At 40.0% G+C, this 288,358-nt stretch overlaps 3 protein-coding genes, 1 non-coding gene and 1 pseudogene across 4 annotated transcripts in view; 4 read left to right on the top strand and 1 right to left on the bottom strand.

Annotated features, from left to right (window-relative positions):
* The first annotated feature begins 64,689 nt into the window (after positions 1-64,689).
* LOC128578629 (U6 spliceosomal RNA) lies at positions 64,690-64,796 on the top strand. Its single transcript, XR_008377768.1, has one exon. It is a non-coding gene; the product is annotated as a U6 spliceosomal RNA (small nuclear RNA).
* Positions 64,797-73,223: 8,427 nt separating this feature from the next.
* LOC128576720 (fatty acid-binding protein, heart-like) lies at positions 73,224-75,098 on the top strand. Its single transcript, XM_053578968.1, has 2 exons — positions 73,224-73,367; positions 74,703-75,098. Exons 1-2 carry the CDS (start codon positions 73,224-73,226, stop codon positions 75,096-75,098), a joined length of 540 nt encoding a protein of 179 aa, XP_053434943.1.
* Positions 75,099-81,854: 6,756 nt separating this feature from the next.
* Positions 81,855-82,736, top strand: LOC128577618 (OTU domain-containing protein 6A). The gene has a single exon (XM_053579881.1). The coding sequence runs from the start codon at positions 81,855-81,857 to the stop codon at positions 82,734-82,736; it is 882 nt and encodes a 293-aa protein (XP_053435856.1).
* Positions 82,737-89,552: 6,816 nt separating this feature from the next.
* On the bottom strand, positions 89,553-261,775 carry LOC128576719 (SRSF protein kinase 1-like; annotated as a pseudogene).
* Positions 261,776-277,890: 16,115 nt separating this feature from the next.
* Positions 277,891-288,358, top strand: part of ARX (aristaless related homeobox) — a 12,287-nt gene continuing 1,819 nt past the window's right edge. The window contains exons 1-4 of the mRNA XM_053581015.1: positions 277,891-278,574; positions 280,292-281,174; positions 283,708-283,753; positions 286,467-286,795. Of these exons, the coding sequence (XP_053436990.1) occupies positions 278,379-278,574; positions 280,292-281,174; positions 283,708-283,753; positions 286,467-286,795 (1,454 nt within the window). The 5' untranslated portion in view covers positions 277,891-278,378. The remainder of the gene's footprint in view (positions 278,575-280,291; positions 281,175-283,707; positions 283,754-286,466; positions 286,796-288,358) is intronic.

Below are 288,358 nucleotides of genomic sequence, written 5' to 3'. Positions count from 1 at the left end.
CAAGTCTATTGAAAGTATTGCCACAGGGAACTCTACTGGCACATGTCAAATAATAGAGTCCAACAGCGCCCAAGTCTAGTCTAAAAAGGAGACATTCATTACCTCTGCCACCGTCCTTACCCACCACCCTACTCAAGTTTATTGCCAGAGGCAGCCAGTAGGAAGTCATGTGGCCAGAAATGATCACAATTCATAATGGACATATAGTGTATAACACGAATGGAGTAATTTTTGAACCTGTGAACTTCGTTATCCCCCCTTTTTATAAAACAATGATAATTTTAGATTAATTCACAAGATTTTCTATCAGAATACTGAAGTCAATACCAGGTACATACTAACCTTCTCATCCCTAAGAACATAAATTTTGTATGAACATTTATTAAAGATTAAATTCCCATAAGTTTTAGAAAAAAGGAAAGAAATAACTTGATCTAGGATTCCTTTAATGAGTCATAAGGTTCCTATATTTCTATAAATAGCTCAACATCAGTTACCAGAATGGAAGACATAACAGATTTTGCAATTTTTTTTTTCTAACATCTTAGTAATGAATCAACAGCATTGCTGCATGCCATAGTGCTGGTAGGTACATTACAAAAGGAAATCTAAGTATAGGGAAATGGCCTTAACCCCCAAATTGTTAATGGAGTAAAGCAAAAGCAACACAAAAAGCCATGTAATGAATTTAATAACACTCTGCTTTGTCTCTCCTGGATACCACTGGCCTCCCTCTAAACATACTATTCATAACACTCTCAATACCAGTAGCGTCATTTTTACCAACAATTTTCAATTTGCCCTAACTCTTTGAAACAATTCTACCATTCAATCACTGTAATTGAGAGTTGGAACAAAGGTAAGTTAATGGCTCAAAATATTTTTTTAATTTCTATGTAAGTTCTCCTTCCTCTACAACCACGACTCTCCCCTGCCTATCACCTAATTCCTATCTTCCTTTCTATTTTTGTGCGTTAGGTAGAAGGTTAAAGAAAAGTAGGAGGATTGGAAGGAAAAGAGAAATTCAGTAACAATTGGTGGTCCATGAGGCCCAATATTAGAATCTGCAATATCATTCTACCAAAGACATGATGATTGGAAAAGACTCAAAAATAATTTATTAGTGAAACCATATTAGGGAACAGTCTCAACCTTAGATGACAGAATTTGGATTCAGATACTCCCATATGAAAAAGCAATGAGGCCTAAAGGAAATAATGTTAGCAAAGGATAATAGTGAGTAGTTTCCACCTTTAGGGTGCAATTGACAGAAATCTAATACAAGATGGCTAAAGCAAAAATAAATCAGATTTTTAAAATTATGTTATTAAAAGTCCAGGGAGAGGCTAGCTTCAGGAGTGGTTTGAACCTGGGACTCAAACAACATCTTCAAGATTCCATCTCTCTTTCCCTGTTCTTCAGTCTTTTTTTTTTTTTTTCTCAGTAGCTTCTTTCTTGTCTTTTATCCTAATATCTCAACTGTCCTGGAAGAATAAAAAGAAAGCTTCACCTTCTCAATATTGCCAATGAAAACATGCAGGTGCAAGTTCCACTGGCCAGGGGAAGGTTATGTATACATACGTCCCTGTAATGAGGGGAAGTGAAAGAAGGGGGCCTATATTGGTTCCACCAGAAACTTCACGGTCTGAGAATTTTCCAAAAGAAAATTAAAGTGCTGTTATCCCAACAGAGAGGAATAGACACAGCTCAGTGCAAAAGATATCTCCTATTACATAATTTAAAAGAACTAAATTAAAATTTAGAATACCTATATACTTAAGGAAGAAAATCCATTTACATATATATTTTGGGTTAATATAACAGAATTGCTAATTGCCCCCAAGCCTCTATTTTCTTTCTTTGGGTAACAGCTTCCCTAAGTTTTATCTGACACATGGCCACCCTTACAGCTAGGTGTAGCTGTTTGACTAAGTTTGGGTTTATGGATTTGAGAGAAAGTCTTATGTGTAACTTTCAAGTCGTCTTCTCAGAGATGAAGGTATTTCCAGGAACTAGTGCCACAACTACAGCTGTCACCTCAAACCAAGATCTAGAAGCCACATATTAAAGATGACCAAGTTGACCAAATAGCCTAGATTATTAATGGCCTGGTAGAATAGAAATGTTTGCCCAAACTAAACTGCCCATAATCTACCCTTGGACTTTTACCTGAGACAGAAATAAGTCCCTCATCCATCTAGCTTCTGTGTCTTATTTAAGCCTCTGTATTGGGGGGAGGATTACTTAACCTGTACCCTAACTAATACATCAAAAGACTCACTATGGCCAAGTTATAGAGAAAAATAACCAAAGATATTTTAACATAATGGATCCAGAAGAGTTTATGAGTACATTTTATTATTCATTAATACTACCTATAGTAGTATTTTCTATAACCACGATAACAGGATATATAATAACGTTTTTTTAATATTTATAAGGTTAAAGTCTTATGCAAGTTAAAAGGATAACAGCCATCTCTAAGTAGTAGAATTAGACATTATTTTTACTCTCTTCTTCCGGCTTGTTTTCATTTGTTAAGTTTTTGAAAATTAACATATATGTTTGAAGTAAAACAGGTTATGATCAGTCTTACATAAGGGAAGGAAATGGCTTTTCCAAGGGAATTCTATTCGAGAAATTAAGATACATTTACTGCTCAGTGAAAGATGATGTAGCAATGGTCAAGGCCCAAATAAATAATCTCAGATACTGTGGCAGATTGCAAAAATGGCCACAAGTACTTCCCATTTAAGTATCCGTGCCCCTCTGTAATGTGACATTGCAGTGCCTTCCATCAGGAACTAGAATCTATTCCTTAACCTCTTGAAATCTGAGTCTGGCCATATGATTTCCTTTGGCCAATGAGAAAATTAGCAAATGTGATGTGAGCCAAAACTTGAAAAGTATTTGCACATGGAAACTTTCTCTTTCGTGCTGCTCTTGGGGACCTTAAAAATACCACATTAAGAGGCCTAGGCCAGCCTGCTGGATAGTATTATAACATGTGTCCAAGTTATCCCTGTTACTCTAGATGACATCAAGTCAATCACCAGACTTGTTAAATGAGGCCATACTAGACCATACAGTCCTGGTCATTCTAGCGCAGACCAGAAGAGTCACCTAAAGGATCTACACAAGTGTGAGACATAACCACAGTGGTTTAAAACCCCTAAGTTTTATGATTGATTGTTAAGTACCCTGTTAAAGCAAGGATGTCCTCTAGTTTCATTATTTTGAAGAATAAAGCACATATTGCACAAATTTTATTGGTAAAATGATGAGTTTACCTGTGAATACATATCACCGTTTGAGTTCATTTGGCCTACATCATGGGGGGGGGAAGGCCTAAAGCAAGAAATTTGAAATTGAAAACAATACACGATAGCAATAATGAAAAGGCATTTTAAAAGTTACAAAGTTAAACGCTCAATGAATCCCAAACAATAAAAAACAATAAATAAAGTTCCTGGTTCAAGTGGCATTATGCAACATTTTCAGAATTCTCAGGAGAGATGTAATGAAAAGAATCATAGATGTTTTGAGTAGAAAAGGAATTTAGACTTCACATAATTCATGTACCTTGCTTTACAGTTAAGGAAACTGAGACTTTAAAAGGTGAAGCAGTTTCCTATATTTTACACAACCTATGCCAATTCTAAAAAATGCTTCACTACATCATGAAAGTCTCTTGATTCTTTTTTTTTCTTTTTTCTATCTTTTTTTTTTTTTTTATTGTTGGGGATTCATTGAGGGTACAATAAGCCAGGAAAGTCTCTTGATTCTAACACCAAATTGCAGAGCAGTTTCAGAACTTTAGAGACCATGGGTTTAGGAATTTTGAATCATAATACTTTCTGTCACTTAGTAAGAACTCAACATAAGATAATCCTAACAATCCCTTTAAGGACGTAACAAGTTCACAGCTGGTTCAAACATGGGCTAAGTTCCAAAACACCACTCTTGTACTCTTCCTCCAAAATACAAAAAAAAAAAATCTAGTTAGACATAATTTTGAAAGTTGGGGAATAGATGAATTCCTATTGACAATTAGAGAATTAGTTCTTCAATTAGTTCTTTAACAAGAACTTTGTTAAAGCCTTAGATTTCTTTTCTGCCACACACTCTTAATGAAAATGTTTATGTCTGAAATGAAAATCCTCTATAATTCCATGCTCAATTTATTGCTGTAAACCAACCATCTCATAATACTGGCTTAAAACAACAATTTATTATTTCATACAATTACGCAGGTTGACTCAGAAGTTCTTCTGTTGGTCTCTCTCAGACTTATTCAAACAGTTATACTTGACTGGCAGGGCTTCCAGGGACTGGGCTCAGCTGAGACAGATGGCACAGCTGAACTTCTCACTCCATGTTGCCCTTCATCCAAGACTTCTTCATGGAATAATGGTCCCAAGGAAGCATTCAAAAAGGATGAAGGCTCTAGAACTCCCATATCACATTCTACTGGTCAAAGCAAGTTATATAGCCAACCCAGAATCAAGGGGTTGGGCAACAAACCCCACTTTTTGATGGGGTGAATTGAGAACACTGTAGCCATGCTTTCCAACCTACTACAAACAATTCTGATTCAGTCTCAAGATACTGATATCTACTTTCTGCCATTTGTACCTAATGAAAAATGACAGAGCTGAAATGAAAATCCCCTAGAATTACACACCTAAGTATTTCAAACTCAAATTTTTCTACAGAGAGACACTGGTTGTCAAATACATTTAACAACTTTCCTAAACAAGATACTGTATTAGGAATTATACTGAATGGTGATCAGCCATCAGTCATTTCCAAGAAGATTATAAACTAAGCATTGCCAATACACAATACCACAAAATGAAAGAAGTGCCAGAGTTTTTTCCCACCTAGATGGATGTAAGATTTGAATGTTAAAAAAATGTATCAATAGAAAATATGGGTGAGGATTTTTTAAAATAATATTTAGAGGAAGATCGTCTTTAAGCATGGACTACAGAAAGAAATCATAGATGAAAAGATTGATAGATTTGGGGTGACGCCTGTGGCTCAAAGGGGTAGGGTGCTGGCCCAATATGCCAGAGGTGGTGGCTTCAAACACAGCCCCAGCCAAAAACTGCAAAAAAAAAAATTGATAGATTTGAATATATATAAATTTTTGAATATATATAAATTTAAGGCCTCTGTATGACATGCAAATGTATCAAAATAGCAGTTACTTACAGTGTTTACTAAGCACCAACTACTATTTTAATTCATTTGATCCTTAACAATAGCCCTATGAGGTAGATACAATTAACTGAGCAAGCTAAGGCACAAAACAGTTATATAAGATACCAAGGTTAGTTAGTAAGTGGCAGAGCCAGCATTTGGACCCAAGTCCTCTTAGCTCCAGGGTCTATATTCTAAATCACTAAGCTCCACAAAAAACTGGGAAAACATGAGAAAAATATATATGATGAAGGCTTCATATAACTAACATGCTAAGGACTTGGAAATGAAAAAAAAAGAAAATACATTTTCTATGGACAAGGTCTCTGGACAATTCACAAATGAGAAATGTAAATGATCTATAAAATATGAAATGTGTTAATCCTCACTAGGATTTATAGGAAATCTAACAAGATATCACTTGTCTTCCAGCCAACTTGACAAAAAAAAAAAAAAAAAAGTATAATTCCCACAGAACACCTATGGAGATATTATCCATTTGTTGGTCATAAGGTAAATTAGTAAACCATTCCTGGAGAATGATTTGGATAAACACATACACATACACAATTCAATTGTTCAAATGTGCATATAGTTTATCCAGCGATTCTACTTTTGGCAACTTTCCCATAGAAATAATCAGACAAGCACAAGACAATATAGGTTAATAAAATTTATTATAGCATTGTTTATATCTACTAAAATATGAGAAAATATAACATTGATTAAATATGCTAAGCTTTATAAATGAAATACAATTGTCTATTTACTGGTATGCAAAGAGGATCATGAGGTATTATTAACGAAAACAGTAGGTTTACAAAACTGCCTGAAGAATGTAATTCCATTTTTCTAATCTGTATATACGAAGATTGTACATTCTCTCCGGATAGGTCATGGATTTTTTTATACCTTCATAATGCTATACTTTAGTTTCCACATTGCTCTTCATGTATCACTTCTAAAATCATTTTTTAAATGCCAATCACCTCATTTCTAGAAGTTTAGAGAACTGAAATTTTTCCTAAGCCCTAAAATAATTACTTTTAGAAAAACCTACAAGCAAGAAGACTTTTCTGTTTCCCATCACAGTAAATACCTATGTGATTGATTTTTCTGGAAACACAAAGATAACATACACTGTTACATAGTAAGGGCAGTTTGATGCACAGAACTATCCAAGGGTCATGCCTTGTGGCCTCCAACATCATACAGCCTACCTGGTCAGCTTACTAATCACTACTTATCTGAGAGCTGAAAATAATGATAGAGATGACAAATCACAGCTCCCTAGAGCTCATCAGCCAATGCAATTCAAGGATTTAAAAAAAAGTGCAGTAATATATACTTTCAAATGGGTTTAGGGAGAGAGGATGAGAGCCCAGGAAAACTTACTTCATAAGTGCAGGCAATTAGCAGTCACCACATCATGGGCCTTCTTAAGCAAAGATGTCACATTCTCAGAGTCAGGGACAGTCAGAAGCTGCAGCATGTCTTCACCTGCTGACTGATGAAAATGACTGACGCTGGGGCACCAGCTGAAAAATCAATTATTCACATCTACTAGGCAGCTGCCCCCTATGAGCAGTGGCAGGTCATAGGAAGGGGGGATTGTTGTGGTTTGTTGTTAACATGTGCTATCCATTTCTCTGGCCTTGAAGATCAACAATAGCAAAATCAATAGAGGGCCCTAAACTAAGAAACAGACAAATTGGGCACCAACTGCATTTCAAGCACCTGGAAACCTTGTAACAACTCTGCCATGAACAAATGACAAGAGGGAAGAATCCTGGTCCCCCAACATCATTTTCCACATTCGGTGTCTTTCCTACCTCCTGCAGGAATAAGGACAAGCTGAAGCTTTGTTATGCCTAAGCGTTAGGACACTTTTGCTAAAAAAGGACGATAGGTATGCTCAAAGGCTCCTCAGCTGTTTCTCATCCATTCCATCTCATTGTCTTAAGTCCTGCTGGCCTGAAAAGTTCTCTCTTTAGGTCAGTGACTTCAACCAGTGTGGCACACTGGTGTGCTGTGAGAGGATCTGGGTTGTGCCACAAAAATTTTAAAGATCGTTAATTAAATTATTTTTGAAAGAAGTTTAAAGCACAGTGTTTTTTTACTCTTTTTCTTTCTATCAACATAATTTAAGTGTGCCAGGGAAGTTTCACTATAGGTTTAAGTGTGCTGTGAGTAAAAAAAAAAAAAAAAAAAAAAAAACACTACTTTAGATATTTAGAGTTGTATTTTCTTTTTTTTTTTTTTTTTAATTATTGGGGATTCATTGAGGGTACAAGAAACCTGGTTAGAGTTGTATTTTCAAGAGTGGAGCCTAATAAAGCCAACAAGTTCAGAAAACTCATTTCAGTATTTGCTAGTCATTGTGAAATAAGGAAAATAGAGCTTATTTTGTCAAATTGTTTATGTTTAAAATGTATTTTAGGAAAACAGTTATTTGTATAGTCTGATGTCTGTTGGTCCTTCATAAACAAAAACCACACAATTATGGGGAAGCAAAATGGTACAGACATTTTGGAAAAGTTTGGCAGCTTCTTACAGGCATAACTGTACCATAAGACTCGGTAATCCTACTCCTAGATGAAATAAATATTAATGTTCAGGTAAAAACCTGTGTATGATGCTTATAGCAGCTTTATTCACAATACCCACAAGCTGGAAACAACTGAAATTTCCCTCTATGGGGAGGAGGGTAGGGAATGGGAAAACAAACAAAATGACAAAGACATGGCCAACATGTAGAGAATATTTTGTAAAATGTTGTAATGAGGAGGGGGGAGGATGGGCGGAGGGAGTGTGATTGGTGGGACCACACCTACAGTGCATCTTACAAGAGGACATGTGAAACTTACTAAATGTAAAATATAAATGTCTGAACATAATAACTAAGAAAATGCCAGGAAGGCTATGTCAACCAGTGTGATGAAAATTTGTCAAATGGTATATAAAACCAGTGTATGCTGAAAAAAAAATGTTGCAATGAATATTTTGTACATAATAGTACATTTAGCTACAATTGCCCATTTTCCCTATGTACAGTGACCTTAGGGGTGACTTTGGGGACACCCTATGTTGTACATAAATAGAAAGGAATATTGGTCAGTGATAAAAGGGAACAAACTACCAATACACAAAAACACTTAGGCTAGGGGAAAGAAGCCAGACTCAAATGTTACATACTGCATGATTCCATTTATATGATATTCTGAATAAGACAAAATCATAAGGATGGAAAACAGATCAGTAGTTGACAGAGGCTTCAGGGGGGAGAGGCTGACTATAAATGGGCAGCTGCACAGAGTTGTTTGGAGCGATGAATCTGTTTTGTATCTTGATTGTGGTGGAGGTTTTATGACTGTGTTTGTCAAAACTAACAGAGCTGTCCACCAGAAGAACGAATTTTACCGTATGTAAATTGTACCTTAATTTCTCTTCATTGAAAAAAATAATTGAAATAGGATAAAGTACTCAATGAATTCTTCTACAGTGATAAACCACTTTATCTCTACACCTAATACGTTTTCCTACTTTTTCATCATCCTTGCTTATGCCACATTCTCCCATTACATCAAGGTTAGAGTTGTAAAGCAATTTGCAGCGGAAATGGACAGTACTCTTATGAGCATCTCTCTCCTTATAAGGCTCTATTACCATGGAGAGAGGCACTAGCCAAAGCCAGTACAGATTAAAAGAAAAGAAACAGCCACTCAAATGTCAATGCCTTCTTCCAAAAGCTTTCTGAAGTAGTTAGACCAAGTAGACAGGGATAGCATATAGATAGAGTACTAGATGAAAAAATTCAGAGTCCTGGGTAGAGTTTTACCAAATATGTCACTAATTTACTATATGATCTAAACAAATCACTTCACACTTTTTTTTAAGACAGAGTTTCACTTTGTTGCCCTTGGTGGAGTGCTGTAGTGTCATAGCTCACAGCAACCTCAAACTCTTGGGCTCAAGTAATTCTATTGCCTCAGACCCCAAGTAGCTGGGACTACAGGTGCCCACCACAAGACCTGGCTCTTTTTAGAGAGGTCTCCACAGGTCTCACTCTGGCTCTGGATGGTCTTGAACCTGTGAGCTCAGGCAATCCATCTGCCTCAGCCTCCCAGAGTGCTAGGATTACACACGTGAGCCACCACGCCCAGTCCTTCCCATTTTTATCTAGCAAGGTCTTGGTTAGAAAAAAATTAGGTGGTTTGAGACTTCCAAAATTATGGGCAGGGCAAAGGGAATCTACCAAGGGTGTTAGCATAATGGGCATTACCAACAATGGGAAGCTTTAACCAGTCTTAGTCCTGAGGATGCAAGAGGAAGAACTGATGGTTGTATGGGGACCCAGTGAGATACAGAGCTGTGGTCATGAAAGACTGACCCAAAGACAAAACCACAGCCCCAAACTGGGGAACAGCAGAGGAGGAGCACACTATTCCTCTCTTCCCCTCCCCAAATTCTTATTGGTGCCTCTCATTGACTAAACCCAGCAGGCGGCCATCTAGCTAGGAAGAAAGCTTCAGGGATCCAGGTCTTGCTGGTCAGTCTCCAGGACACAGTCAGAGCACAGAGAAACATAGAATGGATCCTAGAAAGAGTAAAAAGAGGAGGGCAAACTAAGAATAATAAAGACCTCATTATTTATTAAAGTCACATGTTTGAGGGCTTCTAAAATCCTTAGAAGGTGCTTAGGTAATCTACCTAACAGGTGATAGTCAACTGTTGAAGCCCTTTATGTTCCCTAGGAACCACAATTTTGCATAGAATAATTCATATCTCCTCAAGAATGTAATTGCCTTCAACCACTGGGCTAAAACCTGTCTTTTATCAAGCTTAATCAAATTTTACCCAGTAGCAAATGGTCAATATCCTGAGTCAAGCAGAGCTCTCCCAGAAGAATTCTCAGTTTCCTATCAAAACTTTAATCAACATCCTGGAAAGGAGTAAGTATGTGAATAGTCACCTTTACAATTAAAGAGTTAAAGATCCTAGAAATTTGTTCTAGAAAAGCTTGCAGCCATCTTTTAGAGCTTCCTTCCTCAACTCTACCATTTCAGAACACAGTAGTATGAACAGAGACATGAATAGAATATAGATATAAAGCAGAAATGCTCTGGAATCTTCCTTCAATTCATTTATTTTTTTACTCTGTATATAATGTATCTCTGTCCCCAACTCTGTAATTCTATAAAGGGCTATGAGAGAGAGAATACAATTGTAGAACTAAAATATAGACTACATGGCAAATGAGGTCACTTAAAGATAAACATGGCCTGCTTTTATTCCTTACAGCACTGCTTAGGACTTAGGAGTTATGAGACCTACTTTCCTTTGATATTTTTTCATAATCCCCTAAGAGGCAGTCTTTATTCTTCCCTTAAACTCAAAAGGGATTTTTTTTTAATCTCTGTATATGTTTCAGCTGCAGCGGGACTAATAAACTACCCTGCAATATGAGAAAGAGAACTATAAAGAAGAGCAAGCCAAGCACAGCTTAAGCAATGTAACCTCTGTTGTGTTCTTAAGCCCACAAACTACATTCAGCATGGCACTCGTGTAGCCACCCAACAAAGCATAAGCCCTTCAGTTCCCCCACTGCACTCTCAGTGGTGGTCATGTCCAGGGCTCCTCTTGAGAGGCTGTAAGTAGTACTGAGCCTATTTGCTCTCTGTCAAAACCCCAGTGCTCTTCATCCATCAAGCGTTGAGTTGTTAAACTAAGGCTGTAAGGGTTTATACATTAAGCAAGTCATTTGGGGTTCCCAAATTGAAAGGAAGGGGTAGATAATGTGTAGGATAGGTAACATGTACATTGCTGACAACTTTCCAATTTAGGGTCATCCCTCAATTTAAAGACCTCCAGAATCTATTCGATGGCTACATTTGAGCCATACTGAGCAGTTCCATACAAGGTGACTTACCAACTGGCTCATTTGCCTCACATTATGAAGCTAGAGGGCCGGTGGCAGTATTCAAAGAGCTGCAATATCATGAATAACTGCAACTCTGTCCCATCTCCAAGGCCTGAAGAAGAAGGGCAAAATAGATTCTTCTTGGAACCCTTTCCTTCTTTCTTTTTTTTCCGAGACAGAGCCTTAAGCTGTCACCCTGGGTAGAGTGCTGTGGCATCACAGCTCACAGCAACCTCCACCTCCCAAGTAGCTGGGACTACAGCCACCTGCCACAACGCCTGGCTATTTTTTGATTGCAGCCGTCATTGTTGTTTGGCGGGCCCAGGCTGGATTCAAACCCACCAGCTCAGGTGCATGTGGCTGGCGCCTTAGCTGCTTGAGCCACAGGCACCAAGCCCCTTTCTTTCTTTCTGAATTGCTTTTCTTTCTATTTCCAGCCACTCTTCTTCCTTTGTTCCCCATCCTTCCCTCATAATAATCTGTGGCCCTCCAAAGCCCAGATCCACAAGACACCCATCAGTGGCTATCCCCCCGAAAGAGTCCCTCAATCCAAAATCATTTTTCTCTCCCTAATACCTGATAAGATGCAGATGATGGAGAAACTCAATACTCTCTAGCAATCTCTGAATTTTGAGGTAGAAATTGTTAAACCAAACTAATATCTCACTTGAACAAAATAACTAGGAAACAGGCTTCTCTATTTTCAATTAACTTTGCCTCCCTTATACATCCAGTGTAAAAGCAGTGGAGGAGCAAGGAACTCTCCATCATTTCAGATTTCCTTTGCCAAATGGAGGAATATTAATAACTTCCCATCTGACCTCCTCCAACAATAGGAAATGAAAAAAGGAAATGAAAAAGGAACACCTCCCCCCACCTTCTGGAAGCTACTGCCCGCTTTATGATACCCTATTTCTACCTTATGAGCAAGGTTTTAATGAGGTTATTAAATCTATTTCAAAAATGATATTAAAATATCAAATAAGTTTATCAAATTTTTTGTCACAGATCCCTAACCTCCAAATTTATGCTACAAATTATATAGTTTAAATTTATTGTTTTTAATTAATCTAACTTTGGGGATCTTATCTTTTTCTTGTAATTATCTAGCTTCACTCCATGTAATCTATCTTAAATACTTTTCTAGAAGTACATAGCCTGTAAGTAAATGTCAGTAAAAATATACTTTAAAGACCTATACATATGACAAATAATCATTCTGATTTTAAACAACCAGCACTGAGTTAAATGCTCATATGGGGTAAGATATTAACTCAAGCTGTGAGATGACTTAAGGCTTAAAAAGTATTAATAAAATGTTGGCCACTTACTTCATAGAATTATACTTGCCGGCTATTACAACTCACACATGTTAAAGAGTGACCGTTAGAAAGCTCCATCCCAGACTAACCTGTCAACTCTTTTCCTTGAAAGAAGTCTCCATCTAATATGGTATATCAACTTCCCAAGTGGTCTACCCCACTCCTACTGACATTATCAGAATGCCAGAAGACCATCATAGATCATTTCTTGTTGTGTTGGGCGCTTTTTGAAAGAGGGAGCAAGATTGGCAAACAGCTCCTGAAAATCTATTAAATAAATCTATCAACAAAATGCAGAATAAGCTTGAAAAATAATGAGACCATTGCTGAATGAGGCAGATGGCTTGGCAACCCTAAAAGACTAACATCAAACAAACATTCATTTGAGTCTTCATCTAGCTTCACTAAATTAGTATGTGAATTCAAACATTTGTCTTTCGACATTTCTTTCCCAGTGATGGGAACTATATGAGTAAGGACCACTAGGCAAGAGGAGGAGGAAATGTTAGCCAAAGAAAACGGCACTTGTAAGTCATGCTGACACTAAGCCTTACAGGAGTATAATAGAAACTATTGGAGACCTTCCATCTATACCTCAAAGGCCTAAGGACATATTGAGTTCTTCTCTGATGTGTAATTATCCATAATTATTGCCCCAAGTTTTTCAAACTTTGCCACCACATTCTTTGTGCACTGAAGTAGAATCTTTGCCATGCTATTGGTGAATTGATCTTTAATGACGTACATATTCACTAACAAGAAAAACAGACTTTTACTCTCTATGAAAGTTGATAGAGCAGTGGAGATTGAAGGGAGAAAATCTCTTATTGATATCATACACCAAATGAGGAATGCAGTTGTATTAAAAGAACAAAACCCTCAAAGAGTATAACATTCAGGAATATCAGACCTTGTCCACCAAACCATGCAAAGACTATACTGAAAGTTTGTGTGTGTACGTGTGTCCCATAAGATTCATTTAGATTTTCCACTCAAAAAAATTAAAAGTTCAACACATTGATTATTTATAGGAGACCATAAAAGACAAATTAGTTTAAAAAGGAAGCCACTATAAGGGAAAAGATTTGCGATTCACTCTGTAAAAGTCCATGATAATTTCTTTGAAATCACCCACTATGAATGAATATAAGAAACTGAAAATGCGTCGGCAGACTATGTGAGCGGCATTAAAGGCAAATTAAAAAAGTTTTTTTCTCTTTTCAGGGCTGTCAGTGAAAAGTATTCCTGTGTTACCAGGGAAAAAAATTACCTCTCTAGTCATCTGATAGAACTCATAACCCTACCGAGAAGAAATACGATGATTCATAAGCATAGAACATAGATACATGAGGCTATCTTGAGTGAAGTAGTACTTTCTGGTGGTACAACAACAGAAGTACTTGTAAAAAGAAGAAAACCATTATAAACTTTCTTTCTAATCTCCAAGTTGGCCTATATGCTAGGATCTAGGCCAAAAAGCTGGGACAATTCACCTACATGAGTTATGTGAGCTAACTGGCTTTTCAATAATCAGAGTGAGGGATTCTTGCTGTATCATTTTGATGTACACCTTCCTGAATCTCATCTCTTGTACAACTAAATGAAATGAATTACTTTCTTCTTTTCTTTATAGAATGTAAAAAGTACATCCTTTTTGAACCAAAGGAAAAGAGATCCCTTTATCATCATTTGAAAAGCTTTTTTTTTTTTTTTTTTTTGCAGTTTTTGGCCGGGGCTGGGTTTGAACCTGCCACCTCCGGCATATGGGGCCAGTGCCCTACTCCTTTGAGCCACAGGCACCACCCTGGAAAGCATTTTTTAAATAAAACATTCAATATCCAACAATGGAAAGTATTTCCATATACTGTGGCATATCCACTTGATATAATGCCATTTGTGAAGTATTTTAGTGGCATAAGAAAGTATTTTATATTTTGATAGAAAGTAAAAATAGAGGTCAGCTTGGTAGGTATGTGCAGTGGTCATGAGTGCTGTTTGCCAAATTCTTCTAGTTCTCCCATTTTCTGTCGAGATGGGATGATGGCACTTTCTGGCCCACATGAGTAGTTCTGGACAGTAAGTTGTGAGTAGAAGTGATATTTTTCACTTCAGACCAGAACATTTCATTTCTAGTATAAGAGCCTTCAGAGCTTTTTTCTCTCTGCCACAGCAACTTCCAGGTAATGGCTTCTCATCAGCCCAAGTCCTGAAAAAACGACACTATGGATCAGAGCCCTGAGCATATCTGTGACAGACTTGAAACATGAGCAAGGGATAACCCTTTGTTGTTTAAACTCACCAAGATGTGAGGGTTGTATACTACAGCAGCACATCCTAGCTCCTTTTTCTGATAATTAGAGGGTGTGTAAATTACAGTCCAGGAGGAAAATTTTCCTAGAAGGAAATACACTGAAATGTCAATGTATAGTAAATGACTCTTGGTAGGCCGTTGATAAATCTTTATCAACTGTCTATAGTTCTCACATTTTTATAATGAGCATTTAATAACTTTATAATCAGAAAAAAGAATTTGCATTTTTCAAAATGGTAAGATAAATTAGAGAGATAAATTCTTTCTTCTTCTTCTTTTTTTTTTTTTTTTTTTGAGATATAGTTTCACTCTGTCACCCTGGGAGGAGGGCTGTGGCATCATCATAGCTCACAGCGACCTCAAACTCTTTGGCTCAACTGATTCTCTTGCTTCAGCCCCCAAAGTGCCTACCACAACACCCAGCTGGTTTTTCTATTTTTAGTAGAGATGGAGTCTCACTCTTGCTCAGGCTGGTCTCCGACTCCTGAGCTCAGGCAACTCACCTGCTTTGGCTTCCCAGAATGCTAAGATTACAGGCAAGAGCCACTGTGCCCAGTGAGAGAAATTCTTTTTTTTTTTTTTTGTAGAGACAGAGTCTCACTGTACGGCCCTGGGTAGAGTGCCCTGGCGTCACACGGCTCACAGCAACCTCTAACTCTTGGGTTTACGCGATTCTCCTGCCTCAGCCTCCCAAGCAGCTGGGGGGACTACAGGTGCCCGCCACAACACCCGGCTATTTTTTTTTTGTTGCAGTTTGGCCAGGGCTGGGTTTGAACCCGCAACCCTCGGCATATGGGGCCGGCGCCCTACTCACTGAGCCACAGGTGCCTCCCAAGAGAAATTCTTTAAATCATGTTCTTCATTTGCCAGTTAGGTAAATGAGGCCAGTTTCTGTCCTGAGGCTCTCATGTAAAACACACTTTCTCTAGTAACACTAAAACTGCTGCTTCTTATCTTTTAAAAGCCCATATGATCTGTCAAACCAAGAAATCATTTCCCCATTTTAACTTTTAAAAAAGTCTAAAACATCCCCTACATATAGATTAGTCAAAGACTAAAATTACAAAGCGTTTCTTGCATTAGCTCTATTTCTTAGGAAACATGGGACCAATAAAGGAGGAGTTAATAGATAAAAGGTTTTTCTTCTAGATACCAATTGTGTTACATCAATTATAATGTAAGAGTCAAGTGTATAGAAATTCACTTGACAGGTACTAAACAAGACAGCATGAACAAAAGTAATCTAATATATACTAATTTCGCCAGAGAAAATAAATGTTTGTGGGAGGGGGGAGTCGAAAGTGACATTTAAATATAAGTACTATTCTAAGTATTATTTCACTGTAAGTTCCCACTGTGCTTCATACAATGCTCTGCACACAATAAATAGTCAAGTGGCTTAGTAGAAAGAACATTGGATTAGAAGTCAAGAGGCCTGCATTCTTGCTCTAGCTTCACCACTATGTAATTAGCGAACTTTTAATCTATCATTTCATCCACTTCCTCATCAGCAAATCACGAACTGCATCTACCTCACCTGCCTCAGAAGACTGTGTGGAGAAAACGAGAGAATGAGTGGGAATAGATGTTTTATTTAAACTATAGAGCATTTTCGGTTGACTTATTCCCTCTATATAATCCTGATATACAAAGAAAAACTTCATTATAGCATTTCATTTCATCAGCACTGACATCAACAATAAGCGAATTCTACCTGCTTCTGTGAGTAAACCCCAGGACATGAAATGGTTGGGTGTTAATAAAGCGTCAAAGATACGTGAAGGGCTGCTCTCTAAATTATTTGAAATTCCTACTTACTACAACAAAAACATTTTCTCTTCTGAGAATCAAGCCACAGTCATCTTTTAGGGTTCTGACGACTGTCACAACTCAGAGGACCAGGATCGAACTTTGTTTCTTCTGTCAGACTCCCACTGCAGACGGTCGCAGCCCCTCCCTTTCCATGCAGAGGAGTGGTACCAGAAAATCCAAAAGTATTCATTTTTATTTCCACCTGGAGTGACAAAAGACACTGAAACCAGATACAGTGGCATATGCCTTTAGTCCCAGACACTTGAGAGACTGAGACAGGAGGATGGCTTGAGCCCAGGAGTTCAAGTCCAGCCTGGGAAATACGGTGAACCTCTGTCTCTAAAAAAATAAAATAAACACTGAGAAGAGTTAAGAGTAACACAGAGCACTGAAAAGACTTGTGGATAAAGGTCAACTCGGCCAGTGGTGCCAAATCCTGGAAAATACTCAGAACATAAACTACACAAAGCTGGTTTACTTTAGCCCAGGGATCAAGCAAACTGTTTCTATAAACGGCCAGAGAGCAAATATTTCAGTCCTGGTAGACCACAAGGTCTCTATCGTAACTATACAATTCTGCTATCATAGGGCAAAAGTAGCAACAGACCATACATAAAGAAATGTGCTCTGAAAAACTTTATTTACAGACACTGAAATTTGAATTTCATATAATTTTCACGTTATAGAAAATTGCTCTTCTTTGTATTTTTTCCCATCATTAGAAATATAAAAATTGCCAGGTGCAGGGGCTCACGCCTGTAATCCCAGCACTTGGGAGACTCAGGCAGGTAGATGGGCTGAGGTCAGGAGTTCGAGACCAGCCTGAGCAAGAGCGAGACCCCGTCTCTAAAAAAATAGCTAGGCATTGTAGTGGGCACCTGTAGTCCCAGTGCTTGGGAGGCTAAGGCAAGAGAATCGCTTAAGCCCAAGAGTTTGAGGTTGCTGTAAGCTGTGGCTGTGACGCCATGGCACTCTACCAAGGGCGACAAAGTGAAACTCTGTCTAAAAAAAATAAAATAAAATAATATATATATATAAAACTCTTGGCTTGGAAGCTGGATTTGGGTCACCAATTGTAGTTTGCTGAACCCTGTTTTAGACAAAGAAATAGCATTCATTTAGATCAGGCTCCCCAGAAGCAGGTCCTAAGACATGAATTAGTATGCAAGTAATTTATTTCTTTGCCATGGGAAATGAGTAAAGGAGAAGAGAAAGCAGGGAACAGGGAAGGAAAATAAACTGAGAGGCAGTCCTCAGGATGGCCCCAACGGTGCCTACCTCCTGGTATTCACATCCTTTTATAGTCCCCTTCCACAGTATATCAGGATTGGTCTCTATGTGACCAGTAGAACAAAGCAGTGATGATGGTTTATCACTTCCAAGATTAGACTATAAAAGATCATGGCTTTTTGTCTTGGGTTGGGGCACTTGCTTTCTAACTCTCTCTTACTAGCTCTGGAAGAATCCAGCTACCATGTCTTGAGTACACTCAAGCAGCACTGTGTAAAGGACCCACATGTCAAGGAATTGAGATCTTCAGCCGATAACCTTGGAAGTGAGCTTAGAAACAGATATCCAGCTTCAGATGACTGTCCAGCCTCAGCTAACAGCTCAATTACAACCTCATGAGAGACCCTGAGTGCCAGATCCACCCAGAAAGCTGCTCCAGGTTTGCTGACTCTCAGCAACTGTGTGGGATAGTAACTTTTTGTCACTTTAAGCTTTGAAATTTTTTTTAGTAATTTGTCACACAGCAATCAGAATTCTGAAGCCAAGCAAGGGAGTGATCTCAGGTGTAGTTCCATAGAGTGTCACTTCAGCCTGATCCTACAGGGGAACTCTGGAGTTTAAGTTATTCCTCAGAGTTGTCCTGACTTAACAGACCAGAGATCTAGAGCTTTCAAACTCTAGCTCTTAACAAACACATAAGAGCCACCCAAGGAAAACATAAATTCCCAGGCAGGTTCTTCTCTTGGTGTGTGAGAGGCAAATGCAGGGAAAGTCTTCAGAGAATGAGCCACAGGTGTGGGGATTAGAAGCTAAATGTTTAAAAGATCTTTTAGTGGACACAGCACTGACATTACGCAGTACATACAGGCCATTTTATGACTTTTTCAAATGGACAGATAGATATTTCACATTGAATTTGAGTGTGCAGGTTTGCAACATGTTGTAAATGAATTAACTTACCAAGGCTCAGCATTCCAATTTCACATTCCATACATGTCAAAGACTATTTGCACATTCAGAACGCTCACCAGGTAAATCAGGCATTGCTGCCTTTAGATAATCCAGCATGAAGACAATCAAGAACTTTCCTAGTTATATATGTTAAAATGCATGATGAAAACAGAAGCTTTTTGCATGGTCAAAGACATCAACTATGCCAGGTATTGTGTTCTAGCCTCTCAATTCCTAAGTCAACTTAGGACAGAATTGGAATGATTCTAATAAATTCCTCGACAAATAACTCTTAAACTGAGGACTTGTTATCTAACCAATAATGTTAATACTGTTAAAACTTTTAAAATCAACCTTATAATTTCTTTTTGTTTAGTTTTGTTTTTTGAGACAGAGTCTATGTCTCCCTCGGTGGAGTGCTGTAGCATCACAGCTCACAGCAACCTCAAACTCTTGGGCTAAAGTGATTCTTTTGTCTTAGCCTCCCAAGTAGCTGGGACTATAGGCGCCCGCCACAATGCCTGGCTATTTTTGTTGTTGTTGTTGTTGTTGTTGCCACTGTCGCTTAGCAGGCCCAAGCCAGGTTCAAACCCACCAGCCCCAGTGCATGTGGCTGGTGCACTAACCACTGAGCTATGGACATCAAGCCAACCTTAGAATTTCTTAAAGAAAACAGTCTTGATCTCTACATCTTAAATATCCTTCCTCATCTCTGCAAATTATCCCAACTTTCGTCTAATTTATAAGGAACTCAAACTAAATCAAAAAGCTCAGCACAACTGTAATGTTGCTGGGCATTAATCACATCAGAATCTGGCTGTTTTAACCTGCCACAAGGGAGAAATAAAGTGGTGTGGACCCACAAGGGCCAAATAGCTGAACCGTGAAGATGCCAGTAATGGCATTGGTAGCTCAAAGCTTAAGACTCCAGGATTCTGCAGGAAAAATGCCAATTCACGTAGACCCCTTTCTTGTAGTTGCTGTGCACTATGTCACAGAGGCTATCCTCTATAGGCTGATACCTTATAGTCAACTGGCTTCCGGCTTGGTTCGACCATGGAGAAAACAGATCAAACATTGGGGAGGAGAAAGAGGGCACTTACCCCCCAACCCCACTCTTTTCCACAAGGCAGCAGCTATGTCTCCATGGTTCCAGCTCCACTAGAAAACCCTTTTCCTCCTAGCTCCTGCCAAGTGACCTCAGCTTATGCTCTCTGTGCGTTCATGTAGCCTTTAGCCAAAGGGTAATAATGGCTTCCTAAGGTTGCTAATGTCTGTGTTGCCTCACAATCCCCTATTTGGCTTCTCTGCTCTTCTACCACCTGCATAACCAACTCCCTGTATTAATTTCCTTCTATTTGAAATGCCTTGAGGAGCTTCTGTTTTCTTTTTCTTTCTTTCCTTCTCCTTCCATGCCATCCTCCCCTTCCTTCCCTTCCTTCCTTCCTCTTGTTATTAAATTATTACCAATTTATTTCTGAAATATAGTATTCACAACCGCAACTCTGACTTTAACCTTACGAACGCAAACTATGTAACCTAATCATATACACCCTCATATTAATTTGAATTTTTTTTTATTTCAGGTTAATGTGAGGGTACAACCAGGTCAAAATATTTGCATCTGCTAGGTAAAGTCCCTCTTGTAGTCGTATCCCACACCCAAGAGGAGTGCCATATAGCCCTACATTGTGCCCATTCAGTGGGAGCATGCCAACACCCCTCCTACGCTCTTATCCCTCTCTCATTCCCACTCCAACTTGAATTTAAATGAATTTTTCATCTCTGTGGGGGTGAATGAGATCATCTCCTGCATTCATAATAGTATTGCATACATTGGATATTTGCTTTTCCATTCTTATGATACTTTACTAAGAAGAATGCGTTTCAACTCTATTCAGATTACTACAAAAGATGTGAAGTCACTACTTTTTCTTATGCATGAATAGTATTCCATGGTATAAATATACTACAGCTTGTTAATCCACTCCTGAGTTTATGGGGATTTTGGTTGTTTCCACATCCTAGCAATTATAAATTGAGCTATAATAAACAATCTATTATAAACGTCCTTATTGATAAAATGATTTTTTTCTTCTGCATAGATGCCTACTAATGGGATTGCAGGGTCATATGGGTAATCTAATATGAGTTCTTTAAGGATTCTCCACACTTCTTTCCAAAGAGGCTATATTAGTTTGCAGTCCCACCAACAGTGTAAAATTGTTCTCATCTCTCCACATCCATGCCAGCATCTGCAACTTAGAGACTTTTTGATGTGGGATAATCTTACTGGGATTAGGTGATATCTCAGGGTGGTTTTGATTTGCATTTCTCTGATGATTAGGGACAATGAGCATGTTTTCATATGTTTGTTAGCCACTTATCTGTCTTCCTCAGAGAAGGTTCTATTTATGTATCTTGCCCAGTGAAAGATGGGATTGTTTGCTTTCTTTGTTGATTAATTTGAGTTCTCTATAGTTCCTAGTTATCAAACCTTTATCAGATTCATAACATGCAAATGTCTTTTCCCATTTTTTTTATTAAATCATAGCTGTGTACAATAATGCAATCATGAGGTACAATGTGCTGGTTTTATATACAGTTTGAAATATTTTCATCGAACTGGTTAACATAGCCTTCATGGCATTTTCTTAGTTATTGTGATCAGACTTTTATATTCTACATTTAGTAAGTTTCACCTGTACCCTTCATTTGCTTTGTTGTGTCCTTAGCTATGCAGAAGCTTGTCAGTTTAATCAAGTCTTGTTTATTTTTGTTGTGGAGATACTCTGTTTGTGTTGAATTGACTTGGGGTTTGATATCCCTCTAAAACAGTGGTTCTCAACCTTCCTAATGCCGCAGTCCTTTAATACAGTTCCTGTGGGTCGTGACCCACAGATTGAGAACTGCTGCTCTAAAAGGAGTATTTCTCAATCTTTAGTAAAATTTAGGAAATTTTCATTTATGATATTCTCCAATAGGGCTTCTTCTTCCCCTTCAGGGATCCCTATAATTCATATGTTTGAACACTTTGTGAAGTCCCATAATTCCCTTGGGGTCCTAAAGCTCTTGCCAGATTCCTTAGGAGGCATGTCACACAGTGCCCCTGATGGTAATTCCCAGGCTGCTCAGCCCACCCCAAGGGTGGATGCTCAAGCTTAGCAGGCATACCAGAACCAGCCAGGTACTAGGACATTGTGGACCATTTCTCCCACACGGCCTTCCCACTATGGTGGTATCTAGCTAGCAGCCAAACTGATGGAAGATCCACCCCACCAAATATTCAATCCCAGCCACTCAACACTGTTCAAGTCCATCCACTCATTTAAGCCCTTCAAGGCCACTCCAATGAGCAATTTAGCCCAGAATCAAAAAATTACAGGATAGCCCTGTCTTGTCCCCAGTCCTCCATGGGTGAGCTGGCTGGCCAGTACCCACCCATTCCCAAGCACTCACATTCTGTGCTGATTTTCCTCAGCTCCAGATCTCGCTCCTGGCTCCTGTAGTCCACCACTGCTTTACTGTGCCCTGGAAACAAAAGTGACAGAGGGGAATGAAGCTATCCATCCCTTAACTTTATTTAATTCACCATAACCAGCTCTCGAGATTTGCTTCTGTTTTCTTTACTGAACCCTTATCTACATTCTGGGTATGTCTGAACACTGGTATGTAGATTTCAACATTGAGATGTGGGGTTCAACAAAATATTCCTATGTATTCAATATCTATCAACCAAGGAAGCAACAAGCTGTTTTGGAGCCCCCTCTATATGCCTGATATTGTGCTAAACACAAGAAACAGAAGTTCTCAGAGAATTTTAGGATCATTCCTGTTACCCATAAAACATTTCAGAATAACTCACTTTGGTGCTTTGGGTCAAGGTCTCCAAGGTCCTTTCTTGGCCTTCTAAAGTAGCTTTCCTGACCTTTGCTCTCAGTTTCCCAACATCTATCTGAGCTCTTATTCCAATATTAAAATCCTTTTATTTCCTATTTAGAATGACTCTATTTTATTGACCAACCCCAGACTGATGCACCATGTGTTTTAAGTCCACTGTTTCTAAACCTACCCAGTCTGCCATCTGAAATCTGAGTTGTCCTTTCATGACATTCCTACTTCTCTCAAAGAGACATTTTTGAAGCATATAACTTAGACTGTCCAGATCAGTATTCATTCCAAACCTGTGTTACTTGTGCCCTTTTACTATAAAGGCAGAACAACTCGCCGTCTCAGACTCTCTCACATGTAGAAGTGACTGCGTGACTTAGCTTTGTTATAATGACACACAAGTGAAAGTCAACTGATATTCCTTTCCTTCCCCTTCCTCTTCTCTAGATCTCCTGTGATACTTACAAAGAAACCAACTATTGCTCATGGTGGTACAGGAAGAAGAGAGTAAAAGTTTCACACCATAATGGTATTCTCAGGCTGCTTTCTCCCAGGCTTTCTAAAGCATTAGACAAATAATCCCATTAATTTTTAAACCACTATTTGTCAGATTTCCTGGGATTTTCTGCCAAGTGCAATCCCTAACTGATACAATTATATAGAGAGAAGAAACTGTGCTTTTTAAAAATCAGATTAGCTTAAATTTATTGAGTCTCAAGATACACTCCCTGCTGGGTAAAAGCTGTGTGTGTCTTCTAATTTCTCCATTGTAATCATTATTTAGAACAATGCATCTTTACCAAGCATGAAAATAACTTGCTTTGCAGTTGGAGTTTACTTTTCAAAATAGATGTGTTGCTAGCAAAGTTAACTGAAAATTTAATTATATTTTAACATACACAAAAAAGAGTTACTATTCTAAGTAAACTGTTGTAGAACATTTTTATAATGAAAACATTGTTTTAATTTACCTTAAATCTAAATATTCAAATATCAAATTAGTTTAACTGGGACCTGAATATATGTCTTTGGTTTACAGGTTTTCATATCAAAGTAAGAATTAAATAGAACTATGACAGGGGAATGTCCAGAGTCTATGGCAGAATAGACTATCCTACCTGAGAAGCTTCTCAAGCTAAGCAGCAGTTACTATGCTGCTGGATGTCCCCAACTGCCATGAAGGGGCAATAATTTCACCTTCCTCCTTTTTTTTTGCCATCTCAATGAGTCCAGACAACAAAAATGATAGTGATAGGTCAGATATGGATAATGCCATTTACATCTCAGAAGGAATTCCTCTTTGACCCTCTATCTTGCACTTCCTGGACATTCATCACTTCTCTTCTTGATGAAATATCAACCACTCCTCAATAACACCTTCTATACTGGGGACTTTGTTCAAATGATACTTATCCTGTCTCACTAACATGAAGTTCTTTTCCATTAGGTTTTATAGGAGGACAGATAAAAGAAGGAAAATCTAAATCAAAAGTACGCAGTGATTGCCCCTAATACAAGACTGGTACAGTCCCTTTTTCATACTTGGGACACTGCTAAATTTTTAGTTAGTCTTCTTAAATCCAGATTCTTGTGTCCATTATTTTAGCCATTCCATTCTCAAATGAATGTTACCTAATATGTGACATTTATCAAGATCCATTCGTTAAAAACTCTTCTGCAGCTCCCTATAATCGACCATACCAAACCTCAATACTTCTATCTGGTTTTCAAGGATCTTAATGACATTCCTTTTTCTGACCTAACTACATTCATTTTCTAGTCCTTCCAAATATACACTGCTCTCTCTTGTATAATTGTGTATGGTTTGGGTTGCAAATTTTCAAAAAAGAAAACCCATACAAATCTACTGGCTTTATTAATTGAAGAAGTCTGAAGAAACAGAATTTGCAATATTAATAAATTCAGTGTCTCCACATCATCCTATCCTTTCTAATATTCCAGGACAATCAGCTCATTCTCAGCAGGGGACTTGTCCTTGAGATCATTCTTCATCTACTCAAGACATCACTTGCAACAATGTCCAGTGCAAAAAGAGAAGGTATTTCTGCCTCTGGTTCTCTTTCTAACAATGAAAAGACATATCCCTGAAGTCCCCTTAATGGTCCCTGATAACTCCCTGGCTACCATGCCACATGCCCAAGCCATGATGGAGAGGAACCACCAAGCTGGGTAAAAGAAGTTAGACAACTGGAAAAAAATAGGCTCTTTAAGCTGAGGAAAAGAAGTAATGACTACAGGATAGGCAACCACAACATCTGTAACACCTCAGTTTCATCTCATCCCTATAGATCACCTTCATTCTCACATTTGTGCCTTCGTTCTTGCTTTACACGTCTAACACCCTCCCCTCCTCCTTTCCACTTATACAAATGCTTTCTATTCCTAACAATCTCAAAGATGTAAGAAAGAGGTTTTTACACTGATAGGTCAAATAGCCAAGGTCACATAGCCAGACAGAGATATCAAGCTGGGATTAAAACCCCAGAACTTACTTTCTTTGGAGGGGTGGGGAGGCAGTCTTGCTCCGATGCCCAGACTAGAAGGTCATCATGGCCTCAGCCTAGCTCACAGCAACCTCAAACTCCTGGGCTCAAGTAATCCTCCTGCCTCAGCCTCATGAATAGCTGAGATTACAGATGTACACCATCAGTGTGGCTAATTTTTTTTTTCCTATTTTTAGTAGAGGTGGAGGTCTCACTTTGCTGAGGCTAGTTTCAATCTCCTGACCTCAAGTGATCTCCCCTACCAGAGTGCTAGGATTACAGGTGTGAGCCTCTGCTTGGTCAAAACCCTAGAACTTTCTAACCCCAATTCACATGTGCTCCCTACCACCCTCTAAGGCCTAGCCCATGTAAAATGTCCAGTTGCCATATCATTCTCTCAATTCTGTTTCAAAACAGCAACTTGATCCAACTGTTCATTTCTTCCCCCTCCCAAACTCTCATTAAAATAGCCAAAGAAGTAAAAACTATGGGAAAATCTGTATCAACCCCAGAAACATGGAAGGATAGCATATTATGTAGATGTGACTTGAGTAAGGAAAAGATTTACCAACACATGGGGAATAATGAATGACATTCCAGAAGCTCCCAAGGTCAGAGAAGCTCTAGATAGGAAAAAGTAAGCTATAGGTCACATGAGAAAAGGAAATTCAAACATTTCTGGAAGTGTACAAGACCAGTAGACATCAATGTCAGCCTCAACTTGGTGAGAACAAGGGGATAAAGAAATAAAAAGCATTTCCTTAGCAGGCTGCCAAAAAGGACAAGGAAAATGACAATGTTGGAAGAAGTAGATAAGACTCACTATTTGCTAAAACAAACAAGTGTAGAAAAAACTTGGCTCAGCAGTTCACTTTCCTACCTCATGTATTTCTCCATTAGAAAACACCCTTTCTATTCCTTCCAGTCAAATAAAACCCCTATTTATCCAAGAAAAACAGTAGAAAATATAACTTTTCCCACATAGCCTCTGACAAGTCAATCCCCGTAATGGTTAAGCATAGACATCAGAAAGAACAAATAAAGGAGTCTTACTGGATGGAAATAAAGACAGAAAAGGGGACAGAGAGGTGCAAGGGAGAGAGAATTGATAGTTCAAAATATGGATACCTTCTGAGGGTTCAGAAAAAAATAGTTTTCAGAAATTTCTTTCAAAAAAAGAGAACAATATCAAAATCTATCATTTGGATTTAAAATAAAATGTGAAATGACATTTCATCTCCAGAAACAGAACCACCTAAGATCAGGAAAGATTACTTTCAGATGAAAAAATACTGGAGCCAGGTATACTGCTAAAGAAAACTAAACTAGAGAATTAGAAGTTTGAGAAGTTTTCCCCAAACTCCAAAGAAATGCATAAAAAGATAAATATCATAGAAAAAATGTAGGAAACATGGAGGATGAATCTAATAGACTGAATACCTTAAATGTAAATCAAATATCAACTGAGACCTTTGCTCCTTAGGGATCTGACTATAATCAGCAGCTTACACCCTGCTACTTTTATGGCCCTTGGAAGTCCAATGCAATCCATTCGATTTCTGCCCATTAGGAGTTTACGTTTCCATGGCTCTCTGGCCCCAATTTCCGTATTTTGTCTATTTCTTTCCACATCAAACTGGACACAGGATTCAGCCCATCTCTTCTCATCCCCTCCCTTTAAGATTGCCCCTATTCCTTCATTCAGTAAATGGCAATATGACAGTGACCAAAATAGGCAAATCCCTGCCTTCATTCCAGTAGAAGACACAGAAGACAATTAACAAATATATAATACATATATCAAGTAATGTATTAGTTACCCAGGGCTGCTGTAACAAATTACCACAAACTGTGTGGCTTAAAGTAATGGAATTTTATTCTTGCACGATTCTAGAGGTTTAAAGTCCAAAATCAGGATACCAGCAGGGTCACGTTTCCTCTGCAGATTCTAATGAAGAATCCTTCCTTGCTTCAAGCTTCTGGTGGTGTCCCACAATTCTCTTGGCATTCCTTGACTTGTAGCAGTATTACTACAATCTCTACTTCCATCTTTACATGGCCTTTTTCTTTCCTGTATGTCTCCTCTGTATCACTCTCTCCTTATAAGAACACCAGTCACTGGATTTAGGCCCACCCTTGTCTAGCATCATCTCATCTTAACTTCATTATATATCTGCAAAGACTCTACTTACTAATAGGTCACATTCATAGGTATCAGAGGTTAGGACTTTGTTATGAACTGAACCATGCCCCACCACCAACTCATATGTTGAAATTTTTACTCCTACCCTGTTTTCCCAAAAATAAGACATCCTCCGAAAATAAGACCTACTTACAGGAAAGATAAAATGTCCCCTGAAAATAAGACCTAGCGCATCTTTGGGAGCACACCTTAAAATAAGACACTGTCTTATTTTCGGGAAAACAGGGTAGTACCTCAGAATATGACTATTATTTTGAGAGAAGGTCTTTAAAAAGGTAATTAGGTTAAAAGAGGCCATTGGGTTGGGCCCTAATGCAATATGACTGGTCTCCTTATACATAAAAAGAAGAGAGTAGGATATAGAAAAACACAGGGAAAAGATGGCCATCTGTAAGCCACAGAGAGAGGCTTAGAAGCAAGCAATACTGTCAACACCTTGATCTTAGACTTCCCTATATCCAGAACTTTGAGAAAATAAATTATTTCTGTAGTTCAAGCCCCCCAGTCTGTGGTATTTTTATAGAAACCTTAGAAAAATAACATCAATTTCAATATATCTTTTAGAGAAGGCACAACTAAACCCCCAATAGGTGATGAGAAGTGTTATGAAAATCAATAAAACAAAGTAAGAGGACAGTGGAAGGAAGGAATAGACAGAAGAATTCAGTTCTTCCCATCTCTAGTTCCAAACTTGCTTACCCAAAACTATCAAGGTGTACAGCAGAACAAAGAGACCTTTATAGAACAGAATCTACTTACCTTGGAAGATGGTTTTAAAATATAGCAAAAAGTGTTCTGTTAAATTACATGAACATTCATTGTCAAGCACTGTGCATGATCTTTAATTTAACTGCATAATATGTTTTGATCCCTATAACAACCCTATCAAAGAGGGTCTTTACCTAACAAATGCAATCAATGTAACCTGGTTCTTTGTACCCTCAATGAATCTCCAACAATAAAAAAACTATGAATTGGATACTATTATTTTCTCTATTTTACAGATGAGAAAGTAGGCTTAAGAGAACCATATGGTTTACCCAAGGACAAATAGCTAGAACCTAGACCCATAACTACACTATCCCCTTCCAATCCCTATGACATACCACCTCCTCTTTTTATACAGGTTGTAAGTGAGGACTTGTTATATAGAACTTCCCTTTGGAGTCAATAATGTCCTTCAAAGACAAGAGTTTTGGGTAACTGTCTGTCAGATAAATGTATTATTTGCCATAGCTTCCTGTTTTCAAATAGGAAAAAAAAAATTTCAAAAAACACTTAGCAACCTTTCTTATATTATGAATAAATTTCTTTTAGCTGTGAAGAACAAACCAATGACTCATGTATTCTCAAAGTCAAAATCAGGGCTTCTCCAATACGAAGGTCTTTTTTTATATACTTGCCTCCTGTGAAGCCAGCGACTCCAAGACAGAAGTGCTCACCATACTCTGTGAGGAACTATTGCATGGGGAACACAGATACCTTCAAAGAAAGTATTTCAATAATCAATGCCATGCCCCTAAAATACATCTACTAAATACCTTTGACTGAAGTAGAAACCCTAACTAGGCAGCCTTCCAGGGAATTATTTGGCTGATTACATTACTGTGCTGCTGAGGAGGGCTAATGCATATCAGGAAAACACTAAAAGCCCCCAGTTTAGCAGGTGCTCTTTGGGAAGCGCAAGCCTGGGTCTTCCAAAGAAAGACAAATTACTCCAGAACCAAGACAAAACAGAAATCCTATATCAGAGACCTGAAAAATGGTCCAACAATCATGAAAAGTGACAGTCATGATTAAAACAACGGGAAAGGAAAATTGTGGCAGAGAAGCCCTCACTGGGAAGTGATGGAACACCAGTCTTAGTTTCAAACTGGAGACTGGAAGGAAGGATCTCCATTCCCAAACCTTCCCACTGAGTGACATTTCTAGCTATTACTTTCTTGCTGTTTGTAGAAAGCCTCTATAGATGTCTTGAGCATACATCCAGTATAGAAAGGCGCCTGTTGTTTCAGCTTTCTTACCGCTAAGCTATTGATATTTTAGGGGAGTAATTGAACTTCTGAGTACAAACTTATTTTCTCCATCAACTAGTATCCCCTGAAGATAAGTGGGTTTTCAGGGCATACATGACTGTAACTGTAAATCCAGTGCCTAAATGGCATTTGTAGTTTATCAGCCTTTGAGGGAGAAGGAAACAGCCTAGCTGTAAAACATTTCCTCAAGTTTAAATTTGTCCTTGCCTCCTCTTCTGCACACATGCATGCACACATCTTGCAACTTGGCATTTTTTAAGAACGAGGACAAAAAAGGGGATTTATTTTTGCAAACTAACAAGTGATATTTCTCCAAGAGAACTGCCATGATCTGCTTGCCTGCATTGAAGAGTTGCTTTCATCCCACACAGTCCAGCTGTTACTCTCAGGTTGCTGAAATAATGAGCAGTGTTAAAAAAAAAAAAAAAAAAAGAGTTGAAATCAGCCACCAAGATTCACGACCACATTTAGTCCAATGCAAAGTACAGCCTCATTCAGAAGGGCAGTGTTCCTTGCCTCCAGTGCCCCCAACTCTTCAGCACCCACAGTGTTCCCCTTTCAGCAATATCAGATTATAAGAGAAGCTGGGAAATGCATGGGTCAGTGTTCCCCCCAGCACTAACCTCCAGGAGAGAAAAATTATAGTCTTACATCTCTCATGTTTTCCTTCATACCACAGCCGTAAAGTGGCCAGTGTCTGAGTTAATGAAATAGCACTTCTTCGAGACTATACCTTTCACCCAGACAGACCACTATTAGGAGTCCCAACCTCCTTCTAGCCATATGAGCCATATCACTCTTACCACAGTGAGTTCCCAGTACTCATTCAGCAACTGTACCTTTCATGGCTATTATGTGGCAGGCCCTTGTGCTACAAGTTAGAGCTAAGCGTGTTAACATCGTCACTAACCATGCAGCCCCTGACCTCACAGAGCTTACCTTTCAGCGGGGAGATAGAAAAACAACCACAATGATGTGGACTATGGTAAAGAAGGTAAGGGCACCCAGGGAAGCACAGACCCCAGGCACGTAACCTCTTCTAGTTCACTAAAGTGGCGTTTTAGAGAATGAGGTGTCAAAATTGAGACCTGAAGAATGAGTGAGAATCATCAGATGGAAGTGGTAAAAGGAGTGTTCCAGGCAGAGGTAACGACATAGGTGTCTTCTCAGAGGAGGAGTGTATGATGGGTTGCAATAATTAAAAGTTAAATATGTCTGAAGCATGGAGTTAAAAGAAGCCATGGCTTAATATGCTTCCTTAAATAGCTCATCCTCACACTTTCTATAGCATTTGTCTCCTCACACTTCATGGTGTCCCCTAATCCAACACCCATGACCCACTCCTTTTAATCCTCAGAACATGACCTCACGTGATATCTTAATAGACAAAATAGAAGCCACTAGACAAGAATTCCCTCAATTTCCTGCTATCAAACATGGAAATATATACATACACATATATACACATATACTTACATGCGCCTATTCTGAGTGCTTTTCCCAACTTGACCTTTTACAATAAGTTTAAGGTCAGCCTCCCATGTAAGGCTAATCTCTTGATGTTCTGGATCTCACTTTATTCAGGTCCTCCTTGGATGCTTATGTTTTCATTATTCTTTCTGTCTCTTATATACTCGATCTCTTCTCTCAAATAGACCATCCCCAAAAGTTTTAAACATGCTGAAAAATTTTTTTTTCCATTTTAGAAAACAAGAAAATCTCCTTCTATCCTATATCCTCCAAGTGAATAGTGACCTATCTGCATCTTCTGCTTCATAGCAAAACTTCTCCCAGGAGTCACCTTGCGATTTCCAACTGCTCACCTCCTAGTCATTCTCCAATTAATTCTAACCCAGTTAACACAATTCCACTCCACTGTGCAGTTATATTAAAGTCATCAATGATATCTACATTGCTAAACCCAAAGGGGACATTTTTTCAGTATTCATCTTCTTTTATTCAAAAGAGACTTTGGGCACTGTGATACAATTTATATCTTTAGAGACAGGGTCTCACTATGCTGCCCAGGCTGGTCTCAAACTCCAGACCTCAAGTGATACTCCCACCTGGGCCTCCCAAAGTGCTGAGATTACAGGCATGAGCCACCACATCCAGGTTTAATCAATTTTTTTTTAACAATCTGTTTCTTTGACTTCCACAACATATTCCCTTCTCCTGGTTTTCCTCCTACATTTCTGTTCAATCCTTCTAAGTATCTTTTTCATAGTGTATCCTTCACTATGCCATTAAATGTCTGAGTTTTTCAATTGGGTCCTCTTTTCTTCCCAGTGTAAAATAATTACTCTTCATGTAAAATTATAACCAGGACTTTGATCCTCACCTTTGTGTAAATAATTCATAAATTGTAGATTGCTCAGTAGATTGGTCTTTTCAAAATACAAATCAAGAGTTCCAGTGCTGATCAAGATGGAATAAACCTACTATAATCTCCCTCTGCCAGTGACTACAACTAAATATTACAGATACAAAAGGCAACTGCCTGAAGACTCTACAAAGTAAATAAAAGCAGGAAATCTGGGGAGAGAAGTCTAAACTTAAAGAACATTTAAGGGCGGCGCCTGTGGCTCAAGGAGTAGGGCGCCGGTCCCATATGCCGGAGGTGGCGGGTTCAAACCCAGCCCTGGCCAAAAAATCACAAAAAAAAAAAAAAGAACATTTAAGATCAATGATAAACAGTTGCTTGAACTTTCCAATGTGTCAGATAACGATCAATCTACAGAAAGAGTACTTTAGTGAAATCAAAACAATTCTGAAACAATCTTTAAGCCCTCTCATGATCTTTCCAAAGGTGAAAATCAGAAGTAAACTTTTAATTGAACTATAAGAAATGATGAGAAGAGAGAAATCCTAACAGAAATAGAAATGCTAGTGAGCCACTCCCTATAGAGATGGGTCCCATTTACTGTTTCCTTGGTTACCACTAAAGATTGGTGAAAGACATTTGGGAACAGGGAGGTTTAATGGGAAAGATGTGACAAGACAAGATTGAATTTACCTCAAATATAGTTAGGCAGCCAATTCCATGATCCTGCCCTTCCCAATCTATACATTTCACCGATGTACAAATTACTTCAAAGAAAGATCATTAAAAAACTGGCTTCCATATTGCACTCCCCAAAATACTAGACAAATATGAATTAATAAAGATTAACATGTCATCTGGTTTTCTTTTTTTTTTTTTTTTGAGTTTTTTTTTTTTTTTTGTAGAGACAGAGTCTCACTGTACCGCCCTTGGGTAGAGTGCCATGGCGTCACAAGGCTCACAGCAACCTCTAACTCTTGGGCTTACGCGATTCTCTTGCCTCAGCCTCCCGAGCAGCTAGGACTACAGGCGCCCGCCACAACGCCCGGCTATTTTTTTGTTGCAGTTTGGCCGGGGCTGGGTTTGAACCCGCCACCCTCGGCATATGGGGCCGGCGCCCTACTCACTGAGCCACAGGCGCCGCCCGTCATCTGGTTTTCTAATATTGTTCTCCAAAGGAATTTTAGAAGATCAGTAATTTTTCAGTTTCCTTAAATCATTTCTGCCAACACCGTGGCTTATGACAACTTGTTAAAAGCCTAAATCTTCCATGTTTCTTTCCTTGATGAAAATGCAAATCTTTCCAAACATATTTTTATTATAAAAGCAGAGCATATTGCCCGGCATTCTGCAAGGCTTCTACATTGCACTGTATGATGGGAATTTTAAAGGAGATGCCACCACTCTGCCCATCATTACCATTTCTCCCTTCTGATGGTCCTGGCTAGTACATCAACTCATACCTGGGATACACCAAAGGTACTTGCCATTCAAGATTTCATGATTAGGAGCCCATGTGACAGACAGCACTGTGACACTATGGACAATTGAGCTGCTGAATTTGGGAGTGGAATTGAATGTTGATTAGTGTCTATTTCCTCCTTGGGTGATGCTAAGGTGTTCTTTTTCCTGCCTTTCCCAGAAAGATGAGAGAAAAGGCAGTATGTCATAGCTAACGACTCTCTCAGCTCCATTACTCCTGGCCTAGCATTTGAGAGAGATAAATGATTTCACTGATTAGAAAATGAATCTTGAAAATGCAAGAGCCGCATAGAATACTGGCACAGAATTGCACAGGTATTTGAATGAATGCTGGAGAATAAATTCATTTAAAATTGCCACCAGTGAAAATGCACTATTAAAGATGTATATTTTGGTCCAATGATTTTCACTGATAATATGATTAGTAGTCTTTCATGGTACTAAATTCAAGACTTGTTTAGGTATTTAAATATGTACATTTTAAAAAATTAGAAATCTAGCTCTATTCATACCAATCCTTAGGGATAAGATATGCCTACATCAAAAAATGGTTCCCCTTTTTTAGTTGAGGAAGTCAGATCTTAATAGTATAACAAAGTTAAAGAGAAACTATAAGAGTGAAATGTTGATAGCGATGGCTATACTGACATTTCTATAATATATCAGATGTGATAATATGGGGAATTACTTGCTCCCTGGGTGTAAGGTAGACATCTTGAGAGGTGCATTAACTTGCTCAGTCTACTAGTGTGCCATTTAGTAAATTGTATCTCCAATAGCATCATAATAGTCAGGAACAAAGTTAGGAAAATGGGAAATGCATTATCTACTGTGCTGAGAGAAATTCAATCACCCCATTAAATCTGGCCCAATGATTATTTAATCCAAGGTACTAAGAATTACTAATTTGGTACACAAAATGTGTGTAATATATACCTTTGTCTCTGGTACACTGGAACAAACATTCCCTTTAATAAACATTCGCACGTAATATCTAAGAAAGATATTAGGCCACAAATGCTGAACAAGAGATGGTTAAAACTCATGGATTTTGTTTCTGTCTCATCTCTACCAATCATCCCTTTTGCCTTCCCTCTTTTTTGAAGGAAGCTATATAGTTGTTTCCTCAGTCAATGAGGACATAGCCCAAGATGATAGACCATTTGCAAACACCACCAAACATGGCCACAAAGAAAATTCAGCGGGGTATCAGTAGTTGTACTGCTTGCTCTAATTAACGTTATCACATATCCATTGAGACTGATGCCACGTCATGACTATTTCCTGATCTACCATGAATGCCAAATATAAAATAAAGATAAAATATATTTCAGCTAAAGAAGATTATAGGAGCAAAATTACAAATAGGAAATAAATGTGTGACAGTTTTGATGCCAAAGTTATGTGGGTACCCTAGGATAGGGCTTCAGATAACAAAAAAACAAGGCTGGCAATAGAGTTTTAGAGTCCAAATTCTAATATTAGATGGGGCCCTAGAAAGCCCATTTTCAATCCTATCATTTATCAAATGAAGAAACTGAGGCCCAGAGGAGCAGAACAACTTTGTTCAAACTCGCACTGATTATCAGTTACAGGAAAAGGACTAGGAGCCCACATGAGTTCTGTCTTTTCCTCTTTAGCATTAAATGAAGGCCAATAAATGCATAAATTGAAGAAATTGGCTCCTGGCCCTCGAGAAGCTGAACAGAATTTGAAGACCTTAGACTCCTTCAAGGACACCATCTCATACCAGAAAAAAAAAAGTTATGTACATAACATATCTCTATTTATACATAATCTTTAAAACACAATTCCAATGTATTAGTAAATTCCCTGAAATAACTCGACTTGCCGTGTGAGCCAATGCAGTTTTATGGCTTTGTGGCTATACTGTGAATTCAGCCCAGGAAAATAAACAAAATGATACTATTCTGTGAACAGAGACACCAGATTGTATTATTTAATACTCCTGACAGACAACACTCATTTTTGCAAGTGGCATCTGGCCAAGATTGCAGGTCTCAAAGAGTGTCTCAACTGTGCTCAATCATTGCATCTCACTCTATTAAAAAACTGTATTGAGATTTCTAGAACCCACAGCAATCAATCTGCTTGATTAATGAATTTTTTTTAAGCTTTTGTTTTCCTGGCACTGGCTCTCAAAAAAATTACACCCTCATTTCTTCCTCCATTTGTGGTTGCTAGGAAAGTGAGAGATTTGGTGATAAATATTTATTATCTCCCAATTCCTGTCTCCCTTATGGTGGGGTTATCGCTTTATTCAGTTCCAGAGCTAAGGAAAATGCCTGCCATGTCATTAATAATAAACAAAGCTGCAGTGTGTGTGCAATAATGAATTAAGTTCATCCCAGCCCATCTGTGTATCACCATTCAAGCATCTTGTCAAGTGAAGGTTCTACAGAATCCACACGTCCTTAGTCCTCTCATTATGGAAATAATCTGTGGAATGAGGTGAGTTATAAAATATTATTATGAAAGGTGAGCAATCTTTTTTCCCAAAGAAGCATCTGGCAATGAAGCAAAAATTCTAGCTATTATTGTCCTAGGGTTGAAGAAGGAAAAAAAAAAATCACCAAGGCTCATCTGATCTCTTGGAGAATCAATGAAGCGGCCTCCCTGTGGAAATTAAGCAGTTGAAGAGGGGCAAGGATCAGTTTGGACTTGTTCGCTTTTTCCATTTCTTGGCCAGTTCACAATGGCTCCCTCAATGTGTGGCTGAGCGTATTCCAAGCTGCTTCATTAAAATTTTACTCACAACATTTCTACTGTTTCCCTTCACTAATCATTCTCTAGTAAACAGCATGGTAAGGATTTACTGTTCTGACAAAATCCCTCTGTTCTTTTCTAGGCAAAGGCTTCCACACTTCCTTGACCTATTAGTAAGATAACAAATATCCTAAATCAACATTTTTCTCCTTACTACTTGGAAATAAAAAGGAGAAAGAGAAAGAAAAAACAGTGCTTCTCAAACTTTAATGAGCACATGCTTCACCTAGGGACCTTGTTACAATGCAGATTCTGAGTTAATAGGTCTGAGATAGGGCCTGAACTTCTGCATTGCAGCAGCCCCAAGTGATGCCCAACTTGCTGTCTGCAGACCTCCCTTTGAGTAGTAAGATCTTAAGTGAGTAATCTTCCCCCTTGGAACTTCAAATAGTCATGCAAAGATGATAAATTTAAATGCCCACATAAACAAAGACAATTATTTTAGAATAATATTTTATATTTTTTAAATGGATAAATCTGGTATTTTTATTCAGGTTTGCCTCTCAAAATATTATTTCTCCTCAGATTCTACTACCCTGTACCCTCACATATATGTAAGTTCTACAAACTAATGAAGTAAATATCAATGTACTCTTAAGAGCACTCGTGCTATAAAAGGGTTTCTCTAATGTTAGTTTTCAGTATGCTTTCTCCTCATCCCTAAAGCTACAAGAGACATCCCCTAATCCATCTTAATAGCCCCTCACTTAGTATGCTGTTAAATCCAATCCTACCAACATTACTGAATACCTACTATATGTTGAAAAGAATAAGGAAAAAAATCAACTTATTCTCAAGGAGTTTGGCAAAAAGTATAATATTTTCTCCCTGAATCACTTAGATGTAGCTAAATAATGTCAATACTAGACAGGTGAGATCATCTTATGATATGAAGGTAAGTATATCAATTTCCAATACTATTTTAAATACGAATCTTCTATGCAAACTCCATACAACTTTTTTAATTTTTCAAAACTGTAAGTAAACTTCAAGGATCTTAACTCTTTTGTGAATCCAATGCTTATTCTACACCAGTAAGTGACACCATTTTAACTGACCAGATGTAAACAACGAGAAATAACAAAAATTATATTCTTAATTCTTGAGAAGATTTGACAGATGAATTTCATATCACTGGAGTGGAAAACTTTCGCAAACAAGCCATCAGAAAAGACATTTTCTTCTATTTGTTTCCTAGCAGTTCAGTCACACCAAGGTTAAAAAATATAACTTCCATATTTCTTATCTAAGGGGACTCAATCAAGCAAGACTCCTTTCAACTCTCATTGGGACAAGAAGGAACAGATGTAAAAACATCTGCCCTGCTTCAAAATGATGAACACACTACTGTGATATCAAAGACAGCTCTGGGTCACTCCACAAAAGTCTCTAGTCTCAACATGAAAGTGTTTCATTGACTGTCACTGTGAAAATCAAGAATGATAAAGACTAATGTTTTAATTATTAATCCAAAAACCGAGCTGTTGGTCTTCTCTAGTCCATCGCACAGTACTATCACTGATATTGCTAATTGAAGCCTCCTTGTGTGCCTTTTGGGGGACTGAAAAAATGCTCAAATACTTGACATTTTTGGTGCAGCAACAGTGACATCCAGTGGGTAGCAAGATTAGCCCCAAAATTCTGTATAAACTCAGTGAAGGAAGGTTAGGATATCCTATAAACTGTTTTTGGCTACCCGTGGTCACACAGTCTGAGGATCATACATTTTTAACTTCCTTGGGATAACAATCTATTTAGTTATTACAATAGTTAATAGACAAAGTAAAACCATATCTTATCTCACTGACCAAGACATTGTTGCAATTTCTTCCCATATCAATGTCACTCAATGCAACAACATAAACTATTAGTCAGAAAAGTCTCACTAATTTTGCAAATAACATTCTTTCAACATTGCTTAGCTCTAAGTAAATTATTTAACTGAACCTGGTTGGTCACATCAAATGCTTTTAATTACCAAAACTTGCTAAAGTTCGAGTGAATAAACATGAATATATGTACTTGTTTATAAATGTATATAATAGATACAAAATAGATATATTTAGAATAAATCTGCATTTCATGTTGAATTAGTGGCTAACAGGATTATAGTACACAAATACAATGTTCATGGATTTCCAGACTTTATTTCTATAATCTGTTTCTATTACTGCTGCATGCCGGTGCTCTCATTTCAGTTTTAAGTCACTAAGTGTACTTCAGTCTAACTTTTGGCAAATAGACACTACAGAAGTGTAACAGCTTTGAAGAAAATAATTGCTCCACAGATAAGAATCCCTCAGGCTTAGCGGAAAGAGGTTAATTACCTAGACCCCAAGAACCCATCAAAAGAGACATGGATATTGCTGAAATTGCTCTGGGAATAGAATTAGATTTTAAGGTGTTTTGTGGAAGAAAAGAAAGAAACCAGTGAATTCAGTTCATTAGCCCAAATGGGCTCCCTTTGCAAGAAAGAAAGCAGGGGCTCTGAAACAAAATAAAGAGTACTCAGCAATTCATCTGCGTACACACTAAAAAAAAAGTGATCCATAAAAAAGAGATCAGATTCACCATATAGAAAAATCAAAATCTATACAATTTCAAAAGCAGCAGGAAGCTCAGAATTCTTGGGCTCTGCTATTAACACAACAGGCTTCATGAGGCATTGGAATAGGCCCATCAAATCTTTTAGACAAACTAAATGACAGTGTACAATGTACGTGCATAAATAGGCAAAGAACCTCAGAAAAATGCATGGACACATAAAAATAAGAAGGTCATTCCTAAGATATTTAGTCTGCTGAGCCCACACTGTCCATTAATTACATCAGCTGCCAGCTACGTGTGGCTATTAAACACATGAAATGTGGCTAGTCGGAATTGAGATATACTTTAAGCATAAAATAGAAACCAGATTTTGAAGACTTAGCATTAATATAAAGAATATAAAATTACTCATTAATAACTTTTATATTGAGGATACATTATGATGATAACATTTTGAATTATTTGGTTAAGTATATTTTCGATATTATGTCCTCTTTATGTTTTAATGTGATTACTAAAAATGTAACTTATGTATGTGGTTTGCATTGTATTTCTGTTAGATAGGGCTGCTCTAAGTAATAAGCAAGAATGAGTATGTTACTGCACATAAAACTGTGCACTGGCATTTTTTTTTTCAGATTAATATGAGAACACAAACCATTAAGTTTCTTTTTTTTTTTTTATTGTTGGGGATTCATTGAGGGTACAATAAGCCAGTTACACCGATTGCAATTGTTAGGTAAAGTCCCTCTTGCAATCATGTCTTGCCCCGATAAAGTGTGACACACACCAAGGCCCCAGCCCCCTCCCTCCATCCCTGTTTCTGCTCCCCCCCCATAACCTTAATTGTCATTAATTGTTTCAATGTCTGCATTTGTTAGGTAAGGTCCCTGTTATAGTTGTGTCCTTCACCAGGAGGTGTGCCATATATATATATATCCTTACATTGTACCCATTAGCTGGGAGCACACAAATCCCCCTTTCCTTTCCCCTCTCCCCCACAGCTGGAATTAAATTGACTTTTTCTCTTGTACAGGCCTGTATTAGTTCATCTACTGGCTTCATATTAGTATTGAATACACTGGATACTTGCTTTTCCATTCTTGTGATACTTTACTAAAGAGAACATTCTCCAACTCTATCCAGGTTAATACAAAAGATATAAAGTCTCCATCTTTTTTCTTCTGGGTAGATACCTAGTAATAGAATTGCAGGATCAACTGGAAGGTCTGTTTTGAGTTCTTTGAGAATTCTCCATACTTCTTTCCCAAAAAGGCTGTATTGGGCAGTGCCTGTGGCTCAGTGGGTAGGGCGCCAGGGTGGCAGGTTCGAACCCAGCACCAGCCAAACTACAACAAAAAAATAGCTGAGCGTTGTGGCGGGTGCCTGTAGTCCCAGCTACTCGGGAGGCTGAGGCAAGAGAATCGCCTGGCCCTAAGCCCAAGAGCTGGAAGTTGCTGTGGGCTGTGACGCCATGGCACTGTACTGAGGGCGATAAAATAAGACTCTGTCCCAAAAAGGCTATATTGGCTCGGTGCCACATACACCGGTGCTGGTGGGTTCAAACCCAGCCCCGGACCGCTAAACAAAAAAGCTAAATTAGTTTGCATTCCCACCATCATTTTTTTACTGTTACTCCTCAACCATCCTGGTCATCCTGCTTGTATTTTCAAATTCATACACATAATTTAAATATATTTTAAATTAAAATTCATGATTACAGTTTCTGCTACTACCCATTGGTCACACAGACACAATATAAATATGGAGGCATATTCAGTGGTTGGATTCACAGGTTTGGAAGCCATACTGGCCAAATTCAAATCTTAGGTCTGCTCCTTACTAGCTATGTTACCACAGGCAAGTTATTCAGATATTTTGTGTGTGTGTCTCAGTTTCCTCCAGTAACAATAGGATTATTGAGGGAATACAAGTTAATATGTTAAATCACACATGACAACTAGAAAACACTAATATTAGTTATACCATTAATTTACATTTTGTTACTGACAAAAAGCTTTAAAAAGATCAATGAGAGGGGGAGACAAGATGGCGGACTGAAGCCAGCTTTCAACAAAGGCTCCCATCCAGAAGGAGAGTTAAGGGACAGGAATTTAGTAAGTATCCTGGTGGACTTGAGCCTCACCAAGAGAGAAGGCTGAAGAACGCACATCAACACCGCTGAGGCAAGTTGTGATCACAAGGACGCAAACAAAAGGTACAAAATCCACCACCAAGCAGACGGGAGTCCCCCTCCCCCATGAGACCGGATCAAGAGCCCCACAATTGAACAAGCGGGCAGAAATTAAAGGCCCTCCCACTACACTCCACGGGAGAGACCTTCTAAAAACTGGACCTACCTCCCCTACTGGGGTGCCGTGGCGTTCTCCTGCCGGACATAGGGCTGAATAAAACTTTGGGAATCCTTTGCCGGCAACCCTGAATCCCCGGCGCTCCCCTCCCGCCCACTGAGGTCTGGAGGCCTGTCCCCCAGGACTTCGGATCCTTGGGTGATTTCTCAAGGGGAGTGGACAGTCCCCGAGTTGCGACTGGTCAGCATTGACTCTGAGGCGCGCCGAGTGAGGAGAGGGCACCGGGCTGAGGGGGAGTCACGCCTCGCGGCACTTCCCTGCGGTGCAGTGCAGCAATCCTCCCCGGGCATACGGGGCCCAAGACTGAATCAGACTCTGGCCTCCCCGCTGAGAGCTGAGAACCCCTACTCTCACTCGGGGTCTGAGGGCCTATCCCCCAGGAGTTCGGCTCCTTGGGTGATTTCTCGAGGGGAGTGCACAGTGCCTGAGCTGCGTCAGGTCAGCGCTGACTCTGGGACACGTGAGCGAGGAGAGGGCACTCTGCTGAGGGGAAATCAAGCCTTGGCGGCACTTCCCTGCGGCGCAGTGCAGGAGCCCTCCCCGGACCGTAGTATTGCGTTAAATTGAATGAAACTCTAGCTTCCCCCCCCCACTCCCAATCGGGGTCTGGGGGCCCATCCCCCAAGAGTTCTGATTCTTGGGGGATCTCTTAAGGGGTGTGGACCCAGCACAAACTGCGGCCGCTCAGTGCTGACTCTGGGGCGCGGGACAGAGGAGAAAAGGGTCGCCTGAGTGCCCACACCAGAGCAGCAGTTCCCTGGAGGTAGATCAACAGCCGTTTTTTCTTTAACGGCAGAACGCTCACTTCTGGATATTCTGAGGCCACACCCCCTGTCTCCCTGGGCAACCAGAGGAGGCCACCGGTGACACGGCTCACAAACCCGGAAGCCTCCAGGGCGGGGCCGACCCAGAGAGGTGTTCAGACGCAATTCTCCAGCAGCAAAGACGTTTGAACTCAAAACAGCCCGTCTCCTGTAGGCGACGACAGGAACAGAGACAGAACCTCACAAAGTTGTCTGTTCTGTTCTGTTCTGTTAGCAGCATCCATCAGGGACGGGGCTAAGCCTGAGTGAACACCTCCTTCCCATCACCTGCATCAAACACTCAAAGATGTCAGGCCCCATCTCCTCCTGCTAGATAGCGGCAGTCTGCGGGGGCCTGGCAGACTTCCTTGCGATTCAGGCAGGTGCAAACCCCTGGAGTGTCTGTTCACTGCAGGCAACTGGGTTAGCCATCTGCAGAGATACCAGTGACTGGGTCCGACGGAGGGGCAAAGTGGGGAAGGAGACGTCAACCTTCCCAGACTGCTCTGTTTGCTGGGTGGCTCCTCCTGACTCCACGCTGCACTGGGGTGAGCTGTGTCAGAGGAGTCACCAGGCCCCTGTGATCCAGTTCCCAGAGACCTCTTGAACCCTTCCACCCGAGACAAGTGCCGATTGAGACAGTTGATTCGGACCTTTTGAACTGGGCTAATAGACTGAGGACTTTTCAGGCGGTGCCCTGGGTGTGCGATTGTAGGAAGGTTTGATTCTCCTTTTCCAACTGGGGCCAGAGGTGGGCAGGCGGGGTGACTTAATTGCTGATTTTTCCACACAGCTGAGACTTCAAGCCAGAGTAGAAGTTGCAATAGGATCGAACAGAAACCAGCTGAAAACAAGACAGAACCACTTTGCTCCACCACACCAGACAGGGCCCCAGTTTCTCAGGCCACAACACTGTACGGGCCCTTGATAAAACCTCAGGGGAAAAACCAAAGGGAGTAAACCATGGGGCGGAATCAGCGGAAAAACTCTGGTAACATGAATAACCAGAATAGATCAACCCCCCCCAAGAAAAGATACGGCAGATGTGATTGAAGATCCCATTCATAAACAACTGGCTGAGATGTCAGAAGTCGAATTCAGAATTTGGTTTGCAGACAAGATTAATAAAATGGAATTAGGAATTCGAGGAGAAATTCAAAAATTGTCTCAAGAATTTAACGAATTTAAAGACAAAACCACCAAAGACTTAGACACACTGAAACAAGAACTTACAGCCCTCAAAGATATGAAAAATACAGTAGAATCCCTCAGTAACAGAATGGAGCAAGCAGAAGAAAGGATTTCTGACATTGAAGATAAAGTCTTCGAACGCTCCCAATCTCTCAAAGAGGAAGAGAAATGGAGAGCAAAAACGGATCACTCACTCAGAGAACTCTCAGATAATTCGAAAAAAAAAACAACATAAGGGTTATAGGAATTTCGGAGAACAATGAAGTTGCTGCCAAGGGCACAGAGGCCCTTCTACGTGAAATTATGAAAGAAAATTTTCCAGACATGCCTAGAGAATCTGAAATTCAGATAGCAGACAGCTTCAGAACCCCAGCATGATTCAACCCCAATAAGCCATCTCCCAGACATATCATAATTAGCTTCACTAAAGTTAACATGAAAGAGAAGATTCTCAAAGCAGCCCGGCGAAAGAAAACTATAACGTACAAAGGTAAGAATATTAGAATAACTGCAGATCTCTCTGCTGAAACTTTTCAAGCAAGAAGAGGCTGGTCATCAACTTTTAATCTCCTAAAGCAAAAAAACTTTCAACCCAGGATCTTGTATCCAGCTAAACTGAGTTTCATCTATGATGGAGAAATTAAATACTTCAATGACATTCATATGTTGAAAAAATTTGCCATAAGTAAACCAGCTCTTCAGGATGTTCTCAGACCTATCCTCCACAATGACCAACCCAATCCTATACCACAAAAGTAAACTCACGGGGAGGGAGACAAGATGGCGGACTGAAGCCAGCTTTCAACAAAGGCTCCTGTCCAGAAGGAGAGTTAAGGGACAGGAATTTAGTAAGTATCCTGGTGGACTTGAGCCTCACCAAGAGAGAAGGCTGAAGAACGCACATCAACACCGCTGAGGCAAGTTGTGATCACAAGGACGCAAACAAAAGGTACAAAATCCACCACCAAGCGGACGGGAGTCCCCCTCCCCCATGAGACCGGCTCTGGAGCCCCACAATTTAACAAGCGGGCAGAAATTAAAGGCCCTCCCACTACACTCCACGGGAAAGACCTTCTAAAAACTGGACCTACCTCCCCTACTGGGGTGCCGTGGCGTTCTCCTGCCGGACATAGGGCTGAATAAAACTTTGGGAATCCTTTGCCGGCAACCCTGAATCCCCGGCGCTCCCCTCCCGCCCACTGAGGTCTGGAGGCCTGTCCCCCAGGACTTCGGATCCTTGGGTGATTTCTCAAGGGGAGTGGACAGTCCCCGAGTTGCGACTGGTAGCATTGACTCTGAGGCCCGCGAGTGAGGAGAGGGCACCGGGCTGAGGGGGAGTCACGCCTTGCGGCACTTCCCTGCGGTGCAGTGCACCAACTCTCCCCGGGCATACGGGGCCCAAGACTGAATAAGACTCTGGCCTCCCCGCTGAGAGCTGAGAACCCCTACTCTCACTCGGGGTCTGAGGGCCTATCCCCCAGGAGTTCGGCTCCTTGGGTGATTTCTCGAGGGGAGTGCACAGTGCCTGAGCTGCGTCAGGTCAGCGCTGACTCTGGGATACGTGAGCGAGGAGAGGGCACTCCGCTGAGGGGAAATCAAGCCTTGGCGGCACTTCCCTGCGGTGCAGTGCAGGAGCCCTCCCCGGGCACAAGACTGAATAAGACTCTGGCCTCCCCGCTGAGAGCTGAGAGCCCCTACTCTCACTCGGGGTCTGAGGGCCTATCCCTCCGGAGTTCGGCTCCTTGGGTGATTTCTCGAGGGGAGTGCACAGTGCCTGAGCTGCGTCAGGTCAGCGCTGACTCTGGGACACGTGAGCAAGGAGAGGGCACTCCGCTGAGGGGAAATCAAGCCTTGGCGGCACTTCCCTGCGGTGCAGTGCAGGAGCCCTCCCCGGACCGTAGTATTGCGTGAAACTGAATGAAACTCTAGCTTCCCCCCGCCCCACTCCCAATCCGGGTCTGGGGGCCCATCCCCCAAGAGTTCTGATTCTTGGGGGATCTCTTAAGGGGTGTGGACCCAGCACAAACTGCAGCCGCTCAGTGCTGACTCTGGGGCGCGGGACAGAGGAGAAAAGGGTCGCCTGAGTGCCCACACCAGAGCAGCAGTTCCCTGGAGGTAGATCAACAGCCGTTTTTTCTTTAACGGCAGAACCGCTCACTTCTGGATATTCTGAGGCCACACCCCCTGTCTCCCTGGGCAACCAGAGGAGGCCACCGGTGTCACGGCTCACAAACCCGGAAGCCTCCAGGGCGGGGCCGACCCAGAGAGGTGTTCAGACGCAATTCTCCAGCAGCAAAGACGTTTGAACTCAAAACAGCCCGTCTCCTGTAGGCGATGACAGGAACAGAGACAGAACCTCACAAAGTTGTCTGTTCTGTTCTGTTCTGTTAGCAGCATCCATCAGGGACGGGGCTAAGCCTGAGTGAACACCTCCTTCCCATCACCTGCATCAAACACTCAAAGATGTCAGGCCCCATCTCCTCCTGCTAGATAGCGGCAGTCTGCGGGGGCCTGGCAGACTTCCTCGCGATTCAGGCAGGTGCAAACCCCTGGAGTGTCTGTTCACTGCAGGCAACTGGGTTAGCCATCTGCAGAGATACCAGTGACTGGGTCCGACGGAGGGGCAAAGTGGGGAAGGAGACGTCAACCTTCCCAGACTGCTCTGTTTGCGGGGTGGCTCCTCCTGATTCCACGCTGCACTGGGGTGAGCTGTCTCAGAGGAGTCACCAGGCCCCTGTGATCCAGTTCCCAGAGACCTCTTGAACCCTTCCACCTGAGACAAGTGCCGATTGAGACAGTTGATTCGGACCTTTTGAACTGGGCTAATAGACTGAGGACTTTTCAGGTGGTGCCCTGGGTGTGCGATTGTAGGAAGGTTTGATTCTCCTTTTCCAACTGGGGCCAGAGGTGGGCAGGCGGGGTGACTTAATTGCTGATTTTTTCACACAGCTGAGACTTCAAGCCAGAGTAGAAGTTGCAATAGGATCGAACAGAAACCAGCTGAAAACAAGACAGAACCACTTTGCTCCACCACACCAGACAGGGCCCCAGTTTCTCAGGCCACAACACTGTACGGGCCCTCGATAAAACCCCAGGGGAAAAACCAAAGGGAGTAAACCATGGGGCGGAATCAGCGGAAAAACTCTGGTAACATGAATAACCAGAATAGATCAACCCCCCCAAGAAAAGATACGGCAGATGTGATTGAAGATCCCATTCATAAACAACTGGCTGAGATGTCAGAAGTCGAATTCAGAATTTGGTTTGTAGACAAGATTAATAAAATGGAATTAGGAATTCGAGGAGAAATTCAAAAGTTGTCTCAAGAATTTAACGAATTTAAAGACAAAACCACTAAAGACTTAGACACACTGAAACAAGAACTTACAGCCCTCAAAGATATGAAAAATACAGTAGAATCCCTCAGTAACAGAATGGAGCAAGCAGAAGAAAGGATTTCTGACATTGAAGATAAAGTCTTCGAACGCTCCCAATCTCTCAAAGAGGAAGAGAAATGGAGAGCAAAAACGGATCACTCACTCAGAGAGCTCTCAGATAATTCGAAAAAACATAACATAAGGGTTATAGGAATATCGGAGGCTGATGATGTGGCAGCCAAGGGCACAGAGGCCCTTCTACATGAAATTATGAAAGAAAATTTTCCAGACATGCCTAGAGAATCTGAAATTCAGATAGCAGACAGCTTCAGAACCCCAGCACGATTCAACCCCAAAAAGCCATCTCCCAGACATATCATAATTAGCTTCACTAAAGTTAACATGAAAGAGAAGATTCTCAAAGCAGCCCGGCGAAAGAAAACTATAACGTACAAAGGTAAGAATATTAGAATAACTGCAGATCTCTCTGCTGAAACTTTTCAAGCAAGAAGAGGCTGGTCATCAACTTTTAATCTCCTAAAGCAAAAAAACTTTCAACCCAGGATCTTGTATCCAGCTAAACTGAGTTTCATCTATGATGGAGAAATTAAATACTTCAATGACATTCATATGTTGAAAAAATTTGCCATAAGTAAACCAGCTCTTCAGGATGTTCTCAGACCTATCCTCCACAATGACCAACCCAATCCTATACCACAAAAGTAAACTCACTCAGAAACTTCGGATCAAACTCCAACTTCCACACTGGCGAAAGGATTAAAAATGTCCACTGGACCTTTGAAAAACTCGATACCCAAAATTCCACCAGACTTATCCTTACTCTCCATCAATGTGAATGGCTTAAACTGTCCTCTAAAGAGGCATAGGTTAGCTGACTGGATACAAAAACTTAAGCCAGATATTTGTTGCATACAAGAGTCACATCTCAACTTAAAAGACAAATACAGACTCAGGGTGAAAGGATGGTCATCCATATTTCAGGCAAATGGTAATCAGAAAAAAGCAGGTGTTGCAATTTTATTTGCAGATACAGTAGGCTTTAAACCATCAAAAGTAAGGAAGGACAAGAATGGTCACTTCATATTTGTTAAGGGTAATACTCAATATGACGAGATCTCAATTATTAATATCTATGCACCCAACCAGAATGCACCTCAATTTATAAGAGAAACTCTAACAGACATGAGTAACTTGATTTCCTCCAGCTCCATAATCGTTGGAGATTTCAACACTCCCTTGGCAGTGTTGGATCGATCCTCCAGAAAGAAGCTGAGCAAAGAAATCTTAGATTTAAACCTAACCATCCAGTATTTAGATTTAGCAGACATCTACAGAACATTTCATCCCAACAAAACTGAATACACATACTTCTCATCAGCCCACGGAACTTACTCCAAAATCGATCACATTTTAGGTCACAAGTCTAACCTCAGTAAATTTAAAGGAATAGAAATTATTCCATGCATCTTCTCGGACCATCATGGAATAAAACTTGAATTGAGTAACAACAGGAATCTGCATACCCATACAAAAACATGGAAGTTAAATAACCTTATGCTGAATGATAGCTGGGTCAGAGATGAGATTAAGAAAGAAATCACCAATTTTTTGGAACAAAATGACAATGAAGACACAAGCTATCAGAACCTCTGGGACACTGCAAAGGCAGTTCTAAGAGGGAAATTTATAGCACTGCAAGCCTTCCTCAAGAGAACGGAAAGAGAGGAAGTTAACAACTTAATGGGACATCTCACGCAACTGGAAAAGGAAGAACATTCCAACCCCAAACCCAGTAGAAGAAAAGAAATAACCAAAATTAGAGCAGAATTAAATGAAATTGAAAACAAAAGAATAATACAACAGATCAATAAATCAAAAAGCTGGTTTTTTGAAAAGGTCAATAAAATAGATAAACCTCTGGCCAACCTAATCAGGAAAAAAAGAGTAAAATCTCTAATATCATCAATCAGAAACAACAAAGACAAAATAACCACAGACTCATCAGAAATCCAAAAAATCCTTAATGAATATTACAAGAAACTTTATTCTCAGAAATATGAAAATCTGAAGGAAATAGACCGGTACTTGGAAGCACGCCACCTTCCAAGACTTAACCAGAATCAAGTGGAAATGTTGAACAGACCCATAACAAGTTCAGAAATAGCATCAACTATACAAAACCTCCCTAAAAAGAAAAGCCCGGGACCAGATGGTTTCACGTCAGAATTCTACCAAACCTTTAAAGAGGAATTAGTACCTATATTACTCAACCTGTTCCAAAATGTAGAAAAAGAAGGAAGACTACCCAACACGTTCTATGAAGCAAATATCACCCTGATCCCCAAACCAGGAAAAGACCCAACAAGAAAAGAAAATTATAGACCAATATCACTAATGAATATAGATGCAAAAATATTCAACAAGATCCTAACAAACAGAATCCAGCAACACATCAAACAAATTATACATCATGACCAAGTTGGTTTTATCCCAGGGTCTCAAGGCTGGTTCAATATACGTAAATCTATAAATGTAATTCAGCACATAAACAAATTAAAAAACAAAGACCATATGATTCTCTCAATTGATGCAGAAAAAGCTTTTGATAATATCCAGCATCCCTTCATGATCAGAACACTCAAGAAAATTGGTCTAGAAGGGACTTTTCTTAAACTGATAGAGGCTATCTACAGCAAACCCACAGCCAATATCATATTGAATGGAGTTAAATTGGAATCATTTCCACTCAGATCAGGAACCAGACAAGGCTGCCCATTGTCTCCATTGCTTTTCAACATTGTAATGGAAGTTTTAGCCACCGCAATTAGGGAAGAAAAGGCGATCAAGGGTATCCATATAGGGTCAGAAGAGATCAAACTCTCGCTCTTCGCAGATGATATGATTGTGTATCTGGAAAACACTAGGGACTCTACTACAAAACTCCTAGAAGTGATCAAGGAATACAGCAGCGTCTCAGGTTACAAAATCAACATTCATAAATCGGTAGCCTTTATATACACCAACAACAGTCAAATTGAAAAAGCAGTTAAGGACTCTATCCCATTCACAGTAGTGCCAAAGAAGATGAAATATTTGGGAATTTACCTAACAAAAGACGTGAAAGATCTCTATAAAGAGAACTATGAAACTCTAAGAAAAGAAATAGCTGAAAATGTTAACAAATGGAAAAACATACCATGCTCATGGCTAGGAAGAATCAACATTATCAAAATGTCCATACTACCCAAAGCAATATATACTTTCAACGCACTCCCTATTAAAGCTCCACTGTCATATTTTAAAGATCTTGAAAAAACATTACTTCGTTTTATATGGAATCAGAAAAAACCTCGAATAGCCAAGACATTACTCAGAAATAAAAACAAAACAGGAGGAATCACACTACCAGACCTCAGACTTTACTACAAATCGATAGTGATCAAAACAGCATGGTATTGGCACAAAAACAGAGAAGTAGATATCTGGAATAGAATAGAGAACCAAGAGATGAATCCAGCTACTTACCGCTATTTGATTTTTGACAAGCCAATTAAAAACATTCAGTGGGGAAAAGATTCCCTATTTAACAAATGGTGCTGGGTGAACTGGCTGGCAACCTGCAGAAGACTGAAATTAGACCCACACCTTTCACCATTAACTAAGATAGACTCTCATTGGATTAAAGATTTAAACTTAAGACATGAAACTATAAAAATACTAGAGGAGAATGCAGGGAAAACCCTTGAAGAAATTGGTCTGGGTGAGTATTTCATGAGGAGAACCCCCCGGGCAATTGAAGCAGCTTCAAAAATACACTACTGGGACTTGATCAAACTAAAAAGCTTCTGCACAGCTAAGAACACAGTAAGCAGAGCAAGCAGACAGCCCTCAGAATGGGAGAAAATATTTGCAGGGTATAACTCTGACAAAGGTTTAATAACCAGAATCCACAGAGAACTCAAACGCATCAGCAAGAAAAAAACAAGGGATCCCATCGCAGGCTGGGCAAGGGATTTGAAGAGAAACTTCTCTGAAGAAGACAGGCGCACGGCCTTCAGACATATGAAAAAATGCTCATCGTCTTTAATCATCAGAGAAATGCAAATCAAAACTACTTTGAGATATCATCTAACTCCAATGAGACTAGCCTATATCACAAAATCTCAAGACCAGAGATGTTGGCGTGGATGCGGAGAAAAGGGAACACTTCTGCACTGCTGGTGGGAATGCAAATTAATACATTCCTTTTGGAGGGATATATGGAGAACACTCAGAGATCTAAAAATAGATCTGCCATTCAATCCTGTAATTCCTCTGCTGGGCATATACCCAGAAGACCAAAAATCACAACATAACAAAGATATTTGTACCAGAATGTTTATTGCAGCCCAATTCATAATTGCTAAGTCATGGAAAAAGCCGAAGTGCCCATCGATCCACGAATGGATTAATAAATTGTGGTATATGTATACCATGGAATACTATGCAGCCTTAAAGAAAGATGGAGACTTTACCTCTTTCATGTTTACATGGATGGAGCTGGAACATATTCTTCTTAGTAAAGTATCCCAAGAATGGAAGAAAAAATATCCAATGTACACAGCCCTACTATGAAACTAATTTGGGACTCTCACATGAAAGCTATAACCCAACTACAACTTAACAATAGGGGGAAGTGGGAAAGGGGGAGGTGGGTAGAGGGAGGGGAATCGGTGGGATCACACCTGTGGTGCATATTACAGGGGTATTTGCGAAACTTGGTAAATGTAGAATATAAATGTTTTGGCACAGTAACTGAGATAACGCCGGAAAGGCTATGTTAACCACTGGGATAAAAATGTGTCAAATGGTTTATGAAGTGAGTGTATGATGCCCCATAATCATATCATTGTATACACTTATGATTTAAAAAAAAAATTAAAAAAAAAAAAAAAAAAAAAAAAAAAAAAAAAAAGTAAACTCACTCAGAAACTTCGGATCAAACTCCAACTTCCACACTGGCGAAAGGATTAAAAATGTCCACTGGACCTTTGAAAAACTCAATACCCAAAATTCCACCAGACTCATCAATACTCTCCATCAATGTGAATGGCTTAAACTGTCCTCTAAAGAGGCATAGGTTAGCTGACTGGATACAAAAACTCAAGCCAGATATTTGTTGCATACAAGAGTCACATCTCAACTTAAAAGACAAATACAGACTCAGAGTGAAAGGATGGTCATCCATATTTCAGGCAAATGGTAATCAGAAAAAAGCAGGTGTTGCAATTTTATTTGCAGATACAGTAGGCTTTAAACCATCAAAAGTAAGGAAGGACAAGAATGGTCACTTCATATTTGTTAAGGTTAATACTCAATATGATGAGATCTCAATTATTAATATCTATGCACCCAACCAGAATGCACCTCAATTTATAAGAGAAACTCTAACAGACATGAGTAACTTGATTTCCTCCAGCTCCATAATCGTTGGAGATTTCAACACTCCCTTGGCAGTGTTGGATCGATCCTCCAGAAAGAAGCTGAGCAAAGAAATCTTAGATTTAAACCTAACCATCCAATATTTAGATTTAGCAGACATCTACAGAACATTTCATCCCAACAAAACTGAATACACATACTTCTCATCAGCCCACGGAACTTACTCCAAAATTGATCACATTTTAGGTCACAAGTCTAACCTCAGTAAATTTAAAGGAATAGAAATTATTCCATGCATCTTCTCGGACCATCATGGAATAAAACTTGAATTGAGTAACAACAGGAATCTGCATACCCATACAAAAACATGGAAGTTAAATAACCTTATGCTGAATGATAGCTGGGTCAGAGATGAGATTAAGAAAGCAATCACCAATTTTTTGGAACAAAACGACAATGAAGACACAAGCTATCAGAACCTCTGGGACACTGCAAAGGCAGTTCTAAGAGGGAAATTTATAGCACTGCAAGCCTTCCTCAAGAGAACAGAAAGAGAGGAAGTTAACAACTTAATGGGACATCTCACGCAACTGGAAAAGGAAGAACATTCCAACCCCAAACCCAGTAGAAGAAAAGAAATAACCAAAATTAGAGCAGAATTAAATGAAATTGAAAACAAAAGAATAATACAACAGATCAATAAATCAAAAAGCTGGTTTTTTGAAAAGGTCAATAAAATAGATAAACCTCTGGCCAACCTAATCAGGAAAAAAAGAGTAAAATCTCTAATATCATCAATCAGAAACAACAAAGACGAAATAACCACAGACTCATCAGAAATCCAAAAAATCCTTAATGAATATTACAAGAAACTTTATTCTCAGAAATATGAAAATCTGAAGGAAATTGACCGATACTTGGAAGCACGCCACCTTCCAAGACTTAACCAGAATCAAGTGGAAATGTTGAACAGACCCATATCAAGTTCAGAAATAGCATCAACTATACAAAACCTCCCTAAAAAGAAAAGCCCGGGACCAGATGGTTTCACGTCAGAATTCTACCAAACCTTTAAAGAGGAATTAGTACCTATATTACTCAACCTGTTCCAAAAGGTAGAAAAAGAAGGAAGACTACCCAACACGTTCTATGAAGCAAACATCACCCTGATCCCCAAACCAGGAAAAGACCCAACAAGAAAAGAAAATTATAGACCAATATCACTAATGAATATAGATGCAAAAATATTCAACAAGATCCTAACAAACAGAATCCAGCAACACATCAAACAAATTATACATCATGACCAAGTTGGTTTTATCCCAGGGTCTCAAGGCTGGTTCAATATACGTAAATCTATAAATGTAATTCAGCACATAAACAAATTAAAAAACAAAGACCATATGATTCTCTCAATCGATGCAGAAAAAGCTTTTGATAATATCCAGCATCCCTTCAAGATCAGAACACTCAAGAAAATTGGTCTAGAAGGGACTTTTCTTAAACTGATAGAGGCTATCTACAGCAAACCCACAGCCAATATCATATTGAATGGAGTTAAATTGGAATCATTTCCACTCAGATCAGGAACCAGACAAGGCTGCCCATTGTCTCCATTGCTTTTCAACATTGTAATGGAAGTTTTAGCCACCGCAATTAGGGAAGAAAAGGCGATCAAGGGTATCCATATAGGGTCAGAAGAGATCAAACTCTCGTTCACAGACGATATGATTGTGTATCTGGAAAACACGAGGGACTCTACTACAAAACTCCTAGAAGTGATCAAGGAATACAGCAGCATCTCAGGTTACAAAATCAACATTCATAAATCGGTAGCCTTTATATACACCAACAACAGTCAAATTGAAAAAGCAGTTAAGGACTCTATCCCATTCACAGTAGTGCCAAAGAAGATGAAATATTTGGGAATTTACCTAACAAAAGACGTGAAAGATCTCTATAAAGAGAACTATGAAACTCTAAGAAAAGAAATAGCTGAAAATGTTAACAAATGGAAAAACATACCATGCTCATGGCTGGGAAGAATCAACATTATCAAAATGTCCATACTACCCAAAGCAATATATAATTTCAACGCACTCCCTATTAAAACTCCACTGTCATATTTTAAAGATCTTGAAAAAACATTACTTCGTTTTATATGGAATCAGAAAAAACCTCGAATAGCCAAGACATTACTCAGAAATAAAACAAAACAGGAGGAATCACACTACCAGACCTCAGACTTTACTACAAATCGATAGTGATCAAAACAGCATGGTATTGGCACAAAAACAGAGAAGTAGATATCTGGAACAGAATAGAGAACCAAGAGATGAATCCAGCTACTTACCGCTATTTGATTTTTGACAAGCCAATTAAAAACATTCAGTGGGGAAAAGATTCCCTATTTAACAAATGGTGCTGGGTGAACTGGCTGGCAACCTGCAGAAGACTGAAATTGGACCCACACCTTTCACCATTAACTAAGATAGACTCTCATTGGATTAAAGATTTAAACTTAAGACATGAAACTATAAAAATACTAGAGGAGAATGCAGGGAAAACCCTTGAAGAAATTGGTCTGGGTGAGTATTTCATGAGGAGAACCCCCCGGGCAATTGAAGCAGCTTCAAAAATACACTACTGGGACTTGATCAAACTAAAAAGCTTCTGCACAGCTAAGAACACAGTAAGCAGAGCAAGCAGACAGCCCTCAGAATGGGAGAAGATATTTGCAGGGTATAACTCTGACAAAGGTTTAATAACCAGAATCCACAGAGAACTCAAACGCATCAGCAAGAAAAAAACAAGGGATCCCATCGCAGGCTGGGCAAGGGATTTGAAGAGAAACTTCTCTGAAGAAGACAGGTGCACGGCCTTCAGACATATGAAAAAATGCTCATCATCTTTAATCATCAGAGAAATGCAAATCAAAACTACTTTGAGATATCATCTAACTCCAATGAGACTAGCCTACATCACAAAATCTCAAGACCAGAGATGCTGGCGTGGATGCGGAGAAAAGGGAACACTTCTGCACTGCTGGTGGGAATGCAAATTAATACATTCCTTTTGGAAAGATATATGGAGAACACTCAGAGATCTAAAAATAGATCTGCCATTCAATCCTGTAATTCCTCTGCTGGGCATATACCCAGAAGACCAAAAATCACAACATAACAAAGATATTTGTACCAGAATGTTTATTGCAGCCCAATTCATAATAGCTAAGTCATGGAAAAAGCCCAAGTGCCCATCGATCCACGAATGGATTAATAAATTGTGGTATATGTATACCATGGAATACTATGCAGCCTTAAAGAAAGATGGAGACTTTACCTCTTTCATGTTTACATGGATGGAGCTGGAACATATTCTTCTTAGTAAAGTATCCCAAGAATGGAAGAAAAAATACCCAATGTACACAGCCCTACTATGAAACTAATTTGGGACTCTCACATGAAAGCTATAACCCAGCTACAACTTAACAATAGGGGGAAGTGGGAAGGGGGGGGTGGGTGGAGGGAGGGGAATCGGTGGGATCACACCTGTGGTGCATATTACAGGGGTATTTGCGAAACTTGGTAAATGTAGAATGTAAATGTTTTGGCACAGTAACTGAGATAACGCCGGAAAGGCTATGTTAACCACTGTGATAAAAATGTGTCAAATGGTTTATGAAGTGAGTGTATGATGCCCCATAATCATATCATTGTATACAGTTATGATTTAATAAAAAAAAAAAAAAGATCAATGAACATCTGATACCTTCAAATATTCTTGGAACTTTAACAAGTTTTGAATATATATGCATTTAACATTTTATCATACTCTTCAAATAATACAATTCATACAATAAGCTTTCCTAAAGAAATTAGTCACTTACAATGTTGATTATGTCTTCATCTTTTTCCTTTCTAAGAAAACCCATAATATGTTTTCTTCAGGCACTCTACCATTTTTTTCTATTAAGTCCTGCTTTCCTTTTTCTTTGGTTAATTTCTTATAACTATGCTTTCCCTCCTCATTACCCAGAATTGAAAGCTCACTCATTTGGACTCTTCATTCTTCCACCTAGGACTAGAAAGCAGTTTCTTCCTATTCTTTCCCTTCCTATCCCCCCAAATCTCTCCTTCCTAATCATATCCACCATCTTTTAGACATGGTCCAGATTCTATCTGTCCCTCAGGCCTTCTCCATGCACTTCAGCCTGCACTGTTCTCCTCCCCAAACTCTCACAGTGTTGTCTGTTCATTCAACTGTTTATTACCTGCCTACATCAGACAGTCAGGGTCTGGAGATAACCAAGAAAAATGAGATATACACGTGTATCCCAATCTCGCAGAAATTACAGTCTGTGTGAGAAGACAAACACCAAAAATTTCTCATATTATAGATGAGTGGTATGAGATAGAAGCCAGGGAGGTAGGGGAGTAATTTACTCACATACCCATGATTTAGATCCCTAACTGGCCTACAAACTACTAAGTATGCCTTTTGTTTCCTTAATAACCACCCCAACATTTAGCACAGTACAAGGCACATAGTGGGAGTGTAAATATTGGTTGAACAAATAAATACAAACTTTTTTCATGATTTAGACCCTATTTCTTTCACATTGCCTACCATTTTGGCCCAAGGTTTGACTTTTACCCTTCCTTATTCCACGGAATAGAGGAAAAATCACTCTACTCAGATGACCTATACTAGACTACAGCTCCCAAACCCAGCAACTGTATATTTAACTGTTAGCCAAAGTATTATGCAAACAAAAGATACTAATATTTTTAGTCCATTCCTGACATATCTTCACCTTTTAGAATTCAGTAACTGTTTCTAAGTCCTTATTTTATACAGGTTTTCAAAAATTAACTAATTAAAAAACCCAAATATAATCAGTTGTCATTTTCATGTAGATCTCTCTCGTCTTTTCTCTATACACATGTATACGTATATTTTGCTTTCTAACATAGAGGTCATATGGCACATACTTTTTTTTTTTTTTTTGCAGTTTTTTTTGGCTGAGGCCGGGTTTGAACCCACCACCTCTGCTATATGGAGTCAGCGCCCTACTCCTTTGAGCCACAGATGCCACCCTGGCACATACATTCTTATAGTCTGATTGTCATTTAGCATACAATGAGTATTTTCCCATATCATTGATTCTTCATTTACAGGATGATTTTGTTAAGTACCCTCATCTTTATTCCACAGATCAAGAACAAAGGCCCAAAGTGGGGAAGTGACATGTACAAGGTCATATCATAAGTAGGCCACAGAACTAGGGTACAAACGCTTTCTGGTTTTTGTTTTGTTTTCAGCTCTATTGAGGTAATACTGACAAAATTATATATATTTAAAGTAACCTGATTGTACACTCACATTAATCTGAAATAAAAAAATAAATAAAAATAAGTATACAATTTGATATATGTAATTATTTGATATATGAAATTATTACCTCTATCAAGATAATTGATATATTCAACACTTCACAGTTACTTTTCTATGTGAGAATGCTTAAGATCTACTCTCTTAGCAAATTTCAAGTATATAATACAGTATTATTAACTATAATCACTATGTGAACATCAGAGCTACAGAACTTATTCATCTTATACCCAAAAGTTTGTCCAATCTGAGCAACTTATCTCTATTTCCCTTCCCCCAGATCCTCGTAACCACCATCCTACTCTGTTTTTATGAGTTCAATTCTATTTTTTTAAGCTTCTACATACAATTGATATCATACAGTATTTGTCTTTCTGTGCCTGGCTTGTTACACTTAGCATAATGCCCTCCAGGTCCATTTATGTTGCCTCAAATGACAGGATTTCCTTCTTTTTATATGGTTGAATGTATCCTATTATGCATATATATATGTATAATGTATATATGTATCTCACAATTTCTTTATCCATTCATACATCAACAGACACAGGTTGTTTCCATGTCCTGGCTGCTATGGATAATGCTTCAATGAGCATAGAATATAAATATCTCTTTGATATACTATTTTTGTTTCCTTCAGATATATTCCCAGAAATGGGACTGCTGGATATATGGTAGTTCTATTTTTTATTTTTAAGCAACCTCCATACTGTTTGTATGGCTGCTCCAATTTATATTCCCACCAACAGTGTGCAAGGGTTCCTTTTCTCCACATCTTCACCAATACTTGTCCTGGCATTTTGATAAGAGCAACTCTAATAGCTGTAAGGTGTTATCTTACTATGATTTTAGTTTGCATTTCCCTGATGACTACTGATGTTGATCATTTTTTTCATATACCTGCTGGTCATTTTTATGTCTTCTTTTGATAAGTGTTGATTCAGGTCCTTTGCCCATTTTTAAATTGAGTTGTTAGTTTTCTTGCTATTGAATCATTTGAGCTCCTTAATATAATTTAATAACTTTTTATATCAACTCTTTATCAGATATACACTTTAAAATATTTTCTCCCACTCCAGGGTTTGTCTCCTCAGTCTGGTTAGTTTTTTTTATTTATTTATTTATTTTGGTTTTACAGAAGCTTTTTAGTTTGATGTAATCCTATTTGTCCATTTTCATTTTTGTTGCCTGTGCTTTTGGGGTCATAATGTAAAAAAATTATTGCTGAGGCCAATGTCATGGTGCCCTTTCTCTGTTTTCTTCTAGTAGTTTTACAGCATCAGGTCTTATGTTTAAGTCCTTAATCGATCTTTAGTCAATTTTTATACCTAAGAATCTAATTTCACTCTTCTGCATATTGAATAGAAATAGTAAGAGTAAGCATTCTTATTACTGATCTTAGAGGAAAAGCTTTCAGCTTTTGACCTTGAATATGATGGTAGCTGTGGGCTTGTTGCACATGACCTTTATAGTGTCCAGGTACATTCTTCTATAATTTTTTGAAAGTTTTTGTTATGAAAGAATATTGAATTTTGTCAGATGCTTTTTCTGCATCTATTGGGTGTTCACTCTATTTTTATCCTTTGTTCTGTTAATGTGATATATTACATTTATTTTTTTTTAATTTATTTTTATTTTTTTATTTTTTATTTATTTATTTATTTATTTTTTGACCAGGGCTGGGTTTGAACCCGCCACCTCCGGCATATGGGACCGGCGCCCTACTCCTTGAGCCACAGGCGCCGCCCGATATATTACATTTATTGATTGGCATAGGTTAAACTATCCCAGGGATAAAATATGGTGTGTGACCCTTTTAATGTGCTATTGAATTTAATCTATTATTTTGTTGATCTACAAAATTCTACATTTATAATGGTCATATAATATGGTTGTAGAGTAAATATTGAACATTAGCATTCCTTTTATTTTTTTCATTTAAATCATAGCTGTGTACATTAATGCAATTATGGGGTACAAAGTGCTGGTTTTACATATAATTTGAAATATTTTCATGAAATTGGTTAACTAGCCATCACCGCACTTTCTTAGTTATTGTTGTTAAGATATTTATATTCTACACTTAGATTTACATGTACCCTTGTAAAACGCACCATTTTCTATTTTTCTATCCTGTTGAGCTCCCCATCAGCTAATTTTCAAGCGTTAGGACAAAGGATAAAATAAACAATAGTAAATAAAGATTCAATTTTTCTACCTGCTCTTCAGTTTAACCCAACAGGTGAACCAATTTTTCTTCCCTAAAATTTTATTCCCTGAGGGCAAACAGACTACATACATTCTTCTCTAGCAGTCTTCATTCATGTTCCTTCCTTATCAAATGAGATGATGGCTATTAAAGTACTTTGTAAAGTACTTAATGATACAGAATTGGGAGCATAAATTGATTTTTCTGAATTAAAAAATAATGGCATGTTTAAGATGCAGTGCTAAAAATAAGGACTTGTAACAAAGCCAATGTGTATAGTATAATCCTATTTGGGGAAAATTATCTATTTTGCATAGAAATGCTGGCAGACTATGTCACAAAATTTAACAGTGATTATCCGAGTTTAGAAAATGTGGTGATCACATTCTCCTTAGTAAATTATCACAAGAATTAAAAAAAGAAAGAAAGAAAAATAAAATTTAAAAAAAGGAAAGAAAATATGGCAATCTCTAGTTTCTCTCTTTCCCTCTTCTCCCTCTCTCTTTTTTCTTGGCTTTGCTTACCTTTCATTCTTCCCATAGCTATATATTATTTGTATAAAAAGAAAGGCTATTTTGGAATATTTTCTAAATATGATTTTGTGATTCTGACTTTTCAATAACTTTATGTATTATTTCACGTCTTTCTCTTTTTACTTGTAGTCTTAAATACTAAACACTGATTGTATGAGTTTCTTAGGGCTTCCATAACAAATTACCACAAACCAGGTGGCTTAAAACAATAGATATTTAATGTTTCATAATTTTGAAGGCTAAAGGTCCAAAATTAAGGTGTCAACAGGATCATCCTCTCTTGAATGCTCTAAAGCAGTGGTTCTCAACCTTCCTAGTGCTGCAACCCTTTAATACAGTTCCTGTGGGCCACAACCCACAGGTTAAGAACCACTGCTATAAAGGATGATCTGTTCCACACCTTTCTCTTACCTTCTTATGTCAGCAGCAATCCTTGTCATTCCTTGGCTTCTAGCTCAAAATTCCAATCTTTGCCTCTATTATCTCATGGCATTCTTCCTCTGTTTCTCTACATTATCTTCCTCTAAGGCAGCTGTTCTCAACCTGTGGGTTGCGACCCACAGGAATTGTGTTAAAGGGCCATGGCATTAGGAAGATTGAGAACCACTGCTCAAAGGACACTGGTTATATTGGATTAAGGGCTCACCCTACTCCAGTATGACCTCATCTTAACTAATTGCATTGGCAGTGACCCTATTTCCAAATGAGGCCATATTCTGAGATACTACAGATTAGGACTTAAGCATTTATTTCTAAGGAACACAATTCAACACAAAATACTGATCAAAGAATTTTTTTCCTAATTTTTCTTTTAAAGCCTATGCATGTTAAGTAAATTATGCCATTAGTTCTTTATAGGTCTTACCTTTCAGAAATTGATATAGTAAATATAACATCACTTTAATAAGTCTAAATTTCTTAGAACATTATTCCAGAAGTGTCACTACAACAGTGTAATTCATCATTTCTACATAATTTATTAGAAAATTATCATCTTTACAAAACGAGTTTGAAAACTAAAAACCCTATATATTTGAACCATTTATCAATGCCCTCCCAGAAACAGCTCTTCTCTCACTTGGAAGACTGAACATTTCATAATGCAACTTCTTGTGAATTTGAAATAGATTAACAAAACATTTTTTCTTCTTCTACCAATATTAGAATTTCTTGTTCAAACCTGTACTAAAGAATTACAGGAAATAAGACTTTTTTTATTTTATGCTCTACTCAGAAACAGTTTCTTGCAAAGAAAAAGTGGGGAACCACAACCCTTAAGTAATCAAGAAGAGCTCTTGAAGAGCAAAAAAAGCTACTGAAGTCTAAAAAGTAGTGGATCTACCACACTGTGAACAACTCCTAAGTATATTTGAACAATCTTTTGAAAAAGTAGCTTTTTGTGTACGGCTGATAGTGGTCACCCTCTGAAAAAGCGAAATGCCTATTAAATAGATGCCATTTGGAAAAGTACAAATAACCAGAATAAAAACTGTCATTGTGTTGTTTCAAAAAGAGCTGTGTGACAGCTCTTCAAAAACTGTCATTGTGTCATTGTTATCATTTCCTTTTCAAAGAAAGTTTTCTCATGATCACCTTGGGTACCTGTAAGTGATAATGCCAAGTGGTTAAGAAGTTCAATCATATGGCAGGTCTAACTGGTAAGAATTCAATTCATTGGATTGTTTCAGTGAGAAATATAATCATTAAGGCTTAAATCTTATATAGTAATAATGTATTAGTTAGCCATTGTCACAATAATACTGCATGACAAACACACAAATCTCAATGGCATTCGACAATAAGCATGAATTTCTTACTCATGCATCTCTGGGGAAAGCTGCGTTTCAGATGTGTTGACTCAAGGCTATGAATCAAGGCTAGGTCTGCTCCACATGTACCTCTTCCTTCTTGGACAAGAGCCAACCAAAACATGTTCTCCCCAAGGTAAAAGGCAGTTCAAGAGGGCAAAGTTAATCACACAAGTACATTTCAGATCTTTCCTTGCATCATATCCACTAACATCTATAGAGTAGGAAAAATATTTTTTTTCCTCTACCATCTTAAGTTCAATGGCTGGGGCCTATGAATTAAACTGATAATAGAGTAAAAGGAGAAAGGCATACAAATTTTATTAACATTTCTCACTTTAAGTGCACAGGTGCTTAATAGAAAAGAAATGAAAACCCAAGAAATGGTTACACTCAAGGTCTTACATACCATTTTAACAAAGGGCAACAAATTGGGGAGAACTCATTAGACAAAGGAAAAAGGGTTTGAAGTTCTAGAGTCAATAAATTGTAGTAATGACTAGAAAATATGTGGGAAATCTAATGGCAGAGAAGGGTTAATTAGCAAAGTTTGTTTCTGCAAACTCATCTTAGTGTTAACTCTCAATTTCTAGTAATAAAGATAACTTCCCTCATCCTGGTATAAAGGGTGGGGAGTAGAGGGAATACAGGCTACCTCCACAAAGGAAATTTTTGCCCTAATGTTTGGTAGCCAAGGGGAAGGCAGATAAGTTTTCCTGTATCTGTTGATTCTCAATTGACTTTTCCTCAAAATAATCCTTATGCCAAAATGGTATATTCTGGGGTGGTACATTGTGGGCCCCTTCATATCCCATTTGCCTAAGCAAGTCACATGACTAATCTCAAAGTCAAGGAGCAGGGAATAACTCTGTTTCCCATCAGGCCATGGCAGAGATCTCACAGACTTGAGCTCAATGATTGAATCTACCACAAAGATTAGAACAGCATATGAATTTTATAGTACTAAAAAAAAAGTACTCTTTTTGGAATATATAGAGCAAATAGAGAATTATCTCCTAAAAGCATTTGTCCTTCAGAAAACCACAAGATTAGGATAACCTATACCATTCTTTTTTGTTTTACTGTTGTTGAGACACAGTCCCACCCTATGCCCTGAGCAGACTACAATGGTGTCATAGTTCACTGCAACCTCAGACTCAGGCTGTGGGCATCCTGCTGCCTCAGCCTCTGAAAGCCACTAGGATGACAGGTACTTGCCATAGCACCCAGCTAGGTTTTTCATTTTTTTATGAGTCAGGGTCTCACTCTCGCTCAGGCAAGTCTCAAACTCGTGAGCTCAAGCAATTCTCCCTCCTCAGCTTCCCACAGTGCTGGGATTACAGGCTTGAGTCACCACACCCAGACCTATACCATTCTTAAAGATTATTTGGTTTGGTGCTATGAATGCTAGTACCCCTAACAATTCAATAAAAATTACTATGATGATATAATTTAATCTCTACTATTTACTTTATATTTTTATTTACATGTTTAATAAATTCTGTTAATCCAAAAAAGTATTTAATGATCCTTCTAAAGTTATCTAACATACTCTTACTACTCATATTATCTGTCAATTTCTCTGTTTAACTCTGAAAGGTCTAAATAATAGGTTTAAAAAAATTAGTCATTTTAACACTCATCAGTAATCATTGTAGCAACTTACATTTGCAACACCAAATATACATTTAAATTCAACTAATATAATTTAAATATATCAATATATCTGTTATTGGTTGAAGTATGACCGTATTTGAAAATAGAGCCTTTACATATAATCATGTTAGGATGAAGCTATTAGGGTAATTCCTAACTCAATATAATTGATGTCTTTAGAAAAAGGAAAAATTTGGACACAGGAAAAGATACTAGAACACACAAGGCTACCAGAAGCTAGCAATGAAGCGTGGGACATATTTTTCTTCACATCTCTCAGAAATAACCAACCCTGACAAAACCTTGATTTCAGACTTCTAGCCCCTTGGAACGGAGACAATGGATTTTTGTTGTTTTAGCCACCCAGTGTGGGATACATGGTTACAGCAGCCCCAGGACACTAATAAAATACCCACTATAAGGAGCTTTTATATTCTGAGTTACCTAGAATACTATATATTAATAATAAGTCCAAATGTTATACCATTTTTTATTTTACTGATGTTATTTATATTCATTATATTTCATGATATTCTACATGATCACATGATCAGTGATCTCACAAAAGTTCAAGTGTGCCAAAAATGATACTGAAACAAGCATTTTGCTATGTGGAGTTCAAAAGGCCAAAGACAAAGTCAATTTGGGGCAAGTAATAAAGCAGAAGCTAAATGCTAGTACATCCCTATTTATCATCATCTAATATATTACATATTTTTAATTCTTTTTTGTGTGTGTAACTGTCTCCCTGCTGTTCCTATTGGAAAGTACCTACCATGAAGGCAAGAAATTTTTTGTCTGTTTTGTATCACAGACACTGTATCACTAATGCTGAATCTATGCCTAGTAAATATAGGTATTTATCAAATATTTGTTCAAAGAATGAAATAAATCTGTAAGCAAGAATCTAATCATTTAAAAAATCCTCTTAATCATACTGTAGCTATTTTTTGTCAGGTCATTGTTTCCTTCCTTGGACCACCAATGATACACATACACTTGGGTTGCTGTCCTTCTCAGAGGAAGCAGGGAAACCCTCTAATAAGAATACATGCTCATTAACTGCAGACGTAGGTCCACCACAAGGGAACTCCCAAGAGTCAATTATTTCAATACTATTCTCAGCCTGCAATATTCCTAGAAGAGACATTTTTCACATGGATAGCAGAAGCTGCAAGATAAAGTTGGAAATACACAGGGCTGGAAACCAGCCTGAACTTGGTTAGGAGCTCAAATGATGCCATTTAAAAATCTCTTTGAGACTTTACCTCTTTCATGTTTACATGGATGGAGCTGGAACATATTCTTCTTAGTAAAGTATCTGAAGAATGGAAGAAAAAGTATCCAATGTACTCAGCCCTACTATGAAACTAATTTATGGTGCTCGCTTCGGCAGCACATATACTAAAATTGGAACGATACAGAGAAGATTAGCATGGCCCCTGCGCAAGGATGACACGCAAATTCGTGAAGCGTTCCATATTTAAAAAAAAAAAAAAAAAAAAGAAACTAATTTATGGCTTTCATATGAAAGCTATAACCCAGTTATAACCTAAGAATATGGGGAAGGGGGAGAGGGAGGGGAGGGAGGGGAGGGAGGGGGGAGGATAGGGGGAGGGAGGGTGATTGGTGGGATTGCACCTGCGGTGCATCTTACAAGGGTACATGGGAAACTTAGTAAATGTAGAATATAAATGTCTTAACACAATAGCTAAGAAAATACCAGGAAGGCTATGTTAACCAGTGTGATGAAAATGTGTCAAACGGTCTATAAAACCAGTGCACAGTGCCCCATGATCACATTAATCTACACAGCTATGATTTAATAAAAAATAAATAAATAAATAAATAAAATAAAAATCTCTGAGTTGGGCGGTGCCTGTGACTCAAAGGAGTAGGGCGCCAGCCCCATATGTTGGAGGTGGTGGGTTCAAACCCAGCCCCGGCCAAAAACTGCAAAAAAAAAAAATCTCTTTGAGTCACGGTTGCTACCACAAAATGGAGAGAATATGCTTCCTTCATAGGATGTTCTGTTAAACGAAATGTATACAAAACCCGTAACATTAGCCTGATAAGGTGAAAAATCTAAGCACAAATCTAAGAAGTGGTGCTATTATAGCCAGTTGAAAGGAACCCAGTTCTGTCAAGACAAATATTATGCCACCAAGCGTTCGTGATTGTTTACTTTGTGATTTCTGGCTTTACCTAAAACGGTTATAAGCAAAATCATTGCAGTCTTCAGTGAGGGCTATTTGCCTCAGAGGTTAGAAGGAGTTGGGGTTTTTTTCCTGTAGTTTCTAGAGACTGCATAGAGATTGCTCTATGTTGAATGGTGACATTAGCTGAAGCAGCATTTAGCAGTTCAACACATGGTTGAGTAAAGCCTGGGGGAGAATTAGATGATAGCATTTCAAGGGGAAATTGCCAATGGACAAAAATAGCAAAGAAGCAGGGCAGCCTAGGGTTTAGCAGGAGAATTTTTAAAGAGGAAAAGCTACACAGTCTTGTTCTTTTCAAAAAGTATTCTCCTGAGATTCAGCTCTTTACCTCAAATCAGTGCTGTAACAGCTAAAGCCTTTGAAAGCTAAAGCAATTGCTAAGAGGCAGGCTGAACTAACTAACATTTAATTATGCATTTGTCATTTTTTCCACTCAGATTCTATAGTGCAAGCCCTGCCCAAGGCCAGACCAAGGATTACACATTGCTACATTTTCAGATATGGATTTTACTGCCATAAAAGGATGGGGGGGGTGGAAGGTCTATGGGATAGTCCACAATTCCCACTTTTGTCACCATGAAAATGAATCCTATAAACTAACAATAATTTGGTTATCTAATCTGAGGATGTCCAAGCTTCCCCACTGCTCACTTTTAGCATTTTAATAATTTTCAAGGCTTCATGGAGGTTATGCATTGGCAAAAATATGAAATTCAAATGAATATATTCTTCCATGTATTAGCAGATCCAAAGGGGTCTTTAATAGAGGTCATTTCTTAACTTCTTTGCTCCATTTATGAATGGCGATGTGACTGTTAACATCAAAAGTCAGATGCAGCAATTTTACATTTGACTTCTCCTTGACCCTTAACTTATGAAAATTGTTTCAGGACCAATAATTAAAGTAGCTAAGCTATAACCAGCAAGATAAAATTAAGTAACTCGAGACTGGTGACTACTGTACCCTTTCCCACTAGCAGGAAAGAAATAGTCTATATAAAATCTTCAGCATTGCTGCAGCACCTAGCAAGCACTAAATGAATATTGCTCACATTCACAAGTGCATTTTGTGTCCTCCAAAAATCTATCTCTAATTTTGTTTTCCACATCCATCTATTTCAATAACTCTCCCTATTGCCAAAACACCTTGAAGAGTCTACTGCCAAGGCCACCACTTTCTCAACTTCAATTGCACTGAAACTTACCAGCTTATATACCATTTCTTAAGAATGAGGTCTTTGCTTTCTAAAGTACCACCAAGTAATCCAATAAATTGTAATAGGGTTCTCCAGAGAAACAAAACCAATAGTATATATACACATTCCTTAGTATCTGTAGGGGATTGGTACTAGGAATACCCTCCCACCCCCAGTGGATCTCAAAATCCACAGATGCTCAAGTCCCTTATGTACAATGGTATAGTATTTGTATATAAGCTAAGTACATCTTCTTGTATACCTTAAATCATCTCTGGGTTATATTAATAGCTAATACAATGTAAATGCTATGTAAATAGTTGTTATATTGTTTTTATTTGTATTATTTTATTGCTGTATTATTATTTTTATCACTTTTTTCCTATATTTTTTGATTTGTACTTTGTTGAATCCATAGATGCAGAACCCTTGGATATGGAGGGCCAACTCTATAAATACATAAGAGGAGATTTATTATGGGAAGTGGCTGATGCAATTATAGAAGACAAGAAGTCCCATGATATATAAGCTAACGAACCAGAAAAGTCAGTGCTGTAATTCAATCCAAGTCCAAAAGCCTGAGAACTGGGGGAGTCACTGAAGCAACTCCCAATCCAAGGTTGAAGGTCTGAGAATCAGGAGCTCTAATGTCTACAGACAGGAAAAGATGGATGTTCCAGCCCAAGAAAAGAGAGGATTTGCCTTTTCTCTAGCTTTTTCTTTTATCTGAACCCTCAGTGTATTAAGATGATGCACATCTACATTGGTGAGGGTGGATCTTCTTTACTCAGCCTGTTGACTGAAATGCTCATCTCTTCCACAAAGATGCCCTCATAGGCATACCCAGAAATAATACTGTATGAGCTACCTGGGCATCCCTAGCTCGGTCAAGTCGACACATAAAATTAGCCATCACATAAATTAATTTTAAGATGAAAATAGTGAAATACTAGAAGCAGACAGAGAGAGTGTTAATATCTCTCAATGACAGTCAACATGCCAAGTAGACAAGAGTTTCTTTGAAGATGGGGAAAAGGGACTGAGAAGAACTTGTTAAACTCACCAAGATTAAATAATTATGTATAATATTCTCCTAAAAATTAAATATATATTTCCTTGGTATAGCCACTAATATTCTATACTGAGAGAGACTATAAATACCAAAGTGGCACTTCCTATTTCCGATAATGGTGCACAAGATTATTCAAATAAAATCATCTTTTGAAAACAGAAAATAAAACCGTGGATAAAATTGTTTCAATCATTTTTAAAGCATCAAAATAACTAAATTCAAAGACTAAATTTTGGATGAAAGACCATCCAAAGGGATTAGAATACTCCTAGACTACCAAAGCTACTTATGCCAAGAGAGTATTTTCTTATACAACACTGTACATTTGAGCCTTGGTTCAGAAGGGAGAGAAATCAAACTCCAGTGTCAGCCAAGTGTGAGAAGTCTTATAGGGTTGTCACCACATATTAAGCTATGATCACAAAAGGTTACACACTCAGATACAAAATCAGCTCTTGGCTCCCAACAGTGGGAAAAGGGCAGGAAGGAGGGAGGGAAGGAAGGAGAGGAAAAGAGGCAGGAAGGAAGGGAAAAGGTAAAGAAAGCAAAAAGGAAGGAATAAAGAAAAAGAAAGCCAACAAAAGGAAAAAAACAGATAAGAAACAGAAAAAAACTCAACCAGATGTAGTTAATATCATCAGACAGATAAGAAAAGGTATTACAACCATAAAACAAGAAAAGAATGGCATTAAAAATAACAAATTAAAATTTATGGCCAAAATTTTTAAAGCTAAATGATTTAGAATATAAAGTAAGAAAAATCTCCTCAGAAAGTAGAACTTACAAAGAGATGGAAAAGACCACGAAACCTAAAAAGATCAATCCAGACAATTCAATATCCAATCAATTGTGATTCCAGAAAAAGAAAACAAAGTTAGAGGGGAACTGGCCTGGTGGCCCACGCTGTAATCCTAGCACTCAGTGAGGCCAAGGCCAGTGGATTGCTTGAGGTAAGGAGTTCCAGACCGGCCTGAGCAACAGCGAGATCACCCCTCTACTAAAAATAGAAAAAATAAAATAACTAGCCAGGCTTCCTGGCTGGCTTCTATACTCCCAGCTACTGGTAAGCTGAGACAAGAGGATCACTTCAGCACAAAAGTTTGAGGTTGCTGTGAGCTATGATGATGCCATGGCACTGTAGCCTGGGCAACAGAGCAAGACTTTTGTCTTAAAAAAAAAAAAAAAAGTAGAGAGGGAGAAATTATCAAGGAAATAATATAAGATATCACCCCATTTTTTTGGCTTGGCTCCCATAGCAGAGTAGTTACAGTGTCAGCCACATACACAGAGACTGGCAGGTTCAAACCGGCCCAGGCCTGCTAAACAACAATGACAACTGCAACAAAAAGTAGACAGGCATTGTGGCCGGTACTCCCAGCTACTTGGGAGGCTGAGGCAAGAGAATCACTTAAGCCCAAGAGTTTGAGATTGCTGTGAGCTGTAACGCCATAGCACTCTACCGAGGGAGGAAAGGAAGGAAAAGAAGGAAAGGAAGGAAAGAAGGAAGGAAGGAAGGAAAGGAAGGAAGGAAGGAAAGAAAGAAAGAAAGAAAGAAAGAAAACAAAAAGAAAAAGAAAAAGAAGGAAAGAAATCATCCCAGAATTGAGACACATAAGACTCTAGAATAAAAAAAGGCCTCCAAGAATTCTGTATAATGAATTTTTAAAAGATAAATACTACTTCTCAGGATATGAAAATTCAGAACAATTAGAGAAAGACAAGAGTCTAAAAGGATTAGAATCAGAATAGTATAAGTTTTATAACAAAGATATTTGTACCAGAATGTTTATTGCAGCCCAATTCATAATTGCTAAATCATGGAAGAAGCCCAAGTGCCCATCAACCCACAAATGGATTAATAAATTGTGGTATATGCACACCATGGAATATAATACAGCCTTAAAGAAAGATGGAGACTTTACCTCTTTCATGTTTACATGGATGGAGCTGGAACATAGTCTTCTTAGCAAAGTATCTCAAGAATGGAAGAAAAAGTATCCAATATACTCAGCCCTACTATAGAACTAATTTATAGCTTTCATATGAAAGCTATAACCCAATTATAACCTAAGAATATGGGGAAAGGGGAAAGGGAGGGGAAGGGAGGGGTGGAGGGAGGGTAATTGGCGGGACCACACCTACGTGCATTTTACAAGGGTACTTGTGAAACTTACTAAATGTAGAATAAAATGTCTTAACACAATAACTAACAAAATGCTAGGAAGCCTATGTTAACCAGTTTGATGAAAATATTTCAAATTGTATATAAAACCAGTGCATGGTGCCCCATGATTGCATTAATGTACACAGCTATGATTTAACAAAAGAAAAAAGAATAGGGCGGTGCCTGTGGCTCAAAGGAGTAGGGCACCGGCCCCATATGCTGGAGGTGGCAGGGTTCAAACCCAGTCCTGGCCAAAAACTTAAAACAAACAAAAAAAAAAAAGAATAGTATAAGTTTTATTAATGGAAAATTCTAGAAGACTATAGAGAAATACCTTTATAATTAGAAGTAAAACTGATTTCCAAAATATAATTTTAAACCCAGTCAAATTAAAAATTAAGTGTGGTTAGAATTGAAGCTCTTTGCAGACATTTTTCCCCATGCATCCTTTCTGAGAGAGTTACAGGGGCTGGGGGAAACGTGTTCTAATAAAAAAGGAAAAAACTAAGAAAATGACATGGGATCCATGAAACAAAAGATGCAACATATAGACACAGCCAAGGGAAACTGAGGAGGACAACTGTGCAAGGGGCCTAAGAAACCATCAACTAGAAGAGGATACAGTCCTCCAGGGGGGGAAAAAAAAAAATCGGGCGGCGCCTGTGGCTCAGTGAGTAGGGCGCCGGCCCCATATACCGAGGGTGGCGGGTTCAAACCCGGCCCCGGCCAAACTGCAACAAAAAAATAGCTGGGCGCTGTGGCGGGCGCCTGTAGTCCCAGCTGCTCGGAAGGCTGAGGCAAGAGAATCGCTTAAGCCCAAGAGTTAGAGGTTGCTGTGAGCCGTGTGACGCCACGGCACTCTACCCGAGGGCGGTACAGTGAGACTCTGTCTCTACAAAAAAAAAAAAAAAATCACTGTTTTTTTGGGTGGCACCTATGGCTCAGTCGGTAGGGCACCAGACACATACACTGAGGCTGTAGGGTTCCAGCCGGTCAGGGCCAGCTAAAACAACAACTGCAACAACAACAAAAAAATAGCCAGGCGTTGTGGTGGGTGCCTATAGTCCTGTTACTCGGGAGGTTGAGGCAAGAGAATCGCTTAAGCCCAAGAGTTTGAGGTTGCTGTGAGCTGTGATGTCACAACACTCTACCCAGGACAACAGCTTGAGAGTCTGGCTCAAAAAAAAAAAAACAAAAACAAAAAAATCACTGGTTTTTCATTTGGTATATAATTTTGATAGGTATATAAGAGATGTGATGGAGCATGCAGGTAACAAAAATGGTCAATTATTAACATCAAGAAAAACTAAGTTATACATGAAAGGAAAGGTAATCACAGACACAATTTGGCTCAGTGGTAAATAATATTTATATAATCACAATAAATATTGACTCAAGTGATCCAAAAATAGTGACAAAGCTGTGTGAAAAATGAAGGAAGAGTAAGTGTCCACAGCATATATAAGCGCATGAATAATATAACAAAATTATCATTTACAATAACAGGAAGTCAATAGATAGGCTACTATAAAATTAACCAAAATATATATTATTTAGAAATATGGAAGAATATCAGAAATAGCTATAATTGTTGAAAGTTACTGTCTTTCATGAGCAATAGGCCCATGAGAAGAGAAAGGGTACGGTAGGCATTTGTTTTTTTACTGTAAACCTTTTAGTATCTTTTTTTTTTTTTTTTTTGCTTTTTTAAAACTATGTTCATGTATTACATTGATGCAAATAAAAATTTAATTTAAAAATAAATACAAAGGAAGAAAAAAACTATGCTCTATTTCAGTTTATTTCCTTAATCCAGAGATTAACTTCTAGGTTTATGGGGGGGAGGGGGTTGGTGTTTTGTTTTGGACACTATGCAGTATAAATTATTTGACAGTGTCCTAGGTGATTGGTACAGATTATTGCATTAAATCCTCACAATAAGTCTATAGGTAAATATTGTCCTTCTCTAGAAATGATAGAAGGAAGCTGACACTCAGAGAAATTAAGTGACTCGTCCATGGCCACAAATGTGGGAAATGGCAGGACCAAGATTCAATTTTAGATGTGTCTTTCTCTAAAGTCTGTGCTTTGCATTGGAGACCCAGAAGGGTGGGATGGCAGTAAGGTGGTATAGGATGAGAAATTACCTAATGGGTACTATATACACCAGGTGTCCAACCCATGGCCTGGGGGCCACATGCTGCCCAAGATGGCTATGGATGTGGTCTAACACAAACTCATAAACTTATTTAAAGCATGATGAGATTGTTTTGTGATTTTTTTTTTGGTGGAATTTGATTGCGTGGTTCTCGAGCATGAACTTTGTAGACAACAATTTGCATGGCTTTAGTTTTACAGGGGTGTACAGCTTCCAGTGTGTTATCTTCCAAGCAAAGACAGTCAAATTGACACTACCAGATCTTACTTCTGCTCATGGTGACTTGACGAGGCAGTGATTATCAATAGTTAGGCAATGTTAGGCATTTAATGTTATTCAGAAGTCATCTAAGCATTCTTATTTGATTATTAAGGGCACTTCCACACCTTGGTGGCACCTTACACTTTGCCTGCTGTGCTTTACAATCAGCCCTCCATCCTGCCCTGCATGGGTAGCTGAGATGTGGAAGGGCCCAGACCTTGCTTTCTATTTTTCTTTCAATTAATTTTCATAATAAAAGTAAATATAGTTCCTTATCTATTATTATTATTTTTTAACCCAGCATGGCTTCTAAAACATCTCAAAAGAAAGCAGAACCCCCCAAAAGAAAAATTACAAATGAAGGAAGATTGTTCAATGAAAAGTAGACAGATGACTACTTTTGTGTCAAAGCAAATAGTAAGGCATTCTGCTTAATATGGAGGGAATTTGTGCAAGGTTTCAAAGACTATAATGTGAAAAGGCATTATATGCAAAAACATGCTGCCAAATTCAATGCGTATGAAGGATTATGTAGTAAGAACAAAATAGCAGAACTGAAAAAATACCTGTCTTCTCAACACAAGTTTTTTTAAAGTTACAACTCAGATTTCATTGTAAAAGCTAGTTATGTGGTAACTTATTTAATAGCAAACAAATAAAAACCATTTCCTGATGGAGAGATAATCAATATATGGGAACAATGGCAGATATAACTTGCCCTGAAAAAAGGGGGGATATTTCCATAATCAGTTTGTCTCACCAGACCTGAATTGAAGAAACTGAAAAATCTATGGAAAGAAGTTTGAAGAGTAAAGCTGCTGATTTTAAATTTTATGCTTTGCCAATGGATGACAGCACTGATGCTACACATACTGCTCAACTTGCCATTTTTATTCGCAGTGCTGATGATGAATACAATGTCACTGAAGAAATAGCTTCTTTGGTGCCATTGAAAGACACAACTAAATTAAGAGATTTATGCAAAGCGGTAAAAATATGTTAAAGCAATTTTCATTGTCCATTGTCAACATATCTAGCATAGGTACTAATGATGCCCTGGCAATGGTAGGCAAAAAGAACTTGTATAATTAATAGTAAACAATGCAGTTGCCACCCAAAACTCATGTGTAGTGAAGTACTATTGCATAGTACATCAAGAAAATTTATGTGAAAATGTTTTAAAATGGATAACATCATGCAAATCATCGTGAAGACTGAATTTCATAAGGGCCAAGGGACTGAATCATCACCAATTCCAGGAATTCCTTAAAAGTACTCATCGTCCTTAATCAGAGAAATGCAAATTGAAACCACTCTGAGGTAACACCTAACCCCAGTGAGATTAGCCCACTCACAAAATCCCAAATCTGCAGATGCTGGCATGGATGTGGAGAGAAGGGAACACTTTTGTACTGCTGGTTGGATTGCAAACTAATACAACGTCTATGGAAAGAAGTATGGAGAATCCTCAAAGAACTAAAAGTTGACATTCCATTTGATCCCACAATCCTGTTGCTAGGAATCTACCCATCAGAACTAAAATAAGCTTGGTGCCCATAGCACAGTGGTTACGGCACCAGCCACATACATCAAGGTTGGTGGGTTTGAACTTGGCCCGGGCCAGCTAAACAACAATGACAACTGCAACAACAAAAAAAAAAAAAAAACAGCCAGGCATTGTGGCAGGTGCCTGTAGTCCCAGTTACTTGGGAAGCTGAGGCAAGAGAATCTCTTAAGCCCAAGAGTTTAAGGTTGCTGTGAGCTGTGACGCCACAGCACTCTACCGAAGGCGACATAGTGAGACTCTGTCTCAAAATAAAGAAAGAAGGAAAGAACTAAATCCTTTTACCTCAAGGACATTTTCACCAGAGTGTTTATTACAGCTCAATTCACAATTGCCAAGACATGGAAGCAACTCAAGTGCCCATAAACCCTTGAATAGATTTTAAAAACTGTAGTATATGTATACCATGCAATGCTATTCAGCCATAAGAAAACATGGAGCGATGGGTCAGTGCCAGAGTGGTTCAGTACCAGCCACATACATTGAGGCTAGCGGGTTTGAACCCAGCCCAAGCCAGCTAGAACAACAATGCCAACTACAACAAAAAAATGGCCAGGAGTTGTGGCAGGCACTTGTAGTCCCAGCTACTAGGGAGGCTGAGGCAAGAGAATCGCTTGAGCCCAAGAGTTGGAGGTTGCTGTGAGCTGTGACGCCATGGCACTCTACCAAGGGCGACATAGTAAGACTCTTTCTCAAAAAGATAAAAAAGAAAAGATGGAAAGGCCAGTGTGGAGTCCTTGCACACCTGCCCTCTGATAGCTGCTTTCTCAACCCAGCATCACCACGGTGGACACCTTCCTGGGTAACTGGAAGCTAGTGGATAGCAAGAATTTCGATGACTACATGAAGTCAATTGGGGTGGGTTTTGCTACCAAGCAACTGGCCAACATGACCAAGCCTACCACAGTCATCGAAAAGAACGGGGACACTATCATCCTAAAGACAGAGAGCACCTTTAAGAAAACAGAGATCAGCTTTAAGCTTGGGGTGGAGTTCAATGACACAACAGCAGATGACAGGAAGGTCAAGTCCACTGTGACACTGGATGGAGGCAAACTTGTCCACCTGCAGAAGTGGGATGGGCAACAGATGACACTTGTGCCGGAGCTAAGTGATGGAAAACTTATACTGACGCTCGCCCATGTTTGCACTTAAGAGAAAGAGGCATCACCTGCCCGTGCCTACGCTGACTGCTGCCGATTGGCTGACCCTCGACTCAGAACCACACTGCCTCATTTTTTTCCTCTGCATGTTGTATAAATGCATATTGGTTGAGGGATTCTTCTGGAGTCAGGTACCACCAAGCCTAGATCTAGTTCCACTTCCTAAAAAAAAAAAAAAGAAAGAAAAAGAAAGAAAAGATGGAGACTTTACATCTTTTGTGTTTACCTAGACGGAGTTGCAACATATTCTTCTTAGTAAAGTATCTCAAGAATGAAAAACAACCACACTATATAAACAACTACACTCCCACACAAAAGAAAAAACACAACTTGGAAGGGAGGGAGAGAGAAAAGAGAGGGCAACTGGCCCGCATCTCACCTAATATGCACAGTGTGAGGGTATTCAGCACATCCCCTGGGTGAAGGGTTCAACCACAACTTGAATTTTATCTTAAAAATGAAAACAATGTAACCTAAACATCGGTACCATCATGGTAGAAATTTTTTAAAAAGTAGTGATGTGACAATGGCAACATCATTTACTTTTTGGAAGTAAGATGACTATGTTGAAGCCAAATATTGAAAAGATTTTATGATTTGCAACGCTATCAAGTCACTTGTGGTATCAAAAACCAAATTTGTGCCAGAACTTGATGATGAACTGGCTCATAGATTTCGCATTTTTAGTGGATTTGACTCATTTCAATTAGTTAAACATGTGTCTTCAAGGTGAAAACCAACTTATCAATACGATGTTTCAAACCATAACAGCATTCTAAATGAAACTGAAATTATGGCAATCTCAAATTAAGGCAAACATTTTCATGCATTTCAACACATTGACTAAACACAGTCCTGTGAACTCAGAAAAATATGCAGCCTTGCTTTTTAATTTGATATAAGAATTTGAAAATAGACTTCAAGATTTCTGGAAAAATAATATTTTGAGCAATTGTGACTCCATTTTCAGTCGACATACATATGTTACCTGCCAATTTTCAAGTAGAATGCATTGAACTTAAAGAAAACCATGATCATGTCTCTTTACTGGACTTTCACAGGTCCTATATTACCAGAGACAAATATCCCTCACTTCAGTCATACCCTATTCATGTTATCACCTTATGGCAGCACCTACATTTGCAAGCAACTATTTTCGAGAATGAAGCACATTATAGAGTAAAATTAGAACCAAAATATTTGCAGTTTTTGGCCCGGGCTGGGTTTGAACCCACAACCTCCAGTATATGGGGCTGGTGCCCTACTCCTTTGAGCCACAGGCGCCACCCTAGAACCAAAATATTTGATTAGCACCTTGAGAACTCTGAGAATTGCAACTACTTCCATTGAAACAGATCCTAGTGCATTTGTTTCTCAAATACAATGTTAAATAAACCACTAGTTTTACGTTGCCCACGTTTCTTTCACTTTTGTAATAAAAAATATCAAAAAAACAAAGATGTTTTATTAGATATGACATTTTCTGTATTAGTGATTGCAAACTTGGGACCTGCTGGACAATTTTAAGACTCTCTGAAAAGGCCACTCCATAATTATGATTATTACATGAGGACTTTTTTGCTTATCTATGGTGGCATATATCACAAAAATTATGCATGGACCTTTTGTTTTTGAGTTTTTTTTTTCTTTTTGCTCATCAGCTTTCGTTTGTGTTTGTATATTTAATGTGTGGCCCAAGACACCTCTTCTTCCAACGTGGCCCAGAGAAAGCAAAAGGTTGGATACCTCTGACATATGCTAATTAAGTGATAATTACACAAAAAGCCCAGAGTTCACTACTATACAATATATTCATTTAGCAAAAGTGCACTTGTACATCCTAAATCTAAAAACTTAATTTAAAAAATAATTAATTATTCACACTTAACAGGTACAATACATGTTATCTGGGTGATGGGTACCCAAACTATAATAAAGCAATTCATGTAACCAACACGTATGTATCCCATAACATTATGAAATTTAAGAAAATCCTTCAGAAATAAAATAAAACACTAAAGTCTGTGCCCTTAACCAACATGCTATCCTGGCTTTCAGGGACACAACCCCACCTTAACTCCTCCACATCTTCATCAAAAGCTCATTTGGCTCTACTTCTCTTACTAAGTCCTGAAACTGCTTCTTGGTTAAAGCGTCAAGTTAGCCAGGAAACGATTTTTCAGCTAAGTATTAAAGAAACAAATAATTCATTACCCTGTAATGAAGAAAGGCTGTCAAATGGTTAGGTTTTATACTTTCCAAAGAGTTCCATCTGCCCTGGATGATGACACTGCTATACTCTCAAGACAGAAGTGCAGGGGGGTGGGGGAGCTGGGGAAGGCAGAGACAGCAATTTAGGAATAGATGCTAGACTCAAACTATCAGGTAGTTTATCTCAGCTTTATCGGCTTTCTCTTATTGTACCTCTGCTTCCTCTCTACTAACCTGCATTCTAGCTACATTAGGCAATCTGCAATTCTCTGACCACCACAAATTATACCATGACCATGCCTCTGTAGACTTCGGACATTCTCGCTTCTTCCCACATGTTCAATCATGGCATCTACTTTCTGGTGCATTTCCTAGCCCACCCAGGTAAAAGTGACCACTGCTCCCCTGGCCTCTATCCTGTGTACCCTTCTATCATCAGACCTACAACACTTTATTGCACATATTTACAAATTCCCTGTTTCTAAATAAGTTATATGCTTCCTAACATCAGAGAGCATGTGTTCATCTTTGTATGGCTAAATATCTGTGTGTGCACAACCATAACCATTCATAAAGGAGTGCTATATATATACCATTAAAAATGATCAAATTGCATGCTAACGATGGTTATCTAATGGGAGGTAGAATTATATGCTATTTACTTTTTCTGTATTCCTATAATTTCTGTGATAAATATGTGTAACTTTGGAAACGAGAACAAAAAAGACCAAAAAAGAAAAACTGACTGTAAGGTAAAAGATCAATAAACTTGACTACATTAAAATTAAGAGGATTGCCTGAGCCCAGGAGTTTGAGGTTGCTGTGAGCTAGGCGGATATCACTGCACATTAGCCCTGGGCAACAAACAGAGCAAGGCTCTGTGTCAAAAAAGAAAGGAAAGGAAGGAAAGGAAGGAAAGGAAGGAAGGAAGGAAGAAAGAGAGAGAAAAAAAGAAAGAAAGAAAAGAAAAGAAAAGAAAAGAAAAGAAAAGAAAAGAAAAGAAAAGAAAAGAAAAGAAAAGAAAGAAAGAAAGAAAGAGAAGAAAGAAAAGAAAGAAAGAAAAGAAAGAAAGGGTACCTTAGAATTCACCTACTCTACTAGGAGTTAGTCCCAATAAAGTGAAAGAATGAATGCAAAAGAGTCATGTGCTGATGAAAGTAGGGAGGACGTTATTTGCTAATTTCCTTTTTAAAAAAAGTTATGGCAAAATGCATATAACAAAGTTTACCATTTTAACTCTTTGTGAGTATATAATTTGGTAGAATTAAGTATATTTACACTGTTTTGCAACCATTACCACTATCCAGTCCCAAAACTTTTTATTATCCCATACTGACACTCTGTACCCATTAAACAACTCCTTGTTCTCCTCTCCCTGCAATCCCTGGTAACCACTAGTAATACTTTCTCTATAAACTTGACTCTTCTAGATAACTCACATAAGTCAAACCATATAATATTTGTCCTTTTTTTGTCTGGCTTATTTCACTTGTCATAAAGTTTTCAAGATTTACCTGTATTGTAATTACTGATAAGACCTGACTTTTACCATTTTGTTACTTATTTTCTCTATGTTCATAGCTTTTTTGGTTCCCCATTCCATACCTCACTGCCTTCCTTTGTGATTTTTTTTGTGACACACTTTGATTACCTTCTCATTTCCTTTTGAGTATATCCTCAAGATACACTCAATATATGCAACCTGAAAGTCTTTATAGAAGAGTAGTTAAATAAATTTAAAAACATGTTTTTGGAGAATATTTAATGTCATGGAAAAGTGTTAAGTGAAAAAGCAGAATTTAACATATATATTTGTACAAACATTAAAATAAGTGAGAAGGAAGATATTTTCTTTGTGATTACCATAGGAATTTTATACATATATATAAAATATCCTAAAGTTATAACGATCTCTTTTGAGTTGATAATAATCTAACTCCAACCACATACACTCTTATTTCTGTAAAGCTCCATCTTGCCTTTATGTTATTGATATCACGAATTACATCTTTATATAATGCATACTCATTATAATTTATTTTATACATTTATTCTTTAAATCTTGTGGAAAATAAAAAGTGAAGTTACAAACCAAAAAAAAAATGGAAAAAAATTTTCCTTGAAATTAAATAAAGCAGAAATATTTATTCAAATTTTTAAAAATATAACTGATAATGATTTTCATTTAAAAATATATGCACATTAGAATTTAAGGCCACATAGTAGTTTTTCTATTACACAAAGCACTATTACACTTCACATACATTACATATTTAGACATTACTGAAAAGCAATATGAATTGTTTAACATTGCAAAATGCCTCGTGGCTGGCATGTATAACTGTTTTGAATATTGTGCTATTTTGTTCACTTGTAAAAGTGACTTTTGTTCACATGTAACTTGAAGATTATTATAAGAATATTTATAATTTTTTGTTCAGACAGAATTGATTTAATTTATGTTTACTCATTTCAGCATTAGAGTAAACAATTTAAATACGCTTATTTAATAATATGTTAGTATTCTTAAAAATGATGTTGTTTAATAATAAAGCAACTTTCTAATATGGCAAAACAAAGTTTCTTGGACCACCAGTAGGAAGCAAGAAAATGAACCTTAGCACTTTCAAGAAATGATACTTCACAAAGCAAGAATCCAAGGCTATCTAAGAGAAAGGATTGGAAAAATTAATCAATTTGGATTTTCTCTTACCTGAAAATTCTCACAGCACCTGTCTTTAATTCCTGCTGTTGAAATCTCGTTATGTTCCCCATAAATATGTGGGATTTCCAAAAAAAATCCTTACAGAAAGCCTGTTTTAAAAATAAGAATAAAAATAAATAAATTTTAAAAAATAAAATTAAGAGCAAGTTTTCATCAGAGATATAATTAAAGTAGTAAAAGGTCAAGCCACAAAATGTGAGACAATATTTTTGCAACACATGTAAAAGGAACTCCCACAAATCAATGAGGAAAGGACAAAGCAATAGAAAAAAAATATGGGCTTAAATGACCACTTTCAAAAAGAGAAACTGAAGGCTCGGCCCCCGTGGCATACGGCGCCGGCCACATACACCCAGGTTGGCAGATTCGAAACCAGCCCTGGCTAGCTAAACAACAATGACAACTGCAACAGAAAAATAGCTGGCGTTAAGGCGGGCGCCTGTAGTCCCAGCTACTTGGGAGGCTGAGGCAAGAAAATCACTTAAGCCCAAGAGTTTGAGGTTGGTGTGAGCTGTAACACCAGGGCACTCTACCCAGGGTGACATAGTGAGACTCTGTCTCAAAAAAAAAAAAAAGAGAGAGAAACTGGAATGGCCAAAGAATATAAGTATATACATACTGTATATATATATATATATATATATATGTGTGTGTGTGTGTAATATATTTTTATACATACATAATACATACTTTAATATGTATAAATGAAAATGTGAGGACAGTGCCCATATCTCAGTGGCTAGGGCGCCGGCCACATACACCCAGGCTGGTGGGTTCTAACACGGCCCCAGGCCAGCTAAAAAAAACAATGACAACTGCAACTAAAAAGTGACCAAGTGTTGTGGCAGGCACCTGTAATCCCAGCTACTTGGGAGGCTGAGGCAAGAGAATCACTTAAGCCCAAGACTTGGAGGTGCAGTGAGCTGTGACAGCACAGCACTCTACCAAGGGCGACATAGTAAGATTCTGTCTAAAAAAAAAAAAAAAAGAAAAAGAAGAAGAAGAAGAAAGAAAATGTGGTTAAAGTCACTAGTATTTCAATAAAATGCAATTAAAAAAACATAATGAGATATCACATCAGTTTGGCAAAAAAAATTAAGTCTTATAAAACAAAGGATGTATTTGTAGATTACATATCATACATTTCTCGTGGCAGCCACAAAAAGAAAGAGCTGCAGGCTGAGAAGAAAGAGCTACAGGCCCTTATCCAGAGCGTATACAAATATGTAATCTACAAATAGATTTGTACATCTATTTCAAGGATGTAGAGGAACACACTGCTGGTGAAACCAATTCCACCTCTGTGGAAAACAGTTTTGCATTATCTAGTGACATGAAGAAAGGCATGCTTCTTTAATCAGGATATATATACAAGATGTTCACTGTTCACAATTGCCCCCAACTAGAAATAACCGTCCACCAACAATAGAATGGGTAAATTGTGGTATAACCATATAATGAAATATTACTCAGCAATGAAAAGTGACAAAGTAGAGCTACACATGATAATACGAATGAAATTGAGAAGAGAAAGACAAAAAAATACAGACAGAAAGCAGCAGCTGAAACAGCGGCCAGAACAGCGCCCAGACAGCAGCCGAACAGCAGCCGGAGCAGCCGAACAACAGCCGAACAACAGCCGAACAACAGCCGGAACAGCAGCCGAACAGCGAACAGCCGCCGACAGCAGCCGAACAGCCGCCGGAACTTGTCAGAACAGCAGCCGGAACTTGCCAGAGGAACTTGCCGCTTATCTGCTTCTCTGGTGGCTTTCTCTCTCACAGACTTCAATTTCTTCCTGCTGTTAACATCATGGAAGAGTCTCAGAGTGAAAAGCAGCGCATGATGCGCCGCCACAGCCGCGAGAAGAAAGAGCTACAGGCCCATATCCAGAGCCTGAAAAACTCCGTTCCGAAGAGCGACAAGAAGAACAGAAAGCAGTTGCTCCTAGATGTGGCCCGCCTCGAGGCTGAGATGGAGCAGAAACACCAGCGAGAGCTGGAGGAGTTCCATGAGAGCCACCCGGGCAGCAGCAGCAGCAGCATCGATGCTGTCACTGAAGATCTGGCCAAGATGGATCTCGAGAACCAGCCTCCGCGACTCTCGAGGGCCCAGAAGCGGCGAGAAAGAAAGGCCGCCCTTGAGAGAGAGCGCCAAGAGAGAATCGCTGAGGCCGAGATGGAGCACCTGGCCAGCTTCCGCCAAGATGAGGAGGAGAAGCTGGCAACCATCTTGGGGGCCAAGAATCTGGAGATGAAAGATATCCCGGTAGATTGCCACTCCATGTACCGGGCCATCCAAGATCAGCTGGTGTTCTCCGTGACCATCGAGAGCCTGCGTTCTCGCACCGCCGACTACATGCGGAAGCACATCGACGACTTTCTGCCTTTCTTCTGCAACCCCGAAACCGGTGATGCCTACGGCCGCGAAGATTTCCTGTGCTACTGCGACGACATCGTGCACAGCGCCTCGTGGGGAAGCCAGCTCGAGCTGAGGGCCCTGTCACACATCCTGCAGACCCCCATCGAGGTCATCCAGGCGGATTCGCCTGCCGTCGTCATCGGGGAAGAGTACACCAGGAGGCCGCTCATCCTAGTCTACCTGCAGTACGCCTGCAACCTCGGTGAGCATTACAACTCGGTGAAGCCGATGGAGGCCGGCGCCGCTGGGGGAACCCCTCCGCGCCTTTTCTAGGCCCCATCACATCGTCGAGCATCGAGCATCGCCGTCGCCATCACTTCCGCAACTGAAGCCACCAGCATCGAGCATCGCCGTCGCCATCACTTCCGCAGCTGAAGCCACCACCGCGTCTCCTCAGTAGGCTGCAATTTTTTTCCTTTAGTTTTCTTCGGGTTTTTCTTTTTTTGTTTCACTCAAAATTCACTGGCCTTTCTCTTTCTCTTCCTATCTCCCTTCCTTAGCCCCTATCCTCTGGGTCCTTTGTTGTGTCTTTCACGGGGGGTGGGGGGGGCTAATTTCATGGAAAAAATATGCTTTGTACCAACTGACAGGCATAAGTTTGACAAAATCTAACCTCTTTTGCCCCTAAGGGTATTTACCTCCCCCCCCCATTGAGAATTGGTCATGTTGCAAGTAACTTGGGGGTAAAATTGGAAACTTGTGATTTAATGCATTCTTAACTTGGGAAAAATAAGTTCAGTACAACAGCTTACTTACAAAAAGTTGGAATTTATGTGATCGAAATACTTTGCTGAGTTTTTTGAAAAAAGTTATTATTGTTTGCTTTTTATTTAATTTGGGCTGCTGAGGAGATATCTCAAGCTATGAACAACAGCTCTGCTTGAACTTTGTTTTTTCATCAAAACTGGTGTGGTTCCAAACTTATTTTAGTTGCTCAGATGGTTGCTAAATTCTCAATAATAGTGTTTGTTAAATTTAGAAGGTAAATGTGAGTGTTAAATATAGAAAACTAATTTAGATAAACATATAGGTAAAGTTTACTCTAAAATGTGAAAGATTTGAAATTATTCAACTAGTTCATCCATGTCATTATCTGTACAACTGGTATAAAGCAAAGACATATTGATAGTTTAACTTACTGGAAGGGGTAAATATCTGACTCTATGAAGTTTCCTTTATTCTCAGAGATATAAAAGGCTATGACTTTATTCAAGTAGTTGATCCATCTTGTTATATCAATTGGTATGATATGTGAAACACCTCAACTTAGTAACTTTGCTTAATTCTTATAGAAAAGTATTTAAAAATATGTTTTAAAGTATTAAAGTAGTTAATTTTGTTATATCAACAACTGACATGAGACAAAAATTTGAACAATATACCTTTGTTGATATTTGCAAGTTGTTAATATCTTGAATTTGCCAAAAGAATTGTAAAAGTGAAATGATTTGCAGTAAACAGTTTCTTAAAAAATGTAAACTCCACATCCTATATTTCCACAAGGTTACTTGAATTCATTTAAAAAATTCTTTGCACATTCCAATGCTCTAAAATGAAAGATAATAAGTTCAAAAAATGTTTTAAGTATGTAATTTGTTTTAAAAATAAAAGTTTAAAAATTTTTTTAAATGCCTACAGTCTGATTTCATTAAAATAAAATTCAAACACAGGTAAAACTGTATTTTGTTTATATCTAGTGAGGGAAACAATAGGTTTATTGATGGAAAGACGTTTGGGAAACTTTTCTGGGCACTGGCAATATTTTATTTGTGTGGGAGCAATTAACATGGGTGGTTGCTTTATAAAAAGTATAAATACAAAAATATAACTAGAAAATTATGAATGGTAATAAATTATAATTTCTCTAAAATGTTTTTTTAACTATGAAATTTCCAACATCCTGAAAAAACTAAAACTTCTTAAAATCAGGGATCTGATGTCTAGGGACCTAGTATTTAATATGAGAGAATCAGTTCAAACAAAATTGATGTGAACCCAGGTGGGCTGCAAACTCTGTTATGAGCATTTCTCCCCATAACTACTCTTGAATCTGTATCTCCTTAAAGAAGCCTTTGCCATTCAGGTTAATACAAAACATGTAAAGTCTCCATCTTTTTAGTGGCTGAATAGTATTCCATGGTGTATATGTATACCACAGGTTATTAATCCATTTCTGGGTTGGTGGGTATTTAGGCTGTTTCCACATTTTAGTGATTGTAAATAGAGCTGCAATAAACAGTCCAGTGTAGCAAAGCATCACAAGAATGGAGATACAAGAATCCAATGCACTCAATTCTGATATGAGGACAATTAATGACCTAGAACATGATGGAGGTGGGGGATGGGAAGAGCAGAGAGAGGGAAGGAGGTGGCTGGGGGATTATAGGGAAGTGGTACACCTTTGGGGGGTGGAATACTATTACAAGAGGGTCTTTATCTAACACAAGCAATCAATGTAACCTGGTTCTTTGTACCCTCAGTGAATCCCCAACAATAAAAATAAATAAATAAAATGTAAGGAAAAATTAAAAAACCTTTGTTCAATGAAAAAAAAAAAAAACAAGAAGCCTTTGCCACTGTTCTTGTAATTGCTAATTTCTTGCTTTAGAACATTTCAGCTAAAGTCTGGATTCATCTTTCCTTAGTACTAATTTCCTGGGTACAATAGGCAGATGCATTCTAATAGATAAATTTTCCAAATTTAGAATCTTTTACCCATGATGTGGGGTGCCAGAAAATTTGGTCCTACTCTATTTGGAATATCATAGGCATGACAAGGTCCAGTCCCTCTTGTGGATGGCCCCAATGATGAAAGGAAGAGATTTGGAAGTTTATTTATAAATAAAATAAAGTTGGGATTTTTATATGTAATAAAGGTGGGGTTGATTAAAACATTGTTGGAATTTTTCCTAATCAGAGACAGGCTCACCCTGATCCATTGCCTAACTTCAAGTTGTGGCCATGAGATGTAGGCCATAGAATCTCCTAAAATCTGAGTCAAACTACCTCTGCCTCTTCACATTAGCATTTATCCCAAAGGGGCCCATCCAATAGACTTGCTATGTTCCCTTTACCTGAGCCTTAGCAATAAGCTTCCTCAACTCTTTTCCATTCAGATTCGAAAGTTTCAGAAATTAACCGAAGCAGTCTGCATACCCATTTATTTGTTCAACATGTAATATTAAAAGTATTTAAATTTTATTGCCTTTAACCAGAACATACCTGCTGTGCTCACCATTTCAACCATCCCTCCTTATAATATGAGTCAATAGTACATGGCTTCCTGACCCTTTGGTATTTGAGTTTGCAAACCACTTCTGGGGCTGTTGATCCAACTCATCTTCTCTTGGGGAAAAAAAGGTGAGGGAAGCTTATTAGTTTGCTGCGGCTTCTGTAACAAACTGCTACAAACTTGGTGTCTTAAAACAAAGGAAATCTGGGCGGCGCCTGTGGCTCAGTGAGTAGGGCGTCGGCCCCATATGCCGAGGGTGGCGGGTTCGAACCCAGCCCCGGCCAAACTACAACAAAAAAAAAAATAGCCGGGTGCTATGGCGGGCACCTGTAGTCCCAGCTACTCGGGAGGCTGAGGTAAGAGAATCGCTTAAGCCCAGGAGCTGGAGGTTGCTGTGAGCTGTGTGATGCCACGGCACTCTACCAAGGGCCATAAAGTGAGACTCTGTCTCTAAAAAAAAAAAAAAAAAAAAAACAACAAAGGAAATCTACTTGTTTATTCATAGTTCTGAAGGCCAGAAGTCTGACACTAGCATCATGCTAAAATCAAAGTGTCAGCAGGACCAGAACCCCTCCAGGGACTTTAGCGGAAGAGTCTGTTCCTTGCCACTTTCAGGTTCCAGCGGCTGTCAGCATTCCTTGGCTTGTAGCTGTGTCCCTCCAAATCTGTTTCTGTCTTCACATTGCTTACTTGTGCGCTTGCACACACTCATGTGTATGCGTGCACTGTACCATGCATGCGTGCACTCATACCATGCGTGCGTACACTCGTACCGTGCATGCGTGCGCGCACTCGTACTGTGCGAACGTGCGTGCATGTGTGCATATGCGATCTTCCTCAATCCCTCGCTTATGAAGACACTTGGGATAGCATTTTAGAACCATCCAGATAATCCAAGATTATCTTTTCAGCTTAAGATTCTTTTTTTATTTATTGATAATTTTTTGTGAGACAGAGTCTATGTCACCCTTGGTAGAGCGCCGTGGCGTCACAGCTCACAGCAACCCCAAACTCTTGGGTTTAAGCGATTCTCTTGCCTCAGCCTCCCAAGTAGCTGGGACTACAAGTGCCCACCACAACAGCCGGCTATTTTTTGTTGCCGTTATCATTGTTGCTTAGCTAGCCTGGGCCAAGTTCCAACCCGCCAGCCTCGGTGTATGTGGCCGGTGCGGTAACCGCTGTGCTAAAGGCACCGAGCCATCTTAAGATTCTTAACATCATCCTGTCTGCAAAGACCCTTTTTCCAATAAGTTCCAGGAACCAGGACCTGGTATCTTTGAGGCCATCATTTAGCCCGCTGCAAGGTCCAAGTGCAAAATTCCACTAACACCTTATGGTGGCACTGTCTTTCTCCTTCACTCTGCCAAGAACAACTAAGCCAGCTTTCTTATAGTATGTCCACAAACCAGCTACACTGTGCCCATGAATCATCTTCCCTGACTTAGAAGTCTAGAGACTAGCAACATCTAAATACTCTTGAAAGTGCATTTTTTTTAAAGAATAAAAGTGGTATTCGGGGTTTTATTTCTGACAGTAAATAGAAATCCTTTAGTGAGATCATGGCAATTTGACATTATTATGATTAAGTTCAATAAAGGTTTGGAGGTACTTGGAAGATCGAATTCTACAGCTGCCTCTTTCTACATCTTGTAATTGATCTGGCTCCTTTAGAGGAAAAAGTCATTATTTGGTGGGAGACGTTATAGGTTCTCTCTATTAAAATTTCCTACCATGTCAATTGTTAAAATAGGGGCTTTTACCGGTGTTTTTTGTTTTCTCACCTTAAAGTCATCACCAGAATTCCTATAATCCCATAGTTGTGGTTTTACAATGTAGAAGAGAAATCAGTTCTAGTCTATTGCTTTAGATATATATACATTTAAAAACCCAAAGTGGATCAGAATTGTTGAAGGATTTCCCTGAGGTTGTTTGATAAAAATCTATTCTCTTTATTCTTGATAGGTGCATAGACAGCCTGACTTGAAATTCTTTCTACAGAAACATGTCTGATTTCAGGAGTACCCAACAAAGGATCCGATGAATGGCTGGCCAGTTACTCAGAATAACATACTTATGGGTTAAATGGACTGCATAATGGCACCATTCTTCCTTTGTCATTTTTGGTGGATAAATGACAAACTAGATTCCAATCTCCCACATAGAAAGGTGGCTACCTAATAGTCTCTCTGGTAGCTTGCTCGCAGAGCCTCAAGTTGCATCTCCTTGGCTTTCTGTAAATTAAGAGTCCTGTAGCTGCTTCTGGAGAATGCTATAATCCTCAAGGCTCACTTAATCCATTCTGCACAAGCAGCTATGACCCCAGTCTTGCCCCCTTTTTGCTTTTCAATTATATGAGGAATATGCAATGTCTATGGCAAGTCTAGAAGAGACCCATCCTAAGAGAAAATTCCTAAAGCCTTTCTCATTAAAAAAAAGTCTCAAGTACATCTTAATCATCTCACAATTGTAGTTATAAACTTACATTATACAAAGAAATAGCAGCAGAGAATGGCTAATCTTAAAAACCAACCAGCTGACCAAAACAAAACCAAAATCAACAAAAAAAGTGCCCCCCTCCCCTCCCCTTCTTTTATGTGGGATTTCATTAAAGACCTCAAATCTCTGAGAAAATAAGAAAGTTAAAGCCACAGAGTAGAACAGCTTTAAGGCCAGAATTTTGGACAAAGTAAAAGCTATACATAAAAGCAGACATTATTTGGAAAAGAATCAGAACTCTAGGAAATATTCTTAAATGGGAAAGTTTTGAAACCCAGATGTCTTTTCAGGAGTCATTCTGATTCTTTAGTTATGGGGCAAAAAACTCAAGGGCAATGAGTAAAGTGCCAGTCATGGATTAAAAAAAAAAAAAACATAACAGGGCAGCACCTGTGGCTCAAAAGAGTGGGGCACCGGCCCCATGTGCTGGAGGTGGTGGGTTCAAACCCAGCCCTCACCAAAAACTGCAAAAAGAAAAAAAAAAGAAAACCAAACAAAAAAAAAAAAAAAAAACATAACAGCCAAATAACTCTGCTCTTATGGTAACATAAGAACATACATAGGAAAGGACTGTTTACAGAACACCTGAGGTTCTTAAGAAACTATTATTCAATGATTCCATTTTTGTTTATATTAAAATCATATTTCAAGGATCGATTCAAGGATCTTAAAAGTTATTAAAAGAATCTGACAGTGCTTTGAACAGTGATAAAGTGGTGCCCAGATTCAGTGTTATACACCTCATTAAAAAAGATAGTAGCTTAAAAGTTGCAGGAAAATAACGTGAACATAGAGAACAACAGAAATAATCCAGGAAGATGATGTAGCCTGGATACAGCAAGTCTAATGTCTCTGCTGCACAAAGAATTAGCAATACCCTTTCTCCCCTCCTTATCCTTATGCTGGCAATAGGAATGAATTAGAAAATTTGACTCTTAAATAAAAGGATGGACTCATAGATCTTCCCAGTTTTTTTTTTTTGTTGTTGTTGTTTGTTTGTTTGCAGTTTTTGGCCAGGGCTGGGTTTGAACCCACCACCTCCAGCATATGGGGCCAGCACCCTACTCCTTTGAGCCACAGGCACTGCCCTTCACAGTTCTTTTTAAAAAGGATGACCTAGTGGAAAGGCAAGGGTATAAGGAAAGAGCCTGTTTCACTTTTTAGTCCATTAGTCTTTGGCAGAGTCCAACCAAGGCCAAATTCACATAGGATGCCCAATGGCTGTAGGGATCTTCATATGGTCAAGTAAGCAAACCCAAATGAACATGTTGGATTAAAAAAAAATCTAGAAACCCTTGAAAAAAGAGCTTCACCCCCAAAAGGAAAGAGGAAATGCTTTGGAGGGGGATGGTTAGAGAGGGTCAGTGTGTGATCTCTGCTACGGTGCTGGGAAGGAGCTTAAGAGTTGAGCCGGGGTGCCAGAGACACTCAGCAGCAGTGGCTCTCTTCTCAGGGATCAGCTCCAACATGGCCAGTAAGAAATCTGTGAAGCCAGCTGCCTCTTCCTTAGACTAGTCATCCTTCTCCACTAGAACCTCACAAAGGCCCCAAGGTTTTAGCTTCGTGATGTGTTTCAGGTCACTGTTTTTGGTGAAAAGTTCCTTGGAATATTTTCCTGCCACAATGAGCTTGCAAGGCACCTTCCCCAGAAGTTCTATGATCAATGCAATGTGATCTTCATCTCGAGTGTATTCTTCCCCTGAATGAGGTTCAAACAAACAGTCACCTGGCCACAGTTCAAAGGCCGTGCATGCTGTGCTCCAGATGTCAGGAGGAATATTATAGCAAGATCCTATTAGAACTTCCAGGGCGAAGTACTGCCTTGTTTGAATATCTTCAGTGAAATGTTTGTGCACCCAACAGGCATTTCAAGATCAGCAATCTTCACCTTTAACTTTTCTGCATTTTGTGGCTCAAAGGGATTAACAAGAAAATTTCCAGCAGTGAATTTTCCTTTGTTGTCCAGTGCTCCATTATGTTCTTGCTCTTGTTCATCTTCACAAGGTAGCTCTGCCCAAATGCTTTCCTGAAGCTGGCTGATATCCTGTTCTTTGAATGACTGATCTACAGCTGAGGAAGACTGGCATACCAAGGTATCTGACACCTCAGGGGTAATAGGTATACAAGAGTCTGTTTCTTGAGATGTGTTGCTGTCTCCATTTTGGAAGCTTAGGAAACTAGGTTCTTGCTTTAAATGTTGGACATCACAGTCATTAGCATTATATAGATCCTCTTTAAGCCTCAAAGTTTCCTTATTACTGTTCTCAGTATAATTAACAATTTCAATTACTCCATTACAATTAATTTCTGCTGCACCACCCTCTACACCACGTTCCATAAGAGTTTGATCCTGGCTCATGGTACTTGACTCTTCAAGTTTTTCTTGGGTCATTTTATTAGGTGGGTTCTCTTTCAAGGGTCTTTCAACAGGGCTCTCTGCTTCTTCTGGCTTGTTTGGTCTTTTTTGCCCAGGGCCCGACATTTCCTCAATTTCCTGCATTCACTTCTCTAGTAACTCTGCCTGGCGCTTCTGCTGCTTCTTCAATTTCTTCTTCTTCTTCTTTGACATTTTGTCAGCTGGTTTAGGTTGGGGAGGGGTACTGACTGCAGATCCGGAAGGTGGAGGAGCTCCAGATCGCTGCCACTCTATTGCTTCTGCAGCTAGCCTCCGAATGTACTACTCATTTACTGACAGCAAGATGTTTTGGGGTTTAATGTCAGTATGGATGATACGGCACTTGGTGTGTAAATAATCCAGACTCTGTAACACTTGCTGAATAATTTTTTTGACACAAGGCAGTAGAAGCCCCTGATAGTTGGATTTGATAATCCACTTGAGTAGATGATGTCCCAAAACTTCAAATACCATGCAGATATGTGTTCCATTAACTCCTGATATTTTAAAGTCATCTAGTAGTTGAACAACCATTTCTCTATTTGGATGGTTAGGGTCTGAATTGCGAACTGATTTCAGCAACTGGATTTCATCAAGTACAGTTTCAGTATAATGTTCAGCACTTTTAACTACTTTCATTGCCACAAATTTCTTCCCCTGAATATATCCCATGATAACCACACTGTTGAAAAGTATCCCCAGCCCATCTTTCAGATCACATGATATCTCACATTGAATACATCTCCAATTTTCACAAGATGATAACCTCCTTCACAGTAATCATGGGGATCTTCCTGCTCATCATCATCAGATCCCAGAATCTCCTCTTGCTCTGGGAGATCACCCTCGGAGTGGGGAGCTGAGCCTCGGTGCTGAGCTTCAGATTTCCTTTGGGCTTTGTCCTTCTTGGCCTTGGTCCTTTTCTTTAGGGTCTGGAGTGCAAGCACTACAGGAGAAAGGGATGGATGAAGGACAAATGTGGAGGAAAGGAGGTGACCAAGGTGAGGTTGGAGACCCAGCAGGGGTACCAGGCCCGGCTGTGGGGCCTGCCCAAAGGGCAGCAGCGGGGCCAGCGCTGTGGCTCCGGTGAGGTGGCCGGCCAGGGGGCTGGCGGCCCATGGGGCTATGAGCAGTACCCAGGCAGGATGAGCTGGAGGGGGCTCAGGTTGGGTCTGGGGGCAGATGGGCAGCGATCTGCTTTGCCTGCTGAAGGCTGGGCCCTGCAGTGTGATAGTGCATTTTGTTGTTGTTGCAGTTTGGCCAGGGACAGGTTCGAACCCGCCACCTTCAGTATATGGGGCCAGTGCCCTACCCACTGAGCCACAAGCACCACCCAAGATAGTGCGTTTTTATCAATAGAGCAATGCTTCCCCCATATATGTTTAGCAATAGAGCATGCTTCCCCCATATATGTTTATAAATACAAATTGTGTGTCATCGTATCAGGATGTTACATTTCCATACAAATAAAAACAGAAGTGCTTAAAAGATGAAGGAAAGATAAATATAATTACTTAATATCCAAAGTATTCATCTTGTCAACTCCCTGGGGTACACACATCCCACTACCAAAAACACTCTGTGATATCCTTGCTCCCTAAAACTCCCAGAAGGTGCTTCAAGGACTATTGCTTACAACGGAAAAGCTGAATGAGTCCTAGGACTCCCATACTGTATTATTATAACTTCGCATACAGCAAGTCAGCTTCCACCTTTGTGATATATTTGGGGGTCTTAAAAATGATTTCAATGGGAAAAAATGTTGCTCTGCAAAAAAAAAAAAAAAAAAGTACAAAAAATAACAATAATAGGTTTGAAACCCACTTCTCTTGAGCACTGTCTTTTGGTGTGAGCTTCTAGGCGGCCTTTCCTGCAGGTGGCACATGACATCACTCGGCCCCAGCTGTTCCTTATTAACTCAGCCTCTCAGTGAAAGATACAGCCTTTTACAACTTGACTTTTTTAAGCAGACAGCCCATTCTGCAAATCCACTAAACACACTGAACACAGTTAGACCACCACATTCCATTCCATAAATATAAATTTGACAAATAAATCCTGTGTCTTCACAGCCTCCACTAAGACGTGGATAAATTTGAAGTTGTAAAGGACACCAGGCTTGGCAAAAAAGCATCCCTGTTTTATCACCCTAAAAGAAATGCAGGCAAGTCAACTATACCTCCGATCGGTCAAAGCTGAAGAATCACCAGTAGCCCGTAACCCTCACAGAGGCCTCTAAACCATTTCCCATATGAACGAACTTTGTAAATATGTTCTCTGCCTGCTCATAATGCCTAATTAGGCCCTGACCATGAGGCTAAGAGGTGGAGAAGAAAAGCCAGGATGCTTGCAGGCTGCCACTTGAGTTCACAGTGAAATGACAGGCAGCGTGCGTGATCCAGGGGAAAGAATCTGACAGTCACATTTCAGTCTTTCAGCCACATCTGTTTTTTACATGGGGAGGTTGTGGCATCAATAGTGTCATCTTCTAATAGAAAGGACAACTACATATAATGCATAATTGCTGGTCTAAATGACTTGTTATTTTGACTGCCTATTCTAAAATGTCTATAATTGCCTCCAATGAGACTTTGAATAAATGATAAGTGAGCACAGGCGATCACTAGTGGAGACATAGCATGGCTATGGAAAACTTAGTACAGATTATTTTGTCATGTGCCAATTTCCTCCAATTCCTGATTACGGTCACAGGCATTTGTACTGCTTTGATGGTATTTCCTCCCACTGTGTTCCACTAAGCAAGGGAAGGACTATCACATGTAGGTGTATAAAAGACAAGGCAGTTTATTTTCAAGGGCAGTGAGCAAAAGCCGACTGAGCCTGATAAATTAGTTTTATAAGATTTTTAGCTCATGCCAAATCCTGGCCCTTTCTGTAAAAGGAAACAAAGTAAGGGAGAAGCACACCTCTCTGAGAGTTAGTGCCATCTCTCCAAATAAACCCCCCACCCCGTATGCTTGTTTGCCAAGTCCTAAAATAACAAATCACTTCTTTATAACAAAATTGTCTCCCTAGAATAATAGGCTTCAGTGTGAGTTCTGAGAGAGCAATAGCTCCTCTAAATGACAGCAAAGGCTTGCAGCAGGGATATGAGGCACATCTATTTCAGGGCTTCCCATTAAAGAGAAAAGCAGTTTGGTAAGAAATGAAGTCATTTCCTGACTCATTGGGATGCCATGTTTAAACCACGGTTTTCTGCCTGAGGATACAAAGGTTGAAAAGATGTGTCGGAGCCAAAAAGAGGTAAATCATCCCCTAAAGATTCAGGAAACCAACTTTTTTAAGGTCCTTTACACACCACTAGAACATATTAGAGAAAGAGGCTTAGTGAGAGCCTCCATCCCTTCCTTCCATAGTAAGAAGATCCTCCATCCTCCATCCTTTGTTAAAACCAGTTTCATAAAAGATCAGATTATATATGATTACATTTTTAAAGTATGGAAGCAATAGAAGCAGCTCAATGTTTAGGCATTATAAACATCAAGCAATGAAGAGAAGAAAGATTCAATGCCTGTTGTTTTTGTATGTTTCTAATATAAGTTAGTCAAAGTATCCAAAAAAACCTATTTTGTGAAGTGACATGCAAATCAAACCATCACATCATATACTTTAACTTTATACAATTTTATTTGTTAATTATACCTCAAAAAAACTAGAAAAAATTAAAAAAATAAAAAAATATAATGACTATTTTTGAGTAATGATATACAACAATTTAGTAAGAATTCTAAGGATTTATTTTACCAGAAAATTTTTCAGTGTCAAGTCTTACTGGTAATAAAAGCTAAATTTTATAATTTAAAAAAAAAATGAGATGCCACTTTAACCTATCACATTAACAACAGGTGACAAAACAAGGGGGAGGTGGGCATTACCCAGAGCTGATGAGAAAATACAAACCAGTTCAACTTTCTGCAAGGTAATTGGGTAATGCATAACAAAAGCCTGAAAATGTTCTCATGCTTTAATCTAGTAACTCTGCTTCTCGGAGTCCATCTTAAAGCAATAATCTGATATTTGGACAAAGACATATTCACAAAACTATAATTCCAGTCTTGTTTAGAGTGAAAAACTTAAAAAGCAACTTAAATGACCAACCATAAGAGAAAAATGTTATCACCCAACGCTAATATGACGGCACATCATATAACCAATTCAAACTATATTTAGGGGGTTATCTGTAACAATAAGGAGCCATACCAATAAAAAAAAAAAAAAAAAAAGCCGGGCGGTGCCTGTGGCTCAAGGAGTAGGGCGCTGGTCCCATATGCTGGAGGTGGCGGGTTCAAACCCAGCCCCGGTCAAAAACCACCAAAAAAAAAAAAAGCCGTGTGGAAAATGATACAGGGTGCCTACAAAGTTACTGTGCAATTTGCTATATTAAACTATTTTAAATTGCACACTAACTATGTTCACCCTATATACATACAGGAAGAAAAACTATGCAAAAGAATCCCTAATTGGGTATCACTCTGGAGAATGGGATGAAAATATCTTCCCATTTTAAATATATTTTATCATTATTGGTGTCATATTGATGTATACACACAGTAAGCCTCTGAAACCCTGGTGGTATTTCGTGATTAGCCTGAATCTATAAGTATCTTCATAAATTTCTCAAAGAACAGTAGAGTAAGGTGTCTCTGCTGGACCACCTGGCCTCCAGGCCCCAAAGCCTACCAGGAATGAGAAGAGGCCAGTGTTGGGAATAACCAGCCTGAAGACTACCCAGTAGATCAGAGTCACCCTTTCAGGAATACTTTTAACTGAACTTGAGTATTTCCACAGATGCCAAAACCCAACTGATAGACACCTGTTGAGTTTCGGCTGATTTCTTATGAAATATTCAATACTGAATACAGATAGGAAGAGGGGTATCAAAGAAAGATATACAGAAACAGCAACCACATCCAGAGAAAGAAGCAAATGGGTGAAGAAAGAACTAAGATATAGTAGCATCCTCACTTTGGCAGCATATACATATATACCAAAACTAGGCGATATAGAGATCGGCATGGGCCTTGCACGGGATAAATCTGTGAAGCATCCTATATTTTTAAAAATCAAACAACCCCATTAAAAAGAAGGCCAAAGATATGAACAAAAGCTTTTTTTCAAAAGAAGATAGATTAATGGCTAACAGACAAATGAGAAAATTCTTGATACTAATCAAGGAAATGCAAATTAAAACCACAATGACATATCACCTACCACAATGAAAATGGCTTTTATCAAAAAGTCCCAAAACAATAGCTGCTGGCATGGATGCAGAGAGGAAAGAGGAAGGAACACCTATATACTATTTTAATCAAAAAGACACATACTCGAATGTTTATTGCAGCACAATTTACAATCACGAAGATGTGTTATCAACCCAAGTGCCCATCAATTTGTGAACAGATTAATAAAATGTGATATATGTATATCATGGAATACTAGTCAGCCATAAAAAATGAATCAATGCCTTTTGCAATAATCAGATGAAATTGGAGACCATTCTCCTAAATGAAGTATCACTGAAAAACAAACACTACATGTACTCACCTATAGGTAGTATTAAATTGCAACTAACTAATCAGCCCTCATGTTCACAGAGGGAAGTAAAACTCAACAGAAATCAGGCGGGCAGGAGGGAAGAGGCGGCGATGGGTGAAATCATACCTAATGGGTCTAACATACACTATTTGAGTGATGAGCACACTTATAACTTTGACTCAAGTAGTACAGAAGCAATCCACGTAACCAAGACATTTGTACTCCTGTAATATCCTGAAATCTTTTTTTTTTAAATAAATCGTAACTGTGTACATTAATGCATTTATGGGGTACAATGTGCTGATTTAATATACAGTGTGGAAAGCTTACATCAACCTTGTTAACATAATCATCACCTCACTTAATTATTTGTTGTGATAAGATATTTATACTCTACTCTTAATAGTTTTGTTTTTTTTTTTTAATTGCAGTTTTTGGCCAGGGCTGGGTTTGAACCCGCCACCTCCAGTATATGGGGCCGGCGCCCTACCCCTTTGCACCACAGGTGCCTCCCTCTTAATAGTTTTAAAATGTACCATTGCATTATGCGCATTAGATGAGGTCCCACCAAATACACTTCCTCCTTCCAACCTCCCCCCTCCTTCTTTCTGTACTATAGTTTTATCATTCATATGAATGTGTAGGTGATTATATATTGGTTCCATAATAGTATTGAGTACGTTGCATACTTTTTCTTCCATTCTTGAGATACTTACTAAGAAGAATATGTTCCAGCTCCACCCATGTAAACATAAAAGATGTAAAGTCTCCATCTTTTTATGGCTGCATAGTATTGCACAGCATACATTTATCATATTGGTTAATCCATTCATGGGCTGATGGGCACTTGGGCTGCTTCCATGATTTGGCAATTACGAATTGGGCTTCAATAAACATTCTGGTGCAAATGTCTTTGTTGTATAATGATTTTTGATCATCTGGGCATATACGTAACAGGGGAACTGCAGGATCAAACAGTAGGTCTACTTTTAGTTCCTTGAGTTCTCCAAACTTCTTTCCAAAAAGGACATATTAGCTTGCATTCCCACCAGCAGTATAGAAGTGTTCCCTTCTGTCTATATCCATGCCAACATCTGAAGTTTGGGATTATGTGATGTGAGCTAATCTTACTAGTTAGATGATATCTCAAAGTAGTTTTGATTTGCATTTCTCGATAATTAAAGATGATGAGCAGTTTTTTCATGTGTTTGTAGGCCATGCGCCTGTCTTCAGAGAAACTTCTATTCAATTTTCTTGCCCACAAAGAAATGGGGTTATATTTATTCTTTTCTTATTGATTAGTCAAGTTCTCTGTGGACTCTAGTTATCAGACATTTGTCGGAAACAGAACCTGCAAATATCTTCTCCCATTCTGAAGGTTGCCTGTTTGATTTACTTACTGTGCTTGCCCATGCAGAAGCTTTTTAGTTTCAACAGATCCCAGTAATAGATTTTTGGTGTTGCTTCAATTGCCAATTATTCCGAAATCTTAAAAGGAAAAAAATATATATATTGACTGCTTTCCATGTTCCATGTGTCGGGCACTGGTAAATTTCCATGAGTCAATACACAGAGTAAGATGTTTGTATTAACTTAATTTTTACAATAGCTTTATGGGATAAGTATTTCTATTTTCCCTTTTACAGAAGAGAAAAAAATGAGGCCCAGAGCTTGAATAAGTTCTCATGGCTCTTAGGACAAAAAGCAGGGATGTGACTCCAGAGGCTTCAAGCTCCACGTCTTCATCACTATGCACACAACCTCTATCTATCCAAGCCACGATGGTTCCACCTTTTGAAGTCCTATACTTCTTACCATCAGTCAGGCATATTTAAGATTGAACATTTACAGTGTTGCATGTTTGTTGCATTTGCATGTTAATATAGCATGTCTTCCCAACTAGACTGTAAAACATTGAATACAGAAACTGTAAATAATACTTCTCTATAATCCCCACAGTACTTAGCACTATTCCTCACTCATTAAAGAAGATTTAATTGGACCTTCAGTGAAGAGATAACTTTCAAAACAACTATTCTGATCATCTTGCAATCAAATAAACTCTGCCAACATTCTTTGCTAAGAAGCAGTCATCTTTTGAGATTGCTGAAAATTTAAGTTTAGAAAAAAAGAAGCTAATGCTTTTTTATCTCATTCTATTCCTTTTGACTGATGAAACAAAAAATAATCACTTTGCATCTCCAAAGTGATCCACCCCCGTGAAAGCAGGGGGAGAGTGAGCCATCACTAGGACACAAATGTGCTCAGCTCAAGGCAATCAAATAAATCAAACAACCCCCAAAATATAGTTAAAGCAAAGTGACTCAGACACAGTTCATGTTTTTAGTCACTTAGAATCCAAAGTTACTCGGAAACACGAATAGTTTTTAAAGCATTACTCATTTTGCTTTCTCTGATAAAACTAAAATAATCCAAATACAATTATCTGAATGGTTATAATTTAAAGATTTAAAATACATGCTCAAAACCTAACATTTCAAATTAGTGCTGCTCTTTAGGACAAACTCTAACTAATAATAATGATCTGGTATAAAAGTATCCTGGAGAAACTAATTTCCTACCATTTTCTTTTCATTAAGCTAATCTATTAGAAAAAAGAGAAAAAAAGATCATTCTTCCGTGGGACTGTCCTAGAGAAAGCACAGCACTGTAGAAACCATGCACCTAAAAAATCTTCACTCAAAATTGAAAGCCGTTTTCCTTTCTCACATATGAAAGCATTTATTCCCCTGCTGGAAAACTGAATATGGTTCAAGACCTTTATTTAAAAATAAATTGAGTTTCACCAAATTAATAAACTAAAACAATTTTTAAGTGATCTTATCAGTAGCTCAAGGGTGACAAATAGGTTTAATCATATATTCCAACTCCTACTTGTTGGTAGTAAAGACCTGGATGCTGTGTTGAGAAAGATTCTGAGGCCAAGTCCAAGTTGATCAATTAGCACTATCAACAATGCATGTGGGAGAGGAAGTACCAGTACCAGGAATTTGTGCTAACTGCTATAATTTATTAGAAGCAAAATGCAAATTCTCAGTTTAAAATCAGGGATATGGGCCAGGAGTTTCAAAGGTACCATTGGATTATTTGGTTCTGTAAAGATCTAGATTCAACAAGATTTGGGGTTTTGCTAGGCAATTATGATGAAAAGAGAAAGGAACAATGGAGCTGATGATAGAGGCAAAGGAGTGATTGATAATTGTAAGAGAGAATTCACTGTAAAGAAGTGAGCCAGATTTATGGTGCTCTAATCAAACAGCAATAGAAGAATAGGAAAGGAAATGAACATTAATTGACAGCCTCCTACATGCCAAGCACTGAATTTGTTGCCTTACCTCAACCACATACTCCATAACAGCATCCCCCTATTACCTTAATTTCAATTATTCTATTCCCTAAACATCCTTCCTATCTTGCTGGGGTAGTCCCTTGAGTATTCAGTCTCCCATTAATTCTCTACCCCACTGATATGTGCAACCCCTGGTCTCATCACACTTTCACTGTTCCTCACCTCCCCACCAAGTCCTCACTTTCCTACTTACTCATCATAAACCCATGGGCCATTATTAATCACTCCTTTGCCTCTATCATCAGCTCCATTGTTCCTTTCTCTCTTCATCATAATTGCCAAGCAAAACCCCAAATCTTGATGAATCTAGATCTCTGCAGACTCCAGACCTGTATTCATGCAACCTAAAATTTGTCAGAGAAAAAAATTCCAGTACCATAAAAATCCAGTACCTCACTCTAAAATATACAATTACTTCAAATGAGTCCTCAGTAAGGCTGGCAGTACCACTGTATTTCTTTCTTTTTTTTTTTGTTTGTTTGGCCGGGGCTGGGGTTGAACTCGCCACCTCTGGCATGTGGGCCGGCGCCCTACTCCTTTGAGCCACAGGCACCGCCCCACTGTATTTCTTTCATCCACTCACTCTCCCACTAGACATCTACCTAATAGTTTTCTCTCATCAAATTTTAATGTCTCTTGCTCCTTTACTTACTTGTAATGTCCCTGTTTCTCACTTCATGGAAAATATAGAAACAGTCAGAAGATTATTCCCACAGGCCCCCACCACCCCATCTACCTACCTATCTGCAACAGGTTGTGAATACTCTACCCTCTCTTCTAATGCAATGGATGAGCTAACCTTTCTTCCTCTGATCAAAAGCCAACCCCTTCAGAACCTGCTCGCTAGATCCACCTCTCTCTTTTAATCAAGGACATCCCTCCAGCAATCTTTTCCTCCCTCTTGGCATGATCAATTTTTCCTTTTCTACTGAATCATTCCAATCACCAACATCTAAACATTCTCTAAAATAAAATTTTAAAAAATTTTGTCTTGAATCCACGTGGCCCTCCAAGTACTGCCCCATTTTTCTGCTCCATTTTATAGCAGAAAATTCTTGGGAAAACTTCCTTTCCATTTCTCTTTCCAGTCTTTCTTGAATCTACTCCAATCTGGCGTTTGTCTCCATCCTCACCCTACTCTGCATACACCACTGAAAACATTCTTGTCCAGGCCACAAATGACTTTTTCATTGCTAAATCCAATGATCAGTTCTCTGAACTCATCTCTCTTGACACATCAATAGCATGTAACACAGCTGGGAGTCTCCCACCTTGAAAAGAAAAGCTATCTTCATTGGCTTCCAAGAATACCAAACACTCCCGGGTTTCCTCATATCTCACTAACTACAATTTCTCAATGTCCTTCTCACCTTCCCAACCTCTAAATATTAGAGTGCTCAGGATCTCATCTACTCTCTGTCTAAATCCCACTCCTTTAATAATCTTACTTAGTCTCACAGCATCAAATGCTATCTTTATGTTAATAACTTCTTAATATGAACTCCAAACCTCTTTCTCTCTTGAACTTCAGACCATTATGTTTAATTGCCAACTTCGTAACTCAACTGAAATATCTAATATGCATCTCAAACCTTTCACTTCCCAAACTAAACTCCTGATATTCTCCAAAAAACTCACTCACTCTATAGTCTTCCCTCCCTCAGTAATTCCATGAATCCAATTGTTCATTCCAAAAAGAACTTGGAGTCATCCCTGAATTCTCTTTTTCGTTCCTCATATACAATCCATAAGCAAATCTCCTTGATTCTATCTTTAAATCTGGCCACTCTGCATCTGACTACTTCATGGTCCAAGCCACCATTATCTCTGCCAGATCATTTTTAACAAGTAAGTCATGTCATTCTTCTGCTTGAGACCCTTCAATGGCTTCCTCTCACTCAGAATAAAAACTGAGGTCCTTTCAGAAACCAAGACCTTATGGTACCCTCCCCATAGACATTTCTCTGACTTTAGCTGCATGTTTCCCCACTCACTCCACCTGAATCACATTATCCTTCTTGTTCTCTGAATGCAGCATCCATCCCCCTACCTCGAGACCTCTGTACTTGTTATTCCCTCTTCCTGGAATGCTCTTTATCCAGATATCTACCATTCGCCTCAAATTTCATCATCTCAATGAAATCTTCCCTGACAACCTGATTTAAATCCTGAGAAACTTCTAGAATGTCCTTTCACCCTGTACTGTTTTACTCATCTCCATAGCAGTTTTCACCATCAGATATACTATCTATTTTATATAGGCATTTGTTTATCTTTATACCCTCACCAGAATAAAAACTCCATGAGGACAGAAATATCTGTTCATTGATATTTACTCAGGACCCAGAACAGTAACCTAGTATAAAACAGATGGTAAATATTTGTTGAATTGATGAAGGAATAAATGTTATCTCACTTTATCTTCACTTCAACCCTACAAGATAGATATTATTATCCCTACTTTGCTGATGAAGAAAGTGAGATGCAAATGGTTTGAATAATTTGTCCAATAACATACATGTAGTGGATACAGGAGTCAAGACCTATAAAGTCACACCTTTTTTCAAAGCCTACCTTTTTTCTCATGACATTGAAGAATCAAGTATTCATTCTGTCTTTCTGATATGAACTGTGCCACTGCATAATCAAATGCTAGATGAAGGGAGGGTCTTTATTGAAATACTAGAACAAATGAAGTAGAAATTAGAGAATTAGAACATCACTATTTTGCAACCACTAATCTAAGCATTAAGCATCAAAGGCTGTTAGCATCACAAAAATAGAGACATCCAGACGTTATGCGCCTGCTGATGAATCACAACCTCTATAGTCTTGTCAAAAAAAAATTGAAATTGAATCTGAACAAACCTCTAGATTGGGGATTGTCAACTTCAGCACTGACATTTGGATCTGGATAATTCTTTCCTGTGGGGGAGTACCCTGTACATTATAGGATGTTTAATACTATCCCTGGCCTCTACCTCTTAGATGCCTGTAGCACCACCCACCCCATTGTAAAAATCAAAAATGTCTCCAAATACTGACAAATGTTCCAGGCAAATCACTCCTGGGTGAAAATCACTGGTCTAGAAGCAAATACCACTCTATAGACAAAAGAGGACGAGGAATATGTTAAACTAATCACATGGATACAATCAGCAAAATACAGACTATGGGAAACATCACAGATCAAATGACCATATTCTTCAATGAATAAATTTCCAGTAAAAAAGGCAGGGATGGAGGGAGGAAACTTTCTTTCAAAAAAAGTGACTACTATAAAAGTCACACAGGAAGGAGAGATGTGATTGAAGTCAGAATAGGAGTCTTGGTGGGCCTGGGAGCTTCTCAGGTAACTGATGAGATTCTATTTCTTGACTTAGGTGGCATTTAAAAGGGTGTTGACCTTATAATAATTCCTTAAGTTTTATATTTGTTGTATGCTAGTTTCTGTGTCTATGTTTTTCTGGTAAAAAACACAAAAATAAATGAGTGAACACCCAGTGAATAAACTGAAGGTGAAATTTGCCTTCCCTTCTACAACACTTGGGTTGAAGTTCCGTGGGAACTATCCTTGAGAGAACTTTGAATTTATTAAGTTCAAGTCAATGTTTATATTCCTCTGGGCCAGAGGTGTAAATCCTCATCATGGCTTCAAAAACCTCTTTGGAAATCATAGCAGGACTATTGCAACCCTACACAAGCCATATGTGTGATGTCCTTATCTTGGTCTACTGTTGAAGAAGCGTCTCACATCAAATCAGCAAATACCCACCAGGGAGCCTGCTGTGATCCAGGCGGTCTGCCAGGCACTGTAAAGGAAGCAAAATGCAAAGCAGTGAAGTCTTCGCAAATGTGAGCAAGGCTCATGAGAACTGTGTGGGCTGAGTAGAGATTTGTGGGACGATGACTTTTAGAAGGATTCGCAGACCCGATAGAGACACGCCACAGGTGTACCTCCTTTCTTGCAAAAGACACGCTCCTGAAGAGTTCTGTGGTGATTAAATTTTTATAAATTTAATTATATTTTCTCATTGACTCACATTATAATCAGAGAGTAGCTTTATCTACATTTTGGATTAATCTTCAACTGGCGGTGGCTCCCAACAGTTTAAGTTTCCCTGCTTCTCTGTCAAGTAGTTAACAGTTTATAAACAAACATTTAAAGGCACTATTTAAAGGAACCCTTGAGTGAATCCTTTTGAACAACAAAGGATTCTTTGGTAAGATTAATAAATAATCATTAGATTGGAGGCTCATCAAGCTTTCTTAAAGTACAGCATACCTATACACAAGACTCCACCGTCCTTTGATAGGATTTCATTGTATTAATTTAACCTCTTTACCTAAGGATCAGAATCTGCATTACATGTTTTAGGATATCTTACATTATTTATCTTCTCACTTTTTCCTATAACATTTGGAAATTTTTCCTATACCATTTTTCCAGAGACTCATAAGAAACACTACTAAATGTAGCTCGTATTGCATATGTGATGCAATAGGACCTTGGGTTGCAGGCCTCAGTGAAAAATTAAACAGTAATAGCAAAATGCTACTAAATCCAGAAGAAAGATGATTTGAAATGATGGGTCCACTAGTTGAATTCTTTGGGACAGAAGATACTCAAGCTGCTCACCTTAAAATGGTCTCTTGAAAAGTGGGCTGCCAGTAGATGATCTAACACACGCCCACATAGGACGAAAGCTTAGCTCTAGCCAAGTTGGGGGCAGGGGGTAATGAGGGGGGCTTGGTGTGCTCCCACTTAAAGGGCACAAAGTAGGGGTATATGGCACACCTTTTGAGTATGGGACACAACTACAAGAAGGACTCTACCTAACAAATTCAAATATTGTGACCTAGTTAGTTGTACCTTCACAACAACCTGAGATTTTTAAAAAAGTAGATACCTAGAACTACAACTATGTTATGAACATCATTTTTCTTAAGGGTTGCTCTAATTCATTTTTCTTAGGGTGGCTGATGTGAATAAAGTAAATAAGAATTTTTTAAAAGTAGACTACCTGGAAATCTCAAGTAGATCACTGAAAAGCTCTTTGGTGCTCTTTGGCCTCATCTTTTCCAACCATGTCACCACATCTTTCCCCTTCCCCTCCACACTACCTTGCCTGTCTGCCCACAATGACTCCTCCTCACTTTTCTGTTTCCCCCCATTAACATTTGACTCTTACTCAGCCCTCCTGATAATTTTTCCTAGACAAATCAAAGAAAGATGCTGTCCACACTTTAATGGCCCACAGCACAAAAGCCCATCACACTTCACATTGATCAGGTCACACTTGGGTCCAGAACATGGCAGAAGAATTCCCAAGCTGCTAGAGAATGGCAAAACCCTGGGACTGCTAATGTTTCCCCGTTGGTTTAGGTAAGGTTGCTCCCACACTTCATCTTCAATGGGATTTGTGGATGGGTTTTTAATATAACGGCTCTCCCTGCTGGTTACACACACTCAAGGAAATGTGATTTATGGTGAGTTTCAGTCTGACCAGCTTTGTTATTTCTGATTAAAGATCCCATTTATTTTGGAGTAAATGGTTAGGGGTTAGTTCACTTTTTTGTCTTTGGTGGCAAGAATATAATTTATAATTGGTTTATTTTAAAAAACATACTAGAAATAAAAAATGGAATGCAGCACAGAAGAATAAATCGAGTCAGTTTTATTGTAAAAGGGGAAAACTATGCTCTTGCCAAACCAATTACTTTCCATGACTTAAAGGACTATTTCCCAGTCTGTGCTCAAAAAGCTCTCTCCATAGGGAATTTATCTGACTGTAGCGATATGGCATTGGAGGTATAGTTCTAGAGCAACTATAGAATTCTGCAGCTTTTGACAAGCACTTCACTATAGCCATCATAGGAGGCAAATCCTCTTATAATCCCTTCCCCTTCAGCATGGGAAGGGCCTATAAATTGCATCTAATCAATACCACATAATAATAGTGAGGGGGTTTCTTTTTACAGATGTAAAGTCCCTAATCAGTTGGCTTCATTAATCAAAAATAAGATCACCCTGGGTGAGTGTGAGCTAATCAGGTGGTGTGTTTTAAAAGGGTCTCAGGATCACTGACTTGAAGCTTCAGAGACTCTCCATTGCTGACTTTTAAGAAGCAAGCTTCCATGAATTCTATGAACAACCACCTGAGCTTGCAAGTGGATCCTTCCCTAATGGAGCCTCGAGATGAGAATTCAGCCTGGCTGACACTTTGACATCAGGCTTGCGAGACCCAAAGCAGAGATCTCAGCTAATCAGTGCCCAAACTTAGAGTAACTATAACAAACGGTGTTTGTTTTAAGCCTCTAAATTTGTGGCAATTTGTCATGCAGCAATAGAAAACTAATATAGCCATGAAAAAACAACAGTAAAATAGAGGTCTTTTTACTCTGATCCCTCCTAGCCCATGAGAATCAGTGAGTAGAGAAATAAAGAAATAAGAGCATCACAAATTAGAACAAGTGCCTCCACTCTCACCCACTCTATCTACCTTTCCATGGCTGCAGGCGTCCTCAAACTTTTTAAACAGGGGGCCAGTTCACCGCCCCTCAGACCGTTTTAAAAAAAAAAAAAACTATGAACAAATTCCTATGCGCACTGCACATATCTTATTTTGAAGTAAAAAAACAAAATGGGAACAAATACCATCACACTGCCGCATGTGGCCTGTGGGCCGTAGTTTAAGGACCCCTGGCTAAGAGCAAAGGATCTAGGACAAGGGAGACCCAATGCATATTTCAGGAAGGCTTTCCTTGCCCCAGCATTGTTAGGTAACTGTAGGTCATCATTATAAGTTTACCTTTTCCTTACAAAGAAGAGCCCACGTGTACAGCCCCTATGTGAAGAGAGATGAAGAAACTGAATATTCCTCCAAAGAAATAAGAGAATCCTAAACTCAATAGGTAGCTATAAATGCCAAATTGAAGTGCATGCTGATGTCAAAATCAACCCTCAAGGACCAAGACAAAACCAAAAATAACAATGGAGGCAGAAAAGCACCAATTGCCACCAGTGTCAATGACTGAAATAAGAGGCTTAAAAAGAAAAATACAGGAAGACTGCCCCCAGCATGTATCAAGTGCCTGGGATTTGTCTGTAGATGGATGAACGAATGAGAATTAAAAGGAAAAGGTTTAACATTGCAAAGAGGAAGAAAAAGGAGAAAAATGTAGTAGCAATGAAAAAAAAGCAAGGACAAAGCATAGTGTCAGAGAAACTCCTAATGCAAGAGGTCAACAGAATTGATGTAGCCATAGAGCAGGGGCTCATAAAATGTACTCCCAGGTCAAGCAGGTAGCATCACTTGGGAGCTTTTTAAAGATGCAAATTCTCTGGCCTCACTCCAGACCTACTGAATAAGAAACTCTGGCGATGGGACCCAGCAATCAGTTTTAAGAAGACTTCCCGGGGATTTTTGACACACACTCAACTGTTAACCACTGACTAAAAGAAATGGGAGAATCTTGTGGGGATGGTTTAAAAAAGCCTAAGCCTGACTGCACATTAAAATCAGCTGAAGAACTTTAAAACTACTAATTCCCAGGCTGACCCATCACCAGAGATTCAGATTTAATTAGTGTGAGGTGGAGATCAGACATCCAAATTATTTCCCAGCTCTCCAGGTGATTCAAATGTGCAGCCAAGGCCAGGACCCTCTGATGTAAAGGGTGAAGGGGTGTGGGAGGATATCACTCACGATTGCTGCATAAACGACCTCTAGAAGAAGGTTTGACATTTCCTGATAGGGTGTTCTGCTGCCCTCGGAGTCTTCACACATACATTCTCAGCTGTCAACACTGCTATACTTTTGCACAGGGCATGGAATTGGTTTTTATTTCAGCAGCACAGAAAAAGTAATCAGCGACGAGCCTTTTCCACAGTACCTGCTCACCCTCTGAGCTGGCTTTGTAAAGCAACACCTTCCGCCCTGCCCTCAGTACATAGGGTGCCCCTGAGAGGCAGTGAGAAATAGAAGCTGCACTTTCTTCTGTTCACAGTGGCAACAGTCACCACAGGGTTATTGCCATTCTTGACCCTCAGACCTTCCCTAAGCCCCAGCATAGACAAACAGATGGCCCTTCAACAACTTAAAGCTACACAGGCCCTAAGCAACTCTCTGAGAGCATCTTCTCTCAACCTGGAAGGTGAACAGGATCTGCAGAGGGAGGAGAAAGGAAAGTCATGTCACTTCCAACTGGGAGGGACAATAAAAGAGGCTTTCAACTGCTTGAGAGCATACAACCTACGCCTCCCCAGGGCTCAGCAATAGAGTCATTTAACTGTCTACATAACCTAAGTCCACCTAGGCTAGTAAGAGGGAAGAATCAGAAAAGTCCTAGCATCAAGACAGAAATCATGAGGACTTAAGTTGCCCAAGAACACCACAGAATCTGTGTACCTGTATCCAACTTACAAGCGGATTCTCCTCCAGTTCTATGCACATGCATGGGTTCTTTCTGGGTACAGCTAGTAAAGATTGCTCCATTGTGAAATGGTATAATGGTGACTTGACTGAACAGGTTCACGTCATACAGATGACAAGTAGGAACAAGCAATGACGCCTTGTCCCAGAGCCCCAGAAAGCACTGTGTGACAGATGATGAGGATAAAAATGATGGTAACCAGATTTGCCACCAGAAATTTAAGTTTTTAAGGAACACTCTTACACTGCTGGTGGGACTGCAAAGTAATACAACCTTTCTGGAAGGAAGTATGGAGAACCCTCAAAGAACTCAAGCTAGACCTCCCATTTGATCCTGCAATCCCATTGCTGGGCATCGACTGAGAAGAAAAAAAGTCCTTTTACCACAGGGGCACTTGCACTAGACTGTTTATTGCAGCTCACTTTACATTCACCAAAATGTGGAAACAGCCTAAATGCCCACCAACCAGGAAAGGATTAAAAGCTGTGGTATATGTATACCATGGAATACTATTCAGCCACTAAAAAAGACGGAGATTTTACATCCTTTGTATTAACCTGGATGGATGTGGAACACATTATTCTTAGTAAAGCATCACAAGAAGGGAGAAATAAGAACCCTATATACTCGATTCCAATGTGAGGACCATTAAGGTCCTAGTACACAGTGGGGGGTGGGAATGGGTAGAGTTGAGAAAGGGAAGGGGGGGTCAAGGGGTGTGGTATACTTTTTTGGGGGGTGGGACACAAATGTAAGAGGGTCCTTATCTAATAAAAGCAATCAGTGTAACCTGGTTCTGTGTACCCCAAATGAATCCCCAACAACAAAAAAAAGTTCAAGCAATCATTCCTTTAAAAGGCCACAAGAACCCCCAAGCATTTCAGAATCTATAAGCCTGTTGCCTCAATGAAAACGTCCAAGAGCAACCCAGGGGTGGATGCCAGGGCATGGAAAGGAGGTAGGGCATGTGGAGTATCAGTTCTTACATTTTTAAGGAACTGATTAGCCAAGTTCTCAGTTTGAGGGCTGTTATCTAAGACAGTGGTTCACCACTGGAAGTGACATTTGGCAATGCCTGGAGATAGTTTCAGATTTTACAACATAATAGAAGTGTGCTACTGACATCTGGCAGGTCAACCAAGGCCAGGGCTACTGCTGAATATCCTGCAATGTACAGGACCGCCTCACAACAAAGAATTTTCCAGCCTTCACGTCGTTAGCACCAAGACTGAGGAGTCCTGATCTAATGAAATGCCTCCACAACACACAGTGTTGAAGAAAAATACTGATGGATTTTCTCCCATAAAAGGTCCAGATTCTACCCACAGTTTCCATTAGCATCGTAGAAGAACAGAGTTGTTCTCAAGGAAACAGACAGGTAAATTAATCCTGATAGATTACCTCGCCCACTCCCTGCTTTCTGGAAACTCAATGTCTAAATCACCCAGGACAAATAATTGTCTAGACCCTTACCAAATATTTTCAGGAATGAAAGCCCCACAGCCTCCCTATCGCAACTTCTTCCAATGTTTATCTTCCTAAGGGACAAAGCGTTAGGTTGAATCATTTGAAATTGCCAGTGTTTGCTGGGTTTGGGCCTTTGAAATGGAAATTTTATGCGGCTAGACCTAATAATATTCCCATCAACAAAAATGTCTCCTACTTATAGAAGCCATTTTCTGGTGTTGACTCTTCAGTCAGCACTCAAACAATGGTTTTGGTGACAAAGATATCTGGCCACTGCTATCTAGTAGATGCCTTCCTCCCCACCCCCACCCCCACTCCCTAGCCACATCCCTCAAACCCAATCTTGGTTGGCTATTTCTGTAGAAAAACTATTCCATTTTCTCCAGGTCAATTATTACTTTTTTTTGTACCTTTAGCTGTAAAATTTCATTTAATCCATGGGAAGGAGCTAAAATAGAGTCATTATACTCCTCTACACACAGGGTATTAATACCTGAGCAGACATGAAAGAAAGGCCCAGAAGATCTAGCTCTCTTGAGTCTTATTTTCATATAACTGTGATTTATTTAATATAGGCCTTATACAGCATGCCTTTAGTTAAATAACCACACCTCTAATTGCTGCTGTGTACTCAAAAGGAGGAAAAAACTCAGTCACTAAACAGCTGAGATGTGTCAAACAGTGTGCCACAAGGTTTCACGTATGTTACCAATTTCATCTCTAAAGCAAGGTTGTGAGGAAGGAATTCTTATTCCTCTTGACAGATGATAAAACTGAGGCAGCTGAACAAGGTTAAATGGCCTTCAGGGCTAGCATTCAAGAGCCAGGACCTGGCCAATGTCTGTTGGACACCAGTGCTCACACTATTTTATTGTTGTTGCAGTTTGGCTAGAGCCGGGTTCAAACCCGCCACCCTCGGTATATGGGGCTGGCGCCCTACTCACTGAGCCAGTGCTCATACTGTTAACATTACCCTAAGCAAACTGAAATAAAGTTCCATAGAGATGTAGTGTTTAAATTGTCCACTTGAGAAGCACATTACATTGTTAGAGGTAAATTCACCTGCCCTGTTTTCTATCATTTACCATAGTGGGAGTGTTCACTAACAAAAATAAAACCCCACAGAATTATTTTATGTTGTACATGCTCTCTTAAGATGTCAGCATCAGCATCATCTCCTCTCCTCATTTCAAGATAAAAAACAAAACAGCCAATAAAATTGCCTGTGAGCTTTTTTTTACAAGAATTTTGCTATATCCGTTTTCAGCTGAAAATATTATCCATTGCTTTTCATTCAGCTCTTTCATAAAAAAACATAAATTCACTTGATTAAAGATGAAATCATATGTATTCTTGTCTTCCAAAAACACTGCTTAATGTGCTTAAAATTCCCCTCATGTAAGAAAAAGGGGGAGGGGAGGAGCAGCGGAAGTGTTTCTGTGCAGGTGAAAGGATGAGCTGCAGCCACCTTGTGGCTAATTGCTGAAGGAAGCACTTCTCTGAAGACCGGAGGGACAAAGGCCAAATGACATGCCCCTCCTTTAGCCTCTGGCATCTACAAACTTGCTTCTTCTTCTTAATTTATTTCTGAGTGCAGTAAATGGGCATTTATTGAACAGAGCCACGCTCTCCATAACAGGAGACAGAGAAGCTGCATGCCTTTGTAAAGTTCTACAGTTATCTTCTCAAAGTTTCATAGCTTAGCGTGTTAGATGCAATCTCTAAGGGACATTTAAAAGAAATCAAATTTTCGGCTTGGCGCCCATAGGACAGTGGTTACAGCACCAGCCACATACACCGAGGCTGGCGGGTTCGAAAACGGCCCTGGCCAGCTACACAATGACAACTGCAACAGAAAAATAGCCAGGCATTGTGGCAGGTGCCTGTAGTCCCAGCTACTTGGGAGGCTAAGGCAAAAGAATCACTTAAGCCCAAGAGTTTGAGGTTGCTGTGAGCTGTGATGCCACAGCACTCTACTGAGGGTGACATAGTGAGAATCTGTCTCAAAAAGACATCCAATTTTCTTCTCATGACTGCTAAGGACTTAAATTCTGCTTATCACAGGTTGTAACTTTTCTTCTACAATAGCTGTGTATTATTTGTCCAATATAAGACTATGTTGTGTATGTTTACTGGCCCAAATGTAGTCTATCTTAGTGACTGTTCCTTGTGAATCAGAGAATGTGTATTCTGGTATTGGTATTCTGTATTATGAAGTATTCTTTTTTTTTTTATTTTTTTTGGAGGGGCAGTTGTCATTGTTGTTTTAGCTGGCCCAGGCCAGATTCGAATCCACTAGCCTCAGTGTATGTGGCCAGTGCCCTACCCACTGAGCTATAGTCACCGCCTATTATGAAGTATTCTATAAATGTCAATTAGATCCCCTAAAAAGAATATTTTCTGTATAAATATGTAATATAGTCATCCTAATAAACTCACTTGCTTCTAAATGACAGAGAATAATTGCACCTCTGTGGAAAGTCACTGGCCAGGGAAAATAAAGAATCTGGCATCCACCACATTCCACCACTAACTAGCTATGTGACTTTAACTCATTCATCCTCAGTTTCTTTATCTGTAAAACCTGGATTATAAAATTCTATTTTTAGCAATGAGACCCTTCCCCCACCCCCAAGAAATTTCCAGAACTCTAATATGTCAATGTGATGAAAAGGCAGCTGCTATGACTCAATCTAGACAGGCAGACCAAACCTATCCACTACCCAATCCCCTTCCTTCCCCTCCCCCACCCCACCTCTGCTGAATCCTGAGCATCAGAAGCTGAAAATCATTGGACCAAGTGACTTCTAAAGTCCCTTTGTGCCCTAAGCATCTATCAGACTAAATGGCCAAAGTTTTTAAAAGGCAAACATTTTATGAAGACACTTTATAGACATACTTCCAACCTTTCAGCCTGGAAAAGATTATGCACACTGAGCAATTAGAGAACAATTTAATTCTCTACATTAAGCTATGTGCCCCTGGCTCAGAATACAAGAGAAGGTCCTTTGAAGAGCACCAGATGAATCACTCTTTCAAACAAAGTACCCAGAGTATTTGTGGCCCAAGCAGAATCGCTGATTATTTCCTCCAGCTGCCATCCCCATTGGCCTCATGGTGGCCACTGCAGGCTGCGTGAACTGGGCACCAGATGAGGCCTGATCCATCAATGTTGATCTCCACTCAAAACTGCTTATACTGATGCCTCCTTTGAACTCATCGCTTTCCTTACTCATCTGACAACTGCTGCCTTTATTAATGGCTGTTTTCCTGCCTGAACGATAAAATGTGTTTGCATTTGCCCTTTAGCCCCCAAACCTAATTATTGAGTGATCTAAGGTGGGGAGAATCATATTATCTTGATGAGCTATGAGTCCCCAAGGGAGGACTTAATATAAAAACAAAATCAACGGAGACTTGATGGAAATTAGCAAAATATATTCATTTAAAAAGGTATCTACCATTGAAACAAATTTAACAGGTTTTAAAAAAATACAATTCATTTAATAACTAATTCAAGCCATTTTTTTTTTTGAACATCACTATGGTCCAAGCACTGTGTTAGGTGCCAAGGATACTATAAAGACATTGTCCCTGTCCACAAGTCGCTCACTCAAGTTCCCCACCACCACTCATATAAATAAAGAAGTGAAACTCAGCGTGGTAAGTGCCACAACTGAAGTAAGGTATAGTGGAATTACAAAGAGCAGAGTTCTCAGCTCAGACTGGAAAGGTTGGGAGAAGTAACTCCTAGGTTTTTTTTGCTTTTTCGTTTTTTTTGTTTGGTGTTTTCTTTCTTTTCTTTTTTTTTTTTTTGAGACAGAGTCTCACTATGTTGCCCTCAGTAGAGTGCTGTGGCATCACCACTCATAGCAACCTCAAACTCTTGGGCTTAAGCAATTCTCTTGCCTCAGCCTCCCAAGTAGCTGGGACGACAGGCATCCACCACAACGCCCGGCTATTTTTGTTGTTGTTGCTGTTGTCGTCATTGTTGTTTAGCAGGCCCAAGCTGGGTTCAAACCCTAACCACTGAGCTACAAGCACCAAGTCCTAAACTAGTTTTTATTTATTTATTTATTCATTTATTTATTTTTAGAGACAGAGTCTCACTTTGTGCCCTTGGTAGAGTGCCAAGGCGTCACAGCTCACAGCAACCTTCAGCTCCTGGACTTAGGCGATTCTCTTGCCTCAGCCTCCCGATAAGCTGGGATTACAGGCGCCTGCCTGCCATAACGCCCGGCATTTTTTGTTGTTGTTGCAGTTTGGCTGGGGCCAGGTTTGAACCCGCCACCCTCGGTATATGGGGCCGGGGCCCTACTCACTGAGCCACAGGCGTTGCCCCTAGTTTTTAAAAACTAAAGTGACAGAGATTGTTTCCCTTTTGCTCACTATGCCAGAAACCACTACTGTTCCTCTTCTTTGGAGGGAATGTGGCCAGATCAAATTTTTAAGTCTCCCTTGCAGATTACAGTTAGATGTCACCACAGGATGAGTTCCAAATGTAAGCAGAAGTGATGTGCGCTGCTTCCAAACCTGGCCCATAAAAGCTCTCTCACACTCAACCTTCATCCTCTTTCCCCACCCACCATCTGGCTAAATGAAAAGGCCTCCAAGCACCTAGAAGAGAATGGATGCACAAGATAGGAGAAGCTAGGATCCCCAGATGCATGGCAAAGACCCCCCACCATGCCTGAACAGTGGAAGGAAGTGGTGGGAGATATTTGTAATTCTAGTAACCAAGAAACACTGGCACTGGAACACTTTGTTTACCACTCATGACTTTAGTCATGCGGCAGGGAGAAACCTTTTAATGGTTTTATACAAGGAAATAACATGATCAGAGTTGTTTTTAAGAAAGATCAATCTGGTGGCAATATAGAACATGGATAGTTAAGTAAGATCAAAGTGGAAACAGAACTGAACAGGGTTTTTTGCCACAGTAAAAGCAAGAAAAGATGTCTACTTGAACTGAATCATTAGTGATGGAGATATAGAACAAGAAAAAGACTGGGGTGACACCATTGGAAATAAAGACCCATTAGAACACGGCCTCATGGGGTAGGAATATCAGGAGCCATATATAACCTTTGGATTCCTGGCTTTGGCGAGGTTTCATTTGCAAGGAAAGGAACCACAGGCAGTGAAGGTTTGCAGGACAGGCTAGTGAGCATTTGGCATATGTTCCATCCTACACCCAGGTAGAAGATAGTTGGCTAAATAGGTCTAGAACTCAGAAGAGAAATTTGAACAGAAACTCAGATTTGAGAATTACTTAACACCACTGAATCTCTTAAGGTAGCCCAAGGAGAATATGCAAGGTGAGAAAGTTAAAACCCAGGGAACATTTAAGAGAGGATGAAGGAGAAGCCAGAGGAAAGCTAAGAAGGAATGATCCGAGGAGTGGGGGAAGAATGAAGACAGAGTGACTAACATCACAGAAGCCAGAGAAAGCGAGTTTAACAAATTTAAAAATAGTTTTCAACAAGGTCAAATGCAGAAAAATAAAGTAAGAACTGAAAATTATTGATGACCATCACTCAGGATGTATCAGGAAAAGAGAAGCCACTCCAAGTATATTAGTGCAGGCTGTCATAACAAAATACCACAGGCTGAGCAGCCTAAACAAAAGACATTTGTTTTCTCACAGTTCAGAATGCTGGAAGTCTATGATCAGAGTGACAACATGGCCTGGTTGTGGTGAGGGTTTCTCTTCCTAACTTGCAGCTGGTCACCTTCTTGCTGTGTCTTCACATGGCAGAGAGAGAAAAATGAAGACAGAAGGAAGAAGGGGAGATGGGGGGAAGGGGGAAAGGAGGAGGGGGAGAAGAGAAATGGGGAAGAGGAGGAAGAGGAAGAGGAAGAAGATGAGGAGAAAGAGGAGCTACTGTCAAATAGTCTCTTGGGCAGCGCCCGCAGCACAGTGGTTACAACGCCAACCACATGCACTGAAGGTGGCAGGTTTGAACCTGGCCAGGGCCAGCTAAACATCAATGACAACCGCAACCAAAAAAATAGCAGGGTGTTGGGGTGGGCACCTGTAGTCCCAGCTACTTGGGAGGCTGAGGCAAGTGAATCACTTAAGCCCAAAAGAGTTAGAGGTTGCTGTAAGCTGTGACACCACAGCACTCTACTGACAGCAACAGAGACTCTGTCTCAAAAAAAAAAAAAAAAAGAACAAAGTCCCTAAATGTAGTGCATTCCGAAACCCTCTGCCTCAATTTACCTACTTCTCTTACTTCCCTAGATTTTCCAAGTGAGGCCTCCAAGGAAAGAATTCTTGAAGAATTCAAATCAGGATTGCTTTATAAGTTCAAAGTACTTTCAGCACAAAATAATGACTCAGTACAGTTAGAGAAGAGTTCCTGAAAAGACGTAGTTAACAGGAATCCACAGACTGTTTCTTACACTAGCAGCCAACACTCTGCCTGGATTTTTAGGATTCTCCATATGACATTATAAGAACTGACCCCCAAAACACAATGACACCTCATCTTGTAGGTGGATCACACAAACAAAAGTGGAGACACTATGATTGGAGGAAAGAGCATTATAGGTGAAAAGGCATTTAAAATGGTGTTGCTATAATTTTGTGACAACATAATGTAGAGGCTTTTCAGTCAACTACATCTATCTATACCTCAGTCCCTCTCCACCTCCTTTCCCCTGTGCTTTGTCTTGGTTGTCAATTATTGGGGAGAAAAGGCTGCTCTTTTTTTTTTATTAAATCATAACTGTATACATTGATATGATCATGGGGCATCATACACTCGCTTCATAGACCATTTGACACATTTTTATCACAATGGTTAACATAGCCTTTCCGGCGTTATCTCAGTTACTGTGGCTTTTAAGTTGTTTTAGAAAAGATTGGAATCTTACCTAGATTTCTTGGAAGAAAAAATAAAATAATTCTTCATCTTCTCTTTGTGTTACATAAAATGCAAAGTCCTATTCTGTTTGTCTGTTTGAAAGCTGCAAGCAAAGACTGAGCACAGTTCAGTAAGTTAAGTGAGAAACTAACAGCCAGCAGTATTTTCAACTTCTGAACTGAGGGCCCTCTCTGTGAGACAAGAATTCAGGGGACCACACAGGCACACCTCTCTTTAGAGTCTCAGTATTTCCTGGAAAGTCACATGCAATCCTATTACCACCAAACGCACTAAAGTACATCTTACTATTGAAAACAGTTGTTTCATAAAAGAAAAAAAATCATTCATGAAACAAATCATCCAGGCCATCACCCCCTCAACTTGTGGATTATTCCAATCCCCATCTATAAGGCTGAATGGTGATATTTGCAATTGCTGCTGGATCGTCACCCCTGGTGGTAGTGTTCCTGCTGAACTTCCCACCATTACATGAGCGTGTTGTTTGCATTATTTATGCTCACAGTTTCTACATTTTTCTTGTGATTAACATCTTTGAGAGGGCTTTCAAGATACTTTCTGGATTAGTCCTTCCCTCTTGTCCACCCAGCAAGCTCTTCACCTTACAAGATATTTAAAGGTTGCCTGGGTGCCTCCTGACAGATCATCTCAGGAAGTGTTGGACAGGGTCCTCCTCTGTGCTTGAGGGGTTCACATGAACATTTATTGCATCATTGCAATCACTCATTTGGTTGGTTATCTTGCCCATTGGACTCCTTTAAGAAGCGATTTTATCTTCTTCTTCTTCTTTGAATATCCACAACTATCCCTTTAATGCGAGCGGAGAAAGCCCTTGCACTGACTAAGGCTCACCTAACCTCCCCTCTAGAATGAGCGACTCCCTGTCTCGAGCCTGCTCCCAGCATCTGCCCTGCTGGCCCATAGCAGCACAGCAGGAACAGAAAAGAACTGGAGTGCAAAATAAATTGCATACCTGTAATGACAGGAAGGAGCCAAGATGTATTTCATTATCACCTTGAACACTATGTTGATAAGAACTGTTTGGTGTAAACCATACCAGTCCACCACGGCCGCTAACAAGCAAAAGTTACGCACAGTGATAATGTTTTATTATCCTGGGAAGACAAGATACACTCCCTAAAGTGACCTTCAGTGTCATGGAAAACACAAGGATATAATGCATTTATTATATTAGCATCTAGACAGATATTCGTTCATCCTTTATTCATTGAACAAGTATTTATTAAGCAGACTACCAGGTTTGTGATAAGTTCTGAAGATAAAAATTTCAACAAAAGGGACCAAGTCCCTCCCTTCATGATACTTACATTCACACATATAGTACCTATGCTAAAATTTATACCTGTTTTATTAAACCAGGACATTTTAGGGCTGCTGATCCTAGAGTTTAGCTGTTGTAGGAATCTTCTCTTCTTCATATTATCAGTAATTCTAATAACTTATATTCCAAATTTTGATTTACTATTAATACTTAAAGAATATGTCAATATTATGAAACCCAAATCTTAGAGTAGAACATAGACTTAAAAGATAATTCCTCAGCTCTAGATATTTTACAAACATTATTTAATTCACTTCACTCAACAATACTAGAAATTGATATGGAGTATAATATCCACATTGTACAGAACAGGAGAATAAGATTGAAAGAGGCTGGGTTGCTTTCCCTGATCCATACAAAGCTAAGATTCAAACTCATGTCCATTTGGTGACAACATCTTTGCTTTTTCCACCATACCTTTTTTTAAAGTGACTTTCAAATCATCCACTTTAATGCTTCTTTTTATCAAGGAAACACACTAAGTGCTTCTAATGTGTACCTATTTGCTTCAATATTCTATTTAGTTACACTAGTTTTATGAACTGCACCTTATAATCTCCTTCTAGCTCTACAATCAATGTGAGTATCAAATGGATTGAGCATCTGCCCTCAGCATTATTATTCTAGATAGGAAAATGATTACCAAATTCATGCCTATGAGTTCACCTTTCAACATTCATTTAATCAAGATGAGTAATTACCCTCGCGGGCAGTAATTAGGTAATTAGTAAAACTAGTTAATACAAATAGCATATTAATATAACCAAATAAATGCTAGTTTAATTTTTATAATTATTATGGCATATAGGTCTACCTTTTTTTTAGTAAAAGACATAATTTCTGGGCTATGTATTGCACAATTTCCACTTGCATGTGGGAATGCCTTTTGACATCTGTGACCCTGCAGAGTAAAAAGGAGATTGAGATAATTATCTCGGGTACTGAAGCAAAAGCCTGCTTGCACTAAAATTATCTGCCTAGTCTTTGCCTGATTTTCTCTAAATGGTTGCTCCTTTTTAAAAGGGGGGAGCGCTCTATAGCATTGTACCTAAATACACTTTTCTGCTTAGAAAATGAAAATACAGTATTTGAAGAATAATTTGGTCTGGATAGACAAATAGCCATGCACCTATGCAGAGCATTCTTCGATTCTCCAATATAATCCTAGGTTTGATATTTATCTCCCCCAAGAAAAAAATTTATCTTTATCACTATCACCCTGTGGATTACGCACTCTCACACACACACACACACACACACACACATGAACACACACACCTCTAAACCATAAATACATTCATAAGAAAAAGTAAATATCTCTTGATATTGTGGTACATACAATGTATCTATGCAACACTAATCTATGTATTTTTGGTGGTAGATATTATTAGGCATCTAATCAAAAATATTACTAACCACCCTGTGATGGTTTCATTAAAAACAGTTATCAATCTTAGCATAATCTTCTGATAGATGTTGATCCATACCCAAGATATGTAACAATTTGTGAATAGGTAGAAAAAATTTGATCTTCCCTAACAACGAACTGCCAATTGATTTATGTGCATTTACAAAGCCTGTGAGCCAACTGTGACCAGCTAATGCACAAAATCATACAATGCCAGCAGCATGAAAATAGTATGCAAACTTGCTAACTGGGGTCTGGTTTATAGTTCTCCTGTTTGAGCTAATTTAATACTCCATAAGTTTTCATTACTGTCCACAAACATAAGATAATGTATTTGATGTCCACACTTTCTTTTAATGGCAAAAACCCTGGCTCCATCAATATTTTTACATGCCAACGCATGTAATGAAGGCATATACATGAAAACTAATTCCTCAGTTTTCTTGGTGTTATTCCTTCCTATTGGCCAAGGTTTCATCTGTAGCCATAACTGTATATATGACAGTATACCACAATTTGATTAAAACCCTTTTGCTTTCTTACAAACCCAAAGACAATTGTGTGTGCTTGTTCAATTGCAATTTTCCTAAGGGCAACTGATCCCCTTCTATGTAATTCAATCTCATTATTAATTTTCACTCAAACCTCACTGATACACGATGCAACCCAGATTTTTGCCTGGCTTCTGAGGCCCATGAAGTTCCAGATAGAATGATCATTTCTGGAACTATAGGCTATTCATTTGAATTTCCAGTCTATAAATTGTGAAGAAGGCTTGTGGGTATGAAACAAGAGAAAATAAATTGCAAATTGGAGCTAAAGAGAAAATAAATACAAGATTTTAGTGGGATCTAATTGTTTTCCACATATCATAGTAATAGCTATTATCCTTCCTTCTAAATTTATGTCATCTGTGCATTTATCTGTATTCCTATTTGTCTGTCATCTATCTGTCTTCCACCTGCCTGTTACTGTCTATTTATTTGGCATGGCAAGTTGTGCTGTCTTTGTCTGCAGAGAAGAAAAGAAAAGAGAAAATGATGAAAATCTTGGTATGGCATGAATAGCAACGAGGTAAGGCTGATGCCTGATGTGCGGATGAATCCTGTAAATGAAGTGGCCCTTGAATTAAATTAATTTAAAATCTGGCAAATATTACCCGGCATGTTTGTCAATGTGCTGTATAATTATTAATTTGTTCATTGAAGCAACTGTATAAATAAATAGAAAGCAGAATGCCATGATTAAGCAAGCATTGAAAATCCAGGGTCAAGGAGTCCCACAATGCGAGGATCTCAATAGCTTTCCTGGGTTCTACTTTTACATCTCCTCATAAATCCACACGTCGATAACAGCAAATTAATTGGCCCACATTTAGATGCCAACAGGGCTTTTGTATTCTCAGTGCACATTTTTGTCTTCTCAGAGTGAGATGTTAGTAACGGGGGTTTTTAATATTACCCCTAGGGGAGCAGCAGAAAATCTTAACAATTTCCTTCACTAGAGTATTTTCATTAGCGCTAAATGCCGTGCAATTTACATTTGAAATCAGGTGTAGGGGTGAGCAGAATGTGACAAGACATGTTGCAGTGGTGCTTTTTTTTTTTTTTTTGTCCCAATGTTCTTTATTTATTGCCATGGAGTCTCAGAAGGAAAGCATGCAAGTCAAAAAGGAAATATTTCTTGATTTCTCTTTGCCCTTCCTTTTAGGAAATGAAAACTATATATTTTTCAAACACTCAAAGCCCACATTTGAAACAGCCATCTTTCATCAAGCAAAAGGAACACCTAAAAAAAATAATAATAATGCACCTAACATAGAATTAAACTAAACATCACCTGACCCCTGGGAGCCAATATTCCAGTAAGGGGCAAAAGTCTTTGGAGAGGGAAAGGATCAGAAGTTCACAAAAATACTAGGCTTTTAAATTTATGTCAATCCAGCCCAACTACCTAATTCTAACCTAAATTAATGAAAAATTGACCTAGCATTATTTTTATTTTTAAATCGAGACTGCAAGAAGAATTCATATTGAGGATATCAGGGTAAGCCAAACTTTGGATAATGTCATTTCAGTTCAACAAATATGATATTGGAATACTTCTCCTGGAAAGGAGAGTAATTAGAATATATGTTACACGTATTAAGTTTGGGCTCTGTCTATACCATTATTTTGCACACTAACTACTTGTTCAAGTAAGAGCTTAATATTTTGATTGGGTGTTTCAGTTTCTGAATGCTCTAGTTGAGCCTCAAGTCGAATGAGCAAAACAAAGCTGGTGGACTAGCTGTAAACACCTAGTACTTAGAAAAGAGCTACCTTATGTACCAGGGAGAGTTCTAGGTGTTATACACAAACTTATCCCATCTAACTTTCCCACTGGCATTAAAAGGTTGGTGCTGTTAACACCATTTTAATGGCTTAACACTATTTTACAGGTGTTAAAACTGAAGCACAAACACATTTGTGCAAATTCAAGAATAATTTCTTACTCTAAAGGGGTTTGGGTTCACCAGATGAGGGAGTCTTGGCTCAAGGAATGAAGAGGCTTGACACAAAGTCTGGGTCGGGGGATTGAGGAACTCCGGGAGGCGCCCACATGTCTCAGATCCATATTTATTATCATAAAATGGGAAACAGTAGATAAAATTGCTTGCCTGACATTAGCACCGATTGGGAGGACATGGAGAAGGTCAGCTAGAATTGTCTCCACCTTAGTTTTTGCAAAATCGCAGATCTTGAGCAAAACCTCTGCCTCCAGTGTCAAGAGATCTTTGGAATCTAGAAAATCTTTACCATAATTATTATTGCCACATTTTCTCTTCAAGGCCAGTTTTCTGATCTGTACATATGCAAGTCACATGCCATCTCGGGATTCTCTAGGTCTCTCAAGCAGGAAGTGAATCTTATGCTAAAGATCAGGTCTCAGTTTCCCCTACATTATTCCATCTATTAAGGGCTCTAATCACAACAAGCTCTCCATTGCCATTGCATTAAAAGAAAAAATAAAAATCCCTATTAAGGCTGGTAGAAATTAGCCAGCATTTAGTCTTTAGCTATGACCAGCTTAGAAATGTGTCTGGATGAATGAAAGATGATGCTAATCTCAAAATCTGACTGAGGGTGAAATTTATGTTTCCCATTTATAAGTGTGTTTGCCAGGCTACTCCCTGGACTGCTGTTATGCTAAGAGATTAATGACAGGGCTTTGTTTATGGCCTCATGTACCAAAAAATGTTCCCAAAAGAGGGTAAGGGTGAGATAATAAAACAAGAGAGGGAGAGTTTTCTAGTCCAGTCTTTATTGTTCAGAATCACCTTTTAAAAGTCCCAAATCCAGCCAGGCATGGTGGCTCATGCCAACACTTTGGGAAGCCAAAGCAGGAGGATCACTTGAGGCCAGAAGTTCAAGACCAGCCTGGGCAACATAGTGAGACCTTCATCTCTACAAAAAATAAGAAAAAGTAGCAGTTTATGGAGGCATGTGCCTGTAATTCCAGCTACTTTGGAGGCTGAGGGCTTGAACCCAGAAACTCGAGGTTATAATGAGCTCTGATCACATCACTGCACTCCAGCCTGGGTGACAGAGTGAGAGAGACCCTATCTCAAAAAATAAATAGTCTCAAATCCCAGGCCCTACCTCGATAAACTAAATTAGGATCTCTGAGCTGGGACTTAGGCATCAATAAATAGTTATTTAAGGGTGGCGCCTGTGGCTCAAGGAGTAGGGCACCGGTCCCATATGCCAGAGGTGGCGGGTTCAAACCCAGCCCCGGCCAAAAAACCACGAAAAAAAAAAAAAAAAGTTATTTAAGCCTGAGCAAAGTGAGACCCCCATCTCTACTAAAAATAGAAAAATTAGCCAGGCTTGTGACAAGCACCTATCATCTCAGCTACTCAGGAGGCTGAGGCAGGAGGATCACTTGATCCCAGGAGTTTGAGGATGCTGTGAGCTAGGCTGAGGCCATGGCACTCTAGCCCAGGTGACAGAGCAAGACTGTGTCTCGAAAAATAAATAAATATATAGAGAACATTATTTAAATCACTGAGTTTAAATATTTATTATTAGTGCCAATTAATAAAAAAGAAATACATAACTTATAGTGAGATTTAACTATTTACAAATCCCCACACATTTTGAATACTGTGACCAGAAAATTCCAATCAGCTCCGCAATTCTCTCTGTGATCTTGAGTAAATTCCAGAACCTTCTTAAGCTTCAGTTTCTTCTCTGTAAAATAAAGTCATACTCGCCTCCCAGAGAGAGCAATATGTCAAATGAAACTTTTCAAACTTTAAAGCCTCACTCTAAAAAAATAATTTCTCATGTTTTCACACCTTTCAAGTGTGACCAATTACTGCTTAATCTAGACATAATTCCTTCCCCAGGCCCTAGTTGATCTACTCACCCTGAAACTTTCTTGGACTTTGTACCTCCAGGGACCAGGAGCCAGTTAGTATTAAAACTACATCCAAGATTATTTCCTCAACCATCAGCTTGTCTCTGTCACTGCCACTGATAATTTATTAACTCTGCTTAAACCGCTTAAAAACATAATAGCCTCATTTGGCCTTCCGATCAACTCACTCACCTTTATTGTCTACCTTCTGTCTTTGTTCCTTCCTACAGTGCAATTTCACCAACTTGCTACACAAAAAACCTCTGGTGTTATTTTTTCTCAATCACAAAATGGTCGAGAGAAGAAATTGTGGGTTTAAACTTCATTTTAAACAACCCTACCTACATTCATATCCCAGGTCCGACACTGAAAAGCATAAGCAATTCACTCAATTTCTTGACTTCCCCATCTGAGAGATGAGAATAAATATACCTATCTCCCCAAACTGTCAAAGAGCATCAAAAAGAACATAAAATGCTTTTGTATTAGCTCTGTATTATTGCTAATTTTAAAATAATTAATGGTAAGATCTACCCAACATTACCTACTCCAATGAGTCTTTTTAACTACTATGCAAAAGTTTGCAGAATTTAAACTCTAATGGTACATTTAGACTGAACCAAATAAAAACTGACATAAAAATGAAGTTCATCCTTTACATTTCTCTCCCCTCTTATATTAACACAAAGTTAAATACACTCAGGAAAGAGATCCAAAAGATTCCCACTTTGGATAGCTTTGTTGCTGTTTTCAAATCTAGGAGCCTGGTGAATGTCCATCTGGAATTCTCAGCTTTCCTACTATCCTCTCTGCAGTTTGTGAGAATCTACATAGCTTTCATTTCTGCCAGGGCTTAATGAGCAGTCCACAGACCCAGCTCCAGACCTCACTTGGGTTTCGTTAACTCATTCATCATCAAGTCCTTCCCCTTCCCCTGACCAATTCAGTGGTTCAAAATGTGTTGCCAAGAGTGGTGTGAGCAAACTATTCAAAAGGTAGATGTCCTGGCTCTACCCATCCCATCCCCCCAGAAAGTGATTCAGTATGAGGTAGGGCCCAAAATCTGCATTCTAACCAGTACCCCAAGGGGTTCTGACCTGAGGGTCACAGTGTTTGGAAGCTACTAAGTGAAACACTTTCCAATGGCAATATTCTACTGACAATCCTACTGAAGAGTTCCATTAGATACCCCATCTGTCTGACTTCTGAGTGTCCAAATTGGAGTTTACTCATCTTCACCACAAATGAGATTTCAGACTCTAATCTCAGCCTACCATCCTATGGGTATGCCTCTACCCACTGTATTGCCCAGTTATGGTCCCCTATAAGTGGGGGCAAACACATAGAGCTCTTTAATAAACTATTAGCGCACTGATTTTCAACTTTAGCTGTACTCTTGAATAACCTGAGGATTTCTCTTTAAAGCCAGATGTCCAACCCTCACCCCTAGACTGGTGGTTCTCAAACTGTAGTTCCATCAGAACTATCTGGGGAATTTATTATAATACACATCACTGGGCCTTAGCTCCAAAGTTTCTGATGCAGTAGGTCTGGGGTGAAGCCCAAGAATTTCCATTTCTAACAAGTTCCCAAGTGATGCTGACACTACTGGTCCAGGAACCACACTTTGATAATGTCTCACCAGAAAAATGAGAATTTCTTGGGTTGAAAGCCAAGCATTAGTAATTTTCAAATTTTTCCAAGTAATTTTACTGTGCAACCAAAAACAGGAAATACCAATCTAGACCCAGATCATATGACCCTTTCCCTGGGCTAGTGATATCAAAAAAAAAATGTGTGGGTAGGGAGGACAAATATCCACCTTAACATCAATTACAGCAGCAACATCCAATTTTCAGGGGAAGCAGGGCTAATGGTACCAGCAACAGACTCAGTGCAGCAATATGCTGATAAACTAGCTCCCAAAAAAAGAAGCCCTGATTTGTAGCATTTGCTGATTTCAATGGTGTAAAAACTCCCACTACAGCTGATTTAAAGCTTTCAAATGGAGTACACATCAGTAAAGGCGGAATTGGAAAGAGAGGCAGGCAACTGGCCTTCACAAACTGACACAAGCTGGCTCCAGTGCACAACTGCCTCATAGTAGCAGCAGAGGCCTTGATGATGGTGGCAGCAATATCCCCACCAAACTGCTTCTATGATGTTTTTCTGGCCGAAGTCCTAGCTAATTAGCAGCTCTTATTTTCGTTTCTCAGCCTGGTTCCCCATCCTTCTCAGTCATTCTGAGAGCTATACAATAGTTTTTCTAATAAATTGCTTAGATCAACCCAAGAATGTTTCTTTTGCTTTATGAACTCCAAACTTCTGAAGGTCAGATGTGAAGATTAAGTACCTAAGACCTGGAGTCTCAACTCCTGCAGCCCTAGAAAGGATTTTGCTTTAAAGATATGTGCATCTGAAGAGGGATGAAACTTTTAAACCAGTGTGTCTCAAACTTTAATGAGAATCACCTGGAGATCTTGTTAAAACTGTAGACTCTAATTCCATAGGATTAGCATGGAGGCAGAAAATTTACACTTCTCACCAGCACCCTGGGGAAGCCGATGCTACCAGCCCTGCAACACACCATGAAGCAAGCCCTTAAGCCATAGAACAAAATGGCTAGAGGTGGGGCCTTAGAGATGGATTCCTTCCTGGCACCCGTGATTTCAAGCCTGCCTACCTCCTTATTCTGGTCAGTGCCCCAACTGACCTGGAATATTTGTCATGGCTAACATAGACTGCTGTGATAGCCTACATCTGAATGTTTAAGACACCATGGTGCTCACCTGACCACCTTTTCTTAGTACACAAGCCATAAATTTAAATTCACTTGTTCATCCATTCAACAAATATTTGTTGTTTACCTCTTATATGCAATGCTCTCAGCTAAGTTTAGATGATTCTAGATTCTCCATCTGTGCCTTTTAAATGAACTGAATTGGGAGCATTCCCAGTGCCATTAAATGAGTACTAGAATTAGCACATGTAACAAGAAGTTAAAGGTCAAGGGGATCTGTGTAGGCAAGGAAAAGTTCCAAGCCTGTCAGCAGTTTGGCTGTGGGAAAAATGTGACTTGATAATGTGTCAACTCAAGATGCCTATCAAAGCCCATTATTACTATTATCCCACCCATCTGACACTATATCAATAGGATAAGTACTTTCTGATGTCAGATCAATGGTATGACTAAGTTTGGGGGTGACAGCTAAACAATTGCATCCATTCTAGGTATGCGAATGTTATTACCACGAACATCAACTCAAAGTAAAATGATAAACCACTTCCTGCACAGTGTTGTGAAAGAAATGTTCAAATCGCCAGAAAAATCTTGGTGCTCCCACCTACTAAGAAAGAAAAGGTAAAATGTGTGTTTATTTCTAAGATTTATAAAGTACTCACATTGGAACTGAGTTTATGAAGAAGATACATTTCACAGAGCCACAAGCTAACAATTTAGCCCCAAGGGCTGATAGGATTCTTGTCATGCCATAGAATTTGAAATAAAGTAAAAAAAAAAAAAAACTCACATGATTTGTGAGAATACTTTTTTTTTTCTCCTTTTCCAACTGTAGTCATTTCCTCTCTTTAAACAGCTTCTGTCCTGGGGTCCAGAAATGAATTTTAACCAGAATAGAGAAAAGGCAATAAGGGAATCCAATGTTAATTTGCTTCTCCTTCCTCCCAACTCTCACCATCAACATCTTTTCAACAGCAAATAGTAACACATCCAGTGTGCTAAGCTCTAGGGATAAAAAATAATAAGGCCAAAGTACTAGGGGCACATAGTCGAGACACAAATCTAGTCCTGGAAGAAGCCAGCCAAGTCTCATTAAGGAAGTAATATTTGAGCTGATGCCTAGTGGGTAAATGAAACATAGATAGGCCAAGTGTGTAAGAAGAGTATTCCAAGCCGAAAAAAGCAGCATGTGCAAGTGTCCTGAGGTTAGAGAAAATGTAGCATCTTGAAACAACACCCATGATGTAGGAGTATAGAGAGCAAATAAGAGAATAGAACTTGCCAAGACTGGTGGGGCAGGCAGGAGCCAGGTCAGAGAGGTCTATATGACTGCTATGTGCATGCATCTACTTCAATGACTGAGGCCCACATCCAAAAACATAGTGAGCCACAAGATTCAAAGAAACAGAAAAGACCTTGCTAAAATTCAACATGTACCACTAGGACAAGACAGTCTCCCTCCACTCTGTGACAGCCCTGAGCACACTGTGAAGGAGGCAAGTACCAACCTGACCAACTTGAATCTGCTTCTATATCCCACGCCTATTCTCCAATGCTTTCCTATAGAGTTCCCACTCTCCCAATGGTGACCATTCCCATGGACAACAGTGCTTTAATGGGATGATCGCCTTAAGCCAATAAGACAATGATAGGGAAAGGTGTATGCAAAGAGGGAAAGAAAGAAAAGAATGGTTTGAGGTATATCTTGATCTGATCATTCCAATTCATGGAACAGCCTATTACTTGCCACATATTAGTATATGTGTATATTTATATCTGCATTTTATATCTATGCATATATATGTGTATATGCAAGAACATTATCATATATGTGTGGGTGATTATGAATATGTGTGTGTGCACAGTCATATCTACATATATAATTTTTTTTTTTTTTTTTTTTTGCAGTTTTTGGCCCAGGCTGGGTTTGAACCCATCACCTCCAGCATATGGGGCCAGCACCCTACCCCTTTGAGCCACAGGGGCCGCCCTACATATATAAACTTTTAATGATACCTAATTACTGAGTACATACATGATTGCAGGCACTCAGCTAAGTACTCTACATGTATAAATTCACTTAGTTTTCACATCAACCCTAAGACCTAGATTCCTATATTATACTCACTTTTCAATAAGGAAACAAAGTCCAAAAGAGGCTTAGTAACTTTCTCACAATTAAACAGTAAATCTCATCTCAATATCCAGGTCTTCCAAAAAGCATTTCTTTTCCTTAATAGCCCCACCTAACTTCCAGCTCATGACATTTTTATTTCAACATTCGTATTAATTACAGACGTTCCTCAACTTATGATGAAGTTACATCCCAATAAATCCATTATAAATTAAAAATATTGTAAGTTGAAAGAGCATCCTAAAATCCTCGTATTTTCAATTTACCATGGGTTTATCTGGACAGAGCCCCACCCTAAGTCAAGAAGTGTACTCAATGTGTCTCACTTTCACACCATCAGGAAGTTGAAACATTGTAAGTCAAACCACCTTAAGGTAAGGATCATCTTTATATATCTGGCCTGTTAGAGTCCCATCAGAAAAAAAAAAAAAAGTTACATATACTCTCAAATGTATCCTAAATGCCAAGATTAACCTATCCTAATGCCAAGATTAACCTATAATCATGACCAGTATGTTACCTGTGTGTTTTAATGTTCACAAGGTAAACAGTGGACTGACCTTCAAGAAAACACGTTTATATGGGAACTGGTGAGCCCTTAACTTTAAACCACCCACACTCACGCCATTTGTTCCATAAGAACACATCAGAAATTAGGCACTGTTCAACCATATTGTAGTATGGTTGCAGAACAAAGCATTCTGCGAAACAGACGCTGAGATTCCAAACCAATTTAAAGGGTACAAAATAAAAGATAAGAAATGTTCTGATCTGGAATAGAAGAGAGAGTTAATCAGCGTGAAAGCTCCAGCCACACAATCACAGTATCTAAAAGATGGATACTAGATATCTTTTCTCCCTTTCTGTATGTCTTTACATCTATACTTACCAATAAACAGTTCCACTTACCTTTTAAACAGCCAGCGTGTCACTGTATCATTAAGCACAGATGCCAGGGAAGAAATGAGCATTATTTAAAATGCAAAAAGAGTGTAAAGGATGGCTGCCAAGAAACAGCTCATCCCAGATGCCTTGAGCTATGGCTGTTTGCTGCTACAGATTACCTGCAGGAGATAAAGTTCACATAGGACTGTGGTTCTCAAACTTTGGCACATATCAGGATACCCCTGGAGGACTCGTCCAAGCACAGGTTACTGAGTCCCAGCCCCAGAGTTCCTGACCCAGCAGATCTGGGGTGGGGCTCAAGGACTTGCATTTCCAACAATTCCCCAGGGATGCTGCTGGTGGTGCTGCTGATCCCAGGACAACACTTTGAGAACCACTAGAGAGGCATGGTTAAGTGTATTCCATTACCATTGCTAACAGTTCAGTCTAAAAGGTGACTTAAACTATCCTGGATGAGAGGATCCTTTGACCTAAAAACAGATGTCCAGGTCATAATGGAGGCTACACATCTCTCACAGTTAAGTGGCTTCTTCCCAGAGGCCCAACATCCTCTAATAACCTGGTGTTCCATTCCTCCAAAAAGAATAAAGAAAGTTTTGGGCTAAATATTGATTAGGCAACAAGGAGAAAAGTGGCCTCATCGAGCTGCAGATATCACAGAGAAATCCCTAGAACAATCTATAGGATTTTTCTAAATAGAGCATAGAAACCCCAGCAGGGGTTTGGCTCTCTTCTTTCTCTATCTAGGGCAGTGTTTTTCAACCTTCTTTATCTCACGGCACACTTGAACCCATAGTCAAACTTCTGTGGCACACTTAAATTATGGTGATCAAAAAAAGAGTAAAAAAATATAATCACTGTGCTTTGAACGTCTTTTGAAAATAATTTAATTAATGATCTTGAAAAATTTTCACAGCACACCAGTTGAAAATCACTGCTCTAGGCTATTGGGTCCAGGAGATGTCTGATAATGAACTATCTTTCCTCTCTACCTTTTTCAAATAAAGCTTGTCAAAACAAACTGTACATCAGTGCCAAGGACAGGTTTTGTCTCTAGCAAATAGCAAACAGCTGAGCTCAGGAAAATTGGACTTGTACTACCACTCTATTCCACCAGAATCACATTCTTGTCAAATCACATTCCTATCTTGTTTTGCCCTGTTGTCCATGAACTAACCAGCCCTGGTGTTAAATCAGTTGCAACAATGGCAGACTCTGAAAAGTATGTCTTATAACATTGTCCCTCTGGAGAATTGCAAAGGGAGAGGCCACCATACAGGGCCTTTGCAAGTGGAATCTTGAAGGGATGCAGAGAACCATACATTGCCCTAGAGATCTAGGATAAGTGTGACACCCCTTGGGTTTAGCTGAGCCCTGTTAATCCTTCCTACAATGACTGTCTATCCTGTCAGGATTTGTGATTGAGAGCTGCTTAAACAGGTGAGAAAATTTCAGGAAGTTAATATGTCCCATCTAATCAAGGCTAAGTGTTCCCTCTTTGCCCAAGCCCTCTTATTTGCACGAGTACCACATGATAATGGATAAATAATTTTTTTCAAGGTTGTTTGAGATGCAGGCCCTTAAATAAGTGATCTAGTGCTCAGTTTCATCTAAAGGAGAGGTTACCCAGCAAGCTTCAAGATTTGTGCTCTCATCAGAACCATTTCAGCTCGACCTCATCCTTCAGAAACCCAATACTACAAAATTAACTACAGCGGAGTTATAAACCAAGAGATGCTTTCTTCACACACACCCAGAAACTCACTTTTCACTCTCTTTAAGACCTGTAATAATTAGCTTTAGTCACTTAGCACTTCCATCTGTTAGTTCTTTTACAACTACATTTTTTTACTTTCTTTGATTTTATAGCTTTTTCTCTTTGGTCCAGATAGACTGTTAACAAAAACATGCCTCTTCCACATAACACTAGAAACAGACTTTGAACAAAGTGTTCTACATGTGATCCCATTACTACAAGTGGCTCTCAAACTTGGTCTCAGAATCCATAGCATCATCACTTGGAAACTTGTTAAAGATAACAATTTCTCAGGCCTGCTCCACCCACCCAGACCTACCAAGAAATGATGAGGATGGGTGGAGCCAAGTTATCTGTTTTAAGAAGCTCTCCAAGGGATTGTGATACATGCTATGGTGTGAGAAACACTACTAGAAGAAATGAGAATAAGGGGTTATAGGAAACCTACTTCAGAGTAAGGGGTTCTCTTGGCCCATGGATAGTATTTTTTTCTTTGAACCTTTATGTTTACCTGCCAAATAAAAAATACACTATTGTGCCAAGTAAGAAATAACCCTAAGTGAAAGGGGTGGAACAAGATTACTGAATAGAAACCTCCAGGGATTGTCTCTCCACATGAACACCAAATTCATCAACTATCCACACAAGCAAGCACTTTCAGAAGAACCAAAAATCAGGTGAGTGATCAAACTACCTAGTCTTAACATTATATCAGGGAAAGAGACACTGAAGAGGGCAGAAAGGATGATCTTGCATTGCTTACACCACCCATCCCCCATCCCCTAGCAGTGCCACGCCAGTGACCAGTGGAGAGAGAATCTGTGTGCCCCAGGGCAGGAAGAGTGAAGTGATCATGGATCTTTTCACTGAGACTCAGGGCTGCCCCTGCACAGGGTGGAATTCTGATGGTGCCCATGGAGGAAGCAGTCTTCCCAGTCTAGCCAGAGGGAAACCCTCCACCCCAAGCCCATGTTCCTGCTAGCCCCACCACTGGTGGATATCCGAGCAGCCTGAGGCCTGGACTAAATTCATAAGGCAGTCAGGCCACAAGGGCTGCAGTCCTTGGGCAATTCCTCTGACTATGCTGGCTTGTAGTGAATAGACTTTGTTGGCTTGGACTGAGTAGACTTAAGGTGCATGTGACCCAGTGAGACACCAGCAGCTTCTGTCAAGCCAGTGCCTGTGTCACCCCTCCCCCAACTAGATGCAGTGCTGCTCACATGGTAGCGTCTTCTTCCACTTGAGGAAAGGAAAGAGAAGAGCTCAGTTGTTTTTCAACTTAGGTACCAGCTAAACCACAATAAAATAAAGTACCAAGTAGACTCTTGAGGCCCATGAGTCCAGGATTTAGTTCCTGGATGGCCTTTCTGAACCCAGCCTGGGCCAGAAGGAAACATGCTGCCTTCAAGGGAATGAACTAGTCCTGGAGGAATTCACCACCTGCTGAATAAGTGGCCCTTGAGCTTTTAATAAACATCAGAGGTAGCCACACAACAGTCACCACTGCCTTCAGGTGAGGTGGGGCTGGCTTCCGGTGTGACCTGGCACTAGTCACAACAAGGGATGTCCATATCCATCATCCCAACTCCGTATATACCAGGACAGAGAGTGAGAGAAGACAGTGAGAAATTTTGCCGAGTAATCCAAGGAATTCTCTTTTCTCTTACCCAAGCTCACCAAAGCAGTACCACCAGGAGTCTGTAAGAGTCACAGTATTGCTGGGCTTGGGGCACCCTCAGTGCTGACATGGTTACAGTGATCAAAGACACAGACCACAACACTCAATTCCCTTTGAGTATCTGAAAAGTCTTCTCGAGACAGATTCAAATAAGCCCAGACTGTAAAGATTAAAATAAATACCTAACCCTTCAATGGTCAGACATCAATGAATATCTGTAAGCATCAAGTACATCCAGGAAGTCATGACCTCACCAATAAACTAAGGTATCAGTGGCCAGTCCCAAAGAATTCAAAACAGCTGTCCTGAAATGAACTTCAAGACAACACAGAAAAGGAATTCAGAAGCCTATCAGAGAAATTTAACAAATAGATTGAAATAATTTTAAAAATCAAGAAGAGGGGCGGCGCCTGTGGCTCAGTGAGTAGGGCGCCGGCCCCATATGCCGAGGGTGGCGGGTTCAAACCCAGCCCCAGCCAAATTGCAACAAAAAATAGCCGGGCGTTGTGGCGGGCGCCTGTAGTCCCAGCTGCTCGGGAGGCTGAGGCAAGAGAATCGCGTAAGCCCAGGAGTTAGAGGTTGCTGTGAGCTGTGTGACGCCACGGCACTCTACCAGAGGGTGGTACAGTGAGACTCTGTCTCTACAAAAAAAAAAAAAAAAAATCAAGAAGAAATTGTGGAGCTGAAGAATTCAATTGACAAACTCAGAAATGTATCAGAGTCTCTTAATAGAACTTATGAAGCAGAAGAAAGAATCAAGACAGGCTATTTGAAAATACACAGAAGAGAAAAAGGAAAAAGAATAAATAAGAATTAAGCACACCTACAAGATCTAGAAAATAACCTCAAAAGGGTAACTCTAAGAGTTATGGGCCTTAAACAGGAGGTACAGAGAGATTGGGGCAAAAAGTTTATTTGAAGAAATAGTAACAGAGAACTTTCTAAGCCTAAACAAATTTATAAATATTTGGGTACAAGAAAGTCATAGGCCAGGTAGAGGGAAGGTAATAGGTAGGACCTCACCTATGGTGCATATTGCAAGGGCACATGTCAAATCTATTAAGAGTAGAGTATAAATGTCTTAACACAACAATTAAGTAAGTGAGATGAAGGCTACATTAACCAGTTTGATGTAAGCATTCCAAATTGTATATAAAATCAGCACATTGTGCCCTATAAGTGCATTAATGTACACATTATGATTTAATATAAAAAAAATTGGTAAAAATTTTTTTTCAACTTAAAAAAAAAGAAAACAAAGTCATAGAATACCAAGCAGATATAACCCCCAACAAGGTTACCTCTCAAGGCATTTAATAGTCAAGCCCCCAAAGGTCACAGATGTAGAAAAGGTCCTCAGGGAAACAAGAATAAAGAAAAGAAATAACATATAAAGGTTTCAGTGGAAACCTTATAGTCTAAGAGAGAGTGACATGACATACTCAAAATACTGAAGGGAAAAAACCTTAACCCTAGAATATTATAACCTACAAAAATATCCTTCAAGCATGAAGGAGAAATAAAGACTTTTTCAGAAAAACAAAAGCTGAGGAATTTCATCAACACCAGACCTGTCCTACAAGAAATACTAAAAGGAGTTCTTCAATAAGAAAGAAAAGGATGTTAATAAACAGTAAGAAATCTTCTGAAGTATACAATCCCCTGATATCAGTAAAGACACAAATGCAGAATAGTCTCTGCCGCAATTGCAGTGTTTAAACTGCTTATATATTGAGTAGGAAGACTAAAAGACAAACTTATCAAAAATAACAATTTTTGAGAGATAGTATAAAAAAATATTGATGGAAACAACAAAAAGTTAAAAAGTGGGAGGCAGGGGAGTGGCAATAAAGGGTGGAATTTGTTAGATTTCTCATCGCTTATTTGTTTGAAAGACATAAAGGGCACCCAAACTAAAAAGGTAGAAGTCCAATTGTCCTTGTCATATCAGATGATATAATATCTAGAGAAACCTAAAGACTCCACAAAGAAACTATTACAACTAATAAACAAATTCAGCAAAGTTGCAGGATACAAAATCAACATACAAAAATCAGTAGCATTTCCATATGCCAACAGGAAACAATCTGAAAAAGAAACCAAGAAAGTAATACAATTTTTAATAGCTACCAATAAAATGAAGTACCTAGGAATAAACTGAAGTGAAAGATCTCTATAATGAAAACTATAAAACATTGATGAAAGAAGTCAAAGAGGCACAAAGAAATGGAAAGATATTTATGTGCTTCTGGATTGGAAGAATCAATGTTAAAATATCCATACTACCCAAAGCAATCTCCAGATTCAATGCAATCCCCATCAAAATACCAATGATATTCTCCACAGAAATGGAAAAAAATAATTCTAAAATGTATATAGAACCACGAAAGACCCCGAATAGCCAAAACCATCCTTAGCAAAAAGAACAAAACTAGAGGAATTACATTACCTGACTTCAAATTATACTATAAGAGCTGTAGTAACCAAAACAGCATGGTACTGTCATAAAAACAGACACAGAGACCAGTGCAACACAATAGAGAACCCAGAAACAAATTCACACGTCTACTGTGAACTTATCTTCAACACAGGCGCCAAGAATACACAGTGGGAAAAGGACAGTCTCTTCAATTAATGGTACTGGGAAAATTGGATATCCATACGCAGAAGCATGAAACTAGACCCTTATCTCTTTCCATATACATAAATCAAATTAAAATGGATTAAAGACTTAAATCTAAAACCTGAAACTATAAAACTACTAAAAGTAAATAATGGAGAAACACTTCAAAACATTGGTCTGAGCAAGGACTTCTTGAGCACAGGCAACCAAAGCAAAATTGGACAAATGGGATCACATCAAGCTAAAAAGCTTCTGTGCAATAAACAATCAACAAAGTGAACCCTGCATGTTCTTGGCACCTCTGTTGAAGATAAGTTTACTGTAGATGTGTGGATTTCTATCTGGGTTCTCTACTTGGTTCCTCTGGTCTATGTGTCTGTTTTTATGCCAGTACCATGCTGTTTTGGTTACTACAAAATCCAGAGAATAGGAGAAAAATATTTGGAAACTACCCCTCTGACAAGGGATTAATAAGTAGAATATACATATATAAGGAGCTCCAACGACTCAGCAGGAAAAAAATCAAATAACCCAATTAATTAATAAATGAGCAAAGGATCTGAATAGACATTTCTCAAAGGAAGACATACAAATGGCCAACAAGTATATGTAAAAATATCCAACGTCATTAGTCATTAGAGAATTATAAATCAAAACTACAATGAAATATCATCTCACCTCCGTTAAAATGGCTTTTTATCAAAAACACAGGTAATAAGAAATGCAGGAGAGGGTGTGGAGAAAGGAGAACCCTTATACGCTGTTTGTGAGAATGTAAACTAGTGCAACTACTATGGAAAACAGCATGGAGGTTCATCAGAAAACTAAAAATAGGACTATCATATGACCCAGCAATCCTATTGCTAGGTATATATGCAAACGACAGGAATGTCACGACCCCTATGGCACTGTCTCGGTTGCCGCAGGAAGGAACCAGGCGTGACACAGATTAGAAGTACAAGCTTATGCCTATGTAGTCAATTTTGATATGAGGACAATTAATGACAATTATGGTTATGGGGGGGAAGCAGAAAGAGGGAAGGCGGGAGGTGGGTGGGGCCTTGGTGTGTGTCACACTTTATGGGGGCAAGACATGATTGCAAGAGGGACTTTACCTAACAATTGCAATCAGTGTAACCTGGCTTATTATACCCTCAATGAATCCCCAACAATAAAAAAAAATAAAAATAAATAAATAAATAAAAAATAGGCCCTTTGGTCTGGGTTTGAAGGTAAAAAAAAAAAAAAAAAAAAAAAAAAAAGTACAAGCTTATGGGAGGCGGGCTAACCTTAGTTGCAGGGTAGCCCTGAGCCCCCTCCGCAACGGCTATTAAGGTTATACACAACAGGTGTGGAGAGTTAAGTAATTGACATACACAACAGGTGTGGAGAGTTAAGGTAATTGACATACACAACAGGTGTGGAGAGTTAAGGTAACTGACATACACAACAGGTGTGGAGAGTTAAGGTAATTGACGTACACAACAGGTGTGGAGAGTTAAGGTAATTGACATACACAACAGGTGTGGAGAGTTAAGGTCATTACATAGGAGGGCTGCAATAGTAAGGACTGCCACGTGCTCTCCTCACGTGTTCTTTCCCCACAACTCTCATGAAAAAGTACTAAGCATCAATGTTTATCACATGCTTACTAGTGAGTGACCCATCTTATCTCATTCCAGAACACTGAGTTACTTGGGGGATTGCCCCCAAGTCACAAAACGTCTCTAGGCTTGCCAGGAGATGGTCCTGTTCTCAGCATGTCCTTTTAATGTGATAAGAACCAGTAACTGTCCTTTGCAAGCATGGTGTCCATTCCTCTACACAGGAATTCAATATTTCAAAAAGGTATCTGCACCACCATGTTTATTGTAGCACTATTCACAATTGCCATGATATGGAATCAACCTAAGGGTCCATCAACAGATGAATGGATAAAGAAATTGTGGTACATATACACAAGGGAAAATTATGTAGACACAAAAAAGAATGGAATCCTACCATTTTGCAACATGGATGGAACTGGAGAACACTGTGTTAAGTGAAATAAGCCAAGCACAGAAAGACAAATCTCACATGTTCTCACTCATATGTGAGAACTAAAGATTAAAAACAATAGTTCTCATGGAAACAGAGAGTAAAATGACAGTTACCAGAGGCTGAGAAGAGTAGCAGAGAAGGATGGGGGGGGTGGGGGTGGATCACCAGGGATGGTTAATAACTTAGGGTATACTTTGAAATAACTAAAAGAGTGGAATTGGAATGTTTCTAACACAAAGAAATGTCAAATGCCTGAGGTGATAAAGTCCCCAATTACCCTGATTTTATTAATTCACATTGTATGAGTGCATCAAAACATCACATGTACCTTGTAAAAATATACAACAATTGCGTACCCATAATAATTAAAAATAAAATAACCCTGACACTAGATATATGTTATTACCTTCTTATTATTATGGTTTTCTGGAGCCAGCTCCAATCGGCTTGTGAGAGCCAATTGTTAAATACTCAAGAATTTTGCAGGGCAGTTGTTAAACCATCAGTATCTTGAAATTAAACCATGGTGAGAGTATTTACACCATGAAAATCAGCAAACACTACAAATCAGAACTGTTACTCAGGGAGCCAATTTACTAGCGCACCACTGGCTGATTTTTAAAAGGGTTGTCACGGTCTGTGTTGGAATATAAGGCAGTGACAGATAAAGAATCAAAAGGGAAGGAGCCAGGATTTGCCACTTGATAAGAGCACAGGAGAGAATATGCACAGTGGGGCAGCCCTATCCCAGGGAAAGCCCAGAAAACCTAGTCAAGATAGAATTGGATGCTTAGAACAGCACTCCCAGCTCCCAGCTAGGGCAGGCAGATTATGGAGTGAGACAAAGCACATTTAATATCTATAATTTTGTATTTGGAAAGTGAAAACAGACCTTCTTAATAACCTTCTTGACTGGTGGTGATGCACTGATTCATTCATTCACTCATTGACTATTTACTGAATGCCTGCTGTGTACCAGGCACTGTGCTAGGCTCTGGTGATACAGCATTGAATAAAACAGAGAAAGTGTCTGCCATTACAGAACTTACAGCTTACAGATATGAACAACAGTTTAGTATTCCAATGATGATTAGGAATGATTTAAGTGATCATAAGTAGCTATTTGATATAAGATGCTCAGGGCAAGTTTCATTAACAAGGTGACATTTGAACAGAGACCCAAAGGAAATAAAAGGGCAAGTCACTGTTGAGATGCAATTCTTACATTTTTGTACAAATTAGAAGCAGGGAACTAACTGTCTGTTCTAAATGTCTTTTCAAGAATGTTTATATAGCAAACATACACGGAAGGTAGAGATGTGTCCCTCCAAATTAAAAAGCAGATTCACTTACTGTCCAGTATAATGAAAGTAATTCCTCCTTCTGTAGGAAAAGACAGCCATTCTTGCTGCCCATTTTAAGTGATTCAAGTTTCCTTGTCTCAGGGTTCCTCTCTTATAAGACAACCCACTGCGTGTACTGGTGTCAACTGGCACTCTTCATTTCTTCTTATGGAAATTGGGTCCCAGGGAATAAGCAAAAGAAAATTCTGATACTGTGAATACTGCTATTCTGTGAATAAAGTCATTTGTCTCTGACCCAGGATACTCAGGTCTTCTGCCAGCATCCATGAAACTGTGGTAGGCTAATTTATTAGCTTGCAAGCAGGTTAAAATCTCAGGACCTGGACAGTCCATGACAGCCATGAGAATCAATGAGGCAAGTTTGTTCCAGGCAAGAGAAACACCAAATACCCTGAGGAGGAGAAAGAGGAAGATAGTATCCTTCAACTCTGTGGCCTGACTTGGCCCGTAGTAACTGTAACTTGATTCAGTCTTACTCATCTCCTTCTGGCAAACTCTTAACTGTTACAATGCCACTACTTCCTGTAGCACAATCTGTGACTGCCCATATAGCAGGAAAGATGAAGCATCTCCCATGCCCTGCCTGGACGCTTGGTCCCAAAGGGGTCATATCAGATTTTGGGACACACAGAATTTATGTAACTCATACACTGAGAAAAGAAGTCCTAGAATAACTTGTAGTGCCTAGAACAGACACTTAGGGAACAAAAAAGGGGAGCTCATATCCCAAAGTGGCAGCCGGAAACCTAGAGTACAATGGGAGAAAAAATGTAAAAGTCAAGAAACAAGAATACAATCATGATCCTCAAATAGAAAGGATTCTGAGGATCCTCAGAACTTTTGTGGGTAAGGCCGTAACAAATCACAGCAAAGTCGGTCATGGTCACAATGGTGAAAAAATTAGAACAACCTGACTTACATACAGAGTATATGAGGTGAAGAAAATAGCATCTGATATATAGATCCTGAGAGCAATGTTTGAATGTATTTTTGTACTTTTTTTTTCAGAATGCATCTCCAATTTGACCATAAAAGTTACTGGGAAAACAGAATTCTATACACAGATATTTGCATTAAGAATAACTCCTTAGAAATGACTTGTTTTGAGACAGAGCCTCAAGCTGTCACCCTGGGTAGAGTGCTATGCTCTCACAGCAACCTCCAACTCCTGGGCTTAAGCGATTCTCTTGCCTCAGCCGCCCAAGTAGCTGGGACTACCGGGCACCCACCACAACACCCGGCTTTTTGTTCGTTTGTTTGTTTTAGTTACCATTGTTGTTTGGCAGACCCAGGCTGGATTCGAACCCGCCATCTGGTGTATGTGGCTGGCACCTTAGCCGCTTGAGCTATAGGCGCCGCGCCAGAAATGACTTGTTTCCTTAAAATTATATAGAGTATCACCTTATAAGAAGCAACGCTTCTAAAAATCCCAACTTCTATTTTTTTAACTTTTATCTTTAAGACAAATGTGAACTTGGCTTTAGTTTTTCAGTGTAAAAAAAGAGTGTACTCAACTAATAAAATAGTTAATACTTTTCCTGTGTCTCATGATTCAATTTCCCAACCACTCTGATGCTGACAAATTGTAAATGACAAAAGCAGATTGATACTGCAATTCCTATCTTAAAACACTATTTTCTCTCCTATCTCAAAAGAATTTTCTTCCAGCCCCCATAATTTTTACAAACTCACCATTCCAATGAGTAACATGAGGTATGAGTGACTTAAAGCAGACAGTCTCATATACACATACATTCAAGCCAAGTTTGATCCTGAGGTCATCAAATCCATACAGGACTGCAGCGACACTGGCTAAAATCAATATTTGCCATGTTTTCAAGACTTTCAGTAAGTGACATCTTGCCATCTCTTGTAATAGTCTCCTTTTTTAAATTCCCATGAAGAAGGATTTAGTTACAACTGTGATTATCACTATACAATTGAAAATAGGAAAAACTGGAAACAACTTAAATTTCCCCAAGTAGAGGAATAGTTAAATGCCTAAAACCCCATGCATATGGCAGGACAACTTGCTGACATTCAAATGATGGTATACAATATTAATGACATGAAAAGATTGTCACAATATTTTGTTGAAAGTGAGGTATCTGAAAAGCAGCATATATAAGGTTGTCCATTTTGTATAAATACTGTGTGCATATATATTCTTCAAATGTGCACAAAACATTAAGCACCTCTTACATGCTACACACTGTTAGGCTCTGAGAACGTAGTGGCGAAAAGAGACACAATTTCCACCCTCTTGAAGTTTACAGTCTAGCCAGGAAGATATATTAGATAAATAAGTATACAAGCTATTAGTTCATTCCAACTATGGGAAATGCTTCAAAGAAAACATGTTGTATGTAATTTTCCCCTAAGAAAACTCTCATCTCAGACATTCCACTCATCCTCTGCAAGTCAGCTTTGTGAAGCTCCACTGTGTGACAAAGTTTTAGGACATATTCTCCTTCCTTATATGTGCTTCCCAATTTTCCTATGAATATATTTTTATAATAAGACCAACAAAAGAGAAATTTTAGAATTCCTAGGGGAAAGTTTCTCATTAAGCACACCATCCCACCAAGAATAACCTTGCATTGACTGGAAATCCTCACTCCCCAAATCCTCTTTGCCAAGATAATAATGTGAATTGTTTTAACCTTTCTTTATAAGCTTTATTTTCTAAGTGTTAAATCATCTTCATTGTCCTTTTGTGAACTGCCTCCAAGTTTTACATGATTAATGCCTGCTCATTAGATCCTGAACAAACTGGGGACGGATGCACTCCAGTAACTTTTAAAGGCTTTGGTTTTGTCAAAAAAGAGCTGCAGCCAGTGCACAATATATATCATCTGCATCTATGATAAACATACCTCTTGAAGTTAAGTTCTCCATAAAAGCATTCAATCTTCCCATTTCTTTCTAATTAAGATCTTCTTCCCAACTTCAAAGGCCTGGATTACATCCACAAACTCTAAATAATGTGTTTCATTTCTTTAAAAATAGCATTTGCCTGAAGCAGCATTACACAGACATTTCAACGTGTTGGGGTTTTTTTCTGCCCAAGCCTGTCAGCAGATTTGCTACTGCTCTGGCCATCAGACACAACACATCAGGTCCATGAAATTTTACCAGCACAGCATTTTTATTTTATCCCTGAAAGGCAAGTGAAGACACTGCTTTTAAGATCCAAACTTGCCTGGACAACTTTTTTGAGCATCTAATATTTCATGGGTACCTAACGTGAACATAATAGTTCTCTCATACAGCTAAGCAAGAAGATGAAGTTCTTAAGTTCCAAACATTGACACTTAAATGGAAAGAAAGTACAAACAGGTGGGCTTATGCATGAAGGAAGATTTGGTGACCTCTTTACTATGCATTAAAAGGCCTGGGTCACTGGGAAAATACACACCAGTGCCTAACAACCCCATACAACTCTAACAGAGACTTGAGATTAGGCTCTGCTCAGCTGTAGGAAGTTTCCACGGACTAGATGACTTTTATGTGATGTTTTTATTACTGCTGCAAACAGTACTCAGGGCCTAGCCAAATATACAGTCTAACCACTGGGCCGAGGTTACAGCTCAAATTAAGCCTGACTCTTTATTGCCACAATGAATTTGTATAGCTGTAATGACAGGTACACTTTTTATTTCCATTTCTATCCCCAGGTAAGTATACACTGGTATTTATGGTGGACAGAACCAAAGCTATGGATCCAAATATATCAAAGTGGCAATTTTCAATTCAATTCACATCCTCCATCACCATTAAGGCATTTGAATTTTGACCCAAAAGGCAGAACTTTCTACTGAAATTTCTGTTCTACAAACAGATTTGAATTCTAGTTTGTAGCAGTATGAACAGAAGTTAAATGATTCCGTCCGGATTCCAGATCAATTCCATCAACATCTTCAGTGAGATTTTAAGTTATCCAAGATATAGTGCCTATCTTCTAGAAGCTAATAGACAAAGAGTCTCATAAAATTACGAGTTCTTCAGGGTAGAACAAACCAGAAATCACCCTGAATCCTTTTGTACTTTTATCCTCTTTAAATAAGGATAATTTAGTATAGATTTCCTGGAAGGAAAGAAGGAAGTAAAGAGAATCACTTCCTGTGCAGGACTGCCACGTTCAGCTGCAAAGGTTGTGTACTGCCGAATTCCAAAGGTTGCCATTGAAACAGTGTAGAATAAATAGTACAATATTTGGCAATGATGGTCCATTGATTGCCATTAATCAGGGATCCAAGAGAGGTTGTGCTAAAAAAGATTGAGGCTTGGTCACTGCTATTGAGCTAGAGTTCCCTAAAATCTCCCTGCCTAGAGTTACCTTTGGTCCCACAGCCTAAAAAAACTAAACACACAGCCTGGGGCTAAAAGGCACCAGCTGAAAAAGTTAAAAGGGCAAAGGAGCAGAGAACTATGCAGATTAAATCCTAGCTCACGCCAAAGGGCTGACCACATTTGTTAAATTCATAACATTTCTCCCTATACTGTATCATCACTAAATATGTAAATCACTTATTGGATGGCTGGATAATTACATAAATGATTTCTTAAGTATGGTGTGACCCCAGCTTATAAATTGCCATTACTCCACTGTTCTGTGCTTTCTTATTTCTTAACATTTATAGAAATATGCTTATATCTGATAATAGATATAATAAATATGGTCTTCACCTTTAAGGACTCTCCTTCTACACTTAATGTATTTCCAAATAATTACCTAAATATTTGCTAGGGGAAAACAACAATAACTTCATTTGTTGTGAATGCAGGCAGCATATTAATTTGCCTACTTATTGACTCTAACAAAGTCATTCAAATGTTCCTCATCCTGCTTGATATGACCTTTCAGAGGCTCTCCAGGGATGTCCAAGTTTTTATTTTTTTCTGTCATGCATTGGAAAAATAAGAGTTGTCTTGGTCCACATAATAAACACACAAACAGGAAACCTGATTAGCAAAAAAAAAAAAAAAAATGGTTTGTGCCTACTTTTCCTGATATCTGACACCACAGATAAGCAGAAAAGACCTCACAAAATCAGAATGAGACCTGTAGGCTGCAAGTTGGAGCCCCCTGTGTACCTCATGCATGGTGTGAAGAAAAAAGAACTTGAACTTACAACAGGCTCATTTTTACTTGAAGCCTGATCTTTAGAAAAGTTCCATCTCCTTTGGCATTTTGATTACTATGCCACGTGCCAATGGTCTATTTCTCATATCTCAAAGTATCCCTCATTTCTTTGGAAAGAAAAATTGGTTAAGGAGGGGTGCCTGCTCCTCCCTCTTCTTTCCTTCCTGGTCTTCATCATGCATGTTACTCCCACAAATGGAAATTCAGTCCTCTAAACAACTGGTGGATGTTTTGGGGGAAACTGCTCAGTTTTGCCAGTTTTAGGCCTTTGTTTCATCTGGTTTCAGCCATTTGTGAAGAGAGACGACACACACATACAGGGAGGCTATCTATGGGCACTTTTCTCATGATGTTTTGAAACCATTTCATGTTTGAAACCATTTGAAACTTCCATATGTTATACAGTGTGTCCCAAAAGTCACCCCTAAAGTCGCTATACATGGGAAAATGGGAAATTACAAAATATTCATTATAACTTTTTCAAAGAAGTGGCCAATACATACAGAATATTTTTGTAAAATTTTGTAATCAATATTTGTACATTTAGCTACAATTTCACATTTTTCCCTATATATAGCAACTTTGGAGGTGATTTTTGGGACACCTTATATTTATTTACCTTAGTGCTAAACAATAACAGACAACCTTACAACATGCACACACTTGCCTCAAACCTAGAATAGGGCTATGTAGTCTCACTCTTTCTAGACTGTGAACTTGGAAAGAATTAAAGTTTGAACTTTGCCACAAACTGTTATAGAAAAGCAACATTTCACATAAAGGGCCAACCTCACAGGGAGACAGAACAGATACTCCTTTATCTGCTATGACTACAGACGTATTGGAAACCCATCCTTTTCATATGTACTGCTTGCACTTCAACATCCAACTAATAATTCATGCATTTGCTTATACATTCTTGATTCTACAACCATTTATGAAGAACCATTCTTTGGAAATTGCTAGGGAAACAAATGTAAAACAACATTTAAATAAATTCCAAATTCCAAATGTAAGACATTTAGATAAATTCCAAATAAGGCAACATTTAAATAAATTCCAAATAATTGTGAAAGTTTCGAGATGCACAAAAATCGAGAAATGTAAAATCCACATGGATGGAAACAAATGAAGCCCTCCCAGCAACACCAATGAGTCAAGCAAGTTGAAACTTACACAGGTGAATCAGAAAGGATGCTGCCATCTGTGTTTCCTGGAAGTGAATAATGGACCATAACACAGTCTGTCTCAAAAGTTTTGAGCATCTTCAGACAATGTTAAAAATACAAATTAATCAAAAAAGTAACTATAGCTCAGCCTCACTATAAATTTCAATACAAAAATTATAATAATTACTAGCAAGTAGATTCAAAGGGTACATTAAAAAGTAGCATACCACAACCAGGTAAGCGTTTGCCAGGAGTACAAATTTTGAGATTTCTAAAATGTTAGTAAAACTAAATAGAAACAAATCATGCATTCACTTCCATCAATGTTAAGGGCATTTGACAAAATTCAATACTCTTCTATGTGCAAAAATAAAATAGGAATTTATGAATAATTCCCCAACATTATAACAATACATACACCTCAGTACAAAATCCAGCATGTAATTTAATGGAAACATACCTGCTAAAGTCAGGCATAAGACAAGGATGCCCACTAGTCCCAATACTGTTCAGTATTGTGTTATAGCTATTAACCAATCCAAGAATATGGTAGAACCAATTAGAAGCATAAAATTTTTTGAAGAAAAGTAAAGCTATTTTTATTTGCAAATGATAAGACAGTAGCTCAGCACCCATAGCACAGTGATTATGGCGCCAGCCACATACACTGAGGGTGCTGGGTTTGAACCCAGACCAGGTCAGCCAAAAAAAATATGACAACTGCAGATGATAAGATAATATATTTGGAAAATCCAAAAGAATCAATGGAAAAACGACTACAAATAACTTAGACAACTTAATAAAATATAAAGTTAACATAAAAACCAATAGCTTTCATGTACACAAATAAAAACCAATTAGAAGACATAATGGAAAATATTTTTAATTAAAAGAAAAGCCATATTCTTGGTAAGGAAGCATTAACATGATAAACATGTCTGTTCTCTCTAAGTCACTTTATAAATTTCATGAACCTTCCATTAAAATTATCACCAGGATCTTTTCTGAAACTTGGCAAATTGATTATAAAATTCATTTGGAAGAACAAACAAACCAGAAAAATTCTAAAATAGAAGAACAATAATCAGAGGACTTGCCAGTTAGCCAGATATTAAAATGTACTATATAGCTTCTATAATTGAAAAACTTTGCTTATGGTACAAAAATAGAACAACCAATGTGGCCAGGCACACTGGCTCACGCCTGTGATCCCTGCACTATGGGAGGCAGAGATGGGTGGATTGCTTGAGCTCAGGGGTGCAAGACCAGCCTGAGCAAGAACGAGACTCCATCTCTACGAAAAATTAGGCATTCTGGCAAATGAGGTTCCAGCTAGTCAAGAGGCTGAGGCAAGAGGATAACTTAAGCCCTTAAATTTGAGGTTGCTGTGAGCCATGAGGCCACAGCACTCTAGCCTGGGCCCATAGAGTGAGATTCTGCCTCAGGAAAAAAAAAAAAAAAAAACAACCAGCTCAGCACTCGTAGCACAGTGGTTATGGTGCCAGCCACATACACCAAGGGTGGCAGGTTCAAACCCAGCCTGGGCCAGCTATACAACAATGACAGCTGCAATACAAAAAAAAAAATAGCCAGGTGTTCTGGCAGGCACCTGTAGTCCCAGCTACTTGGGAGGCTGAGGCAAGAGAATCGCTTAAGCCCAAGAGTTAGAGGTTGCTGTGAGCTGTGACGCCGTGGCACTCTACCAAGGGTGACATAATGAGAATCTGTCTCAAAAAAAAAGTGCAACCAAATATAAAATCCAGAAGGTGACCCAATTGTTTATGGAATTCAGTCTATTGTTCCAAATCAATTTTATCTAGACATTATCTTTGTAAAAGTCACTGGAATAAAAAGCAAAACCTCACGCTCATTCAGTAATATCAGGGCTTATTCCAATGGCTGACACTGAACATAGCTGAGTGGAAACTTGGCTGCTGCAGATGCCTAGGGATCAGAAATATCTACCCCATACTAAGCATATTTCTTGCTTCAAGATCTGAAAAAGCCAAGGAGTGCTGGTAAACGTGTGGCTTCTCCACGGTACATTTTCAGTTTTCATTTTTTAGTTCTACTTAGCGTCCCACATGCTTCAAGTTCTCCGTTTAAAAATAGGAAACAAGTCTTTATCACACCATAACCACTTAAGACAGACAAATAAATTGCCTTAAGCACAGTCTTTGCATCCAGGTATAAACACTGAAGTAAAGAAAATAGGTCTCACTCTCCTCCATGCAGTGGCCAACATCTTGAAAAGATTGGATTCTAGTTCCTATTAACTTGAACTAAGGTACCTCAGAGCATTTGGACTTACATCCGCTACTTTCCTTAATTGTTTTCCTGTGAAAGTAAGTTATAACTAAATGCATACTGAGAAAACTTTCTTCGTCTTGAACTCCTTCATCACCTTTGTCCTTAGGACATAATTTAAATAAAACAGCTATTGGCTCGTAGATCTAATAAACTTGACGAGTCTTTAAAATGTCACAGTCCTGCAGACTTCCTAACAAGACAAAATAGATGAGCTGACAACCACAGACAATACCCATGACAAATCTGCCTGCCGCCCACAGCACTGAAGTTTAAAGCCTTTGGGGTCTTTTACTTCCAGTTTCATCAGATCCAGGAATCATCCTGGCATCATAATATCACATTGATGAAAAAAGAACATGGAAACAGGGTTAAGAATAGCAACCTGAGCTGCTCACAAGCCCTGGTGACTTTGTAGTTTTGCCACCAAGACAGCGCACACCAGCTTCTAAGTATCTTCCTCTGAATAGAAGGAGCATTTCATTCTCTTCTGCTTACATCATCACTCTTATTCCTTTTCTACTCCCACTGCTTGGTAAGCTGTCAAAAACTACACGAAGGAAATACGAGTGTAGTAGGGAGATGCAGAGTACAAAAGACGAATGGCAATGGCAAGAAATCTAAAGGAGAAAAGGGCAGTCACCGGGAACTCACAGTGGGCTTTCAAAGAAGACAGGAGGAAGTACCACTGGGTACGTCTGCAACACACACCCTGACTGACATATTCAGTTCAATCCACTTCCTCAAACAGTTTTTGAATATCTACTGTGGGCAGTACAATAGGCGGGTGGTACCCAAATCTGTGTTGGGGATTCAACTGTAAGCAAAGCTGTGGACTGAGACTAGCAGAGCGATAGCAAGTGAATAAAACATAATAATATTGTATGATAAGCACAAAGGCAGGCCACCTAAATAACACGAGGAGGTCCCAGAAAGGTTGCCAAAACAAAAATGAGGAGAAAGATACCTGGGGAAATTTGAATGTGGGCTGTATATTAAAGTGTTTCATGAAAGTTAAATTTCCTGGGGGTGACAGTGACACTGTGGTTATGGAGGACAATGTCCTTATTCTTGGGGTGATGTATTTGGGGTAAAATTTCATGATGTGTGCATCGATCCCTCACGTAGTCCTGTAGAAAATAGTGTATCTGAGTGTGGGAGAAGGGAGAAGGAGAAACAGAAAGAAAAGTTTGGCCAGCTGCGCTGCTAGCTGGTTGAAAGGAAATGGTTTTACATTCTGTTTTACAAAACAGAAGCAATGAGCTCACTTCCAGACACATGAAAGGGAGAGGACCTTACAGCCAAACTGAAGGAGCAAATCCCTTCCCAGCTGTGGACTCTACAAAAGAAATTCCCCAAAGGCCAATCTGCACATGAGAAGGAATTCTCTGGCCAGGCAGTGGGAAGCGGAGATGGCAGATCATGATCATTCCAGTGGCCTATGACCTTGGCCTCATTCACATCTTGCCTCATCCCTTTTACCAACCAGATACCAAAACTGTAATCTGAAAGAGAAGCCTCAGCACAAAGCTCTACCATAATCATAACGAGGCAGAACAGTTTCCCAGCTATTCCAATTCATTTTTCAGGCCCCACTGGAAATGTCTTTAGATCCACAACACATTTAGCAGTTATGGGAATTATCCAACTGATACCAGGCATTTCTATAATTTGGGAAGAATTCCCACAACCTAGTGCTGGCCATCCTGCTTAGTAATAATATTTATCATTTTGAACAGCTTTATTGAGATATAATTCACAACCACATAATACCCTCATTTGAAGTATATTCATTCAGTTCTTTTTATTCCAAGGGTTGTACAACTTTCACCACAGCTTAACTTACAGCATTTTAGTCTCTCCAAAACAAAACACTTTCCCATTAGCAGTCACTCCTCAGTCCTTCCCAGATCTTCCCTTCTTCCCCCAGCCCTAGGTAACTACGGACCTACCTCTGTCTCTATAGGTTTGCTTATTCTGGCTATTTCATGTACATGGAATCATACAATACGTAGACTTTCGTGACTAGCCTCCCTCACTTAGGATGCTTTCAAGGTTCATCCATGTTGTGCCATGTATCAGTACCTCATTCCTTTTTATTGCTGAATACAACTCCATTGTGTGAATATACCACATTTTCTTTATCCATTCATCAGTTGGTAGACATTTGGGTTGCTTTCACTTTGGGGCTATTATGAATAATGCTGCTATGAACATTTATGTACAAGCTTTTGTGTGAATGCATATTTTTATTTCTCTGGGGTATAGGCCTATGAGTAGAACTGTAAACTCATAAGTCCATGTTTAACTTTTTTAGGAGCTGCCAAACTGTATTTTTCAAAGCAGCATCATTTCACATTCCCACCAGCAATCCATGAAGGTTCTAATGTCTCTGTAGCCTCTCAAGCACCTAGTATCTGTCTTTTTTATTGTAGCCATCCTCACAGAGGTGAAGTCTTTATCACACTGTGGTTTTCATTTGCATTTCCTCAATGACTAATGATGTTGAACATCTTTTCATATGCTTATCAGCCATCTGTATACCTTCTCTGGAGAAATATGTGTTCAGATCCTTTACCATATTTTTAAAAATTTGGGAAATGGAGTCTTTTCATATTATTGAGTCCTAGTATTTCTTTATATATTCTGAATATAAGTCCTTCATGAGGTATATAATAGTTATAATTTAAGGTAATATTTATTGAGAGCCCACCATGTGTCAGGCACTATGCAAAGCCTTTTCTAGGCATTATCCCATGAAGAATTTGTGAGATTAAGTACTTCAATTATTATTCCTATTTATATATTAGAACAGTAAGGCACAGACCAAGCTTCCACTATTGGTAAGGTGAATGTAGAATATGATTCCATGCAGTCAGATGCCAGAACTCACATCTCACTCACTGCCACATGGATTTACACTTGCAGCCTTCCTTTGTGCATCAAGAAGAATCTGGCCAATAAAGCTTATTCCCTACTTATCTCACTGGATATTGTGAGACTCGGGTAGGTCAGTGTCCCTGAAGCAACAGGGTTTCATTAGAGACATATATTACAGCAAAATCCCCAACATATGTTTTCTATCACTTTAGTCTTGGGAGTTACTCCTTGAACAGTGTTCATGGACAAATAGCCTGAAATACTGCATGTTCCACCACTTTCTGGAAGATTTCATAATGCTTCTTTTAGTACATTAAAGTCTATGAGAATTCTTGTAATAAAGAAACATTAATTTTTCAGTGATTGCGTACTTGCAAACCTATACCTATATACCCCCCTCAAAAAAAAATCCCAAACTCTCAGAATATATTTTAGAAAACACCATGTGAACTAAATGCAGGGTACACAGGACAAAGCTAGGCAATCATTCTGTTTCTAAACTGTATAATCTCCTATGCTATTTTATGCCCTAAAGCTTCCAGGATTGAACATAGGCAAGCTCAAACCAAGACCTTGACCTGCTTTCCAGATTTCTCAGCCCTGTTTTAAATGCAGATCAACACACCTTAAAAGGTGACAAACAAAGTCTGTCATTGCTTGGATAGCTATTGTCCACATCTCTATCTAAATTTTACATCTCTGGTCCATTGGTGCAGAACAAACCTCTTTGTGTTGTTATTTTTATTGTAAATATCCAGTTTTCCATTTCCTTCCCTGTCATTGCTTTGCTCTGGATGGGAACCATTTGTGTCATTCAAAATGTGTTCACTTATCCATCTCAGATACCGTTTCAGAGTGGCAGACATGTTCCCTAACTCATAAGTGGATTACATCTGGATGCTGAGGGCCAAGACATGAAAATATTAGCTGTGTAAACTGGATATTAAACAAAACTAAGTACCTGTGTTTTTAATTTTTAAAACATATGAAATAAATGAGCATGAAAACATGTAACTTCCAAGGAGAATACTTCTATAATTGTATCTATCACATACTATAACAGCTAATTATTTGGGATGACTGGTACTTCCTGATTTCATTGTTTTAGAAATGTCAATTTAGGAATAATTCTGAATGTGATGCATGGTGATGATTAATAGAGCTGATTCTTATATTTAGACTGTAGCTCCTTAGATTTAGACGGTGTGGACTCTTTATCGATTAGCTATTGCTATGTAACCAACTATAGCAAACTCAATAGCTTAAAACAACAATCATTTACTCTACCCATCTATGGGTGAGTTGGGCTTGTCTTAAAGTTGTTTGGCTGAGTATAGGTCTGCTTAAGATGTCTCTCTTCTTTTTTGGATCAGTAAGTGAACAAGGGCATGTTCTTCTCATAACAATGGTGGAAATGCAAGAGGACAAGCCCAAACACATGAACACATTCCACACGTGTTCTGCTTGTACCATTTCTGCTAGTATTCCGCTGGCCAATGAAAGTCCATGGCCAAGTCAAAGGCAATGAGCAGTGAAATACACTCCACCTGCCATGCCAATTAAGTCACAAACCTATGTCCAATATCAGTGGGGTGAGCAAGTATATATACTTCTCCCCTGAAGCTGTGGATAAGAACAAAAGCATTTTTGAATAATCATCAAATCTTCCACAGGCTCTAGTTTTTGGTTTTGCCACTTCTCAGCTATGTAACCTTAGACAATATCTTAACCACTCAGTTCTTCAGTTTCACCTTTTGTAAAATGGAAATAAAATAGTGCCTACATTACAGAGTTATGAGTAGTAAATGAGGAAAGGCATGTAAAGTGTCTGCAATCATTATTTGATTCTCTGACGCCACTATTAGCAGTTGTGGGAATGGCCAAAACGTTAGAGATACTTTATTTTTCCTCGGGAAGTGAAACAAAGGTGCCCTAATTATCAGATGCAAACATGAAACCATTGGCACTTTTACTCCAACCTCCTTTCCAATATGGAAAATATCTATATTACTACAATAGAAAAATCAGAGAGAAAAATCAAAGCCACATTGGAAGCTCTGACCCAATGCTTACCTATGAATATTATCTAGAAAAACCAAATGAGAAAAAAAAATATATATATATATATGCCTTAGTTATTTGGGTATTTTATACATAATCTTAGCTATATTTTTAACCTAAATTGTGAAAAGCTAAATTACCCAGATAGTTGCTTCAGTCCTCTACATCATTTTGTATAATTTGCAAAAAAAGAGATGGTGGGCTACATCACTATAACAAACAAGTATTATAAGGAAAAACATTTTAAGACTATTAAGTAAACCTTTACATAGAAGTTTAGGTAAAAGCAGGAAAGCTAGCAATAAAACATCCTACATAGAAAGAAACCTATTGGAGTCTTTTTTTTTTTTTATCCATAACTCGGTTATAAAAGTAATTCAGCCCAAACACATCAACTTTTTCTAAGAAATGGACTTAAAATTGACTCACCTTCTAGAGCATACATCGTACTCATTTATTTCCTACCCAAATAGCTTGTATTTTGGATTCTGTTTCTTCTTTAGGACTTCCGAAGACCTTACTGTCATTCTCACTGATTCAATACTTATCTACAGCTCTGAATTATGACAAACCTTTTTCTAGATACTGTAAACCTGGTTCAAATGGAATCAAGTCTAGAGCTTATGTTTCTTCAAACTACTGTTAGGACTTAGCCTAATAATGTGGACATCAAGGCTATCCCATAAATAGTTGACTAATTGCACCACTTATCTATAAACTATTCATTCCTTTAGTCCACAGCAGATGTACAACCAATATCCACAGAACTTTTATTAATGACTAGGAAAATCATTGTGTTTGTCTGAATAGATGAAAGCTATCTGCATTTTCTCCACCTAGTAAGATCTGTACTTCTAATTCTGTTTCTCACATTTAGCTGTAGGGGCAAGGAGAGATTAAACCTCTTAGGCTGCTGAAGGGAGGCAAGATGGCCAACTGAAGCCAGCTTTTGGCAGAGGCTCCTGTCCAGAGGGAGAAATAATGGCCAGAAATAACCCAATAAAGCGGAAGTTCAGGAGCTGAGCTGAGAGAGAGGATCGATAGGTTCACATCACCCCTGCTGCGACAAGCTGGGACTCCAAGGAAACAAATTTCAGGTACAAAACCCATCCCAAAGAATACAGGAATCCTTCCCCTCCCCCTCTCCAGGAGAGCAGCTGGAGGCTAGTAGAGAACAGAGGACCTTTTTTTTCACGAAAGGGGAAAGAACACTGAGGGCCGGGACTCCCTCCACGGAGAGACACCACTGCGAGCCCAGGCAGTCTCTTGCCTGGGCCAAAAGTTGATCTGGTATTCTCCCTACCTTCCTGAACTCCCAATCCACCCTCCCCCATCTCCTGGCAGTCTGGAAAACTATCCCCTGCAAAATCCAGCGCTTGGCAGATTTTTGGTAGGGCAGGGCACCTCATGAGCTATGGGACAGTTGCACTGAAACGATAACTTTAATAGAGGCGGGGAGTCACAAGGGGAGAGAGACTTGCCCCGTAATGAAAAGAGCATGGCTTGGGACCACAGCACACCGGGTAGTCAGCTTGGCAGCCCGTGGTGGGCAGCTCAGTTCCCCACCAGGCTCCTGCAACCCACAACCTCAGTGGTGATTCCTGCCTGGCTCCAGCAACCTGCTGCCTGCGGCAGATGACTCCTGCCTGGCTCCTGAGACCCACTGCCTGCGGCCAGTGACTCCCACCCAGCCCCTGCAGCCCACTGCCTCGGCCGGTGACTCCCACCCAGCTCCTGTGACCCATGGCTCCTGCAACCCGTGGGCTCCCCGCCTGGCTACCGCAACCCCTGAGGCCCCTCAAGGCTGGAAACTCCACCCTTTGGCTTCCCGCCCAGGTCCCAGAGACCCAAGGCCCACGACTCTCGCCTGGCTCCTGCAACCCTTGAGGCCCCAGAGGTCAGAGACTCCTTCCTCCAGCTCCAGTGATCTGCACGCAGCAGTACCCTAGACTGATGGCAGCACCACCCCTGACAGTGGTGGCAAGCTGCACGGTCCCTCCCACTTGGGTCAAATTGAGCTGCCAGTGGACCCTCGCTGCCTAGATGCTGAAGACCTTTTGAACTCTCCCACCAGATTGGTGTTTGTGTTGACTGGAACAATTGGTTTGGTACTCTTGACCTGGGCTGAAAACCCAGAGACCCACCAAGGTTGAACCCTAGTTGTATTGTTGTGGGAGTGTGGAATTCTCCCCTGCCAGTTGTTGCCTGTGTAGGGGGAGTATCTTAGTTGCTTATATATCTCCACTGCCGAGATTTCAGCCCAAAGCCACTGATTCACTAGGATTGGGCAGAGAATAGCTGAATACTGGTTGGCGCCATCTAGCCATACCACACCAAGCAGGTCCCCAGAGTTTCAGGCTATAGTTCTGAATGGGACCTTTGCAAAGCTCTTAAGGGAAAAGCTGCAATCACCAGTCCCAGTTCTGTGGTAAAGGGCTGGTCAATTACAACTACAGAAGCCCTCAATTCAATTCCACCTTGCCAGTTTCTCTAGCCAAACAGTGAAAAATAATCATGGGGCGAAGTCAGCAGAAAAACTCTGGCAACATGAATAATCAGAGTAGATCAACTCCCCCAAGGAATGACAAAACAGACACACCAGATGATCTCATTCATAAACAAATGGCTGAGATTTCAGAAATCAAGTTCAGAATTTGGATGGCAAATAAGATCAACAGAATGGAAGTAAAGATGGAATTAGAATTTCAAGGAGTAATTCAAAAGTTGTCTCAAGAATTCAATGAATTCAAAGACAAAATCACCAAAGATTTTGACACATTGAGGCAAGAACTTGCAGCCCTCAAAGATCTGAGAAATACAGTAGAAGTCCTCAGTAACAGAATGGAGCAGGTAGAAGAAAGGATCTCTGACATTGAAGACAAAGCTTTTGAACGCCCCCAAACACTCAAAGAGGAAGAGAAGTAGAGAGCAAAAAATGGATCATTCCCTGAGAGAATTGTGGGACTACTCCAAAAGAGCACACAATCACCTCATAGGAATCCCTGAAAAAGAGAAGAGGATGGTCCAAAAGGCACAGATATTCTACTCCAAGAGATAATGAGGAGAACTTCCCAAGCATGGCAAGAGACACTGAAATTCAGACAGCAGATAGTTTCAGAACCCCAGCACAACTCAACCCAAATAAAGCATCTCCTACATAATTAGCTTCGCCAAAGTTAATATGAAGGAGAAAAACCTGCAAGCAGCCAGACATAAGAAAATCATAACCTATCAGGGGAAGAATATTAGAATGACTGCAGATCTTTCTGCTAAAACTTTTCAAGCCAGAAGAGGATGTCATCGACCTTCAATCTCCTAAAACAAAACAACTTTCAGACCAGGATCCTGTATCCAGCTAAACTGAGCTTCATTTTTTATTTTTATTAAATCATAGCTGTGTACATTGATATGATCATGGGGCATCATTCACTAGCTTCACAGACCGTTTACCAAGTTTCACATATACCCTTGTAAGATGCACCGCTGGTGTAATCCCACCAATCCCCTTCCCTCTACCCACCTTCCCCCTTCCCCCTATTCTTAGGTTGTAACTGGGTTATAGCTTTCATGTGAAAACCCTAAATTAGTTTCATAGTAGGGCTGAGTACATTGGGTACTTTTTCTTCCATTCTTGAGATACTTTACTAAGAAGAATATGTTCCAGCTCCATCCATGTAAACATGAAAGAGGTAAAGTCTTCATCTTTCTTTAAGGCTGCATAATATTCCATGGTGTACATATACCACAATTTATTAATCCATTCGTGGATTGATGGGCACTTGGGCTTCTTCCAATTCCAGTGGAGATTTTGAATTATTTCACCACTGTGGAAATTGGGTTTTGGTCAAGAATTTCAGAGTGAGTTTACTTTGGTGGTAGAGCATTGTGCTGGTCATTATAGAGGATGGGTCTGAGGATATCCTGAAGACCTGGTTTGGTTATGGCAAATTTCTTCAACATGTGTATGTCATTAAGGTATTTAACTTCTCCATCATAAATGAAGCTCATATGACCATAACCAAACCAGGTCTTCAGGATATCCTCAGACCCATCCTTTATAATGACCAGCACAATGCTCTACCACCAAAGTAAACTCACTCTGAAATTCTTGACCAAAACCCAATTTCCACAGTGGTGAAATAATTCAAAATCTCCACTGGAATTTTAAAAAACTTGACATCCAAAATACTACCAGGCTTATCAATACTCTCAATTAATGTGAATGGCTTAAATTATCCTCTTAAGAGGCACAGATTGGCTGACTGGATACAAAAATTCAGGCCAGATATCTGCTACAAACAAGAATCTCATCTTACCTTAAAAGATAAATATAGACTCAGGGTGAAGGGATGGGCAACTGTAACCCAGGCAAACGGAAATCAGAAAAAAGCACAGGTGGCAATTTTATTTTGCAGATACACTAGGCTTTAAACCAACAAAAGTAAGGAAAGACAAGGATGGTCACTTCATATTTGTTAAGGGAAACACTTAACATCATGAGATGTCAATTATTAACATTTATGTGCCCAACCAGAATGTTCCTCAATTTATAAAGGAGACCCTAACAGACATGAGTGATTTAATATCCTCCAGGACCATAATAGTTGGAGATTTTAACACCCCTTTGGCAGTATTGGATAGATCTTCCATTAAGAAACTAAGCAAAGAAAATTTGGACTTAAACTTTACTATATAACAATTGAATTTAACAGACATCTACAGAACATTTCATCCTAACAAAACTGAATACACATTCTTCTCATCAGCCCATGGAACATCCTCCAAAATTTATCATATTTTAGGTCATAAGTCTCACCTTAGCAAATTTAAAAGTATATAAATTATTCCTTGTATTTTCTCGGATCATCACCCAATCAAAATTGAACTTACCAATAATAGGTATCTGCATACTTATACAAAGAGATGGAAACTAAATAACCTTATGCTGAACGATAGCTGGGTCACAGATGAGATTAAGAAGGAAATAGCCACATTTTTGGAACAAAACAATAATGAAGACACAAATTATCAGAACCTGTGGTAGACTGCAAAGGCAGTCCTCAGAGGGAAATTCATAGCATTGCAAGCCTTCCTCAAGAGAACGGAAAGAGAGGAAGTCAATAATTTAATGGGACATATCAAGCAACTGGAAAAGGAAGAACATTCCAACCCCAAACCCAGCAGAAGAAAATAAATAACTAAAATTAGAGCAGAATTAAATGAAATCGAAAATAAAAGAATTATTCAAAAGATCAATGAATCAAAAAGTTGGTTTCTTGAAAAATTCAACAAAATTGATAAACCTTTGGCCAACCTAACCAAAAATAGAAAATTAAAGTCCATAATATCATCAATCAGAAATGACAAAGGCAAAATAACAACAGACACCTCAGAAATTCAAAAAATCCTTAATGAATAGTACAAAAAACTTTATTCTCAGAAATAGGAAAATCTGAAAGAAAGTGACCAATACTTGGAAGCATGCCAAGTTCCTAGACTTAATCAGAAAGAATTGGAAATGCTGAACAGACCTATATCAAGTATTGAAATAGAATCAACTATATGAAATCTCCCAAAAAAGAAGAGTCCGGGACCAGATGGCTTCACATCAGAATTCTACCAAACCTTTAAAGAGGAACTAGTACCTATATCACTTAACCTTTTCCAAAACATCGGAAAAGAAGGAATACATCCCAACACATTTTATAAAGCAAATATTACCCTGATCCCCAAACCAGGAAAAGACCCAACAAGAAAAGAAAACTATAGACCAATATCTTTAATGAACATAGATGCAAAAATATTCAATAAGATCCTAGCAAACAGAATCCGGCAACACATAAAATGAATTATACACCATGACCAAGTGGGTTTTATCCCAGGGTCTCAACGTTGGTTCAATATACGTAAATCTACAAATATAATACATCACATAAACAAACTAAAAAACAAAGACGATACTATTCTCTCAATAGATGCAAAAAAAGCTTTTGATAATATCCAGCTTCCTTTCATGATCAGAACACTTAAGAAAATAGGTATAGAAGGGACTTTTCTTAAACTGATAGAGGTCATCTACAGCAAATCCACAGCCAATATCATATTGAATGGAGTAAAAATGAAAACATTTCCACTCATATCAGAAACCAGGCAAGGTTGCCCACTGTCTCCACTGCTTTTTGATATTGTAATGGAAGTCTCAGCCATCGCAATCAGGCAAGAGAAGGCGATCAAGGGTATACAAATAGGGGTCAGAGGAAATCAAACTTTCACTCTTTGCAGATGATATGATTTTATACCTGGAAAACCCCAGAGATTCAACCAAAAAACTCTTAGAAGTGATTAAGGAATACAGTAGCATCTCAGGATACAAAATCAATATTCACAAATCAGTAGCTTTTATATATACCAATAATAGTCAAGCCAAAGAAACAGTCAAGGATTCAATTCCCTTTACAGTTGTATCAAAGAAGATGAAATATTTGGATATTTCCTAAACAAAGGATGTGAATGATCTCTATAAAGAGAATTATGAAACTCTGAGAAAAGAAATAGCTGAAGATGTTAACAAATGGATAAACATACCATGCTCATGGCTAGGAAGAATCAACATTATTAAAATGTCCATATTACCCAAAGCAATTTACAAATTTAATGCAATCCCTATCAAAGCACCACTGACATACTTTAAAGATCTGGAAAAAATAGTGCTTTGTTTTATACAGAACCAGAAAAAATCCTGAATAGCCAAGACATTACTCAGAAATAAAAACAAATCAGAAGGAATCATGCTACCAGACTTCAAACTATACTATAAGTCTATAGTGATCAAAACAGCATGGTATTGGCACAAAAATAGAGAGGTATATGTATGGAACAGAATTGAAAACCAAGAGATGAACCCAGATACTTACCGTCATTTGATCTTTGATAAGCCTAATAAAAATATAAATTGGGGGAAAGATTCCCTATTTAACAAATGGTGCTGGGAGAATTGGCTGCCGACTTGTAGAAGATTGAAACTGGACCCATACCTTTCACCATTAGCAAAAATTGACACTCACTGGATAAAAGATTTAAACTTAAGACATGAAACTATAAGGATTCTTGGAGAGAGTGCAGGAGAAACACTTGAAGAAATTGGCCTGGGAGAATGCTTTATGAGGGGGAACCCCCCCAGGCAATTGAAATAACACCAAAAATACATTACTGGGACCTGATCAAACTAAAAAGCTTCTGTACAGCCAAGAACACAGTAAGTAAAGCAAGCAGACAGCCTTCAGAATGGGAGAAGATATTTGCAGGTTATGCTTCTGACAAAGGTTTGATAACCAGAATCCACAGAAAACTCAAACTTATTAATAAGATAAGAACAAGTAATCCCATTTCATTGTGGGCAAGAGACTTGAACAAAAGCTTCTCTGAAGAAGATAGGCACATGGCCTACAGACACGTAAAAAAATGCTCATCATCTTTAATCATCAGAGAAATGCAAATCAAAACCACTTTGAGATATCATCTAACTCCCGTAAGGCTGGCTCATATAACAAAATCCCACAACTACAGATGTTGGCGTGGATGTGGAGAAAAGGGAACATTTCTGCACTGCTGGTGGGAGTGCAAGCTAATACGTCCCTTTTGGAAAGAAATATGAAGAATACTCAGGGATCTAGAAGTAAACCTGCCATTTGATCCTGCAATTCCTCTACTAGGTATAAATCCAAAAGACCAAAAATCACTTTATAACAAAGATATTTGCACCAAATTGTTCATTGCAGCTCAATTCATAATAGCCAAGTCATGGAAGAAGCCCAAGTGCCCATCGACCCATGAATGGATGAATAAATTGTGGTATATGTATAACATGGAATTATGCAGCCTAAAAAGAAGATGAAGACTTTACCTCTTTTACGTTTACCTAGATGGAGCTTCAACATATCCTTCTTAGTAAAGTATCTCACAAATGGAAGAAAAAATATCCCATGTACTCAGTACTATTATGAAACCAATTTACAATCACTCACACTTTCATATGAAGAACAGATCACAACTACGGCCCAAGATGAAGGGGGAAATGGGAAGGGAGAGGGGAGGTCAGATCAAGGAAGGGTGAATGGTGGGATCACACCAATGGTGCGTAATGCAAGGGTACATGTCAGATCTATAAGTATAGAGTATAAATGTCTTAACAAAATAACTAAGTAAACGAGATGAGGCATATATTAACCAGTGTGATGTAAGCATTTGTAATTCTATATGAAATCACCACATTGTACCCCATAAATGCATTAATTTATTTTAAAAAAAAAATCTCTTAGGCTACTCTAATTCAGCTGCAAATATATTAAAGTATCAATAAAGAATCCCCATAGAAGGACTATTGTGAACCTAATTCCATTCAGAAGCTCAACTCAAAATCATGAATGGCAGCCTTCCTTCCAAATGTACTCTTCACATATGCATACACCCACAAACATACACCCCCTACCAATACACACACACACACACCTTTAATCACCAAAGTCTATTAATTCTGTCTCCTAAGTATTTCTTTAATTCTCTCCGTCCCTATTGCCACTATCTATTATTGCTGCTCCAACTGACTTGTACATACCTCTTCTCCCCAAGGACTTGTCTTCCAGACCATTCTCTATAATGCAAATCTAACTGTGATAGATGGGGGTGGGGAACAAATGGTCACTCCTCTTATCCAGTGGTAGAGTTTATTTCTCTGCCCTTTGAATCTGAGCTTGGCCATGTGACTTGCTTTGGTCAATGGGACATTAATAAATAGGACACAAGAAGAGGCTTCAAAAGTGCTTACACATTGGTGCTTGTCCTATCTGGCTGCTGGGACCCCTTCAGCCATCGTGAGAACAAGCCTGGGATGGCCTACTAGAGGATGAGAGATCTTATAAAGAGATATCCCAGCCATTCCACCTAAAACCCCTGATATGTGAGGCCATCCTAGACCATTCAGCCCCAGATGACCTGGCCTAGACCAAAGAACAACATAGCCTATCCACAGAGTCATGATAAATAATAAAAGTCGTAAGCCTTTAAGTTTTGGCATAGTTCATTATGCAGCTAATTAATATTGTTTTTTCCCTACTTAAAATCTCAAAATAGATGCCCTCAAGATAAAGCCCAAACATCTTAACTTAGTAAAATGTAGCCCTTCACAATTCAGACCCAGCTAACCTCTAGTCTGACCATTCCCTCTCCTCCCATCTCAACTTTTGTCATACAAGTAAATTTTTTTCAACATTTAAAATCCCGCCTAATAAACAATCAGTTCGATTTATGTTCTGGCTAAACCCCACTATTCTCCCAGTCCTTCCTTCATCCTGGTAAATAGCCATTTCCTGTTGGTTTTAATTTATTAAACACATGCCACTCAATTTTCAGTGCCCTGTAGGAGGTTCTTTCACTGTATAATAAAAAGTTTCTGCTGTTTATTCATATTTTAATGGTACTGTGAATACAATGTTGCATATTCTTACTCCTGTTCTTAGAGAAATGGTCTCTGTTGGATTCTCACTGCCATTCATTTTTCTATTTATTGTTGGACTTTGCTATTATGATAATTCCAGCTACATCAAAACAATATCATCATGGGCCAGTTGCTTTGTTCAAAAATGAGTGACCTTGTCAATTTGTTTCCTTTTCTACTCAATAACAGAGCTTACAGTTGGTTAATGCTTTAATTGAGCCCCACATGTATTTGTAGCTCCCTTAGAAAGTCAGTAGCCCTTAAAACACTGAACTCATTACTGATCCCCAACAACTCTAAACTAATCCTCTACCGTTTGGGTCAAAGTAGTCATATTCCTTCAGGCTAGCACGAATAGGCTGGGTATACAGAGAAAAGGTCATCATTCCCATTGATTTGATAGTTACCTGGTTAGCCTGATAAATGTATACAATCAAACTAGATAATTCCAGCTCCACAGTAGGACCCAGTGACAGTGGCCTCAGATTCCCTCTTGGAGCTGTGCTATATTGACCCAAACCACTCACTAATCTATCTGGAAACCCTAATTCCCATGAAACTCAGCAGAAAGAAGTAAAGAACCTCTTTTAAATTCCAGGTTCATGGGCAAGTGTTCATTTGCATGGTTGAAACGGCATCCTAGAAAGGTCTTCTATTTCTCTATTCTACTGCCTACACACACAAAGCCACTTTTAGCTTGACTGTTACATTTTCACAGCAATACTGCTGGCACAGTGTGACTGCACAGGGATAAAACTAAATGTGAGCCAAGAAAGTAGTCACTTGGACAAGCTCTTTTTACTGTGTTTGCCTGTCATCCACCCACTGGGATTACTACCTCAACTTGGAGGGACCCTCCTACATTGACCAGCTAAGGCAGCACACAAAACCCACTGTGCTGAAAAGGAGACTGGATTTTAAAAATAGCCCTTTTGGTTTTATAGCTAAGTTACAATTATGCTGTGCAACACATTTATATGAACAGCCTAGCTCTACTCCTTTATTAGACTAAAATTCATTCACAGAGTCAACAAATATTTACCCTGTGCCTGCTAAGTGGCAGTCATTCCATATTTTCAAAAGACTGAATGAAACTCACACTATGATTTACATTTATCCCAGTTAATGCATCTCCTATTCCACACAAGTCACCATGAAGTCTTTCTAGATGCATCATCCTCTTTCAGGCCACATACCCAGCCACCAAGTATTGTCAATACCATCTTCTGATTATTACTCAAGTCTGCCCCTTGCTCTCCATCTCTACTCCCACCACTCAAATCCAAGCCTGGACTTACAACTCCTTGGCAGATTTGCGGGCCTTCATCTTTTCCTCTTATATTCAGGATGACCAGAAAAGCAAATATGACTGTGTCACTGTCCAGCATAAAATCCTTCAAGTATCCCTGACCTATAATATAAATCTCTAACTCTTAAATATGGCATAAAGTTTTCCTTTGTTATCACCCTCAAACCCACCCCACCCCACCCACCTCCACTCCTTTCTGGGGCTGTGAATAGTGAACTTGCAGGGCTTCAGGGACTGGGTAGCATGGTATAATAAATGCACAAAGGCTAGGGCCACACAAGCTTCTCTCTCACTCTTCTCCTTCCCAGGTCCTCCAAATATTGGGGACACTTAACAAAGAATTATGGTATTTTTCACTTCCATGAACTGGAGAACTAAGCTTGGGCAAATGATAAAAGAATTGGCTAAATTGTTGGTTACAACTCAGTCTCTGCTTCACTTAAGCTAAAAATCATTGATCAGGAACTGACTCATGAAGTACTATACATATTCTGAGTAGCTTCTGTTTCCCATACAGTTCTAGAAACCCAAAAACAAGCTCCATAATTTGGGACCAGGTACTACCACTTTGGGTGACTGTGAGCTGTGACTTAAACCTACCTCTTGAGGGTTGAAGACCACCCACAGAAGCTCCCATCAAGACCAGAATCTTTGTAATGACACTTTTTTTTTTTTTTGAGACAGAGTTTCACTATGTCACCCTCAGTAAAGTGCTATGGTGTCACAGCTCACAGCAACCTCCAACTCTTGGGCTTAAGTAATTCATTTGCCTCAGCCTCCCAAGTAGCTGGGACTACAGGTGCCCATCACAACACCCAGCTACTTTTTGGTTGTAGTTGTCATCATTGTTTGGCAGGACTGGGCTGGGTTTGAACCTGCCAGCTCCAGTGTAAGGAGCTGGCGCTCTAGCCACTGAGCCACAAGCACTGAGTCTTGTAATGACACTTGTTAGTTCACTGTGCCCTGGCAGCCTGGGAACCCTGTATCAGGACATCATGGAAGTACTCAAGTATTATTTTTCTTTTTTCTTTTTTTAATTAAGTCTTTTGTATATGTGCTTATTTTTTAAAATTTAGAAAATATAGATAAGCACAAAGAAAACATAAAAATTACCTACAATCTTAAGAGATCAAATAAATAGATATTTTTAAAACTTTTTATTGAAGCATAATATATGCACAAAAATGTTTACATAAAAGCCCTGCTTACATTTTAGTGGATATCATGGTCTTTTTTTCTATGTCTAGATATGCATACTTTACCCAAACAAGATTATACTGTGAATAGCTTTTTATTTCTCATTTTTTCATTTTTTAATTTATAATGTGTTTTGAAAAATAAACATTTTTCAGGTCATTAATTATTCTTCTATAATATCATTTTAGTAATAGCTTAATATTCCACTGCTCAATTTAGCCAATACCCTAACACAGATCTAGACATTCACATTGTCTTCCCTTTTCATTATTATAAGCAATACTGCAATGAACATCCTTCAGACAATTTTGCATACTTCCATATTTCTGAACACTCAAATGCTACAAAACTCCTTGAAATACACCTTGAAAATACAGCAAATCAATACATTTTCCTTAAGCATCATTTTCTCTGTAGTTAATATTAAAATAATAACTGGCCAATCAATAGCCTTTGGGAAAATTACTTAGAGGATTAAGTTTCCCAAAAATAATAGCTATGCTTTTACCTTTAAACATATACTATTTGGTCATAATGGATACTAGATGAGATAAAAGTAAAAATTAAATCAAACATCTTTTATATAGATAACAGCAGGTACAAGAGAATATTTGGGAGTTTTAAATGAGCCACTTGAACATCAGATACCAAAGTAACTTGTAAAATAGCCTACCATGAGGAAATTTCAGAGTAGGAGAGTATCAGATATCTCATCCACATCAAGGATATAAAAGGACAGTGCTGGGAAGGAAGATAATTTGTAAAAGAATAAATTTTGATCTTTTGGAGAGGATAGAATTCTGAGTCTCACCCTTGTGCTTTCCAAGGGCTCCATGGCATCACTGAGAGAGCTAAATAAGCATTCTACAGCACATGGCACACAGTGAACTGGGAGTTGACTCACACTTTAGAAAGCCAGTGTAACTGGAGACATTAGATTAAAGGACTGCATCTACAAAGTAACCATACTCCCTCATCCCCAGTGTCAGGTCAAGTGTGTGTAAATCCTAGGGACCAGATCTTGACCCTGCCCAAAAAGGCAGCCTACTGACTGCAGATGAAGCCTCCAAGATTAAGAGCCTGTGGAATGTGTCATCAGGGCAGAGACCAAGAAGGGATGGGGACACAGCAGTACCTTCAGAACCCACAAAAATGCTCCAAGACAATCATTTTTAAATATTTTACCAGAGATCACAAAGCCACTCTGAAACAGGCCAGCACATCATTTTTTTGCTCTTCTTTCCCTTCCCTTCCTCCCATACTCCAACTTCAAAGAGGCCAGAAACTTTGGGCAGGAAGCTAGGGAAGAAGCAGCAGATAGAAAAGAGAACTTTAACTCAGGTTTGGAATATCTGTGACCCAACAACTTTAACTGAATTGAGACTGGGTTTGCCAATTAAAGTCACTTTAGAACTTTCTTTTACCTATGAGTAGCCAGGAAATCTTGAGGCTTGACCAAACTTTTATGCAGTGGCTAGACAAGAACTTTTTCCACAAAACAAAATGTAAAGAGACAATGGAAGAAAAAGTATGTATAAATGAATATACAGATATATATGTATATATAATGCTTTCTGATTTCATCCCAAGAGTCTTTTCTATTTGATGTACCAGTTACACAGGTAACATGTTACATGGGCCAAGAATTGAACTAAACTTTTTATGCATAATTTAACTAAATCCTTACAACTCCCTAAATAGGTACTATAATTATCCCCATTTTATAATTAAAGAAACAGAGGCCCAAAGACCTGATAACTAAGATCACATATCTATTAAAATCAAATCCAAGTATGTTTGATTCTGCAACCTATGCTTTGAACCGTGACCATGGTGAGTTATTCATAAACATTTTATTATACAAAGGAAAACCCTCAAATCATACAGACTGGATTAGCATATAATCATTAGCCTAAGTATATTACACATACAAGAAAAATTACCAAAATACAATCTTTAAAAGCAAAATGGCTAGCAAAATGCATGGGGTTTTTTATTGCTCAGGGCTTAGAGCAACTAAAAGGTTTCAGCAATGTTATATTGCATGCAAATTACAGATTAAACATGTCTACAGAGTGTCCCCATGTAATCGCCATAATATTTTATTGTAGAATACTAGCAAAGGTCCTGATCCCTAGCTCTTAGTAAACATGAGTAGCTGGAATCCATTGTTGTAAGGGCTTAACATCCCTCATGCACAATCTCAGCCTGAAAGAGAGTTTTCCAAGGCCTGACATCAATAGACTCTTCTTTGCTATAGATTTGATTTTTTAAAGAATTGGGATCAACAAAATGAGCATACAGTGACCACAGTTATTAGGGAACATTTTCATCCACTAAAGCCGACGGGAGGAGGGAGAGGGTTATCTAAACAGCTCAGCTGCACATCTCTTCTAACTGTGACTTAATCCCAGTTTATAGCACCTGTATTATTTGTGATAGATTTTAGTCCTGCCGAAGACACCAAACAATGCCAACCTCTGTGCAGGGGGTGGAGGGAGAGGGTTAAATGATGCCTGTCAATGTCTAGAGGGATTAGGATGACACAGGTTCATTTTCACAAACATCCTGGGCTATATTTTGAATGCCTTTCCAGAAATGAAATTCTACAGCACCATCTACCACTGCCACTCCTCATGGCAGGCTTAACTCATCGCAGGGGAACAAGGCTGTATTTGCTCCTCTGTCTTCCCTAGAACAGATACTTCTTTCTTCTTTTTTCAGGAAAAAATATTGAATAGTACTTTACCCCTGAGATTCTCTTAACAAATTTTTAGTTGCACAACTTCTTTTGGTTTCCTTTCGCTGACAAGTCAAAATGTAAATCATCTTTCCTCCTACACCAGAGGCCACCAGACACTTGGGCATAAGATCTTCCCTTCTTCCTTTCACAGGTCTCATCAGCCCACCCACTCCTCCCTCCCTGTGATTCTTCCTGTCTACATCGCCTTCACCTCGAGATGGAGAGCAATCGTCAAACTCCCTTATATTTCATGGAACCAAGAATTAAAATATTGTCTGAATTAAAGACATTTCCTGATACTGAGAAAAGATTTTTCTGCCTTCTACAGTGGAACAAAGATTACATTGAAATATATGCTATAACACCCCCCCCCAATCAAACCCGAATATCTGTGAACTTAGCCAAGGAATCAGAATCTAAAAATTTATAGTATATCCCCAAGAGCTGCCAAATCCTTTGCACTTGTCTGACAACCACGATGCAGAACTTTGAGTGACAGGCAGTATGGTACAAGCCACGATTTAAATTCTGCTTGCCTCATTTATTGCATAGACAGCAACGGGCTGATAGAATGCAACTGAAAACATAATTTAGATGGGAAAATACAACACGTTTTTCCCAGGGAAGTGGGGGAGGACAGGGCATGGCTTGATCCAGCCAGCAGAGGGCGCGGCTTACACATATAAGTATAAAGGAACTGTCTCTGGAAGCCGTAAGGACTCCGGCGATTTTTGTCACAAATTTCCCATTTTCAAAAACCTCATCCAAGCTTCCTTGGACGAAATTCTGGTATAGTCGCTCAGTTCTCTCCTCCTGTCAAATAAGACCATTTTCTACTGCCCCCGGGCCAGCTACTCAAACTGCCACTTTTCTGCCCCTGGCTCTGGCATGGGAAAGAGAGTGAAGATCAACTTGTTCAAAAATAGCTTCCCAGAAAGAGTGACCTGTATTCCCAAGCAGCCTTCATTTGTTTAAGAGACTTGCACCTAGAATTTCTTGATCAAAGCTAATGTGCTGTAAATTTCTTCATTTAACAGACTTAGTCTGTTCAACTCTTGACACTGGGAATTGGGATTTCCCAGAACTATTAGCACTGCACAGTAGGCACTCCATGCCAGCCAAGAACAAGGGATTAACAGGTATTTGTCTCAGCTAATTTCACTCTCTATACCGAGTCTATAGAGACTGGGGCTTCTTGGCCGAGTGTGTGCCACCCTGCTAATTGGCTACGAATGTAACTACTCCAGCATGCCAATGGAGTGGGGGTACTCCACAGCATTAAGAGGCTTGAGGCAAATGGATCCTTACCATGGGCATTCAGGAAATTTAGGAGTTGCTGGGCTGCACAGTAATTGTAAATGGTTCATTGGCCAACTTCTACCTCTTGCTGGCTATCAAACTCTACTCCCTACAGTGTAGACTAGGTGACAATCATTTGTAAAAAATTTTATTCAATAACAATTTTATCTGGGAAATCCTATAATAACAAATTTCCATACATTCTATTCAGAATGCATTTGTAGAAAGAACCAGAGGTCCTACCTATAGCTCCCATACAACACATAATCCTTGAGTCAGATAAAATCATTATACCCATCAAGATATTTACAGACTTTATAAATCATTTCTAGAAAGAAGACTGTAAATAAAGGGAAAGTTGTTAGTTCCTTTTCACATACCCTATTCTTCCACTTCTTGCCAATAATCAGACCCTCTTAATAATATATTCTACTTCTGAAGCTTCTGATCTAGGAATCAAAGAGTCAAATATTAAATAATATTTTATGCATTAGTTATCTACTGTTGCCTAAAAATGTATTCCATCCCTACCAGCTGAAAATAACAAACACGTATTATTTCATAGTTTCTGTGATCAATCAGGATCAATTTAGAAACAGCTTGGTTGAGTGGTATTGAGTGAGTCTCTCTTGAGGTTGCAATTAAAGTGTTGGCCAGGATTGCAGTTATCTCAAGGTTTAGCTAGGGGAGAATACACTTCAAAGATCACTCACATGGCTGTTGGCAGGCTGTAGAAGATCCACTTTTAAGCTTACTAACATTGGCCTTTCCACAGTGTTGCTTCCCATCTTACGTACTGCATGTTTGGGTCTCCTCAAAATTCATATGTTGAATCCCTAACCCCCAGTGTAGCTGCATGTGGAGATGAAGCCTCTAAGGAAGTAATTATAGTTATAAGGTCATAAGGGTATGGCCCTGATCGTATAGGATTAATGTCCTTATTAAAAAAAAAAAAAAAAAGACACCAGAATGCTAGTATTCTCTTACTTGCTTTCTCTCCCTTACCCCCAAGTCCCTGTGTGCACACGCGCGCGCACCCAGACACACACACACACACACACAAAAGAGATCATGTGAGCACACAGAGAGATGGCAATCACCTACAAGCCAAGAGGAGAGCCCCCGCCAGGAACAAAATTGGCCAGCACCTTGATCTGGAATTTCTAGCATCCAGAATGATGAGAAAATAAAATTTTCTTGTTTAAGCCACCCAGTCTACAGTATTCTGTTATGACAACCCAAGAAGACTTATAGACCCCAGAAAGAGTGGCCCAAGAGGCAGCACCCTGAGACGGAAGCCACAGTCTTTTTATAACATATAATAACATCAGAAAACATCCCATTACTCTTGCCACATTGTATTCATCATAAGCAAGTCAGTCAGTCCAGCCCATACTCAAGGGAAGGAAATTATATAAGGTCATGGATACCTGGAGACAGAGCTCACTGGCGGCCAACTTAAAGGCTGCCTGCATACTACATAAGAGCTAATTTATTGAATGAAAATCTATCTATGATTATACTATCACAATCATCTATATTACAATACAAGTAGAGCATGTTACATTGTAAGCATTTATATTAATAAGAAAAACTAGATTTCAAATTATGGGTGCGCTTTGAAATCTGGCTCATAATTTGAGAGTCCACTGCTTAATAATAGCATTTACATGCTCTTTTTCCCCCCTTTTCTACTCCTCCAAGTAGACATGTGCATATGGATACCACTTCCAGTGCCATTAATGTTGCCAGTGCGATGTGTAGTTCACTATCCAAGCTTGTTGTCTGGGCTGTCTGCCACATCTGCCACCCAATAGTAAACCTCTTATTACAAATCCCATCTTTCTATCAGATGGTTACACCCTTGATTGATTAATTGAGCCCCTCTCAACACTGTCATAATGATAATAATAACAATAATACATTTCCAAGAGTGTTTGCTTTACCATGATGAACTGTGTGGTTTCATTATCATTTAAGCACTACATAAACCTTGGAATATACTATCTTTCATCTCACCTTTATTCCCACATTTATAATGGTACCTGATAGAAGCTTCCTCAAAGATGAACATTAGGGGAATAACATAAGCAAATGGCAGGATGAAAATTTTCTATGTCAGGTTTACTTTATCTTGTATAATTTTTTTCAAAAGATGAGCTTCTTGACTATGGTTCCTGAATTCCCTTCATTGTATGCACAGAAACAATATTAAGTCTCTTTAGGCATATTTAATAATCCTATTGTATTAAACCAAGGTAAGTGTCCTGAGTGTCGTATAGAACGTATTTGACAGCATGCATCAAATTTTTAATTTGGCATTTAAACATAACGTTAATATAATGGAATACTGAAATACCAAATTTTTATTGGTATTTGGTATCCTTTATTTTAAAGAATTGCTGTTTGGGATAATGACATGGTATAAGTAAAACAAGCCGAAATAGTAACAGAGTTCAAAGTCATCTTTCAAATAAATGCTAGTTAAAATTAAATTCTAGCCATAAAATAAAGTGCAAACAAAAAGAAACTAAAGAGAACACCCCCCCCAAAAAAAAAAATGGGCAGAGTTGACCCTGCTTGGCTCTAGAAGTGGAAATAGGAAACATGTTCTACTGACATGCAGTCCTTCGGCCTCCCCATCGCGTTTACATACAAATCATTAACACTATGCAAATCAATAACACAATCAAGATTCCCAGAGTAATTTCTATTGCCATGTCTGAAGAGAGATCTAGTCTAGTTAGTTGGACAAATAGGGCTTCCGGAAATTTTGATTAATCAGGGGAAAGCATGATAGTCACAAGAGAAAACGTGCAGTTAATCCAAGTTCAATTAGTCAAGGGTACAAAGAAGAAAATCATATAGGCTTCTTAACCTTGCGTAGGGAGAATTTTATTCCACAGCCACCATTGTACTTCTGACTGCAGTCAACCAACTCATAAAACTAGATCACTGTGTATGGCAGGCATGATGAGAGATTTGAATGTTTTTAGCATTACTACTGAAAAGTAAGCCCACAGAGCAGTCCTCCTTGAGGTGGAGTGAAATGGGGATGAAACAGCCATATCATCCTCTACTATAAATCCTGTCACCAACAGCTCCCATAGCGAAACCCTAGTGACTCGAATGGCAAAATAACATTTAGGAGAGAGAAAATTCCTATTTTAATTTACGACTGCCATCCAAGATTTCTGTGTGACAGATAGATTTCACAAAAGTAGAAAAAACTAAAATAATATTCCATTTAAAAAAAATTAGTTATTAAAGGTAAATTAAAATAAAAACAAGGCCAGGAACAGTCTGTAACCTGAGCTCTTTAGGAGGCCAAGGCAGGAGGATTGCTTGAAGCCAAGAGCTTGAGACCAGCCTGAGCAAGAGTGAGACCCCACTTCTACTAAAAATAGAAAAAGGTAACCAGGCAGTGTGGCCATGCCTGTTGTCCCTGCTAAGTGTGAGACTGAGGCAGGAGGATTGCTTAAGTTCAGGAGTTTGAAGTTGCAGTGAGCTATAATGATACCACTGCATTCTAACTCAGGTAATACAGGAAGACCCTGTCTCAAAAAAGTAAAGAAATAACAAAATATTTTCACCAAATATGAGGGGTTTTTCCTATTTTAATGCTTTTTATTTTAAAATAATCAGGGATTTACAGGAAGTTGCAAAGATGATAGAAAGGTTTATCCCATCTCCCCCACACCCAATTTCTCCCAATTGTTACATCATATATAACTATAGTATAACATCAAAGCCAGGAAACAGACATTGGTTGAACATGTATATATAGTTCTATGCCATTTATCACGTGTAGATTCATATAACCACCACTACAACCAAAATACAGAACTATTCCATCATCGCAAATATCTCCAGCATGCTACCCATTTAGTCATATCCACCTACTCCACCACCCCTAACCCTTGGCAGCCACTAATTTGTTCGTCAATTTGAGTGTGTCATTTTGATAACATTATACAAATGGAATCATACATATGTGACCTATCAAAATTAGCTCTTTTTAATTAGTATAATGCTCTTGAGGTCCATGAAAGTTGCTGCATACATAAATAAAATTTTAGTCGTTGCTTTAGGTATTACATTATACACTCATAGCTGATCAATTTATTGGTGGTGAAATTTTACCAGTTCAAGTGAAATGTAGAAACCTTACCTCCCTTTAAGTACTTTTACCAACCCCCATTTATAATTATCTTAAAATTTCCTCTACATAAAGAACCTCATCAAAATGTTATGTACTTTTTACTTCAACTGTCAAATATAATATAGAAAACTCAAGAAGAGAAAGAAGTCTACTGCATATACCTACATTTTTGTTCTTCCTTTTGCTCTTCCTTCCTTCCCGGTCCTTTGTCCTTTAAGATTCTTGCATTCCCCTTCTATTTTAAGAGTTTCATTTAGCCTTTATTTATTTTTTGAGACAGAGTCTTTCTCTGTCATGCAGGCTAAAGTGCCACAGCAACCTCAAACTCCAGGGCTCAAGCAATCCCCTGCCTCAGCCTCCTGAGTAGCTGCTACCACACTCAGTTAATTTTTCTGTTTTTAGTAGAGACAGGGTCTCACTTTGCTCAGGCTGGGCTCAAACCCTTAACCTAAAGGATCCACCTGCCTTGGCCTCCCAGAGTGTTAGGATTACAGGCATGAGCCACCACACCTAGCCTAGCCATATTTTTTTAATGAGACAAGATCTCTCTACGTTGCCCAGCCTGGTCTCAAACTCCAGGACAGAAGTGATCGTCCTGTCTCAGCTCCCTAAATAACTGCCACCACAGCCAGATTTTTAGCCATTTCTTTTAGGGTAGGTCTTCTACTGGCAAATTCTTCTAGTTTTTCTTAGTCTGAGAACGTCTTTACTTTCCATTCATTCCTGAATGATAGCTTCACTGAGTGTAGAATTTTGTAGTTGGCAATTCTTTTCTTTCAGTACTTGAAAAATATCTCATTTCTTTGTAGCCTCCATTATTTATGATGAGAAATCTCCTGTCATTCATATTAGTTTTCCCCTAGAGGTAATATGCCATTTCTCTCCGGCTGCTTTCAACATATTTTCTTGGTCTTTACTTTTTGAAGATTGATTATGGTGTGTCTTAATGGGGTTTATGAAGTTTAGGATTCTCTCATTTTCTCAGCTTCTTGAATCTGTAGGTTTATGTCTTTGTTAAACTTGAGATTTTTCTGTCCATTCCTTCCAGAGTGATTTACAGATTCAATGCAATTCCTATCAAAATACCAATATCATTTTTCACAGAATTAGAAAAAAACAATCCTAAATTTCATATGGAATTGAAAAAGAGCCCAAATAGTAAAAAAAAAAACTTAAGGAAAAAAATCTGGAGGCATCATCTTGTCTCACATAAAAGCATACTATAAGGCCATAGCAATCAAAACACCATGATAGGCGGGCATCCTAGCACTGTAATCCTAGCACTCTGGGAGGCCAAGGCAGGTGGATTGCCTGAGCTCATGAATTTGAGAACAGCCTGAGCTGGAGCAAGACGTCATCTCTAAAAATAACTGGGTGTTGTGGTAGACACCTGTAGTCCCAGCTACTCAGGATGCTGAGGCAAGAAAATTGCTTGAGCCCAAGAGTTTGAGGTTGCTGTGAACTATGACACCACAGCACTCTACCAAGGACGACAAAGTGAGTCTCAAAAAAAAAAAAAAAAAAACCATGGTAGTGGTACGAACTCAGAAGTATAGATCAATGGGATGGAATAAAGACCCAGAAATAAAACCATATACCTATAACCAAAAACCAAAAGACAAAACGTACACGGGGGAAAGGAATCTCTATTCAATAAATGATACTGGGAAAACTGGATAGCCACATGCAGAAGAATGAAACTGGATTTCTATCTCTCACCACATACAAAAAAATAATTCAAGATGAATTAAAGACTTAAATGTAAGACCTGACTCCATAATAATTCTAGAAAAAAATAAAGGAAAAACTCTTCACGATATCAGCCTAGGCAAAGAATTTATGACTGAGACCCCCCTAAAGGCAAATACAAAAAAAAAATAGAACTTAATTAAACTATAAAGATTTTCTTCACAGCAAAGAAAATAACAGAGTAAACAGGCAATGTACATAATGGGAGAAAATATTCACAAACTATATATCTCACAAAGGACTAATATCCAGAATCTACGAAGAACTCAAATCAGCAAGAAAAAACAAATAAGCCCCCAATAAATAGGCAAAAGACATGAACAAACATTTTCAAAAGAAGATATACAAATAGCCAAACACATGAAAAAAAAAAAAGTTCAACATCACTAATCATTAGTGAAATGCAAATTAAAACCACAATTAGATACCACCTACTCCTATCAGAATGGCCATTATTAAAAAGTTAAAAACAAAATAGATGTCTGTGCTGATACAGGAAAATGGGGCATTTATACTACTGGCAAGAACATAAATTAGTACAACTTCTATGGAAAACAATATGGAGATTCCTCAAAGAACTAGAAGTAGACCTGCCATTTGATCCAGTAATCCCACTACTGGGTATTTACCCAAAGGAAAAGAAGCCATTGTATCAACAAGACACCTACACTGTATGTTTATCACAACACAATTCATAACTGTTAAAGATACGGCATCAACCTAAGTGCCCATCAGCAGATAGCCGGATAATGAAAATGTGGTATCAATATATACAAGGTAACACCACTCAGCCATTAAAAAGAATAAAATAGGGCAGTCACAATGATTCACACCTGTAACTCTAGCACATTGGGAGGCCAAGGTGGGAGGATCACTTAAGGTTAGGAGTTTGAAACTAGTCTGAGCAAGAGCAAGACTGTCTCTACCAAAAATAGAAAAAAATTAGCCAGGCATGGTGGTGCACGCCCATAGTCCCAGCTACTCAGGAGGCTGAGGAAGGAGGATCACTTGAGCTCAGGAGTTTGAGGTTGCAATGAGCTGTGGTGATGATGCCACTGCACTCTAGCCAGGACAACAGAGCAAAACTCTCTGTCTCAGAAAAAAAAGAACGAAATAATGTCTTTTCCAGCTACTTAGATGAAACTGGAAGCCATTATCTTTAGTATCTCAGGAACAGAAAAACAAATACTGCGTGTACTCATTAAGTGGGAGCTAAGCACTCTGAAGATTCAGAAGGAGGGAGGAAAGGAAGGAGGGTAGGAGAGGGGTAAGAGATTCAAAAATTACCTATTGGGTACAATGTATACTATTTAGGTGATGGGTACAGTTAAAAGCTCTGACTTCACCACTATACAATTCATCCATGTATCAAAAAATCACTGTAACCCCTAAATCTACTGAAATAAAAAATAAATGTATTTTTCAAATCTTCACTTCAACTTGGAGTATAAAACAATTTTTTTTTAATTGGGGGGATTTTCAGCCATTGTGTCTCTGAATACTTTTTCAGTTCCATCACCTTTCTTCTCTCCTGAGAGCTTTTGTTATAATCCCACAGGTCTCTGAATCTCTGCTCAATTTTCAGTCTGTTTTCTTTGTTGTCCAGACTGAGTAATTTCTACAGTTCTATTTTTAAGTCTACTGATTCTTTCCTCTGTCCTCTCCATTCTGATGAGATTTTAATTTTAGTTATTCAAAAATTAATTACTAATTTTTAGTTATTAATTTAGTTAATTTTAGTTATTAATTTTTAGTTATTAATTTAGTTATTCAATACTAAAATTTCCATTTGATTCTAGGACATATTCTAGATTCTAAGATATATCCTATGTTCCTTGAATGAATATATTTCCTGTTAATGGATTTGTTAAAATCAAAAATAATAATCCCAACCACCAGTCTCATAAAGAGAAGACTTGTTTATTTTAACCAAAAACATAGTACAATGTCATAGTATTAACTGAAGATAAGAGCAGACAAAAATAAAAAACACAGAAGCTTATAGTATGCTGGCAAGAAGATACATAGATTTATAGATCTTGGTCATGAAGAAACCATGTAATTTCTTTGTGCAAACTTTAGTGTTTCTGCAGGTAGAAGGCTGCTACACAATTATTCACTGCTTGGGGTAAGCACAAGATGCCTCCTTAGTTGCCCAAAAGAGAAAAAGCTATAGGCATCTAAAAAAGTGTTACATTAGTCATATCAGTCAATAACTACAAGCCTATATAAAGGTCAAAATTGAGGTATCATCTGAGAAATGGGAAAAAAACATATCCCTGTGCTTTATTTTATGCTGAGATCTCTTTCTATGATTTTTTAACACATAAAAAGAATTGGATAATATTCCTATGTTTTTTATTCTTTGTAACAGTTTTTATAAGATAGGTATTTATGTTCCTCTAAATTTTGAAAGACCTCATTTGTAAAAACATCTAGTATGGGTGTCTGTGTTTTGTTTGGTGGGAGGGATGGGCTATTTTGGGAAGATTTTATGGGCAAATTTTTGGCTACTGAGTAAATTTACTTAATGAGTTTAAGTTCATTCATATTTTATATTTCAATTTTGGTAATTTTTATTTTAAAATGAAATTATTCATGGAAGAAGACCCAGTGCCCATCGACCCACGAATGGACTAGCAAATTGTGGTACATGTATACCATGGAATACTATGCAGCCTTAAAGAAAGATGGAGACTTTACCTCTTTCATGTTTACATGGATGGAGCTGGAACATATTCTTCTTAGCAAAGTATCTCAGGAATGGAAGAAAAAGTATCCAATATACTCAGCCCTACTATGAAGCTAAATTATAGCTTTCACATGAAGACTATAACCCAACTATAGCACAAGACTATGGGGAAAGGGCCAAAGAAGGGGAAGGGAGGGGGAAGGTTTTGGTGGAGGGAGGGTAACGGGTGGGGCCACATCTATGGTGCATCTTAGAATGGGTACAGGTGATTGCACTAATGTACACAGTTATGATTTAACAATAAAAAAAGAAGAAAAAAGAAAATGAAATTATTCAATTTGTATAAGTTTTGAAATATAATACCCCAATAAATGTGTCTTTAATATATAAAGAGCTTCTAAAATTAGAAAAGAATCATATAGCACTAAGGAATCTACATGATAAACCTAAACAACGAGACTGCATGCTAAAATAAAAGATTTAATAGGAGCCAGAGTCTCCTAACACAAACCAAAATGTGCAAGATAGGATTAAAAATCACTCATTATACAGGGAACCAGGAAAATCACAATTTGAGTGAAGACGACAATCAACAGATCCCAACACCAAGATGAATCAGATGTTGGAATTATCTGACAAGAATTTTAAAGCAGCCTAGATAAAAAGTTCTTTCAGCAAGCTGTTACAAATTCTCTTGAAACAAGTAAAAGTAGAAAATCTCAGCAAAGAAATAGAAGTTATAAAACAGAATCAAATGGAAATTATAGAGCCATAAAATAAAATAACCAAAATTTAAATCTTAAGAAATGGCCCAACAGCACAATGAAGACAGAGAAATCAATCAGTAAACTTGAAGACACATCAATGGAAGTCAGTTAGCTTATACAATAAAGAGAACATAGACTACAAATATTTAACAGAGTTTAGGAACTTGTGAAATTATAACAAAAAATCCATATTCCTATTGCTAAGCCCATAAGAGAAAAGTTCTAAAGGAGCACATGGAGTTAGCTTGAGGCCATAGATCAGTGGTTAGAGCACCAGCCCTGAATAGCAGGGGTGGCAAGTTCAAACCTTGCTGGGCTGATTAAGAATAATTAAGAAAAAGCTTTTGATAATATCCAGTGTCCTTTCATGATCAGAACACTTAAGAAAATGGGTATAGGGCGGCACCTGTGGCTCAAAGGAGTAGGGCGCCAGCCCCATATGCCAGAGGTGGTGGGTTCAAACCCAGCCCTGGCCAAAAACTGCAAAAAAAAAAAAAAGAAAGAAAGAAAGAAAATGGGTATAGAAGGGACATTTCTTAAACTGATAGAGGCCATCTACAGCAAACCCACAGCCAATATCGTATTGAATGGAGTTAAATTGAAATCATTTCCATTCAGATCAGGAACCAGGCAAGGTTGCCCATTGTCTCCACTGCTTTTCGACATTGTAATGGAAGTCTCAGCCATCGCAATTAGGCAAGAAAAGGCCTAATTCTGACATAGGGTCAGAAGAGATCAAACTTTCACTCTTTGCAGATGATATAAATGTATATCTCAAAAACACCAGGGATTCTACTACAAAACTCTTAGAAGTGATCAAGGAATACAGCAGCATCTCAGGTTACAAAATCAACCCTCATAAATCTGTAGCCTTTATATATACCAACAATAGTCAAGCTGAAAAAACAATCAAAGATGCTATTCCACTCACAGTAGTGCCAAAGAAGATGAAATATTTGGGAGTTTACCTAACAAAGGACATGGAAGATCTCTATAAAGAGAACTATAAAACTCTAAGAAAATAAATAGCTGAATTTGTTAACAAATGGAAAAACATATCATGCTCATGGCTGAGAAGAATCAACATTGTTAAAATGTCCATACTACCCAAAGCAATATACAATTTTAATGCAATCCCTATTAAAGCTCCACTGTCATACTTTAAAGATCTCGAAAAAATAATACTTCGTTTTACATGGAATCATAAAAAAACTTGAATAGCCAAGACATTACTTAGAAATAAAAACAAAGCAGGAGGAATCACACTACCAGACCTCAGACTATATTACAAATCGATAGTGATCAAAACAGCATGGTACTGGCACAAAAAGAGAGGTAGATGTATGGAACAGAATAGAGAACCAAAAGATGAACCCAGCTACTTACCATTATTTTATCTTTGACAAGCCAATTAAAAACATTCAATGTGGAAAAGATTCCCTATTTAACAAATGGTGCTGGGTGAACTGGCTGGCAACCTGTAGAAGACTGAAACTGGACCCACACCTTTCGCCATAAGATAGACTCTGACTGGATTAAAGATTTAAACTTAAGTCATGAAACTATAAAAATACTAGAAGAAAGTGCAGGGAAAACACTTGAAGAAATTGGCCTGGGTAAATATTTTATGAGGAGGACCCCCCTCCCCCGGGCAAATGAAGCAACACTAAAAATACATTACTGGGACCTGATCAAACTAAAAAGCGTCTGCACAGCCAAGAACACAGTAAGTAAAGCAAGCAGACAGCCCTCAGAATGGGAGAAGATATTTGCAGGTTATGCCTCTGACAAAGGTTTAATAAGCAGAATCCACAGAGAACTCAAATGTATTAACAAGAAAAGAACAAGTGATCCCATCTCAGGCTGGGCAAAGGACTTAAGAGAAACTTCTCTGAAGAAGACAGACGCACAGCCTACAGACACATGAAAAAATGCTCATTACCCTTAATCATCAGAGAAATGCAAATCAAAGCCACTTTGAAATATCATCTAACTCCAGTAAGATTAGCCCACATCACAAAATCCCAAAACCAGAGATGTTGGCGTGGATGTGGAGAAAAGGGAACACTTCTGCACTGCTGGTGGGAATGCAAACTAATACATTCCTTTTGGAAAGATGTTTGGAGAACACTTAGAGATCTAAAAATAGATCTGCCATTCAATCCTACAATCCCTCTACTAGGTATATATCCATAAGACCAAAAATCACATTATAACAAAGATACTTGTACCAGAATGTTTATTGCAGCCCAATTCATAATTGTTAAGTCATGGAAGAAGCCCAAGTGCCCATCGACCCACGAATGGATTAATAAATTGTCGCATATGTAACCATGGAATACTATGCAGCCTTAAAGAAAAATGGAGACTTTACCTCTATCATGTTTATATGGATGGAGCTGGAACATATTCTTCTTAGCAAAGTATCTCAAGAACGGAAGAAAAAGTATCCAATGTACTCAGCCCTACTATGAAACCAAGTTATAGCTTTCATATGAAAACTATAACCCAATTATAGCCCAAGAATATGGGGAAAGGGGATAGGGAGGGAAGGGGAGGGGGAGAATGTGTGGAGGGAGGTGGTTGGTGGGACCACACCTACAGTGCATCTTACAAGGGTACATGTGAAATTTACTAAATGTAGAATACAAATGTCTTAACATAATAACTAAGAAAAAGCCGTGAAGGCTATGTTAACCTGTTTGATGAAAATATTTCAAATTGTATATAAAACCAGTACATTATACCCCACGATTGCATTAATGTACACAGCTATGATTTAATAAAAAAGAGAAAAAAAAAGTAAAATTATATTTTAAAAATTAAAAAAAGAATTAAATAGTATTCAAACTGAAAACTTATTCAAGCCTAAACAAACCTCACATAAAATAAACCCAAATAATCTATGCTAAGATCAAAATTACACTGCTAAAAACTAAAGACAAAGAAATAATCTTGAAATAGCCAAAGAGAAAGAATGTGTCAAGCAGGCGTCCTCAAACTTTTTAAACAGGGGGCCAATTCACTGTCACTCAGACGTTGGAGGGCCATACAACAATTAAGAAAATGCCAGGAAGGCTATGTTAACCAGTGTGATGAAAATATGTTAAACAGTCTATAAAACCAGTGTATGGTGCCCCATGATCGCATTAATGTACACACCTATGATTTAATAATAATAAAAAAACTATGACCAAATTCCTATGCACACTGCACATATCTTATTTTGAAGTAAAAAAACAAAACAGGAACAAATACAATCACACCACTTCATGTGGCCCGGGGGCCACAGTTGAAGGACCCCTGGTTCAAATGGTAGAAAATTTCTTATCTGAATCCAGGGAGGCCAAAAGGAAGTGGCATAAAATTTTTCACATGAGAAGAAAAGAAATTTCAACTGTGAGTTCTGTATCTGGTGAAATTATTCTTCAGAAGTGAAGGAAAAAGAAAAATATTCTGTAATGAAGGAAAGTTGAAAGAATTTGTCACCAGTAGACCTATCCATAATGTACGGCTAAAGGAACTTTTCCAAACAGAAAAAAAATAAAAGAAGGAGTCTTAACGCTTTAGGAAGAATGAACTGTGGAAAGGGCAGACATATGGGAAGATACAATAGAATATCCTCACAAGCTCAATAAATCATACTTGAAGAGTGAAACAAAAATTATAACATCATTTAATACTCAAGACAATGATATTTAAAACCAAGAAAAATAAAGTGATATAAATGGAATGAAACTTACCACACATTCATTGATACAAGTATGTAGAATGTGTTAAGTCAGATCTGTATATCCAGAGCCAGCACTAAGAAAACTAAACAAAGATATACACTCAAAATTTTCATAAACAAACCAATATAGAACCTTTAAAATTTTTCAAATAACCACAAAAAGGCAAGAGAAGAAAAATAGGAATCACAGACATAACAAACAACATCAATAAAATGGAAGGCTTAAATCTTAGCATATAAATAATTACTTTAAATATAAACTTATACATCACTTATAACAAAACTAAACAAAGAAAATATAAAAGAGAAACTACAGATCAATATCTCTTATTAATTTAGACACAAAATTATCCTGGGTTGGATACTAGACCAGGAAAAGGATAATAGTAGAAAAAAACAGTGAAATCCAAATAAAGTCTTACGTTTAGTTAATAGTTGACAAAACTATTATACTACAAAAAAAATGTCTACTATGGATCATTTTTACTTTTTTTGTTTTGATTACATTTTGATAAGCTAATAGTCCCTTTGTAATCTGTTCTTACCATTTGCAAGACTTGTTCGGTGGCCCTAGAATGAAGCAATTTTTTTCATATTAATATATTCTTGAATGTTCATTTTTTAATTGTGGAGTACAGAATTGTATTTATATACACATATACATAAACAGACATATATATATATATATATTCGTTAGGTTTATTTTGTAATTTTGTTGTTTAAATTGCTTGTGGCCTTTTAAATTTTGTGTCTGTTTATCTAGTAGTCTTCAGAAAATATAACTTCCTCTTCTAAGTATGAATTTTGTAAATACTTTGAAATTCTGGTGATTTCTTCTTTATACATTTTGAGACTATATTATTAGGTATATACAGGATCAGGATTATTATACATTCCTGATGAAGTGTTGCCTCCACCATTGTATAATGATTTTTTTTTTTCCTTTAAGACTATCTTCTTTTTCTTTTTTCTTTCTTGATTCCTTTGAGACAGTCTCCCTCTGTTGCTCAGACTAGAGTGCCGTGGTGTCAGCAACCTCACGCTCCTGGGTTGAAGTGATCATCCTGCCTCAGCCTCCTATGTAGCTGATTTTCTCTAATGGTAGAGATGGGGTCTCACTTTTGCTCAGGCTGGTCTTAAACTCCTGAGCTCACATCCATCATGATTACACTCTTTTCTTAATAGTTTTGAAATGTACCATTGCATGATGCACATTAGGTGAGGTCCCCCCAATACCCTCCCCTCCCTCTCTTCTTCCCTTCTACAATGTACACAGTTATGATTTAATAAAAACAAAAAAAAATAAAGAAAGAAAACTCCTGAGCTCAAGGGATCCTCCCACCTTGGCCTCCCAGAGTGCTAGGATTACAGGTGTAAGCCACTGTGCCCAGCCTCTTCTTTCTGATATTTACATTACTGCACCATGCTACTGCTCATTATGTGCCTGGTATAACTCATTTTATCTCTTTACTTCAAACCTTTGTGGCTCCTTATATTTTTTATCTCTTATAAAGAATATTTTGCTGGATTTGGTGCTGCACAATACTGTTTTTGAACTGATTACCATATTTTGCCATGCATAATGTGCACTTTTTTGCCAAATTTTTCAGGGAAAAATAAGGATGCACATTATGCCTGGGTAGTACTAATTTTGTACTTATATGAATGTTTTTATTCTTTTATTTATCTATAGGTATTAAAAATATGACTCTAGAAAGCAATAACAATGTCTATATACAAAATAATATCCTTGAATACAGTAACTAGTTTCGTTGAACTTACGACAAACTTGCAATGAAAACATTTTCTGAAAATGAAGAGCAAAATATTTCTCTTCATACACTTTAGGTGGGAGCTATAATCTACCTGGTATTTATACAAAATTCCTTCACAATACAAAAGCAAATACCTAAATATAACCAAAATTTGAATTAAAAAAAATAAAATGAGGCCGAGTGCTGTGGCTCACACCTATAATCCCAGTACTCTGGGAGGCCGAGGTGGGTAGATTCTTTGAACTCAGGAGTTTGGGACTAGCTTAAACAAAAGCGAGACTCGAAGAGCGATACCCTATCTCTAAAAATAGCCAGGGATTGTGGCAGGCGCCTATAGTCCCAGCTACTTGAGAGGCTGAGGCAAGAGGATTACTTGAGCCCAAGAGTTTGAGATTACTGTGAGGTATGACTCCACATCACTCTACCGAGGGCAACAAAATGAAAGTCTAACTCAAAAAAAAAAAAAAAAAAAAGAAGAAGAAAGAAAAGAAAGATTTCTTTTCCTGAAAGTTTAGACAAAAATATATGTATGCATTACATACAGGTGCACATTATACATGCAAAGCATGGTAGCTTATTGCACTTATATGTATTATTTTTTATTATTCCAGCATTGGATTATTTCCACCATCACATACACATACATCTAGTGCAGGCTCATGTACAAGATGACTCATGAAGTTTGCTGAATGCCTTTCATGTCCTCCCAAACAGTTTTTATTATGTCACCAACACAAAAAGAAGCTCTGACCCTTAGAACACCAGTTAGCTTCTGACTATAACAAACTTCATAGTTTAAAGGAGAACCATGCCACCATAGACTCTTTATCACATGTGCCTACAAAATGGAATGGAGAATTACCATATTACCAACCTGGATGATTAATGAAGCTAAAACATTATTTTCAAGATAAAGGTCCATGGGTGTGAACTTAGGTTTCTAAGTAATGAAGACAACTGAATATAAGGAAGATATTTGATTTGATAAATGAGAAGGAAAAACAAAGAGTAAAGGGGGATATTAGAATATAAGAGGCAAAAGATTAAGAAGGAACAAAGATAAGAGAGATATATGAGGTAAGAAAGATGTTCTTGTTAACTGATGTCCAAAATGGATCTCCAGATTATAAAAAGGTACACATGAGATCATGTGAGGTTCAAATGATAGAATCCCAACGGAAAAAGAGGTTACACAAAGCAGAAGGCAAATAATATAAGAAAAAGAATATCTAAAGCTCAGAAGATAGAAAAGACGTGGATGATAATAAGGAAAAGCAGAGAATAGAAGCGCGTAGCACCCGTTAAAAGAGCAAGGGAGAGTAAAAGATGAAGGAAGAGAAATGGAATGAGATAGCCAAGGCAAGACTGAGAAACAGAGTAGATGGTGTACACTCATGCAGGCTGTGTACACGGGGGGAGAACAAAATATACTGGAAATAGGTTAGTGAGTGAGAGAGATCCAAAAGGAGACAAAAATCACAGAGACCTAAATGAATCAATAATACTTAAAGAGACTCCTCAAATCCATATAGAGATGATGGTAATTTCATCTGTGTCATTGAAGACTTAAAAGTGTTGCTGCGTTTCTGTAACCACGGGGAGCTTAGTTACATCTCTGGTGTAAAGAAAAGTATGCGGGACTAGAAGAAAAAAATCTCAGCAGTAAGCTACCCATGTGAACTTCAGGAATTTCTCTAACCTCTTAGTTTTTAATTTTTTAAGCTATAAAATGAAAATGTTAAACCAGATGTCCTGTAAATTTCCTTTCAGCTCCAAAATCTCATCAAAATAACTTTTCTTGGTATTTACTGATAAGCCAAGTGAGTTAAAGGCTTCTTCTCAATTAAGGTTTCTCCTAAGAATCAGCCTGTGAGTCAGGAACTCTTCATCCCAGACCTACACTTTCCTGCAGAGAAGTAAAAAGATGCCAAAATGTACTTAAGCAAGCTCTCATCTTTAGGGTAAAAAGTTCATGGGAGAGAAGAGGAAGGTCCATACTATTCCAGACTAATGGGAACAGATCTTATTTTTCAATCACTCCTTCCAAAAGGCTTTATTTGAATTAAATTTTTTTTAATCATAAGAACTAAAAAAATTATATAAAATATTACTTAGCCTGTATTGCTATATCCCAAACGGAATTATTTTCTTCCACAACTAAGGTACTCTGATTTAACTTTCCCTTTTATTTCTACTTTTGTTTGTTGTAATCTTACTGAACATTTTAAGAAACACTTGCCCACCAACAACACTCATAACAAAATGTTATCAAACAAAGCAGTGAATTTGCCTCCCACATACACATACAAATGGACATATATAAGATCTAGTACAGTAGAGACCTACTTGGAGGCATGTTCACCCTACGAATAGAGGCCACAATCCCAAACCCTGAGTTTTGGAGAGCTTTCCTTCCAAGTAGCCCTGCTACAAACACCCAAGGCTCAAATACCTGTCACGTATATACATATAAACATCACCTTATTGAAACAAGAAAAAAACAAAATATACACACACACAAAAAAAATGCCCCTCCCCCATCATGCTCACATATCTCAGGCTCGGGACACTCTAATTGATTTTTCTTTTCAACCAAAGAAGACCATAATGTTTATTTTAAATTGGCTTATTCGAATTAAAGTGTGGCAAAAAATTCTCCAAGGGTAAAATATCCAGCTCAAGAGATTCCCTGTATTCCAAGCAACCCAAGTGCCCATCAACCCCTGAATGGATTAACAAACTGTGGTATAGGGAGTGCTATTCAGCCATAAGAAAAGATAGAGACTTTACATCTTTTGTGTTTACCTGGATGGAGTTGAAACACATTCTTCTTAGTAAGTTATCTCAAGAATGGAAGACCAAGTATTCAATGTACTCAGTACTAATATGAAACCAATATATAAACAACTAGACTCCCACACAGAAGAAAAAACACAAGTATAGTCTAGTGAGGGAGAGGGGGCAGAGGAGGGAGGGGGAGAGTACGAGGAGAGGTGGTGATTGGCGGGATCTCACCTAATGTGCACAATGTGAGGGTGTTCAGTACGAAGGGCTCAGCTACAACTTGAACTTTACCTTACAAATGAAAACAATGTAGCCTAAATTTTTTTTTTTTTTTTGTAGAGACAGAGTCTCACTTTAGGGCCCTCGGTAGAGTGCCGTGGCATCACACAGCTCACAGCAACCTCCAACTCCTGGGCCTAAGCGATTCTCTTGCCTCAGCCTCCCGAGTAGCTGGGACTACAGGCGCCCGCCACAACGCCCGGCTATTTTTTGGTTGCAGTTCAGCCGGGGCCAGGTTTGAACCCGCCACCCTCGGTATATGGGGCCGGCGCCTTACCGACTGAGCCACAGGCGCCGCCCAGCCTAAAATATATTTTTAAAAAAAGATACTCCTTGCACTCCACTAGAACTGTAGGTTACTACTCACAAAAACATTTAAACCTTCACATAACCAGCATCTCATATTGCAGTATGCATAAGGACAAGTTATAGAAATAAAAACTTTCATTGCCATGAATCCCCATTCCATTCTTTAGCCCCTCATTCCCAGAAGATATTTTTTCCTGCTGTTTCAGAGAAAACTAAAGCTAATGGGGGTGAAATCCATCACCTGTGAAATCCATCAACCGGCTCTGCTCTTCCAAATGTATTTATGGCCACATCCATCCTTACAACTCTATTCTACTTACCTCCTCTCCCTAAGGTGAACCCTCTATCCATATTGGTATATTCCAATAATAATGCCTCCTTCTCCTGAATTTTAAATCTCTAGCTCTCTGCTGAGATATTTGAGATTCATCTTGTACATGCAGAGGGCAGTTAAAGCTTTAGAAACAATGAGGTCATGTAGAGAGAATGAAGGAGACTGGGGAGGAGTAGACAGATCAGAGGGCAACCAAGAGAGAATGCTACGTTGGAAAGTAGGAAAAGAGAATCCAAAAGGATAGAATGATTGGTGATGCCAAATGATTTAGGGAAGCATCTTCTGTTCACGATATAAGCATATTGAAATTTCTTCCCATACTAAACATCAGTGGTTCTTATATATATATATATTTTTTTTTTGAGACAGAGTCTCACTTTGCCACCCTCTGTAGAGTGCTCTGACATCACAGCTCACAGCAACCTCAAACTCTTGGGCTTAAGCAGTTCTATTGCCTCAGCCTCCCAAGTAGCTGGGACTACAGGCACCCGCCACAGCACCCAGCTACTTTTTTATTGCAGTTGCCATTGGTGTTTAGCAGGCCCAGGCCAGGTTCGAACCTGCCAGCCTTGGGGTATGCAGCTGACACCACAACCACTGTACTACTGGCACTGAGCCAAAATTCAGTGGTTCCTTGAGGCCCTTTCAGAGGGCCCACAAGGTCTTCCCTTTACCAACCACACATCTATGTGAGGCCAGATATTATTTATTTACTTCAACCAAGACATCACATTGCAACAGATTGGATGCAGAAGCAGATAGAAGAACTCAGCTCTCTAACACAACAGACATTAAAGAAATTTGAAACAATGGTATTCTTTTCACTAATTATTTTTGTTTTGAAAACCAGTTCTTTTTCATAAAAGCACACTAGGTTAAGAAGCGACAGGTTTATTCTTGTTATTTTTAAATTAATCAAATAGTTTTTAACTGCTGCTCTAAATGAATTCTTTTCTCAATCCTGCTACCCACTCAGGCTATTATTGCTCTTTCTCTTTTCTGCCTTTGCCACAACTGCTTCCTGTTCCCATTTCTGCAGCTCCAAGTGCCTCTTCATCCATTAGAATCCAACTTTTGCTCTCATCACTCCACTGAAACTGTTTTTACCAAGGTCACTGGTGACTTCCTTTTGTAAGAACTGTTGTCATATTCTTTTATGATTATAACAGTAAGGCATGGTCACTCTCAGACATTCAGAAAATGCATATAAGCAAAAACAAAAAATGAAATAAAAATTGCCCCAATCCCACCTCCCAGAGATAACCACTGTCCCTCCAGAGTTTTTGATACACTACATTTTAAAGGTGGTATTAGAGAGCATATATTTTTTGAGTGTGTGTTTCACACAGTGTTTTGAGACTTGCTTTTTAAATGACTTGGTGACCGGTGGCTTCATACATGCTAAACCCATGGTTTCTTATCAATCTTAATCTCCTAAATCATGTGACATCCTCGCCAACCATTCGATCCTTTTGGATTTTCTTCCTCTACTTTCCATGCCTTCTTTTGGCTGCCCTCTCATCTTTGTCCACTTCTCCCCAGTCTCCTTCATTCTCTCTACAGGACCCCACTGTTTCTAAAGCTTTAACTGCGCTAAATATGTAAATGAATCCCAAATTTCTATTTCTAAGTTTTATTTTCTTCTGAACTCCAAAACCAAATTGCTAACATTCTACTGGTCAACTCCACCTCTACATTTCACAGACTCTTCAAAACCAACATATCAAAACAAACTTTTTCATATCCTTCTCTCAATCTCCTTCTTATTCTGGAATAACTCCTTTCAATTGATAGCCCCACTTTGTCTAAAACAGAAACCTGAACTTCGAGGTCCATTCCACACGTTCTTTCAACTACACTAAATAATTAGTTTTCAAATACAGTAAGTAGTATCCTCACATTGTCTCTAGAGTCTCTCACCTCTTCACTCCCACCACTACAGCTCTCCTCAGTACTCCCCTTATAACCGTTTCCCCTCCTCTAGTCCCCCCTTCCTCAAACCCATCCAGAAGATGGATTTAACTTGCTGAACTACAAATCTGATTATACTACTCCATCTTCCTATGGCTTCCCATTGCTTGAAAGCCCCTCCTCTGTCTGGTTTGAACTCATCTCTTCAATCTCTTCTTCAAGTCCCACATACATACACATTCCATGTTCCAACCACAGAAAGCCACTCAGAGTTCCCCAAACATTCAAGCTACTCACTCTTTCCTTCCCCCATTCTCTACCCAAAAAACTCCTCATCTTTAAAGACCCCACTCAAATACCTGTGAAGCCTTCCACGAATCTTCCAAAGACAGTAAGTGGCTCCTTCATCTCTCCTCACAGGGGTTGGCATCTCTGTCACGGGTTCATCTACACGTCTGTAGTCATGTCAAGGGCTGAGATCTTGTCTTAACCATCGTTTACCTCTATTGTCACTTACCGGACAGTTGTTGGATGTATAACTAAATATATACAAAACAAAATTTACTTTGTAGCCTTTATACTTGATATGCCACCCTATGAAGAAGCTATTAATAAATATACCATCAAGCATCGGCACTCATTCGTACTCACAGAAGTAACATCTGTGGTACAGAGAAAGTCAGTCCTCTGGCAAACTAGCAGTTAGGCACAACATAAGCAACCCCAAAAGTAGTAAAGGGATATTTTTCCAGACAACGTGTTCAATGAGCTCTTACTGAAGTCTTTTCTGAAATTCACTTTTCATCTTAGACTTTGGACCTAGATCCTTCCATCAATTAAATACAATAGAAATTGAGTAATTTAAACAGGAAAAAACAAATAGCATTATTCAATGGGAAAAAAACTAGTTATGATTTATTTTGTGACCTTACACAGTTACTGAATCTCTCTATACTTTAGAGTCCTCATTTGTGAGATGAAGATGAATCTGAAAAAAAGTTTTTAATTTACAGAACATATATATATATATGGAGTACAGCCTTCATAAATAGAGTAATTCCTCAGTAATTTAAGAAAATTAGTCATTTGAAAATGTCTCTATTGGGTAGGGTAGCAATTGGTCTGCTCTAATAAAGGTCATTTATTTCAGATTCCTTTATCAAATATAAAATTCAGAGTGGAGTTGAACCTAAGGAACAAAAAAAATTTAATGACCAGAATGTTGCCCTTAGACCAAGACTTCACTGCTATCTAAATTTAATCCTTTACTAAGTAATAAACCTTATTCTTTCCTTCCACACAAACAAAAAAATGCCTGGTAGTAAACCCCACTCTTAAACCAAGAATACATTTCTCTAGGTCTAGAAAAATCCAAATATTAATTTTGCTCATTTAGGAAGGTTACACAAACCTGTCTGTTTATAATGAGTGCTGCTTGCAGCTGTGTGGTGAGAAATGATCCCCAACCTTTGGGTTATTTCTGAATTTCTGAAACCCTCTGAAGTCTATTTCAGGTTGATATCAAGACCAGAAAATCATCCAGGGCCTACCCATGGGCCTTAAAAGGCTGTGCAGCAGCCTTCTAAGTCAATTTAGCTAATTTCCTTCACCACCCGTGGCTGTCTATGGGTAATTAAGAGGTTACCATAACAAAAGTGGAGAGCGTACACTCATGGTGGGAACCTGTACAAAGGATGACCTTTGATCCTTCCACCTGTCGCTGCCCATTCTGGCCACACACCAGTTTTCTTTGTGAATCACAAAAAAAGTGCTTCAGGGCCTCAGTAAAGGTGGCCAGCTGTCCTGAAATCATATTTCCCAACAGCAAAGGGATGGGAAACTGCAACGCAAATTGTTAATAAAAATGGACTACCACAAATTATGCTAGCATATAAATTAAAGATTCCTCAGACACAATTCAGAAACAAGATTTCAGAAGAAGGACTATATTCCATTTGTGTACTGAAACTTCCCTGACAATATGAATAGGATTTGCACATGTACACAAACACACACACCACTCTTTTACACTGAATAATCACATTTGTCCAAAAAATGATACAGATAAAAATGAATTTGGGGGGGGTCAATAAATAAACGCATTATAAATGTTAGACAAAATTCAAATTGACAAAAATAATGAAGTGTTTTCCTGAAATAGCCTCTCTAAAGATCACCTATAGAGGAAAGAATATGTTTCCATTTGCCCACTTCTGGATCCAAGCTCTAATATGAACATATTTGGATGATTTATGTACATAATGGTATTTTATAGCAGCAAATTCACACAACTGCTGATTTTCCTCCATGTGAAAGAAAGAATGTAAAAGTCAACCAGATGATTTCCCTGTCAGTAGTGGAACAAGACAGCTGCAGTTCAAATCCCAGTGCTGCCACTTTACAAGCTGTGTGACCCTGGCGAGTTATTTAACTTCTCTATGCCTCAGTTTTCTCATATGAAAACGGAGTTGAAAAAAGAACTTAACCCATGGCTTTGTTATGAAGATCATAAGAATCAACACACAAAATGCATTAGAACTGAACTAGTGCATAGAAAGTTATTATCACTGTCATTACCATTCTATAATTTAAACCTTAAAAGATTGTGATAGATTGTGAAATAATCTATCATAGTGATTAATTTATCTGACCAGGATTAGAATTTACTATCAGTTCACCAAGCTCTCATTTGACAGAAGTAAAAAAAAGAAAAATGATATTAAAATTAGCAAATAAATTTCCAGTTCCAAGCCCTCAACACAGATCATGTTTATTTCTTAAAGTCCTCTGAGGAAAAAATTGTCTACTAGATAGATAGATAGTAAAAAATGGCTACAAATTCTTTGCTACACCTCTCATGGCAAGGGAGTTTCAATGTCCCCTCCCCACCCCCAAATCTGGGAAAGTTCTGTGACTGCTTTGACATTGTTCCAATTTCCTGACCCAGACATTACAAGTCTGGTAGCTTCTATTTCTTGTCTTTTGGAATGATCACTCCTAAGACACTATCTCTGGAAATCAAGCCACCATGGTGTGAGAAGCCCAAGCCACATAGAGAGACCATATGCAGGCACTTCAGATAACAGCCCCAAATCTGTTTGCAGCTTACACTCAGCATCAATTGCCAGCCATCCTAGCCTCAGTGCTTAACATGTAAGTAAAGCAGTCAACCTTGGAAGTGAATCATCATACTCCACCTGCCCCAGCTGATGCCACATGTATCAGAGATGAACTGCCCAGCTGAGCGCTTCCTGAACTACTGATCCATAAAATTATGAACAAAATTACATTTTTCAAGCCAATATGTTTTGAGGCAATTTGTTACTCAGCAATAGATAATCAGTACAATATAACTACCCTGTTTCCTCGAAAATAAGACATCCTCTGAAAATAAGACCTACTTACAGGAAAGATAAGACGCCCCCTGAAAATAAGACCTAGCGCGTCTTTGGGAGCACACCTTAAAATAAGACACTGTCTTATTTTCGGGGAAACGGGGTATAATCATTCTTTCTCTGGCATTGAATTGGTTAAATGGAGTAATAATTTCAATTCTGCCTTGTGTTATTTTCCTCTTTCTTCCAGACCACACCTGACTAGGAAGCCAACTAAGAACCTATTACAAATTTCATTTTATTACAAAATGAAAACAATAAAAATTGCTATTATTATTATTACTAATGCCCAAGATATTGTTAAGAAGAAAACTGTTTTGAGGGCTGGTGGGGTAAAAGCCCAAGGGAGGGATTATATGGGTGTTTAAGGACCCAGCTATGATGGCTGCAGAGCCAGCAAGCAGTTACCTTGTAAAGTTGGAAAGAGCACGAACCCTCCTAAGGGAACAAAAAAGAAAGATGGTGGCTGTAAAAGCCCATATATCAGTGGATCAACTGATGGCATCCCCTCATGACCATAAATTTATTATAAAAGAGAGAGACAAACAGAGAGAACATACATTAAAATAAAGAGTAAAAAGGCTACATTGTATGGTCCAGGTTTACTCACTAAAAATGAAACCACTAAAGGAAATTTTTGGAGAGATCCCTTTGTCTACACTACAAAGAGTATGCATTATTTATTTTACTGTGTATCTGGTTTCTCCTACAATAATGCTGCATAACAAACAATCCAAAATTTCAGAAGCTTACAATAATAGAGATGTATTTTCTTGCTCACAGCTCTCAGGGTCATCCGGGGTATCTCTGCAGCTGCAAATTGGTTAGGCTTAATTTCAGGGTATAGGTGGAATCCAAGTCTGCTTTACATGTCTCCTCATTCTCTTTGGACCAGTAACTACTGAAGTTATACTGTTGGCAAACATGCAAAAGAACAAGCCAAATTCTCAATGACATTTAAAGGACATCAAGCCATCTCATTCATTAACATTCCATTAGCCAGGGCGGCGCCTGTGGCTCAATCGGTAGGGCGCAGGCCCCATATACTGAGGGTGGCAGGTTCAAACCCGGCCCCTGCCAAAACTGCAACCAAAAAATAGCCGGGCATTATGGCGGGCGCCTGTAGTCCCAGCTACTCGGGAGGCTGAGGCAAGAGAGTCGCTTGGGCCCAGGAGTTGGAGGTTTCTGTGAGCTGGGTGAGGCCATGGCACTTTACCGAGGGCCATAAAGTGAGACTCTGTCTCTACAAAAAAAAAAAAAAAAAAACATTCCATTAGCCAAAGCAAGTCCATGGCTATCAATGGAGTGAAGAAATGTACTCTGCCTATTCTAGTGGGAGAAACTGCAAAGGCACATGATAAAGGGCACAGTTGTTAATTTTTGTATCAGGAAGGCAAGGAAAAATTGGTGACAGTATTCAATTTTTATCCCATTAAAAGTTTTACAAATTGGCTCAGTGCCTATAGCTCAGCGTCTAGGGCAACAAACACATACACCAGAGCTGGAGGGTTTGAACCCAGCCCGGGCCTGCCAAACAACAGTAACAACAACAACCAAGAAATAGCCGGGCATTGTGTCAGGTGCCTGTAGTCCCAGCTCCTTAGGAGGCTGATGCAAGAGAATCGCTTAAGCCCAAGAGTATGAGGTTGCTGTGAGCTGTGATGCCACAGCACTCTACCAAGGGTGACATAATGAGACTCTGTCTCAAAAAAAAAAAAAAAAAAAAGTTTTACAAATTTTCTAAAGGCCCCATTGCACCTAAAATTGCCCTGGAACATTAATCACCATAACATCATAAGATTATTAAATGTATTGCTGGTTTTAAATGCTTTAATTATATGACTACAAAAAATCCACTATACTTTTTCCTGCACTGTATTCATGCAGTAACCATAAGCCATAGTAACTTTTGCATAGTGTTATACTTCATAATGTACTTGTCCATAAATTGTTTTATCCATGATTGAAAACAACCCCAGAAAGTAGGTAAAGCAGCTTCCTCCACTACTCATTTACAGATGAGTGAATGCAAGTGACTTAGATAAGATCACATCAAAAGTGAGTGGCAGGGTATTCAAACCTAGGCCTTCAGACAGAACCATGTTCTTTCTGCTCCTCTTGCCACTGATAATTCCCAATTACATGGCCCATTTCTGGAACAAGCCAAGTGTCCTAACAGGATTTGACTTGGTTGTTACTTTTTTCTCTCTCCTTCCCTGACTTGAGGACATGAGAACTTATCTCCCGTTCATAAGCCTTCTGCACAAAATCTAGGATAACAATGGTGCCAGTGGGAGGATTAGTTGAAATCTGGGATGCCTAGATGGTGTCTAAACACAAAAAAGATTTAACTTTTTGGATGAGTTGAATGGTAACTAACTGATTTCTAGCCAACTCGGTTAATATTTCAGCCTGATATAGCAGAAGTAGTCTCAGCCTGAAGTGACAGGTGCTACATTTTGCTTTTGTTCTATTGTTGACAAGACTTTTGTGTGATCCATAATCTCATTGGCACCTATTTACTGCACCTGTCTTGCAACTTTAGTAATAATAATAATAATAATAGGCCAAGCATACTGGCAAGTGAAAGCAGTAACATGAGTTGTTCTAAGATAGTGATGCTCTTTAAGTTGCGTCCATATTGATATAAGAATAAGGGAATCACAAGGATATAATTTTCATCATAAAGCAGCCCTAATGAGCATGTAAGGATTCCCCAGACTCTGTTACCTGGATTTCCACTCAATATAGCAGGATGAGCTTGAAGCCTGCTTGAGAGGATGGGCTATCAGAAAAAGCTGGGGGTTCTCCTCTGCATTTCCTTTCCTCAGTTGAAGGCCCACCAAATCTCAGTCTCTGGCATGCCCAATAATTTGGCCTTATCAGATCAATCCTTGATCTGCTCTTGGAAGGCAGCACCAATTTTGCCTGTGGTACAGGCAGTACACTGTACAGCCTCAAAAAGGGCTGAAGCAGGGAAGTACTTAGGAACATCAGTTCAACACCTTCCTCTGCAGGGAAGGAGACTAAGATCCAGAGAGGCAAAGTCACATGTCTAAGGTCCCATAGTGAGCTCTTGACCTCTCAAGTCCCCAGTTCATGAAGGTTTTCCACATCTGATCTTAGTCTCATGAAGCCATGTAAGCCAGATAGTAATAATAATCCATAACAGGGACTGAGTGCCTAACGACTGGAGCACTGCTCTAAATACTTCGCATGAAGAGACAGAGGCGCAGAAGCCACACCCAGAAGTGTGCGGCTGGTAAGTGGCAGAGCTGTGACCTGAATCCAAGGGGCTGAGCAGAGTCCCACACACTCCCACCACTCGCCCCGGCCTTTCTAAAACATGGCGGAACACCCCTCTGTGTCAGGCTTCAGTCTAGATACCCACGATACAGCGGAGAATAAGATGTGGACTCTGTCCTCAAGGAAGTTTCATTCTTGTGGAGGTGACAAACCATAAATATGTAAACAATAGCTACATATATTTAGTCAACAAATATTTTTCAAGCATTGTTTCAGTTTCCTAGGGCTGCATAATAAAGTACCATAAACTGGTGGCTTAAAACAACAGAAATTTATTCTCTCACAGTTCTGCAGGCTAAAAGTCTGAGATGAAGATGTCCGCAGGGCCATGCTCCCTCTGAGACCCTGGGCAGAATTCTTCCCCTCTCCCCCCAGCTTTTGGTGGGGGCTATCAATCCTCGGCATTCATTGGCTTATACCTGCATCACTCCAATCTCTGCCTCTGTTGTCACTTGGTGTTTTTCTTTTATAAGGAGACCAGTCCCATTGGATTAGGGGTCACCCTAACAACCTCATCTTAATTCAATTGCATTTATAAAGCCCTATTTCCAAATAAGGTCATTTTCACAGTTACTGGGGATTAGGACTTCAACAAGTAGCAGGCACTATTTGAAGCATTGTGGATACTACAGTGAATGAAATGGACAAAACTCCCTACCTTGTACACCATCTATTCTGGAGATAGGAAACAATAAATATGATAAATCTGTAGACTATTAAAGAGGAATCAGGTAGTACAAAATCACCAAGTGTAGCAAGAGCAGGTCTGGCTTGATCAAGGAACAGCAAAGAAAGCAGTATTGTGGGGGTAAAGTGGATAAGATGGAGAGCAACAGGAGATACAGTCAGAAAGGGCACAGTGGGCCCGATCATGAGGGCTCCTGGGCCATTTGCAAATACTTTGGCCTTCGCCCTGAGAGTAATGGAGATCAACATGATTTGACTTCTGTTTTAAAAGGATTCTGCTAGCTAATGTGTTGAGGAAAGCTCAGTGAGGACATAGCAAGAGTGGAGCAAGTGCAGTGACTACCATGGCCATCCAAGTGACAAACGATGACAGCTTAGATCAGGGAGGTAAGAGTGGAGGATGAGAAGCGGCCGGTTTCTGAGTATATCTTGAAGGTAGATAAAGTAATTCCAGGAAGTTATAAATGCTATACAAAAAAGAGGACTCAGAGGATACTTTTTTACATTAAGTGGTTAAGGGAGGCCTCTTCGAAGAGGTAAGACTGAATAATGACATGGAGGAAGCCATGCAGAGCTCCAAGGGAAAACCATTCCTATAAAGGAATAGGCCGCAAGATGAGAATGAGCTTGGAATATTAGGAGAACAAAAAAATAAAGGCAAAGGAAGGCAGTGAACATGGAAGAAAGTAATTAGATGAAGTCAGAGAGGTAGGTGGGGGCCATAGTGAATTATAGATAATTTGTTCTAATTGCAATGAGAAGCTACAGCAGGGATTGAGGCAAAGAAATTGTGTGACTTGATATGCTCTTTTGAAAGATTTAAAATTCTTCAAATTTATAGAGGCAAAGTAGAAGAGAGGTTACCAGGGCCTGGAAGGAGTGGGCAGCAATCAGTGTTCAATAGGGACAGAGTTTCAGTTTTACAAGATAGAAAATTCTGAAGATGGGTGGTTGTGATAGTTGCACGACAGTATTAATGCATGAAATGCCACTGACTTATAAACTTAAAAAAGATACTTAAGATGGTAAACTTTATGTGATGTATATTTTACCACAATAAAGATATATGCGGTTTAATATCTTAAAAATAAATTAAAATATCATTCTGCGGGCAGTGCCTGTGGCTCAGTGAGTAGGGTGCTGGTCCCATATACCGAGGGTGGTAGGTTCAAACCCGGCCCTGGCCAAAATGCAACAACAAATAAATAAATAAATAAAAGTACATCCACATTATATTGTACACATTAAATGAGTGAATTATACAGTATGTAAATTACATCTCAATAAAGTAGTTACCACAATTTAAAAAAAAATATTCTGCATGCTGGGTAGAATACAAACTGTAGGAATTCAAAAGAAAGCAAGCTGACAGGTGGAAACCACCCCTGTTGCTGAATTCTGTTCATTTATAATCTATTCCCTCTCTTTTATCCCTCTGCATTATAATATTCAGATATAATTTTACAAAGACCTTTCTGCCTTTTTCAGATGTTTCAGTGAAAATTTTTAAATCTCAAAGTGCCAGAGTCTCAACATGTTAGAAGCAGTCACCTAACTTCTGCCTACAACTGATCCACTCAAAAATGGTGTCAAATTCCTAAGACTCCAGAGAAAGAAAGTCCACAGCTGCCTTCAGGGACCCACTCCAGGGTTTACTAGTCTTTGCTGTGTGGAAACGTGTTCAATGTATCTTAACTAAATCCCTCTGATTATACTTTAAGTCCACGTCCTCTTATTCTGGTCCCCTTGAGTTGAAGGACAGCTGGTTTCTGTCCTCTGCAAAATAAGGCTCTCTATACTTGGAGATTTCTGTTAAGTCCTCTTCTTCAGGCTAAACAGTCCCAATTAATTTAAGCTTTTCTTCTATTAAAAAAAAACTCTTTTACTGCTCCACACCCCTATTTAAATTATTCACAACTGGACACAGTCCTCTCTGAAAAACAGGAAAAACAAAATTATATAAGATTAGGGAAAGGAATCAAAGTTATGGAGAGCCAGCTCTAACATCAAATTCTTATAGTTTCATCAACACCATTAATGGTTATTTTTTAAGCTACCATCTTTTAAAGTTAATTAACAAATACACAGTAGTTATAAATTTCACATGATCATAAATAATTATGCTACATAATTCACCAAATACTGTTTATCTTCCAGAGTCAACAAAATATGGGGAAAACAGAGCAAATGGTAAATGCTACTAACTAACTTAGCCTGGGTAACAAAAATATTCCATTTAAGTGGCAAATGAAGAATAGCTCACCTATGTAACAATGTTCAAATTACAAAGAGCAATGGCAATTAGCCCTGAGTTTCTAAATTCAAGCAGATTCATGACAAGAACGTGTCCTGTCACACCACCAAGTTTTTGTAAAGCACACAACTGCAACAGCAATGAAATTTAGACGTGTTATTGCTACTTATGAAAAAAACATCTTCAAGCTCCATATTAATTGATTTTGTGAATATTTTACAGTCTGGTTCTCTTTTGCTTCTTACTTACTAAACCATGTGTATGTGTTAATAGAGCAGTGCTTCTCAAACTTACTGGTTTCAGAACACTTTGTATTCTTAAAAATTACTAAGACTCCACATGATTGCAAGAGGGACTTTACCTAACAATTGCAATCAGTGTAACCTGGCTTATTGTACCCTCAATGAATCCCCAACAATAAAAAAAAAAAAAGAAAAAAAAAATTACTAAGACTCCAAACAAGCTTTTGTTCATATAGGCATATCTACTTATATTTACCATATTAGAAATGAAAATTGGGAACTTTTAAAGTATTTATTCATTTAAAGATAACAATAGACTCACTGCATGTTAACATAAATAGTGTATTGAATGAAAAGGAACTATCCACAACAAAAAAATAGAAAGTAGCATTGGTTTATATTCTTGAAAATCTCTTTAATGTATGCTTTAACAGAAGACAGCTGCTTCAAACATTGATTTCTGCATTCAGTCTACTGAGATATCACATATCATGTAACCTTTGGAAATTTCTACTGTACACTCAAGAAAATATAAGAACTTAAAAAGCAATCATTTCACAATTTTATTATGCAAATAGTTTTATCTTGTATTTCCCCTGAAAAGGTCTTGTGAACCCCTGGGTCTCTGGACCACACTTTGAGAACCACTATTAGTAGATGTTAGAAAGACTGAAATTATTTCTAGGAAACCAAAATTAGTAGAGACAATACCTATAAATTCTGGGAATCACCTAGATCAAATGAAAAGTAAACTATACCTCTTTGTGAAATACCTTGTGCTTTTTAAACCATGCTAATCATATCAGATACAGAGGCAATAAAGTTTAGCAAGATGGCCCCAGGATTATCAAGTACTATTCAAGCATTATCTTCATTTTACCTTGAGAGTATAGTTTTAACTAGATTAAAGAGAAAGCATCCTGGGCAGCACCCATAGCTCAGTGGGTGGGGTGCCGGCCACATACACCCAGGCTGGCGGGTTCGAACTCCATCCAGGCCAGCTAAACAACAATGACAACTGCAACAAAAAAAATCGCCGGGTGTTGTGGCGGGCGCCTGTAGTCCCAGCTACTTGGAAGGCTGAGGCAAAAGAATCACTTAAGCCCAAGAGTTGGAGGTTGCTGTGAGCTGTGACTCCACAGCACTCTACCGAGGGTGACATAGTAAAACTGTCTCAAAAAAAAAAAAAGGAAAGCATCCTTGTCCCTTAAGGCATACAACCTAAACCCCAGACTCCCTTCAGATTATATTCTAGTATTGTATTCTTTTTCTCTCTTTCTTTATTTCTGTATTATAATACCTGGCAAGGCAAGCCCCAATTTAGACAGACCATTTAGAGATTTTTATCCAGTCCCAGGAAAATTCACATAACTTGATCTTTTCTGGACCTGAAAGCAAAATCCAATCTTCTCAGAGAAGGCTATAATTGTTAAGCAAAATGTCTAACTATATCATAGTGTACAATAAAGCATGCCACTTTCCTACAGCTTTTATGAATAATTATTTCAAGATTGAACGTTGAGGATTTGTTTGAGAAAATATGTAAGTTCTTATTTTACCCTTTTCTATCTTTTACTCCTTCATACTAAACTATTAGGAAAAATACGTATGTTAGATGTGAGTAGTATATTAATTTCTAAAAAAGATAAAGAAAAAATGTCATTAACCCCACTTCTGTACATAAAAGAAGGTAGTTATTTGGTATTTTGGAAATATTTTATTATCCATTGCTGACTGTATACAGAAAAGACAAAAATAGCTTAATTGGCCCAATCCACGGACTAAATCTCTGTGAACAAAGCCATATTCTTGCTGGAGGATGGCAGAACAATTTCCAAACAACTAAATTGGAATATATGCTTATATATGCATCTTTCATCCTTTGTAAATGAAAGGAGAATATGGTTGGCTGTATCTTATAGTGGAACATGTATTATAACCAAATGTGGTTCATAAATACAAAAGCAACAAATGCCTTTTTTTTTTTTAATAAAAGGAGCCCTAGGGCTTCGCCTTTGGATAAGATATCACTGGGGACATTTTTTTTAAATTCAGTAAAATACTCAAATAGCAAGTGTCAAGGTATTGTATATCCACCCAGTTGGTAAAATAAGTCAGTTAATTTGGCAGGTGAGTATTAAGTAATCATGCTGTCAGAATCCAGTGAGTATCAAAGGGAGAAAGACAAAGACTGAACAAAAGAGGAAAAATAAAATAAGTAGCAGATTATCAAATAAGTAAATAAAAATGAGAACTTCTCAATGCTTTATTATATCCCCCATAAACCAGTTCAACCCTGCAGACTTTTTTTCCTCCTGCTTAGGAGTCAGGAAAGCAATGTGGGTGTGAGGAGACTACAGCTTGACTGCTATGAATTGTGTTGTTGAGAGGTGTTTTAGAAGGTTTCAGAGAAGAAAGGCCTGGTCCCTTTAAGAATTAAAAGCTGGTCTCTGGCAAGCACCAAGTAGCAGAATGGCAAAGAAGCCTAATTCTCTATACATTAGCTTTTCCCCTGAAGGAGGGAGTGAATTAGAAGCATAGCTGCCAGGAAAAGCCTGAATAGAGACCATTTAAACAGATTTTATTCAGGCCCAGGGAAACTCACATAACTTGGTTTTTTCTCACTTCTTAAAACAGAAAATGTATGTGTAAAAGCACTGAAACCTCCCCCACTCTTGAGAGGCAAAGATGGAGCCTTCTTTATTTGTGAAACACCAGTGCTTTGCACAGGACTGGGCACATCATAGGCCCTCACTTCATGTTTGTGTTATCAAAAGACAAGACAAAGACGCTGGGACACCCTCTACTTTCGGTTGTTCCCATTTATTTGTTGTTGTTTTTCTGCAAGAAACAGAGATTTCATGCTTTTTCTGTGATTAAAGCCAAGTTTGTTTGCATAAAAGCCAGAGAGTCAGAATAGAATTATATGGTAGAAATGGATTGTTTAGATTAAAATACGATAAATCCCTTATTTTACAGATAAGGAAATTGAGGCCCAAAGAGATTCACAGATTTGCCTGCAGGGGCCTAACTACTAGTTAATGGCCAAGCCAAGAATACCCAGACTCCTTACCTTCCCATGTAGCATCAAGTAGAGCTGAGATAACTAAACTGGATCCATGGATGGGCTTGAAGATATGTAAAACCCTCCCCAAATATATATGCAATATATATGCATATGTGCGTTGTGTCTGTGAGGAAGAGGGTCCAAACTTGTCACCTGATTTTCAAAGAGGGGTGTGGCCTTCAAAACTGTTAAGAACCACAATCTCAAAGAGAGAACCATCAGGGAGTGATGGGAGCCAGGTGATGTCATTACTCCTATGTTGTGAGGGATTAAGATCAGAATTTTGATGAAAAGTTCCTCTGAGACCTTCAGCAGAAGCAGCAACCTACAAAGAAACTCGTGAAAGCCCAGACCTTCCAGTGTGTGAGAACACAAAAAGGTTCCCCCTTAATGCAAGATAAGGAAATTCAGAGGTAGATTAAAAAGCAACAGTAGGTATTTGGCGTGGCAATGGCACCACCTTGTATCCAGGTATTTGGATTTCTTGAAACTTTGCTGAAACTTTTTGACCTTATGTACATATTTACTAATTAGCCAATATTTGCCCTAGTATTGGTGCAGGTAACATATGATAAGAGAGGAAAGTAGATGGCCTCTTCAAGCAGGATACTCAGGAAAGAGTCTGCCCAACACAACATGGATATACTGGTTGCCTGGCATGCTGGTTAATTTTAGGTGTCAGCTTGAGTGGATTAGGAGATACCTAGAAAATCGGCAAAGCATTACTTCTGTGCCTGTGAGGGTATTTCCAGAGGAGACTAACGCTTGGGTCAGTGGACTGAGGGGGGAAGATCTGTCCCTAATGTGGTGGGCACCAAATTGGCTGAGGGCCTGAAGAGAACCAAAAAGGCAGAGAAAAAGTGATTTCCTCTCTCTCTTTCTCCTGAGAGCTGGGACACTCTTCTCCTCCTGCACTTTGACATCACAACCCCAGGCGCTCTGGCCTTTGGACTGTGGGATTTATACCAGTGGCCCTCAAGGTTCTCAGGCTTTTGGCCTCAAACTAAGAATTATACCATCAACTTGGTTCTAAGACTTTTCAACTTGTACTAAGCCACAGTACCAGCATCCCAGGATAAATCAGTTCAGGCTGTGAGCTATAAAATCACATAATCAGGCTCAGCACCCATGGGTAGGGCACTGGCCACATATACTGGGCCTGGTGGGTTCGAACCTGGCCTGGACCTGCTAAACAACAATGATAACAACAACAACAAAATAGCCAGGCATTGTGACAACGTGAGACTCTGTCTCAAAAAAAAAAAAAAAAATGACACAATCATATGTTTACTGGATTTAACTTATAACAGAAATATACATTTATTTGCTATTTGTTTTTGAGACAGAGTCTCAAGCTGTCGCCCTGGGTAGAGTGCTGTGATGTCACAGCTCACAGCAACCTCCAACTCTTGGGCTCAAACAATCCACTTGACTGAGTTTTTTTTTTTCTATTTTAGTAGAGACAGGGGTCTCGCTTTTGCTCAGGCTGGTCTCGAACTCCTGAGCTCAAGCAGTCTACTCGCCTTGGCCTCCGAGAGTGCTAAGATTATAGCCGTGAGCCATCGCACCGGGCCTATTTGCTGCTTTTGATAAAAGGTCAACATCCTTGAGAATGAATATACAATTGGAATCGTATGTACCGTTTCTCGAAGAAACTGATACAGGACAGGTGGGCCCCAGCCAGCTAGGCGGAGCTGAGGGGAGGACCTGCTGCATCTGCCCTGGCGGTGCTGGTACCATTGCAACCAGCAGACTGGAGGGTAGACTGGGGCGGGGGGCACAGGAGGCTCCAGTAACCAGAAGGGCCAGACAACTGCTGGGGAGACACCAGTGCCTTAGTGTCTCCCTTCCCTTGCACTTAAGGCTGAACAGGAAACCCCCCATTTCCTATGCCTAGGTCTATTTCATGTAACTTTCCTAGGCCTGAAAATGAAAGGGACTGTATCCATTCATTAATGCATTCATTCACCTTGCCCCAGCGGAAGGGACTGCATCCATTCATTAATGCACTTATTCATCTTGCCCCAGCAGAAAGGACTGTATCTATTCATTTGTTACCAAGTCCTGGCCTAATGTAACTACAAAGGACCCATGCAACTGGACAAAGAGCCCAGAGAGAGAGCTTTTTTTCCCCCAACTTGGGTTGTTTCTCTCTGCCAGGAGCTTTGGTGTTTTTGTATTCTTTTCTGTAAAATAAATCCTGTCTTACCACTGATCTGTGGTCTCATTCTTCGAATCACCAAAATCAAGAACCTACTAAAGACAAAATTCCTGTGTCAAAACCATACCCACAATGGATCGTCTATGATTTCCAATTTCTCCAGAGTAGATTGAGAACTCCTACTTATGAGGCAGTCTGAATGGAGAATCCTTCTACAAATTTAATAAGTTTTCTCATCTTTAACAGTTCCCTCCCCACACCTAATTTGTTCATAACTGTTTTTAGCAATTCATTTATTGAGCTTTATGAATGTATTCAACCTAATTTTCACAGAGTCAGGACGTTCACATTTTATCCATTCATTTATATGTGATTAAATTGTAGACTTTACATGACTAACTGGCACAGACAGGTTTGGGAACAAACACAAGTGCTCTGTCAAGCATAGGGAAGCATGATTGGTGGGAGCAGAAGTGTTCAAATACAGCAAAGAGTCATCTACTTGCAGCAAGTATAGTACTCAGCATGCTGTGGGCACCAGTAAGCACAGCGTGCCGGTGAGATGGAGAGCAGTTTGCTCCTCCAAACACAATTAAGTCTTGGCCAATGAAGAGTGCTTCTATTCATTGCCAGTCTCAGAGTCTTGGCCTGTTTTGGTATTTCAAAATCCATGATTTTATCACTTGACAAACTGATTCACATCATCAAAATTAATGTAACTGAGCTATAAACCACAATGCAAATATGTTCTTTTATTGTGTATTGAACACTGACGTCCAAGCCTGCAGCAGTCCACCCTCTACCTTTTCTCTGCCTCCTTTGCCTTCATGACATTAACCTGATTTTATAAAATCTATAGCACACAGAGCTATATCTGTGGAGCAAAGTATCAAGTATCTCAAAAAGTCCCTTGGGATAAAGGGGTGATAGAGAAGCTGAGCACTGTAATTAAGAGCACAGGCTTTGGAATGAGATCCGAGTCCCATCCCAGATGTGAAACTTACCAGCACATTATTAAAGCAAGTCACTAAAATTCTCTCAAGGTTGTGAATACTCCTGCGCCCCTCCCCCTCCCCCACCCTCCTACCTAGGTTTTCACATCTTTGAAACAGAAGTCAATATCAACATCCTCTTCATAGCGTCATTATGAAGAATAAATAAGATAAAGAGTAGAAAGCACCTACCATAGTTCCTGGCTCACTTTATGGTAATTATTATTAATAAGAATGCAGGCTTGGCACCTCTAGCACAATGGTTACAGCGCTGGCCACGTGCACCGAGGCTGGCAGGTTTGAACCCAGCCCAGGCCAGCTAAACAATGACAACTGCAACAACAAAAAAAATAGCCAGGTGTTGTGGTGGGCGCCTATAGTCCCAGCTAATTGGGAGGCTGAGGCAAGAGAATAGCTTAAGCCCAAGAATTTGAGGTTGCTGTGAGCTGTGATTTCACAGCACTTTACCGAGGGTGACACAGTGAGACTCTGTCTCAAAAATAAATAAATAAATAACTAGAATACAGACTGAATTCCAGCAAATAAGCTAATGTGATTCCATCATTTATTTCCCTCGCCCCAAACAATGGTCCCCAATCTGGCTCCATGAATTTTCAAGGCTAACAACTGACACATTGTGTTTAATCATAGGCTCTGAGAGCATGCATGCAGACACACATGCATGTATGCTTGCGTGTGTGCATACACACACACACACACACACAGCAGTGCAACCATTATGGAGAAAAAACCTGCAAGAATTTAATCAGAGTATTCACTTCCTTATGATCCAACAGTCCCACTTCTGGGAATCTATCCCAGAGAAATTCACACAAAAGGGGTCATTTATAAGGAGTGATATTTGTTTTTTTGCTAGGTTTTGGTTTTTTGTTTGTTTGTTTGTTTTTTGAGACAGAGTCTCACTCTTTTGCCTTGGGTAGAGCACCGTGGCAGCATAGCTCATAACAACCTCAAACTCTTGGGCTTAAGCGATTTTCTGGCCTCAGCTTCCCAAGCAGCTGGAACTACAGGTGCCCACCACAACACCCGGCTATTTTTAGAGATGAGGTCTTGTTCTTGCTCAGGCTGGTCTTGAACTCCTGAGCTCAAGTGATCCACCTGCCTCAGCGTGATTACAGGCGTGAACCACAGCGTCCAGCTAAGGCAGCAGTTCTCAACCTATGGGTTGTGACCCCTTTGTAACAATGAAAATACATCGTGGCATTAGGAAGTTGTTAAGAACCACTGGGCTAAGGAGTGATATTGGTGATAAAGGAAGTCGGAACAACCTAAGTGTCTATCTCAGGGAGATAATGCAAAAGTAAAATGTTAGGGGTGCACACTGTAACATATCATGCAGCAACAAAGTAGATGAACACAAGACATGCATAGATATGAAGGACACTGTCCTGAAGGAAAAAAAATTAAGAAACTGAATGGAGCCAGATGCAGTGGCTACACCTGGAGTCCCAGCAACCCAGCTCCTCAGGAGGCTCTGGCAGGAGGATCATTTGAGCCTGAGAGTTCAAGTCTAGCTTAGGCAACACAGCAAGACCCTGTGTCTAAAAGAAAAATAGGAAAGAAAGAGAATGGGTTCTTTGGGGAAAACCATTAATGTAAATTTTTTAAATATGCCCACTTTTATATTCTGCGAGGATACATACAAGTTTAAATACACATATTAGACACATTATAGAATCATGCCAGTGGAGAGGGCAGGGAAAGAGTGAGGAGGGGTGATAAAGGGGAAGTAAGAAGTGAAAGAATCAAGAAAGGAGGGAAAGAGAAAGGGAGGGGAGAACCTTATGTGTTTTAAGGATGACAGAGTGTTTTGAATTGGGGAATATAACTGAACCCTCCAATGAAATAAACAAACAAAAAGCACCACTAGCTGGTTGCCAATAATATTTGGTTGGTACTATACACTAACAAATTTAGGGCCCATTTCAAAACTAAATAGGAACTACAGGAGTTCTCTTTTCAAATAACTGGACTACTCTGTTACTCACATTGCTCAATTGACTAAATGCCCTTTATTCTTTTACTGTAAACAACCCAACTTGGAGAAATAGAAAGGGAGTCTAGAAAGCAAAGAGGAATGGAGGGTTTACTAATTTTAATATCAACCTATTAATCCTCACTGAACTTAAGTCAAACAGTGAGACAATATATACTGTGATACATACTTTAATACAAAACAGACCAATTACCAATATTTGAATACTTGTACCATTATTTATTCATCATGGACATACAAAAAAAATCAGTAAAATACTCAAATAGCAAGTGTCAAGGTATTGTATATCCACCCAGTTGGTAAAATAAGTCAGTTAATTTGGCAGGTGAGTATTATGTAATCACACTGTCAAACTCGAGTGAGTGTCTAAGGGAGAAAGACAGAGACTGAACAAAGGAGAGGGAAAAATGATAGAAAAGAAATAAGAAGGGGGCCAAAAATAGGCATAAGGAGAAAATAAATATAGTGTGACAGGTTCAACAGTAGGATGGATGTCTTGATTCCATCACAGAGAGATTATCCTAGAAATAAGGATAGACACTTCAAAGTGACACCAGCAGAGCTGAGTGTTTTTGTCCGTCAGATAAAGGCTGTTAATAAATGTGATATGTGGATTAAAACAGTCTTTCAATGTCAGCTTTTTCCATCTTATATCTCAATGTTTTAGCTACCCTACAACATGTCAGGCAGCATACTTAACAATCTCAGAGACAGACACTAACCTGTGTTCTTATCTCCTTGACTGCCTAGGCTAAGGATTGGCAAACCTTTTCTGTAAACGGCCAGACAGTAAATATTTTTGGCTTTGTAGGCAAATCATGATACCACAGTTCATCAGAAGTTTCTTCTCTATTTGACTAGAAGAAACTGTTTTCTCAACCACATTTCCGCCTTAATTCTGTGTTGTGCTCTTAGTCTATAAGAGGGAAGAGATCAGTGTCAATCCCAAATGAAACCTGGACTTAGATGATAGCAAATCGTCTCTCTTCTAGGCATCTCCATTCCAACAATACCAGTTCTCTCTGCATCCTCAGCCTGCTGGTTCTTCATTTCCCAGCCCTTCACCCTATAACTTGACTTCAGGTGACCTGTTCCTGGAGTAAATCTGGGATTGTTTTAAGAGGCCTAATCCTCACAGGGGTCCTCAAACGTTTTAAACAGGGGGCCAGTTCACTGTCCCTCAGACCATTGGAGGGCCGGACTATAGTTTAAAAAAAAAAGAAAAACTATGAACAAATTCCTATGCACACTGCACATATCTTATTTTGAAGTAAAAAAAAAAAATGGGAACAAATACAATCACACTGCCACATGTTTGAGGACCCCTGCTCTACGAAATGGAGGGTCAAGGAAGAACCATTTAAGAGATTTCCAAATAGCCTCAATTCCTCTCTCTCTCTTCCTCCTACAACCAATCCATCAGCAAAGCCTTTTGGTTACATATTCCAAATATATACAGAATCCAATACTCATTTTTCTATTGCAACTGCCCTGTTGCCAACCACCATCATTTCCTGCCTAGACAATTTGAAATTAACTCCAAATGAATCCCTACTTCAGCCCTTGCCCCACTACACCTAGACAAAGAGTTTATGCTCCATATATTCCTTAATTTTTAGTGTTTTATTTTGCAGTAATTTTAGACTTAATGTTGCAAAAAGAGTACTGAGTGTAGCCGTATGCCCTTCACCCAGCTACTAATGTTAATGTTTCATACAACCACAGTTCATTTATCAAAACTAAGAAATATAGTATTGATACAATACTATTAACTAAATTACAGACTTTATTTGAATTTATCAGTTTGTTCACTAATGTCCTTTTTTCTGATCCAAGATCTAATGCAGGACACCATATTGCATTTACTTGTCATGTCTCCTTAGTCTCTGCCGCTCTGTAACAGTCCCTTAGTCTCTCTTTGTCCTTAACACTTTTGAAAGAAAGGTACCAGTCAGAGACTTTGTTGAATGTCCCTCAAGTTGGTTTGTCTGATGTTTTTCATGATCATATTGAGGTTAGGTATTTTTGGTAAGAAGCCCACAGAAGTGATGTGTTCTTCTCAGCACATCGTAACAGTTGTAAATGATGTCAATATGTATTATCACTGGTAATATCAACTCTGATCACTGGATAAAGGTGGTATCTGCCAGGTTTCTCCACTCTCAAAGTACCGTATTTCCTTGGTAATCAATAAATAAATATCTTATGGGGAAACACTTTGAGACCATGTAAACCTCCTCTTTTCATCATGCCCTATCCACCGATTTTAACATCCATCAATGATCCTTGCCCGTAAGAATTATTACTGTGCTACAAACATGTTGACTATCTCCTTCATCCCTTCCTCATTTATTAATTGGAATTTTACTGTAAGGAAGAGCCATCCGTTCTCTCTAATTAATATCCCTAAGTATTTGTAGACATTTTATTCTGTGGATACAATCTGTTGCTGTCATTATTCTGTTGCTCAATGTGTCCCAGATTTGGCCATTTGGAACTCCTTCAAGTCGAATCTTGTGTTCTTTCTGTATACCTGTCATTTTATAAGCACTTATTACTTTCTGAGACCACAAGATGTGCCAGGCCAATCTTACTATCTTCTTGCCCAACTCTAGTATCAACCACATCTCCAAGGAACTCTTCTCATTAATAATGATATAGAGATGTAATAATGATATAGAGATAACGGATGTATCCATTACTACTAGGATGTTGTTGGTTCTAAGCTCTCGTACAGGGCAGAGCAAGGTGATATATATATATATCCCATGTATACACACCTACCTACAATTATTTCTGTATTTATATTAAAAACCACAAGTTCATACTGACACTTCAGATTCCAAACCAACCCCACAGAGTTCACTTTAGACTTCTCTGTTTCCTAACATTTAACTACAGACAGTCTCTGACTTACAATGGTTCAACTTACAAATTTTCAGCTTTACAATAGTGCAAAAGTGATACACATTGACTATGCTCCTTGTTCAGACAAATCCATCATAAATCAAAAATATCACAAATCAAAATGCATATCCCACTTAATGGTATTCTCAATTTATGATGGTCTCATCAGAACATAGCCCCTTTATAAGTCAAGGAGTACCTATACTTTCACTGACAGTGAAACCCTGACTCTCATTATCTTCAATACCTTTTTCTTGTTTGCTCGGTCCTAATATACACACAAAGTAGTTTTAGATTAACCCATGTCCCTCCGAACATCAAATTTATTAACTAGAGTGTAATATTTTTATAGCTGTTTACGTCCTCAAAGTAAATGTTTTTCAAAGTCCTTTGTTTAATTGTCTTCTTTATCTCTACAATATGGATATAGTATTCATTTGTAATCAACAGTAGATTCTTTTGTTGCTGTTTGTGTTCTGTTTTAAGCTCCCTGCACATCCCAACTTCTTTCTTTCTTTTTTTTGGGGGGGGTTTTTTTTTTTCATTGTTAAATCATAGCTGTGTACATTAGTGCAATCAAGGTACAATGTGCTGGTTTCATATACAATCTGAAATATTCTCATCAAACAGTTCAATGTAGTCTTCATGGCATTTTCTTAGTTATTGTTTGTAGACATTTGTATTCTGCATTTAGTAAGTTTCACCTGTACCCATTCTAAGATGCACCGTAAGTGAGGCCCCACCCATTACCCTCCACCCTAACCTCCCCCCTTCCTTCCCCTCCCTTGGCCCTTTCTCTATAGTCTTGTGCTAGAGTTGGGTTATAGCCTTCATATGAAAGCTATAAACTAGCTTCATAGTCGGGCTGAGTACATTGGATAACTTTTCTTCCATTCCTGAGATACTCTGCTAAGAAGAATATGTTCCAGCTCCATCCATGTAAGCATGAAAGAGGTAAAGTCTCCATCTTTCTTTAAGGCTGCAGAATATTCCATGGTATACATGTACCACAATTTGCTAGTTCATTCGTGGGTCGATGGGCACTTGGGCTTCTTCCATGACTTAGCAATTATGAATTGGGCTGCAATAAACATTCTGGTACAGATGTCTTTGTTATATTGTGATTTTTGGTCTTCTGGGTATAAACCTAGTAAAGGAATTATAGGATCGAATGGCAGGTCTATTTTTAGGTCTCTAAGTATTCTCCAAACATCCTTCCTGAAGGAACATATTAGTGTGCATTCCCACCAGCAGTGTAGAAGTGTGCCCTTTTCTCCACATCCACACCAACATCTCTGGTTTTGGGATTTTGTGATGTGGGCTACTCTTACTGGGGTTAGGTGATATCTCAAAGGAGTTTTGATTTGCATTTCTCTGATGATTAAGGATGATGAGCTTTTTTTCATGTGTCTGTAGATCGTGCATCTGTCTTCTTTAGAGAAGTTTCTCTTCAAGTCCTTTGCCCACCCTGAGATGGGATCACTTGTTCTTTCCTTGTTAATAAGTTTGAGTTCTCTGTGGATTCTGGTTATTAGACCTTTATCGGAGGTATAACCAGCAAATATTTTCTCCCATTCTGAGGGCTGTCTGCTTGCTTTACTTACTATGTTCTTGGCTGTGCAGAAGCTTTTTAGTTTGATCAGGTCACAGTAATGTATTTTTGATACTGCTACAATTGCCTGGGGAGTCCTCCTTATAAAATATTCACCCAGGCCAATTCCTTCAAGAGTTTTCCCTGCACTTTCTTCAAGTATTTTTATAGTTTCATGTCTTAAGTTTAAATCTTTTATCCAGTGAGAGTCTATCTTAGTTAATGGTGAAAAGTGTGGGTCCAGTTTCAATCTTTCACAGATCGCCAGCCAATTCACCCAGCACCATTTGTTAAATAGGGAATCTTTTCCCCACTGAATGTTTTTAATTGGCTTGTCAAAGATCAAATAACAGTAAGTAGCTGGGTTCATCTCTTGGTTCTCTATTCTGTTCCAGACATCTACTTCTCTGATTTTGTGCCAGTACCATGCTGTTTTGATCACTATCGATTTCCCAAATATTTCATCTTCTTTGGCACTACTGTGAAAGGAATAGAGTCTTTGACTGTTTTTTCAGCTTGGCTATTATTGGTATATCTAAAGGCTACAGATTTATGGGTGTTGATTTTGTAGCCTGGGACATTGCTGTAGTCCTTGATTACTTCTAAAAGTTTTGTAGTAGTATCCCACGTGTTTTCCAGATACACAATCATGTCATCTGCAAAGAGTGAAAGGTTGATCTCTTCTGACCGTATGTGGATACCCTTGATCGCCTTTTCTTCCCTAATTACAATGGCTAAAACTTCCATTACAATGTTAAAGAGCAATGGAGACAATGGGCAACCTTGCCTGGTTCCTGATCTAAGTGGAAATGATTTCAATTTAACTCCATTCAATACGATATTGGCTGTGGGTTTCCTGTAGATGGCCCCTATTAGTTTAAGAAATGTCCCTTCTATACCAATTTTCTTAAGTGTTCTGATCATGAAGGGATGCTGGATATTATCCAAAGCTTTTTCTGCATCAATTGAGAGAATCATATGGTCTTTATTTTTTAGTTTGTTTATGTGCTGAATTACATTTATAGATTTACGTATATTGAACCAGCCTTGAGACCCTGGGATAAATCCCACTTGGTCATGGTGTATAATTTTTTTGATGTGTTGTTGGATTCTGTTTGTTAGGATCTTATTGAGTATTTTTGCGTCAATATTCATTAGTGATATTGGTCTATAATTTTCTTTTCTTGTTGGGTCTTTCCCTGGTTTAGGGATCAAGGTGATATTTGCTTCGTAGAATGTGTTGGGTAGTATTCCTTCTTTTTCTATATTTTGGAAGAGGTTTAGTAATATAGGTACTAGTTCTTCTTTAAAGATTTGGTAGAAGTCTGACATAAAGCCATCTGGTCCTGGGCTTTTCTTTTTAGGAAGATTTTGTATAGTTGATGCTATTTCAGAACTTGATATAGGCCTATTAACATTTCCACTTCGTTCTGGCTAAGTCTTGGTAGGTGGCGTACTTCCAAGTATTGGTCAATTTCTTTCAGATTTTCATATTTCTGAGAGTAAAGTTTCTTGTAATATTCATTAAGGATTTTTTGAATTTCTGAGAGGTCTGTTGTTATTTCATCTTTACCATTTCTGATTGATGAAATTAGAGATCTTACTCTTTTTTTCCTGGTTAGATTGGCCAAAGATTTATCTATTTTATTGATCTTTTCAAAAAACCAACTTTTGGATTTATTATGTTTGTTTTCAATTGTATGATTATTTTGTTTTCAATTTCATTTAATTCTGCTCTGATTTTGGTTATTTTCTTTTCTTCTGCTGGGTTTTGGGTTGGAATGTTCTTCCTTCTCTAGTTGCTTGAGATGTCCCATAAAGTTATTAACTTCCTCTCCGTTTTCTTGAGGAAGGCTTGCAGTGCTATAAATTTCCCTCTTAGGACTGCCTTTGCAGTATCCCCGAGGTTCTGATAATTCATGTCTTCATTGTTGTTTTCTTCCAAAAATTTGGTGATTTCCTTCTTAATCTCATCTATAACCCATCTATCCTTCAGCATAAGGTTATTTAGCTTCCATGTTTTTGTATGGATATGCAGGTTCCTGTTATTATTGAGTTCAACTTTTATTCCATGATGGTCTGAGAAGATGCAAGGAATAATTTCTATTTTTTTAAACGTGCTGAGGTTAGATTTGTGGCCTAGGATGTGGTCAATTTTGGAGTATGTTCCGTGGGCTGATGAGAAGAATGTGTATTCAGTTTTGTTGGGATGAAATGTTCTGTAGATGTCTGTTAAGTCCAGATGTTGAATGGTTAAGTTTAAATCTAAAGTTTCTTTGCTTAGCACAGAAAACCGTGGTGCATATGGTTCTGGGAGTACCTGGCGTCCAGATTTTGGCACAGAGGGCTCAAGGCTCCAGTAGTCTCTGGCCAGGAGAAGGGCTCCACGCAGAGGCAGGGAGGGCTCTGGAGGGCACGCAGCTACCAGAGTCCCTGGCCACAGGAGCCGGCCAGTGTGGAGGCAGGGAGAGTACAGGAGGGAGGATGTGGGGTTGCGCTGCTCCTGGAATTCCTGGTCAGGGTGTGTGGAGGTCCCGTGGGCGCCACTCTTACAGAGGTCTGGGTGGGCGCCGGTCGCAGGTCCCAGCGCAGCTCTTACCTATTAATGGTGTTTTGGCTGATTTTCTTTCATATGGACTCCCTGCCTCCTTTTTTTCTGGCTTAGGGTTGGCAAACTTGCACACGCTGTGCGCCCTTGGCAGCGGCCCCGGGTCTCCACTCCCCTCCGCCTCTGGCTGACCCGACCTTCCAACCCAGCCCCAGCTTATTTCTTTTTATTTTATTTTTTTGAGACAGAATCTTACTCTTTCGTCCTGGGCAGAGTGCCATGGCATCGTAACTCACAGCAACCTCAAACTCCTGGGCTCAAGCTATCTTCTTGCCTCAGCCTCCCAAGTAGCTAGGACTACAGGTGCCCACCAAAATGCTCAGCTACTTACTTCTATTTTTCTCTATTTTTCCTTTTAGTAGAGATGGGATCTTGCTCTTGCTCAGGCTGGTCTCGAAATGCCCTCAGGTGATCCACCTGCCTTGGCCTCCCAAAGAGCTAGGATTACAGGTGTGAGTTACTGTTCCCAGTGCCCAACTTATTTTTAATTATGAACTTTGTGGGAGGAGGTTATGTGTAACATTTACACAGTTCTAAGAATCAGAATTACACTCAGAGAAATTTAACTTTGATTATTGAATGTTCCTCTAAAAGGTATAAATGAGGGCAGGCCATGTTGGCTCATGCCTATAAATCCTATCACTCTGGGAGGCCAAGGCAGGTAGATTGCTTGAGCTTGAGATCACCCTGAGCAAGAGCAAGACCCTGTCTCTACTGCATAGAAAAAACTAGCCAGGCATGGTGGTGCACCTGTAGTCCAAGCTACTTGGGAGGCTGAGGCAAGAGGATCTCTTCAGCCCAAGAGTTTGAGGTTACTGTGAGCTATGATGACACCATGGCACTCTACTCAGGGTGACAGAGTAAGACTGTCTCAAAAAAATAAAGAATAAAAAATAAAGCTGGGGCGGCGCCTGTGGCTCAAAGGAGTAGGGCGCCGGCCCCATATGCCGGAGGTGGTGGGTTAAAACCCAGCCCCAGCCAAAACTGCAAAAAATAAAATAAAAAAATAAAGCTATAAGTGAAATCACATCACACCTACGATTTAAACCTCCAATGGCTTCCCATCTCATTCAGGAAAAAAAAAAGCTAACTCCTTACCCATTGAGTAGCCCTTATCTGAAATGCTTGAGACCAGAAGAGTTTCATATTTCAGATTTTTCTAATATTTGCATTATGCTTACTGGTTGAGCATTCCAAATCTGAAAAATTGAAATCCAAAATCCTCCAATGAGCATTTCCTTTGAGCATCATGTCAGCACTCAAAAAGTTTTGGATTTTGGATTTTTGTACTGAGGGTGCTCAACCTGTGCTATGCTACATGGTACATGGTCCACCCCCTGCAACACATACAAACACATTTCTAAGGTCTTTCATCACTCTTCCCTCCTTCACTCACATTCCATGTATACTGGCCTTCTTGGCATTCTGCAAACCCACTCTGGCTTCAGGGTCCTTGCCCTGGCTAGTCCATGTACTAAAAACACTTTTCCCACAGATATGTATATGGTTTTGTTTCTCCTTCATTTTCCAACTCTCTGCCCAAATATCACTTTAACAAACAGGTCTTCTCCAACCATCTTATAAAAAAACAATCACCACCACCTATCATGACCCTTTTTACTCCACTTTATTTTTCATCACAATAGTTAGTATCATATACAGAATGTCAGTTCCACAACATCAGAAATTCTGTTTTATGTCCAGCCATGGGGGCTTAAAACACAAGTGTTCATTAAACATTTTGTTGTATGAATGAACATTTTATCTTCCAAGTGTCTACCCTGATTTTCTTCCTCTGTACCTTCTGGTGCTGCTGTCTGAGCTTTGTAGTTAATTGAGTGTATTCCCCATACTGCACAACAAAATGGGCAAGGGTGAGGAGGAAGTGTCCTCTTGCTCTCATTCATTCTCTCTCTCTCATCTTTGTTTCCAACCTCTATGTCTCGATCAAGATTCAGAATGCACTGAATATAAACAGTAATAATAAAATATACTTAAAAAAAGACATAAGCAAGATGATGGAATAGGAAACCTCTGACTCGTTTGACCCCCTCCCATGGATATACCAAATGAACTTTCACACATGGATCAAATCCCTCTGAGAGAAAGATAGGAACTAGTTGACAGATTCCTACACATAGGGCAACTGAAAAAGTGTCCACATTGAAATGGGTAGGAAACGCTGAGTCACACCCATGTACAAACCCCACCCCAGACATAGCACCTTATAATCATTAATCCCCAACTCCCAGCTTCTCCCTGAGGAATGAAGGGTTTGGATTACACATAGCACCCCGACTTTTATGGTTCCTCTCAGAGGCTTGGCTCTTAAATCAAGTCTTGAGTGAAGAGACTTAGCATTCTCAAGTTTTCCTGAATTCCAAAGAACAAAGAGATGGGTGTTTTTTTTTCTTTTTAAAATTTGAGACAGAGTATCACTCTGTCACCCAGGCTTGAATGCAGTGGAATAACTGTAGCTCCCCATAACTTTGAATTTGAATTCTTGGGCTCAAGCAATCCTCCTGCCTTAGCCTTTCAAAGTGCTGGGATCACAGGCATGTGCCACCATGCCTGGCCAAAAGATGACTTTGGACAAGCATGCAAGCACTTCGAGCAGCTATAGCCCAAGGAATCAGTCCAGGGAAAAAAGGCTCTTTCTTGCTCTTTTTCTGCTCCCAGAAAAAGGCCTAATGTGTCTACAGTAGCCTGATGCATAGGTGGGTCCCAATGAACCACACTTTGTTCTATTCACACACTTTTATAGTCCCCTCACCTCAAAAATATCTCAGTTCATCTTGTGACTTGTTTTAACTAAAGGGATGTGATAGAAATTATGCTGTGCCTAAGCCTCAATAAGGTATGACAGCTTCCACTTATATATTCTTGGGAGTCCTGAGTCACGATATGAAAGCCCAGCTGCTCTTCTGGAGACACTGTGTAGAGAGGCTACATGGAAAGGGAGAGAAACTGAGACTCCATGGGGGTGGGGGGGCCAGGAGGAGAGAGAGAGGGAGGGGGCGGGAGAGAGATGCCCTGTTCCCAGCCAACTCATCAGCTAAATACAACCATGAGAGTAAACATTGGAAAGCTAACAGAAGAACCACCCAATAAAGCCCAGCCCAGATTACAAAAAGTTGAGGGAAAAAAAAATATGGCTAATGATTGAAGGCACTAAGTTTGGGGGCAGTTTCTATGTAGCAATAACCAACCAGTACAGTGTCTTAAGTCAGACTTTGCCACACTTTGACACCTTGAAAAAAAGCTCACTATGTAAGTAAACATGGAGCTACCCTAGAACAGGGAAGACAGACAGAGCTTCGAGTTCAAAAATCACAGTAATAATAGTACCCAAAATGCCACAGCCAGAAGATTAGGGCAAGAGAAATCAGTGAGATTTCAGGGCTTCAAGAAGTCTCCTCCACTCAAAAATAAATTTTCCTATTGACTAAAAACTAATATTTTACTATTTGAATTTCTTTTCTTTATTGACATTTATTGAGCCCTTGCCAGGTTCTAGTTGTACAAAGCCACAATCCTGGGCTTCAATTCTGATTAAAATACAAGCATGATGATGTTCATACTTTTATCTGATTTTAGTCATTTATGCCTTCAAGTGAAATGAGATATTAAGGCCAAGCACTGCTGGAGAAACGGAAGAGATAGCTTGAACACAGAGCCAGCCCCACCCTACAATAGAGGGGGTGTGACTGACACTTTTGCCAAGGGCTGTTCCAGAAACCATTATTTTTAAATTGCCATTTGTCCCTGCAAAGCTGCTGAGCCTCTGTATTCCAGCCTATCTTGAATGAAATAAGTGGAAGGCAAGAAATTCTTATAGGATATTTGGAAAAGGAAGGCTTTAAAAACCTACTTTTTTGTCCCTCATATGACATGACTTTACAATATTTTCTACTCCTTGAAAAAAATCAACTTGAGACCCCCCCCTCTCTGCTGAAACTAAGGTTTCACAGGAGAATGCCCTATAAAGCAGCAACAGTAATAATGATCACAACAATGATTAATTTTTATTTATTATGTTTTTGAGACAGAGTCTCACTCTGCCAGCCTGAGTAGAGTGCTGTGCCTTCATAGCTCACAGCAACCTCAAACTCTTGGTCTCAAGTGATCCCCTTGCCTCAGCCTCCCTAGTAGCTGGGACTAGAGGCACCCCCCACAACACCTGGCTTTTTTTTTTTTTTTTTGCAGTTTTTGGCCGGGGCCAGGTTTGAACCCACCACCTCCACATATGGGGCCAGTGCCCTACTCCTTTGAGCCACAGGCGCCGGCACAAACCTGGCTGTTTTTAGAGACAGGGTCTTACTCTAGCTCCAGGTGGTCTGAAACTCCTGAGCTCAGGTGATCCACCCACCTCAGCCTCCCAGAGTGTTAGTATTACAGCTGTGAACCAACACACCAAGCCTGATCAATTTTTATTGAGCATCTACTACCTGTCTGGCATTTTTTGCTAAATCTATATGCTTAACTAGCATAGTGTTTAGAGATGATGGGGGCCTGGCAGCCTGCTGTGGAGGAGGATTCCAAGAGTTATAAAAAAAAACTTAAGTGCCCCGGCTGCCTCAAGAGAAGGCAGCAACCTGAAAAGCACCATTTGATTCAAACTTCTGTTGTGAGATGTTCAAATGTGCCTTCCATTTGTTGGATCTCTAACATAATAACATTGTCAATATATTCAATAACAGCAATAATTTCTGCCATTGCTTTAACACTCACTTATTCAAAAGCCAGTGAAATGGCCTCATTTTGTTCTCACAACCCTGACAGGGTGCTACAGTACTCAAATTGAAGTAACTCTTGGCTCAGTGAGGTCCTGGGGTTAGTAAATAATAGCATCAGTTTTGGAGCCCAACTGTCTACACCTTGTCCCTTCAATAACCTGTGTCTTTCCATTCATCAAATGGCCTCAAATGAATAATATTAAATAGAATGATCTAAATTAGGTACTTTTAATCTGGGTCCATAACTTCAGGGGTTCTGAAAACCCCCAAAAGTTAATGTCTGAAGCACATATATATGTGAATTTGGTGGTGATGGAGGTGTCTATCTCTTTTACTCTTAAAGCAGCCCCTGATTCAAAATAAAGTTAAAATCCTAATTAAAAGGAAGACTACCCTACAAAATACTATACCCCAGTTCAAACTGAGTATTAACAGATAGAGGCAGGAAACACCCTAATATGTGTAATGACCGCTCTTTGTCTGTACTTGTCTGTAAAACTCACTGCATCCAGAAAGAGCCCATTTCTTCATCGACATAATGGCCTCACACAAAGCACAGCTGGATTTTCTAAGAGTGGAGTTAAATCTGCTTTGCAGCAGTTACAGGACAAGCTGTGCAGTGCCCTGCCCAGCAGAAAAGCCAGGATAAACCAGAGAGTCTTGGAGACCATCGTGTTTAGAAACAAATGCAAATGGATGGCTACTGCAGCTTTCTTCTAGGCTTATTTTTCTGTAGACAGGGATTGGATTGTGATTCTGGTCCAAATAAAAATTAGGTCATTTATTTCATTTCTAAAAACCTGGCAGGAATGCCTTTTTTAGACAAATTCATTAGGCAAACTGAATATTTTCCAGATAGGAATTAGAAGGAGATTTCCAAGTCTCATGTGAGCCCACAGCTTTAAAACCTAATTGCAGAATGATCCACTGGTCACCTGCAGTCATTTCTTTCTCCTGGCCACACTGAATGGATGGTGTTGGCTGACAATGCTGGAAGAATACAAGTTATAGTTGGAAAACGCATCAAAGTGGAAAAGGGAAGTGCTAGGCCTCTTCCTGGAAAAAAAAAAAAAAGGAGGAGGAGGGGTCTGTTGTGTCTTTATGTCTTTATTTAAGCACAGCAAAGAGGAGCTAAACTCTTCTCTCCTTCCTGCCTGGTAAAGAGCTCATGCGAGTTTTAGATACAGGTATTGCTCACAGGAGGATGATTCAGTGAGCTGTGCTCAGACTCATCATTATGTCATCCTCTTAAATGGTAGACATGTACCTTCCAAATGCATTGCTCATGATGACAGCGCATTGTCAATGTGGGAGGATGGGTGCTCACACTCCTCCTCAGGACTGAAATCACAAATTTCATCTAAGAGGAGGCAAGGGAAACCACCATGCCCTTTTCTTCTACACTATTTCCACTTGCCTGGATGTTTAATATATTCGCATAGATCAGTGGTTCTCAACCTTCCTCATGCTGCAACCCTTTAATACAGTTCCTTACGTTGTGGTGATCCCCAACCATAAAATTATTTTCATCACTACTTCATAACGGTAATTTTGCTACTGTTATGAATCATAATGTAAATATCTGATATGCAGGATGGTCTTAGGTGACCCCTATGAAAGGGTCATTCGACCCCCAAAGGGGTCTCGACCCACAGGTTGTGAACTGCTGACATAGCTCTAGCATGGTGAGCAGTAGTAAGGGCTTACTAAATCCACGTTGACTGCATAACTCATACAGTCCACCATACAAATGACTTCGGACCATTCATCTTAAGTTTGAGCTACCAGTATTCTAAATTTTAGTGTTCCTAAATATGCTTTAAGAACTGAAACTCTTATAAAGTCCCTTACCTCATGTGAGATTATCTAAATTGTGAGGGAAAAGATAGAAATCACACTCCACTAACCCCAAGACCTTTCTCTAATGGAGGCCTTCTATGGTAGTTTGGATTATTGTTCCCAACTCCTTATTCCTTCTCCGTAATTATAAATCCACAGCCTTTGCCATTTGACTTTCTAATAGAGTTTGCCAAGTCCAACTGACTTTATGTCTAGTCTCATGACTTGTATAGAGCAATAGAATGGAGAGAGAAGTGATGGTGTATCTTTTATGAGAAGTTTTAAGAGAGATGGTAAGCTTCTACCGTCAACTACTGTGCTTCTATCACTCACCACAGAAAAAAGCATGTCTCAGATTACTGCTATTCTTTAACCTGCATCCCAAGAATATGGAGCAGATCTGAATCAGGCCCAAAACCTGGATCGAAGCTCAGTTGAGCATAGCAAAGTCAAGTCAATCAGAAAGCTCTATGGACAACAGATAAAGAAGCATTTTTTAGCTACTAAAATATGGGGGCTATTTGTTACTGCACCTAAAGTTGACTAATATCTTCCAAATCCAATGCATTAACAAGTTATTCTATAACTTACAAACCACAATGCTTCATAAAAGTGTAGGACACTTGTTCATCTCTGCTCCTAACATACAAACAACCAGAAAGAGGTACCCTCATCAAAATACCCAGTGCTACATCAGTTCATCTGAAAACTACATTCTATTTTATCCCTCTATATCACTACAAGAGAGAAGTATCTCTGGAAGTCAATTCAGAATCATTAGATTAATGTTTTTCTCCTTTAAACCTATATTGAAGGGAAAGTTAACAATAGTTTTACTTTTTGAAGTCTTTTGACACACGCAATTGTCTGGGGTGGTTTAAAATCCCCAACACTGAGACTTAGCAGTCTTTTATTTTCTTCTATGTATGAGAAATTTATAGCTGTTATAGTCATTCTTGAAATAGGTATACAGTGTAAGGATACTATATACTACCGGTTGATCAAAGGAAGACAAAGAAATGAATAAAAAGCAAGCAATGGGGCGGCGCCTGTGGCTCAGTCGGTAAGGCGCCGGCCCCATATTCCGAGGGTGGCGGGTTCAAACCTGGCCCCGGCCAAACTGCAACCAAAAAATAGCCGGGTGTTGTGGCGGGCACCTGTAGTCCCAGCTCCTCGGGAGGCTGAGGCAAGAGAATCGCTTAAGCCCAGGAGTTGGAGGTTGCTGTGAGCTGTGTGAGGCCACGGCACTCTACCGAGGGCCATAAAGTGAGACTCTGTCTCTACAAAAAAAAAAAAAAAAAGCAAGCAATGACTGGAGCCCCCAATAAGCCAGATAATTTGATGACACTAGAAATGGTGCAGAGAGAGCCAAGTTTTAGTAACAATTTTTCAGAGACTTCTTACGTCAGTCTGTTAATAATATTAACCTGTCGTGGTATTTATCAGTCTCTGAATTTCCCTCTTCTTTCCCTTTTTTGTTTCTCTATTTCTTTTATACAAGATTGAATAATGTTGAGCTGCTTTCACTCTAAGAAGCTGTGAATTGCTGGGTTCCGTTTAGTTCCTGGTATAACTGGAAACAATTGTATTTGAATAGCAATTGGGTTTTCACATCTTTTATTTATTAACATTCTTCAAAATATAGAAAATAAAAGGGTAAAACAGTTTTACATAATATAGAGAACAGAAAAAAATGAAAGACAAAGAAAAATAGCATAAAAATAAGAGTTTAGTTCTATCTAGAGAGTTTCAGTTTTCACATCCATGACCAATGTATATTTCTTACCTAATAAAATATTAATCCATAAATATTCTTGGTATAGAATTTATCTATTTAATAAATAGACCCAGTGGTTATGTAACTAATGTTCAGAAAGAAGTATTTGATTTGATCTCCATTTAAAATATAATAACAAAACAGGAGTAGATATGACTTGCTGACATCTCATATGTAAGTGGTTGGGCATCGACACAGGAGAAACTAGTATTTGCTCTGTTCCTGGCAAACACAGGTATATTTGATTGTTAAATGGTTAGTGCACCGGCCCTGTGCACTGGGGGTGGTGGGTTCAAACTTGGCCCGGGCCTGCTAAGCAAAAAAAGAAAAAAAAAGTAAAATGAAAAAATAAAAATACAGAACAAATAAACTAATGCCTGATCATTTTCTTCCCTGGGATTTGGTAGTAAATATACTTATAAACTATACAGTGCTAGTATAAAGGGGAAAAATACCCAAAGGGGGGGGAGAAACTTTAATGATCCACTATTTAGAAAACGCTTCTTGCACCATATAGTTCCCTCTTGTGTACAAATAAATTGAAACAGTGGTATGTATTATCCAAAGCATATATAGTTTTTGCCATTTTTCTCCACTTTTGGAAGCCCTAAACTGGCTCTTTCCTCCTGAGCACCATATGTATAATCCTGGTTACTCTTCTTGGTAGTTCAGGGATCAGGCTCACAAGTCAAAGTCCAAAGGTTCAAGCTCCAGCTCCATCATGTCATCGCTACACAACCTCAAAAATGGAAATAATCCGAGCACCTACTTCAGGGGATTATCACAAAGAATTATGTTCCTGGCACCTAGGAAGAGCTCAATATATGCTAATTATCATAACTTCTAAAGTAATGGTTCAGTATGTAAGACGTGAATCATTAAGAGAAGAAAAAATAACACTTAATTCTGCCCAAATTGCCTATTCCATAAAAATAAAAAATAAACGGCTGAAGTATTCATAGGCGAAGTGTATTGATATTTGCAACTTACTTTAAAATGTACCAAAAATAAGATAAATTGCTGGATCAATAGATGGATAGATATGTGTTAAAATAAATATACTGAAAATTATTCATTGTAGAATCTAGGTGATGGATATGTGGTGTTCATAGGATGACCTTTCTATATTTCTGTATATAAATGCTAGTATGTGAATAACACAAAAAATCTGAAAAAAAGCAAATGGCATAAATGTCGAGATTTTGTATAATTACTAAGTAATGGGTCACTACAAGTTTTGAGACAAACTATGTCATCGTCCCTATTTCACTTCCAAGAAACACAGTTGACAGTGCCCTTTCTGATTCACCTGTGCAAGTTTCAACTTGCTCAGTTTATCAGTATTGCTGGGAAGGCTTCATTTGTTTCTGTCCACACAGATTTTATATTTCTTAATTTTTATGTATCTCAGAACTTTTGTAAGGACCCACATATAAGGAAAGATTCTGTACTGTTCAACTTCAAGCTAAATATAAATAATTATGGATTTGTTCTACTCTTTCTGGACCTAAGTATTGAACTTCAGTTTTCCCTTCTGTTTGAAGGAAAATCTTTACTGTCACCCTAAATTCTTCTATCTTGTTAGATGTTCCAATGAATGCCTCTTTATCATTCCGTTTATAAGCAGATTTGGAGCTGGGCATAGTGACTCGGACTGGTAATCCTAGCACTCTGAGAGGACTAGGTGGGAGGATCACTTGAGTTCAGGAGTTTCGTGAACTACAATGACACCACTGCACTCTACCCAGGGCGACAGAGACTCTAACACCAAAAATTAAAAAAAAAAAAAGGCAATGCAGATTTTGTGTTCAAAGCCTTATTCTTACACAAAATGGTAAGAACTATGAAACCTACCTTGGCTGATTTTATCCCTAAGAAAATAAGAGAAGAATTGTGAGAACCCTTCTCTTTTAGCACATGGACATGCTCTAATTAGCCCAGAAACTTAAGTTACTTATATTTTACCCATCCTTTAGGCAAATTCTAAAGCTATATATTGCAAGAGTGCATTAATTCTCCATAAAAAAATGTGGTTTTCTTTTCAAAATTCTACTTACTGTTCTTTTTTTTTTTTTCTTTTCTTTTTTTCAGTCTCACTCTGTTGTCCAGGCTAGAGTGCTATGGCATCAGCCTAGCTCACAGCAACCTATAACTCATGAGCTGAAGCAATCCTCCTGCCTTAGCCTCCCAAGTAGCTAGCACTACAGGTGCCATCACCATGCCCAACTAATTTTTATATTAATAGAGATGGGATCTCACTCTTGCTCAGGCTGGTCTTGAACTCCTGAACTCAAAGGATCCTCCCAGAGTGCTAGGATTACAGGTGTGAACCACTGGGCCTGGCCAATTACCCTTTTTTGTAAAGAGGTGCTTATTTGGCCATCCAGGGATGGAAAATCTGTGGCTTCAAGGTCACATGTGGCCCTCCATGTCCCTAAGTGTGACCCCCTCAACTTAATCCAAATTTTAAAAGGGATTTTTTCTGTAAAGTTTAGATTCAGTTAAAAGGCCACACTTAAGGATCCAGAAGGCCACCTATAGCCACAAGGAGAGACATCTCTGGCAGACACAGTTGGTTTGCACCCCCAGCCCTCCTTCACCTTCTTAGCTTATTGGCTCGTAAGACTATCTACAGGCCAAAATGAAAATGGAAGCATGGTGGAATTCAAGGAGGTTGTATTTGACTTCCCAGTTCTCCTAGATAAAATAAAGAAATTCAAAGCTAAAAATGCGTAGTAAGTTATATCACTTGCAAATGATGTGGTAGTTGTAAAACATGTCCACAAATTCTTGAGATGCCCCCTCAGCGAGAGAGGATCTAGGTACAAGATGCAAAACAGAGGCTGAGAAAGTAACTCTCTGGTTTTGCCAACAGCTATAATAAAAAATCTACAAGGGATAAAAGGTTAGAAATGGCTGTTATGTACTCAACCAGAACAATCAGCCACATACAGCTTTATGATAAAGACAAAATCAAATGATTATCTTATTGGTAAAGTAATAAGGAAGAATACAGACTTACTTTGCTAACTGTCTACCAGCTGATCATTCTGAGGGCTACTTTATCAACACAAAAAAACAATTCCTTGTCATTGAAATAAAATTATTTCAGTGTAAATCATATAATCAACCTTCACTTTTTTACTTGTATGTAATTCTTGACTGTTTTTATGGTAATGTTTTGACATTGATTCCTCTCCCTATCTATAATTCTTATGCTTTTGTCTTTGTTTTGATTGATTTAATTGAGGTACAATATACATATAGTATAAAATTCCAAGTGTGAAGCTCAATACATTTTGCCATATGTACACATCTGGACAAACCAAGATCTAGACTATTCCTAGTACCCAGAAGGCTCTCCCATGCTCCCTTTCACAATACTCACCATCAAAGATAACCACTATTCTGATCTATATCACCATCTATTCATTTTGTCTCTTCTTGAGCTTCATATCAATGAATCATATAGTCTGTACTCTTTTGTACCTGGCTTCTTCCATAACGTCTGTGAGAATCAGTAGAGGTTGGTTGGTTGGCTTGTTTTTGGCTGAGTAGCATTTTATTGCATGTAGATATTATAGATTATTTGTCCATTCTCCTATTAATTGGCACTTCAGCTGTTTCCAAGTTCAGACTATTATGAATAAGGCTATTATGAATATCCTTGTAATGCATTTCTTTTGATGGACATGTGCACTCACTTCTTGTGGGCATGTACCTAGAAGTGGAATTTCTGGATCATACGGTAGGTGCATGTTCAGCTTTAGCACATACTGCCAAGCCATTTTATAGTTAGATTCCCCCGTTTGTTTGAAGTTTCCAAGTTCCCCAATGGTAACTTTTCCCAACTCAGGACCTTCAAAGAGAAGTCTAACAGCACAAGGTCTGGGACTGGACCAAGGTCATTCTTTCAGCCCTTCTCTGTTGGTCTACCTACTAAGGTCGGCTTAAAGGAACCTACACTAAGTGAGTATTCACGGCTCCCTTATGACCTCATAAAATCTAGGCAGGTAATGGCAAATTATTTTTAGGTCCATTTTAATTCTGTCTTATTTCATGAACTTGAGTGACTTTTTTTTTTCCCTTCAGTGCATGCCTTTGTGGTTTAACAAAACTAAACTATGGGTGCATGGTGAAAATAAATGAGTAAAGCTTCCCAGGGACAGGAAGGAGGATGGGAGGAAACTGTTACAGAAATGTAATCATTATTGTCATCGGCCTGCAGTGCTATGAATAAGTCATAATTATCTCACAATCTGAGTTAGTGCTGTGATGCTTTCTCTTGCCGTGTCAACATGTGCATGTACATATCAAGATCAAGAAGACCCACAGAGATGCTGCAATGCTGAGCACCCCAAGCCCCTGCTGTACAAACATGTTGACCTTGCACTCCAGGAAAACATTCAGAACTCTCAGGACTATGGGGGCAGTTTTACTCATATCAACTCCATCTTTCCCTACTCAAATCTCTACTGCTTTCTTGTATGGAAATCAACATAGCATTCGACTGTAATAATGACCTATTTACATAGTATCGGATGGGGTCCTATTTCTGACATTTGTGCAGGTGTGTTCTTAATTTAAACTTATACAAATCCAAAAAAAAATCATATTCTCCTGCATATGGATGGTCCCAACTTCATCTTCATTCCATTCTTGTGAGTTGTCAGAGAATATTCTCCTCCACAGAAAAGAAAAGAAAACCAGAGAGAGATGATAATAAGAATGAAATTTAGGAAATGTGTTTGTTTATGAAATGGGCTATTTGGGATGTGTAAGTTAGATGCCAGCAGTTTCATTCTGGACCAGCTATTTTGTTGCTCCCAGACTTTTTATTTTTTATAAAACACATCGAGAGGCAATGCTATACCAAGGATGTGTGTGGTACTTTCTGACAGATTAAATGGCCCCTGTAATCAAAGTTCAGGGTTCCCTCAGATGCTCTAACTCTTCAGCATCAAGACTTGGTCTGACACATGGTCCTTGTTGGGCCCCAAGCCAACTAACTGAGAACCTCTGGAGGAGGCAGGGCTCAGGCACTGGTGGTTTTATCAGACCTTCCAGGTTATTCTAATGTACAGCCAAAGAGGAGAACCACTGCGGTCCAACCTGTCCTGCACCATCGGCAATGAGAAGAAGGCAGTATCACCTAAAATGTGATGGCCACATTCAAAAGATTACCAATGTGGCCTGCTTGCTTCTTAATGCACTAATCAAAGGACAGGGAAGCGTGAAATACTAACTTTCACTGAAGCAAAACATAAAACCGGTTGAACACTAACACATTTCACCAAAGTTATGTTTCATCCAAAGAAAGGGCGAGAGGAAACGAATGGAGAAGAGAATGAGAGTGGCAGGCTGTATAGCTGAGCAGGCTGCTCGTGGAGCAATCATAGATGTTCTCAAGGTTCATCTCCTACTCAAGGTACAAAAGGTTTGAGATGGGGACCTAGAAGAGCTTTAATCTAAGCCTCTTAAACAGAACATGGGCCCTGATCAATCTGACACACTGTGCGTCTTGAGAGACCAGCAAAACTCCCACATACACAAAGGAGTCTATGAGTGTGTGTGTGTGTACTTGTGTGTATACATGTTTTTAATAAAGTGTATTGGGAGGGGGTATTTAGTTCTGATACCAGAGGTAGAAATATGAGATAGCAGGGGAAATAAAGACTGTCCTGTACCAACCCTCCAATGAGCTTCAGTGGACAGTGCCAGTGCTATCAGAAAAAAATGGGCCTTTCAAGAGTAGTACAGGAAAAAATTGAAAGGCCCATTTTATTTTTGGTATTTTGGGTTTTTTAAAAAACAGAATCTCACTCTATCACACTGGGTAGAGTGCAGTGGTATCATCAAAAACCGCAACCTCAAACTCCTGGGCTCAAGCAATCCTCTTGCCTCAGCCTCCTGAGTAATTGAGACTACAGGTGCCCACAACTATGCTCAGCTAATTTTTCTATTTTTAGTAGAGATGGGGTCTTGCTCTTACTTAAGCTGTTCTTGAACTCCTGAGCTCAAGGGATCCACCTGCTTCAGCTTTCCAGAGTGCTAAGGTTACAGGTGTGAGCCACCATACCTAGTCCTTGAAAGGACCATTTTCATCATCTATGAGGCATGACTTGGTGGGAAAAAAAGGAATTCTTTCATCTCTCTAGTGACAAGGCATAACAGAGCTGGGGAAGGGGGTGGTCTCTCTATTCCATAATGCCCCACCATGGCTTCTGAGGATGAGTGCCTTTGTGAGCTTCAAGTCAGCCCCCTTGGCATTCTCACAAGAAGCACCAGAGGCTCCTTCAAGCAGCATCATAAGCGAAAACCAACAAACAAAAAGGACTTTGAGCATGAGATAAATGGTGCAGCCTACGCTGCTTGATGGTTCATGAGCACTTGCGAGCTTACTAATGACTACCAGAAATCCTTTGGGGAAAAGAGGCTTTATGACAGTGAAGTCCTTTGTGAGCTAAGAAATCTGGATTCTTACTGTTACTACAATTCCATCTATATCCAAAGTGGGACCCAGAGAAGTTCATATCACAGTAATTTATTGTGTGATATTGACAAGAAAATGAGACTGCCAAACATATAGTCCCCCCAAATGTTCATTTTTGATAAATTTATAAAGAGTTATAAATAGGTTCAGCACCTGTGACTCAAGCAGCTAAGGCACCAGCCACATACACCTGAGCTGGCGGGTTCAAATCCAGCCCAGCCCGCCAAACAACAATGACGGCTGCAACCAAAAAATAGCCAGGCATTGTGGCAGGTGCCTGTAGTCCCAGCTACTTGGGAGGCTGAGGCAGGAGAATCGCTTAAGCCCAGTAGATGGAGGTTGCTGTGAGCTGTCATGCCACAGCACTCTACCCAGGGCAACAGCTTGAGGCTCTGTCTCAAAAAATAAAAAAATAAAAAATAAGAGTTATAAATAAAAGAGGACTATACAGCAAGAGATGTCATTCTATAGTAAAATTACTCAGGCTGGAAGCAAATATTTTTTTACCTGGGTCTTAAGGAAGGTGATCCTTCTCTTTCACTATAATATCTAGTAGAAACTTCTATATTAATTACCCAGTAAATCATAAATTATTTCACTTCAGAAGTCCATTAGCAAAGATCACAGAATCAGAACAAAGTAGATGAGAAGAAAAAGGTCTCTTAAGGGGTGGGGGAGGTAAGACATCACTGTCTATTACTACAATCTTGAGCTCATTCCTACCGTTCAAGAAAGCAAAACACTTGGTAGAACTAGAACAACTCATAGAATAAAAGATGAAAAAACATAAGATCCAAGGACCAGCACAGTGGCTCATTCCTGTAATCCTAGCATTCTTGGAGGCTGAGATGGGAGGATCACTTGAGCTCAAAAGTATGAGACCAGCCTGACCAAGAGTGAGACCCCGTGTCTACTAAAAATAGAAAAATTAGCCGGGTGTCATGGTGGGCACCTATAGTCTCAGCTACTTGGAAGGCTGAGGCATCACTTCAGCCCTAGAGTTTGCGGTTGCTGTGAATGAGGCTGATCCCATGGCAGTGTAGCCTGGGATAATAGAATGAGACTCTCCCCCTCACCAAAAAAAAAAAAACCCACAAGATCCAGAGGCAAAAAATGGCTCTTGATAAACTCCTTATTTTTAATTGTTAGGATGTCAGTTCTTACAACTTAAGCCACCCACATTGGGCTCTATTTGCTGCCTGAGCACAATGGCCTCTCCTAGACACACATAACAAGTGTGGCCTCACAGAGTGAATCCTGAAGAACTAATCAGCTCATAAAAATGCTAGCAAACCACTGCAGGTTAGAGAGCAAATTCCAGACAGTGAGCCTGACTCTCAAGGTCTCCACTTAATAATTTCCACTAAATACAATTTAGACAAACTCATCCTTATAGTGCTCCGAACAGAGCCATCAGTGCTACAATTGGAAAAACAAATCCAAATCATTCCCCAACTTATTGAAGTCAAAGAAAAAAGGGGGAAAATACTGATCTTTTATTGCCTACTGAGTTTCCCTTTTACTGTCTCCATCTTTGAAAACACAGATATTTTCAAATTTTTGCTCCTTGCTCATAGCAGAAGAAATGTCCTTAACCAAAAAAAAAAAAAGAAGTAGTAGTCATAAGAAGATGCAAGTAAACAACCACAGCTTTATTCTAACAGATGCTTAGGGTCTAGACTAGGCGTCCTCAAATTTTTTAAACAGGGGGCCAATTCACTGTCCCTCAGACCGTTGGAGGGCCAGACTATAGTTTAAAAAAAAAATTATGAACAAATTCCTATGCACACTGCACATATCTTATTTTGAAGTAAAAAAACAAAACTGGAACAAATACAATCACACCGCCTCATGTGGCCCATGGGCCACAGTTTGAGGACCCCTGGCCTAGACCATAGGACCACCTTATAGGCAAAACTACTTTATACCTGGTCGTCAGCATGCCTTGATAATTAGAATCTTTTGGATAAGGTCCAAGACAGAATTCCATACCCAATTCTATTTTAATATTCAGAACACTAGAGAAGGGTGAATTTGTTTCCCAAAACAAAGATAAGAGCCCACCCAGGGTTCTACTTTCTAAATGAAAATCATATTTAATAACCCCCAACATCATCTGTATGAGCCAAAACATTGCTGCTATCCCATTGAGATTTACATTAGGATCACAGAAAATGGGAAGTACAGTTTCATCAGCAGCTGGGTTTATGCCCCAAATACTGATACATAGCTTTCATTTCTAGGGCGGAGAGCACTATTGAGGCTCAAGGTCCAATATGGATCTCTCTCTGACCCAAATCCAAAGGTGAGATAAGAGAAGGAAAAAAGTGATGGCCTGGTTTTAAGTGTTGTGTGTAAGAGGGCCAGGCTCTGGTAAGAAAGAAGCAGAGAAGTACAAATGTGCTGCCCATACTTGGTGGAGGAAGAGTAAGAAAAGTGAGCCACATCCCTTGTCTGACCTCTGATCAGCAGATGGGATGCATCCTGGCCAGTGCTGGTGATCTACAAAAGACAAACATTTGCTTATAGTTGGGTTTCCATGCACCCTACAGTGCTCTTAGTAAAGGGGAAAAATGTGAAGTGTGCCAATGAGCGTAGTGGTAGTAGGAAATTGACCATGTCAAGCTATTAGAGCCAGATAAAGGGGACTGAGGGCTAGGCATCTGGGTTCAAATCCTAGGTTTTGCACTTAGCAGCACTGTGACTTTGCTATGTTATTTCTCCCAGGCTTCAATGTCATTGTCTGTTTCTGAAACTGCTAACAGCATCTACAGATGCACCTACAGATACAGATATGTTAAATGAGTTAAAGCACATAAAGCACAGAACTGTGCCTGGTTCACAACAGTCTCTGTGAGCTATTATTATTTACAATTTTTTCAGATGGTTTGAAATTATTACCTGTAAAGGCCAGAAATGGATTACAGATTAAAAACAGGACATTTTAAACAAAAACTCAGTGATGGGAGTGATGAGATTGATTGGGCTAGAGATGAAACAACAAAAAATAGCATATTGGAATCAAATGAATCTTTCTCTAGCAATTGGCAGTATATAAAATGAAAATAATGTACCTAAAATGCTCTCAGGATGTCATTTCAAGGCAGAATAAAATGGTGGCTGAATTTGTTATAGGCACTAAGCTTTTATCATGTTAAAACAGTGCACAAGTCATCAGCATAGTTAAAGCAGGGAAATTTTTCAAAATAGTTCTGTGGTCCTTGCCAAGTTACAACATTATTTTGAAACAACACACAGCAAGCATAAAAATAAGGCTCTTAGTTCTTTCAGCATAAATTAAACAGCTTAACATTATTGGAAAAATTATGCAAACAAAATTTAAATCTGATTATATAAGTACATATAGGATCCTTCAAAGCAAAACGCCACATTGCACATAGAGGAAAGCTTATTAGAAAGAAGTAGACAAGTCAATAGAAAAATGGGCCAAATACCTGATCAGATACTTCACAAAAGAGGATACGCAGATGAGTGTAATAAATGTAGGGAAAGGAGCCCCACTTAGGTATGGAGAAAATGCAAATTAAAACCATGCCGTATCACTACGCACCCACAGAATAGCTGAAATCAAAAAGACAGACATTGCCAAGTGCTAGCAAGGCTATAGAGCAACTAAAACTCTCATACATGCTAGGGGGAAAGCAAATTGATTTAAATGTTTTGGAAAACTGTCAATATCTACTGAAGTTGAACATAAAGCCTTCCCCGTGAGGCCGTGATTCCACATCTAGTTCCATTCCCTACTGAAATGCATGTAAGTATCCACTGAAAGGTGTGTGCAGGAACGTTTATAGCAGCACTACTCATAATAGCCAAAAACGAGAGACAACCAAATGCCCATCAAGGGTAGAATGGATAAAAACATTGTAGTGTATTCACAAAATAGAATACTATACAGCAAAAGAAAATAAATTATAACTACACATAACAATCTGATGAGTCTCATGAACAACATGTTGAGAGAAAGAATCTAGCTGTAGAAGAGCAAGTACTATATGATTCCATTCAAAGTTCAGGGCCTGGTACAGTGGTTCACACCTGGAAGGCAAAGCCAGGAGAACCAATGGAGCTCAGGAGTTCAAGACAAGCCTGAGCGACTCAACTAAAGAGACAAGCCCCATCTCTACTAAAAACAGAAAAATTTTCCAGGAGTCATGGAGAACACCTGTAGCCCCAGCTACTCGGGAGACTGAGGTCGGAGGGTCACTTAAACTCAGGAGTTTGACGTTTCTATAAGCAAAGGTGATGGCATGGCGCTCTTGCCTGTGGCAATAGAGTCTTTCTCTGTCTCAAATTGTTAAAAAAAAAAAAAGGCAGGCAAAGTTAATCTATGGTGTTAGAAGTCTGGAGAGTGGTTACTCCCAAGGAACAGAAACTGAGGCAGCACAAAGAGCATCTGGGTTCTAGTTACACTGGCTTGTTTACTTTAGGAAAATTGGTCAAGCTTTTCAGTTGTAATCTGTGCATTTTTTCTGAATATAGAGTATATTTCAAAGTTCACATTTTTAAAAACGCTTAGTAAATACTGATTGGGGCTGGATGTAGTGGCTCACTCCTGTAATCTCAGTGCTTTGGGAGCTGAGGCAAGAAAATCGCCTGAGGCCAGGTATTCAAAACAGCCTGGGCAACATAGTAAGACCCCTGAAACTGCACTGAATGCTTGAAAGAATCCAAATTATTATTTACATATGAATAGATTGGAACAATTGGATTTATGAGTCGCTCAAAGACTCAAGGGCTTGAGTGACCTTGACTGTTATATTTGTAAATCTTCTTCATTAGGTATTTAAACTTTGGGGGAACTTTGTTATATTTGTAAATCTTCTTCATTAGGTAATTAAGCTTTGGGGGAAAATTTGAATATTTGTAAACTAGTAAAAACATTTGAAGAAATTTAATTAAATGTTTAAAGAAGGTCAAAATTTCATGAAAATGTAATCTGAAACTCTATGAATGAATGTACATTTAATGAATAAATGTTATATTAATTTTAAATTAGTAACTTTTTTTAAAAAACTTTTAAAATAGAGCCCCAAGAGTTCAAGGTACAGCAGGCTATGATCATGCCACTGGATTCCAGCCTGAGTGACAGAGCAAGACTAATTTTTTTTTTTTTTTTGGTTCTTGGCCGGGGCTGGGTTTGAACCCGCCACCTCTGGCATATGATGGGACCTGCACCCTACTCTTGAGCCACAGGCGCCGCCCTCAAGACTAATTCTTAAAAAAAAAAAAAAAAAATGAAAAAGAATATTTACCCTGGAAGTGAGAACAATATAACCTAAATATTGTACCCTCATATTAATTTGAATAAAGTCTAAAAAAAAAAAAAGGAAAATAATAAAACAAGGTGATACAAGCGGAAATGTTATGTGCCTCATCTGGGTCATGCCTTTCTCCCTATGAAGAGTGTCCCTCTCCACCTTTCCACTGGCTGGAGGGTAGGCACATAACCACCCCAGACCATGTGTTGAGGGTAACAATGCATCAAGACAAAGTGTGCCTGGACCTCTGAACAACCTTGTGGAGCAAAGTCATCCTGCCAACCCTGGACTGCCTTCCTCAGGATCATTACACACAAGAGAAATAAACTTAAATGTTGTTTAAATCAAAACGCTGTGGGGTATTCACATAGCACGCCTGCTTATGTAGCTTTGTTTCTCATTTCTCCATTGTGTGAATGTGGGAGGCAGAAAAACAGCCCCCCAAATTTCCACAGCTGATCTCCAGATCATGTAACGGTTACCTTCCATGGACGGCGCCGTGGCTCAGTGAGTAGGGCGCCAGCCCCATATACTGAGGGTGGAGGGTTCAAACCCAGCCCCGGCCAAAGTGCAACACCAACAACAACAACAAAGGTTACCTTCCATGGCAAAACAGACTTTGCAGATGTGATTAAAGATCTTGAGATAGGGAGATTATTCTGGATTGCCCAGTTGGGCCCACTGCAATCACAAGGGTTCTTATAAGAGGAAGACAGAAGAGTTAGGGAGATGTGAGGACAGAAGCAGATGGTGGAGTGATGTATTTGATGATGGAAGAAGGGGCCATGAGCCAAGGAATATAAGTAGCCTTGAGAAGCTAGAAAAGGCAAGGAGACTTATTCTCCCTTATAGCCTGCAGAAGGAATCCAACCCTGGTGACATCTTGATTTGGGTCCCTTAAGATTCAGGTCAGACTTCTGACCTTTAGAAGCAGCAATAGGAAGTTAATACACTGAATATGCTTCTGCCACATAGATTTTGTTTCAGTTTTTCAAACACATCAAGCAATTCCATGTTGTAGAATCTCTGGATGCTGCTGCTTCCACTGTCTGAAATTCTTTTTTCCCAAATTATGGAAGGTTCTTTCTCACCATCAGGGCTCATCTTCAGAGACGCCTTCCTTGACCATTTAAGCTAAAGCAGTCACCCCTGTTATTCTCACAGTAGACTATTCTCTTCTATCATAAAACCCCAGCTTGTAATTATTTATTGGGTTATTTATCAACCCCACCAAACTATGAGTTTCATGAAGCCAAGGATCATGTCCTTTGTAAATCATCATTTGTGAATTGTAGACTTGGATATCCCATAAATATCTGTTGAATAGATGTTTAATATTCTGAGCAATCAGTTGAGCGACACAGTTACACTGTTATCAAGTTTAAACTTGCAAGTAAATGTTAAAAATAAAACTAAAACATAGTACAGGGTCTTCAAAAAGAATAAAATGTACTTGATTAGGATAAAATGTTGCAGGAAAAAAATGAAATATAATTATTACTTCATAAGGGATATGTAAAAATGTAAATATTTAAAATAATTTGTGGGCTTTTTCAGTGGAAGACAGGCTTATCAAATCACTGTGGAATTTAGATTTCTTTAAACGGATTTAAAGAATGATACAGCAGGGCGGCGCCTGTGGCTCAAAGGAGTAGGGCGCAGGCCCCATATGCCGGAGGTGGCGGGTTCAAGCCCAGCCCCGGCAGAAAACTGCCAAAAAGAAAAAAAAAGAATGATATAGTAGTTTCATTCTAAAATTTCAGTATTGGCTTGGCGCCTATAGCTCAAGCGGCTAAGGCACCAGCCACATACACCAGAGCTGGCAGGTTCAAATCCAGCCCAGGCCTGCCAAACAAAAATGACAACTCCAACCAAAAAATAGTTGGGCATTGTGGCGGGCACCTGTAGTCCCAGCTACTTGGGAGGCTGAGGCAAGAGAATTGCTTGAGCCCTGGAGTTGGAGGTTACTATGAGCTGTGATGCCATGGCACTCTACCCAGGGTGACAGCTTGAGGCTGTGTCTCAAAAATAAATAAATAATAAATAAAATGTCAATATTTATTATAATGTTAGAATTGCATCTTTTATAACCACTTAAACTTGTGATTAAAAATTTTAAGTGTCAGTTTTAAAGTATGAGAAAGTATACTGTTTTTCAAAGTTCTTTTAGGTGCTTCACAAGTAAACAAGTTTGAAGACCACAGTTCTAGAGCCTGCATCTCCATGAAATCCATTCTGTTAAAGACACATAATTATTTGAACCTTTGTAGGATACTATCACTGGAAACGTTATCTCAACTAAGTGTCCATCTCCCTAACACAAGGATGTTGAATTTTTCATTCATCATGTAGATGTATATATATGCTTTCTACAAAAAAAAAAAAAAAAAAAAAAAAAAAAAAACGTGATTTTTAAAAGGCTTATTTGTAACATCATGGAATATTTGGCAAGGTGAGGTCATATACCCAGGCCTAGTTACTAAATTTGTGCTAAATTTCTTTGGCTCCATTCTACCAGTTCTACCAGGTGACTTCTATAAACATCTAAAACTCCTAGGGATTAAGGTCATTTAAGACTAGCATGTCTTTCCAAAAAGAGGTCATCCCCATAATAAAGAGATTTTAAAAGAACTCACATACAAGTCTGATGCAGTGGCTCATACCTAATCCCAGTGCTTTGGGAGGCCAAGGCAAGAAGATAGCTTAAGCCCAAAAGTTGAAGTTTGCAGTGAGTTGTGATGACACCAGCGACTGTGCTCTTGCCAGGGGATCAGAGTGAAATTCTGTCTGGAGAAGAAAAAGAAAGAAAGAAAGAAAAGGACGGGCGCAGTGGTTCATGCCTATAATCCCAGCTTTCTGGGAGGCCAAGATGGGTGGATCGCTTGAGCTCAGGAGTTTGAGTACAACCTGAGCAAGAGCAAGATCCCATCTCTACTAAAAATAGAAAAACTAGCTGGGTGTTGTGGCAGGCACCTGTAGTCCCAGCTACTCTGGAGGCTGAGACAAGAGGATTGCTGAAGCCCAAGAGTTTGAGGTTGCTGTGAACTATGATGCCATGGCACTCTACCCAGGGCAACTGAGTGAGACTCCGTCTCAAGGAAAGAAAGAAAAGAAAGAAAGAAAAATTAAATGGGCAGGGTAGCACACACCTCTAGCTACTCAGGAGGCTAAGGCAGGAGGATCACTTGAGCCCATTTGCTCAAGGCTGCAGTGAGCTATGGCTGCTGATGCACTCCAGCCTGAGGGCCTGAGGGAGATTATTCATAACAAAAAAAAACAAAAAAACTCACATATAAAGTGATACTTTCCTTTCTGAGAAAACTTTAGGAGAAAACTTCAGTTATTTATGGACATATGTAATACATCAAAATGTAGTGATAGTTTCTATGTTATTTTTGGTATCTTCTGAATGTTATATAATGAATATGTTTTATCTTTATAATTAGAAGAGTGTATTATTAAATAAGAAGAGCTAGCCTAATAATAAAACTATCCCAAGACCCAGATTGTGATCTCTAAATACTACTTTCCATGAGAAGGAACCAGGACTTTTCCAAGAAATAGCCAAGACAGGAAATGTCTGAGCTCGGATCATCTTGTTATACCAGGAAGCAAAGAAACTGTAATAATTCTGTTGTTGAGTCAAAAGAACTAGGAAGCCAAATTGAAGAGTCTCCCATCAACTAAAGAAGGGATCATATGAATATTGATAACAACAGAAAGGAATTTATATACATTAAAATTTAAAAAATCCATGAATTCATAAAATCAGTCAAAAAAATTAAGTCCTCATTGATCACCTTTGTAGGATTCGAAGGAACCAATCCATTTGTATGAAAACTGGTAAATAATAGAAAAGAAACAAACATTTATTTTGCCTTCCTTTATAAAGTCTTCCAGGCTTGGTGCCCGTAGCTCAGGGGTTAGGGTGCCGGCCACATACACCGAGGGTGGCAGGTTTGAACTCAGCCCAGGCCAGCTAAAACAACGACAGCTGCAACAAAAAAAAAAATAGCCAGGCGTTGTGGTGGACACCCGTAGTCCCAGCTACTTGGGAGACTGAGGCAAGAAAATCACTTAATCCCAAGAGTTTGAAGTTGCTGTGAGCTGTGACTCCACGGCACTCTACCAAGGGTGACACAGTGAAACTCTGTTCCAAAAAAAAAAAAAAGAAAACAAATATAAAGTCCTCCTCAGGGTAACCAATAATGAATGAGGGAAAATTTCTCTTCACAGAAGTATTCCACCTAATGAACAAGGGATGATAGAATTATAATATCCTCTAATGAATTAATAGACCTAAACAGTAATCATTAATTGCTGCTGACATCACGGAAATAGAAACCACAAGATACTATGTACCTCTTGTGTGCAAGACTCTTTATGAAACATTCTTGTCAAAGAATCAAATGTGAATCTGACCAAGCCTCTATATCCAACTATCAATTTACCAATTTATCAATTTATAGGAAATACAGGAGACAAAAGAAGATGCTAAATGACAATAAAGGGATGCAACTGGCAAACTCTACACTCTGGAAAACTGTACAGGTCAAACCACCAAGATTCTTCAAAAATGAATTGAAAATTTTGAAAATGTTTACGGATCTTAGAATTAAAAGAGAAATAAAAGACATCAACAAATTGCAATGAATAGACTGTATTTAAATCCTGATTCAGGCATGGTAATTCATTCCTATAATTCTAGCACTCTGGGAGGCTGAGGCAGGAATTTCCCTTGCGTTCAGGAGTTCAAGACCAGCTTGAGCAAGAGTGAGACCCCATGTCTACTAAAAATAGAAAAAATAGCCAACCATTGTGGGAAGACGCATGTAGTCCCGGCTACTCAAGAGATTGAGGCAGGAAGAGCATTTGAACTCAGGAATCTGAGGTTGCCGGGAGATAGGCTGATGCCCTGGCACTCTAGCCTGGGCAGCAGGGTGAGACTCTGTCTCAAAAAAATAAATAAATCCTGATGCAAACAATCAGACTGTTAAAAAAGATATTTACAGTACACTTGGAGAAATTAAAATTTTGACTATTTGATGATTTTAAGAAATTTGTATTTTGTAGGTATTATTATGGTTTTTTAATTCTTGTGGTACATATGTACAATGGAATTATTATTCAACCTTATAAGGAAGTGAAATTCTGATACATGTTACATCGTAGATGAATGATGAAAACATTATGATGAGACTCAAAAAGGACAAATATCATGTGATTACACTTATCCAGTACCTAGAAGAGTCAAATCCATAGAGACAAAAAGTCTCTATGGATTGGGGTTGGGGTGAGTGGGGAATATTGCTTAATGAGGACCAAGTTTTTGTTGGGGTTAATGAAAAAGTTCTAGTGACGGATAGTGGCGATGGTAACAATGTGAATGTACTTAACGCTACTGACTGCACACATAAAGTAGTTTAAAATGGCAAATTTTGTTATACACAGAGAGTACAAAAATGTATACACATTTTTATAAAGGTAAAAAACTATTAAATTTGTAATACTCAAATCATGTTTTAATTTTGCAATTATAGGAAGTGTTCAGTGTGACTTGTATTCATCTTTTGTTATTGGTATATATTGAGTATTAAGATTTTAAAACAGTGATTTTTCTCTCTTAAAGTGTGTATATACTTTTTGGCACTCTCTGTATATTTTACCATAATAAAAAATAGTTCTTATCTTTTAGAGAGGCATATGCTGGTGCAGAAGTGGAGAGAAAAGAACACTTTTACAATGTTGGTGGGACTGCAAACGAATACAGCCTTTTTGGAAAGAAGTATGGAGAATCCTCAAAGAACTCAAAATAGACCTCCTATTTGATCCCACAATCCCATTACTAGGCACTAGAATGTTTATCTCAGCTCAATTTACAATCGCCAAGATGTGAAAACAACGCGAGTGCCTATCAACCCATGAATGGATTAATAAACTGTGATATATGTACACCATGGAATACTAGTCAGCCATAAAAAAGATAGAGACTTTACGTCTTTTGTATTAACCTGGATAGAATTGGAGAATAGTCTTTTAATAAAGAAAAAGAAAAGGAGAATCATTTACGTTAAGCCATATATTGCCCAGGTCAACCCATTGATGCCCTTCACTTTAAGTAACTCAGCCAATCTTGGCCAGAATCTCAGCACATGAGGTCTGGAATAGGTTATGCTACTAGAGAAGAGTGACCACAGTAATAAATGGACTCACACAGCTCTGGACATTTCAGTTCTTCCCTAGTCCTCCTAGGAGTCACCCATACAACAGTACTTCTGTCTCGATGTCTTGCTTTGAACCTCACTCTCTCCTGGGATAGAAGTCTATTCGAAGGAAGAAAACGTATGCAATGTACTCAATACTATTATGAAACCAATGTATAATCACCTACACACTCATATGAATGATAAAACACAACTACAGTCCAGAAAGCAGAGTGGGAAGAGGAGGGCGAGGGGAGGGGGGAGTCCGGGAGGAGGGAGGGTCTTTGGTGGTACCTCACCTATTGTGCACAGCGCAATGGTACAGTTCAACACTATTAAGAGTAGAGTATATGGGCAGCTCCTGTGGCTCAAAGGGATAGGGCGCCAGCCCCATATGCTGGAGATGGCAGGTTAAAACCCAGCCCCGGCCAAAAACGAAAAAAAAAAAAACAGTAGAGTATAAATGTCTTACCACAACAAATAAGTGAGGTGATGGTTATGTTAACTAGTTTGATGTAAGCTTTCCACATTGTATATCAATCAAATCAGCACATTGTACCCCATAAATGCATAAACATACAGTTATGATTTAATAAAAAAAAGAAGTCTAAAGTGCTGTGTACCTGATACCTTCATACCCAGCCTCCTCCCTGTTTTTTCCCTTATAATCTCAGCCTCTGTGTCTAATTTCTCCCTCAAGAAACAATAATAATATAGGAAATGCTTCTGAAGGGACTTACTGTGTGCCAGACATGGTTTCAAATGCATTACATAGGTCAGGTCATGTCATCCTCACAGTAGTCCTATTATTTTAGTACCATTTTAATCTCCATCTTGCAAATGAGGAAACTGAGGCACTGAGCTGTTTGAGTCACGCACCCAAACTGGCACTGCCAAAGGAGTGGTGGAGCTGGAGTTCAGATAAGGTACTGTGGGCTCAGAGTCTTTATTCCCTCCGCCCATATTGGCTATCTACAAATAGAACATTCACATCACTTCTTAACAAATCCCGCTTACTCCATCCACACTTGCAAAATTCCTGCCGAAGGCTCTTGAGTGCTTTATTCAAGGTCGGTGGCCCTGACGCTAAAGCAGCAGGAATTGGAAAAGCTGCAAGCCCTATGCTGCTGGCAGAAACCCTGTCTCCCTCAGAGGGTCCCACATCCACACTGCGCCATCCCAGCCCCTGCCTGAGCTGTGAGCGACACATGGTGTTTCTGCTGGAAAAGTGGTTCTCATTGCACACAAAAAAGATGGGTAGGCTTTAAAAGAAGCACTTGACACACCTGCAGAGTTCTCTGTGATGGTATTTGACCCATGCTAAAAGTCTCTAATTTGAAGTGAGAAAATGAATATTTGTATGTTGAGGGTGACACAGAGAGGATACATTATAGTGTGACAGATGGAAATGGATTTACTAAGACATTAATAGTATCTAGACAGGTTTTCAAGCACACCTGGGAATACATTACTGACACATTACAGAAATACACTGATACACTTTTATTCCCATAGCAGGCAGAAAAAACACTTTACCTTTAACAATTCAAAAGAAAACTGCACTCCAATGACACCCAAATCATTTAATTTTGTCTTCTGGGCTAAAAGTCTGAATTTTTCTGAGTTTGGGGCATTATTGGTGAGGGAGAGTATTTTTGGCAGAAAATTCACCAAGATCAAGTCCCTCTTTTGATATCATTTCAATGTCAGGTGGTTTAGGATTAATAGGTTAATCTTTCCTAAACTTATTATATACCCATATGATACATATTTATACATAAATACCGTTTCCCCAAAAATAAGACAGTGTCTTATTTTAAGGTGTGCTCCCAAAGATGTGCTAGGTCTTATTTTCAGGGGACGTCTTATCTTTCCTGTAAGTAGGTCTTATTTTCGGAGGATGTCTTATTTTCAGGGAAACAGGGTACATACACATTTACATCCTCAAGTGTTAATTTCTCCCAAATTTACTATATATGTATATATAAACACAATTTTATACATATTTGTGTATGTACTTAATACAATCTCAACCAGAATCCTCAGGGACTGAGTTGGGAATGGGGGGAAATGATTTTAAAGTTCATATGGAAGGACAGATGGCTACCCAGATATTTTTAAGGTGAAACAATAGTGAAAGCTGGGTGGTGCCCATAGCTCAGTGGGTAGGGTGCCGGCCACATACACCCAGGCTGGCAGATTCGAACCCAGCCGGGGCCAGCTAAACAACAGTGAGAACTACAACCAAAAAAAAATAGCCATGTGTTGTGATGGACACCTGTAGTCCCAGCTACTAGGGAGGCTAAGGCAAGAAAATCATTTAAGCCCAAGAGTTGGAGGTTGCTGTGAGCTGTGACACTATGGCACTTTACCAAGGGTGACAAAGTAGGACTCTGTATCAAAAAGAAAAAAATAATGAAAGCTTATCTTACCCAATATTAAAAATTACTTTTAAAATGCTAAATAAAAACCGGATGGTGACTCAGAGCCTATAGCACAGTGGCTACATATGGCACTAGCCACACACACCAAGGGTGGTAGGTTTGAACCCAGCCCAGGCCAGCAAAACAACGACATGTGCAACAAAAAATAGCTGGGCGTTATGGTGGGTACCTGTAGGTACCTGTAGTTGTGGTGGGTACCTCCCAAGTATCTGGGGTCCCTTCCAGATACTTGGGAGACTGAGGCAAGAGAATCGCTTAAGCCCAAGAGTTGGAGGTTGCTGTGAGCTGTGATGCCACAGCACTCTACCGAGGGTGACATAATGAGACTCTGTCTCAAAAAAAAAGAAAAGGATAGTATTGGTATAGGAATAGATAAATAAATCAGTGGAAGAGAATAGAGTTCAGGAATAAATCCAAACATATCTAAGAACTTACTATATGAGCATAAATTCCACAAAGGTGGAATTTCCACAAATATAAATTTCAACATAGGTGGAATTTCAAGGCCTTAACAAAAGGATGGATTATTTAATATATGACACTGATGTAATTGCTAGCTTTACAAAAGGAAGCAAAACTAGGCCTTTATAACATGTAATAATAAAAGAAAAATTAGGATAATTTTATATTGTCTTAGTGTAAGAAGAGCTTCTGAATCAAATAGGTAACCCAGGAACTGTAAAGGCAAAGATAGACATATTTGGCTACAGTTTTTTTGTTTGAGACAGAATCTCACTATTGTCTACCCTCGGGAGAGTGCCGTGGTGTCACAGCTCACAGCAACCTCAAACTCTCGGGCTTACGCGATTCCCTTGCCTCAGCCTCCCAATTAGCTGGGACTAAAGGCACCCGCCACAATGCCTAGCTATTTTTAGGTTGTAGTTGTCATTGTTGTTTGGCAGGCCCTGGCCTGGATTCGAACCTGCCAGCTCCAGTGTATGTGGCTGGCGCCCTAGCAGCTGAGCTACAGATGCCATGCCTTGGCTACAGTTTTTAAAAGCTTAAATTTATGTAATATGTTGCACACCCCCATTAGTCACAGAAATGCAAAATAAAAAATATGGGTTTTTACCCCTCATACTTAAGGGGTAGAAACTAACAGGTAATTATATCCAAATGTTAAAGATTTGGAGAAAAAGACACTCTCACATACTGTTGGTAGAAATTTTGTAATATCAAATACAATTTTTAAATGCCAAATAAAATGTTAAAATTTAAAATATAACGTGCTTCTTGACTCACATTTCGATATCTATTCCACAGAAATAAAAGCACCAATACTTAAATATAAGATTGCTTAATAAGACATCTAAATGGCAAAATCATATGGAAACAAATGGAATCTCCACCAATAAAGAAATGTTGAATATAATCCCAGTACTCTGGGAGGCTGAGGTGGGTGTATTACCTGAGCTCACAGGTTCAAGACCAGCCTGACCAAAAGCAAGACCTCGTCTCTAAAATAGCTGGGTGTTGTGGCAGGCGCCTGTAGTCCCAGCTACTTGGGAGGCTGAGGCAAAGGAATCACTTGAGCCCAAGTGTTTGAGGTTGCTGTGAGCTGTGATGCCGCAGTACTCGACCAAGGGTGAGAAAGTTTGTTCATTCATATTTATTTATATAAATAGGCTATGCAATGCAACATAACACTTATCTTAAAAGAGTGTTGAACTGGGCACAGTGGCATGCATCTATACTCCCAGCTATTGAGGCAGAGGCAGGGGGATTATTTGAACCAAAGAGCTCCAGTCCATAGGCAACATAGCAAGACCTCATCTCTTAAAAAAAAAAAAAAAAAAGATTCAAGTGCACTACATCTCCACCTCAGATCATCAGGCATTAGATTCTCATAAGGAGCATGCAACCTAGATCCCCAGCATGTGCAGTTTACACTAGGTTTGGTGCTTCTGTATGAATCTAATGCTGCCACTGATCTAACAGGAGGCAGAGCTCAGACAGTGATGCCAGTGATGGGGAGCGGCTGTAAATACATATGGAGCTTCCCTGGCTCCCCCTCCACTCACTTCCTGTTATGCCACCCAGTTCCTAACAGGCCATGGACTAGTACCAGTCTGCAGACTAGGGGCTGGGGAACACAGCCTTAACAAAGTCAGAATTACTTACAGTGGAACTGTCTGATATTATATGCCTCCTGATGTTATATAATACAAGTACACAGAATCATCTATGAACTATTTTGCCAAATATAACCAAATCTAAATCTAACAAAAACTTTAGAACTTAACTTCCAGTTTCCAGGAAACACAAGGAACAAGTTAAGGAATACCCTGAGGAAATAATCCCAGACAAATACAGAATGTGGGAAATTCCGTAAGGTAACTGACCTGGTTTCATCCAAAGGTCAAGGTTAAGAGAGGGAAAAAAAGGTGGAGAACTATGCTAAATTAAAAGAGATTAAAGAGGCAAAAATGAACTGCAATGTGTGAAATTTTATTGGATTCTGATTCTTAAAAATGTAGCTATAAAGAAATTTTAGGCACTGGCTCGGCACTCATAGCACAGTGGTTACAGCGTCAGCCACATACACTGAGGCTGGCGGTTTTGAACCTAGCCCAGGCCAGCTAAACAACAATGATGACAACTGCAACAAAAAAAAAAGTCAGGCATTATGGCAGGCACCTGTAAGTCCCAGCTACTTGGGAGGCTGAGGCAAGAGAATCGCTTAAGCCCAGTTTGAGGCTGTCGTGAGCTATGATGCCACGGCACTCTACCCAGGGCGACATAGTGAGACTCTGTCTCAAAAAAAAAAAAAAAAAAAAAGAGAGAGAGAGATTTTAGTCACAAGGGAGAAATATGAATATAAGATATAAGGGAATTGTTGATTTTTTTTTCCTTTTGTTTTTTTTATTGTTGGGGATTCATTGAGGGTACAATAAGCCAGGTTACATTGATTGCAATTGTTAGGCAAAGTCCCTCTTGCAATCATGTCTTGCCCCCATAAAGTGTGACACACACCAAGGCCCCACCCCCTCCTCCGTCCCTCTTTCTGCTGGGGGGGGGAATTGTTGATTTTTAAAAATAATCTTCTTGTATATATGAAAAGGCAATGCATGCTATAGTATTTATGGACGAAACATCATAAAATCCAATTTAGTGTCTCTAGTGATTCAGAAAACAAATACTAGATTGCACTGTATTAAATTGCTATTTTGTGCATCAAAAACATTTAAATATTGGCAACTTTTTTTTGAGACAGAGTCTCACCTTGTCACCCTTGGTAGAATACCTCATAGCAAGCTCAAACTCTTGGGCTCAAGTGATCCTCTTGCCTCAGTCTCTGGTGTAGCTGGGACTATAAGCACCCACCACAATACGGAGCTATTTTTCAGAGATGAGGTCTCGCTCTTGCTCAGGCTGGTCTTGAACTCCTGAGCTCAGGCAATGCACCTGTTTTGGCCTCCCAGAGTGCTGGGATTATAGGTGGGAGCCACCGTGCCCAGCCTATATTGGGAATTTTACATGGCTAAACCTGAAAAATGGGGGAGGGAACACAAACACAGAAAAATAATAACAATGATTAAATCTAGATGAAGGTTTTGTAGGTATTCATTATACTATTATTTCAACTTTTCACAATAAAAATCAAAGGAAAGAAAAGATCTGCATCAATTGGCCTAAATGGATAGATAACATTATCTAATTTTTAAAAAACTGAGAAGCATATATATAAGAGAACCATTGAAGAGATGGAGTACAGGAACAACCTATATATTTTTATAGGTATGTCCACCCAGGAAGAAAACTATAAATTGTGAATTAAGCTATTAATGTTGTTTATCTGAGGATGGTTAGAATGGAAGGAGTAAGGAAAAGATTAATATTGACAGCATTTCTTTATACATCTCTGAACTGTTTTCATTTATCAAAATAAGAATTTTACTTGCATAATTTTTAAAAATCTAATTTATAATATATATACTACTTATACAAAGGAAATTTGGGGTATAGATTGTTTTTCAAATGGGGGTCTACAAAGGAAAATTGGGGCATAGATTGTTTTTCAAATGGGGGTCTACAAATACTCACCCAAGATTTTTGTTTTTGTTTTTCTTGAGACAGAGTCTCACTTTGTCACCCTTGGTAGAGTGCTGTGGCATCATAGCTCACAGCAACCTCAAACTCTTGGGCTTAAGCAATTCTCTAGCCTCAGCCTCCTGAGTAGTTGGGACTACAGGCATCTGCCACAATGCCCGGCTATTTTTAGAGACTGGGTCTCTCTTGTTCAGGCTGGTCTTGAACCTGTCAGCTCAGGCAATTTGCCCACCTCAACCTCCCAAGTGCTGGGATTACAGGCGTGAGCCACTATACCCGGCTCCCCCAAGATTTTTCAACCCTATATATTTTCATTTAGATCATGGGTCAACCAACACTGTCTTATAGTGAAATCCTACCCTCTACCTGCTTTTGTAACTAAAGTTTTACCTAAACACAGCCAAGACCATTCAATTAAGTATTGTCTATGGCCAGCTTCACAACACAATGGCAGAGTTGAATATTGTGTGAGACTATACGGCCCTCAATGCTTAAAGTATTTACTATCAGGTCCTGTCCTTTAGAGAAAAAGTTTGGGGCTTTGCGGTGGCTCATGCCTGTAATCTTAAAACTCTGAGAGGCCTAGGCAAGTTAATTGGTTGAATACCAGTGTTCAAGACTAGCCTGAGTAAGAGCTATTTTTCTACTAAAAATAGAAAAATTAGCCAGGTGTTGTGGTGCACTTGGGTAGTCACAGCTACTCAGGAGGCTGAGGCTGGAGGATCACTTGAACCCAAGAGTTTGAGGTTGCTGTGAGGTAGGTTTACACCACAGCACTCTACCCAGGGTGACAGGCAAGACTTTGTCTCAAAGAAAAAAAAAAAAAAAAAAAGGGCAGCGCCTGTGGCTCAAAGGAGTAGGGTGCGGGCCCCATATGCCGGAGGTGGCAGGTTCAAGCCCAGCCCCGGCCAAAAACCACAAAAAAAAAAAAAGAAAAGAAAAGAAAATTTGCTGATTCCTGATTTAGATGATCATCTTAACGGATGTTTTGGATCACCTGGACAGTCTGCTTTATTATAAAGGAAGGCTATTGTCCTATCTTAGTGTTCTAGTTTTCAGATGGATTAGTAATCACTTTAGCCAGGGTAAAATGGCTTAGATCATGGTGACTAAGTCAAAAGAAAATACGGATAGGCTTAAAAAGTAGTACCAGAAAAAAACAACATCATCCTTTACTCTAAATTAGTATTATTAATTTAAATGTTACGGGGTATACATTTGCTAGTGTTTCCTCTATGCTGCTGTATTTGGCTTTATACTTCTATAAGAGCTGTAAGCAGGAGTCAACCAGGCACAGTGGATCATGCCTGTAATCCTAGCACTTTGGGAGGCTGAGGCAGGAGGACTGCTTGAGGCTGGGAGTTTGAGACCAGTCTGGGCAACATAGCAAGATACTGTCTCTACCGAACATTAAAAACTTAGCCAGGCACGGTGGCACACCTGTAGTCCTAGCCATTCAAGAAGCTGAGGCAGGAGGACTCCTGAGCCCAGAAGTCTGAGGTTGCAGTAAGCTATGACAATGCCACCACATTCCAGCCCAGGCAACAAAGTGAGATAATTCCAAAAAAGAGAAAAAAGAAAGAGTTATAACTAATCTTATGTTAGCACATGATAAAAATAATTTATGTCAGGCCAGGCACGGTGGATCACACCTATAACCTAGCACTTTGGGAGGCCCAGGGCGGACTGCTTGAGGTCAGTAGTTTTGACACTAGCCTGAGCAAGAGTGAGACCCTGTTTTCACAAAATAGAAAAATTACATGGGGTTGGTGGTACACACCTGTAGTCTCAGCTACTCAGGAGGCTGAGAGGCAGGAAGATTGCCTAAGCCCAGAAGTTTTAGGCTGAAGTGAGCTATAATGACACTGCACTCTAGCCTGGGTGAAAGTGTGAGAGACGCTGTCTCAAAAAATAATAATAATGATTTACATCAAAACTAGAGTCCAAGAAAAACTTTTTTCTTTTAAAAGGGCCTGAATATGTATGTTGAAAACTTCCATTAAAAGGCATAGAATTGGGCGGCGCCTGTGGCTCAGTGAGTAGGGCGCCGGCCCCATATGCCAAGGGTGGCGGGTTCAAACCCAGCCCCGGCCAAACTGCAACCAAAAAATAGCCGGGCGTTGTGGCGGGCGCCTGTAGTCCCAGCTGCTCGGGAGGCTGAGGCAAAAGAATCGCGTAAGCCCAAGAGTTAGAGGTTGCTGTGAGCTGTGTGACGCCACTGCACTCTACCCAAGGGCGGTACAGTGAGACTCTGTCTCTACAAAAAAAAAAAAAAAAAAAAGCATAGAATTAATGAAAGGATCTGTAATTTACTCACTTTTGAAAAACATTTTCTTTTAATGTTGAAATAACAGCTAAGAAAACTGAAGTTTTAAAACCATCTAGCTCTAGTCACACAAGTTTAAGTATTGACCCCAACTTGCCATACCTGTTATATACTTAAATAATATACTGTAGTATATAAAAGAATTTCCTTCTTTGGATTTCTGTTTTTCTTTTTTTTTATTTATTTATTTTTTTAATTTTTATTGTTGGGGATTCATTGAGGGTACAATAAGCCAGGTTACACTGATTGCAATTATTAGGTAAAGTCCCTCTTGCAATCATGTCTTGCCCCCATAAAGTGTGACACACACCAAGGCCCCACCCCCCTCCCTCCATCCCTCTTTCTGCTTTTCCTCCCCCCCATAACCTTTTTTTTTTTTTGTAGAGACAGAGTTTCACTTTATTGCCCTCGGTAGAGTGCCGTGGTGTCACACGGCTCACAGCAACCTCCAACTCCTGGGCTTAGGCGATTCTCCTGCCTCAGCCTCCCGAGTAGCTGGGACTACAGGCGCCTGCCACAATGCCCGGCTATTTTTTTGTTGTTGCAGTTTGGCCGGGGCTGGGTTTGAACCTGCCACCCTCGGCATATGGGACTGGCGCCCTACTCACTGAGCCACAGGCGCCACCCATCCCCCCCATAACCTTAATTGTCATTAACTGTCCTCATATCAAAATTGAGTACATAGAATTCATGCTTCTCCATTCTTGTGATGCTTTACTAAGAATAATGTCTTCCACTTCCATCCAGGTTAATATGAAGGATGTGAAGTCTCCATTTTTTTTTAATAGCTGAATAGTATTCCATGGTGTACATACCACAGCTTGTTAATCCATTCCTGGGTTGTCAAAACTGCCTCTGAAGGTTTACCCTATCTTTCTCTCTAATTCAGGAAGTGGCCTATTCTAAAATATTTCCAAACTCCTACCCATATTTAGAATGTATGAGCAAAAAATAAATTCTTTTTACCTTCACACATAAGCCAAACCCAAGTTCCTAAACTTGACACCAACACACACATATGCGTTCAGCTTCTAATGGAGATATATTAAAGTTGATTTTTCTCTCAAAACAAACAAAGAATGAGGATTATTTTAAGGCTATCCCATTTGGGCATATTTCAAATATTTCTAAAATGAGCACTGGCAAAAATTAACTTCCAAAATAACTTTGTAACACACATCCTGCAAAATGCAGCCAAGCTCCATTGGCTCTGCCTTTCAGCATGCTTCTCCACCTGAGAATCCAGAGTGATGCGAGAACAAGATGCATGTCTGCAAGGAAGATGATGCAATAATCATGTGTCTACAATTCCATTATGGCATAATTAGTCTTAATTACACATTAAATTCTGTCTGAATTAAAAGACTCACATAGATTGAATCTTGTTTGTGTTGCCTATAATTTTATCATGTTATTTTGAGAAATGTAAAATAATAAACCTTCTAAAGCAAAATGGTGACTTTGGGGACCCTGTTTTTAGGGGCTCTTACAGCTCAACTGTGGTCAGCCCTGCCCATTTTTTCCATTTGCTAAGAACCAGATGGGAGCATTTTGCATCCCTATCTCCCATTCCTAGGATCAGAGGGAGGCAGTCAGCACATGGGAAGGGGAGTGCTGATTACATTTCCAGTCACCTGACACAAGGGGCATCACCCTTACCTCTCCTTGTGCTTGTTCTCTATAGTGGGGGTTTTTTTTTTGTTGTTGTTTTTTGTTGTTTTTTTTTTTTTTTTTTGAGATAGAGTCTCACTTGATCACCCTTGGTAGACTGCTGTGGCATCACAGCTCACAGCACTCTCAAACTCTGGGGCTCAAGTGATCCCCTTGCTTCAGCCTCCTGAGTAGCTGGGACTATAGGTGCCCATCACGACACCCGGCTATTTTCAGAGATGGGGTCTCACTCTGGTTCAGGCTGGTCTCCGACCCATGAGCTCAGGCAATCCACCTGCCTCAGCCTCCCAGAGTGCTAGGATTACAGGCACGAGCCACCACGCCCAGCCCTCTATACTGTTTTGAAGGCAAAGTAGAGATGTGGCATTTGCCTCCTCTTCTGTGAGAATTTCAGGGGTTCTCTTTCAATCTTCCCTCTCATGCTTATGCAGGCACCATACTACCTTTTTTGGAGCTTCTTCAGGCACACCCAGCAACTTCTACAAGAGTAAAAGATCTTCTTAGAACAGTAGTTCTCAACCTTCCTAATGCCACAATGTATTTTCATTGTTACAAAGGGGTCACAACCCACAGGTTGAGAACCACTGCCTTAGAAGGTGGAAGCTTGCACCTGTGGCAGCACCTTTACTATGGTACAACACAGGCACAGCCTGTGAAGCCAGTATCGTGAGATTCTTTTTCCATTTGTACCTATTGAGCCATGGTACAAATGAAGACTTTTTAAAAATTTCCATGGAGATGGGAATTCCAAAGTCCTACATCTTTCCAAAGGGGAAAAATGTCAGGAACTATGAGGAAAAACTTGGTCTCCAAAAATATGAAAATAAGTAGCGATTTATACATTTTAACAGGGCATATTTTGAGCTGAGAAGGACAAACTTGCTGCTTTTGGGGAACTCTGCACCCAAAGTAGAAGCTGCCAAAGGCACTATGCTCTGTGTTATACTAAAAATTCTCAGCTGAGTAACTGGAACAAAAGTGGCAAGGAATTATGGAGAATTCCCTGAGGAGAGAAGGTGACACTAAACACTTACAATGCAGATGACCATGAACGAGTATGTTGGCTAGAAAACAGGAGGCTCCCCATGGAATCTTTAACCACTCCATGAAGCCCAGAGGCACACCTGCATCATTCCTAGAGAATACAGTGAAGTGAAACATCTCTGCATGTAGGGACTTTCAGAATCCCAAAGAAACGTTTGAACTTTGCCTCTCTCTTCTTGGTTTTCCTGCATTTTCCAGGGAGGCTACTAAATCATTAACAGTGCCTTTATCAGAGATATACCATGTTCATAGATTAAAGCACTCAAGATTGTGGAGATGTCAATTTTCCCCAAGAGAGCCCAGAAACAAACCTTTACATATACTGTCATCTGAAATATGAAAAAAGTAGGGAGCTCCTGGAATACTGCTAGTATTGTATGTTGCTTCTTGATCTGGATGCTGGTTACATCAGTGTTGAGTTTTGAAATTTTAACAAGCTTTACATTTAAAATACATGTACTTTTCTGTTTGCATGTTATATTTCAATTAAAAGTTTCCAATCCCCTAAGAGTTAGCGTGGCATTTTTTAAAGATCAAACTGTTGAGCAGCGCCTGTGACTCAAAGGAGTAGGGCACCAGCCCCATATACCAGAGGTGGCAGGTTCAAACCTGGCCCCAGCCAACAACTTCAAAAAATAAAATAAAATAAAATAAAGATCAAACTGTTATTGTTCAAAGTAGAAAAATAAAAGAAAAACAATCCAAGTCTGGATAAATTCAATGGTGATTTGGCTCTTAATTTCTCATTTGCCCCTTTTAAATATCTAGATACTATTTGTTTTTCTCCACTCTTGCTATATATTCTGGGGTCCTTTTTTGAGCTGATTATCTGCCCATTCTTTTTCCTACCAGTATACTTTTTTTTTTTTTGCGGAGACAGAGTCTCACTTTATGGCCCTCAGTAGAGTGCCATGGCATCACACAGCTCACAGCAACCTCCAACTCCTGGGCTTATGCGATTCTCTTGCCTCAGCCTCCCGAGTAGCTGGGACTACAGACGCCCGCCACAACGCCCGGCTATTTTTTGGTTGCAGTTTGGCCGGGGCCGGGTTTGAACCCGCCACCCTCGGTATATGGGGCCGGCGCCCTACTCACTGAGCCACAGGCGCCGCCCCCTACCAATATACTTTAAGGCATTTGAAAAACTATTCATTTTCTACAATGCAATTAAATTTAGTGCCCCAGGATCTTTTGCTCCAGTCACTGTATCAAGTGTCTTTGTTCACAGAAAACAATTAGAACAACTGCACTAAAGGAAATATATAACTTAATAAGTGTTAAAAAGTCTCACCTTAAATATTTCCTCTTTGCCTATTGAGAAACTCTTACCATTTTCACAGGGAGCACACACTTCTTCCAAAAGGCCATTGATACTAACCTATTACATTTTCTGTGGTAAACTTACTTATCTTTAGCTGAATGCTCGCACAAATAACAAATAATTAGGTTTTGCAGGGCACCTTGTAAGCAAGAAATGATCATTTATTACTTAGCTCTGTTTGGAAATCTGTAACCCAAGACTCACTGAAGTCAATAAATAGTGGAAAAAAAGGGTGTTCTGGCATGAAAACTGTTTATATGTTATACTAGATTTGTGCTCATTTTCCATGAAACTTATTGAAGGGACTTGGAAATTTGATTGTTTTCTATTTCTGAAATTCTATTTACCAGGAGAACCGTCCCCAAACAGCGAGATGCACGGCTGTACGTATCATATGTGCCTCTGCAAAATGAGGGGCACAGACAATGGCAACACAAAGATATATTAAAAAATACATAATGTAACTTGTCTTAATATACTTTTCTGAGTCTAAAAATATGCCAGACCAAAAGAAACATATTTACATAAAAAGCAGACAAGGTCAAATAACAAAGAAAGCCCTTAATTAGTTGTAATCAACTTTAATTTGCATACCGTATATAATTCCTAAATGATTGTTAATAATAACTTTATATAATGGACTTCCAATTTTCATGAAAATGGCACATTTTGATAAGCAGACACAAAACCCTAGTACTAATAAGGTTTAATTTGCATACATTAGACTGATTATCCAAACAAAAGGATTACAGTATTACTCCTCCATACCTTTATGTCCTTATTATGCACATTTATTAACTTCACAAAAGCTAGCTGTTAGTGACAAACAATAGCCATGGTTGAAAGAGAAATCTACAGAATGAATAAGGTACATTTTAATGCTAAGGAGCAAAGTTTATACATCATAAATGCTGGATTTAACTGTTCGTTAGCTAAAGGGACTATAATTCCACAAAGGGTGCTTTATCCTCTGCATTAACCAATTTGTATTTGTGACCTGGAAAAAAAACATGCCCTAACATACTTCATCACTCCAATTGCACAATGAACTTACCTCGAGCTAAGAAGCCCCAACACTTTCTTTTTTTTTTTTTTTTTTTTTGGTTTTTGGCCGGGGCTGGGTATGAACCAGCCACCTCCGGCATATGGGACCGGCACCCTACTCCTTGAGCCACAGGCGCCGCCCCCCCCAACACTTTCATATACTGAGAATTCACAAGCAGCCACAGAATTAAGCTTTAAATGTGTACTGCTAGGGTGCAATGTTAATAAATATATTTCAACAGGCTTAAGTTTTCAGCCAAGTAAATAATAATATAGGTGGCATTAGTATTGATATCAGTTCCTAATGGTATCATTTATACCCTGCAATTAAAGTTTAAGCACTAAATAAAGCATTATTAGGAGATCTGGGTTGGCTTTTCTTATATTTGAACACAAATGAAGCTCATGAGTGTTTGGATAAGAGCCAAAAAACTTGAAACTTAACCACAAGCTACTTCGGGGGTTTCTCCTCTGTGTTTTTGCCACTTGGCAATATACAGAATTAGAACACTAGGAAATGATTCCCAAAGAAGGCAAGAGAAAATCGGAAGCCCCAGGAACTGAAATGAACACCACTGTGGTTAACTCCGACCCTTCCACACGTAACATTAGAGGTAAGAGCCATCTGCTAGGAATTTGCATATCTGACTATCCAGGAGGATTCTTGCTAGTACCGTGCTGAATATTCTATGCATAAAATAAAAGAAAAAGACTACTTTGCTGAAGGACAAAAGGCTTTAAACCTTCTGGTGTTTTCCATGAACTGTTGCTCCCTTCTCAGAGCTCCCAAGCACTACCAAGGGCTAGATGAGGGAAGGGGATGCATTTTCACTGACAACCCTGCATTGCACAGGATTCTCCAACTTTCCTTCTTGCATTTACAGAATGTAGAAAATACCTGATCCAAATGACTTATTCAATGCCCACTTGTCAAACATCTAGACACTGCAAGAAATGTTGGCTCAGAGAACTCCTTCTCCACTCCCCACCTCCAGATGTAGTATCCCCACTGTAAATTCTTCATCTGGATTTGATTGAGTGGGTGTCTGATGTGAAATGTCTTTAAACCAACTGAAGACTAGAAGGCTAATTGAAAATTATATGCTCTTCAAAGTGAGCAAAGGAGTTCTAAAGAAATTTGTTTTTCCCAGTATAAACTTAGAGACTTGAGATTGATTTCAAATTGGACGTGGAGCAATATATTTCTGCACATTCCTCATGGTTAGAGTCATCACGATGGACACATAAAATAACAAAATGCTACCGACTTTGAATAAGCCCATTATCATGACCCCAAATGAGGGGTCAAAATACCACAATAAAGCCAGAATTCATTGTTTCCATCAATTCGATTACTAATCTGACATAAAATGGTGATAGTGACTCTTCTGTAATATTTTGCCAACCCCCAAAGTCAATATCTGAAGGTGTCCAAGATGTTTCCACTGACTTTAGCAGGGTCACTTACACACAGAAGAACACAGAATCTGGGTCCAGAAAATAAATACTATACTATAAATAAAAACGATACAGTTGATCCAAAGACAATATTTAAATGGCAACTTTCTTTTGACAAACTCGAAGGCTTACCATGTTAATCATTTTATTATGTCCTCAACTATCTCTCTTTATAGATGAATTTTCAAAATGGGAAACTAGAGCCCAGCCTGGTTAGGGGCATACTCTTTTAGCCAGGGACAGAGCTGGAAGGAGCACAAATTTTGATCCTCTCACTCAGACAGCTGTTCTTCTCGAGGCTCCACCCTGGCCCACTGAGTGGGAGCCTGCACCTCTGGACCCGCACAAGAACAGAACACCACAACGCGTGACAGGAAAGGCAGTCCGGGAGCAGGAACGTAATTAAGGCCATTAGCATTTCCTTTGCTCAGAATGATAGCACACACTCCCGCAGAAACACATTCACACTCCTAAGTCTCTTATCTTTTCTCTGCGCTTTGTGGAAGAGAAATAAAGATCTCTTTGTCAATTCACATGTGCTGCTTTTCACGTGTTATACGGCAGACCGGAGAGCACTTCAGATTATGCGGAGAACAAAGGCCAGCTTGCGTACTTACCTGATTACCGAGGGATGTCCACGTGTGGCAGCCTCTTCTAACTGTACATCGGCTAGCACTGCGATTCATTCCAGCAAAACTTCTAGCAGAGGTACAAAACCCACCTCAAGCTTGAGAAGATAAAAAAAAAAAAAGGGAAAACATATTTAAATTATTGTCCTGTTGTTAATCTCATCTTCCAATCCCCAAACCATTCTGACCTAAAAGGGCTAGCTAGAGCTGTAGCCAGGCTCCAAATGAATCATTTGTAACATTCAAATTCTGTGCATACCATTGAATCTCATCTACTTGCATGAGAATATAAATGCATTGTACATTAGTTTGCCTGGGATATGACGTTACTAAACCTACCATCTTTTATGTACTAATTCCATTAGTCACTATTTTCATTTCCTTTCAGTGAAGATTTGTCCAATCTTCTTCTCACCCACCAGTTTTTTTCTCAAAGAGTGAAAACCCAAATTACTTCATTAAGGTTAAGAACATTAAGCCAAAGCAAGTCCATCTGATGGAGGGAGCTGGAGACAGTAAGTTTTGTGCTTATTATTTTTTCTCTCACTCAGCCCAGGATTCCTATTTGGACCTGAGATGTCATTATAACATACACAAGAGAGGGCGGCACCTGTGGCTCAAGGAGTAGAGCGCTGGCCCCATATGCCGGAGGTGGCGGGTTCAAATCCAGCCCAGGCCAAAAACTGCAAATAAATATGTTTTTTTTTTTTTATAATTTATTTATACAAGAGAATCAGTTTTTAGGGGGGGAAATCATTTTGCTTGCTCAGATCTTATGTCACCAAGACATCTGACAAAACAAGTATATAGCCATTGACATTTCATCTGTGTCTGGGGTGATCACATATCCCACTTTACCCAGGATCGTCCTGGGTTTTGCCAACTGTCATGAAGTAACTATTAAAAGCGCCCCTTTTCCCACTCAAAAGTGTTGTGATTTAGACAACAAATTATAGTCCATTGACGCTGTTTGCCATCATTAGCATATGTACGCAAGTATTGGAGCATGTCATTTACAGATGTCTGGGTTGAGGGTCCTTCTGAAATTCTAGAACATCAGTTCAACTTCGTATTGATATACTGTATTAATATTTTATACCAGCTTTTCATATTGATACTTTATGCTGATATTTCATATTGATATTTTAACATTTTTAAATTGCTTTCAGGTACTTATCTGTTTTTTTCCTTCATACAAGCCCACACTATATGAGTAAGGATATTAGCATCCTACTAACAGCTAAGACAAAAATCATTGATTTGTCTCAAACCATACCATCACACTTCCTTCCTTTTATTCTAGAACTGTTCTAGTAAACCATGATAGAAGCCTATAGAATAGTACCCCATAAACATGTAAAACTATTGTGTCAATTAGAAAATGAAAATGTCAAAAAAGAAGCCTATTAAAGTTTTAACTCAAGCTTACTTCTCTAGCAAAAGGAAGACTCTGAAATAAATCCTAAAGTTTTTTGTGGCCTGACAATAACCCTTTCTCAAGAGTTGAAGTTCCTATCTCTCTAGATAAATATCACAGCCTGAGACTAAAATAAGACTTCTTCAATTATAAAGTTGGAGGCTTAGACAATGGAAAGGGACTCATAGCAGTGTTTCTAAGTCTTTATATGCGAATTCAGGCAAGTCGGTTTAGGTTTTAAAGCTCTGTCTTATTGACTAAAGGGAAATGGATCACAGCACATTTTCCACTATGGGCATTTCCTAAAATGGTACCTCCATAGTATTCTCCTTAGATCCAAAGTAGAGACATCGCAACCTGGGACACCAGAGAGCAAGGAAGATGGAAGGTGCTCTCGCCTTAGCTTTCAGGACACCATGCTGTCCTAGTTCTACCTGTCTGGCCACCCCACATCCTTCTCTACCAGACTTTCAAATTGGTTCATCCAACCAGATTCCTCACAGCTTTGTCCTTCTCACCATTGCTTGTCTTTTCACCATTCAGCAGAGACCATCAGCTGACAGTGGGCGGCCCACTTCTAATATGTTTGTGTTTTATTTGGCCCAAGTCAATTTTTTTAAATTGAGCCAATATCTAAACCTAAGAATTCCGTGGTAAGATCCAGATTCCTGGCTTCAGTTAAAAAATCCATGCAATTCCCACATAATACACAACTGGAGTAGATGGTCCCAACCATTGAAGAAAGTATGCACCTGGCCTGCATCCTCTCATGTTACCTGCCTGGCCCCTCTTAGGCACTAGAGTTTACAATCTCTCTTCTACATACCTACCATAGCTTCAGGGACCACCTCTCTGCACACTAGAAATGTTCATGTGGACATTTTCTGAAATCCCACACTCTCATGTGTCCTCTAAGGTCCAGACCACCACATACCACATGTCCTCTGAGATGATGGGCTATATATTCCACTGCCTAATCAACATCTTCATTTAGATGATGAAAACAAGCGTACCTCATATTCAGCATCTCCAAAACTGCTCTTTCTCCCAAACCTGACCACCAGTGTGGTTTATCTCAGAAAATAAAACATTCGTTGCAAGCTAGACATTTGAGAATTATATCAGATATCTCCTTATCCTTCAACCTCTATATCCAATAACCACCAAGTTCCATTGGTTGACCTCCAAGCATCTTTCCAGTGCTCCCATCTTCACTTTCCTATACAATGCAGTGGCTTCCTAACTGGTTTCTCCACATGTATAACTGCACCCTTCCAGCCCATTCCCTTGCTTAAAATTCTTCAATGGCTTCTCATTATTGTGAATTCTGTAGGAGTTGACCCCAGATTCTCCTTCCTGGATCTCCTTCTCTATAGCCTTGCTAGCTTAATCTCTGTTCTGTAAAGATACCGCAAGCACTCTTTCCTGCTACAAGGCCCTCAGCAGTTCTCAACCTGTGGGTTGCGACCCCTTTGTAACAATGAAAATACATCGCGGCATTAGGAAGGTTGAGAACCACTGCCTCAGACAAACTCTGCTTTCTCTCTACTGCGGGCTTTTTCAACCTTTTTTTATCTCATAGCACACTTGAACCTATAGTTAAACTTCCACAGCACACTTAAATTATGTTGATACAAAAAAAAAAAAGAGTAAAAAAAAAAGAATATACTTACTGAACTTGGAACATTAGAAAATAATTTAACGTTCTTTAACATTTTTCACAGCACACCAGATGCAAATCAATGCTCTAACACCACCTGTCACTCCACAGTCGACCAACTCAGTCCTTCCCAAACTGTTTCACTATGATAGTAGAGAAGTACGATGTTTGTAGCACATGCTGGGGGAATACGTAAGACCACCTACAGCTAGAGATGACCATTCTGGAGTTCTGTCCCAGTCCCCTGACTGCCCCTGAGAGCTGAGGAAAGCAAGTTCTCAGTTGACTTATAACCCACCTTCAGCAATGTGCCCCGATGCCTTTTGGGAGATAGAACCCAGAGTAGTCATTCTCAAAGTGTGCTCCTTGAACAGCAGCATCGGCATCACCTGGGAACTTGTTAGAAGTACTTGATAAGCCCCACCTCAGATCTACTCAATGAGAAACTCCTGAGTGCGGCCCAGCCATCAGTGTTTTACAAGTGCTCCAGGTGACTCTGATGCACACTCAGAATTACTGGTCTAAATAACATTGTACCTGCTCATTACTCAGATCTCTTACTTCACCAAGGAAGCCTTCCCTGACCCCCGATAGGTCAGATCCCCCTGCTGTTAATTTTCACAGCACAAAGTACTTCTCTTTCATAATCCATACCCCATGTATTACTAGTTAAATATTTGTGTAGTCATTTCATGTCTCCACAACACACTGTAATTTACATGAAGCTAAAGACCAATTTTGTCTTATTTACTTTGATCCACTGTGCATGGAGCAAGGAGGAAGATGGGAGAGAGACTTTAACAAGAATAAGGAACAGTCTTTCCTCTTGAAAAGCCCTTGAGGCTTTTAAAATATATATTGGATATGCTCTCTGCCTAGACAATTGGCAGCCTGGGTCCAAGATCTTATTTTAGGTTGAGTGCACAGAAAGTGCGGCTCAAAGGAGACACTCACCGAAGCTGAATTCACCCACCAAGGCCACTGGCCAAGGTTCTGCTGTGTGATACCAACCATCCGAACTTCACATCCAACCAGGAGCCTCAAGACTTAAAATGGGTTTCAGAGAACTCAGCCAGTCCAACAAGCCTCGTTGTTAAGATCCGCAACACCAACTGCTACAAGAGATTAAGCCTAAACTCAGTAACTTAACTACAAAAAGTCTATCTGTAGCTTATGTCCCTGGTCCAATGAAGCAGGTAAGGTTTGGTGTTCAACTATCAGTCTCCAGCTTGTTGTGGAAGTGAGAGCCGGCTCGGCCACCAGCCTTCTAGTGGTGCACCAAGCACCCTTCTGCTTCTCAGATGGAGAACTTGATCCCAGGCCCTACTACCCAAGGGCTAGCCTGAAATCCACCTATTTGGCTACTCACTGCTTTCCAAGTGAAGAACTGAATTGGAGGTAATTCCAGCCACCAGCCAAAAATCCAGATTTGTTGTGTGTGCTTAAGGTCTTTAGACTAGGCTCGGCGCCTGTAGCTTAGCAGCTAGAGCACCAGCCACATACACCAAAGCTGGCAGGTTCGAATCCAGCGCAGGCCTGTCACAACAATGGCAACTACAACCAAAAAATAGCTGGGGGCTGTGGCGGGCGCCGTGGTAGGCACTACTGGGGAGGCTGAGGCAAGAGAATCACTTAAGCCCAAGAGTTAGAGATTGCTGTGAGCTGTGACGCCACGGTACTCTACCGAGGGCGACATAGTGAGACTCTGTCTCAAAAAAAAAAAAAGTCTTTGCCGTACAGCAGACAAGAGAACTAAAAACCACACTTTGAGGAAGCAGGAGCCCTCCTCAACAGGAGGACCCATCCTGTCCTCATGTTGATGTCCCAAGGGTCTTCTTGTGAGAAATCTGGCTATTTTCTAGGGTTCTGCGGGTCATTTCAACACCTCTTCCCTGGCTCAGTGCCAGTGACACAATGGTTACGGCGCCGGCCACATACACCGGGGCTGGTGGGTTCGAACCCCGTCCGGCAGCTAACAACAATGACAACTGCAACAAAAAATACCCAGGCGTTGTGGCGGGCGCCTGTTGTCCCAGCTATTTGGGATGCTGAGGCAAGAGAATCGCTTAAGCCCAAGAGTTGGAGGTTGCTGTGAGCTGTGACGCAACATCACTCTACCGAGGGCGACATTGTGGGACTCTCTCAAAAAAAATGAAAAGAAAAACCTCTTCCCTTGCCTTCGTGCTGGGAAATAGCAGGTCAACTGGCCATCAGTAAGCCACTTACTGTGGAAATGGGAGCTCTTTGGGCCTCCACATGGGCCTCACTAGCAGCAGAATGAGGGCCCTTCTGGTCCAGAGCGGCAGTTATACGTGGAAGTGAGAGCTCTCTCGGCCACCGTCCTTCTCTCTGTACTGGCATATTGAGGACCTTCCGGCTTACGCATTGATTGCCGGCCGGCTGGATAACTGAATTGGAGGCCCTTCCAGGCACCAGCTATCCTGAAATCCACCTGCTGGTGGATCCTTCAGGACCCCAGCCTGTGGTGGACAAAGGACTTAAAAGACCTGCCCACAGGTCTCAGAGTGCTGCGTAAAATAGATGCCTTTTGGCAACTGTCTTTCCCACGTGCCAGTGTCCCAGAGAGATTTCCCATCCCCATCTTGACTCCCCACAAGGGTTCCACGAGTCAAGTTGCCCCCCTCAACTCTGCGCTCCCCGATCTTGTCTCTGCGCTTTCTCCACTCCAAGGGCTATCCAGAAATTCTCTTGCCATCAGACTGTATTAATGAGGGCCCTTTTGTCCTCTTACAGCCCTTCGCATGCTGGGAAGCAAAGTTCCCTTCTGGCCACAGGATGCGCACCCTCTGGAAAAGTGAGAACCTCTTCAGTCACCATCCTGTACAAAGGTGCTCGAAAGCTCCTCTGGATACCTGCTTGTCCCCACAACAGGATTCCACCAGTCCTCTAATCTCCCAGCATGCCCTTGTGCTGTATTAAGTCACAGCCCATTTGGCCAGTGTCCTTCTAGAGTGCTGGGGCTAAGAAGGCCCTTTAGGTCACCTGGCTGCTTATGAGCTGGAGAACCAGACTGAAGATACCTACTTAAAGCCACCAGCCTGCCAGTAAACTAATGCTCTCAGAACCCTTTTTAGCCACTAACCTGCCCAGGTGCTATATATCTGTCAGTCTTTCTAGACTGCCATCTGCATTTGGTTGAGAAACTAAAGGCCACATCTCAGGTGGCCTGAGTGAGGGATGTGGAAGCAAGAACCCCTTTAGGCTCTTCTTCACCATCATTTTCTTGGGACAGTATCCTGTGGCCCTCTCTTCACCAATCTGCCCACTCTCTAGGGTTCTAGGAGTCATTTCATTCCCCAACCTGCCAGCATGCCAGGGAATAGAAGGCCATTTGTCATAAATGTTCCCACAAGCTATTGAGCAGAGAGCTCTTTCAGCCACCATCCCTCCAGTGTGCTGGTGCCCTGGGGGGCTCTTTTGGCCACTGATTGGCCTTGAACTAGCACCATGGGGTTTTTCCAGGCACTAGCTTGCCCATATGCCACAGTTCCCTTTGTCCTTCAGTCCCCCACCTATATATGTCCTAGAAAACTGAAAGCCCTCCCAGCTGTCAGCCTGCCCTCATGCTGTGGAATGGAGAACTCTTACAGCCACCATCAGTCCCTTGCACTGATGGCCTGGGGGGACCGTCCAGATAGCAGATAGCTTTTGCATCAAGGTTCCAATGATCCTACTGGCACTCAGCATGCCATCAAGTCATGCTCAGCAGTTTCTTTCAGCTGGCATCGAGCCAACATACTGGGGTCATGGGAGAGTGGGGATCCTCGAGGCACTACCCTGGGTATTTGCTATGGAATCTAGAGTCCTAGTGACAACCATCCTTCCTTAGCCCTCATGCTGCTTCTCTAAGACCCTTTCAGCCACCATCAGTCCATAGTCAGTCCCTTGTGCTAATGATCTGAGGGAATCTTCTGGCCATCAGCTATCCCACATACTAGGCTCCTGGGGGTCCTTTTGACCACCACACTATGTGCTGAATGACCAAGGCTCCTTGTAGTGCAAAAGCAGCTATAGACCATGTAAACAAATGGGCATGGTTGGATGGGCATCACGATTTCCACCCAGTTATCTATAGTACGTGTGAAATGCTTTTGGCCATGGAGATATAAGAAGGAGCCATGTACGAAAGTCCTAAACCATGCCCAATGTGGGAAGGGAGATGACCTCTCCTGCCCTCTCCCCTGTTCCATGGCTAGAATGTAGACATGAGTTATCTTGGGTCATACAGATGAAGGCAACACCCTAGGGACAAAAGAGCAGCAAGATAGGAGTCTGAAATCTCTCTGTAGTAGAGCCAGCATATCAGCTCCAACTTCTATATGAAAGTGAAATAAGCATCCAAATTGCTAAACAAGTGTTGTCACTAAGTCGCATTCAGTCCCATCTATATCCAGATGAATAGACCTGATTTCACCAAAAATTTATTATGGAGTTAGTTCTATTCAACTTCTCAATGACAAAAACCAAAGGGAGGATTAGCCAGGCCTTGTGGCATGTGCCTATAGTCCTAGCTACTCGGGAGGCTGAGGCAGGAGAATCACTTAAGCCCAGGAGTTTGAGGTTGCTGTGAACCATACTGATGTCACTGCACTCTACCTGAGGTGACAAAGGGAGACAAACAAAACAAAACCAAAGTCAAGAACCCAAACACAAAAGTGAGAATGAGAACCAGCTCTTGAATATTTTGAGTTCTCTCCATCTCCTGCACTACAATCTTCTCTCTTTTAGATCACCGCCACTCGGCAACTCACAACCTTCAACAGCTTTCCAATGCTTTTAAAACGTAGACCAGACTCACAAACGCAACCTCCTAGTTCTCCTATCTGCCACCCTCTGCACCCCATGCACACCACACTGGCCTCATTCTCCCCACTCTAGCCAAATCATCTTCCTGTCCTTTGTACTTTGTCCATGCTCTCTCCTGCAAAAGGACCTCTGGGTGTGCTGTCATCTCTGCTTGGAGTGGTTCTCTTCTCTAACCTCATCACTGAGTTAACCCCAGCCTGCCTTTCAGATCTCAGCTCAAATGTCACTTCCTGACCCTGATCTCCTTGCTTAAGTAAACATACTGTGGCCTCTCCTGGCACCATGAGCCTGTCTGTCAAAGTCTTGTCACAGTTTCCATTTCCTTTGTGATGATTTCATTAACTGTAAGCTAATCATGGTTAGGCTCCATGTCTGATTTTGCTCATCATTGTGCCCTGATGCAGGGTTCCCATAATGAAAGAAAATGAATTATTGTACATAAGCCTCTACTGCAAAGGCAAGGAGAGGTCTTCTCCTATGTCACTTAGGATTGAGTTCAATTCATAGACTAGAAAACAAACAAAAAAAGACAATGACTTAAAGCAGAAAAGTGGTTTATTTCAGTTTCATATAACATATGTGAGGAAATAGGAGGTTCAGAGCTGGAGTATGATAGCTCTGTAAGGTCTCCAGGGATCCAGATAACTTCCAGCCAGCCACTCTGCCATCCCTAGAATGTGGTTCTTATTTCCCTGGTTCAATATGAGTGTCAGAGCTCCAGCCATCACTTTTGCTCCAGGCAGCAAATTTGAGGAATGGAGAAAAGGGTAGGCCTGCCTTCTCTCTTTTAAGGTGACTTGCTCAAAATACCAAACAAAACATGCATTTATATACAATTAAGTTAAATTGGTCACTCCTTCCTAAAAGGAAGGCAAAGAAATGTAGCCCTTCAACTGCACTACTACATACCAGGTAAAAATCAGGGTTTGCTTACTAAAGGATATAGGGAGTGTTTTGGTTATCTACTTGCCACCCAATAAAGCACTAAAACCAAGTGGCTTAAAATAACAGCAAACAAAAATAAATGAATAGGGCGGCGCCTGTGGCTCAAAAGTGTAGGGCGCCGGCCCCATATGCCGGAGGTGGTGGGTTCAAACCCAGCCCCGGTCAAAAACTGCAAAATAAATAAATAAATAAATAGAAATCACCATTTTATTATCTCTCAAGGATCTGCAGCCTGAGTGGGCTCAGCTGAGCTGCTCTTCTTTTGATCTCAACAGGGTCTCCGTCATTAGTGATCAACTAAGATGCTGGGGTGCTTGGGCCTGTCTCATTATGGTCTCACCACCTCTCCTCTCTAGGTGTTCTCTGCACATGACCTCTTTCCAAGTGAGTGTCCAGAATCACAATGCAGAATCTTCCAGGTCTTTTCAATGCTTAGGCACAGTGTCCCTTCACCACCGGCCAAAACTGCAAAAAGAAAAAAAAAATGCAGGCTATTGACTAATCAAAGCATTCACAGAGCCAGTCTAAATTCAAGGGAGGGAGAAATAAACTTCACTTCTTTATGAGGGGAGTAACACAGCATTAGCAGTCCTCTTTAACCCACTACCAGAAGAATTCATGTGACAATTGGCCAATTGTATTTCCTCTTTGAATCATTTGTTCTCAGGAAGATAACAGGCAATTAGCAGTCTCTGTCTCATATCCCTTCAAGACAAAACATCTAAAAAACTAAAAGGGCCACTGGTCTACAAAACTCATGAAAAGAAACACCAGCCGTTATGCTTAGAATCTGAAGGAAATCAAAGTAACACTAATGATACTGCCATGGTAATTCTCATGCCAGGGCTTCATAAAACCTTAGCAAACTTTTAAGGCATACCACCCATGGGTAAAATAATCTGCACAATATTAACAAGCAACGGAGAACAAATGATCCAAAGACGAAATACAATTGGCCAACTGTCGCATGAAAAAATGCTTGACCTCACTAATAATGGAAGAAATGATTTTAAAACTACTAAGAGTATAAATGTCTTATCACAACAAATAAGTAAGTGAGGTGATGGTTGTGTTAATCAGTTTGATGTAAGCACTCCACATTGTATATCGTCAGCACATTGTACCCCATAAATGTACACAGTTATGATTTAATTTAAAAAAGAATGAAAGAAATGCATGTAAAAACACTAATAAGCTATTAGGTTTTCTTCACCAAACTAACAATATTTTACAAGATTGAAAATGCCCAGCACTATCACTGTGGTTTGTAGAAGTGCAAAGTGGAATACTCCTTCTGCAGGACATTTTGCCAATATGTATAAAGTTTAAACTGCACATATCTTTCAATGAAGTAATGCTAGTCCTGAGTCAATATTCCATAAAAATAATTGCACAAGTATTCAAACATGTATGTAAATTAACGTGCATTTCAGTATTCACATGGCATTTTATTTAGCACCTACAATGGATCATTATGCTGCAGGTACTTGATCATGCCTAATTTTCAGGTGAGGAAACTTGAGTCTTTGGAGTCTAATGAGATTGCTCAAGGTCACAGAGCTAGAAGTATAGAGAAGGGCCTCCAAGCCGGGTCTCATTGATCCCAGAGCCCAGGGTCTTACACACTGCACCTTCTGCCACAGACATCTCCAAAACCTTGCCGAGCATGGCAGGATTACCTTTCCGTTGCTCTAGGATTACCTTTCTTCTCATGGATCCTTGTCAACTTACTGGTATTTCAAGCCCTTCAGAAGGCAAGAGATAGAAAGGCTGGGGGGAAAGACACCAACTATGGAGTTAAAATGAGATTCAAGTATAGAGTTACTCAACCAAAACACAATGGGGGAAATAGCTGTAACACACAATGCTGGCAAGGTTATAGCAAAATTGGTATTCATATATTGCTAGAAGTGGCATCAACTGCTTCAACCAGTTGAAGACTATTTCAAGACACTAAAATGTTCACACGCTTGCATCAGTAATCCCATTATTAGGGTATTATTTAAAGGAAATAATGCAAAGGAATAATCCCGTGCACAAAAGTTTTCATTACAATGTTATTTTTGATAGCAAAACAGTTAAAATAACACAGATGTCCAATATGGAGGAATGATTGAGCAACGATTAACGGTTTGTGTTTGACAAGAACCACAGCTGTTCACCTTTTTCCTGAGACTCTTTTGGCTCCTCAAGCCCTGATCCTTGCACAGCCCCGGGTGCTTGTGTTAAATAAAATAACAACAATCAGCAAGGCACATTTTCACTCTGCAGAATCAGAATGGAGTCAGCCCAATGTTTTCTTCACATGTTAAAAAACTGAGAACAGGCTCCACCTGCCCTCTTTTAGCTCTGCATAAGTCTCCACTCTTTAGCACATTTGCTGTTTACAGTGGCAACTCCCTCACAGTTTTCTCATCATTTCCAAAATGTTTTCTTCCCTGAAGTTGTGCATAAGCTCCTGGCACTCCGGATGCCCGCCAGGACTGAGAGGCTCTGGGGCCTGGCTGCCTCCCTCATCAGCGTGACAGAGGCCAAATCACAACTTTGTGAACTAACTGCAAAGCCTCCACAAGAGATGACCTATAATTATAAGAAATACATCAAACAGTGGTTATTTTTATTGATGTCAAGCTGTATTTTTACAATGAGCTGTGTTGAGAGAGAGAGAGAGCGCAAGAGCGCCTTCTTTCCTGGCCAAAGCCCAGCTCCACAACCTGCTTGCAAACTAGATGCACAGGAGATAATCAGTTCTTGCAGATTTGTCCGAAGGGCTTCCAGAAGCTGTTTGGAAACACTGTACACTGTGGGGGGGAGGGATGCTTTTGAGGATGATGTGAGGTGGAACAACGATCATCATTATTGAACAATATCAGAACAATACACGAAATGCTTTAGAGAGTTAAAATGTTCCCTGCCTAATGGCTGCATGTTCCATATAATTATTTTCTTTGTGTACTTATTGAAATTTTTAACTTGTCTTCTGTTATAAATTGTGTTTACAGTATAGGTGACCTCCTTTTCCTTTTTTTTTTGGCCGGGGCTGGGTTTGAACCTGCCACCTCCGACATATGGAGCCGGCGCCCTACTCCTTGAGCCACAGATGCCACCCTGACCTCCTTTCCCTACATATTCCAGGTAGTGATATACATGTCCCAATATAGTATACATCTTTTCCTTGGATATTATCTTTTCTTTATTTGGCTCCTTCTATCTATAAGCTTTTAAAAAGCCACATTCTTTTCTACAAAAACTCTTTTAGAGCAACGGGGTGTGACCTGGAAATCCCGAGCTGTAGTCCTCTGCCTGCTACTAGCAAGCTGTGTGATGATAGACAAGGCAGTTCATCTCTCTCTGACCCCTAAGTTACTCATCTGTAAAATGGGTATGATTGGCAGAGGTTAAGGGTGGCAGACTCCAGAGTCAGACTGTTCTGTTCATTCACACCCTGGCTCCAGCTCTGTGACCTTGGGTGAACTACTTCTACCTGTGCTGACCAACCATCCTAGTTTGCCTGGAATTGAGGGATTACCCAGGAAACAGGAATTTCAGTTAGAAAACTGGGAAAATCCCTGGAAAACCAGGCCCAGTTGATCGCCCTTCTGTACCTCAATTTTCTCATCTGTAAAAGAGGGTTATAAGAGAGCCATCCTCCAGGCTTGTCAGAAGGATTAACTGATCCATGTGAAAAGCACTTGGAACAATGTGTGGCGCCAAGTAAGTACACGGGAAGAGCAGCTGTTACTCTCAGGGTTATCTCCTCTAAGGAGTCTTCTGTCTCTCCATTTCATCCCCCTTTGTAACTATTGCACCATCTCCCTTTCTCCCCTCTTCTATTCAATAGCTCAAAAACTTAAATATGAGCATATTTAGTATGAAATCCGACATGCTGTGAAATCCTTTGTTTCATTTACCACTACAGACAATACCAATGATGCCTTCAAAATGTTGTTAAGCAATTTAATATAACTCTCATTGGAATGTCACAATTTTCAAAGTTATAGTTTAATCTCCCTTTAGCATAATGCCATAAAAGGTTACTCTAATGTCAGTTTCCTTTCTACAAATAACATCAAAATGCTTCAACCCCAAAGCTGAACAAGAAAGAAGCAGGGTGGAGAGAAACAGGTAAGAGTTGGTCCATGATGAGGTGGAAGAGCAGCATTTCTGGGTGAGGTATTTTTGCATCACAGGCAGTAGGAGCCAATCCTGGCCAATGGGATGCTTGGAAGGTGAAGGGACAGTTGTTAAAGAGATGCCTGGGAACAAATGAAGGTAGATGAAACCTCCATCAACGAGGCTCCCTCTCAGAGGAAAACAGGACTTGGTACATATCAGATGGAAGTTGGACCTCCCAAGGAAATGAGTCTAGGAACAATACTCACCTCAACCCTTTCCATCCCCTGCCTGGGATGCCTAATAACTAATTAGGTAGTTCATATTTTTTTAAGGGGATAAAGGGAAATGGATGAGAGAAAGGACAGGCATTTTCTCAGATGATCAGTCCCTTTTGCATTTGGTAAAGAGTAAAAAGCTCTGGATATTTCTGCAGGGTGGGAGAATCTAAAATTTAAATTAGCAGATCTTTGTTTACAACCTTCTGTGTGGGTCCACACCACCCTACCCCAAAAGTCAGGCCTGCATGAGAGAGAGAGACAGTGCTTGGAATTGGTTCTCCAGTATGGAAGATTGTCAACAACAGCATTTCTATCTGTACTATTTAAGATGGTGTTGGTGTCTCTTCATTTCTCAGAAAAGGGAAATTTCATACCTGTTTGATTATAGTCTTGGAGCTATTTATTAGGTGGAACAGACAGTGACAGATAACACCAGCTCTCTATTATCCATGAAAAGAAATAAATAAAAATCACTCCTAGGTCTAAATTTCACTTGAACTGTAGGTTTTCAATCACCCTTTTTTCCCAGCCCTTCTGGGCTTCTTTGAGCAAAATATATTAGTTTTAATTTCTTCTTAGACCTTTGCAAGCCTTAAACAGGGGGAGTAATGACCAATGAAAGGGGCCCAACAGCAGTAATAGGAGAATTGAAGAAAGAGAATGAGGCCCTGATAAATAAAGGGTGGGGAAGGGAGAAAGAGAAATCAGTGCCACCCCAGGAGAATAAAAACCAAGTGCCATTTGCCCAAATAAAAGTATCTTCTACACTCCCACAGCAATTCTGGGGTTCACGAAAGATTTACTAAACTGCTTCCCAGGTGCTAGGAACTGTGCTTAACCTGCTCCAAACCTGCAAAGTCTAAGGTGGGGGGATAATGTGATGTTGATTAGAAGCATGCAACACAAAATTTCAGGTGATTGTGAAAAATCTATGATTTCCGGCTCAGTGCCCATAGCTCAGTGGGTAGGGCACCGGCCGCATACACCAGGACCGATGGGTTGGAACCTGGCCCAGCCTGTTAAACAACAATGACAACCACAACTGCAATCAAAAAATAGCCGGGCATTGTGGCGGGCGCCTGTACTCCCAGCTACTTGGGAGGCTGAGGCAAGAGAATCGCTTAAGCCCAAGAGTTTGAGGTTGCTGTGACACCACAGCCCTCTACAGAGGGCAACATAATGTGACTCTGTCTCAAAAAAAAAAAAAAAAATCTACGATTTCCTACTCAAAAACAAATCTGTTCAAGATCTCATTTAATCTCCAAAGGAAAGTAGCCCAAGCTCACTTTCTGTGCATTAGCATCTGAGTTAGATGCATAAGCTTTCCTCTTTCCAACTTTCCTCCTTCCACTTTGGTCCTGCTATCCCGGTCATCTTCTAGGGTCAGTCAGGCCCTGGCGCCCGGAGAGCCCTAGGTCCCTAGCCCCGCTGAGGGCCTGACCTTCCCCTGGAAGGCGACTCCTCGCCCGCGCCCTCTCGCGGGCACCCTAGTCCAGCCTCTCCGTTAGCGCCATCGCCACTGGGGTCACATGGGGTCTGGTCTTGGTTCTGCTCCCTGGGTCCCCTGGACCCAGAAGGCGATCTGACACCTAACATCCGGGCTGCAGCCGCAGTGCCACCAGTGATGCGACACCTGCAGAGTGCCCTAAGCTCCCCAGTCCCTGGGTGCCAACACCTTCACTACTGGGAAACTGAGGCTGTCTCCGGCTCGCGGTACCCTACGCAGAGCCCTGCCCGCCGCGCCGGGTTAGACAGGGAGGTGATGCCGTCGTAGCTGGACCGGCTGTACGTCGGCAGCCATGAGGCCCCAAGGTCGGGAGTGTCCCAGTTCTTTACCACCGTTGCTCTCCTATCCTCAGCCCTCAGCCTGGGAGCCGTCCCTTGTCCCTCAATGATGCTGAGTGTCCTCAAAAGGGATCTCGGGTGGGCTGGAAAGTAGAGAGCAGAAGGGGAGCCGTTGGGGAGGAGACCCAACTACCGCAGGTTTGGAGCAGACGCCTGTCGGAGCTCGGTTATTTTTATTCCTGGGCCTTCCTTCCCCGTCCTTGTCCTCCTCCTCCTCCTCTATTTTTTGCCCTTCTGTTTCAGCTATTTGTGTTTTCTGATCGGGTAAGTGATTTGCGGCAGGAAATTAGAGATCTTGATTCCAGAAGCACTGTGGTTCTTATGGTATCTATTCCAGAGCCGGCTTCGTCTTAGTCGCGGGCTTTATTTTAACTTGTAGGTTATTTTGTGATGAAGGGAAAGGGGCGCTGCAACACCCCCCCCGCCCCGCATCTTTGCTCCTCCCTTATACACAATACAACTCTTAATTAAACCCGGGACACCCACACCTCCCTTCCTACAGGACCCCTTCCTTCTGCTCCTCCCGCTCTGAAATAGCCTTGTATGGGCAGAGAAAGCCTCGTGTTGAACTTTTCAATTAGCAAAGACACATCGCAAAATAAGGGACTCTTAAGGGGCTATTTTTTTTATTCCTCTTTTCTAGGCCTTACCTAGTGACTGTTTTGGTGGTCTTGGTATGACTTTAAAATCCTGCAGGTCTGGGGCCATGAGATTGCGACACTACAGATCTTTAGACGCATCATTCATGTTTTTTCTGACTGCTGAGTTAGGATTAACACATTCCATGCAAAAGAAATAAAAAGATATGGATCGATTTGAACTGGGAATTCTTTGCCTTTGTAAAAGCCTCATTGGTAACTTTTTACTAGAGAAAACTTAATCATTTCAAGGTTGAACACCTTGAAAGGGGTTGGACAAGAGCCCCACATTTCTCTTTTCTCAATTTCTGGCCAGACCAAGAGGGAGTAGGTAATTGACAAGTAGTGGAGAGTAGTGAGGTTCGGGGATTTCCTGATGCAATGCTTCAGGGAGGTGGAGAGAAGGATGCTTAGATAGAAATGGGGGATCCTGGAGTCAAAAGGTGGAGAAATAACAGAGACAGACGGTGGGAGACAATCAAGTCAAAAAGTGGAGAATTCTAGAATCAGAAAGTGGGGAGTCCTGAAGTCTGAACGCAGGAAACTTAGAATCAGGGGGCGGGGTATTCTAGAGAGGGAAGGTGTGAGGGGCTCGTGAGCTGTAATGTGGAGGTACCACAGAGGCCCATTTCAAAAAATCGAGGAGCTAGCTGCCTTTTGATGGCCACCCTCACCCTCTAGGGACTGAAGGATCTGAGGGCGCAGGACGCCAGGCCTCCACTAACGCCCCAGAGACTGCGGACTCAGATTTCCGGCGGGTGTTGCATCCTCAGCACGCTTGCCTTGGCCCCACCCCTAATTATTTATTTCACTTCTCAGTCCAGTGTTTCCTGAGGTTCGCCAGCAAGAATCCACCCAGCAATTATCTCCCCTCTCGTGCGCATGGGGGGACATTAACCACGAACGCGCTGGAGAAGAAAGGTACAGATGGGTCTTTTATTGAACACTTGGAAATGTTTCTAAGGCTTTTGTTTTCTTTCATTCATTCCTGCCGGATCACTCGGCTCTGCCAACTTTAGTCCCCGGAGGCTGCTGCAGGAGAGCCCGGCCCACTCAGAGCCCCCGCAAGGGGGCGCGCTCTGGCCTTGGTGCTGAGCCGAGCTCAAAAGGGGGGCTGAGGGGACAGGGTGGGTGGAGGACTGGGACTGCCGGGGTCGGTGAGGCCTGAGGGCTGACGCCCCTCTTGGGTCCCTCGCTGCTCCTTCCCGGCGCTCCAACCGGTACCCACCTTCCCCCTTCCATCACCCCCCGCCAGGTTCGCCCGGAGCAGCAGCTACACAGTAAAGGCTGCACTGGACTCATCGACCCTGGGGTCCCGCCGTCCGGCATTGGAGAGAAGAAAGCAGATGGTGGTGATTACAGGGCGCGGTGAAGTGTTGTTTCCCTCTGGGGTCTGGAAACTCGGGGAGATGGGTGGGTCAGGAGAGGGGCAGCTCAGAGCCCAAACACTTGCTTCTAGCCCGTGGGAGGGGACGAGGGCAGACTTGGGGCTGCGACCATCTCGCCCAGCTCTGTGCTTGGAGCAAAGCTTTTAGAAGCCTCGGTTGCCTCTTGGATGGATGTGAGGGGTGGCAGGGGGAGCTGCTTTCTCTATACTTCCCGGTCTCCCAACCTTCCCCCACCCCACCCCCGCTGCCGACGAGTAACAGAAAGTGGTGAAGTTTGCGAATAAGGGGAGTTGTCCTAAGTCAGTAATCACACTCACACGTCTGTACCTTGAGGGCTGGGCCGTGGTCCTCAAGAGGCTTCTCAAAAAGCTGCTTCCCAACAAACCTCTCCCAGCCGAGCCCTAATGGTGGAACCCACGGCTCAGGCGGATGACACTGCGAAGAGGAAAGGATTATCAAACGCGAGGGAGTCTTCCCAGGAAATCCAAGTTATAGGTCCCTTTGGACCTTTCTACCGGCTGCTCCTTTGAAAATACATCAACAAATAAATACCGTTCACAGGCAGATCTCAGCAGCCATAAGGAGAACTGAGGCAGGGGTAGGACGTGGAGGGCAAGCAGGGGGGCAGAGAAGGCGAGGGACAAGTTCTAGGCAAGCAGATTAGGTTACATTTCCTCCTACTGCCAGACTTCCAGGAGGAGAGACCTCGATTTGTGCATAAAATGCACACCCTGAAGTGGATAAGACTCTGAAAGCAGCATTTGAGGAGGTTAACCTTGACTGGTTGGAGTTAAGGGGGAGAGGGGGGAGGGAAATATTTCTGTTTGTGCCCTCCGGCTCTTCCCAGCACCGGCTGTCAATCCCGACGCTTGTTATCCTCACAAGGCTTCAGTTTGTTTGCCTGATCTCAGCAAGGTTTTCTTCCACAAGTAGAACTATAATTGCTATAATTCTACTGTATCATTTGGATCATTGCAGTATTGTTGTTTTCTCTCTCTCTTTCTCTCCTCCTAACACTGCAATAACGCGCTCCAGTGTTAAATTAGCAGGTTGCGGAAGACCATAAATGAATGAAAGTTTGTTAAAAAAAAAAAAAAAGAAAGGAATTAAATAAATAAAACTGCGAAATGACTTGGCAAAGGGGATATCACATCACAGAGAATCCTTGGGTGTAATCAGGTCTTATTGTCTTCCCTTCCAATGGCTTCCAAATTGGTCCGCAGACGCCAATGAAGTTTATTTCTATTGTTTAAATATATGTTTTGAAGAAGTTGAGCATAATTTAAGGGGACCTGAGCTGTCCGGTGCTACTGGAAGCCCATTATAGCTTTATTTATCTATGTGTATATTGCACAATAAATTAAAACATCTCAAATGAAAACTATGTGAGGTTAACTCTCCTCCAAACATTTTCCCCCTGGATAATGACATCTAACTGCCACCCCCTTATTCTGCATTTCTTGCGAATATAATTTTAAAACTGCAATGTAGAATTAGCTCTCTCACCACAGGAAAGACAGGGGTTTCTTCCACTCTCTTCTTTAGGTAATTATTATTTCCAGTTCTGGGGACAAGCCCTATTTTTCACCACAAACAACAGTTTTAAACATTTCTGACCCTCACTTCCAGCCATCATCGTCATTTTTATTTAGTGATTGATTTTCAAAGCAGGTGAACTCTAAACCATTGTTTTCCTAGCAGCACAGGAAAAGCACAAACCCACAGTTACAGACCCCAAAGATTAGAGGAGTCAAAGGGTGTGAATAAAAAAGTACAAAAGTGAATAATATCATCACTAAATGAAATTACTTATGATTCATGGGGGGGAAGTGAAGGAAGTGAGATGAAAAGAAAGTGAAATGTCATTTTGCTGGCTGGCAGAGTAAATATTAAATCGGGCTAAACTATAAGTTATTTTACACATAGTCCTATAGCCCAATTCTTAAAAGTCTACCTACTCACACATCAATTAAATTCTTCCTAGGTATTAGACACATTGTTATATTTTTTCTAAAATGACATATAGGATAACACACATATATCGTTACTCATATTCTGATTAGACAATGTGGAGACGCCAGCAGATTTTGTCTCCCCATCCAGTACCTTAGAAAAGTTTCAGTAATTTTAAAAAATTTAATCTCTCGAGAATAGCAAGTCAATTGTACATTTTGAAGTTGGGTATTGAATTGTGACAAAGACCATTTCAGAGCTGCTAGGTCAGGCCCTTCTCCCCAATGTGAATAGACATGCTTTCCCAATAACATCCTCCCTTGGGAAGACTGATTAGAAAATACGAAAAATAAATAAAATAACAAAACAAATAAACTAGTGTTTTCACACAGGTCTCCCAAAGAAACACTTGATATTCCATTAATAGAATTAGGTCTAATTCCAGGGATCATTAAATCAGAACCAGAAACTCTATGTTAACCTTCCCTTTTACAGTGGGTGATTAAAATTAGAATACACCCCAGCAGAAAGTCGGACTTCTTTTAAAAGGAGAACAGCTGCAGCAGGGGGAGGAGGGGGATGGAGGCGCAGAAGTCTTCCACCGAGATAGTTGAAACCCCGTTGGGCTCTCAAAAATGATTTGTGCATTTGTTTCTCTTTTTGTTTAACTCGATCTTTCTTGGACTCATTTTCAGCCCACTCTGCGTGTGCAGAGCCGACTCTGAAGTCACCGCAGCCAGGTCTTGTGGATTTCCGACGCGGGGCCAGCTGGGGAGGAAAAAGTGCCTCTGTCTCTCCCAGCGACCAAGCTGCGGGGACACCGCGAGAGTCCGCGGTGGAGGCACCGAGTAAAGCCACTCGTCTTTACCCCTCTTGGGTGCGATGAGACCTGCACGCCGGGAAGGGATTTTGGGGGCCGGGAGAGAGCGGGAGGAAGAAATCGGCGCTCAAAATATTAGTTTAAAGCTGAACTGGACAGTATAAAAACACTGAAGTGTGGTGAGGATGGAAGGGAAGAATATGAGGAAGGCAAGACATGATTCCAGGTGCCTTGGAATCGCAGAGAGGGTTTAAAAGAAAATCATAAGTCAGGGATAGCTCAGTTCTCTTCCACCCCCACCCCTGCCCAGTCGCCCAAGTGTAGGAAGAACGGGTGAAGATCAAACTAAAAACCAGAGAAATAGAGGCAGAAAGAGAAAGGGACACAGAGAAAAATCCTTTTTGTCCTGCCTTTAATAGTAGTAGTAGCATGAGTGTTAGTATTAGCATTATTAATGTGCCTGTTCCCCACCCTTCATCCCCCTCTAGTTATGTCTTGAACGCTTCTGCCAAGCCAGCCCGATCTGTCTGCCACCCACCCACCAGTATCCAAGAGTTGTGCAGATGTTTATTGCTCAAAAAAAAAAAAATCACAGTTATGCATCCTTGTATTTTTAAATACTGACTGTAAGTGATTCAAGTATAATCCTTTGTAAAGCGCTTTTCTCTTTGACACATTGAAGGGGTTGGGAGAGGAAAACCCGGCGTGGATTACCCCTCCCCGTCCCTCTCCCACCCACCACCCTCACCCCCACTCCGCCAGCGTCGGGGCCCCTGGCAATCTCTTTGGCCCTACATCCAGGCAGGGAGGGCATCCTGCCGGCCGCCTGCCCAGGCTGGACTAGAAGTTGGGTCGTGGTTCTCAGCAGAGGAAGCTGTTTGTAAAGAAACGCGCTCTCCCTAAGACGTACCTCTCTCTCCACCTTTGCCCATGGGAACGTGATCATAAGAATTCAGAATTTTAGGCGTTGAGATTCTAAGTTGAAGCGAATTGAGGTCCTTTCCAACCTGGGGAGCTCAGAGTCCCTCTGGGGATCCGCTCCCCAAGTGGGATTTGAGGATGAACAGCCTCAGGATGACAGCCTAACAGGAATTTGTAGGGGTAAGAGGGAGGAGAACCCAGGGAGAAGGGGGAGACCCCTAGACCCGTCTCAGTCGCTCCTCCTCGCTGCTGACACTCGCCTGTCCCTTTCCTCCCAGTAGATGGTCCAGGGAAGACCATACGCCTATGGCAGAGCTTTGTCTTTGAGGGGGCTTTTTCTCATTCCAGAGTTCAAAACCAAGAGAAGAGCGGTTAAGGAACGCTACTAACAAGAGAGCGCTGCCGGGTTCAGGGTGAACGCAGACAAAGCACAGAGGTGGACCACAAGAGAAAATCCAACCCCCAGACGGCAGATGCTTGCCTGCGGCAGTCGGTCATCCTGGCACCTCGGGCGGCTCAGCCTAGAGAAAATGGAGATTGAGCTCCATTGAGGTCAAAGCGCTGTGCTAGGAGCGCAATATCGACTTTGAAAAGCGCCAAGAGCTGAAGCTGAGCCTCAAGGCCTCACCTCCAGGTAGCGAAGTCCCCAGGTTGGTGGAAGGGGCTCACGCAGCCCAGGTGGCACCCACAGGCCTGTCAGCTGAATGAACGAGAACTTTGTCCAACTACAAAGGGTTAAAGGAGGAGCTGCAGGAAGAGGATGGCAAACTTAGAAAGTTGTTAGTTTGAAAAAAAAAAAACAGGAAAAAAGAGCAAAAAAGAATTGGCTCTAGTGAGAGCCCAGCTACCCCCACCCACGCCCTCGCCGCCTGCCCCTCTAAAATCCAGTCCGGGCTTTGCGGTGCGCCCACAGCCCAACGCAGCCCGGCCTCTGGCGAGAGCCAATCAGAGGGCGCCTCTCAGCACGTGGAGGAGAGAGACTCCAGAGCCCAGCGCCCGCTGCTCACTACACTTGTTACCGCTTGTCCTGAGCGCGGAGAGGCCGAGCTCGGCCGCGGACGGGGCGGGAGCCGGCAACCGGCAACCCAGGGAGGCAGAGAGGCACAAAGATCACAATAATACCCGTTATAACCAGCCATCTAACCCCACCCCCCAACACACACCCATCCATCCCACCCGCCAGGAAAGGCAGCCAGCGGTCTGCTCTCTGCGCCCAGGGGAAAAGCCCCAGCCATGAGCAATCAGTACCAGGAGGAGGGCTGCTCCGAGAGGCCCGAGTGCAAAAGTAAATCTCCAACTTTACTCTCCTCCTACTGCATCGACAGCATCCTGGGCCGGAGGAGCCCGTGCAAAATGCGGCTGCTGGGAGCCGCGCAAAGCTTGCCTGCTCCGCTGGCCAGCCGCGCCGACCAGGAAAAGGCCGTGCAAGGTAAGGTTGCGTCCGTCAGTCACCTACTACTAAGGGCGCCAGAAACTATATGGATGTTTAATGTTCAAGAGCCAAGGGTGTGGGTTTGTGAAGTTGGAGACAAGGAAAGAGAGGGGACAACTCTGAGGCCTGCTGCCTCAAAGAGTGATAAACATCTCGGCAAATGCTGTCTCTCTCTTTTTCCCTGCTTTGAGAAAAATCAGAGGCCCAGCTTCGTGTAGGGATCCTTTAGGTTCTCGCTGTTAATAGGTCGTTTAAATGCCCCCCTTTTGGTGGCCTTCGGTGTGCTCTGAGGAGGGGAGATAGGTCAGAAACAGCAGATGCCTAGTGGACCCTTGTAGCAACAACTTGATGGAGACAAGAGACCCAAAAGCTGGTGAATGGGGGTCTCCAGGCAAACTGAGCCTTGGCCTTTCCTCTTTAGATTTCTTTATACGTGGTGTTTTGCTTTCTTTTTTTTAATCGTAGATTACTTGAGACCATTTAAACTGAGGCTTTTCGGAAAACGTCTCCCTGGGATTCCCCCAATTCTCCTCATTGTATTTGAAATGTGTGAAATGTGTGGCTTCTGGGTGGTTTTTTTCCCCCCTCTGCTATTTTTTTTTTTAAATAGAGCTGAGCTGTTGAGATGGTTAAAAGGCGTTTTTTCCCCTGAAATTGAACTTACCAGAACAACTGTCGTTTTGCACTGAACTTGTTACGCTCAAGTTTTGCCTTGAGCTGTCTGCAGGGATGTCACCGGGGGGAAAAACGGTGGGCTTCTTTTAAAATCCGAAAAGCAGCTGTCCAGCCGCACGCAATGTCCCTTGGAAGACAGAAGCAGATGGCAGAGAAGGAGCTGTTTAAAATAAAACCGACTTTTTCCTTTTCTTTTTTTAGTCTGCAGTAGCACCTAAGCCAGGCGCTTCCTCGAAGGGAATGAGCCTATTTCACCACCACCCTCCGTTCTCACCCCCGGGCCTTATCAAGCGAATTTTTCCCCTTGCTGATTTTTCTTTGCCTTTTTGTACAAGGAACCTCACCCCCTCCCGCTATGGGTTGTTGGGCTGCCTCTGGCGCTCTGGACTACAGAGACGGTTCTCCCCGCAGGGGTCGCCTGCGGTGCAGTGCTTCTCTTGCCAGCCCCAGCCCTCTTGGTGGAGCAGCGGGCAGAGGTCGTGGGCAAAATTTACAGGGTAGTGGTGATTTATTTTTTGTTGTTGTTGTTAAGTTGGACAATGTTTTCGGATTCTCCCCTGCTCCAAAATGGGAAGGGAAAAAAAGTAGGAAAATGGGCAAGGGGTAAGAATGAGAAAGGAATAAAGAAGGGAAAGAAGAAGAGAGGAGGAAAACACGAAAAGAGAAAAGAAAGGGGAGAGAAGGAGAAAGAGATGAGGAAAAGAAGGGGGAGAAAGAAAACAGAAGGGAAGAAAAATTAAAAGAAAGGAAGAGAGGAAGCAAGAGGAATTGGTAAGGGAAAGAAGAGATAAAGGGGAAAGTGAGACAGGGAAAGGAAAGGGAGAAAGGAGGGGGGGAGAAAACCAGAGAAGGGGAACAGGAGGGAGAGAAAGATATAAAGAAAAAGAAAGAGCAAGAAAAGTAGATGAGTAGACGAAGGAGTCGCAGTCTGGTGGCGCGGGGGCTGGAACGCTAGGGCCTAGGCTCAGAGAGAGCAGTGGCAGGCGGGCCGGGGGCAGCGGCTCTGGCCTGCGCGCTGACCGCTCTCCCTTGCCCGCAGGCTCCCCCAAGGGCAGTAGCGCCCCATTCGAGGCCGAGCTGCACCTGCCACCCAAGCTGCGGCGCCTGTACGGCCCTGGAGGGGGACGCCTCCTCCAGGGCGCCGCCGCCGCCGCCGCAGCTGCGGCGGCGGCAGCGGCTGCAGCGGCTACAGCCACCGCGGGTCCGCGAGGAGAGGCCCCTCCGCCGCCACCGCCAACCGCGCGGCCCGGGGAGCGGCCGGACGGCTCAGGGGCCGCCGCCGCCGCTGCCGCAGCAGCAGCAGCAGCAGCGGCCTGGGACACGCTCAAGATCAGCCAGGCGCCGCAGGTGAGCATCAGCCGCAGCAAGTCGTACCGCGAGAACGGGGCGCCCTTCGTGCCGCCGCCGCCCGCACTGGACGAGCTGGGCGGCCCGGGGGGCGTCACGCACCCGGACGAGCGCCTCGGTGCGGCCGGTGGCACTGGCAGTGCCCCGGCGGCGGGTGGCGGCACCGGAGCCGAGGACGACGAAGAAGAGCTGCTGGAGGACGATGAGGATGAGGACGAGGAAGAGGAGCTGCTGGAGGACGACGAGGAAGAGCTGTTGGAGGACGACACCCGCACGCTGCTCAAGGAGCCCCGGCGCTGCGCTGTACCCGCCACCGGCGCTGTGGCGACAGCAGCTGCCTCTGCAGTGGCTACTGAGGGCGGGGAGCTGTCACCCAAGGAAGAGCTGTTGCTGCACCCGGAAGACGCTGAGGGCAAGGACGGCGAGGACAGCGTGTGCCTGTCTGCGGGCAGCGACTCAGAGGAGGGGCTGCTGAAACGCAAACAGAGGCGCTACCGCACCACGTTCACCAGCTACCAGCTGGAGGAACTGGAGCGAGCCTTCCAAAAGACGCATTACCCGGACGTCTTCACCAGGTATACGCGAAACGGGGTCTCGGCGGCAGCAGCCGAGGGCGCACGCGGGCCCCAGAGAAGGGTGGCGGGCGGGCAGGGGCCCCGGACTAGGGCAGACACTTGCCCTTGAGCTCCGCCGAGGCGCGCGCTCCCAACACCCACCCTTGCTCAACCAAACTACCCACTCTTCCCAACCCCACTTCGTCCTTTAAGTTTAGGCCGGGCTAGTTTCTTCCTTCCCAAGGTCGTCCCAGTTTAATGTTTTCAAATTACAAGTTTCAGTTAGAGAAAGGAAAAAGAAACGGCCTCTCCAAAGAGCGCCAGAACGCGCCGGCTTGGAGAAGCGCGCACAATCGAGCGCGCACACAGCTTTCCGCGCTGTGGCCGGGCCAGGTTCCCCATGAGCCACAGCCAGCGCTGTCCGCTGTCGCACCGCTGGAGCAATGCAGAGGCTATTTTTGGCCGCTGTGCAGTGCTCTCGCCACCCCCGCCTGGTGCGGTATCAGTTACGCTGTTCGGTGAAGCTGGAGCCCGTGCCAGCCGGGAAGCCCTTTAAAAAGATCCGAGTTCTGTCGTTTCAGGACTCCTGAAATAACCGAAGGAAGTCGGAACTGGGCGATGGTTGGTGTCTGTACACCTGAGCGGCATCAGTCAGAATCTTCCCCTCGATCTCTGTGCTCTCCCCCCACACACGTTGAACCCAGCATGCGTTTAATGTAAACGGTTGACTTTTACTGGGTGGACAATGATTGCTGGAACCCTGGCAGGCAGTAGACATAGCAGTTCGGGGAATTTTCTCATTGGAGGAGTGTCCTAGTCGGGTATTTGGCCCAGTCACACTTCACTTCACGCTCTCTTGAGTTTTTCTGGAAAGACGTGCTCCTGGGATGATTGGATGACCGGACCCTTGGGCCCAACTAATTCAGCCGACCTGGGGCGCCCGCAAGGCTGGGGGTCCTTCTTTCCTACCCCAAGGCCAGAGTTTCAGCTGAAGCGAGGAGCCAGCGTTAGAATAAATATCTTTCAGGAGGGGGTGAAAGGGACTGGTGCCTGCCTGGCGCAGGGCTTGTTAAGCGCGGGCAGCTCCTTCGCAGGAGACGTGCGCAGCTTTTCAATGTGCGTTTTAGAAGGGGAATGCTGCCCGCCCCTTTGAACCACAGGAGAAATCTCTGCTCAGGGCTTGGAGGCCCGAGCCAACTCCAAAATGTAGTTGGTGTGCCAATTGCCAAACTCTCAACCAGAAACAGAAAAGAGCGGATCTAATGCAGGGAAAGGGCACTTCAACTTGGTCATCCCTTGAGCTAAAATTGGTCCTCCCCTGTGTCACCCCAATCCTTCCTTATCTTTCAAAAATGAAATAAATTTAAAAATTATTGTGTGCTACAAATAGCTAATTGGCCCACCGGGTTTTTTGCGTTTATCATACATATGTATTTCAAAAGAAGAAACTGAGCTGGTGCCCGTGGCACCCAGGTCCGCCCTTTTTTAGCTTCTGGAGAGGGGGACGGGGGTGGGGACCAGAGTGCAAGAGGAGGGGCAGCTCCTCCACCGCCCCACCCCCACCTCTTTCCAGCTCTGGGATTAAGCCCCTGGGCTCCCAAGCCTGCCTGGAGTGCAGGTTTACATTTGGTAGTGCTCACCTTAGCAGGGGGCAACCTTCAGGAAACCGGTTTCCCTCCCCCACCCCCGTGCAGTTTCAGGTGTGGGCCAGGGGCCGACCGACAGTGAGACCCGGGTCCCAGGCTTGGACAGCCCCCTGCTCTTTCGTATTAGCGAGAGGAGAGCCAATTATTCTCGGTGCGCTCAAATTTTCGGTAAACAGGTCGTAAGCCGTTTTACAGCATCATAATGGTTTCCTATTTGCCTTAATTGTCGCAGTAATAACTGCAATGACGGGGTAGGGTTTCAGCTAAATTGACTTCCCCTGAGATGGGCAGGGTTTGTAGTGGGCACTGGAGTCAGGAGGTGCGCAGAATTTTGTTTAATCGAAAAATTACCCCACTGAACTCTTAACAAGCTTAACATATCTCCAGGGTAATGGGGAGTGTGACCTAAGGGGGTGAGGGAGGGAGGCAGGCGGGGGAGAGAGAGATGGGAAAGGCAGAGAGCTGGAAAGAGGAGGGGAGAGAATTTTTTAAAAAGAAGGCAGAAGGAAACCAAGAGGGTGGACAAACACATTTTTAGTTGAGTGCTGAGTTCTTCTCCCATTTAATATTAGGACAAAAACAGGGTATAAATATTGTGTGTGTTTCTTGTCTAACTCTGGCCCAGGTTTGTAGACTTACAAACTTGAGAAGCCCCCCCATCATATTTGAATATAATATGATATAATATATAATATCCTATATCTGGCTAAGTGTTGTGGTTTTATGTTTTCAGTCAAATAGTAGGCACTGCAGTGGTGAAGGGAGGGTGATGCCCATGTGTTTGGAGGTGGAGGGCAGCTAGCCAGGGGAGACCCTATTGGGGGAGGCCTGCCATCCAGGGAAGGTGGCTGAGAGGGAGTTATGGGGGACCTGCAGTGACCTACTGTCTCTGTGTTACTTTCTTATAGGGAGGAACTGGCCATGAGGCTGGACTTGACTGAGGCCCGAGTCCAGGTGAGCTTCGAAACAGAGGGAGGGAGGAGGGCTGGGGACAGTGGAGAGGTTGATGGATGGGGGGATTGAGACCCCCCCTTCATAAAATGAAGAGAGAAGCAGAATCAGAAAGGTAGACCTAGGCACTCACACACACAAAAGAGATTTAAAACTTAAGACTTTGGAGGAGGGAGGGGAAAGTTTCTGGGTTTGGGAGCCTGAGAAAGGCGTCCAGGTTTAGAGTCCCCGAGACCACACTGGTGTCCCCCTAAAAGCCCCTATAGGAAACAATCTACCGACCTACTTCTCCTGATTGAAATAATGGGATGGAGCATGGATTTGGTTGTTAGACAAATCCGCTCAGCTCCAAGCAGGTATTTGGCTGCGATTAAGTCTCCAATCGGGCTTCATAAAAGCCCACTTAGTGCTAGAACAAACAGGGCCATTTGAAGGCAAAATGCTGTTTGATTTTCCCTCCGCCCTGCACAAGGAGCTGGCTAATGCTATTTGATTTCCCATTTTTTATAGCAATGAGCCCACATTGATCTAATAGGGAGTGAGTGCAATGCTATTAAAGGTGTTTGCAGCCCCATACCAGAGTGCATTTCCGAACCCAGGCCTCATAACCAAAGAGACGATCAACACTGGGCAGCCCCGATGGCCAACAGAAAACAGATGTCCCTGGGTTAGGAGCTGAGTGAATCACTTTACAGTCAAAATCAGGCACTGATAAAGCACAATAAATTCCATATGGCTCATTTAATACACAACAGCTTCTTGCATTAGAGGGCTAATGATGAGGCCTGTCCCCTCCTTTCTGTTGACACATTTCTCCATTGTCAAACAGAGATGTGACAGCAACTCCGTATTTTCAGCTCAGGGAAACTAGTCGTGGGAAAGTTAAATAACTTTTAAAAAGAAAGAGAGTAGCCCCTCCCCTTCTTCTCTGCCCCTATTCACTGGAGAAGATGTAATTAAGTGAATATGAATTATTAGGGTCCTTTTGTTTACCTTTGAGGGGCCTCAGAGGTATTAATTCAATAATGATGAATTGCAAGGGGACATCTTGATAATTGCAGTTGAGCTGGGAGAGATGATCCGTCTACAAAAAGGTTTCCATGTTCTTTAAGGGCATTCTGCGTCCACTGCCCCCAGTTCCCCTTCTTTACCCTTTTCACTGCGATCAAGGAGTGGCAGATATTCTCGTCTAGACAGATTTGGACACAAAAAAGCTGCCCACCCAGCCTGGTCCCATCTACAGGGTTACTTTTTCAAGCCTCTGGATTTCCACACTGTAGTGTTTCTGAAATTCACGAATATATCTGTTTGTAGGCTGTGGAGTGTTGTACATGGGCTCCTTTTGGCAGAATTTTAAGTAATTAAACAATTTGGATTCTTGATTTTTCTTGCCCTGAGTGGGGGGCTTTCTAGAAGACAACCCAAGCTTAGATGCTAGTGATAGTAACAACAACCTCCAGTGTGTATACGTGAAAGATATGGATGTCTTTCAAATCGTAAAACATACTCCTCTGGGATCATTTACATTATATTTTAACAGAACTCTGCATAGCCCTGGAATTCATTCTTAATTTTAAGACTTGTATGCAGTCATAAACCCAGCCTTTAAAATATTAATGCCTTCAGGGGAGAAGGAGCATATCTTCTCAGCTGTGGGTGTGATGAGAAGGTCACATAAAAATAATTTCATGCTCCTGGGGTTATTTTTAGATGATGGTAGCTGCCATGTTTCAGGTAAAGGTCTATTAAAACTACTTTCTATTACCAATTAGGAAAATACCTCGAACTGAAACCTCCCCCAGGCTTAGAACTATCTTATTTAAATAATCTATTTAAGCCACAGCCCCAAAAGGAAATGAAGGACCTATTAGCACTGAAGCTGCGAAGTCTATACCTATCCTGGCCTCTGATTTCCATGTGCCCAGGTATTGCTGCATACTTCATCCATGCAGCCAGTGCCTTCCTGCATAGAACCGGGCCCTGCCAAGAGCCTCTGCAGAGTGTGGGTTGTGTACTTCTATTTCATCTCATGGCCAGCTTGGCCCCCTAAAATGTTTGCCCATTTGCTAATTACTGTGAGTATTTCTTTCCTCCCTTGAATCCCTCCAGGACACAGCATAATGCTCTTAGGTGTTCAATAAATGTTCCTGGAAAGATTAATGAACTGCTTCCCCACCTGCCTTTTCAACACAGAGCAGGGATTTTGCCAGCTTTTGGGTAAACCTGAAATAGGTGAAAATAGTGACATGCAGTAGAATAAGCATGTCCTGAGAGTCACCACTGAATGCATGCTTTCACTTGCCTTATTTTACTCATTCCTCAAAGCAGCCTTATGAATCCCCATTTTACAGATTAGAAAACTGAGGTTCAGAGAGGCTTAAGTGACTTACCCAAAGATACATGGCAAACAAGTGGCAGGGGCACAGACAGTTCAACAGTGGTTTCCCCATCTCTGAACACAGAAAACCACTTTTCTTAAACTTGGAAAACTTGGGTAGTTGGAATGCCCACGGGAAGGGATTTCCTGCTGGTTTTAAGTTTGTGCTCCTATTCACTGTTCCTTTGGCCCCAGATGTGTGGGAGAGCAACCTGAGGCCAAAGAGCGGCAAGGTGGGCACGGGCCTCAGTGGAGTGAGGGAGGGTCATAGCGCCCACAGCACCAACTGGGCCGGGCTGGACCGCACGGTGCCAACGCTGGGCTCTCTCCACCTTGCAGGTCTGGTTCCAGAACCGTCGGGCCAAGTGGCGCAAGCGGGAGAAGGCGGGCGCGCAGACACACCCCCCAGGGCTGCCCTTCCCTGGGCCGCTCTCAGCCACCCACCCGCTCAGCCCCTACCTGGATGCCAGCCCTTTCCCCCCGCACCACCCGGCGCTGGACTCTGCCTGGACAGCTGCTGCCGCCGCTGCCGCTGCTGCCTTCCCGAGCCTACCTCCACCTCCGGGCTCTGCTAGCCTGCCGCCCAGCGGGGCGCCACTGGGCCTGAGCACTTTCCTCGGAGCTGCAGTGTTCCGGCACCCAGCCTTCATCAGCCCCGCATTTGGCAGGTAAGCCGCGGCTTCGGAAGTCTGTCACAGTCTCTCATAGAGGCTGGGCTCAGGGAGGAGTCAGAAGACAAAATGGGATACACACATCTTTTTCTTTGGCCCAACCTCAGAGATTTAGTCAAAGAAAATGCTCTCTAATTTTTCCTAAAGAAAAAAGTGTGAGTTTTGGAGGAATCAACTTAGAGCTGAGTGGGAAAGAGGTCAGTGGCAGCACCAACAACCATGACAAGCAGAGTGCTTAATGACAGCTGTAAATGTACCATTGGAAGGCAGCAACAGCTATGACCTAGGTGGCACCGTGCAAACCTGCACAGGTGTAGGCTATAGAGCAGGGATGACTTTTCAAGTTTTGCAAAAGTCCTTCCTCATGCCCCAAAGCCTGGCGGCCTAAGGGACACAGGCAGCCCTGCTTCCTTCTGGAGCCCTGAAGCCACAAGGCCTTCTGGGTGCACAGAATTCTTTCTTCTTCCCCAGACTCCATCTTCCTTGTCACTCAAGTGACCTGCTGCTAGCCATACCCCCCACACATTCACCACTCGACCCCTACAGCAGTACCAGACAACGGAATAAAAGAAACAATTCATCATATATTATAGCTCCTTTTCTTTAAATGAACATTGAATGATGACATAAAATGTCTGTATAATCACATAGACAAAGAAACAAAGGAGGGATATATTAAATTAGAAAATGCAGTGAAAATAAAACTGAATGCAACTTCAGTGATCTCTCTTCCGGAGAACAAAGAAATAATAGATTCATCCAACTGCGCAGCCACTTAACAAAAATCATCTTAGAGAAAATTAAGAGTCAAAGTAAACTTACTTTCTTGTAACAAACCAATAAAATAGAGTGCTTTGAAGTGTAGTTGGTGACTCAGTTTACCTATTGGAGCCAGAGCATGTTATGCTGCTTCCCGGTCACATTTTATCATTTCTTTCTGTAAAAAAATGTTTAAAGTTCTGAGGGTCCCACTCGGCCACTTTCCCCTCTGACAAGCGACTTGTAAAACCAGGTGAACCATGACTAGAGGACGGGGCTTCGGAGACTCAGAGAGTCTGGAAGAGGTTGTGTTGTGGGGCTGCCACGAGGGAAGTAGAGTGTGGGGCAGCGCTTAGGAGGAGGAGGCGCTGTGTGAGCCTAGATGAGCTCCTTTCTAATTGTGGAAATCCTGAATTGGCCCCGCTGGATCCCAGAGCCAGAGCCCACAGAAAGGCGGCGGGAAAGCCGGTGGGCACGGGAAGGTGGTGGGGGCGGAGGAGTGTCCGGTGGCCCCAGGAGGCTCCGGCTACAGCTGCAGGTCCGCGGTGCGGTGAGGAAGGACCAGAAATGCAACTCATAGTAATCCTCGTGGCGCTGGCGCGGGTCCCAGGTTTGGACATGGCCTGCACCGCGCGCGCGGGGGTCATGGGTCGAGAACTCCCTGAGGCAAGAGGCCACAGGATCTCCGGGAAGGCGGCGGTGAAAGGGTGTAGCTGCACTAGGACGCGGCGCGGCTGGAGGGTCATAGCCGCTTGTGGAGCGGAAATCAACAGGCGGGTGCCCTCCACCCCCCACCCCGCG

Source organism: Nycticebus coucang, chromosome X (genome assembly GCF_027406575.1).
Source record: "Nycticebus coucang isolate mNycCou1 chromosome X, mNycCou1.pri, whole genome shotgun sequence".
Taxonomy (NCBI): Eukaryota; Metazoa; Chordata; class Mammalia; order Primates; family Lorisidae; genus Nycticebus; species Nycticebus coucang.
This window is presented reverse-complemented; position numbering and strand designations above follow the sequence as displayed.

Excerpts from the sequence above, each read along its gene's own strand:
- LOC128577618 (XM_053579881.1), top strand. The coding sequence starts at position 81,855 with ATGGAAGAGTCTCAGAGTGAAAAGCAGCGCATGATGCGCCGCCACAGC.
- LOC128576720 (XM_053578968.1), top strand. The coding sequence starts at position 73,224 with ATGGATGACAGCACTGATGCTACACATACTGCTCAACTTGCCATTTTT. Across the intron at positions 73,368-74,702 it reads TAAGAGATTTATGCAAAGCG|CTGCTTTCTCAACCCAGCAT; the intron begins GTAAAAATATGT and ends GCCCTCTGATAG.